The following is a 223,147-nucleotide window of genomic DNA, read 5'->3' as shown; positions in this document are numbered from 1 at the left end:
TTCTTTCCCTGTTGGCCTCATGGCAGGAGGATCTTACATGGCAGCAGGAGTTGGTGCTATTGTTACTGCGAACGAGAGCCTCTAAATCTGTGGAATCTACAACTATATGGGTGGAAAACACAAATTCCTTCAAAGTGGATCTTTCAGAGTTGTTGTAATCAGAGCCACTCCTACTTTAACCCTTTGGTTCCCAAGCTCCAGAATTCTCCCTACTGTGGACACAGCTCCATGGAATACTAGTTGATTAAGGTTGTAGATGACACCCTGGAAGATGTAGATGATATCCAGGAAGGTGGCACCATCCTCTCTGGGTGCCCCCTTACCCACAAGCTGCACCTCAGCTATGCTTTTAAGAGGACAATCCATCTCCATCAGGCTGCTTGGTTCTGAGTTGCACAGTAAAGTGATAGGACCTGCAGATCCCTTGATTGTGTGCAAGGCCAGGATAGTGTGAGGCAAGAGAGGCACGCAGGGTACAACACTCAAGAGGCACCGATCTCAGGCCACGTCTTTCCACACAAATTGACGGATCAGGCCCACCAATAAGTGCTCTGCCCATCAGGTGGCCAGCCCTGAAAATTCCTCGCAAGATGAAAGGGATTAGAGTGAAAAGTAATCATCTCCCCTCAGTCTCCATTTTACTTCCCCTTGAAAGATAAACATTATTGTAGATGGCACATATATCTCTAGAAAATCTATGCATATACAAGAACATACACATATGCGATACACACGTGGCTATTTTATCTACAGATTTTTAAATACTTTGTTCATAACCTTACTTTTAATTTACTGTCTTTGCTCCTGCAACTAGTTTAAAAGGTATAGGCAATAGTTATTTTCTTCTTCTTCTGTCACCAGTTCTATACTTGTCTCACCATTAGCTAGAACTTCACTCTAGATGACTTGCTTCTTAAAGGTTTGGAATTCTCATATGCTTCAGTATTGCCAGTGGGTTTACTGCAATTGCCAGTTAGACTCTTCAGCTCTCAAGAAAATACCAGCAGATGATCCAAGGAACCACAACAATATATACATACTTCCATCTTCCCACACTGTGTTGTAGCAACCCCTCTTTAAGGTATTTAAGACCACGTCCAATGACAGTGGTAACTCCTTTCTTTGCCTACCGTCCATCCAAAAAGAAAAATAGAAAAACAAAATACATATTAAAAAAGATCAGATCTGTGGTTACCAGAGGCAGGTATTGACACAGGGGAAATTGGCTGATGGTGGTCAAAGGTACAAATTTCTAGTTATAAGATAGATAAGTACTGGAGATATAATGTACAACATGACTACAATAATATATATATATATATAGTTGTATTCTATATAAAAGTTGAAGTAAATCTTAAAAGTTCTCATCATAAGGGTAAAAAAACACATTTTTTAATATTTATATGAGATGATGGATGTTAAACTTATTTTGGTAATCATTTCACAATATATGTAAGTCAAATCATTATGTTGTACAACTTACAGCATTTCAGTTCAATTCAGTCACTCAGTCGTGTCCGACTTTTTGCAACCCCATGAATCGCAGCATGCGAGGCCTCCCTGTCCATCACCAACTCCCAGAGTTTACCCAAACTCATGTCCATCGAGTCGATGATGCCATCCAGCCATCTCATCCTCTGTCGTCCCCTTCTCCTCCTGCCCCCAATCCTTCCCAGCATCAGAGTCTTTTCCAATAAGTCAACTCTTCTCATGAGGTGGCCAAAGTATTGGAGTTTCAGCTTCAACATCAGTCCTTCCAATGAACACCGAGGACTGATCTCTTTTAGGATGGACTGGTTGGATCTCCTTGCAGTCCAAGGGACTCTCAAGAGTCTTCTCCAACACCACAGTTCAAAAGCATCAATTCTGCGGCGCTCAGCTTTCTTCACAGTCCAACTCTCACATCCGTACATGACTACTGGAAAAACCACAGCCTTGACTAGACGGACCTTTATTGACAAAGTAATGTCTCTACTTTTTAATATGCTATCTAGGTTGGTCATAACTTTCCTTCCAAGGAGTAAGCATCTTTTAATTTCATGGCCGCAATCACCATCTGCAGTGATTTTTACAGCATTTAGCATATAGCAATTATACAGTAATATAGATCAATTAAGCGCTTCCCTGGTGGCTCAGACTATAAAGAATTTGCCTGCAATGCAGGAGACCTGGGTTCAGTCCCTGGCTAGGAAAGATTCTCTGGAAAAGGAAATGGCAACCCACTCTAGTATTCTTGCCTGGTGAATTCCATGGACAGATGAGCCTGGAGGGCTATGCTCCAGAGGGTTGCAAAGAGCTGTACATGACTGAGTGACTAACATACAGACATACACACACACGTAGGTCAATTATGCCTCAGTAAAACTGGAAAAAAGTAAATTAACAGAAATATAAACCTTAAACATACTTTTAAATGTAATTATTTAGGAAATAAAGTTAATTTATATAATTGTATGTGCATGCTCAGTCGTGTCCAACTCTTTGTGACCCCATGGAGCCTGCCAGGCTCCTCTCTCCATGAAAATTTCCCGGCAAGAACACTGGGGTGGATTGCCATTTCCTACTCCAATTTATATAGGTAATTAACATAGTATTAGAGCATGTGTGAACGTACTAAGTTGCTTCAGTCGAGTCTGACTTTGTATGACCCTATGCACAGTGGCCTGCGAGGCTCTGCTGTCCATGGGATTCTCCAGGCAGGAATACTGGAGTGCATTGCAATGTTCTCCTCCAGGGGATCTTCCCCACCCAGGGATCAAACCTGTTTCTCCTGCGACTCCTGCATTGCAGGTGGACTCTACTTTTGAGTCACTGGGAAGCCCATTAGAGCATGTAATGAGTCATAAAAAGCTAACTTTTCCAAGGCAATTTTGATTTTCAAACAAGTCACAAAAATCTCTGCCAGGGAAAGAGAGTACCATGCCTGGTTACTTGCTTTGGAGTATGAGGGCCTTCATACTCTTCTGCTTGTAAGAGTGGAACAAGCACGCTAAGAACAAAATAAAGTATCTCCTTAATCTATCTTGCCAAAGATGAAGTGTGTGAACACACACACACTTTTAATAGTTCATTTCTGGTACTCTTGTAGTTCTATGGTAAAAATTGTGTTATCCAATTTGCCACCCATTGACCTTCATGTCCCTGTGACCCACATTAGTTACAGAGATGATTGTTTGGCACCACCCACTCGCTCCTTGGTCTTGTCATTCAGTTGCTACTTCTCCGTGAGCCATCGCGCCTTGCGCCTTGTGCTCCGTTCCTCCTTCCACGGGGCCTCAGCTTCACTCTAGCATCCTGTCTTTTCCAGGCCACCGTACCTTCTGTGAGTCAACTCTGGATTTCTTGTGCCACATTTCCCTGTTTGTGTCTTCTGTAAAATTTTCTGTTGCTCTTTCACAAGGAATGTTCTTTGTCTTGGTTACTGTATTTCCTTATAGACTCTGTTATGGTTAATGATCAGAGTTATGACATGTTTTTATAGTTCTAACATAGTATTTCTAATGCTCACTTTGTTGTGGCTATTGCAGAAATTCTGAATGTATAGTACTAAAGACTAGGTTAATAAACTTTTATGATTAAAATGAACTCATTTCTTTTGCACGTTTTTCCTCCAGCTATAGAGGTATAGGGCTGTGTGTGTAGTGGAAACAAAGAATTAAGAATTAATGAAAGTTTTGAAACAACTTCTCATTTATGAAAGGAAGTTAAATCCCTCAAACTCTATAATGCCTAAATTAAATACCAGGATTATCCCACTATGAAATGGGACATTCAAATTCCAGTCCTATTCAAGGTACACAGATAAATCTGCATTTTGGAAGTCCCCCCTGAAAAAAACTAGTTGTAAGCAACCATTTGATTGATTAGACACATTTCGTAAATCAAAGGCACTGACCTAAAAGATCCAGATAGAAAACCAACCTCTTTGAATAATCAGATAGTCTGCTCTGTAGTAGGTCCTGGGAAGAATTCAAAATAATCTGAAGCCTTTGCTTCTGTATACATACATGAAAAGTTAAATTAAATATATAATAAGCAAGTCCCAAATGTCAAAGACAGTACCTTTTTTCAGACAAATGCTATAGATAGTACTCAGTTGAAACTTGTGAGAAATCAGAAATCACATGAGCAGTTATTCAGTAGGTCTTTTTCTATTTTATTTCAGAAGGTTATGCTTATTGGTACTGTAACTGTAACTTAGGGCTAGAATTCAGAGATGTTTTAAAAAGAGAAATGGCAAAATAAGGAGTGGAGAACAGGAGTAATGTAGGGGAAAACAAGAAAAAGAAGGGGAAGTGAAAAGGACAGAACTGAATATACAAGGAAGAGAGAGAGAGAATGTCATGAGTAAGAGCTTTTCTGCTGAGGTGCACCTATGCCCCAGGTCCCAGGATGCCATCTGGAATAGGACAGAATGTGGAGGCTTGGATGGAAAACAAGTTCACGTGAGCTAATGACTTAATTTACCTTAGTTCCCATTTTCTCCCTTTCTATAAAGGAAGACTCTGACTCCAATGACCGCCAAGACTCCTTTTTGCTTTAAAATACGAGAATTCTATGAGAGGTCACACTCCAAGCCAGGTGGCAGCTGGGCAATTCAAGTATGTGTTTACATTCCAAACACGTTCCAAAAGCACCCTGTAGAGTTTGAAAAGGCCCCTGAATTTGTCCATCAAAAATTCTTGAATATGAGCTGCCCTTTGGACTTTGTCAAAGTGTTTCTTCTTTTTTAACAGATCTCTGTCTGAAAAAGCCATCTGGGAAATATTCACCTCAAGTTTCCTCATAGGGTGGAAACATGGTTGCTTGCTGACTGCCTAGAGTGAATACAAATCCACCCAGTGGTCACCAACTGCCATCAAGACCCTATATCACTTCAGTTTGGAGGAGACATGTGTGTTGTGATGGGGCCCATTCAATTCATCTATTTTAGCTGAACTCAAGTGAAGCAAGGCTTAAGCCAGTTCTTAACAAATACACCAGATTTTAGCATCTGGAAGGAAACTGATCCAAAACAAATTCTATGATCCATATAACATGTAGCTCTGGTGTGTTCATCTGATTCCTGAGCAGTGACCATACTCTGGATGAGTAGGACGAACTTTTAACCCAACAAATGACAATTCAGCAAACAACAGCTGCCTGGCCCTTTCACTAGAAGACCTATAAAAACTCACATAAAATAAATTGTGTTTACACTTATTAAATAATGGCTATTTTTTATTTCTTTTCTTTTTTAGTCTGCAGAAAATAAGAAAGCTTGCAGCAATCACAAGGTTCAGCCCTTCTTCAGGAGATAAACCATGCCTTAGAAAAGCAGATAAGATTAATGTCTTTTCTTCTTCGGCTCAACTGGCTATTTGATTTTATCTTGAGCTCTGTTTTGAATCTTTTCTAAGGCAAAGCAGAATCTGTCTTGGATGGTTTTGTTAACAACGTGGGTTATACTATGTTTTATGACTAATTAAAATGAGACTGAAAACTGCATAATGGTGTTGCAAATTAATTCACCCCCCATTTGGTCCACCCAAGACTTGCCTCAGCAGGTTTTGCCCTAATTCTGTAGTCCTAGGCACTGTCAGGTGGTTATTGATTGAATTCGCAGATTCAGTTATAGCAAATGACACTATGTGGCCTGCCTCTTAATTACTTAATGCAGTCTATCGGTCATGACAATAGCACATTAAAACAGGTGGTATAAATTTAGCTGCAATGAGCCTGGTTGAGGCAATTTTTATAAAAGCTGCTCTACCCAAATGGGAGGATCTCAAATTCAGTTAGGCAAAGTGTTTCAGTGAAAATAATGCATTATCTTAAAAGCCATTTGGATGATTTTATCTGTTATATATAAAATGACCAAATGAAAAACTTAAATTGATAACAAAAGCATAAATGTCTATATATTAGGGTCTGGGTGGTCAGGATAGTATTTTGCCTGAAAGCAAGCTCCTTTTTATACTAGGATAAATAGGGGACATGATGTCTAATTATTAAGTAGGGTTCAGGGAGGCACGTCTACATACTAGATATGGACATTAAGTAATCCAGAAGGCAGGAAATCAATTTAACTATAGTGTCTATCAGTTTTATTAGAGTTTTAATACTTTATTATTATTTGAAATAAATTCACTTTTTGTTTTTTATTCATTTTTGGTTGGAGCTGACTGGTTAGCTGTTTGGTCCAAAAACATTACAAGGAAGAAGCCAATGATGAAGATTTAGTATAAACTCCTGAGGTCAGCAGTCAGTGTGTAGAAAAGGTCTTTAAAAGATTTTTTTCAAGATTGTTAAATGTCACATGAGTGGTTGAAAGTTGGGTGTATTTTCTTACTAATTCATCGTGTCATACTACTTGGGTGTTCATGTGTTTCTATTAGGTCCTTTGCCTATCAGTCTTGGGTCTTGTGTTTTTTTGAATGGTAGAGATTCAGAGCCCAGAATCAAAATGCTATGCTACTTGTCACTCAATATCATATCCATTCCTAGTTTTTCAAAAAATGCTACTGAAACTACAAAAACAGATCCAAATTGTTTTATCAAAGGTTAATTATTGCCAGAATATAATTGCTTTTATAGCCTTAACATTAGTCTAACACTTGGAATGCTTAATTTACTCTATTATCAAATTTATATTTCATATTGATTCTGTGGCATGTAAGAGAGGTGAAAGGAAGGAATGTGTCCACTAGAAGGATAAGATTACTCTTACTAACCAAGTTTGTTACTAAGAATGAAGAAAGATATCATAGAAACTAGTTTTTGGTCAGAAAGTTAACCACAATATATAGTCAGCAAGACTTTTCAGACCTTGGTTACCGAGTAAAAGTCCAAATTTTGAAATGTCTAGTCTATTGCTAAACTCCAACAGCTAGGCTTTCTTGCTTACTTATTCATCAGTCTCATGCACTCCGAGATCATGAGACTATAGCATTTCTTTGAAAATAAAGGAACTTGGGCAATTCTCTTGTGGCATATGCAAACCACAGCCTCTGTGTCAGTTGAACTACTCTGTTGAGTGGCTTCATCTTCGATGGCAGTGATGGACAAGTTCCTCTTCACTGACCCCGCTGCCATCTGTCATCCTGGATTCCACCTATAGTGCATTATCTGAGCTACACTGAGCAGGTTTTACCCTGGCCAAGGTCACTGCCCAACCAGTCAGAACTGATGGGGTCACTGCAAATATCCAAATTACTTCCAAATGGAGGTGCTGACAGACTCTGTTAATGAGGGCTGTTTTGTCAGACTTGATGACCTTTGACAACATTGCTCTTCCAGACTGCCAAGAGTCGTCTAGTTTTTCTCCCTCTGACATTTAGGTAGTATCTGATACTTAAATGCACTTTTGAGGGTAATCTGAATACAGTGTCCAAAGATAAATTTGCACAAGTGATAAATTGAGAGTATTGTTATCCATTCATTAGCTAAGAAAATATTTTAGTCACTTTTCTTAAGACAGATCTAAACCTGTACCTCTGCATACCTATTATTAGAGAAGCAGATGTTAGATACATTAAACTATATAATTGTAAGTGTAGTACAATGATAATAACAGTGCAAATACTTTTACTTCTAAAAAATGTCACATACCTATTTTTCCATTTGTATCCTGTGCTAAACAGTGAGGTGCTGAATATGAGAGAAAATAGATTATTCAAAGCTATAATTTACATTCTAAAATAATGACATCTGCATCTGCTTGGATATTGTGATAAAACAAACAGGCTTATTATCAAATAGACTCTTTAATCATAGCCTTGACCTCAACATTAGATAACATTTCCAGTTATCTTTTGTAATAAATCAGCCAAGTCTCAACATTCTCAAGAAGTCACTAAAAATGATAAGGCATTAGTGTCTGTGTGTGTGTGTTTTTGTGTGTGTGTGTGCGTGTGTGTGTGAAGGTAGGAAACATATATAGGTAGATCACTGACAAGTCTACAGTTCACTAAAACATTCAACTTTATAAAGTTTAATATATAATTTTGTTATTTCATTTTAAAGCTATTCTACCCAGAAATTTTCTATTTATTTCCATATTTTTAGGTATGCATGTCTCTGAGTTCTACTTAAACATCACTGTTTAATGATTCTTCATAGTCTCTTGATTTTTTGTTTTAATTGTCTAAGAGTTTAAATTATGTGAAGAGAAATCCTTGTATAATTCTATTCCTTACCTTCCAGTGTAGGCTCCATTGCCTCTGTTTTCTGCTTCCTCAACTAGACTTAATCTCTCTTCTCATAAGCAAATGCTTAACTACCTCGTGCCTCTCAGGATTCTATCATTCACCTTTCTTCCAACTTAAATCTGGAAGGCTGCTTCACAACTTTAGATAAAATTATATTTAGTCTCAGAAATTTCCTTACAATAGCCACAACTTAGGAAATACTGTCTATTCTCCCTAAAAGTCACAGTCACAGAGATTTACTCTATCAATCCTCTTATTTTTTTTTCAGTAAAAATTGTATCTGTAAACTTAGTCTTTTTCTTTCTTCAAAAAGAGTTTAATGGAGTCAATTTTTATGCTCCCCTTCTTTTGTAGTTCAACATCTATTTTTAAAAATCATTTACTATAAAGGACCAAAGACATTTAGAACATGACTTATGATCTAATGTCTGGGGAACAAATCCAAAATTAACTATGAGACAAAGATAAATTCAACAGAAGACTTAATATAGATATAAAATTCTACAGAAGACGATCATCAGCATTCTTTATCCTTGGTAATTTTCCTTGAGTTATGCCATCCTTCAACTTCAGCTTCAACTCTCTGCTTCTGCAGAGCCTCTTAGTGACTCCTATGTCAGTTCTGAAGGCTTTCGTATGAATGTCCCCCTGGTCTTGTATCTGGTGACCTCATATTGGTAACCACGGTGGTGGTATTTGTTCCACAGAAATGGGTAAATGCTACACATTAGGGGCTTTGTTGGCTTTCCCTGGTGGTTCAGATGGTAAAGAATCCGCCTGCAATGCGGGAGACGTGGCTTGGATTCCCAGGATAGGAAGATCCCTTGGAGGAGGACATGGCAACCTACTCCAGTATTCTTGCCTGGAGAATCCCATCAACAGAGGAGCCTGGAGAGCTGCAGCCCATCGAGTCGCAAAGAGTTGGACATGACTGAGCGACTAAGCACAGCACAAGGGCTTTGTTTTCTTTTTTTTTTTCTTTCTGGAGAGCTGGTTAAAACTTTGACTAGAACACCACTGATTTTAATTCCATCCCAATTCAGATTAAGTCTTGGTGAAAATAACTTTGCCCCCATTTGTTTTTAAAATAAACATACAAAATCACATTAATTTAATGAGTTATTGCTATGAAAAATAAACAAAGTTTCTTGGAGAAATGTTCTCCCTATATTACTACAAAAGAGATAGGTAACTGTATACAAAGATAGACTGTATACCTCCAAGTCTGCTTCAGCTGTCCCAGTTGAAGATTCTCATGGTGGGCAAAGAAATGAAACAACTGTTTCACTGTGAAGTGTGCAGGAAAAGGAGAAAAAAATTAATTGTCTTTTCTCTTCCTACAAAATCTACCTTCATTCCTCTCAACTATCAATCATAAAAGTAGAAATAGAGCCTTATCACTCCAATGTGTGATCTGCACACCGGTAGCCACTGGCTTCCTCTAGCAATGGGTTAGAAATGTGGCCTTCCAGCACAATCCTATTGAATGAATAATCTACCGCTTAATAAGGTTCAGGTGATTCATACACTCACTAATGCTTGAGAAACACTGGAATTGAGGGGATGGAAGTATACGAGAGGTTGTAAAAGGAAGGGGCTTGGGCTGGTGATGTTGGTTTAGGCCAGCGGCATTATCAGTTGACAAGAAACTTGGACTTTTTAGGGACAGTTTTTTCAGATGACTTTTCTATGCCCTACACCTGTGGTTGCTTGTCCCCCTCCCAGCACCTGTTAAAGCAGACAATGATGCTGACAAGATAATTTTCAACTACTGCTGAGAAAATTGGAGAAAGTTGTCATTGTGACCCTGAGGGTGAAGCCCTTCATTTGTTCACCAAGTAGAAAATGTGGATTAAGGAAAAGCATATTCTTTCATTTGGCCCTGTTTTATACTGAGGTCATGTGTAGCTGAACAAAGCCAAATGAGACTGACCCCAAAAAATCTGGTCTAGTTAGCACAACTGAACAGAATCCAGACAATCATTTGGAATCCCAGAAACTCAAGTTTTTACTTATTTGATGCTGACAGCCAAAAAGAATAATTTTTTGGTCTCACATGCACTTTTCTGCACTATACAGCCACATCTCTAGGTCACATAGAAATATGGAAAAAACCCTACATTGAGAAATAAAAGGCCTGCCTTAGTAACAATATATGTGACCTCTTTATAGGTCTCAGTTTTATCATCTGTAAAATGGTTGTGTGTGACAACTCTTGGGACCACCTTGGCCTTTCCACTTGTCCTCACACATTTCACCCCGGAGTATTCTCATCTGGAAGAGCCACTCACTAAGAACATTTGTTCTGTGGCTCTAGCTGTCTCAGCGTGTCCTGAGAGTGTGCTCCCCTTGTCCTAGATTTTTGGAATTCTGGAGCCATACATTTGTCAAATTTGACAGAAAGATTTTACCAACTAAAATGTGCAGAAATATTGTAAATAATTCTATGTATGAATGTTATTTTAACCTAATCTTAATTGTCGAGTGTTCTTGTGATAAAGTGTTGTCCTGAGACACTACAGTTGTTGTTGCTGCAGCTGGTATTTACCAGAAATTCTGGTATGCTGAAGCCCTATTATCTAAAGAGACAAATATCTATACATAGGAAGATAAAGCTGGAAGTCCTCATTAATAGATATTGCTCTAATACGTCCTACTAGAATTTGTTACCGACATTAAAGATCACTTTGAGTCTGACAGAGTATCCGTGAATGACATTATAATATAACAGGGCCTCATAGTTTAGAATACCCTACTTAGTCTCTTATTAATGTTAAATTTCTTAATATTTTTATGCCTTGGTTTTATCATCTATTAGAAGGTAAATAATAGTAGTATATAATTCCTGGGTTTGAGGATGAGAATTAAACAAAATAATGTATATAAGCAACACTACCTGGAAGTTAGTGGGCATCCCATTGACATTAGCTATATTGTCATTATAAGTAGCAGTGGTAGTAGCAGCAGCAGTAGTAGTATTTCTTATATAAAAACCTAAATAAAGCACAAGGTAGGACATATTCTGATTCATTCAGCAATTATTCAATTAATCCACATCTAAATATTAATATCAAGAGCTTTCTTAATTTTGACACACTTATGCAATATAAACCTAACCTCAGTTTGCACTGAGTTATTGAGAAATGATAAATATTCATTATTCTTTTAGTAGGTTAATCTTATCTATCCCTAATGGTATCCTCTCACTTCAAATTCCTTTGAGAAGCAGCCAGGGCATCCATTCATCAAGCAAAGTAAATGTCTGCCCCTCATTTCTTCCTTCTTAAATATAACCTCAAAAACAAAGAGCAAACCATGTTTATTTCATCATTTATTCACTTGTGCACATGTCTAACTTTATCTTTGTTCTTCCATACCTTTGACTCTCAAAATAAACCAGTGGATTCCTTTTTGCATATCTATTTGGTTTCCCACTTCTGAAGCGCCAGGAATGTCCTTCTTCCTCCATTAACCCATGTGAATTCTATTCACCACAGTCCATTTGAAGATCTATCTGCAGCATGGAACCATCCCTGGTTAATATAGTGAAGTCTCTGTTCTCTCTACTCCTATTCCTTGAGTGGTATGGGACAAAAAGGAAACGTCATTTTCAATCCCAGTCTAGATGCTTGCTAGCTGTGGAACCTCTGGGCTTGTTTTTCCATCCATAAAATTCACATAACAATGCCTACCAAATCATTACTGCTGTGGAAATTAGATGAACTACTGAAAAAATTGGACTTATGGCTAATTGAACACTAATAGAACAAAGTAGATTATTTTAATCATGTCCTCTTGTTGCCCTTGTAATATAAATTATTTGACTGTTGTTTGTCATCTTTTATTACTACATATTTAAAATTTGTCTTAGCTTTCTCCTAGAATTGAGATGGATATTCATTTCTCACATGGAGGTAGATGGTATATTAATATTTCAAATTATTGATCCTAAGTTTAAGTGTTTAGTTACCATAGTGGATTTTCAAATCAGTAATTTCATATTCTGAAATCTGTATTACAGCATATAGGATCGATCCTCTCTTCATTATATATTAGATTTCAAAATGATTTACTATGTACTATCTAAAAGGGAAGACCCTTTGTGTTTATTAAGCACCTACTATGTGGTTAACCGGAGAAGGCAATGGCACCCCACTCCAGTACTCTTACCTGGAAAATCCTATGGACAGAGGAGCCTGGTAGGCTGCAGTCCATGGGGTCGCTGAGGGTCAGACACGACTGAGCGACTTCACTTTCACTTTTCCCTTTCATGCATTGGAGAAGGAAATGGCAACCCACTCCAGTATTCTTGCCTGGAGAATCCCAGGGACGGGGGAGCCTGGTGGGCTGCCGTCTATGGGGTCGCACAGAGTCGGACACGACTGAAGTGACTTAGCAGCATGTAGTTAACAATGTCCTAGATAGTAAGAATAAAAAAATGATTAAATTAAAAGTCTACACTGTAGCTGGCAAGAGATAAAAATAAGACATTAAACGTTAATAAATGGGGTAAATGCTGTAACACAGATGGATAAGCCATGTGGAACAGCACAGAGGGATAAGCCAACCTTGGAAAGTGGAAGAAAGCCTCACAGAATTGCAATTTTTTTTTTTTCCTGAGTAAAAGTGTTGTCAGGAAGTCTGTAAGGGTATCCATAATTATTCTGCTCCTGAGAACACACCTGAATACCCTCCATTTTCAAAGCCTCAATGCCAGCTTCTGAAGAAGCCATCTCAAAGGAGTCAGTCCAGAACCTATCTTTCTAACAACATTTAGTTTCCCTTTTTAACAGGGCAGAGGAAAGCAGTCATCTCAGGTGGGGAAGGGTCCATTATGAGGAGCTGTAACATTTCCAGAATCAGTGCTTCAATGCTGACCCCGGTGCCTTAATTAAAGATTTGAGTATCTACATAAATTGCATTGTAATTTCACCCTCTGAAAAAGGATATTTTACCACACACTCCATTCTCCAAAAGGTCTTCACTCACTTAGACAGCTTGTTTCTAAATGCGGGATGAAACTGTATCACTTGCCCGGTAAATAAAGCCAGTATTAAGTAACTGGGTTATGAAGGCAGCTGGTCTTTACAAACTGTCGGTCTCTCAGTCATGTTGCACTATATCTTCAGGAAGATTATTTATTGTGGACTCTCATCCATAAAGGTTGTTTGCATCTTCTGCTATTTACAGCCACTGACCATGTGACCCCAGCAGGTCTTGAAACATTCACACAACATTGTCATTAATGGCTCTTGGATTTTTATCCATGACTGTTTTAATTCTGAGTATTGAAACCTAAGCCACTTCCTCTTCTGGATATTACTGAGTAATAAATCCCTCTTTCTGACAATTTCTGCATTTTCTAGCTCCAGGACCAACTGTAGGGATCTCTACAAGCCATCTTTGACTTTTTTCGATGTCCCATTTTCCATTTTGAGACATACCATCCCAACAATTCTTCCTCAACCTCAGGGCATGAATACTGTCTCATCTCACCTTTGTCTTCTTTTTCAAAAGTACACTCCAGGAGGAATTATTACCAGTTGTTCATATATCTCTTTGAGTGATTGATTTAAATCAATATTTAAATGTACCAGTTATGTGATCTTTTATGTCTTTGGCTCCTATTGGTCTTTCTGTTTTCTTTGTTTGCATTCCTTGCTCTCAAAAGTCCTCTGAAATACAGCCAGAGATGTTTTGTATTGAATGTAAATCACTCATATAACATCTTGCCTTCATGACTTTTGTATTTCTTATGATAAAACATAAACTTCTCCCCGTGGTCATCAGGCCCCACATGACTTGGTTTCTCTGCCTTTGGGATACAGTCTAATACTTGACTCCTCTTCTTTCACTTGGATCGAGTCACTCAGGTTTTATTTTCTTTCTCAAATCTACCAGAATTGTTTTTGCCCTAGAGCTTTTAATAGCTTCTTGCTCAGATTGACATATTCCTTTCCCCTGACCTGTGCATGATTTTTTCACCTTTGATTTCCTTCACAGAACTTATCTCAGCCTAAGGTTTACATAATTATTTGTGTGCTTGTTTTGTCTTTTCCATCCAGGAAGTAAATTTCACAACAACAAGGATGTTGCTTTGTCAACAGACTGGTTCCAAATTGGGAAAGGAGTACGTCAAGGCTGTATATTGTCACCCTGCTTATTTAACTTATATGCAGAATACATCATGCAAAATCCCAGGTTGGATGAAGCACAAGCTGGAATCAAGATTGATGGGAGAAATATCAATAACCTCAGATGATGCCACACTTATGGCAGAAAGCAAAGAAGAACTAAAGAGCTTCTTGATGAAAGTGAAAGAGGAGAGTGAAAAAGTTGGCTTAAAACTCAACATTCAAAAAACTAAGATCATAGCGTCCAGTCCCATCACTTCATGGCAAACAGATGCGGAAACAATGGAAACAGTAAGAGACTGTTTTCTTGGGCTCCAAAATCACTGCAAATGGTGACTGCAGCCATGAAATTAAAAGATGCTTGCTCCTTGGAAGAAAAGTTATGACCAACCTAGATAGCATATTAAAAAGCAGAGACATTACTTTGCCAGCAAAGATCCATCTAGTTAAAGCCATGGTTTTTCCAGTAGTCATGTATGGATGTGAGAGTTGACCTATAAAGAAAGCTGAGTGCCAAAGAATTGATACTTCTGAACTGTGGTGTTGGAGAAAACTCTTTTGAGAGTCCCTTGGACAGCAAAGAGATCCAACCAGTCCATCTTAAAGGAAATCAGTCCTGAATATTCATTGGAAGGACTGACGCTGAAGCTGAAGCTCCAATACTTTGGCCAACTGATGTGAAGAACTGACTCATTGGAAAAGACCCTGATCCTGTGAAAGACTGAAAGTGGGAGGAGAAGGGGGCAACAGAGTATGGGATGGTTGGATGGAATCACTGACTTGATGGACGTGAGTCTGAGCAAGCTCCGGGAGTTGGTGATGGACAGAGAGGCCTGGCATGCCACAGTCCATGGTGTCGCAGAGTCGGACATGACTGAGCTACTGAACTGACTGACTGATACCTTTAAAGCCTAAAATACTGCCAGGCATATAGTAAGTGCTCAATAAATATTTGGTGAAAGAATTAATAAATGATATTCCCAGTATCAAAACATAGTAATAAAATAGTTAATACTACCTGGTATTCACTTTACATCAAGTCAGTTTTGAGCACTTTACTTGATCTTGACTTTCTCATGAGATTGGTATTATCATAATGATCTCAGACCTGTAAAGTTAGGTAGTAGTAAGTTAGAAAATCTAATCTAGGCATTCTGAACCCATGGCCTGGGTTCAGTGTTACCTAGTGTCCTATAAATTATACTATGAAGGCTGTTGTATATGATTGTTTTTGTAGCAGAAAGACTTTGTGAGATTCTAGGCAATGAGACATGGAAGATACTTTAAGTTTGGATCTAAACTCTTTATACTTCATACTTTGTGTTCTTTAGAAAATTATTTAACTCAAGGCAAGTATCTAAATGCACTAGATTCTCAGTTTTGCCAATTTATACAACAGACTTAATACCTTTGGCAGATCCTATGAATAAAGCAGATAATTGTGTATAGTGTGCACCTTTATGCTCATAGGAATTCTCCCAGAAAAATGCTCAGGAAATGGTCATCTTTAAGAGGATATAATTGTGATAGTTTTATGGTACTATAACTGTTGATGCTGTGAGTTGCCTAACACACAGTTTGCCTTCTTTGCCAACATGAATTCAGACATGATTCAGAAAGAAAAAGCTGCTACATTCGTCTCATATATATCTTCATTCAAGATTTTTAGTGATTTTTATGTTTAGTGATTTTCAAAATTTGGAGTAGGTTTATGTTCTTTGATCAAATTGACAGTTTATAATTTTAACTTAATCTAAAAGAAAAATATTACTGAGAGTCATAGGATCATATGATACTTTAAATAAGATTTAGATAACAGTAATTAATAGTTTTGAAAATTTAAACCTTGTTATAGAAGCAAAAAATTGGGTGAAGCAAATAGAATAGAAATATGAATATGGAGAAATAGGAATCATTTAAAATTTCTGACTGTTAAAAAAGAGCTTGTTCTTTATGATTTAAGAATAAAATGGGTACCAAATTTGTTTTGATTTTATTTTTGTCATTTTAGACAATAATAAAAGTAATATAACTTTCATTTAAAAATGTCAAAATTCATATCTTACTGGAAATCATATCCTTTCAGCTACTTAAAATAACAATTGAGATGTTAATATAGAAATATGCTCTGGGCTACATAGCTTTTCAAATTTCTATTAGAGGGTACTTGGGTGTCAAGGGTGAAATCTCCTCGTCAAGCTCATGGGAGATATTTAATGACTCATCTTTGTTGTCAATGGCCACAGCAATGAAAAGTGAGCTGAGGGGAAGAGATGGTGAGCAAACAGAGCTATGAGTTCTGTATTTCTACCTCACATCTAGGTTTGTGTCCTGAGAAGGAACAATACCCTGTAAGGGAAAGTAACACACATACATACACAGTTCCTAGTGGTTTTAGTGTGAGTGGACTTTGGCTCATCTCCCAGAATAGTGCAAGAAGAGCAGAAAAATTCCTATTTCTCTGTGTGTTTGGATGTAATGGAAAGCTCACTTGCTCTGAAAGGACTGTCTCAGCAGCAAGAGACAAAGCAGAGGACACCTAAGAACTGTTGGCAAAAGTTAAATAGAAAAATGACACGCAAATTCATGAAGTGTTCCACATTTTTAAAAGGAATGAAACAGTACCATTTGGAGAGATGTGAATAGACTAAGAAAGTGAAAGTTGCTCAGTCATCTCCGACTCTTTGCAACCACATGGACTATACAGTCCATGGAATTCTCCAGGCCAGAATACTGGAGTGGGTAGCCTTTCCCTTTTCCAGGGGGATCTTCTCAACCCAGGGATTGAACCCAGGTCTCCCACATTGCAGGTGGATTCTTTGCCAGCTGAGCCACCAGGGAAGCCCAGATAGACCTAGAGGCTTTCATAAAGAGTTAAGTAAGTCAGAAAGAGAAACACAAATCTATAGTATTATTTATATTACTATATTATATTCAACATATTGCTTAAATGTATAATATTGAAATCTACAAAAATGTTGCATATCAACTTATTTTTAAAGCAGAAGTAGAGACAGATGTAGAGAACAACTTTATGGATACTTATGAATACACACTTAAGGTGGGAAGAAGAGGATGGGATGAATTGGGAGACTGCAGTTGACATATATACACTACTATGTGTGAAATAGGTAACTTATGAGAACCTACTGTATAGCACAGGGAACTCTACTCAGTGCTCCATGATGACCTAAAGGGGAAGGATATCTAAAAAAGAGGGGATATGTGTATACATAGAGCTGATACACCTTGCTGTACAGCAGGAACTAACACAACATTGTAAAAAGAAAACAGCTATACTCCCACAAAAATTTAAAAAAAGAAAAGAAAAACGCTGCCACCACAGATGCTAATATAGATAAATGACATCAAATATCAGTGGAACCATTTAGATATAATCTGAGGTAAAAGAGGGACAAAAGTTCAAATACTTAAACTAGTTTTGCTCTCCTGATGGAAAAAATAATAGCATATACTTCTTGAGCTTTTACTATGTGTCAGACCATACGAATTCCTCATGTATTAACTCATTTAATTCTCACAACTACAGGATGTGAAAGGTAATTACTATAATTCCAGTTTTAGAGAAAGCAGCAATTCATCAAGAAAGACATAATATTCCCAGGCTATATCATTTTTAGTGGAGGAGTTGGAATGATAACTTGAAATTTATTTTGAAATAATAAAAAACTGAATATAGCTGGTTCGTGGATCTCGATGTGCATAATCTGTGGATACAACACACATACATCTGCATCTGTAAAAATATCACTGGGAATTCAGTGAGTGTCTCAGGCAGATGTGGCTTGGATAGTACCTCCTCAGTTATTTTGTTTCCAGTGGTTGCTTTTCCTATTCATGAGTCAAGCTGATTCTCAATGTCAAACCACAGCTTATAACTGTGAATTCTCAACTCAAAGGTACTATGAAGGTCCTAAGTTCTTTGTTTGATGAGCTACCGTACAGCAGAGATGGGAAATTGATTATAAATCATACCCTCTCCACCCCTCAACCCACATATATGAGTAAAGGGGGAAATAATAAAACAAGAAGTTATAATTTCTTTTCCTACATAGAATTGTAAAATGACATTTTGAAAAGCTCTAAGAAAGTAGGAAATTACTTTCATCTTATTGTACCCCCTTATGAGCCAAAGACTGTATGTATTTTGAAAAATATTCAGAGGAACAATAGGAATGGCTTTGATTTTTATACTTCCCTGGTGGCTCACACGGTAAAGCATCTGCCTACCATGTGGGAGGCCTGGGTTCGATCCCTGGGTTGGGAAGATCCCCTGGAGAAGGAAATGGCAACCCACTCCAGTACCCTTGCCTGGAAAATCTCATGGACAGAGGAGCCTGGCAGACTACAGTTCATGGGGTCACAAAGAGTCAGACATGACTGAGTGACTTCACTTCACTTTCACTTTTGATTTTTACAATATTTCCATCACATATCCATTTGGTCATGCAGAAGTCATTATGCTTTTGATTTCACAAAATGTTTGGATGACATTTTTACATAAATAATTCAGAAGAAAAAATCACTTAGGAAATATAATTCACCCCACTTTTGCACTTGAAGTTTGAGAGGTAACCTTTCATAGAATAAAGGGTTTTAATGTGTTTGTTATTATCTCATTCTTCAATAGCACTTTATCTAAGTAACAGTTAAGCATGACAACATAATAGCCCTAAGAAATACACAATTCAACCTGGGTGGAAAGTATTGTTTTATGAGGTAAATGGACAAATGCATTAGTCAGTAGAGTGAAGATGGCATTTTCTTATCTTGGAGCTAGTTCTTCCAATTCTCAGTATCTGTGCACCAGGAAAGTAAAGTTATGAAATTATAAAAATTGAAATATATACCTGAGGCCCACTAGAAAAAACAATTCATTGACAATGAAATTCACTGAATGGCACATAAACAAAATTTGTTGCAATTGGTTTCAATTTTGTAGAAGGGCTTGTATTCCTGTGCAAAAGGTGACTGGATAAAATGACGGGGGGATAAACACTTATAAGGAAGTTATTTTTCACAATAGTCTTCCAGAGTTTTGTTACCATGCATAAAATTCAAAGAAATTCTCAATTTCTGGTTAAGTAACCATTTTACTTAGTCTGTTTATTTACCTGCCTAGATTAAAGCTTTCAATGTACTTGACTGTGCTGCAAAACAAAGCTGTGACGTGTCTCTCTTTTTAGCCAGAAGAGTAAATACAGGAAATGTGATTCTCTTATTTTTCTTTTAAACTTTGGTATGAAATGTAAAGCATCAGAAAAATACTAAATTTATAAGAAATGCATTAATTTAAAAAAAAAGTTTAAATTCAAATATAAGCAAGATACTGAGAAATGAAGCAATTAGGGAGTAGTTCAAAATCATCAGGTTGAAAGATTTGTGATTACTTTTGTTTATGGTTGTTCTTTTCCCTGTGGCTTCCTTCCCCTCACTTTTATAAAGGCTCATATAAAGTCTTACCCTGGTAAGGTGTTATCTGATCTGCTGACTACATGCTCCCCAGCCTAGACCATTGGCATTTAACTTGTCAAAGGACACACTAAAATATTCCTTCCTGTTGCAGCAATAGGGTACTTTCAAAATAAATAAAATATTAAGATATTTATTGAACACTTATTATATAAGTTCTGCCCTAACACTTTACGGGTATTAATTGGGGCAGAGGACAAAAGAGATTTGGCAATTTCCCCATGATAAGACTTCAAATTCTAGCAGTCTGGCTCCAAACCCAAGCATTTATAAACTACACTTTTTTTTTCTCCCCAACTGTAGACACAAGTCTGAATAACTGTCCACAGACATGAGTGGATATAAAACGTCTCTTAATGAGAAAACAAAGATGAATTTGCTTGCTGTGTATAATGTATCACGGAAATATACACAAAAACTGACAATACTGGGTGCTTCTGGAGCAGGACTTACATAAACGAGAGAGAGCGGTACAAGGAAAGTTTTCAAGTATATCCTACTGGAAATTTTGAATTTGGAAATATCCAGATGCATTACTTTCACACACACACAAATAAACAAATAAATGGGGGAAAATAAGAACAATTGTAAGAGTCAGCAGATTCTATCATATCAACAAGATATATAAACTCAACATTAAAAAGGAAAATTAAAGACATCTTTGGGGAATTCAATATGTTTTATTTTGCCAGGCACATGATTTCTTCAATATCCAATTAAATATTACTGTGCTAATTACATTTCCTTACACAGAGTGAACATTCACTGTAATGACAGTTTCATCATGCTAAAATCTATTCACAAGCCTACACTTTGAAAAAAAGTGCATTTCTAGGAAATTTTATGTACAATACAAATGAAAAACGTATCAAGTCATTGAATTGTCAAACTACACAAAGTAAAATCAACCAATCAACCACCAACATTTAGTATGTTTTAACAATATTTTTGAGAAAGAAAATTTTCTTTACATTTGGCAGTCTTTTTCAAGAAGGGTCTCTATAATTTTAAAAGTAAAGTGATAAAAGTATATACAATGTAATAATGTTTAAAGCAGAAGGCATTAAATAGCACAAATAATGTTATAAAACTAAACACCCTTATTGTCTATCAGTTTGCGTTTACATGAAGCAAGGGGACCTGTATAATTTACTTTATCCTCTGAGTCTAACACAATTTTACTTTTAACTCTGTACATACAATAGATTGACCATGAACACAGAAGATGGTTTCCGCTTTATACACATTTCTCTTTGTGCGTGTAGAGTGGAAATAAAGAACTATTTGTATAACAAACTTCTTTAGAGGCTACTTTAGAATCATATACACATTTGGAACAATAGCTTTTATTAACACCTTTATTTTTGAAGAAACATTATTTATGCTGTGTTTGTTACTGCTACTTTTGCTCCATTGAGGCCTCCCCTTGTAATATCATAATTTACCATTTAAATAATAACTCATATTCTTAGATTCTGATAAGTGATTAGATTCATTTTGACAATGATTTTAGTTCTTGACACTTTATACTGTAGTGCTTAGAAAAGTAATATATTTATCTTGATTACTTTCTTTATGGATTGTTAACTACAAATAAAACTTTTGTATTAGATTTTGATTAGGTATATTATATAATTTCTCTTTGCACCTGGAGACATGGAAATTGTTAAATGCAAAACGAAACAGCAAAAGTTGTATTTTTAAAAGAAATATGAGGATATGAAGAAAACTTTATACTTCTCCCATCTAATTGGTATTTGGAATAAAAAAATGAATATTAAATTACTTTAAACACAGGATCCAAGTATATAATAAGAAGATAGTTATTTTATTCATCACAGACATACCAACATTTGTATTTATATACCTGTGAATATAATGTACCAACATTCTTTTAAAATAAAGTATGTCTACCTTTGTTCAAATTAGAAATTTTTTCACTCCTCCATAAAATGAGTGTCTCTCCAGCATATACAAAAGAGCATTAAAAAAAAAGAATTGGTGACTTAAAATCCAATATGGTATCTGAAGTTGCTAAACAAAAGTAAGTTAATCAATGAAATTAATTAGTGAAGTTAAAAATTAGTAATATTTTTAATAAACTTCTGTCAATAAAATTGCTTTTTTTACCTTGTTTTTCTTTTTTCTCCCATTTTGATGGTTTTAGACCTCATATACAAGTTTGGTATTTCAAAAATTTTTTCTTCTTATATTTTTAACTTGCCATGCAAACTAGAAAATTAGAATAAACATATTAATCGATTAAACTGTGTAAGATTATATTCTCTGAGTCTAAAATAACTTAAATATCTTCCAAAAAGGAAAGTGCTTTTGTTTGGAAGATGATTATATAACAATATAAACTTAAAAGCTTCATTGACATAACTCTAGTCAGATATTAATGGTGAGAGTTCTTTTTATCTTCCTGAAACAAAGGAACCGAATTTTTGCAATCATAAAAATAACTAATACTATATTTCACTGGAAGCATACAAACTCCATATTATCTTTTAATGAATTGCTAGTGTTTTATGCAACTTTTAGATTCCCTCTTCCTTGTCTTTATTTTTTATTCTACATTTCTTTTGACTGTGTTACATGCATTTATTTCACTTTTACTATGTAAAAATTGTGAACTTGGCATTTGTTTTTGTATACAGATGACTGTCAATTAGAAATCTAAATCCTTAAAGCGAGGATGGAAGATCACAGGTTATAGCCCTCATTCAATTAAGGGATGTAAAAATTCTAGTTTCATAGCCACCATATTGATTTTGAAGAAAAGGTACTTAAAGATATAAATAAAATCTAGGTTAAGTTAAATCTTTCTATGCACCATGAGGACCATGACATGTCTAGGGTTGTCAATATCATACAAGAAAATGCATACTCATTTCAGTTCATGTAACATTCAGCTTTCTCAGTGAGTAACCACCTTCTTCAGGAATTTCCCAAGTGTAAAGCAGAAGATTCTTTGCTAAAAATTTGATCACTGAAGACAGACCTTTATTAATGGAAGCATAAGCCCCATTTAAGACAACATTATGACTCTGGCAGCTGATTCCTCCTATTTCTACTTTTCCGGCTATTGATGAGAGCCTTTAACTTGCCATAGTCCCCTCTCATCTTCTGAGATTCTTCTCCCTGTTGATGCTGCTGCCGAGTGTCTTTGCAGTACTGATTAATCATCTGCATTTCTGAGTGGCTGAAAGCCCCCATGATGTCCTTCGGATGGAAGGGTAAAGCCCTTACAGAGCTGGCCCAGGTCCATGGAGACCATTTGTCTGTAACAACTGCCACCATTTCAGAATCTAAAACTTTAAAGTTGATTTTGGCTATGGTCTGCTTGAAGCTGTTTTCTGTTGCAATGCAGTGATACAGTCCTTGGTCAGAATCCTGAACAGAGCGGATAAGGAGTCCTTGTGAAGTGGCTATGATTCGTTCATTCAGTTTGACCTAAAACAGAGGTATAAAAGTTCTGAAATCCAACTCTATATATGCTAAAACGATATGACTTGTAAAAAGAATTTCATAAGTTTTACAAAAGTATTGAGTACTAATTAACTTCCATCTTAGTGGACACACATTTTTGGCAAATTCCATTGCCTCTTTATTTTTTATTTATTTATTTATCTTTGCACAGGAGATCTGGTTTCAGGAGTACTGAATGTATTAAAGAGAAGGTAAGGTATCACCCATATTGCCCCAAATAGCTTAAAGTGTGTTCCCTTTGGGTAGAAGTAGTTTATTCACATCTAAGTGAGCGTTTTAAATGTTTCTAGAATGTAAATTACAGACAACATATACATATGAAATTCAGTTTAAACTATCTATTTTACCCTGTAGTTGTCGCCTTTTATTGCAACAAAAATACTCACTTACTGAGTAAGAACATGAAGCCATAATTAAATCACTGAATTTTACCTTTTTTTCAATGAATGAATAAATATTCCCCTAACTAATAACTGTATAAGCTGAGGCAGAGTTCTGAACATTATGAAGGGGTTTTCCCAACTATGTAACACAAAAAATGACTAAAAATAAGCTGGAATGTATTATATTATAAGTACTCCAAGTGATGTTACTTTCCAAGGAAAAGTAATAAGAAGCTATGAGGTGAATATTTAATTATTTTACAGGCTTATGCTGGAAAAAATATCATTTTCTGGATGTAAGCTAAATTCTGAAATCCATTTCCTTACAGGGCCAGCTATAGTATTATCAGTGAACACACAAAAACCTATGTGGTAAGTAGTTTCTTCATACATACTCAGGAATGCTCTTTCATTGAGGGAAAGAAATTTGACCCAAAGAAAAATAAGAGAATGAATGTGAAATGTTTTTCTAAATGATAAATTTCTATATAAATACATATTTTATTATTAATTAAATACAAACCAAAGATAGGTTGCTTTAGATAAAAAGTAACTCACATACAAAAGCACAAAAAGGAAAAATATAGTGCTGAAATATGAATAGAACAGAACTAGAAAAGAGAGATTAAGAAAAAGGACTGAAACATATAAAGCAGAACTTTTATGTTCATTTAATTTTTAAAGCTTTAATATGCCTTAGAAATAGTTTAAATAATGTATAAATGCATTCAGAATATAAATGAGTCTTTTCTATTTGCATGAAATTCAGAAAAATTTTGGAGGCTAATTTGATAATATTCATTAATATTTATATACAATATTCAGTGCAGACATTTTATTTATAGGAATGTATATAAAATACACAGTCTAACTAATATGAAGATATTCACTCACATGAATTTTAAAAAATTTTAAATTATTTTTTGGCCACACCATACAGCATGCAGGATCCTTGTTCCCCAATTGGATCCATGCCCCCTACAGTGGAAGCATGGAGTCTTAACCACAGGATTGCCAGGGAAGTCCCTACCTGATGCTTTTGATAAGAGGAAAAACAAGCAATAATGTAATCAGTAGATAGCTTTAGTAAAGGCAAAGTATGGTCATATAGTAGAATGCTATGCAGCCAAGAAAAAGAAGGTAGCTCCATATGTACTAATACTGAAATCTGTGTGTGTGTGTGTGTAACACAGAAAGAGACACAAAGAAGGAGAGAGAGGAAAATTCTGGAGACTAGTTGGAGGACTATATGGTTCTTAGCAGCCTATACTCTGAGAAGTGGGAATGAGTACTGAAGTGGAGGAGAGGAGGGCTTTTAGTTTTCACTTTACGCTATTCAATATGAACTATGTGCATTTTTCTCTGAAATTTTTTACCACTTGTCTTACTAAAAAAAAGTTCAGTTTTTATACATCATCAATGTGAGAAATATGTGTATGTTTGCCTAAACTACTGAGGAAGAATTAAGGTAAATTTAATTAAATATTAATAGCTTATTCAACTAAAGTGATAGTGAGTGGAACTGTGCTCTGCTTAAATTCTGGACAGAATATATTTTCATAGAGTTAAGGTTTTACATTATCTTAAATTATAGTATTCTTCTGTTTTTGAGATTGGGAGAAAAATCAAGATAGCCATATGTGTCTCCACATTTTTTGACACTTCTGAAATAAAACATTTTAAATATCATGAAAGAGATAAAACACATGATACATTCCTTTTTAAATTTCATTTGTTAATTTCTGTGACATGTATTCAAGCCTGTATATATTCATGTATTTTAATTTTACACAATAGAAATTACATTCATCCATTATATATTTTTCCACTGAAGTTTCTACTGAATAAAAGAACAGCATTTTATCTATGTTAGGTAAGCTCCTGTTTGAGTGTTGGCTTTCCAACTCACATACACATATACAGACTTTCTTTGGAAGGATGGTTCACGTCCACATGACATGTTCAAGCCTAAGAATTCCATTTCTGTATGACAATCATCATCATCATACATTATGACTTCTACCCCAGAGTAGTTTGTAAGGCAATCATTCTTATGCTCCACATCCATTCAAAATAATTTAAAATTAATTAGACTGTAGATATTTCAAGACTGATTTGATTATAGATTTGATAGCAACAAAACAAACCTCAATATTTTTTATTAATGAACAAATGTAAAAATTTTTATGAAATTCTGTGGCAAGAAGGGGCCCTGAAGTCCACTGAGTCCATCTTTTTCCCAGATATTTAAGTCTCATCTTATGCAAGTGGTCATCAGCTTATGGTTTAATATTCCTGTGACAGGGAACACAAAATTTCCTAAACAGCTCATAACATCTTTGGGTAGGCAGGTCTGAGAGTTGGAAAGCATTTCCTCAAAGAGAGCCAACATCTACTTTAGTAATTCTGATGCAATGCTTAGCTTAGGACTGTATCCATTCTACACAGCTCTCATTAACCTAATATGTAGTATGGAAACTGTGCACAACAGAAAACACACAAGTGCCAAAGGCTCTATTTTTCCCTTCACTCCATCATACTTTGTGATGTACTGTTAATACCATTGCAGTTTAGGCTACTTTAAGGCTTTATATATACATATGTATTTTTCTTCTTATCCTCTCATTAGTTAGGACAATGTGACATCAATATTATGGAATTCATTATTTATAACATTTCACTCATGCTGTTTTACAATGTTTTCCTTTTAAAACATTTCTTTATAATCAGTGAAAGGTTGATACAAGTATCCTTTCATTTGAAAGTCAAGTTTGTTTTTTTTTTTACCTATCACTTAATAAAGGCAATGGTCCCATAAATAATGATTCCACACATTACCTACAACAAAACCCCAAGAGTTATGAATAATAAAGCAATGGAAACAGATTACCACACAGCGGAAAAATGCTCTTTACCATAAAGGTTATAGTTAAGTGGAATTTCTTGCTGAGGAAAATTGAACTTTTTCAAAAGCCCCTTTTATCTTGTGAATCACACAAAGGTGCTGTTGTGTGAGAACTTGGCTTCTGGATTTGCGCACATCTTGTTTCTTTTACAAATGCTTCCTCACATCAGTACCCCCATCTGAGTGTGCAAGCTCTTGCTTTTTTCACTGTGTTACAGAGGTGAGCAGGCAGATAGGATTTCTAATTAATCCATCAACTCCATGGACAAAGGATTTTAAAGAAGGTGGCACTTGTCATCCCAAAGACATTAAAGGATGTTCATATGTCCTTCCTTTTTTGTTTGATCTGTGCCTCACTGAGGGATGGTGATTTAATGCACTTTCCAAAGCTCTGATTGATTGCTGCTCTCCTGCGTTACTCACCTCTTTCCTCCTGTCTTTGTCTTTCTGTAACAACCACTTGACAGATGCCTGTGGAGACTTGGGGGCACACTCAAGAAAAGTGGTGTTATTTTTTACTCCATATTGAACAATTTCAGCTGCATTTCTGTATGCTGAAGAGCAAAAATAAAATGAGAGAGAATGAGAGAGAAGCATTGGAATTTAGATCATATTCCCTTATATGAATGTTTATTTCTCTATAAAATTGTGAGCAACTAAAGCAAAGCCCAAAGGCAGTCTTAATTACTTAACAAGTTTATACATTGTTTGGTGTGTTTAACCTAAAATGAAGTAGAGAAAGATACAAGGGCATCAATGTTTATTCAAGAATTACTTTACACCAAGGAATGCACTTAACATCACCTTGAACATTTAATTATTACAACATCTTTGTGAATTAAATTTTCTCAGCCTGTCATAGGCTGTGCTGCTGCTGCTGCTAAGTCGCTTCAGTCGTGTCCGACTCTGGATCCCATAGACGGCAGCCCACCAGGCTCCCCCATCCCTGGGATTCTCCAGGCAAGAACACTGGAGTGGGTTGCCATTTCTTTCTCCAATGCATGAAAGTGAAAAGTGAAAGTGAAGTCCCTCAGTCGTGTCCGACTCTTAGCGACCCCATGGACTGCAGCCTACCAGGCTCCTCCGTCCATGGGATTTTCCAGGCAAGAGTACTGGAGTGGGGTGCCATTGGCTTCTCCACATAGCTGTGAGTTATGAAAAAACATATCCTAGGCAAAGAGTTAGTAAGTGCCAGGCAATACCAAGGCCAGGTTCATTCCACCCCTAAACTCCACACTCAGTGTGGTATAGATGAAATTCAGAAACACTGGGAAAAAGGCAGAAAGCAGGGTGTGGCTACAGTGGGATGTAATGGTTGAGAAAATAATCTTTGACCTCAGAGATACCTGAGGTAAAATCTTGACTTCATCACTACCAGCTGTATAGCCTTAGAGAAGTTATTTAACATCTCCGTGCTTCAGTTTTACTTGGTTCTAAAACAGATATTTTCAGACATTATATGAAATTCTTAAATTAGGAAGAGTATTCAGTATAGTTATGTGGTAGCTTAGACATGGGCAGAAACCTCATTCATAAAGTGTAAATAGGAATAGATCCTACTTTAGAATAATTTCTTGAGTAGTAAGTGACATAATCTATTTAGAAAAGCACTTAGCTCAGGTTTTGATACAAAAATCAACACTGATTTTTGTTCATCATTACCTCTGCTGCCAATATTCTTACCACTATGACTACTGCTACTGTAAGTGGGAACTGACACACAGATTTATAAAATACTCAGCAAACAGAGAAACAGTAATCCGGATTTATTCCCTCAGTTAGATGTGTGAAACAATTAGGCAAAATATGTCTTAATTTTCTTCTTGTGGTTTGTGTAGTTAGTGACAAGAATGTCATTATTTAAATAAAAACAAAAAGGCCCATGCTCACAGAGGTTAGCAACAGGAGTCTGTGTTAACAGTTAACTACAGAACCTCTATAGCACCTTGGTAAGCCTTGAAGAAGGTCTCTGCTGGTGGGGTGGAGGTGGAGGGAGGGATTCAGGGGGGAAATTATAACATAATGTCTTCATGTCAGGATGGGAAGAAAGGAATTAGATTAATCATAAGACACATGGCTGGACTGCCGAAAGTATGTGGTATGGTTGTAAACTGTAAAATTCAGAGCAGGATAATTCATAATAGCCAAAAATTGGAAGCAGTACAAGTGTTCCTTGATGGATACACACACACACACACACACACACACACACACACGCACAACGGGTTACATTTTTGCCTTAAACAGGAAAAATATTCTGACCCATGTTACAACATGAATGAACCCTAAATAAGACATTGTTGTTGTCTAGTCCACTAAGTTGTGTCCGACTCTTTTGGGAACCCATGCACTGTAGCCTGCTGGGCTCCTTCTGTCCATGGCATTTCCCACAGAAGAATTCTAGGGTGGGTTGCCATCTCCTTCTCCTAGGGATCTTCCCAATCCAGGGACTGAACCTGCGTCTCCTACATTTCAGGCATATTCTTTACTACTGAACCACCCAGGAAGTCTCGAAGAAGACATTAGGCTAATAAGCCGGTTACAAAAGGACAAATATTGTATGGTTCCACTTATATGAGATATTTAGAATATTTAGATTCATAAAGACAGAAATTAGAACAGTGGTTGCCACAAGTTGGGGACGGGAGAATAGAGAGTTAGTGTTTAATGGGTATGGAGTTTAACTTCGGGATGATGAAAAAATTTCAGTGATGGATGGTGCTGCTTGTTGTACAACATCGTCAGTATACTTTATGCCACAGAACTGTACAGTTTAAAATGGTTAAAATAGTAAATTCTGTTATGCCATTTATCACAGGAAAAACAAACAAACAAGATGTTGTTTTTTCTTCAGTGGTAAACAAAAGTAAAGTACATTTTTTTTCTTCAAAAATAAAATAATGGCTAGAAATATCTATAATAACTATCTTTGTGAAAGACTTACCAAATGACATATCCAAGGATATTGGTGTTCCTGGACTTTTTTCTTTTACATAAATCTTACTATATGTACAAATAATATTTAATTTTTAATGACTATACATGAATGCCTCTAGTTTGTATAGTGAATCTTTCTTTAAAATGACACATTTTGATTTACCACAGATTTCCCTTACTGAAATATGATATGGAGCACTGCTACTCTTTACCAAGTTTGACCACTTTTAATTACCTTTTAGGTTAAATCCTCTGCATTGAGTCAGTGGATTTCCATGTCTCACATCTTGTCTTCGGCTCCTCCTGTGAAGTGCAGAAATATATACAAGTGACTTAGAATTAATATTGTTAATTATGATGTATTTAAAAGACTTCATTTTAAATTATGCAATCTTATGATTGCCTAAGGTTTCATAAAGAAAAAGGATCTGATTATCTGTATTTTTTGTTCTGTGCCCCAAGTATCATGTGGGCTCTTTGTTTTCAATTTGAATTAATTCAGAGTCTCCCCATCTACCACTCACAATAGATGAACCTCCTATTATATGTACTTCCTGCATAGATGCTAGATTGCAAATTAACAGGGTAAATTTTTATTTTAGAAACAGTCTTAGAAAATTTTCTAATACAATAACCTCCAAAGTATAAACTTATTAGCATCTTCCACTTTATAATTTTTTCTTAAATAAATATACTTTTCTTATAAAAGTTAATACTTTCAAACCATTTCCAGATACACTAAAAAGTATCCAGAACCAGAGAGACAAAGAAAATGGATATTTATATAAAGTTAAGCAAAACGTTTCATTTACTAGACTAAGCATTTTCCTTCATGTTTTTATTTTGAAAATTTTCAAAACTATAGAAAAGTGGATATACAAATATAATGAATGATGGTAACCTACACTCATAAATTGTTGTGTTGTGCCATAATTATGTGTTCTCTCACATCCAAGTATATGTTATATACATACTATATATGCACATATATGAAAATATTTAGAAAATAAGTTGCAGACATGATAATTTTATACCCGTAAATGTATGTACCTTCTAAGAATGAGTAATTTCTCTACATAACATCATTATTATACTAACTGTATTAATATTTATTTAATGATATTATATAAAGTACATTCTATATTGAAATTTCACTACTTGTGATATTCAAAATATCCTTTATGCATTTTTAAAAGTTTATTCAGGATCCAAACAAGGTTCACTCATTGCCTTTAGTTGTTACATATCATCGACTTAAGCATTTCAAAATCTTAGTTCATCCTTTTAAAATTGTCCACTATTTAAATAAAAGTTTAAAATTATTTGCCAACTATTTAATTTCTTGTCTTAGATTCACTTATATATTAGTGTTAATTGTATTACATAGTACAACAAATCAAAACAGAGTGATTGAAATGACCTTAGCAATGAATTATGGACACAAACCTTGTTATAAAGGAGAAGGAACAGAATGTTCTTTATTGTGATTAATAGGGGTAAACTGATTGTCTATTATCAATTCTGAAAAGTATATATGGATGAGCATATCATTTAACTGGGCTAGTTAAGTTTCTCTTAATATTTTTATCCTTAATGATCAATTAAAATATTCAGTAAGAGAAGGAAAATATTAACACTGGGCTTATAAAATTTGCAAACCATAATTAACCTCAAGGTCAATAATAATGAAAAAAAAAGTTATGGCAAACAGATAATAGTTCATATAATCAAAGGATTATATAAATCTATTTATGAAATACAGGTATAAACTTTGTGTCATTTAAGGATTCTTTTCCCCCGAAAGCCACATGATCCTTATTCAGTTGTATATTTCTCTACAATTACAAACACACACTAGTGGAAGTCACTCTTGTCTCAGGAATTATGATGAATACTGTTCTTTAGAATAGATCTTAAGTCAGGTTTTTATTGCATTGTGTTTGGTATATTATGAAGTCACACAATTATTTACTACCAGCCAACTTGTGAGTATATATTATATGAGAACCAAGTGATAGTTCTTATAGTTGAACTGGTCATTTTCAGCCACATAAGTAAGCAATATTGCTCACAATGATTTAATTTATTGTCACATGATCAGCACTATGTTATGGTTTACTCAAGTACATGGGCCTTCATGCTTAGCAATCTGAATTTGCAGTATCACATACCTTCCAGACTTTCAAATATAGAAAAGATTGTTATGGATTTGCTTTAATGAAGGGAACAATAAGGCAGCCATCTGAGTTCTCTGTATCTGTCACCCAGGGATCAAACCTGGGTCTCCTGTACTGCAGGCAGATTCTTTAATGTCTGAGCCACAAGGGAAGCCCCTTCTATATGTGTAGATTCCCTTTAAGGTATTTGTAGAACATTGTGAAAGCACGATGGTAGACAGTCATATTACATTGCATGCGGGACTGGGGATTTGGCTCAAGATATCAGTTTCCTCCATTATAGTCTATTCTTTTAGATAAACAATGAAATTATTTCTTACTGTGTAAAAAGCAGATATTTACTTGAAGGGTAAACTGATTCACTTGTTTAAACATTTCCAACTACATGTCTATATCCAGAATAAATAACATTTGAGATTAAATTGTATGTAGTCATGTATGGCGGAGAAGGCAATGGCAACCCACTCCGGTACTCTTGCCTGGAAAATTGCATGGATGGAGGAGCCTGGTAGGCTGCAGTCCACGGGGTCGCTAAGAGTCGGACACAACTGAGTGACTTCACTTTCACTTTTCACTTTCAAGCATTGGAGAAGGAAATGGCAACCCACTCCAGTATTCTTGCCTGGAGAATCCCAGGGATGGCGGAGCCTGGTGGGCTGCTGTCTATGGGGTCGCACAGAGTCGGACACGACTGAAACGACTTAGCAGCAGCAGCAGCAGCAGCAGCAGTCATGTATGGATGTGAGAGTTGGACTATAAAGAAAGCTGAGCACTGAAGAATTGATGCTTTTGAACTGGGGTGTTGGAGAAGACTCTTGAGAGTCCCTTGGACTGCAAGGAGATCCAACCAGTCCATCCTAAAGGAAATCAGTCCTGAATATTCATTGGAAGGACTGATGCTGAAGCTGAAACTCCAATACTTTGGCCACCTCATGCAAAGAGCCGACTTATTGGAAAAGACCCTGATGCTGGGAAAGATTGAATGTGGGAGGATAAGGGGACAATGGAGGATAACATGGTCGGATGGCATCACTGATGCGATGGACATAAGTTAAGTAGGCTCTGGGAATTGGTGATAGACAGGGAAGCCTGGCGTGCTGCAGTCCATGGGTTCGCAAAGAGTCAGACACAACTGAGCGACTAAACTGAACTGATACAAATGCACAAATATTTAATGTGCTTGAGGATAAACAGGAAAATGCTTAATGTTGTTTACTATGAAAAACAGTAAAATGTTACTGTGAAAAACATGACTTTTTAAAAAAGAGAAACTACTGAGCCAATGACGTTAACAATCTTATTATGTCAAAGTACACCCTCCATTGATTTCCAAATATAGCTGTACTTTTTGTTTCCATACAAAGGGACATGCTTTTGATTTTTATGCCTATGAATTTCTCTACATGATCTTTCTGTTCCAGTTAGACAGTGTAATCAAAAATAAAACTAAAGTTAGTTAACACTATTAAATAAGATAAAAATGCTCCAAATGATCATTTTCATTATTACTATTTAATCTCCAAAGAAAATCACTACTACATATGGGAATTTAGGAAATAATTCATACAGCAAACATGTTTTGCATTCATTATAACTGTATGCTTTAAAATGTTTGGGAATAATGTGGAGAATTTAAATAGTATAGATAGTTTTAATGAAACTCCCAGTATGATAGCCAAAGACAGGTAAGGGTAGACCAAGGAATATCTTATATAGGTGTGTACACACACATACACACACACACACACACACACACATGTCAAAACCATAATGAGATATCACTTCATACCTATTAGAATGGTTTAAAGAGTGGGAGTTCTCTTACTGTCTACATTTTCTTTCAGGAGTTTTGTGGTTTCATGTTTTATGTTCAAGTCTTCAATTCATTTTGAGTAAATATTTGCATGTGGTGTATGGCAGTAGTCTAGTTTCATTCTTTTTTGCATGTGAAAGTCAAGTTTTCTCAATACTATCTACTGAAGAGACTGTCCTTTCTACTGTGTATTTTTTGGCTCCTTTGTTGTAAATTAATTGACCATAAATAGGTTTATTTCTGGCTCTCTAGTTTCTTCTATTGATCTATGTACCTGTTTTTATGCCAATACCATACTCTTCTGATTACTATAGCTTTGTAGTACAGTCTGAAGTCAGGTAGCATGATTCAACCAGCATATTTCTTCTTTCTCAAGATTGCTTTGGATAGCCAGGGTCTTTTGTGGTTCCATACAAATTTTAGGATTCTTTTTTCTATTTCTGTGAAAAATGTCATTGGAATTTTGATAGGGATCATCTTTAATCTGTATATTGCTTTGGGTAGTATAAACACTTTAGCAATGTTAAATATTCTAACCCAAGAGTATAGAAAAACTTTCAATTTATTTGTGTCTTCTTCAATTTTTTTTCCATCAATGACTTACATTTTTAAATCTTTTATCTCCTTCATTAAATTTATTCCTAAATATTTAATTCTTTTTGATGCAGCGATAAATGGGATTATTTTCCCTTAATTTTTCTTTCTGCTGGTTTGTTATTAGTGTATAGAAACACCATAGATTTTTGTATCCTGCAACTTTACTAAATTATATGGTTAGTTCTAGCAGAAAACCCATGATACAAGGTTTAATAATGCACATTATATTGCAAAATTAATAATTTTAAGAATGTTTCAGTTCCTTGTTTATTACAAGCATATGATTAAAAGAACAATTTGTTGCAGTAGGATGACAATGTGGAATCTATGCTTAAGTACACATTTTAGAAAAGATTAGTGGCAGAATATTAGAACAAATGAGCTAACTCATATTTCAGCAGAAACTTCTATAATGTAAAAAATATCTCAAATATGCAATGATAGTTTTTAAATATAGTATGGAATTTTAATTGTGAAATAGTTCTTGTTTGTTAAATAAAAATGCTTGGTGGCTAAACCCAATGTCTGAAATTTTGCAGGGAAGGAGTACTCATTTTCAATTTCTTCACATCATAGAGAAGGTTGATATGTGTATAGGACTATGGTAAGATTCACTGTGTGGTCCCTATATCTCTTTCTTAGAGAGTGTAGTACTTCAGTTCCCTTGAGCACTAAATTTGTTTAATAATAGATTGAATATTGTTTTTCAAGTGTTTTGTTGTTCTTTGGTCCCTAAGTTGTATCTGATTCTTTTATGACCCCAAAGACTGTAGCCTGCCAGGCTCCTCTTTCCATGGAATTTCCTAAACAAGAATCCTGGAATGAGTTGCCATTTCCTTCTCCAGGGGATCTTCCCAACCCAGGGATCAAATCCACGTTTCTTGCATTGGCAGGTGTATTCTTTACCACCTGAGAAGCCTTCTGGGTGTTAGATATGCCAATTTTTAGAATCACTTACCAAGAAAAATCAATTATTGCCTTAGCAATAGTTATGAAAATAGTTTAAAATATTGCTGCTATCATAATTGTGAGTGAATACAAATATAGTCAAAAATACCACAAGTGACCACAAAAATCATTTTTTATCTGAGATTATTTAGAATTTGCTTCCCTCATACTTTGTTTCCCAGTGCAGAACTTCAGCCCAGTATAGACATATCTCAGGATAATGAGATCCAGAAATTCTATGAGAAATGAAAAGAGGCCATAGACCTACTGATTAAATCTCAAAATAACATGGTGGAATATGGGTCTTTGAAAACAGATACTAAAATCTTCTGGGTAAAGAGTGGGACTTTTCATCATACCTTATGCCTTTAATACAGAAGACTTTGAAATTATCTGGGCCACTTTTCCCTACTCCAGATTCAGATGTCTAACTGCCTATATGACACCTCTACTTGAATACTTGATAGGCATCATTAACTTAACATTGTCGTTTTCCCCACAAACCTGTGCCTTTCACAATCTTCTCTTTCTCAGGAAATGACATGCACATATTTCCAATGCTCAGTTCTGAAAAACGGGCTTATTTTTGAGTCCTCTATTTCTATAACATCCCAACATGTAATATGTTAGCAGATTCTGTGAGTCCTATCCAGAATCTGAAGACTTTCGGCCACCTCCAGCTCTACCAAGCCACCATTTTATCTCACTTTGATCTGTCTTGCACCTTCTATTTCCTGTCCTCACATTTTCTTTCTATCCCAGGGCTTCGATCCCAGCCAAACCCACCAGATGAACTTTTTAAAACAAAATTCAAACAATACTACTCCTGTGCTCAAAGACCCTTCAGCAGTTTTCCACTTAACTCTAAATAAAAGTCTTTTGCTGATTTACTAAATACTATGCCATCTGGCATTCTGATCCCATTTCTTCCTATGTTTCCCCCTGCTCATTCCAGTATAGATAGCCTCATTAGTCTTGGTGTTGTTTCTTGGACAATCTTGGCATGCTCCAGCTCTAAGGATTCTTGTGCCTCTGTCTAAAATGCTATTCTCCCAAATAATGCCATAACACATTCATCCTCATCACACATCCTCACATTCAAGCTTTTGTTAAAATAAATATACCTCAAGTAAGCCTCCCTTGACCACCCATTTAATATTGTAGTCCCCCACTTCACAGACCCTGTCTCTCTTCCCTGCCCTTTAAAAAGTCATAGGCCTTACCATTATTTGATATACCTAGGGTTTCTTTGTTAATTGTTTGTATTCCCCCTCTAAAACTTATTCTCCCTCAAGGGAGGGATTTTTGTCTTTTTGTTGCTATTTTTTTTTAAAGGTTTTATGCCTAGCTCTAGAATACTGCCTGGCAAATAATTGCCCCATAATACAAATATTTTGAAGTAATGCATAAAAGGATCAGAATAATCTTAATATGCAGAAGTGCTGGGTTGTTTTAATCTGTCAAGTCCTTAAATACCTATATCTATAACAGAAGAAAAGGAGTTATAAAGCACCATCACTCCAGTGACTTTACTTGAAAGATCACTGGTGCTCAAGGCTAATCGCATTTGCTGTCTCCTGATGACCCTATGTTTTATAGGTTTTCCCCTTGTCACTTATCATGACCCATACTAAACTTTGAGTGAAAATATCTGTGACTTTGGCTGATCCTAAATTCCGCATATTCTTTGCTTCATAATTTCATTACTGGTGTTTCCTTCCAACTTGGTGCAAGTTGGTTCAGAGTTTCCTTCCTAAGTCTTCTCTTGGCTAAAAGGCACTGTGCCTCAGACTACCTGAACCTCTTAATCTAACCAATAATCATACACTCACCATTGTAGCGGGTAAAGCATGGTTATCAAGATTTTGGAAGTATTCAGGGTACCTATTCTGGAGCGATGCTCCTGTTACCTGAACTAGGACAAGCATTTGATTACAAAGGAATAAAATGGCATAAGGAAACCCTAGGAAAGTTAGATTTAAGGATATCTGAAGCATATAAAACAAAAAAGATAAACATTGGGTAAATGTGAAAGTTAAATGCTTCTTGAAATATTTTAGCGTTTGCAGGTGGGGGATTGTGTTGCAGAGGAACTTTAAAATGAAAAAGGAATTTTTCCAAACTACTGCACTCTAATATTTCTGTGAGAATCCCAAGTTAAAATCTATCCCCTCCCCCTAGCCCTCTGTATCCTTTGGTAACCATTAGTTTGTTTTTTACGAGTGGCCATTTTCTTTATTTGAAGACTACATATGGTACTGAACATAGCTACTACTTTTAGTGTCATTTTTACAGGATACTGCAAAAGAACTGACTCCAATAATGTGGAGCATTGCTTAACTGTCTGATGATACTGATTTTGATTTTCAGTTGAATATTCAGTACTCACCGCTTTCCGGTTGGATAGAACCTAGAGCAAGAATGGCCATCCCAGGCACAATAAGGATCCCTTGCCAGGCAGCAGTCAGCACAGGCTGACCCGTAGATGTGGCAGCGATGCAGAGACACTTGGGCAAGTCCTTCATTGGAGCTCACATACAGCTGTTGCTATCAGAAGAATGATGGTGATTTATTTCAGATGTGGAAATTGAAAGAGAACTTTCAGCAGGAACACATAATATATGCCCACAGACCCTTGGATGCATTTTGAAACGGACTATAAACAAGAAGCAAAGTACAGAAGGTTATAAAGCCAAAATAAATAGAATTTCCCTATGTTAATACACCTATAACATTACCACTTGCTTGTTTGAGCACCATGTACAATGGTAATGTGTTTTAGACGTTGAGATTCATTGTTCTCTCAGATTTGAGCTGATGTATTACAGATTTAAATTGTGATGTTTGTTTTTTTCTTTGAATGCTGTCTCTTGGCAAAGCACAAGGGAGTGTTCTTATTCTTCAAGTTTGGCAACTCATCACCTTGCAAATTTGAAAAAGTCAAGTCTAAAACGCAGGACATTCTTAAGTTGAGAAAAAATAGTATTAGATAAAATAAAAAAAAATTTTTCCACCTGCTTTTGAAAGTGAATTATTACTCATTAGAGCAATTTTAAAACTATTTAGAAGACTGTATTTATATTTAGACATGTTTTAAACGTTCTGTATGATCCACAGATCTTCAAGAGCCTAAGTTATAAATAAAGAGAGTCCATCTTCCTTCATTTGTATGGTGTCAAGAGCTTATTATGATACTGCCCCAGTTCTCTTGGCTATGCATAAATTGGTTCTCAGGAGTTGAAGGGATAAGTTTCTAACTCAGAGTCCTTATTTTACAAAGGACTAATGATGTGTAACTCAAGTTAAAATAGAATTTCTAGGTCGGAACTTGAATAGATGCACATGTGCACAAACATGTGTGTGTGTATGAGTGTGTGTGTGTGTGTGTGTGTGTGTGTGTGTGTGTGTGTGTGTGTGTGTGTGTGTGTGTGTGTATATACATACATTTGCAAATTACATATAGATTCAAAATTAAATCAGTGAGGGCATCATTGGTCTAATAGATACTGGAGGCATGTCTCTCAGATCCAGATCCCAGCTTCCAAAATTTTGCTGGGTAACTTTTCTAAATCTCAGCTTCCTCTTTGGTAAGATTGGGACTCTGCAGGACTTACTCCATAGATGTTATGTAAGAACAATATAAGGACTAACTCCACATAAATTGCTTAAAATAGTTTCTGGCATCTAAGTGTTTAATGAATATTAAGTAATAGTAGTAGTTGTAATAGAGTAAACTACCAGTGAACAAGCTAGCAATTTATACATTTTCAATTCTAATTAATCATTTGAATCACATCTCAGTTTACTGTGCCTTATATAAAATACTTTATTCAGATCAATAAATTTTTCTGGAAATAGGCTGAAAATTACTGATCCCCATTTGAGACATTCAAGCTATAAGAAAACAATTGTATGTTTCAATAATAATCATTTCCCTAGAAATATTTTAAATAAATGTTTATTGAGCACATGAACAAACAGTACATCATTTCATTAACATATTCCAAGGAAATGTATTTATGTGAGGAAAGGATACAGGTAATTTCATTCTATAAATAATCTTTTTTATTAATCTATTTTCTGTCATGGAATGGAAGGATAAATTAGAAAATAGAAGAGTATAAAATGAACAATAAATTTTTTATTTTGAGCATTAAAGTACTAAATTCATGGAATTTAAGTATATATAAAATACAATTGTCAATCTGCAGTTCTTTCACACTTAAAAAATAGTGCAATATGTAGTTAAAATGAATTCCCCCCAAATCAGTTACCTTGACTGGAATATAATTGTTTTAACTAAAGATTTTAAATTATCTACAATATAAGAAGTTGAGACATTTAATACTCAGTTTTTCCTGTGTATGTGTGTGTTGTACATTGTAATTTAATGGAGTGGACTGTGTATTACAAGTTTACCAGTTGAATTAGGAGCTCAAATCTATAATTGTATACTGGGCTACTATGTCACACAAATGGCTTTGTGTCCATTTTGAATTTTGCTCTGATACTTTCTCTTTCCATTAAACTACTTTCAACAAAAGGATTCCCTGCTGACTTCAAAGACAATTCTGACTTGAGATCAGCTCCCTAGGAAACTGGGGAAAATGACAAATGGCTTCTTATTACTTGGGAAAACGTTTGTTATGCACCATGCAAACATTTTGACAGATGAGATCTTTAGCTTCCTTGTACTCTATTTATTTTTCTTCATAAAATTTAGTCAAGTGAAAATAGTATAAGACTGATTGGAATACTTCTTTATCTATAACAGACCAAATATGGTGAAGAACACCAAAGTTATATCATTAGTTATGCTAACACATAAAAACTTTATTCCATATTCCATGAAAAATAAGTCTTAGGCTCTTACAACAAGAGCTACCACTTTATTTTAGGCAATTTATATAAGTTAATTCATTTGTGAGAAAAGCATTACCTTGCAGAGGCAGAAATGTAGGTCAGTGAAGTTAAATAATTTATTGATAATTTAGGGTCAGGTTGGTATTCAAATGCACATCTGTCTTATTCTGAAGACTATCCCATTTTTGACTAAACTGCTCTGCCCCTTAGAACTTTTGCTTAAGAGATAGTGTCTTTGGGATCTGGAGAGGTGCATGTTTTGCAAATGCAGAGACTGGAATTGGGCTTTTTCTTTCCATGATCATTGTGTATCTGCATGTGCAGCTGCAAATTAGATCAAACATCTCTGATAAAATCATAGTAAAACATTTATTCCCCAATTCCTGAAGCCTGATATGGCTTAGATTTGAGACATTCAGATTTTTAAGTGACATGTAAACCTTATAAAATAGTACTTTCTTAGAAATAAGCATAAAAGAATGCACTGCACATTTCAAACATTTGACAGCAGCAGGAACTCAAAAGAGGAAAAGAGGATTGACTACGCATTTCAAGTCCCTGAGAATGCTTGTGATGTTACAGTAGCCCAAATATTATGCTAAATTCTTCCTTCAGAAAGACTATTTTTATTTTGATTGGCTTTACACACTGTAATATTTAAGAATAGAGGATATAAAAAAATTGGACTATCTTGCTGCATATTTTTATATACACATACAAACACATACATATATATTCTACTCTAATATATTTCTGTACAAAAATAAACCTATTTGGTCTTCCCCTAAAGCTTGTAAATTCCATATCAAAATTAAATGTGTGGTATATTATGAACAGTATTAATTATTTTGCTAATATTAAAATTAAATTTTCAAAATTATAAAATACATTCTTCTACAACAGTAAAATTTTTACATGCAAAGAAAATAAACATGGTCTTGTTTTTACCTTTTTGGATGAAATTTTCATTGTTGTTATAGGAGCATGATTCTAAAAAATAAAAAAAAATTGTTAGTTGCTCAAATAATCCTTAAAAAGGATTTTACATGAAAAGACTTTTTATGCTAAAATTTAAGAAATTATCATTTCTCTCTATATGCACATATATTTTCAAAGTTTAGCAATAATTATCTCTAAACTTCATTTTTTCTGTTCAAAATAAGGACAGATTTGTTACACAAATATATGCCTAAACTAAAAAAATAAGTAGAAACTATAACACATCTATCAATATAGTCATTAGAAATATATGAAAATTAGCAAAACTTGAGATAATTGAAAAATTGTATCTGATATATTGAATGCAATGAATAATTCAGGATTGGATCTGGGTGCCTGGGTGGGGGGCAGTGGAATGGTACCTCATTTTATTCCTCCACAGCAAAAGCATTTTGCATAAGACACTATTGTTCACCTGTCAAATGCTGCTATGAAAAGAAGTATTTGCCTGAACTAGACATGTATGGATGTGAGAGTTGGACTATAAAGAAAGCTGAGCGCTGAAGAACTGATGCTTTTGAACTCTGGTGTTGGAGAAGACTCTTGAGAGTCCCTTGGAGTGCAAGGAGATCCAACCAGTCCATGCTAAAGGAGATCAGTCCTGAGTGTTCATTGGAAGGACTGATGTTGAAGCTGAAACTCCAATATTTGGCCACCTGATATGAAAAGCTGATTCATTTGAAAAGACCCTGATGCTGGGAAAGATTGAGGGCAGGAGGAGAAGGGGACAATGGAGGATGAGATGGTTGGATGGCATCACCAACTCAATGGACATGAGTTTGGGTGGACTCCGGGAGTTGGTGATGGACAAGGAGGCCTAGTGTGCTGCAGTCCATGGGGTTGCAGAGTTGGACACAACTGAGCAACTGAACTGTACACTTATTAATCCTCTTAGTTGAAAACAAAATAATATTGTTAGATAAGGTTTTCTTTTGATAAGTGTGAATTAGTAAAACCTAAAAATTATCTGAAATAGTTATCCTTTTTTAAAATTCCTCTGTTCTTAATTTTACTTCTTACATATCATTAGTTTCTTTTAAAGATTAAAGATTAGATTTGTGATAATGTGATAAAGTTTTGTGAAGCTTCATCTGAGTAACTCAAGTGTGCACATGCTGCCATAATCAACTCTGCCCATAATTATTTCACTTTCTGGAGTTATGTGTTCATACAAACATTTAAAAGAGAATATAGTGATATCTCTAAATACTCAATTGCAAAAAATCATGACATTCATTTAGAAATGCACACACATACAGGGCAAGATTTGCAATTTATATCCACCTAGGGAAATATTAATAGTTGTACTTCGAATTCAAGTTAAGTTTAGGGAAGTTGGACGTATTTTCAGAAAAAGTTCTGAAAAGAGGATTAAAGAAGATATTATGGTTCTGTGCTCTTTAAAAACAAAGTGCCTGGTTTTTAAATGTTACATGGAGTTTTCTGCAGTATATCAGTGTGACACTTAGCTAAGGATTTTTTTTCCAATTTAAATGTATTATTTCCTCAAGTACCCATCACAGTATATCATACACACCCAATTATTTTTACCTCACCTCAAAAAATGTGACACAAACACCATGCTGAAGACAGTAACTTTATTTGGTAACTGTGTCTCTCAGTTTAGCCATATCAATCACTGGCACACACATCCGGAAGAAAGCTCAAGCATCCTTAGTCTCTCTTGGGTTGATTTCCCCCTACATGCATTTTGACTGACTCTATTTTTCCACTGAGAGTTTGTTCTTTATGATGATAACACCAGCATAACTCATATAACAGATCATAAGTAGTTAGCACATGATCAGAATACTTCACATTTTCAAGACCTTTCCATACAGTATATGTTTGGGTTTGTGTCAAACTCAATTAACATTTTCTGATTACCAAAAAAAGATATTTCAGAATTAAAAATGAAGTGCTGAAATACAATCTTTTTCTTATCTTCAAGAAAACTACTGAGTAAGATACTTCATGTTATTTGGCCATTCATGTTGCCTCTATTGAATTGAATGAGAAAAATAGATGCATTGTTTGGTAAAATGTGATTTTGGTTAATCCAGTGACATTTCTTTACAAAGGAAGGCATAGAAATGGCACTTGGCTGCACATGTGTAGTATTTTGTGAGCACAATATTAATCCACTAATCACAAGGAACCTGATACCAAAGTTAGTCTAACATTAAAAATTGTAACTTTAATAACATAATGGGAAATTGCCAGAATTACTCAGATTTTGTATTTGCTTTTTAAAAAATATTTCTTCATATTTAAAATGTATTAGCATAATCTAACACCATTGTATCCTCGTCACTTTTGTGCTTAAAATCCAGTATCTTTGGTGAATATGGGAACATATATTAATGCATTCTGAGTTCACTCAACTGAGCAAAGCAACTTTCTAGACTAGCAATAGTTTGCACTGAGGGGTTTTGAAGTGCTATTTTTACTCCAGTACAAGCTCACTCTGGTCTTTTGGTGTCCATGGCCATTGTTTCTTAGTTAGTTTAGTCAGAAATTGAAGTTTGCAGTAGAATTAATTCCATAGCAAAGTTTCTTCAAAATCGGGCTGTGCTTTTACTCATTTTTTCAAATACAGGTAAGAGGGATCGTTTGAACTATCAATATAATGACCTATACCTTAAGGAGAGAGGGGTTTTCAGGACACCATGTACCTGTTCTCCAGGCTCACGTGTGTGTGCCTATGTGCTAAGTTGCTTTAGCATGTCTGACTCTTTGTGACCTTATGTAGCCCACCAGGCTCCCATGGGATTATCCAGGCAAGAATACTGGAATGGGTTGCCATGCCTTCCTCAGGGGATCTTCTCAACCCAGGGATCAAACCTTCATCTCCATGTCTCCTGCACTGGCAAACGGTTCTTTACCACCCGGCCTGAATTTTCCTCTATGGGCCTTTTTTGTTGTTGTGTTTTCATTTCTTTTTATCCCAAATTCAAGGACAAAGAGAATAAACAATGCAATTCCAAGTTTAGACAGAACATGAAGTTCTAAGTTTCAAGAGACAACAATGTTTGTTTTATTTAACTAGAGTGACATTTGAATTGAAAGCAATAAAACAAGAGAAAATAAAGCAGTTTTTCTTGAAGTTTCTGGCTAAAAAAATATGAGAAAGTTTTTCCAACAATCAATAATGTAGAACTATTTGGGTCTCAGTGGCTTGTGAAGCAAATGATAAAAGCCCTTTCAGGGCAGATATTCTAGACCTTGACCATAAGAACTCATTTAAAAAAAATAATGATGACAGAAAAATTCTTCAAGTTGTGATGATATCTAAAAAACTATTTTTTTTATTTTAAGATAACTTGAAATGTAAAAAATGACTTCAGAAAAATATTTGTTCTATACTTCTCATTTTATCTGGTGTTTCCTACTCTCAAAAATTTATAACATTCATTTATTTGATCTTTTATCAATTTTTTTTCCTCCCAAGTGGTCATAAGATTACAGAATTCCATTTATCGTGCATGTGCTGAGGGTAACAGAATAGATGTTCAAACCTTAAAGACTTCCAGCTCCTCCAGAATGAGCTCACCGCGAGCAGAGCTGTTAGTAGGAAGAACAACCACCTTCTGCACAGTACCCCGATCTAAGAGAAAGAAACAAGGAGATGTAGGAAAAAAAGGCACTTAGACACAAGACTACTGGCTTAACAACTTACAATATTGTTTACATAATTACTTAGTCATCAAAAATGAAATTGTATACATTGAGCTATTACCATTTGCAGTATTCTTATTTCACTGTAAGTCTCATATGTTTAAGTTGAGATTAATTCAAAAGAAATTAATAGGAACATTTTATTACATTTTGCACATATGCAGTAAAGCCACTTAACTATGAGAGAAGAAAAGAATGTCCAAATGTTTTATGAAGTCAAAACTTCTCTTTCTGAACCAAGTATGTATTCTTGAAATAGTCTTAACCTTAAGTTTGGCCCTTAAGAATATTACTCCTCCTAACCAACATTATAAAGTGACAGTCTCATATTTCTGTTAACATTGACATATAATGATTTGGTTATGAGAAAAAAATACTATCTAAAAATATTATCATAGACAAATTATTATTAATGAATTTTTATAATAATTGTATCGTAAATCACTAGTACTAGAAATTGGCATTCGATCTGTAGCTGCAGAGAGTTTAGACATAGTAAAATGTTTCACTCACAATTCAAAATAATTTTCAAAGCAGAAACATAGCTGTGGCTTTATTTCAGATGTGGGCCCCAAAAGCTATGACAAACCTAGACAGCATATTAAAAAGCAGATACATTACTTTGCTGAAAAAGGTTTGTCTAGTCAAAGCTATGGTTTTTCCAGTAGTCATGTATGGATATGAGAGTTGGACCATTAAAAAGGTGAGCCCCAAAGAATTGATGCTTTTGAACTGTGGTGTTGGAGAAGACTCTTGAGAGTCCCTTGGACTGCAAGGAGATCCAACCAGTCAACCCCAAAGGAAATAAGTCCTGAATATTAATTAGAAGGACTGATGCTGAAGCTGAAACTCCAATACTTTGGCCACCTGATGCGAAGAACTGACTCATTTGAAAAGACCCTGATGCTGGGAAAGATTGAAGGCGGGAGAAGAGAACGACAGAGGATGAGATGGTTGGATGGCATCACGGACTTGATGGACATGACCTTGAGCAAGCTCTGGGAGCTGGTGATGGACAGGGAAGCCAGGTGTGCTGCAGTCCATGGGGTCGCAAAGATTTGGACATGACTGAGCGAGTGGTGATTCATAGAACTGATTCATAGAACAATTCTATGATTTTCACAATTAACGTTTTCAGTTGGGCATGTTTCTTTAGAATATTTAAACTATAGTGAAAGTTTCCAATTAGATGGGTCAAATAAACTCAAGTAAATAAAAAGGTACTTGTATCTGGGTCTTCCTTGGTGGTCTAGAGGTTAAGAATCTGCCTGCGACTGTAGACAACACAGGTTTGATCCCTGGTCCAGGACAATCCCACATGCCATGGAGCAACTAAGCCCTCAGGCCACAGCTACTGAGGCAACTACTGACACCCGCACACTTTAGAGGCCATGCTCTGCAACAAGAGAAGCCACTGCAATGAGAAGCCTGAGCACTGCAACAAAAGGTAACCCCGTTGCCACTACTTGAGAAAGCTCGAGTGCATCAATTAAGACCCAGTACAGCCAAAAGTAAATGTTATTAAATATTAAAAAATGTACTTGTATTTCTCAATTAGAGACTGCCAAAATGAAGATGTCTAAGTAAATGTAACTACACAGAAATGTTACTTATGTCAAAAAATTTAGTTAAGAAAATTTCATATGTAACATAAGCATTTTCTAAACATATAATTATGTTATTCTACCAATCACTTAAATTTTAGGTTTAAAAAAACCTAGTTGCAACTTAGTAATGTGAAGTTAAAGTAAATTTTTGAGTGCTTTGAGAAAGTAAAAATATATTTCCTCACCAAAATATGTTTTTGTTAAAATAACTAATGAGTTGCTTTGTGAATATCAAGCCATCACTCTCTTAAAGAATGAGCATGTAACTGTGAATTTATAATTTTGACAGGTGCATTATCATCAACAGACACTACAGCATCTTTTAATTCTGTTGAGAAATGTCACTAAGAAGAGATACTTGAACTGAGTTATATAGGACTTTAAAACTAGGAATCATTTAGTGGTGAACCTCTGTTGCGGCTCAGCTGGTAAAGAACCCACCTGCAATGAGGGAGGCCTGAGTTTGATCCCTGGGTTGGGAAGATCGCCTGGAGAAGGGAAAGGCTACCCACTCCTGTATTCTTGTCTGGAGAGTTCCATGGACTGTATAGTCCATGGGGTTGCAGAGTCAGACATGACTGAGTGACTTTCACTTAAAAGAAAAAACTTGAAACCGATACCACAAGTCCCAAACCTTACATCTCAAGCTGTGAGATTACATAGCTAAGCATTATTCTGACATTAAAAATTCCATTTATTATTTATAATTTCTATTTTATGAATCTAACTCTACAATAAAATAATTCTTAATAAAAAGTAAACTCTAAGATTTTACCAACTAAAAAAATTAAAACTTACTAAATAATAATAATAATGTTTATACAGAAAAACAAGACTTACAGATTTTGTCCAAACAATCCTTGGAACTTTATGAGGACACAAAGTTTAAGCACCTAACTGTTAAAGTTTCAAACTACACTCTGTAATACAAAATTCACTTCCTAAGCCATACTTAAAAATACATAAAAATTCTAAAGATTTGTAGGCTCTAGATATAATTAAGAAACCTGGAATTTTCTCTGTTTCATCGATTAGCTTCTTTGGAATTAGTTCTGTACCAATCTGTACTAGTTTCTTGGAAGATAATTAATGCAGGATAAACTGGAAGTGGAAAAACATTTAGGCACATGGTTCAGAGACACATCACAAGTGAAAATAGATGAAGGCGCTTGGAGGTGTTCCCTAGTTTCTATTAACAATTTGTCACAAAGAACAGTGTAAACTTCTATGGGAATAGAATATACCAAAACCCCTAAAATTAAAGCCTTGAAATTATAACACCTAGGGAAGGATTTGTGTGATATTCTATGTGTGTGTGTGGTGTCCGTGTGAGTGGGTAGGTGAAAGATTAGGGTGTAAAACTATCTTTGTTTTAGGTCATGTTATCATAAAGATCATACTTTTTTTTTTTTAAGTCACAGCAGAGTTTTTTGGCTCCCGGCTGAAACTTGCAAGGATCAGTGTCAGCCTACAGGACAGCAATGACCACTTCTTGAGTGGAGACTGAGCAGAAACTGTGAGTGGAAACTCAGCACAATCCCAAATAAAGCTGCATGAAAGGGAATCTTGATTAAAGCCACAACTATCAGCTTTGAAAATAATTTTAGTAAGTATTCTCAAATAAGAGAACTGACTACTTTTTTCACCTAATGTTTTAACTAACTGTGTGTGTGTGTTAGTTGCTCAGTCGTATCTGACTCATTGCGACCCCTTGGACTGTAACCTGCCAGGCTCTTCTGACCATGGAATTCTCCAGGCAAGAATACTGGAGTGGGTAGCCATCCCCTTCTCCAGGGTATGAGAACATTATTTTACAGAAATAATCATTTCTTCTGAAAAAAACCTATAGCAAATGTATTTTATTCCAGCCATTTACAAGATATAGCACAGTGAACAGCTATAAAAATGGGCTAATAATAAGAAGCAAAAACTTACTTTTGACTCATTTGTGATGAAAGGTAGAACATTACTTTTATTTATTGTTTGCTTTCCTATTTTAGTTTTTTTTTGTTTTACTGTTAATGCGAGTACATTTCCCTTGAGAGACTACTAAAAGATAAAAATACATTTTCTACCTAGTAAAACATCAACTTATCTGAAATTCTTACAAAAATATCAGTTAATATAAATATCAGTAATTTAAATATCAGTTTCTACTGCGAAACTAAGTTAAAAAAATCATAGAAATGCAAGATCCCCATAGAGAAACAAATATTTATGGATGCCTACTGTGTGCCTGGATCTATGATAAAAATACATTGTTGCAAGAAAATAAACATGCATTTTAATTTCTGTACTGTTTCATATTTACACTTGAATTGACACTCTATGAGGTAGCGTACCTCCAGAGTTCATTACACTGGTTCACTTTTCATCAGTGTGTCACAAATGAACACATTTGTTCTCATTCTACATAATAAAGCTTTCATATACATAAATTAGAATAGTCATTCAAATTTGTGGATTCAAATATGAATGGAATAGTTTTAAATCCTGTGAGAATCATCACTATTAATAATTCAGATTTATGAGACTTTGAACTTTTATAATAGGGGGACTATTTTAAGTAAAATAATACATAAACACAGAAAGAGAGCTGTTTGGATTTTTCCCAAACACTTAAAAGTGAAAGTGAAAGTGTTAGTCGCTCAGTCCTGTCTGACTATTTGCGACCCCATGAACTGTTGCCTGCCAGGCTCCTCTGTTCATGGGACTTCCCAGGCAAGAATACTGGAGTGGGTTGCCATTTCCTTTCTCCAGGGGATCTTCCCGACCCAGGGATAGAACCCACGTCTCCTGAATTGCAGGCAGATTCTTTACCTTCTCAGCCACCAGGGAAGCCAGTTACAAATGAGGAACTCTAAAGTTTATGGTAAGTCCAGCTCTGACAATTAGCTTAGTTTTCTAAAAAAGAAAGGTTTTATAAAACTGGACAATAATACTTTCTTTAAATTGAAGAATATCTAATTATCCGATGAAATCTTGCCTACAATATTTTACCACTACAATTTTATCATCAAAGATCAGTTTTCACATGTCAGCAAAAGGTTGGAAAATTTCATTAGTTGAATGTAAATAGCTCTACTGCCTGTCTGTTTTAGTCATTGGCCTTTTTTTTGCAGGCAGATTGGTGGCTCAGACGGTAAAGAATCTGCTTGCCTTTCTTTTACAGCTGCCAAGAATATATGGTACTCAATCTCTTTCTCAGATGTCTCCAAGTATATCTTTATACCCTCCACACTCTGGTTCTCTGGTCTAAGCATTAGCACTACGTTCAAGTATGTATTTTTCAAATTCAAAAATCAGATCTTTTTACCTGCCATTCTCTGAACACCCTGGAGTTTGGGATTATCGTATTTAAACTGTGATGCTTAGAATTATACATGACTATTCAATTGTTTCACCACTACGCAGACCTTGCTGAGATGGGACTATTTAAAAGACACAGCAGTAGTTCTCCTAGTTAATCAACAAACTTAGGTGACTGGTCAGGGTCTCTAGTACTTGTAGTCTCAGAAACAGAGATCTCAACTCCAGTGTGTACACACTGACAAGGCTCCACTCTAGAAGTGTTTGTATTTCTGCTCCTCTTACAAACTACCTGACTCCTTTAGTCTCCAGTTCAGATTTTCAAGAGACAGATTTAATTTGTTTCAATGTAGTCATGATGAAGGCACACTGTAAACCATTGCTTGGTGGACATATGAGCTGTCAAGTGCTAATTTGTCATTTCAATCAGTTGTGGAACCAAGAAGGAGCCAATATACATGAAATTCCCCATGGCTACTCTCTAAGCTGGCCCAGGTTAATTGGATAATTTCTCTCAAAATGTATGGTAGACAGTTCTGGTTTCTTTTCAAAACACATTCACAAAACCTCAGTTCCATATACAGAAAATACTTTTGAGGTATCCTTGGGTTAAATCATTCACTACTAAGTAAATAAATGGATATGGGTTGTCTTCCACCCATTTTTACTCATCGGTTTAAGAAAAAAATTACTGATGTCTCAAGAGCTCAAAGTCTAAAATTTGCTTTTATAGAAAATGATTCTTTAATAGTGGGTTCCCACTAAATGTTAGCCATTTAGAAAATATGCATTCCAGAATGTCTATAAAATTCCCAATTACTTATGTCTACATAAAGTCATCTCTGAATCTATTAGCTTGAAGATGATAATACAGTTAACAAACATCTTCCTTCTGGAGGTAGTGAGTAATTCCTTGAACACACACAACATAAATTCCTTTTATTGTTCTGAAGGATTGGGGTATACAATACCTTTTGTTTCCTTGGGAAAAGCATCATGCCTGCAATATAGTTACAGTGAAGGAGAGTATCTTTCTTTTCTCCTTAAGCCTCAGTTTGCTTGTGTGTAAATATAAATTACAATGATAATTTTTATAATGGGTATCTGTTACTATGGTCTACCAGAATCACTTTCCCTTTCTTGGAAATAGCACCCTGAGACAACTTTTGGAAACAACACCTCTCTCATTCTCCATCTACACAGCTAAGGAGTGGAGTATCGCTCAGCCCCAGGGAGATGCCATGACTTAGGTCTGTGCAATTAGAACATCACTTTGCCCCTATGATTCATGCAGGAGTGGGCATAGAAACAAGTCAAGGCTTAGCCCTTCTTGGGAATTAGATAGGTGGGAGCCTCTTTCTATCTGAGATCAGGACTGTTAAAGGCTTGTAAATCTGGAGGTGCTCAGGTCATTCCTGCTACCACATGCACAGACTCCATCTGAGAACAAACAATATAGAGGAAGGGAGAGCTGAAAGATGGTGAGATAAATTCCTGAAAATATCACTTCAGCACAAATTCAGCTATATCTGAGGCTGCCTCCTGCATTTCCCAGTTGAGCACACAAAAATTTACTGTTTTGAACTAGTTTAAGTGAAATGTAAACAAAGTCACTCTCCGTTGAAAAAGTTCTAATAAATCTAAATGAAAAATACATGGAAACTACTTAGTATGATGTCTAGTACATAGTATACCCTCAATAAGTGCAAGATATTTTTAGCTCAATCACTAACAAAACTTTTTACATTATTGGAGTTACCACTTTTTCTGAAGACCAACTGTCTTATCTATGAGATATACCTAACAGGCATGCCTTGAAAGCAATAAAGCACTGTGACCTGAATTAAGCAAGACACATAGGAGAGCTGCATAATATAAACTTATATACAAAGATACCACAGTAGACCCATCAACCCATATTAGTGCTCTTAATTTTCTTTTATTTCATTGAATCTTTTAAGAAAATTTCCCAGACAAATTTCTTTCCTGTATTATAAACTTATTTCCTGTATTATATATTGTATACCATCTAGGTTTTTTTTATTCTTTCTAATGCAAGAGATGATAGCAACATTATCTTTAAAATTTACCACAGTCTCCAGATAAGAGAACAGCTTGTATTTATAGCATAGTATAAAAAAACTCATTACCAGCAGGTTATCTGAACAGTCCTATGTGTATCTATCTACTGAGTCTCATCTAAACTAGTCCTTAGAGGTTTCCCTAGAAATTGTTTGGCCAAACTGTCTGCTTGCCACTGGGCTTCTGGTTGCCTGGGGATTTAGGAGAACTCTGCCTCCTTAATCAGACTTAGTCAGTTTCATATACCTGGTTATTATCCTATAAAAATACTCCAATCAGGGTTGGTTTCATGGGTGTTAAACTTGTTCAGTCACACATATTTCTGTGGTCAGAAGGATTCATACTTAGTTCAATGCTCTGTTGTCACCTCCTTCAAATTCTTAATAATTTTAAATAAGGAGCCCTGAATTTGCATGTTGTACCAGACCCTGCAAACTACATAGCCAATTTGATTCTTGGTGTTCATAATTACTAGCAGTTTGTACCAGGTAAGGAGGGACCTCAGTCAATTTAGTAAAGACAAACATAAAAATTCCAAAATCACATACTTAATTCTTTCCTCCTTTTTCTCAATCTTCACCATAGTGGCCCTAAATGTCAAGTAGCCCTCAGCATGACTTCAGAGGTAAATTACTGCCGGGAAATCAATTCTAGTATTTATTAATTAAAATTAGTAATATTAAAGATAAAAATTGCTGTATTTGATAAATACTTCTTTTGTTTTATTTATTTATAGTTTTCTGTATCAATTTGTACACCAAATTTAAGAAATATATTTTAAAGCTCCCCCAAAAAAGAATTCAAAAGCTCAGTTTAGTAAATGAAACCTCTATAGATAATATGATGATGAGAAATTTTGCATTGTTAATCTCTAAATTAGATCTTACCAATTGGCTGCTTAGTTCGTATTAGTTACAATATAAATTCATAACAGATTTCTTTTTCCAATTAGGTTATCAAACTGCTGCTACATGCTTTTAATAGTATTTTTTAAATAGTATTTATAGTATTAATAGTATTTTTAAAACTTGAGAATAAAATTGAATCATAAGTTTATGAACTTTCTATTAGGAGTTTAGTAAATACATCTTTAAGAGGTGGTGATTCTATTCATGTATGCCCCCAATTTACTACATATATATATATATAGTCCTAAACTAGGTCATCTAGCACATTTTCTCACACTTAGCAGAGCTTTTCTCATTCAATGGGTAATTTAAATGCTGTGATGGTGACACATGCAGCTTCAGCCCTTGGGTAGTTAGAGCCCTACTTGTTCATCAAAGGCATCTCAAATATCTTTATTTGAAGGGAGGTCGAGACTGAATCAACAAATTTCTATTTTGCATCTCCCAGAGTGTGATAATGTTAAAAAGTTTGTAGAGTTAAATAAATTTGGATAGTAATTGTGTGCAGTGTGCTCAGTGGTGTTGGACTCTGCGACCCCATAGAATATAGCCCACAGGGTTCCACTGTCCATGGAATTTTCCAGGTAAGAATACTGGAGTGGGTTGCCATTTCCTACTCCAGGGCTCTTCCTGACCCAGGGATGGAACCTGTGTCTCTTGCATCTCCTGCACTGACAGGCAGATTCTTTACCCCTGCACCACCTGGGAAATCCTTAGTACTAGATTAATCTAAGTTAAACAGGTTTCTTTGTTCTTTACTCTAGAATCTTTCAGAATTGTTCAAATACTTTCTGCATTGTAAAGAAAATATAGTATTTAGTGGCTTTCAAGTTTATTTGTTGATACCATAACTTCATTTGACTCCCAAGCACCTACCACTCATGTTCTTTTAGAAATCAGGTCCTATTTTACAAATAGTTTCTCAAAGTGTGGTTGGTATTCAGTCTACCTCACTCAAAAAATTAGACAGTTTCAAAAAAATTTAGATGTTTATTTCCATGTCAGATCACAGATTTATCATTTTTAGAAGTGCTGATTTTAAATAAGCTTTAAAAAATAAATATATATCTGCTCAAACATTTGAAAATCACAGAAGATGAACAATGTAATTCTTTCTAACATATTTCATTTTTTGGTAGCTGTCTCTAATTGCCAAAAATGGTGCTAAATTAATTTTCAAATATCTGTTGATTTTTTATTTTTTCTGCCTAATTTCAACTAAAATAACATATTTTCTATGAATATATAAAACTAATGACTTATTTGGTATATACTTAAATATTTTTGTAGAGTCCTCAGGTGAAATTAAAAATAAAAAATTTCAGATATTTTGGAAATCAAAGTATATATATATACACACACATATATATATACATATATTATGTATATAAAAGTATACATATATGAACAAAGTACATACGTCTAAAAACTGTATATCTATATGCTGCTGCTAAGTCGCTTCAGTCGTGTCCGACTCTGTGCGACCCCATAGACGGCAGCCCACCAGGCTCCGCCATTCCTGGGATTCTCCAGGCAAGAATACTGGAGTGGGTTGCCATTTCCTTCTTCAGTGCATGAACGGGAAAAGTGAAAGTGAAGTCACTCAGTCATGTCCAACTCTTAGCGACCCCATGGACTGCAGCCTACCAGGCTCCTCCGTCCATGGGATTTTCCAGGCAAGAGTACTGGAGGGGGGTGCCATCACCTTCTCCGGTGTATCTATATACATGATATTTAAAAAAAATTACTTAATCTCCCAACATTAAAATAATATTAAACCTAGAGCTGGTATGGATATAAAGAGGTATTTTCATATACTTTCGGTAGAAATGCATTTTGAAAAATCTTTCTGGAGGTCAATACGGTGGTTGGTCATGATGCAATGACGAGAATATCCTTCTTGCAAGAAATAAGTATAAAACTGGATGAATTATAGAGCTAATTCTTTCTAGGTAATGAATAACTGACAGCAAAAGACTAAAAGAAGAAAAAAATTCACAAGGTAGTCTTCATGATTACCCCACCTTCTACCTGGGAACAATTTTTCAACAGAGGTGCAGACAGCAGGTGTCCAAGTAGAGCAGAGCCATCCCACTGAGATGAGAAGCGGAAGTAAACTAAGTCTGTGGCACACAGTATCAAGAGAGGAAGCTATCCAGAAAAGCAGTTCTAGAAGGCCACGTGGAAATCTCCTATGGGTCTATGGCTGATTCCTGGGCTACATATTTGCAGGATGACACTCCCAAGGCTTAATGGATTGCAGATTCTATTAGGAGTATGGAACAGACAAATTATGGGTGCAGCAGCTCTGGAGAAAAGCAATGCTGGGTTAAAGTGCAATTCTGGCTCCATCAGAGTAGAGAGATCACACTGACACCTTGTTAGACCTTCTGGTATCTAGCTGACACAAAAAGGCTGATGCTATAAGAACGTGGCTGATGCCACGTTCTAGAGTTAAGGTGTACTTTAGGTATGTCCTGACACTACATATAACCAAGATCTGAAAACACACATGAGGGGGAGCATTTGGAGTTTGTGTCCTGCTAAATTACAGTGACTTACTTGAGCACTAGAATTTTAACAGAGAGTAAATTAAATCTTAACAAACTCAAGGTGATCAGCTGATAACTGAATGCTTGAACCTAAAGCCAAGGTACTGTCTACAATGTCCAGGATCAAGAACAACAAAAAGTATTGTATGTGAAGAGAGACAGAGAAAGGAAGAGAAAAAAATAGATGAATCAGGGGATGGTCTTCAGGAAGAAAAAGAAGTTAAAATTATCCAATGTTGAACTTAGTAAGCAACAACTTTAAAGCAGCTATTATAAATATTATAACTATGTTTAAAAAAATAAAAGCAAAACAGGAATGAAAAGAAGATATGGTCTTAATAAATGAAAAGATATGAAAAACTCAGCAATAAAAGAAACACTATAAAAAGTCAAATGGATATTTTAGAACTTAATTATGATAGCTAAAAAAAAATATCAATTTTATAGACGCAATAACAGTTTGAGGTAGAAAGTCAGTGAACTTGAAACCAATCAATACAAATTGTCCAGTTGCAAGAACATAGAGAAAAAAATTAAAACAGTCTTTTAGGCATGCCTGAAATCATCAAAAGGTCTTATGTACATATAATTAGAGTTCCGAAAGGAGAATAAGGGAAGACTGGGGAAGAAAAAGCTATATGAAAAAATATTGGCTGAAAATTTCCCAAATTTAATGAAGAATAATATGTTGTAGATCTAGGAATTCCATGAGATCTTAGATAAACAGATATAAAAGTCACATCATATTTAAATTGCTGAAAAGAAAATTTACAGAAAGAAATTTCTGAAAGCAGCCAGAGAAAAAAGGCATTGTGTCATGAATACATAATTGCTGACTTTTTATTACACACAATGGAATCAGAAGATAATGAAATAACCATTTTTTAATTATTTAAAGAAAAAAAATTAACCCATAGTTTTATATCCAGTGAAAATATTCTTTAAAAAGTAAGATGAAATAAATCATTTTTAGATAAATGAAAGCTTGGAAGTTTTTTTGCCTGCAGACTCCCTACATTTGAAGAAATGCTAAAGGATTTCTTTTAGTCTGAATGGAAACAATAAAAAATAGAAACACAGGTTCACAGGAAGTTTAAAGAGAATCCAATATGACCTCTATCCATCAGGGTTGATTGGTCTGTAGTTATGTTTTGGAATTTCTGCAGCCATTTAAAAAAATGAGAAAGTTGACATAAGAACAAAGCTTAACCCTGCCCCCAGCTAAGGAGGACAGAGCCAAAAACTCCAAGAAAAGAAGCTGGGGCCCTGATCAAACCACATGTAAAATCAGTCTACAATTGTGTTTTCCAATTTTATGATCCAATAAATCTGTAAGAAAATGTAAATAACAATATTTCTGAGAATCGTGATACTAAAATAAAATACCCCTCCCTTCTCCCCCAAATATGCCAAGCAGAGCTACTTGTGCTATCTTACAGAGTAAAAAAATATATTTATATTATAATCCCTCTATATAAGTAGGGGGTTACACTGTATTTTTAATGTGGGCTTATAATCTTTTTTCTGCAGCTCTAAATTTCAAAAGTTTTTTTTTTTTAATTGCTTTGATGGTAAAATCTGTCTAACTTGAACTACTTTAGTCACAAAATCTGACCTGCACTTACTAAGGCTACTTATAACCTGTATTTGTTATACTTGGTTTGAGGACTTTTATGTTTCACTGTAGCAATAGTACTGTGGATTTCACAGTACTAGGTTCTGCAAGCCAGTTTACCTAATATATTAATATATTAATATACGTGAATATTATCTTTTCCTATTCACATACTTCTGAACACTGAAATACATTTAGTTTCATATTAGGGAATATAAACTAGGATTGCTTTTTCTTCCTTTTTCTTTTTGTTCACCTATTATTTTCTTGGTTAAAAAATTAACATTTAGCTCAAGCAATAAAAAAATAATTTAAGAGATGTAATTAAGTCAAGCTATAGATTGAAATAATGTTCTGGTTATTACTGAAAAAGATAAAGGAGAATGTAAGTATTTAAAATTAGACCTACTAAAACTACTATATAATTCAGGACACTGCTATTGAGTCTGACTAACGTCAGTTACACTAGAAGGAATACAACAAATTAGTACCGTTTTACCATATGCTGAATGCTTAGTACAACTGTAACTGTGCTCTATGATGGTTTTCCTTTTGGAGTTAGCTTTCAGGAGTAGATAAACATTGCTCATTAACAGCCCAGTTAATGGCAATTTCCATACTACTACTGAAAAGAACATATACCTGTTTCCCCAAACCTGCAATAGTGCCCTCTATTCTTATTCGGGTCTTAAACTTGAAAATGGTGTAAACTTGAACAAACCTGCCTCCTGTAATCCTATGTGTTTTTCTATAAAATGTGGATATAGTATTTGCTTTACAACTCTGACAAGGCTGTTCAAGATCAAAGGCAAAATCCTATACAAACCTTCCTTATAAACTTTACAAAGAGTATACTTTTATTCTCAGTGTTCTGGAATTGTCCTTCCTTATTGTGAGTCTTTCTCTGTTACATAAATTACCTACTGTTCTTTTATACCAGGCAGATTCATCTATGATTTGTCATTAAAGGTTTTGCTTCCTTTCTGCTTTTCCTAATACAGTATACTCAAATTTAAGTAATGCCGTAAAATAATTATGCACATATTATTCATAGCCTGTTTCCTCCCACAAGAATATAAACTTAAAAGAGACATTTGTATATTTTGTTTACTACTCTTTTCTAGTTAATAGCATCAGAATTTGCAACAGAATTCAAAAATACTTGTGCATTCATGTTTACTACTCTTTTCTAGTTAAAAGCATCAGAATTTGCAACAGAATTCAAAAATACTTGTGCATTCACAAATATATATGTATATTTATATTCATAGATAGTATGATTGGTGTCAATTAATATATATATCTACTGTATAGATACATATATATATATATGTACCTGTCAAATGCTTACCAACTGCTAGGCAGTACACTCCAAGTTTTGTACACATCATCTCATTTAATCTTTAAAATACATCCATAAAGTAGTGAAATTAAGAAAAGCAGGCTTAGAGATGTTATATAATTTGCTCCCAGTCATAAAACCGGTAGATGGTACATAGCAGAATTGAAACACAGGTCTTTTGAAGTTAAAGCATGTTCCCTAATCCTTAGCCTAGTCTAATAAGTTATTCTGTTTTCAACAAAGTTTAGGAAAAATCCCAAACATAATTGGAATTGGTTATTGTAGGACTATCTTTGGGAATTTTAATTTCCCATTTCACACTACCATGTGTAGGAGCTAGGATGTGTAGGAGCTAGGATTTTACACATGCTTTGCATCCATTACTGCTGTGGAAAGCTTTGGGAGTTACATACTTAGATAAGTTAATGGAGAAGTAGATTTCTACAGCAAACTTCTAAGGCCAATGATTTTACTGAACTGACAATTTTATAAGGAGTGACTAAATTATAAGCTTTGATTTAGCTGAGACTTATCAAAAAATAGGACACAGCAAAATGTGCCATTTAAAATTTTTGATTTATTTTTTCAACTAAAGTTTCTGTCCTCATGAAAAATATCTATTAATGATATATCTGATGTAGCAAAATGTGTTTAATAAGTTACAGTCTAATATGTTCTGGCTCTAGAAGCTAATTTTCCATACAATGACTTAGAAAAAAATCTAATATTAGACCAAGTGATATTTCATTAACATATGACTTATTATAAATATTTCCTGGTGACACAGCTAAAAAGAATACTCAAATAGAGTCTCAGGAATCACTAACATTAATGTTATAAGATTGTGTAAATTACCAAAATGTACAAATTACATTTTGTTCATTGGAAGGACTGATGTTGAAGCTGAAACTCCAATACTTTGGCCACCTCATGCGAAGAGTTGACTCATTGGAAAAGACCCTAATGCTAGGTAGGATTGGGGGCAGGAGGAGAAGGGGATGACAGAGGATGAGATGGTTGGATGGCATCACTGACTTGATGGACATGGGTTTGGGTAGACTCTGGGAGTTGGTGATGGACAGAGAGGCACGTGCTGCAATTCATGGGGTTGCAAAGAGTCGGACACGACTGAGCGACTGAACTGAACTGAACAAATTACATTTCAATATCCTTTGTTGTATTGTATTATAAATGTTTTATTTATAATATAAATTTAAAATAAATGGACTTCCATGCAGGTGTATGTCATATGCAAGGTTTTATAGAACCGACACAGGATGAAGCAACTAAATTTCCAATGATGCAAGTAGCTAACTCTTTCTATTTAATCCTTTAAAATTTGCAGAAAGAATTACTCATCTGAGATTAATGGATTTTATGGTCACTATTAATTAGTTTATTTTCTGCACCCATATTACCATAAGATGGGCATTTCTACAATAGTTTGCAAAGACTAAAGCACATAGAGAAGCTGGCCTGGAACATTTGCCTATGTTTTTGGGTGCTCGGGTAAAAAGAGGAGGTTTCCCTCTTCATTTAGTTATCTCTCAATCCACTATGCACTTGCTCATGCTAACCCATTCTTACTTCCTCCTCTTCACAACCCATTTCCCATTTCCACTGAAATGGTTACTCTCCTCTCAAGCTTCACTGGTCTTCAAGAAGACAGGCTAATGAGGAAAGGAACATATTACAAGGGCACTTGGACATAACTGTCACATCTGATGATCTTGGCCACGGCTTTTTTTCCTGCCTGCCATTCTCTTTTCTCGAGGTCACCATGATACTAATTCTTATTTTCTGTTACCTTATGATCACTTTTTCTCCATTTTCTTAGCAGATAATCTTTACTTTTCCTACCCTTTAAATGAGCTCTCCAGAGTTAAATCCTTATCTGCATAGTTCCTAGAGTGACCTCAAGAACTGTCAAGGATTCCGCTAACACCTATATTGCTAATGACTTCTGTATCTGCATCTCTAGCACAGCCCTCTCTGGTGAAGTGTATCCACAACAACACCCTCTTTGACTTATCCATCTGAGCAGTCCACAGAATCTCTAACTCAGTGGGAGACAGATCTGGGTTGGAATTTAGTTAGTTTCTAATAGCTCCACAACCATAAGCTAGCCATTTAATTACCAAAGCCTCAGTTTATACAGTTCTAAAATGGAGATAATGATTCTCTCTCATTTGGTTGCTATGAGATTTTAATGAGATAATGTATTTTAGGTGGTAAATTCAGCGTCTAATCATAACAGGCCATAGGAAAGAACAGGTGTGCCCTTCAAAAGGAATCCACTATGCAAATCTGACTGCTGATTCTATATTCCCTTGTTCAATGAATGGTACTTCTTTTCATCCTTGTGACAGACCATACATTTACAAAACACCATAGGCACTTTTTTTTCATCTGCCTACTTTTCCCAAATTAAGTTAGTCATTATCAGGTCCTTTCCTCTTCCTAAATATCTCTTGATAATCCCTCTCAATCTCTGACTTCTAGCACCTGTTTTAATGTAGGCTCTCATCATTTCTTGCCTATAAAAAACCAAGTCTCCTAACTGGCCTTTTTTCTCTGTCTGTAATGTATCCTCCCTACCAATGTCTAAGGGAGCTACATAAATGTATCTGGGAAGTGACTGACCTACACTAAGAAGAGCCTTAGTAAGTCACCCCTTTGTATAACTTCTCCCCTTGAATACGAGTAGATGTGACTTGCTTCTAAAACCACAGAATAATGCTAAATCGATAGTATGTCAATCCCATGATTATGCTACATTGTATGAAACTCTGTTTTAGCAGACAGAATGAGCAAATAGGTATTTTTTGAAAGGACAATGGCAGGGAAAGGCAGTACTTCATCCCAGCATCAGGAAGGAACTTAATTTTTCCAAATACTGTGTGAGTTTGGAAAAGATCTTGAACTCTAGAAAGGAATGCAGTCTGGTTTACACTTTGTGGCTTTGTGGGACCCTGAGCAGAGAGAGCAGTTCCCACGGATTAGGATATAATCTTTGAGGGACTATTATTGTGCTCACCACATTAGTGAAAGAGAAAATATGCATACAACTAAGGAAAACATTTATGACTCTAATAGCACAGACTCACCTCAGAAAATCCACTTTCAAACCTTTTTAGTTCAATTCACACTACACTTCATATTCTAAATCTCTCTTTTCATTTCAACAATTTGAAAACTTTTCCCAGTTCCATAAAACTTAAAAACAAAACAAAACAAAACTGGCTTTCAACAAAGACCACCCCGACAACTGACACCTGGTTATGTACCTCCTTAGGTAGTCACACAGAGAGGGCTGGCCAGGCTGAGTAACAGGCTATGAGAGTTTCTCCAAGGGACAAAGGCTGCTAAGTATGCTTCAGGGAAACTTGGCAGTGCATCAGGAACAAGAACACAGTGTGATTATGTCTTATTAAAACACAGACAAAAGACTTTATAAGTTAATGTCTTTGGGTTAGAAAATTTTCTTACATTCACGAAAGAGTGAGGGTTAAAATGAAGGCAACATACAGGATTTAGGTTTGCTTGCAGTTGTTTTATATTAGTGAATAAATAGTAAAAGCACCAGTAACAAAGAGCATATCATTGCCATCTCATCTGCTGAATATATGGCAGCTGACATAAAAAGATACGAGATCTACAGGTTAACTGGTTAATTCACATACAAATCCAGTCTGTTCCAGGTTTTCTCTGTCACATTGTAAGATGTATCTCTTTCACACGTACGACTTGGTGACAATGTGTGGATGGGCAAAAGTGAGTGATGTTATTCTAACAAAGCAGTGCTGAGCTAATGTTGAATGTCAACACATCAGCAATATCTCCTGACATATGTGAAGGAAACATTTAATTCACAGTAAAATGAGACAATGGGGGCTTCCCTGGTGGCTCAGCAGTAAGAGAATCTGCCTGAAATGCAGGAGATGCGGGTTTGATCCCTGGGTTGGGAAGATCCCCTGGAGAAGGGAATGGCTACCCACTCCAGTATTCTTGCCTGGGAAATCCCATGGACAGAGGAGTCTGTTGGGCTACAGTCCACTGGGGTCGCAAAAGAGTTGGACACGACCTAGTGACTAAACAACAACAAAATGAAATTACCTTAACTTCATAAAAGGTAAATAAAATGGTGATGGTAGATGAGGTAGTTAACTTGAAGAGGATAAATGCTCACGATATGAAATCAGATACCAAAAGGTTATAGTCCGGTTGTATCATACACTCAATATCAATGTGATCTTAAGTTATCTGAGCTTCAGGCTAAACATGGTGGAGGATAAGTGCAACTCATTCACTCATTCGTTCAAAGAATATCTACTGAGTGACAACTTTGAGTGATGTGCTATTCTGAGGATGTACCAATGAATAAATCAGACAAATATCCTTCCTCATAGGGTAACTACAAGGTTTGGATGAGATTCAATAACATATCTGGCAAAAGATAAGCATTGTAAATAACCTTAATTAGCATCACTATACTAGTAATAAAATAGTTCAAAAACCTGAAAAAGTGTACTGATTTGCATAAGAAGTAGCATATTAAAGAGATAAATGAGTAATTCGGGCAAACTAGCAACATCAAAATTTGTATAATGATTATGTGAGATTTCACACTATCTTTAATAGAATGTATCTCTAAAAAGTAGTTTAAGGGAAGAATTATGCTTTTTGAAAAATATTTTCAGCAATTATCATATATATTCATTCTTAGTAAACTGTTTTTTTAAAGTAAAATTTAAATAAGAACATTTGTCTCTGGATTAACAATCACTATCTGGGCTCTCTTGCATATTTTTCTCTTCACATATTGCCTTTGCTACTGTTCTACATGATCAAGCAGTCATCACACCATAATTTATCATCTTTTCCCTTTCAATTCAGTCATCATTCCACTCTGTTCTATTAGTATTTCCTGCTGTGACAATCCCTGTAGAATCCTTGGTAAACTCAGATGTTTCCAGATTCTGCTTTGGAAAGCAGTGAACCACAATGTTATTAAAAACCAGTGACTTATAAAGGGATTTGTTCCTTACTTCTAAGCAAAGGGGAAGTCTAGACATTATCCTTAGAGTGACTGACATGCACAGTTTACAACTCATAGTCATCTTTTCTGAAGTCAAATGCATGGCTCCAGCTATCAAATTTTATATCTTGGGTGTTTTTAGTTTAGGGAGTTCTGTAAAAATCAAAACGCCTAGTTCTGCAGTTCATTAGGGGTACATTTCAAAAGATGTGACTGTCAGAACTGGTTAGTTACTATAAAGGCATTGATCCTGTAATGCTGCAAGGCAAACATATTAAGGCTTTAGTCACATATGTGGCACACACTTCAAATTTCCACGTTTTCAAAGGACTTACTGGAGCCAACAGTCAAACTTAGTAATCATCCAGTTAAACAGAAGCTAGGACAAAACATGAAACAGTACATACTATGTAAGAATTTTGGCAAAGCACTGAATGTATCGACCATACATTAAAAAATCATAATGGCAATAAATCATCCTAAACCTCTAACATCCATTCACAAGAATACTCTCTCTTTCATCAGAAACCACATGTCATTCTGATTCATATTTAGTGCTAAAAATGTAAATTTGACAAAATGTGTCTAAACTTGACCCAGACATTTAACTATTTTCATAACTTCAGAGGCAAAAAGAAAACAGGCAAATCTCTTCACTGTACATCATAGTCAACTTTGCACAAATAGCCTGGATATAAGCAGTAGGTGACAAAGTTAAAAAAACAGAAATGTTAATCCTATGAGAATACTAGCCTGCTATTTTATAGTCTTTCCTAAAGACTGAAAAAAGAGACTAAGGAACATGAAAATACCCATCATCTTAACACTAAAAATTAATCTCAAAAACAAACAAACAAAAAAACCCAAACCCCAAATGCTACAAAATATCAAATAATACTACCAGATTTTAAAAAACACTGATTTTAAAATATATTGTTTCAACCTGTGTTCCTTGTTAGGGGCACAGTAGCAGTAATGAATTGGAAAATAATCAAGTTAACATGGTTTCTATTTTAAATTTTAATAGATATAACAAGACATTTTTTACTTGAGATTAAGAGGATGTTTTTATATGAAGCATCATTATAAGACAATAGCTTCTTTCAGAAGTCTTAATTTTTCTAAAGTTATACAGTTATTAAACAAAAGTCATCAAACTTTTCCTATTAAAGGTCAAATAACAAACCATTTAGGCTCTATGGGCTGAGCGGTCTCTTTGGCAAGTATTCAACTCTTTTGTGGCACAAACTCAGCCACAGACAAATGTAAATGAATGAATGTGGTTGTGTTCTAATAAAACTTTATTTGTGGGCACTGAAATCTAAAAATCTTACAATTTTCACTGCTCATGTAATAGTCTTCTTGCTATTTTTCTTTTAGTCATTAAAAAATGCCAATCATTCTTAGCTTATAGACCATATTTACAGCAGGTTGTGGGCTATCTCACCCATAGACTAGACGCTGATAATGCAAACTAAGAAATAAAAGATGACAGAACAACATTTACTTTTCTTTCTTTCTCCTTCCCTTCATTGCATTCATTGACTTACACATGTACATATGTATGTATGTGTTTGTTTATTTTGGCAGCTCACAGCACTCAAAAAATGATGAGGCAGTCCTAGAAGAGTAGAAGGCCAGAATATCAGCCTCTCAACCTCAGCCAGAGTAGTAAACTGTAATAGACTAAGTGTAGCAGTTACCGAGCACTCAGCCTGCACAGCCACTGTAGAGATTCTGTGACTACAAATCATTCCTATTAATTAAAGTGGATACAGTTACAAGATATCCTGTTTGCATTCCAACGACCTGTTAAACAAATTTTTCCTATGGCAGCTTTTTTGACAACCAATATCTTTACCAAATTCCCTTTAATTCTCCATGAAGGTCCAGAGAAAAGGGAAGCCATGAGAGAAACTTGCTTAACTGTGGCAGTAATTGAAGCATCATTACTTATTTATAATAACTAAAGGGCTGTTTGGTACTTGGGGATTTGAGAACATAAAAAACATACTATAATCCTTCCTAAGACATTTAGATACAGCAAGCTAAGAAATTCTGGGAATCGTGAACCATGATTCTCCCAATTCTATTTCAGAAAAGGCTATTTTATTCACTTTCAGTAGCGAACAAACATCGAGAACTTTCTTTTGAAGAAATTTCATCATAAATTCAAGGTATAAAATATTTCATAACAATAGACTCTTTGTTAGAGTTTCAGGTAAGTTGAAATCACTTTTAAAAAATTACAGTGTGATCTGATGTAACCATGGGGATTAGGTTCAATGGTTAAGTGAGTTACCATCTATCCAGAAAGACGCTCTTGGCAGAGGCATTTCACAGCATGAATTTTCCTATTAGAATCCAATTTTCAAGAGACTTATGTGGCTTTGTAAGCAGTGATTAGTGGAGCTTCCCACTACAATTAAAAACATATGCTTAAATACTGTTTTTGAAAATGACACAAGTGTTTAAATACCAATATAAAAATGTCCGAGTAAAGGTGCCAGCTACTCATGTAGTAAGAAAAGTCAAAGAACTTGTGCAAAGGCATGTTTCTTACTGCTTTCTATCTAAATAAACATTGTTGGACAATTTTTAAAGACTAGAAAATTCCATCCATGAAACCTGTGTATCTCATGTAGACTTTCATGAAAAAACAACCTGAATGACGTCAGAGTCCAACTTTAAGAAACAAAAACACTAACAGCAGAATGTACCTGCACCTCCATGTTCACTACAGCATTATTCACAATAGACAAGACATAGAAACAACCTAAGTGTCTGTTTACAGATATGTGGCTTATACAGAATAGTATCAATAGGGTATATGCCTCAATTTCAATGTCCCATTCTTCCTGGGGAACTCTACTTAATGTACCGACTGTGGTGACCTGAATGGGAAAGAAATCCAAAAGGGAGGAGATAAATGTGTATGTATGGCTGAGTTATTTTGCTACACAGTAGAAACTAACAACACTATAAAGTAAAGCAACTATACTTCATTCAAAATTAATTTTTAAAAAAGTAAAAATAAGTGTGGTTTAAAACACAACAGAATATTACTCTGCCATAAAAAGAATGAAATCTTGACATTTGTGACAATATGGATGGAACTTGATGGCATTATGCTAAGCTTGCACTTATATATGGAACAAAAAAGCAAAACCAAAATGAAAAATCACATTCATTACCAGAGTTGCAGAGACGAAGAATTAAATGAAGGCAATCAAAAGGTACAAACTTCCAGTTATAAGATACATAAGTACTTGGGATATAATCTACACCTGTACAGTTATAGGATGCACTATAGTTATACTGCTGTATGATACATATGAAAGTTGTTAAGAGATTAAATCCTAAGAGTTCTCATCAGAAGGAAAAATAAATTTTTTCTTTCTTTTTACTGTACCTATATGATATGATGGATACTTAAAATTACTGCAATTATCATTTCACAATATATATAAGTCAAGCCATTATGCTGTGCACCTTAAATTTAACAGTGATGTACGTCAATTATATCTCAATAAAACCGGAAAAAGGCTCCACCTTTAAGACTAGTTTCAAAAGGAAAATAAGAAAACAGTCATTTTTTCCTAAGTATTATGAGACATTAGGGTCAGGTGTAACTCTAAATGACCAATTCAGGAAAAAAAGGTTTTTTTTAAATGCAAACTCCACAGTGGGTGATCTGAATCAAGGCTAAAAGATTGTAGTTATTTATATGGAGACAACATCTTTTGAAAACACAGTTTTTAAGCAAACAAAGATTAGTTTTTGCAATCAGTTATGAATTCATTTCACTGTATGAGAAACAATGGATATAGTTATGATTTTCAATTCATCTTGACAAATATTTACTGAGTTTACCAAGAATTATAATATATCTAGAGAGAATGACATATCAAGGAGAAATAGAACCTTGAGAGGAATGTGTAGCAATGAATACAAACATGGGAGACTGGATTAAGCATTGGTTAAGCAGTCTTATAAGTGAATAAACTGAGTTTGAAGCATGCTGTTTGAAATGTTAATGGGTCATACAACTTGTGTTACCTAATAATAAATTGTAAATACTAATACTGAACTAATGAAATTGCAAGGACTAGAGATACACATTGGGGATTTGTTTGCACAGACTAATTAAAACCAAATGAGTGAATGAGATGGCCAAAGAATACGTAAAAAGAAGAGGACTATGGACAGAACCTCAGTAAATATGTACACTCATGGGGAGATGGAAGCCAGACTAATGAAGGAACTGAGAGGGAACTGTTGAAGATAAAGGAAAATTATGTGACTTGTGGCTGAAGCCACTAGTGAAGAGTGATTCTACAATATCAAATGATACAAGGGCACGGAGGCATTTTAAAAGGATAGTGGACTTTCTTATCATGAGAAAACTGAAGACCTTGGCAAAATCAGCAGTACAGCAGAGGTAGAGGTAGGCAGATGTACAGGCCTGATTTCATGTGCTGGCGTTAAGTTTGCTAAGCCAAGGTTTCAGGGGAGGATGAAATAGAAGAATAAAGTTTGTAATAATGTAATTGATATTACATTGATATTACAAATGTATACCTATGGCAGAGTCACGTTGATGTCTGACAGAAAACAACAAAATTCCATAAAGCAATTATCCTTCAATTAAAAATAAATAAATTTTAAAAAGTAAAAAAAAATGTAATTGATAAAGAAATGTCATAGAGATGGCAGGAAAGCATAGATGGCTCCACGTGTTTATGAAGAGGCCACAGAATTTGTTTTAGCTGAGGGGATACTCATGCTTAAAAATTCCCAATCCCTTCATTCATTTCATTACCTTATTTCACCATATTATGTGCCAGGAACTGTTTAAGGTGCTTTACATATGTTAATATTAAGCCATTGGTTCCTCCCAACAATCCCATAATGTAATTTATTTTAACTCCATTTTACAGATGCAGAAACTGAAACACAGGGACGTTTAACACCTCAGAGTCAGACAGAAGCAAACACTGGAGTTTTTCTGATTTCAATATCATGCCCTCAACAACCATGCTCTTTTACTACATATTGAGTAGTTTTAGCTAAAATACTTACCTGTTCCAAGAAACAGGACATTGTATGTACCATCAGCAGCATTCACTCGATCCACAGCGATTTTTGTGTACTTATAGTCAGTGCCTATACGAACAATCAAAGGCCTTCTACGTATTGGGTAGATGGAATTGTACATGAGGGGGTGGTTCCGAATAAAAGTGACAACATCATCTGGGAACTCCTTCGTGGTTCGCATATTGGGTGTAAATGCTCCTCCTGGGCACTAAAAAAATATTTTTAAAAGGACTAAGTTAATACAATTGTAACTTTATGTTAATAATAATCTATTTTTCAAAATACTTAGAAGCTCAAGTTGTTGTAAGTGTATTTGCTACCTATTGAGAAAAAAAACAGCATGATTATACATAGTATGATCTGTAGAAAGTAAACATACCATATATAATTTAATCATTTAAATAGGCTAAGTCCACATATCCTGTCCTGTTTGTTTTCAGAGTGAAGCTGATGTCATTCAGTTCATGATATAACTTATCACCATTCTCATCCATCACTTTTATATTTCTTATCCTGTGCCAGATTCAGTGTTGCTAGAAACAAAAAATGCTCTTGCAGATATAATCTAATGCTGCTATATGTTAGTTGTTCAGTTGTGTCAGACTCTTTGTGACCCCATGGACTGTAGCCCACCAGGCTCCTCTGTCCATGGAATTCTCCAGGCAAGAATACTGAAGTGAGTTGCATTTCCTTCTCCACTAATGCTGCTACTGGCTAGAATAAATTAGATTATCATTATCAAATTCAATCAGAACTCTAACACACAAGAGTTTCATTTCATTTGATCCCCTCCCTACCAAAGAGGACTCTCTGAAGTTGGAGCTTGGATTGGATATGGTCAATACAAATGGTAATTTCCCTCTGGAAAACACTCCAGTAACTTCCACTACTCTTGGAATAAAATCCCAACAACTAAGCATGGCGATAAGCTCCTGAATGTCTGGGCTGCATCGTGTCTACCATGGCCATGTTTCTTGCTCTTCCTGAGGCTCAAGTCAGCTCCCCATCAAGGACCTTGGTACTTGCTGTTCCCTACCTGGATTACTCTTCTCCAGACAACTCCATGGTTTTCTCTGTTGCCTCATTCAGTTCTCAGCTCAAAAGAAACTTACTTTAAGGTGATGACATATAAAAATTGCTCCCCATCACCATTTCCACCCTCTTATTTCCTTAGCTTGCTTTATTTTTTTTTCACAGCTCTATATACCTGTGCGTAATATATTTGTTGTTTGTATCTTTATTGTCTGTTTCTTCTTCTAGAAGGTAAGCTGTGAATTATTCTCAACTGGGTATGTTTTGTTCATTATTTCACCCTCAGACCTATAATAAAGCTGACAAATATTAGATATTTGACAGAGTAGTTGAATGAGTGAAATACTCGATTATATCTGTCATCCAATTTTGGTGTAGGGGCTGTATGAAACAGGGGCATTAATTCTGCTGAGGAGGGGAAAGATTCAGAGCACCAGGTATAAGGAGTCAGAGAGAAAGTAATAATGAGACCTAAAAATGACTGCAGGACAGTTTTAGCAGTTTTAGCATGACAAGGATTTCTGAGAAGAGGATTCCATTTACAGGTCACCTGAGGACAAACTCAAGGGTAGGCTGGGAGGTGCTGAAGCTTGAAACTTGAACTCATGCAGTAATAGGAGCTGAGTGTCAAGTTATATGAGCAACGTATAATCTTTTTTAACACATAAAACATTATTTGTCTAACCCTATCAAACACTATCAATATCTCTACTTTCAGAAACAAAAATACTTCGTTATATATTTTTTTAAACAAAAGCACTACTGCTCTAGTTTTCATGTATCCTCTTTAGAGAGGTACAAATTGAAAGGAAAGCAACAAATCAAGCTTCCTGATCAATAGGGATGGGTACAGCATCTGTGGTGAATAGCAAGATGTGATACAGTCAGTAATAAATGAAAATTACAGTTTATTCAAATGTGGCAGTGAACACTTATTTCTAGGTGACTGCTCCTATGCAGGAATATAAACCTAGTGTGGTCAAATTTCAACAGAAAATAGAAATGTGGAATTTTATGTGATGCGAATATCAGACTACCTTACCTGCCTTCTGAGAAACCTGTATGCAGGTCAAGAAGCAACAGTTAGAATAAGATATGGAACAATGGACTGGTTGCAAATTGGAAAAGGAGTATGTCAAGGCTGTATACTGTCACCCTGCTTATTTAACTTCTATGCAGTGTACATCATGTGAAATGCCGGACTGGATGCAGTACAAGCTGGAATCAAGATTGCCAAGAGAAATAGCAATTACCTCAGATATGCAGATAACATCACCTTAATGGCATAATGCAAAGAGGAGCTAAAGAGCCTCTTGATGAAGGTGAAAGAGGAGAGTGAAAAAGCTGGCTTAAACTTCAATTTTCAAAAAACTGGAAAAAATGGAAATAGTGACAGATTTTATTTTCTTGGCCTCCAAAATCACTGTGGACCATGACTGCAGCCACAGAGTTAAAAGATGCTTGCTCCTTGGAAGAAAAGCTATGATCAAAATAAACAGCATGTTAAAAAGCAGACACATTACTTTGCCAACAAAGGTCCATCTAGTCAAAGCTATGGTTTTTCCAGTAGTCATGAACAGATATGAGCGTTGGAACATAAAGAAGGCTGAGTGCTGAAGAATTGCTGCTTTTGAACTGTGGTGTTGGAGAAGACTCTTAAGAGGCCCTTGGAATGCAAGATCAAACCAGTCAATATTAAAGGAAATCAATCCTGAATTTTCATTGGAAGGATGGATGCTGAAGCTGAAACTCCAAAACTCTGGCCATCTGATGAGAAGAGCCAACTCACTGGAAAAGACTCTGATGCTGGGAAAGACAGAAGGCAAGAAGAGAAGGGGACAACAGAGGATGAGATGGTTGGATGGCATTGCTGACTCAATGGACGTGAATTTGACCAAAGTCCGGGAGATAGTGAAGGACAGGGAAGGCTGGCGTGCTGCAGTCCATGGGGTCACAAAGAACTGGACGGGACTGAGTGACTGAACAACAACTGCCAAAATTTTAATGTTAGCTCAGTGCAAAAAGAAAAACAACTTTAGGGACCAAACAAAACACGGCAACCTCTGGGTTAAATTCATGCAATGGCTATCCTACAATGTCAGTGCTTCTGGGCCATTACTGCCAGGCAGTCCTACATTTGCAAATAAGTCTCTGCAAACCATGAATGTCCTCTCCCTCATTTGAATTGTATCACCTTAATGCAATTTTTAGACTAACTTTAACTAGTTAACATTACTAGAACATTTTATAGGACCAGTAAACATAGTTCTCTTTTTGTAGAAAGGCATAAGGAGCAATTAAATGATTTCACTAAAGAGAGATAATGAGACAAGTACTAAAACTAAGCTTCTCATTCATTATCCCATTAACGAGACTTTCATCTAGGGTTCATATGCTTGTCTTTTAGGCAAAAGTATTACATTTAAATATGCATATTTATAAATTAACTACAATAAAAGACCAAATGAGGACAAACAATTCCATGTGAGGGTATTCTAAACTGATGAATGTGTTCCATACTTCTGAAAAATGTAGTGTTATGGGTATTTTCTACTGTCATTTCTCACACAAAGTGGAGAAAGGGAAACACAACAACCAGGAGATGCGTGTGGATTGTGAATTTTCACTGAATGAAAACATGGAAAGTACAAATGCATGGGCAATTTAAATAGCTTCAGCCCTTCAAAAAACACCACTTAAAGGATGGTTTCCTGAGCTGTCTCCTTAAATATTTGCAAGTATTGTTTTTATAAGCTCCAAGATTATCCAAAGTTAGCATAGGTTACTAGGCATTTTCTATAATTTCCAGCTAGCAATTACTTTCATAAGCTTATTAAATTACACATGTCTAGTTTCTGGGTTTTACTTAATGGTAACTGAAATTTAGCTAAAAATTATGTTTCAGTTACTCACAACCATAGTTACTAAATGTTATGTGTGCTCAGTTGCTCAGTCGTGTCTGACTTTTGGCGACCTCTATGAATTGTAGCCCTCCAGGTTCCTCTGTCCATGGGATTTTTCCAGGCAAGAATACTGGAGTGGTTTACCATTTCCTCCTCCAGGGGAACTTCCCGACCCAGGGATTGAACCTGCATCTCGGTATCCTGGGTCTCCTGCATTGTCAGACAAATTCTTTACCACTGAACCATCTGGGAAGCCCAGTTATTAAATAGGTAACCCAAATAAATCAACTGAAATCAATTATTTTATATTCATTCAAATGTTCTCCATGTGGGACTTTCATATTATATTCACAATAAACTTTTTCGCTGGAAACAACTGTCTCCTAGTAAAAGTTCATTTTCAAAATTACAGAAGAATTCCTTTAGTCAATAATTAATTTTCTCCATTGATTAATGGCCTCAATCTTGCAGATAAGACAAAGAATGAATGACAGTGATGTGACAAGAAGAAAAATTGATTACCCTCTGCAGACTATCTGGACTTGTGAGTTTGCTCAGTATAAAACTGTCAAGTATAAATAAGATGCAATTAACATAGTCCTCACCTTGTGATATATGAAAGCATGTGTACTGAAACCTCAAGAAAATATAATACCCACATGCTACTATAAAATAAGGCCTTTGTCCATTAACTGGGCTGCTATCTCATTCATAGGAAGGATAATTTTGCTTTACAAACAGTCATTAAGTAATTTTGGTTAAAATTCCCCTTCAGGTGTTTGTTTTCCTCTAATTTTAGGTTTCTGTTTATCAAGTGATGATAAGCATTCCTTTCTTTGTGTAAAGACATTTTAAGTGTTTTGATTACTCAAGTGCTAAAGTGAAATGCTAGGAACAATGAGGATGCCATGTATCTTATCAGGAAGTATCTCTAATTTCCTTCCTATTCTCAGGTATTCCTGAGTATCTGCTCCTAATCCACTCACCCATTATACTGGTTTTCAGCATTAACGTGTTCACGTATCAATTCGTATGTCAATTTTTTTGACAGTTTTTATTCAAAATGCATTTTGAAGCACTCAGCAGAAGATTTAAGGATAGGAAACCACTGTCTCCTAGACACAAGTGTTCTAGTAAGAAGATGGACATATTCAAAGTAACATAACAATTGTGACATATAATTTAAGATAAATGTAAAATAAAAACACAGTTTGACTCTCAATCAATAAGAGCTAATATTTTTAAAATGAATTTATTAGAGAACTTAAGGCTGCCAGAGTTAGTGAAGAGGTTTAGAGATTTCAAAAATAGTTTGGAATATTCTGGCAACTATAATGGAGCAATCCTAAATCATGAATCACAAAATGAAGGGAAGAAGTAGGAGTTGACACTAAAGACAGGTAACAAAAAACAAAGGTAAAATTAATTATGGAAGGAGTAACCAGCATGTTCAAAATGAGCTTGACTTAACACTTGAAGGACAAATGGCACATGGATAAATAAATGGACATAAATAAATGATATTCTAGAATCTGGGCTAGTTTCTAGTATTAGTCTTTGAAACTTATGTTCTGAGGGAAATTGATCTTATGTTTAAACCCTTGGTAATCTGGGCCCTCTACTTAAAGTCCAAAGAATTAAATAGCTGGAGACTTGAATTTATGCACCAGCTGGCCCTCATCTTTCTGGTATTTATCCTCCATGACTTAAAAGAGCCCTTTGTTCCAGTCCTACTAGCCCATGCAGAGCTTCTAGGATTCATTGATTAATTTCTATCTTTGCCTTGTAATGTACACAGTAACCTTTGCCTGAAACATCCTTCCTTACTTATTCAAATTATCCACATCAACTACCCTTCAGGGCCAGGTCAATCTCACATATTTTTACATGCCTTTCCAAACTAGACTGTCCCATGACAATCTCTTTTTTCTCTAGATTTCAATAATATTTATTGTCTGCTTTATTCACATGCCTTGAATAATTATGTGAAACAATATGTAATTAACTTTTCATGTCTATATGCCTTATGTGTTGAATTTTATTGTACACCATGTTAACAATGTTTTAAAGTGTCTATGAGGAACTGAAATGCTTCTGCTGTTAAAACAAGCAGAAGATGCATGCAACTGACAAAAATGACAGCAAAAAAGTTTCTCTTTTTCTTCTATTAACTATGTAGATCATACATTTTCTGTGTTCTTTTGCTGCACCTGGTTGTAGACCTATTCAAAGCACAGTGAATGAAGCAGATGGTCCTGGTCCACTTATAAACAGATGTTAAAACTGATCATTTTCATGAGGTTCTGCTTTAACAGTATGGGGTAAGCAAACACAGTCACAGTCTTCTACAGAAGCTTACACACGTTTCATCAGAATAATGTTATATGTTAGCTCAGCCACAGAGAGAATCTGCAGTCTTTGGCTACCCTTTGCAACATACCAAAGGTGTCCTGTTTCTTCCACAAACTTGTATTACTTATGGAAAAACATTATGACACAATTGGCAGGCTTCTTCCTACTGACTTGGGCTTGCTGGTTGGGACAGTTTGCTAACACAGCTATCAACCCTGGTTTACAAGAAGCACCTACAGGGAACTTTAGAATGAGGGTATCAGATTTCTGCTAGTGTCATTTCTTTAAGAATCCAGTCATACAGTTATGAGGTTGACCCTGCAACTGGTCTACATAGGGAATTAAAGTATGATGATCATAGTTGATCCTACATTGGGAGGACTTCAGAGGCAACATTCTTAACCCTAGAGAAAAAGGAATGTTTTGGGTCACTTGGCTGTGAGTCTTCTGGCTACATGAATGGGATATTAAACCTTAAAACCCTAGGAAAGAGACACATGCAGACTGCTCTGAGTCAGAGAGCTGACTTCATGGTGTTTTGCTCAGTAAAGGGTGGAGGGACTAAATCTTCAGGGAGGTATGCTTTTCCAGGAGGAGTTCCAAAGGTTATTCCTCCACCCAGCCTTTTTTATTCTCTAAGGATCACTCATCTGACAACTTTTTTTTTTTGTATTTAAAGGAGCTGCTGTGATCTCAACACCAGATGTAAGCAACCACATTATAGAAATATGTCTCAAGCACTGACAACTCACTCCCTTTTTTCACGGAGTCTGCTCCAGATGTGTCACGAAGCCCTGGCTCATTTCACACTTCTTTGGAAGAGGAAAAATGCTTATTATGCTTAGGAGCTTAGAAATAATGCAAAGTGGGACTGTTACCAGAATTTTCTAATTTGGCAGTGGTTTACTTGCTTTATTAAAAAGGAATTATCTACTCTCACGTTTTATGTACAGTAAAAATTTGACATGAATGTTTTTCTCACTGTCGTTCTCAGAGTCTTTTTGAGCTGCCATTGGGTGAAGAGTCTTATGAGGCACTGCGGGACCAAGGAGGGTGGTTTTCTTCAGGGGAAAAAAAATCCTAATTAGTAACATCGTCAATTTCCACGATGTAGGACTCCATTCATGACTGATTTCAAATTGCTACTGTGATCTCTTTGACTGAGATGAGGTGAATGCACTCTCTTCTTGCCAGTCAGGTACAAGCTGAATCCAGCACTCATAGAGGCTCTGAGGCCTCAGACCCTTATTTACTTGGCATGGCTCTCTTTTATGTGTATCTGAGGTGCTTATCTTAAGGATTTATGGGAGAAAATGGAATTTTATTCAGTTTACAAATCAATTGCTCCTGTATTAATCCCAGATGTATTTTGTTCAATAGAATAACCAATGAAAACAAATGCAATCACAACTATCTCTTAATTTTCTGACTTAAGATGAAACAGTGACTTGATCCAATTCAAATAGCAAATAATTCTCAAAAATATGACATATCTTTGGATACATTATCAGTGAATAATTTGAAAATACACGAACTACATTCAATGAAATAATGAGAGCCTTGAGTTATGATGGAATTTGAAAGTTATTCGGCTTCCCCTTCTTTTCTATAATTCGCTCAGTTGGTAAAGAATCTGCCTGCAGTGCAGGAGACCCGGGTTCAATTCCTGGGTTGGGAAGATCCCCTGGAGAAAGAAATGGCAACCCACTCCAGTATTCTTGCCTGGAGAATCCCATGGACAGAGGAGCCTGGCAGGCTATAGTCCATAGGGTGGCAAGAGTCGGACACGACTTAAGAGACTAAACCACCAACCACCTGTTTCTTATCTAATACACTCTAATACCCTAAGATGGATATGGCTCTTGATTTCTTTTCCTTGTGTGATACCAAATAGTTAAATGTTTCTTCCATATTCTGTTGAGCTATAAGCATCAAACAGAGATCATTTAAAAGGAGACTGTAAATTCTGTGGTAAGATTTTGTTGCCAGTCATGATTAACTAGCTTTTTAAAACTCAGTACTTTCATGGATAAGTAGCAATTTTGAGTCTTTCCAAGGTTAATTAGAAGTTAGTAATACATATTTGAGCTTCCTAGCCAGGAAACCAAACCTGAGCTCTTTTAATTTTGAATAAACATCTTCTTTAATGGTTTATTAGCACATTTTTTTTCTTGTCAAAAAATTGACAGCAGTATAATTCAACAAGATTAGAAAACAAAGAAATAAATAATATATTGCAAATAAAATCTAATAATAATACAAAAATAAAGTGAATCAGCAGTAAGTAAAACTTATGAGAGATGAATGTCTAAAAGTATACTGACAAAGGGAATTTCATATTTAAATAAAAATGAAAAGTATTTTGTTCAAGTAAATATTTTAATAACTTTCCTTTGATTTTTTTTAATAAAATCATTCTTTACTTATATCCAACCCATTTTATAAATATAACCTTATTTTCTGAAATGCAAGAATATAAGAGAATTATATTCCTCTTGATGGTCAATTGTGTAACATCTCCTCTCAGTGAGAGTGATGTATAACATTTTACAGAGACAGAAACTAATCAATCTTCTAGTCTGCAACACAGGATTATTATAATTCAAATTAAAAACAAATAGTAAGACTGTGTTAGTCCCTCAGTCATGTCTGCCTCTTTGCAACCCCATGGACTCTAGTCCACGAGGCTCCTTTGTCCATGGAATTCTCCCGGCAAGAATACTGGAGAGGATAGCCATTCCCTTCTCCAGGGGATCTTCCTGACCCAGAGATTGAACCTGCATCTCCTGCACTGCAGGCAGATTCTTTACTGTCTGAGCCACTGTGGTCTTCCCAGGTGGATTCCTTGGAGAAGGAAATGGCAACCCAAATCAGTATTCCTGCCTGAGGAATTCCATGGACAGAGGAGCCTGGTGGACTACAGTCCATGGGATCGCAGAGTAAAACATGACTTAGTGCGCGCGCACACACACAAACACACACACACACACAGAGTAAGACTATGATCACTGTCCTGGAAAAACTCAGTTCCAATCTGCCAGTGCACTGTCTGTACCTTGAGCTGGAAAAGGTAGTCTTCACTCTACCCCTTAATAGTACAATGCTTCAAGACATGGTTATATTTGAATACCTCAAAACTTTTTATTTGAATTATAATTCACTTTCATTGTCATTATTTGCTCACAAATACCATTTTATTTCCTTGAGAAATATACAATACATAATTTTCAACTAAATATATTCCTAAAATTGAAATAGCTTTGCAGATTGATTACTAAAGTAATTCTGACATGAGGATAATTTCATTAAAATAGATGAGATTTCTTAATATAAGAAAAATTGTGAAAAGCAACTTGAATTCAAATTAGTAGACTGCCTCCAAAATGTTACCATTTTCCAAGCTATAGTTTCTATGCCATTAAAATTAGGAAAATATCTCTTCCCTATCTAACATATCCAGCTATCTTAAAATATAAATGAGATTTTATTATTAATATCAAGAGCATTTAGAAAAAATTGTATAGAATTCTATAACATACATATTTGTAAAATCCCAAGTATAAGAACTCATCCAGTAAAAAATTATAATGAGTGTACCAGTAGGTCTATGTTTATATTTAATTAACATCAACATGATATTCATTTCTTAGTAAGTTATATCTTTTTAAAAAGTAAATTAACTAAGAAAATTTGCTGGATACTTACAGTTCCAGGGCGAGGATACGGAATTCTCCCCTGGTAGGAAATCAGCTGATGATTGGGCCCTTCTTTGTGTGCAAAAGGCCCATTAAATACAGTCTGTATATCAGAGAAATGATACACACATACTGCCGATCCTTTAAAAACGGAGCTGAAAAAAAAAGAAAACAGAAAAATATGAATTTTAGTATTTCCTAAATTTAAAAGTGATTGTATTGGTCACTATGTTGTGCGCCTGAAATCATCACAACATTGTTAATCAACTATGCGTGCTCAGTGGCTTTAGTAGTGTCTGCTTCTTTGTGATCCCATGGACCATAGCCCACCAGGCTCTTCTGTCCATAGGGTTCTCCAGGCATGAATATTGGAGTGGGTTGCCATTTCCTCCCTCCAGGGGATCTTCCAATCCAGGGATTGAGCTCATGCCTCCTTAGTCTCCCATTTTGCAGGTGGATTCTCTACCACTGAGCCACTGGGAAAGCCCAATTGCAATATAAAATAAAAAGTTAAAAATAAATAGATAAATAAATTTAAATACAACTTAAAAATAAATGGCAAAATCAATGATAAAAAGTTGAATGTTATGGTACACAAGTTAAGCAAAAAAACTTGAAATAGCCATTGATATAAAGAGCATTAAGACATTTAGTTCATCTATGAACACAGTAGACATTAAGTTATAAAAAAGTACTCAATGAATCTGGCCCAAAATATAGAACAAATCAAAGAAATTTCTAAGTGGTTTGTCTTGGCACCAAAAAAAGGATTGATGATTTATTAAAAAATATGATTTGACTTCCAAGTCACTATTGATACAACCTATCATAATTTAACTCACAAAATAAATCTTATTGATAAGGAAACACTCTCTCTTCTTGTTTTAAGATTACTTTAATGTAAAAGTGCTCTTACAATGTTTTCCTAAATGGTAGTTGGAGAAATCGTTGAAAATGTTCCCTGTTAGTCACAGAAGAAAACAACAGGATTCAAAAAAGTTTCATTAAATTACCTTAAGTCAGAAAAACTCATAAAATTTATTTGTATCCTTACTGAAAACTACTTCCATTGTCATTGGGCAGATGCACTGAAACCAACATTTTTCTGAGTCACATATTTTTCTTAAATTAGATGCCTAATGGGAAACTTATGTGCCCATTGAAAGAACCAAGATATATTATTAATCATTAGAATCAATAGTCAGAAATGACAATTAAAATTTTTCCCTGTTAAAGTTATTGGTGTTGGGAAATAATTTTTTTGATACAAATATTTTTTTTCTTAAGAATTTAGTTCTTTTGCTTTGTTCAATTCTTTGGGATTTAAATTAAGAATTTTTTTTTTCCTGTTAATTTTTTTCCCTTTTAAACTCACCCCAAAGGACATGTTTTTAGATATCTTATAGGGCAAAGTAAATATGATTTATAATCAATTTTATTTTGAATGGTTCATTAAAGCCAAAAATTTTACCATGTTTCCTCCACTGGAGAAGAACAGTAAAATGTTTAGATTTTCATTTTGTAGTTGATTGTCTAATGAAAAGTACATTCTAAATTGGTCATATGACAAATGGAGTATTGTACTGAATGCTGGTTAATATTCCTGGTATAAAATAGCACACAGGAATACATACAGGAAAGGATGAGAATATGCTGGACAGTCTTGAAATCTGTGATAACTGAGATTGGGCATTTCTGATATATTAGTACACAAAGCTATTTTCAAAAGCATGAAATACTGTCACATGGAAGATGAAAACTGTTTCAGTGTATTGATAGTTATCACTTTAGATTGCTCCTGAAATAAAAATTATAATAGAAATGCCAATAGTTCTATTTGCATCATGAGTCTTCAAGTTATTTCCTTAAAACAATATAACTTATATACATTATCCCTGCATTGTAGCTCATATTTTCCTTTCTTTGAGGAAAAAGTATATAATTATTACAAATACTCCATACAAAACTATTTCAAAACTGAGAGAGTTGCCTCCTAGGTGCTACGTAAAATTAAAGAGTTGAAACAATGTTTTTATAATTACTATTACTCCATAAAACTTATTGTTTAACTCATACAATTTATTTGTTTAATAATTACCTTGATGTTGTAAAAATGCCATACACCAGTGTTGTCCTTGGGTTATCCATTTCCAGCAGAAACACATCCTCTGTAAGAGGGAAATAAAATTTTTTAAAGTTTCCAAACATTTAAAAAATTTACCCTAAGAGAACAATTTCAACTATGAAAAGTATTATTCAGAAAGATATTTCTGTAGCATCATTATAATTTGACAGGAACTAAATGATAAGCACTTGGTAAAATAAATAAAATATTCAGTTCAGTTGCTCAGTCAGGTCTGACTCTTTGCGATCCCATGGACTGCAGCACACCAGGCTTCCTTGTCCATCACCAACTCCCAGACCTTACTCAAATTCATGTCCACTGAGTCAGTGATGTCATCCAACCATCTTCTCTGTTGTCACCTTCTCCTCCTGCCTTCAATCTTTCCCAGTATCAGGGTCTTTTCAAATGAGTCAGCTCTTCGCATCAGGTGGCCAAAGTATTGGAGTTTCAGCTTCAGTATCCATCCTTCCAGTGAATATTCAGGACTGACTTCCTTTAGGATTGACTTGTTTGATCTTCTTGTAGTCCAAGGGACCCTCAAGAGTCTTCCCCAACACCACAGTTGAAAACCATTAATTCTTTAGCACTCAGCTTTCTTTATAGTCCGACTCTCACATCCATACATGACTATTGGAAAAACCATAGCTTTGACTAGATGCACCTTTGCGGGCAAAGGAATGTTTCTGCTTTTTAATACGCTGTCTAGGTTGGTCATAGCTTTTCTTCCAAGGAGCAAGCGTCTTTTAATTTCATGGCTGCAGTCACCATCTGCAGTGATTTTGGAGCCTAAAAAAATAAAGTCTGTCACCATTTCCACTGTTTCCCCATCTATTTGCCATGAAGGGATGGGACTGTATGCCATGATCTTAGTTTTTTGTATAAACACTAAAAGAATTTTGAGGACTATTATCTTATGGAAAACATGTTAATAAAATAATATTAAGTAGAAGAGACATAATAGTATTTAATATGAACTATAACCATGTAAACCTTTAAACTCTACATCAGAATACAAGAAGATGACCAGTGAGTATTTCTGGTTGACAAAACTATAGAAATTTTTATGTTTCTTCTTTTTTTCCTGAAATTTCTAAATATCCTTTAAAGATAAAACACTACTTTTTTAATTTAAAAATTATTACAAATCTCAATTTCTTTTTAACCTAGGGTTAGAATTTGAACATGGAAGAAAAGTTTTTCACAGTGACTTTATAAAGTAAGACCTTTTGTCTTTCAGTCAAAATTGCTATAAGCATTTTAAACTGTATGGAGGCAAAAAGAAAAACTACAGATGGTGAGGTGCAGGCGCCATAAATGACAGAACCTGGGAATAGATTTCTGATAGCAAATCTCAATAATAACCAATTGTTATAAATACAAGAAATATCTGCATTTAGGGACCTTTTTGCAAATAACATTCTTGCTGACCAATACAAAGAAAGATGTATTTTTATTCACAATAAGTTTAGGACATCTTAAGTAATAAAGTAGTAACCACTAGTCTTTCTATATGTAAACAAAGGCTGGCACTGTCCAGCTCTCCCTAAAATAAGGAGAGACTGAAACATTCCAAGTCACTGAAACATAAATAAGCAATACTTGTAAAGAATTCTGGAGCAAATAGTGACTAGGTTATAACACAAAATCATACTTAAAACTTTTTTTCTAGAAAAACTGAAGTAGAAACTTGTGTTTCTATAATCAACACAATGGCTTTTCAGGAGACCCAATGTCTATTTCAGTTGTTGTAACTGCTAGAACCATATGTACACATGAATTTGAGCAAACTCCGGGAGACAGGGGAGGGCAGAGGAGCCCGGTGTGCTGCAGTCCATGAAGTAGCAAAGAGCTGGACATGACTTAGTGACTAAACAACAACAGGATCATATTATAACACCTTTTTATTACTTACCTCATCACCTGCTTCAATATTTGAGATTAGTGACCATTTCATATTTTGATGAATTAAAGCAAAATAAAAATCATTTCTAAACATAACTTGATAAACATGATACTATGATATGTACCAAGTTATTCTGGCTAAAAAGAGAACTGTTCCTTGGTAGAAAGGAATCAGATTGTCAGTCCTTATTTGACTTGGAATGTATAACCCTTCTCATGTCTCACATGCTGAGAATATTTAGTCCCAGGGTCACCAAGAAGAACTAAAACTGCAGCATAAGTCTAATTTCTACTCTGACATTTCTCTATCTAACCTTTAATTATCTTCATTAAATGTAGTAAAAATGTATAGCTATATTTTCATGTAAATTGATTTTAAGCTAGAATATCAGAATTCAAACATATATGAGATACACTACCATTTTAAAAAAGCACAAGCATATTATTACTTATGTATAAATTATACAAGTACTTCTCTCTGTTGGTCTCTATGACACATATACAAACACACGTACAGAACACACTGATCTATATATCATGGTGGATTCAATGAACTATGTTTCAGCAGTACACTTAGGGGCAAGAAAGATTTAAAAAATACTTCAGGAAATTCACCAGTAGTACTCAGATCATTAATTCATAGTTGTAAACTTTACAAACTCTCTTTCAAAAGCATTTTTAAATCTCATATTTATGTACCTAATTCATCAAAGTGTGTCTCTGGGCCATCTTCATCAGTTACTGAGCACACCAGCCTCGCTTTTAAGAAAGTAGTCCACTTGTTGACAAGGCTACGCAGCCCACCAGTGTCATTCTGAAATCATTTTGAAAACATATTTCAGACTGCTTAAATAAACATTGAAATGTATTTAAAACTTAATATGGATTCTTATTATTTGGAGATTTGTTATAATCTGAAAGATGAAAATGTTAACCAAATCTGCATATCAATAAAGAGGAATAGTCAAGATATGTAGTATTTTTTAAAAAATAGTTATACTGTTATTCTTCTATTTTCAGTTCAACTGAAAATGTATCAAAATGAATTGAATAAACACATATACCTCAAAGCTTTCTAAATATCTCACTGTCTTCAACACAAACATAAATTAATGTATACAGAGAATCTTGCAGATTCTACAGTGGTAGGAGAGTGGGTTTATACTTATGCCAAGTAGTTCCCAGTACTTCTATTTTCCTGCCTTCATTTCTCTGCATTATTATTTAATTCTTAGTATTTCTAATCAGATGATTTATATGGATATTTCTCTGGTTAGGGCAGAGAAAATGGTATTTGGATCATTCACAAATAGTCTCTATTGATAACATTTTTTTTTTTTTGTACACCCTGAAGCCTTTTATCTCAGCAGATGGTCTTACCGCCTTGTTCCGAATGACTGAGAAGCAGATGAGCTCCACAATCAGTGGAATATTGCAGCACTTTAAATTATACTATTTAAACATTAAATGCTTTAAGAAATGCTTGTGTACAAAAGATTCTAATCATAAATACACCAGGGCAAGCCTGTAATACTCCTATGTGAGAAGACATCATGAGTTTTTTTGAGTCATGGGCTTCCCAGGTACTTCAATGGTAGAGAACCTGTCTGCCAACGCAGGAGACGAGGGTTTCATCCCTGGGTGGGGAAGATCCCCTCTAGAAGGGAATGGCTACCCACTCTAGTATTCTTGCCTGAGAAATTCCATGTACAGAGGAGGCTGGCTATAGTCCACAGGGTCGCAAAAGAGTTGGACATGACTTAGCAACTAAACAGCAACAACAATATGTATACTTACTGTTGATTAACAAGAACATTTTGATCACTGTTTGTAATCAGAACTGTATTTTAACTAAGTATTTCTTAATTTCACTATTGTAGACAATTCCTCAATATTTGTCTTTTACTGTTGTTTTGCTGTATTCAGAAGAACTGCTGTATTTGTTTCTATAGTATACAATTTAGCAATTTGTTTTTAATACTAATACATTAAATGTGAAAGCAAAATTAATAAAAACTGCTTATTTTTATAAAACCATGACCAAGCTATTTCCTTGGATTGATTTTTTTTACTGAAATAGTATGCTTATCTCATATGACTAATGTGAAAAAAATTTAAGTCTAAATGTATCCTTTTAATATTTTATTAATTGATAATAGTAGATAGTAAAAAGTAGGAAGATAAACTTTTGGAAAAAGAAACTGTGTTTATAAAATATGAATTTCCTAGTCTTTCTTCAAATTAGAACAACTTTAATACTTACAGGACATATTCTAGCAATCATGGAATGAATCTGTTTTGTGCTTCTGCTATTGTCAGTCAGTTTCTCTTTGAAGAAGAAATACACCTTAGCATCGTTTGGATCAGTGCCATCTGGTATGACATGTGCATCCACAAACATAGGTTCTAGAAAAGAATACAAAGATGATATTTATAGTCATGATGAAAACCCTTCTACTCTCCATCCATGTAGACCACAGGCATATGCTTTCTCCATCTTTGGTATAAAGGAACAATTCAACATTCATAGGCAAAAAGTCTAAAAGCAAGTAATTATATTCACTAAACATACTGGATTTTGAATGTCAAGTGCCACAAAGTACAGCTATAACATTACAGCTTAAACTATTTTCCTCTGTTTGCAATACATTCTGAAAGTACAGTAATTGCAAAATTTGTGCCTTGATGAGTTTTAAAAAATTGAAGTTTTCTACTAGCTATTTCCCATGGGATCTGATAGCCATTTTACAGAAAAAAAAGTTTGTTTTTAAATGTGTGGCTTTCAATCTAGTGCATATAAATTAAAATTCACCGAAGCAGAATGAAGAGTGTAGAGTCCAAGATCTGAAAAACACATTTTTCTTAAAATACAGCATATGAAATGAAGGAGAAACTTTTCAAGACAAAAAATGCAGTCATTTGAAGACATAGAAGGATTCCTTATTTCAAGAACAAAACAACCTTTAGAATACTCTATTTCCAGATGTACTGCAGGAAAAATTTGAAGAAGTAAATGGACAATCAATGCTTTCTTATGCTGGTCTATCATGAAATAGTATGCTCAACTATAGCGATTCATGCTTAACTGTGCAATGCTGAATGAATTGCCAAATTTAAGGACAGTTTAAACCATACCCAGGGTGAAACGACAAAGAACTTAGCAGTTCCTTCCTCCTCTAAACAATAGCAACTTTTTGGAATTTTACATTAAAGTCAAATGAGCACTTTTCATCATGTGAATTCCATGTGACTCCCAAAATTAGAAACATCTGAATACTGAATATAATAAAATTATCATATTTATGGTTTCCACAAAGTATTGGTCAATTTGTGAAAAAAATAATATATGCCACCTTTATAGCTTTAGAATCTAAGCATAAAACAATTAGGAAGAGTTTCTAAATAAGCCCTACTCATTATATCTGTCATAAATTTAGGAAAAATTTTAGATTTGGCATTAAAATATACAAGCAGACCAAATGAATAAATGACACTTCATTGTAATATGTTACAATTAAACAACTGGAGAAGATTCTTGCCTATAGGCACATATGATGAATATCACTGCCATTTTATTATTGATCTATCCTATGATAATTCTATAATTGTTGATAAAGAGTTATAATATGAAACACGGATCATTTCATTCATTTATTTAGCCTAAATATTTAAAATCACACAGTACAAAACTGTTGTTACTCATAATTTTTTTAACAATTTTAATGTAATTTTCATTATGAAATTAAACAAAGTAGTTTAAAGTCTGATTCTCAACAAATGGATAAACTGTTATTTTACCACTTAGCCATTTGGAATTGTGTTGATCAGTTCTGACTGCATTCCTCTTGGTTAAACTTCGAAAAATAGCTGCATCTGTCCCCATGAAATCTATATACATTCCAGAGAAAAGCTCTTCATCTATGAAAAAGCAAATGTCAACAAAATTAAAAGCAAATCAAATGTTTTAAAGGGTATTTTTAAAATCTGCTTATTAGATCATGACATATGTTACAGAGTGTTTAAGGGTTTAAGTTGCTAATTGCTTTCCATTGTGCACCAAATAAAAAAAATTGGATAAAGTTTAATCTGGTCTCATATATAATGACCAAAACAACATTTCCTATATAGAGATAAAATTCCTCTGCCTGACTTAGCTACACTAAATACCTATGTTCATATAGTGTGTATCAGAAATGGCACAAATAATATAGGAATAAAAATAAAGAAATGACTTACTTATTACTTGTTTAATAAGTAAAAATATACCCTAAGAATCAGAAAACTTGATTTCCAATTCTGGCAGGAATTAACAAACTGGAAATTAGGGATAAGTCATTTAGCACCCTTAATCTCAATCTTCTATGGGAACTGGATTATGATCAGACAATACTTGCTGTGTATTAAAAACTCTATGATTAACATAATTTCATCATTAAAAGTATACGTTTTGTTCTTTGATGCTAGAAGGATTCTATAAAGTAAACAAAGTGCTACTTTATCAACTGTAACATATAACATATTAACATTATGTTAATAATATAATACAATGTTAATAAGCCATCTATAGTTTCACATATTAACTAATATAATATAAAATTTAAAGACAAGGAAAAAGATATTTTAAGATTAAATTAATTTATCATTTTTATTGACAAAAATAAGATATCTTAATCTGTACGTGCATAACATCCGACATTTTCCTTCTTTGTTAAGATCTACATTAATTTTTAGTCTAGCAAGGAGAGTAAATAGCAAATTGGTATGTGTGACTTTTTTGTACAAAACAATAGTTAAGTTGAAAAAATAATAAAGTTTATCAGGTTTGGCCCACTGACCTACCAGGCATCTAATGTTCTAGAATTACTCCCTTGGCTACTTCAGATTGTGGTCATTTTGACAGAACTGAAACATTTTAAAGCATTCTAAGCTCACTGTTTAGTAATAAGCAATACCGGTTGGATCAGGATAGAATGAACAATGGAATGTTGTCAATATGTGCTCACCAGGTCACAAACTGCACCCCTACCAGTTAGCAAGTGGGTATGTCAGGCATTGTGCTGCCTTTTCTGCTTCCTAGTAGAGAGCTGAAGTCCATGGGAACAGATTATAGGAAGACAACAAAAAAAGGTATATGAAAGGATTTTGAGCAATTAAGTTTCTTTACAATTTTGTGAAGCATCTCTGCAAGTATTCTGTAGATACAATGACTGTTAAATTGAGATAACTTTGCAATTAACTATTTCACAGCTTTGTTATACCCAGTTATGCCCCCAAAGAGTAGGTTATACATTTCTGATATTCAATAGATTTATTAGCACAGTTCTGAATTATAATCTCATATCCGTTTACGGGAAGAAAAAAAAGGACACTCAGAGGATGGTTTATTGTGGAGAGGACTGATTCTAATCCCGCTGCATACCACTTTTTTAGTTATGTCTTAAACAAAGGGCTTCCCTGGTGGCTCAGTGGTAAAGAATCCACCTGCCAATGCAGGAGAATTCGGTTTGATCCCTGGGTTGGGAAGATTTCCTGGAAAAGGAAATGGCAACCTACAATAGTATTCTTGTGTGGGAAATTCCATTGACAGAGGAGCCTCAAGGGCTACAATCAATGGGTCACAAAAGAGTCGGACATGACTAACTGACTAAACAATAAACATTACAAAAGAATTAGATGGCTGATCTGTGTTGTATGGCAGAAACCAATACAACATTGTAAAGCAATTTTCCTCCAATTAAAAATAAATTAAAAATAAAGAAATAAAAATGATAAGATTATTTAAAAAGAGTTAGATGGTTAATTGGCTTCATTTCCTGTCATAAATTCTCAGTCATTTTAACAGTAAGTTAAGAATAATAAAGTTTCTGCTTAATTTTGTGTAAGAAATAGTTAATTAACGTCACTTTGGAAATAATTTTGTTCAAGAATAGAACTTTTTTTTTCAGAATTTCATTGTAGGGTTTATGCGAAGATAAACTTGCTCCTTTTGAACTTTAATCCAAAAATATTTTGTTTTCCAGTTGTACTTCCACTGACTAAAACATATCTCAAGAGGTTTTGGATAGGTTCCTTAATAACAGATGTCATCTGACTTCGATGTGCTACAACAATTACTAAAAATAGCAAAAGAACGCCAGTGCGTTGGGCCAGATGCCATGCTATATTGTGAAATTTTAAATTCTTCTAATTCTCAACATTTCTTGGCACTTTAATATTTTAACCAAGTTATATAGTGCATTGCGATTGAACAGAAATGATAAAACATCAAATGGCAAAGTGAGATGACTACACAAATGAAATATTAGAGATAATATTACAGAGATAATCAATGGAATAAATAAAATGATAAATACAAGGTTATAAAACTTCATGCTCTTTTTAGTTTCAGCTAGGTGAGTGAAAAAGTTGGCTTAAAGCTCATCGTTCAGAAAACTAAGATCTTGGCATCTGGTCCCAGCGCTTCATGGGAAATAGATGGGGAAACAGTGGAAACAGTGTCAGACTTTATTTTTCTGGGCTCCAAAATCACTGCAGATGGTGATTGCAGCCATGAAATTAAAAGACGCTTACCCCTTGGAAGGAAAGTTATGACCAACCTAGATAGCATATTTCAAAGCAGAGATATTACTTTGCCAAACAAGGTCCGTCTAGTCAAGGCTATGGTTTCTCCAGTGGTCATGTATGGATGTGAGAGTTGGACGGTGAAGAAAGCTGAGTGCCGAAGAATTGATGCTTTTGAACTGTGGTGTTGGAGAAGACTCTTGAGAGTCCCTTGGACTGCAAGGAGATCCAACCAGTCCATCCTAAAGGAGATCAATCCTGGGTTTTCATTGGAAGGACTGATGTTGAAGCTGAAACTCCAATACTTTGGCCACCTCATGCGAAGAGTTGACTCATTGGAAAAGACCCTAATGCTGGGAAGGATTGGGAGCAGGAGGAGAAGGGGATGACAGAGGATGAGATGGTTGGATGGTATCACTGACTCGATGGACATGGGTTTGGGTAAACTCTGGGAGTTGGTGATGGGTGTGGAGGCCTGGCGTGCTGCAGTTCATGGGGTCGCAAAGAGTCGGACACGACTGAGTGACTGAACTGAAGTTAGGCAAATTGTTTAATGATTTTCTTTGACAGTAAAAATCATGTTAATCAAAATATTAAAAAGTTATAGTATAAGAATGTGAGCCTAGGAATCAAAGTCTCAGGTCTTTGAAAAATGAAGACTAATTACAATCTTCATTTTGTAAATGAATCCAAATCTCTAAGGGCAAAACTATTACATGACTTATCATAGTTTAACAGAAAAATTTATAATGCCTTATTTTAACTCTTTTTTGTTCTAAATAATACTTGATGAGATAAAATTCTAGTATCAGTGTTAATAATTTTGAATTTCTAAGTTTAGAAATTCACAGCATTTAACTTGAAATAAGTGAAAACTTTTTATGTTTATCTAGTAGTATACAAATCATAGTTTCTAAAGGCAAATACTTTCTGAGACATTGCTTCTATTAAATAATATTTAGAAACTTATTTGAAAATACTCTGCATCAGACTTAATTAGACATCCTGTAGTTTCAAAGCTTTCTAATTTTTTGTCCTAATGATACACTTTCATTTCCTCCCTGACCAATCTGAATGACTATATGGAAATAATTTACTGGATAATTTCCAAGTTCACATTTTAGTCAACGCTGGAGTACTTATCTTAATTTAGTTTCCAGATCTGAGAAAGAAAGATGAGTTGCCTTTTTAAATGAATCAAAGCAAAGTGTGTTTAACACAATAATTATTTTCCCACCTGTTCTTTTGTTAAATGATGTGATTTTACCACTGCCAAAACATAGAGAAACAAAAAGGAAAAAGCTTTTACTATATAACTGGCATACTGAAATTTAAGATTTGTCTTATAGTCAACTAATGTTAAGTCAGATGTATTCCAGAAGTGTCTTAATTACATATTCTAATATGTCTTAAGACATATTTTAGAATGTCTTTCAAGTGAGTTATAGATAGGCACTGATGAGACTCAAGTACATTGATTTGTTTATGTGTGTAGCACGGAGCAATTGGGCCTGATTTTTAACTGATATAATTTACAAAATACGAGGAAATAAAAAAGTGATTTTACTAGTACTGTTTTTTTGTATGGGAACTTTTAGACATTTCATAGAGAATGTACTTGGCTAACATATGTAGTTTGGTATTTCTTCACATGAAAGAAATACCAGTTTTAATCGTTTGTAAAAGATAACTAAAACATGAGAAAAAGAGAATACACAAAATAACAACTACACTGAAATTTACTTCCTAATATATATTGATATATGTATGCATACAACAATATTTATTAACATATGTATACATACACTTTTTAAATGGTTGACTTACTCTATGAATGACAGTAGTCTTATTAGATGAAAAAACACATGGCTATCATTTACTCATGAATATTCTTGGAAATAAGAAATTAGACTTTCTCACAACTTGCTTTCTATTATTTTACTCATGTACTATCATCCACACAACTATTCAAATGGACATATGGTATAATGTATTTATTTTCTTTAATTTCCTTTTTTAAACCTCCCCTTTTATTTTCCACTTACTGATCATAACAGACACTGTGTTCACATTGGGGTTGAAAGAGCAGCGTCCTTTTCCAGATTCACACTTGGAGTCAATCATGAAAACTTGGTCCTTTATTATAGATAAAATCGAAAATGCAATAAAAATAAATTACTTTATCTTAGTTAACCAATTGTTCTTTAGTAAAACAAAGCATCATCATGAATAACACGACTTCTACTTGGTTGCTTATGCCTTCCCAATTTTACTATGTTAAAGTTTTCTTGGCCTATATGAAGAATGCATCTGTAAGTTATAATAACCTTAGCAGGTCAAGTTCTCATCCTATTACACTCCCCATAAAGTTAATCCACCAAGTTCTCAAATCAACATCAATAAAAAATACTTGGCTTAGAAAAATGGTACAGATAAACCTATTCCAGTGTAGGAATATAGATGCAGATGTAGAGAACAGGCATGCAGACACAGGGGGAAGGGGAGGGTGAAACAAATTGGGAGATTAGGATTGACATATATAAATTACCACATGTAAGAGAGAAAGCTAGTGAGAACCTGCTATAAAACACAGAAAGCTCAGCTTGGTGTTCGGTGATGACCTAGTTGGGTGGGATGGGGGTGAAGTGGGAGGGAGATCCAAGAGGGAGGGGATGTATGTCTACTTATAGCTGATTCACTTATTGTACAGCAGAAACTAACATTGTGAAGCAACTATATTAAAAAAAAAAAAGTCAACACGTGGAAATCAAGGATCATTGTAAACCTGAACTAGATATGTTGAACATTGGCCAAAAGAAGAAAACCGTTCACAGAGAAACAATGTGTATAAGGATTATGATAATTTCAAAATAATCAAGATCTTTTTTAAATATAAAATTTTACATTACCACTTTTACGTTACCAGTGCTTATAAAAAGCATTGCACTAGATTTAACAAAATAATTCATAATTTAGTTAAAAATGCTTCATTTACTCATTCATTTACTTAACAAAAATTTAACAAGCATCTACTATGTGCCCAACACTGACAAAACATTGGGGACAGAGTAAACAAACTAGACAAAAATTCTTACCTGTAGATTTATAAACCAAAGATAGAGAATGGAAATATAGAATATAAAAAGAATAAACATGCAAAATATTGAGTATGTTAGATGGTACTCAGTGCTTAGGAGAAAATTTAAGCAGGGAATGGGGGCAGTGGGTTCAATTAGAAACATAATGGGCAGTGTAGCTTCACTGAGAGGGAGCATTTTGTTGGTATATTTATCTTTTTACTTATATAAAGTTAGTAAAAGCTACTACTAAAATTCAAAGAAAAAATGATCACATTGTAGATTGTATTGGATGATGAAAGACCTTAATTATTAAGCTGTTTTCCAAAATTATCCCAAAGAAAATGCAAGCTCAACATTTTTGAGTATGGAATAAAAGGATGAAAACATTGTTTTAAGAAGAAGATTGGATCTTATCTTGTTCTTTAAGAAGACTGAGAATAGTGGTTATAAAAACAGACACTGAATTCAAGAAAATAAATTTGTTTTCAACTCAGTAGTCCAGGAATTAGGGAATAATAATCTGACATGCTAGGTTAGGGTAAGAGTGGTAAAGATATGAGAAGATCTGTAAAGTGAAAATAGATAGAGCTTGACAATCAATAACTAATTGGATATAGTTCAAGAAGATGAAGAAAACAAAGTTGATTCTGAAGTTTTAACTCTTGAAAGAAAAACTATTTCATTTTTGTTATACTGAGCTTAATGTATTGCAGGAAATCTCTGAGGTAATGGGAAATCATAGAGCTTCAAAAGAATCACAGTGTTCTAGCCTAGAAAGGTCCTATAACACAATGCTCTTCATGGATTAACTCCAAAGATGAGGAAAATATGGCTTTTACAAGATCACACATAGATAAATAGTGACAAAAGCAAAATTCAGTCATGTCTGCTTTCCAAGAGGGTATCGTTTATATAATGTTGCTGTTGTTCAGTTGCTAAGTCACATCTGACTCGTTGCAACCCCATGAACTCCAGCACAACAGGCTTCCCTGTCCTTCACTATCTCACTGAGTTTGCTCAAACTCATGTCCTCTGAGTTGGTGATGCCATCCAGCCATCTCATTCTCTGCACTCCCTTCTCCTCTTGCCCTCTATCTTTTCCAGCATCAGGGTCTTTTCCAATGAATTGGCTCTTTGCATCAGATGGCCAAAGCAATGGAGCTTCAGCTTCAGCATCAGCCCTTCCAATGAATAGTCAGGGTTGATGTCCTTTAGAATTGACTTGCTTGATGTCTGTGCTGTACAAGCAACTCTCAAGAATCTTCTCCAGACCCACAATTTGAAATCATCAATTCTTTGGTGCTCAGTCTTCTTTATGGTCCAGCTCTCACATCTGTACATGACTACTGGGAAAACCATAGCTTTGACTATAAGGAACTTTGTCAGCAAAGTGATGTCTCTGCTTTTTAATAAGCTGTCTAGGTTTGTCAAAGCTTTTCTTCCAATGAGCAAGCGTCTTTTAACTTCGTGGCTGTAGTCACAGTCTGCAGTGATTTTGGAGCTCAAGAAAATAAAGTATGTCACTATTTCACCATGAAGTGATGGGACCAGATGCCTTGCTATTTGTTATTTTGAATGTTAAGTTTTAAGCCAGCTTTTTCACTCTCCTCTTTCACCCTCATCAACAGGCTCTTTAGTTTTCCTTCACTTTCTGCCATTAGAGTGGTATCGTCTGCATATCTGAAGTTGTTGATGTTTCTCCCAGCAAACTGGATTCCAGTTTGTAAGTCATCCAGCCCAGTATTTTGCATGATTCACTCTGCAAAGAAGCTAAATAAGCAGGGTAACAATATACAGGTTAGATGTACTCCTTTCCCAATTTTGAACCAGTTCCTTGTTCCATGTCAGGTTCTAATTGTTGCTTTTTGATCTGCACACAGCTTTCTCAGGAGGCAAGTAAGGTGGTTGGGGATTCCCATTTCTTTAAGCATTTTCCAGTTTGTTGTGATCTACACTTATGTATGGACATGAGAGTTGCATTATAAAGAAAGCTGAGCGCTGAAGAATTGATGTTTTGAACTGTGGTGTTGGAGAAGACTCTTGAGAGTCCCTTGGACTCTTGCCCTTGGACTCTCAAGTCAATCCTAAAGGAAATCAGTCCTGAATATTCATTGGGAGGACTGATGATGAAGCTGAAACTCCAATACTTTGGCCACCTGATGCGAAGAACTGACTCATTGGGAAAGACCCTGATGCTGGGAAAGGTGGGAGGAGAAGGGGACGACAGAGGATGAGATGGTTGGATGGCGTCACCGATGTGATGGAGATGAGTTTGAGTAAGCTCTGGGAGTTGGTGATGGACAGGGAAGCCTGGTGTGCTGCAGTTCATGGAGTGGCAAAGAGTTAGACATGACTGATCGACTGACCTGATCTGATCTGACAGTCAGAGGCTTTAGTGTAGTCAATGAAGGAGAAGTAGATGTCTTTTTGGAATGCCCTTGCTTTTTCTATGATTAAGTGGATGTTGACAATTTGATCTCAGGTTCCTCTGCCTTTTCTAAATCCAGCTAGTATATCTGGAACTTCTCAGTTCACATACTGTTGAAGCGTAGCTTTAAGGATTTTGAGTATTATTTTGCTAGCATGTGAAATGAGCACAACTCTATGGTAGTCTGAATAATCTTCAGCATTGCCTTTCTTTGAGATTGGAATGAAAACTAACCTTTTCCAGTCTGGTGGCCACTGCTGAGTTTTCCAAATTTGCTGGCGTACTGAGTGCAGTACTTTCACAACCTCACCTTTAGCTGGAATCTCATCATTCCACTAGCTTTGGTCGTAATGATGCTTCTAAGGCCTACTTGATTTTGCACTCCAGGAAGTCTGGCTCTAGATGAGTGATCACACCACGTGGTTATCCGGGTCAATAAGATCTTTTTTGTATAGTTCTTCTGTGTATTCTTGCCACCTCTTCTTAATATCTTCTGCATCTTCATAACATTTCTGTCCTTTATTGCGCCCATCTTTGCATGAAATGTTCCCTTAATATCTCTAATTTTCTTCAAGAGATCTCTAGTCTTTACCGTTCTATTGTTTTCCTCTATTTCTCTGCATTGCTCACTTAAGAAGGCTTTCTTATCTCTCCCTATTGTTCTCTGGAACCCTGCACTCAGTTGGGTATATCTTTGCTTTCCTCTTTTGCCTGTAGTTTCTCTTCTTTTCTCAGCTATTTATAAGGCTGCCTCAGAAAACCAATTTGCCTTCTTGCATTTCTCTTTCTTGGGAATGGTTTTGGTCATCATCTACTGTATAATATTACAAACCTCTGTCCACAGTTCTTCAGGCACTCTGTCTACCCAATCTAATCCCTTGAATCTATTCGTTTCCTCCACTGTACAATCATAAGGGATTTGATTCAGGTCATACCTGAATGGTCTAGTGATTTTCCCTACTTTTTTCTACTTAAGGCTGAATTTTCCAATAAGGTGTTCATGATCAGAGCCAGTCAGCCTCTGGTCTAATTTTTGCTGACTGTATAAAGCTTCTCCATCTTTGGCTACAAATAATATAATCAATCTGATTTCATTGTGGACCATCTGGTGGCGTCCACATGTAGAGTAGTTTCTTGCATTGCTGGAAGAGGTTGTTTGCTATGACCAGTGTGTTCTCTTGGCAAGACTCTGTTAACCTTTGCCCTGCTTCATTTTGTACTCCAAGGCCAAACTTGCCTATTACTCCAGGTATCTTTGACATCCTACTTTTGAATTCTAATCCCCTATGATGAAAAGGACATTTTTTTTTGGTGTTAGTTTTAGAAGGTTTTGTACATCTTCATAAAACTGTTCAGCTTCAGCTTCTTCAGCATTAGTGGTTGCATAGACTTGGATTACTTTTTAAACAAATAATGATAAACTTGCCGGAAAAAATAAAATTTAGTAAACCTGTATGTATAGCCAGAGTCATACAACGATTTGATGGTAATAGTGATAGCTGTCACTGCAGGAATTGAGGAGATTACGTAGGCATCACTTGTTCTCCACTGACTTCTTTCTCCTTGGGCTCACACGGTAGAGTCAAATCTTGTCATCACCAGGAAAGTATGTGGTACACCCAAATAGTCCCTAATTCAAGCATCCTGCAACAATTCTTCAAACTCATCTCCTAAGAACTTTAGTTTTTACAATTCATCTTTCTTCTCCCTTCTTGCTTTCTCATTACCAGGTTATGTTCCATGTTTTTTAATCTTATTTTTTTGCAAAAGTGTTAATTTCCTTCATTCTGTGATTTTTCATTGCACCCACAACTTGTAAACACATGTGTATCTACTTTCTTCATACTTGCCTCCAAACTTCTAAGCATTTTGCCAAAGGTGATCCAACAAGGTACATTCAACATAGTATAGATTTGTGATCATCAACTTAAAATGAACCCTCTACACTTCTTGTATGTTCCAAAAGGTACTCTGCCAACTGGTTCTTCCATTAATAACCTCAAACCAATGCCAGTATTGTCAAATCTTTTAATTTATTCTCAGCTCATGTGATTGACATGTTGTTGGGAAAGTGAAGTCCTTAAATAAAAGTGAAGTCCTTAAATGAGACATCTTGAGCTCATCACTACCAAATACACACACTACCAAAAACTATACACTAATGCATCCACTAATACAGGAGAGGAAATATTTCTCTTACTCTAAGGCCAATCCTTTCACCAATGTTTTAGATTTTCTCTTATTCAGTCTTCTTAGGCATACTTAGGTATACTTTCCATTATCCTTACTCTTTCTTTAATCTTTTACTGGATCCTTTACAATATCATTTCAACAACTCCTTCAGTTCTTAAACACTACTCTCCTTGAGAATCACATTTCTTAGAGACTAACATACATTCATTGTCATTTCTGACTTCTTACTTTCTTCTCAATCCATTTCAGTTGGGCATCCAACCTCAGTTGCTCTACTGAAAATCTTTTTGACAAGATCCCTGATGCCTATCATGTATACAATTCAGCACTTATATTTTTGGACTTCTTTCTTGGATCTCAATGGTATTTGGGATTGTTGCTCACTTGTATCTTTTTATAATGACTTGTCTTTATTCTCAGCACCACACATGCTTGTTTTTTTTTCCTCTCCTTCTCTAGTTTCTTAGTCTTTTTTTGGAGATTCCTTTTCCTCCATCTGGCTATTTAAATTTAGGAGCTCCTCAAGTCTCAATCATAGTCACTCTTCTCTTTTCACACTATATTCTTCCTACATGATTAAACTTACACTTTGTTTGGGCTTCAGTTACTCTTATAAGATAATTACTCAAACATTTATATAGCCAACTTTATATTCAGCTGCCTACTTGATATTTCTACTTGTATGTTTCAACAGCATCTCAGACTCAAAAGAATCATATCCAGGCTAACAAACAAAATGAACAACAGAAGAGTCAATGTAACACAAAATAAAAGTGACAGCACAAATCTGTTCATGCTACTTCCTGCTTAAGATTGTTTCAGTTGCTTCTCCTTTGACACAAGACAAAGATCAGTATCCAAAAGGTAGTTTACAAGTTCTGACATGATATTTTCTGCCATTATTCTTATTAAATGAATACATCTTTATAGACTGAATCGACAAGAGGAAAAAATAGGACCAGAAAGATAGTACATGGTGAAAGATCAAGAAAAAAGGCAGAGCAAAATATCCTATGGCCAAAGATGCCAATAAAGGTGCTGAAAAATAGAGGGCATTACATGTTGTAGATTGGTCTAGGAGAAAGCATGCTGATTAGAGGAGTCAATATGATCACTGAGAGTCCTGGTTGTTAGGAAAGAGTTTTAATTAGTAGGTGAAAATTAAATTCAGATTAGGAAGGTTTCATGCAAGATAGGGAAAATAGGAATATAAAAGCTGAAAATATAGTTTTCTAGTCCAAGAAGTTTTGTGATAAAGTAAAAGAGAGAGAAAGGAGAGGGTTGAAAAAAAATCACAGGAAGGGAAACCTACTGTTAAAGAAGAAAAAAAGAGTAAATGCAGGGGAAAAGGAAAGAAGATGTAAAACAGTGACGAAGGCTAAAGATTAAATAACTTTATTGGTAAGAAAAATGCACAGCTATTCTTCTGACATGAGAAAAACTACAAAAAGATGAATAAAAAGAAAAGTTTGGTGATTAATTTGCTTTAAAAAGCATAAGGAATAAATTGAATGTCTGTGATATTCTTGATCAGTCAAAGCCAAAGTTATCTGATTGATGAGTGGCAGCATCAGGGCTTCAACAGTATTCATTTATGGGAACTGATGTTATGGATGCATCCGATAAAATCAACCAGAGATGAGATGTAACATTCTAAGATTGCACAGCAAAATTAACCAATAATTTTTTCTTATTAATGTTTTATTCATTATTTAAAGTAATCATTTACTTGTGTCACTTTATTATTTTTTTTTCCAGGAACAGAACACAGTGGATAAAAGAGAAGAACCTTGTTAGGAATCTGTGCAGCAAGAACTGTAGACTCTTTGAGAGGCGTCACTGAAGGCTCTAGGAAAGCACTGACTCATTTTCACAATATAATGGAACGGCCATAGAGTCTCATAAAAGTATGTGATGTTCCAAATGTCAAGCAGGGTTATATAATATCCTTTGAGAACCAACAAATTGCTATTAGACAGACAGGTAAAAAGGTGGTGGACAGTGTCTCAGAAATAAAATGTAATACTTAATGAATGTGCCACCCTATCTTTCATTTTCAAAGTGGTTTGAAGTACAAGAAACATGCTGTATCTTAGTACAAACAGGATGTTAGCAGTAAGTACTGCCTCTGATCATTACAAAATACAATGTTAGTGATGAATAAATAGAACTCTCTCAAAATACAATGTTCTGCATTATGGTCTTTTATTTTAAACTAAATAAAATAAATACATTAGGTGTTTGATAAAACTGTGCATTTTGTATTTGTATTATTAATTACATATTATATATATGTAAATATGATGTGGAAAAACACTGTCTTAAGTTGACTATTAAGTAAAATATATAAAGCTTAAAATTGTGTAACCCTTTTCACAGTTAAATATGCTCTTAAGATATTATTTAAAGAGATTAATTAATGGAAATGCTTCCCCTTTGAAACATATCTTTTGAAGTGAGACTGAAGTAGTTCTTATTTAGTAAAGTGATTAAAATTTATTTCATGCTGGTTTTCCAAAGGAGATTATTTTTTTGGACCGACTTTCCAATTAAGGCTTGAAGTGTATGTTGGGCAATTTGTACATGGGAAAATGATTTTACTTAAAAATCTGTGCTCTGAAAAGTGCTATGCTATCACTGGCCTGTGCAGTGACTGCACACCCTTCTCGGTGGAGGGTCTGACAGACTGCAGATGTCTGGGGAAGTAGTTTATTTAATCATTTGATCACAGACCTGTGGTTCTAATGACAAGCTCAATGCAGCCAACTGTACTCTTCTAAGAAGCATAGCTTTACTTTTCTTTAAGAATTTTAATATTTCATACCATCTTGAACCACTTGTAAACATCCCACTTCGGGATCAAATATTATCAATACCTTACACTCTAAGTAATTATGAAATCACACCTTCTCCTTTCTTTATTTTCTGCAGCTTGCACATTTAGTTGAAGGAAAAAGGCTATACTTTAAGTAACCTGGCAAATAGGAACCGAACATATTTTGTGTTTAAAGGACTTGAAATTTTTTATGGACACTAATGATATTTCCAAGTTTTTACTGTTTTAAGAAATCTTTGACACTAACATCAAACTAAGAATGAATAATTGTTACACTTACCTCTGATCTCCTCCCTCTGTTCAAATAAGCACAGACTGGGCTGAAAGCACCACTCCCACAGACATACAAATGTGTGCGGTTGAAAGCCTGAATTACACGAACAAAGTTCCCGCAGCCATGCTAAAAAAAAAGGAAAACTGAGCAGTTAGTAACCCAATGACTTTTATTGGTATTTCTAAGTATTACTGTGACGCTTTGTTATACGTTTTTCTTTATGCCCTAACTTTTTAATTAGTTAGGAGATAATAAGAGAACATGGTTTATTCCATGGTGTGTTTTAGGAGGAAGGTTGTCTAACAGATAATGAGTAAAATGATATGTCTCTGTCATATTTCAGTATTTTTTATATTGGGTATGTTTTTATGTTCTGAAATTTTATTAACTTACTCTTTTTCTGAGAAAGCTTAGAAATTGAAAAGTACACCAAACTGTTTCTCAACTTTTCCTCAAAACATTACACACACACACACACACACACACACACACACTCACCCATGTTATATAAAACATGTTGTGAATGCATTGCGCTTATAGAAAGTCCATGGAGTTATCATTAGTTACAGTAGCAAACACTATTAGCTTTCATAATGGGGTGAATAAGACATATGTTACACAAATGTCAGTACTGTCACTTTCTATGAAAAATAATGGAATCATGATCTCTCTGCTCTTGGTCCCCTAAAATACTTTCCTCTTTCCCAGAACTCCTTTCGCACCTACTCCCAGTCCAACCATTGGAAAGGCTGTCATTTATTCATTCAATGAAATGCAAAATGATTATGGTGATTATAAGCTGATTACGACCTTGCAAAATACATAAATGTGGTCAGCACCGAATTAACCATTGCATGTTCTGTTCTTACAGGGTCACTATCCTTTGCTGAGTACACATTAATCAAGCCTGAGGCTGAATACTGTTCCCTTCACAAAGTCATTGTTCTAGCAACGTTTAATAATATTACACATTAGAGACAAACAGTTTTATAAAGAAATATGTCAGACTCAGTGGTTTTCTGATGGGTGTTCATACAGTATATTTTTTTCTCTTCTAGGTACCACATACTTTACTAATATTTTATAATGCACATTTATTATTTATATTATTAAAAAGTTTAAAAAACTTTGCCAAAATTTAATTTAAAGTCAATATTATTTTATATTTTCTCATAATTTTCTCCTTTTATACTCATTATTACTTGCCAGAAAATATACGCTTATTTTCATATGTAGTAATTGTATACATATATATGTTTCTGTTATGGATTTTTATTATTAAATAATCAATCACCAACCCTGCTGTTAAACAAATTTAACCTTACAGAGCAGACTATATTCTTTATTTTTATTTTAAGACATTAATAATTTTTGTTAAATATATAGTGTCACTGTATCTTGACACCTGTTTATAGAGGTGCCTAGAAACTGACTACATACTGCAGCTGAAATGTGTTTCTCTGGAGAAAAATCATAGATGAAGTATGGTGTATATATATTATGTCTATGTTTAAAGATATATGTGAGCAATGAGACTTGTGTTTATTTTTTTTCACATCCAAGTTCAGTCATTCTGGGATTCTGTACATAATATTTTCCTGTAAAACATGAATTTGATTCAATTCTATTAATAAGAGGTTATGTCTGTTTCATCTTGAGGTTGCAGATTTTTCCATTATGAATTTTTGGTATTGGGATAAAGGAAGAAGTCACTAATATCTCTTTTATATCTCAAATACAGATTACACTTGTTTCATGTATATGTTTATGTTTATATATATGTTATATATATGTATTTATTATGGCTAATATTTTTGAAAATTTATTTTGCACTAGATATGAGAACAATCATTTTATATATTTAACCTCTTTTACTTTCCAGGAAGATTGATTTTTACCTTTAGAGATCACATTTATTGAGTAAACTATGTATATTCACTCGGGTTTTCAACTCAACCCCTTTTAGAAGCACAAAGTTTAGATCTTGTTTAATTAACTTGCCTGAGGTCACATAGCTAGAAATAGATAAAGCAGATTTTCAAACACAGATGTATTTAACATAGAATCTTGTACTTTTAACCACTTTATGATTTGCCATTTGGTAAGAACCCCACAGTTGTTAGATGGAAGTTTTTATAACAGTTACTAATATTTATACAGCTCTTAATCCTTTGATGTTGTTTTTAATTTTCTCAGCAATGTTCCAATTAAAATATTTAGTCCCATTTTAGTGATGAGGAAATTGAGCCCCCCAAAGGGTTAAATGAAGTGCTCTAGGTTTAATAAGTAAATCATATGAATTTGAATATGTCTTAAAAATGGTTGTCCTCTACCATGAAGCACCATAGGCTTCCCTGGTGGCTCATATGGTAAAGAATCTTCCAGCAGTGCAGGAGATCCAGGTTTGATCCCTACGTCAGAAAGATTCCCTGGAGAAGGAAATGGCTACCCACTCCATTATTCTTGTTTGGAGAATTCCACAGACAGAGGAGCCTGGTGGGCTACAGTCTATGGGGTCCCAAAGAATCAGACACAATTGAGTGACTAAACTTCAACCATGAAGGCAAATTCCCATACTATCTGATGATGCTTTACTGTGCTCTTCCAAACCCTCTTCAAAGTGAAAAACATAAAATGAAAAATAAATCAGTCGCTTTAATTATTAAGAATCATTTTCTAGATCCTTTCTGTTTCTATTGTACTTAGTTTCTATCCACATTATTTCTGACCTAGACCACTGCAGTTGTGTCAATTCCATCCAGAAAATATTTGTTTACTGAACACATCCTGTGCAAGCATTGTATAGGGTGCTAGCAACACTGAAATAAATAGATTCAATTTTCATTTTCAGGGCAAGGAGAGCATATACATTAGGCTGTAGCAGATGTTATAATAAGGTTATTTTTTGCAAAATGTGCTATACAAGGAAAGAAGAGAAAATGCATAATACTGAACTGGGTATAAAGGTTTGAGAGTGAATGTCATTTGAGCTATAATTTGCAGAATAAGCTACAGATTTTCACAGGCCAAAGCAGAAGAAAAGGACATCCCAACAGAAAACAGCATGAACAAAGAAAACTGAAGGTATGACAGTGCAAGCTTTTGTTGGAGAATAGTGCCTACAGGGTATAGAGGATTACTATGTGATGAAACTAGGCAGGCAATTAGAACCGGACTACCATGCCACAGGATGACGGGCAGCAGAGCGTGAATTCTCAGGGCCAGATGACTTAGGTTCAAACTCTGATTTTATCTTTTTTTTATCTTTTACTAGCTGTCTGAGCTTGAGATATGCACTTAGCCTCTCTGTGCTTCAATCTTCTTCTCTGTAAATGGTGATGATAATATTTGTTGAAAGCAGTATACCACGGAAGCACTTGGAACAGTGTGTGGCACATAATAAATATACCCAACTTTAGGTATCAGATGTTTTCATATATAATTTTAGTTCCACCTGTCAGTACAAACACTGTGTAGTGGGCAGTTGTCCTGCATAAAGTTTTGTACATGTCCTGACCACAACAGACATCCATAAAAGATTAGTGGAACGAGACATTAGGGAAATTCAGTACTGTGGATGCTTTCTTTTTATTGCTTAATTCTCTTTCAAAACTATTTCAAGGTATAAAGCTAAATGAAAAATGAAGCTTCTAACATTATGGAGAATATAATATCATTTTATGTATACACACACACACACATAAATATATACACACATGACCTATACTAAAATGCTTGAATAATATACTTCATATTTTTAAGTTACTATGTTTGGGTGGTATAACTTATTTTATTTATTTAACAGTGTGTGCTAACTATCTGCTATACACTGTTCTAATCTTTCTGCAAATGTTAATTCACTAATCCCCTTAGTAACTCAATAAGGTAGGTTTTATGTGTGTATCCATTATACAGATAAGAAAAATGAGGCACGGAGAGGTAATAAGACACTGTTTTTTGTTGCTCTCTATGAGCTCTTCTGGGCCTTCAAAGATTTCTGTGTTAAACAGGTATTAGTTGTATAACTTTAAAATAGATGTTTTTAAAAAAATAAGCTTTGGAGCTCAGATTAATAGGGCTTTAAAAATATTGACTCTTCATGGTCCATACTACATTTTTTCTTCTTGGTCTGGGGGATGTATCAAGGTATTTTGATATATGTATTCCTAAAGAAAATACATTTTTCAAGTAGTGTAGGGTCCTCTGGTCACAGAAACATGGAAATTGATATTCTACAATTAATAAATCAAGTTTGACATTGTGCATATGTAATATATATAGGTCTAAATATATGTAACCCTGCTTAATTTTTAAATTATCTCTTACAGTATATACTTAGCACATTCATTATATCCTATCTCATTGGATATGTTTGACAGCATGTGCTATTGTTTAGGGCTCAATTTATTTATAGTATTAATAAAATATCAAAATTTAGAAATAAATGGAGCATGTAGGAATGTAAATAAATAGGGGCAGAAAGGGAAATTGCAGGGTAAGTTATACTCTCTTTAGCTGAGGTAGAAAATAAGCTATATTGCTACCATATTTTATTTTATTTATAAACATTAGGTTATTATATAGTATTATTATGATATTACCTGGGGTCAAATTTCAAATTATATTGAATTCTTTTCTAATGAATGAGCATTATTTTTATAATTTTAATTAAAATTTGATACAAGTAAAAAATATAAAGAAGTAAAGGGTGTTTGTACGCTTTTAGATTGCTATAGAAGTAGGAAATCTGTTAGTAGGTTATGCTATTTTTAGTAGACAACTAATATAATATTTTAAAGTAAAACATTAATGTAACCACCATATATCTTTAAAATTATACATAACGAATTTATAAATTTAGTAATCTAAAAGGCATTAATAACTCATTATCCACTATGTCCTACTCCCAACCTGAGACAATGACTTGGAATAGATTCCCATGCTCACTGCTTCCATTTCTGTTTTTTCCAGATCTTGTTTAAATTTTATGAAGTGCCTAGATACAGATCTGGGCACTAGAGATAATGACACTTACTACCTGGCATTTTCAACCACTAAAAATGCAGTGAAATAAGTTCTAGAGGGTTTCAAGTACACATACAGGGAGGGACAGCTAGCCTAGTTCTCAGTGGCAAGAGAAGATTCTCCAGAGAAGTGACATATGAACTGTCATTTGAAAGGGTGTGCAGATGATTCCCAGGCTAAAAAGATGGGAAGGTAATTGCTCCTTGGAAGAAAAGCTATGACAAACCTAGACAACATATTAAAAAGAAGAGACATTACTTTGCTGACAAAGTTCCGTATAGTCAAAGCTATGGTTTTTCCAGTAGTCATGTTTGGAAGTGAGAGTTGCAGTATAAAGACGGCTAAGAGCTGAAGAATTGATGTTTTTGAGCTTTGGTGCTGAATAAGATGCTTGAGAGCCCCTTGGACAGCAAGGAGATCAAAACAGTCAATCGTAAAGGAAATCAATCCTGAATATTCACTGGTAGGACTGATGCTGAAGCTGAAGCTTCAATACTTAGGCCAGCTGATGTGAAGAGCTGACTCATTAGAAAAACCCCTGATGCTGGGAAAGATAAAAGGCAGGAGAAAGGGATGACAGAGGATGAGATGGTTGGATGGCATCACCGACTCAAAGGACATGAGTCTGAGCAAGTTCCGGAGATGGTGAAGGACAGGGAAGCCTGGGGTGATGCAGTCCATGGGGTCACAAAGCATTGGACATGACCGAGCGACTGAACAACAACAAATCAAACAAGAAGGGAATCACCTGAAGCCTGTACCAACGGCTGAAAGAGGGAAAGGGTACAACTTGTTTGAATCTCAGTATCACTGAAATAAAAAGGGGAAAAGTTAACATAAGACCTAGCATAGCTGCCACCAAATCTATCAATTTTTTCATAAATACCCCACCTGCAATGAAGTTTTCTTTGTCTTTTGTATGTATCCTTAGCATTTAACATAATCTCCCTGGAGAGGTGGCATGTTTCATCAACTAAGAGCAAAAGATCTAGAGCCACATGTGCTTGAGGCAGACAGAGGCCTTTCACTTGTTAGTAGTGCAGTTTTGGGTAAATTCCTCATTCTCTCAGTGATTCAGTTTATCTATCTTAAAAAATGAGGATGACGACAAGGTCCATCTTGTAGCACTGTCACAAGGATTAAAATAAAACATTTAGAATAGCTCCTAGCCCATTCTATCAGGTATTGGCTAATATTAGTTGATAATTACTGTATATATGTCTCATCATCTCTAGTATATTGTAAAGACTCTTAAAGGTAGGAATTCCACTTTAATCACCTCTGGTTTCTTCACAATATCTAACTGATTTGTACAAATTAAAATAATCAGTTCCTGCATCTTAAAAAAATGAAATATTATGTAATTATATGATATTTATTTCAAAAGATCCAAAAGATTCTTAAATATTTGGTTTCACTGAGAAGTATAATTAAAATACATTGTTTGTTCTACAGAACTTCTATTTAACTATCATTCTTCTACTGATAGTATCTTGACTAAAAAAAAATTGTTTATAAGAACCTCACATGTATTAAGTGAGATGAATTTGTCAACATTCTCCTCTCTTGCAAAAAACGGAACATACATTTGAAATTTAGTTTGATTTTTATTTCCTAGGACCCAACAATGTTGGTTCTACTACAACTCTCTACCAGTTACCTCTGATATATGTATTAATTGGCTGTTTGGCAAAATATAAAGATATTCATGGATGATATCATACCATGATAAAACTATGTAAAAACATAAGCATGTATTAATGGCTTTATTTAAAGACCTTTAATTATAAGACAGCAAATAGCAGAGCATTTCTTCCTTGCCAAAGGGAGAAAGGAATCAAATGACTTGGCTAAGATCCTTAAGAAAATCAACAACATTTTTTGGAAAGAGAATGTGCAAAGGAATCTAAATTCTATATATTCTGCCTGTGGCAGTTTGTATGAATGGAAAAAAAATTGAACAAAGAACAAATACAGTAACTGTAGCCACAGGATATTATTGTGACAAAAGGTGAGACATGTTCATATATGCATCCATGGGAAAAAATCTCTACATTAGAGAATTAAAAGAAAAAAGTTTACTTCATGCAAAATTATTGGAATAATAGCTTCAGGGAACCAAAAAAAAGTTCTTTTTTCACAACATTAAGCTTCATTATACTATTGGTTTCCTAGAAGGCAACTGCAATATACTCTTATGAATGTTTCTTTCACATTTTTCTGGATTTTTTCCTTTTTGATTGTGGTCCGCAAATCCTGTGGGTAGCAAATATGCTCCAGTGAGCTCCTGTCCATTTTGAATTTTCTCTTAAAGGTGAATTATGAAACTGAAACAATAAAACCCTGAGCTGAGTCACTCCTGATAAGGCACTCTTGCCAAAACACCATCTGGTGATACCTGAAGATCTTCTGTGGCCCTGCCTTATGGCAGGCTTTTTCAGGAACTTGTATTGATACCTAAACTGTTAAGAATCAATAAATATAAAAGTTTAAGTTCCACACTTCTTCATCCACAAGGAAGAAGTCTGAGACAAGAGGTGAAATGAATATAAGCTTCATTATAAACATTAAATGTGGCCAACAGATCTTACATGCTGCAAGCATGGCAAAAACAACAACAAAAAACAACAAAAACCATTAAATGACTTGTGCACTTAAAGAGTTGCTCCATTTTTTAAATAATATTCAAGAATAATTTAATGTGTCCATTTCATCAAGCTATTTGTAGAAATAAATATAGATTTATTCCTTGACTCTCTATATGAAATCTCACCTAAAGGAATACATTTTGTAGAAGTGTTGCACACTGAACACTTACTTATGCTTATATCCGTCCTGATTTTTGTTCCTGTGGTTATTTTTAATTAACAAAGATACCAGTCATTACTGGTGATTTATACCTCTGGAATGTGCTGGCTAACCATAATCCTTTGCCGAGAATCTTTCTTTGGAAAAGCCCACATCGTATCTGGGAGCTACTCCAGACACTTGAATTATCATTATTTTAGCAGCATGCTGAGAATTCTGCAGGTTGGATCCACTTTGAACAGGGGTTATTACTAAAATCCATCACGAAAAGTGTCAGGGTGCAATAATAAAAGCAAAGCAGGAAATTTTCACCCAGTCAGGAATTCCTAAATTACAGTGTTTAAGAGTTACAATCACTTTGCATTTACATTTTTTACCATATGTCCTGCAGAGGATTCAGAACACCAACACCCTTTGTCTCACTCTTGGCTGCACTCAAAGTACATGAATTCAAAGACCAAATATTTAAGTTTTGGATTTTTTTTAAGCACTCACTGTGGGATCTTTGCCAGCCATTTTGCACTCTTCGACTTTGATTGCAGATGCTGGCCAGAAAACCTGCTCAGAAAGGAAAACAAAGGTTGCATAATCTCATTTGTACATATGACAGCCCAATGTTCTTCATTTACTTCATGCTAACAGATATTTTAAAGTTATTTCTATATTTATATTTCAAAATTCTTTCATTTATGAACTCAAGTTAATGAAGGTTTTATTACTTTATTATAGCAATTATGTTTTTGTTTCTTCCATGAATTTTTCCTTTAACAAGTCTTTCTATGATAAGTGCCCATTTACTAATAGTACAATTTTTCAAATAAGGAAATTATTAATATGCATAGTATAATGTGTATTTCCCTCCTTCTGATTTACAGTACACTTTTCACAACTGGTCATATCACAGTGAATTTATGTTCATATTGCTATCTCATTTTTTTCAGTAAACCACACTGCTAGGCTGGTAGATTTACCTGAAACTAGGTACTTCAACAGCTAAAATAACTCAAATAAGGACTCTCTCTGACATACTGTGACAGCATTCTAAGTTGTTGTAGCTTTGGATTAGGGCTGGTAGGGATGATTTTTTTTTAAAATTGTCATGTTAAAATAATAAATTCAGAAGTCTCCTTGCTGTAACAAATTTATAATTAATCTACTTTTATTTCTTTACTTCAATGAACCTCATTTTATTTCCTTGCTGTGAAATATTTAGGTTGGTGCAGAAGTAATTGCAGTTTTGCACTGTTGAAATTTGTTGTTTAATATCAGAATATATTCATAAATAAATGTGGATATATTGTACATTTTAATGCACATTTCTGTTTTATGTGTTTTGTTTTGCTAATGACTTATTACTTACTTTTTATTTTATATGTATTTTAGACTATGGAATGGAGAAGGAAATGGCAACCCACTCCAGTATTCTTGCCTGGAGAATCCCAGGGACAGAGGAGCCTCGTGGGCTGCTGTCTATGGGGTTGCACAGAGTCGGACATGACTGAAACGACTTAGCAGCAGCAGCAGCAGACTATGGAAATGATACTAGACAAAAAGCAAATTTGAGTGATTTTCTTATTAAACTTCAAAATCAGTTGTAAAGCAGCAGAAACAACTTGCAACATCAATAACACATTTGGCCCAGGAACTGCTAATGAACACACAGTGCAGTGGTGGTTCAAGAATTTCTGCAAAAGAGACGAGAGCCTTGAAGATGCGGAGCATGTTGCCCAGCCATCGCAAGTTGACAACTACCAATTGAGAGTCATCGTTGCAAATTGACAATGACCAATTGAGAGCCATCTTTGAAGCTGATCTTCTTACAACTACATAAGAAGTTGCTGAAGAACTCAATGTCGATCATTCTAAAGTTGTCTGGCATTTGAAGCAAACCGGAAAGGTGAAAAAGCTTGAGGGTGCCTCGTGAACTCACCACAGATCAAAAAAATCGTTGTCTTGAAGTGTCGTCTTCTCTTTTCTGTGCAACAACAACAAATCATTTCTTGATTAGATTGCAATATGCGATGAAAAGTGGGTTTTATATGACAACCGGTGATGACTAGCTCAGTAGTTGGACTGAGAAGAAGCTCCAAAGCACTTCCCAAAGCCAAACTTGCACCAAAAAAAAAAAAAAAAAGGTCATGGTCACTGTTTGGTGGTCTGCTGCTGGTCTAATACACTACAGCTTTCTGAATCCTGGCAAAACCATTCCATGTGAGAAATATGCTCAGCAAATCGATGAGATGCACTGAAAACTGCAATGCCTGCAGCCAACATTGGTCAAAGAAAAGGCCCAATTCTTCTTCACAACAATGCCTGACCACGTCACACAACTAATGCTTCCAAAGTTGAATGAACTGGGCTACCAAGTTTTGCCTCATCTGCCATATTTACCCGATCTCTTGTCAACTGACTACAACTTCTTCAAGCATCTAGACAACTTTTTGTATGGAAAATGCTTCCACAACCAGCAGGAGGCAGAAAATGCTTTCAAAGAGTTTGTTAAATCCTGAAGCAGAGGTTTTTATGCTACAAAAATAAATAAATTTACTTCTTGTTGGCAAAAATGTGTTGATTGTAATGGTTCCTATTTTGATTAATAAAGATGTGCTGGAAACTAGTTTTAATAATTTAAAATTCATGGTCTGAAACCACAATTACGTTTGCACCAACCTAATACAATGAAATAGTTAGCCCTTGAACAACTTGCTGGTTAGGGACACTGACCTTATATTCCAATTCCACATCTAGAGATTCAATCAACCATGTAATATGTAGTATTTATAACCCTCAAAAATCTGCATGTAAGTGGACACATGCAGTTCTAATCCCTGCTGTACAGGCCACACTTGTTCACAGAACAGTGAATTTAATAACTGTGTTCCTTTCAAGGCTGTCTTGGACTATGTACAGATGACAGGGTAGGTTATCTTTTAAACTAATCATTTTTCATGCTATACGCCATGCTTCTCTTTTCTGCTTTTGATGTATGTATACACAGGAAGTATTTTCTCACTTAGTTTCAAGTTTTAGATGGTGAAAAACTATGAAAGTAGACATTAAGAACTGAATTTATTATATTTTCAGTCCTTGAAATAAGTACTAACTTTCAATTATTTATTGACATGTGGCCTGTTCTAATGAAATTCATAATTTTTTTGCCGTATTTGAAATTTTTAAAGAACAAGGCATCTAGGAATTCAGCACTGCCCTCATGAAAATGATAAACTTACACTCAAAGGTTCTTGACTTATGTTGTTAATATTCAAGGAAAGAATGTGATCTTTGCTGCCCACGTACATCCGGTCCTGATCTTCATCCATTAATAATATCCTGTAGTCTAAAGGGTGTTGGGATAGGCTGAAGTATTCAGAGGTCTTGGTTTCTCGAAGCTCTGAAATGGTGAACACCACAAGTGAAAAATGAGAATCTTGATCTTATTATTTTAATGAAAATTAACTTACTGAAATATTTACAAAAAAAGGTCAAGATATATTTTCCTCTTACAACAAATTAATTGTAAAGCAGTTATCTTATTGGATTTTTTAATTTATTGCCTTTATGCTGAATTAAAACATAAATCAATAAATGCAATGTTAAAGTTTATAGTAGTATTATTTGATTACAAAATTATACACATTTCATAAGATTTCAACTCAGTTTTTTTAGTTTCTCATCAGCTCAAAACTAGTTAAGATAAATCAACCAAAAACATATAGCAATTGAGTAGACTGAACAAATACAAAAGCAACGACAGTGTAAATGTCTTCCTAGCTTCTCTTAATGTTTTATTGCTGGACTCAATATGTTCATCATATTAGGACTGTTATTTCCAACTTTAAATATTTATCATATACACATGTATCAATAGAAAAACATGAATTTTCAAATGTTCTGAATTTTTAGATTTTCAGTATCTCAATGGTCAGTGACACGTGTTCATTTGAATTCTTGTACATTAAACATGTGTCTATATAGCTAAACTTTCAAGACAATGAATGCACATGACAATTAAAAAAATCAATAATCATTGTAGTAGGTTCAATTTTCTTTCCAGTCAAATTTCTCCTTTGTACACTTAAAGACTTTTCCACTCAAATGGTTTAAGAGTTGTTTGTTCTTTTGATTATGATCTTAAGAAAGTGATAAACTCTACAAAACAGTCTGCTTTCAGGCATTACTCTTTCAATGTTGAACTAATTCTAAATTTTAGTCATTGAACAGCTAATGCATTTCGAGAAGTTCTCATAGGGCTGTGATTTGATTTAAAACAAAATTAAAAATTCTAAGAATTCTTATAGGCAGCCATGAACTTTATTCTGTGAGCATCAGGGCTCATGTGTGAAGACAAAGAACAACAAATTTAACCTCTTTTCTGGGCACACCAGTTCAGAATGTCTGTCATAATATCTTTCAAGTGGTTTTATACCTAGCCAGTGATCTAAAAATACTATGGGAGCAGAATAGTGATTATGAAGCCAGACTGTGGTACCAAACTTCCTGTGACATTGAGCAATAGTAAATTAGTAAGCCTAGTAAGCACCTCACTGTGCCTTAATTTCTTCATTTGGAAAAAACAACAATAATGGTATACTCTACTGAGAGTCTATATGAAAATCAATAGAATTGATATACATAAATATATACCTGAAATGAGTGACAAGTTATTCAATTATAATAATCATTACTGTTGGTCTGAATAATCTGAATTATTAGTTATAGGAAAGTATGAAATTAGAAAAAAAAGAGGCAAATTTTCCTGTTTTTTCTTTCTTTTTTTAATTTAAAAAGCTAGGTTCCTAAAATTACTAACACATCCTCTTAAATCATCGTCTCTGATATTCTGTCCACTCAGTGACACTAAAGTGCAAGATTTTTATGTGGAAAGAACCATTAACAACTGGTAAAGTATTTCAGGAGAATCTTAAGAAGTAAATTATGAGAGAAGACAAGAACAAAAGATATTGAAAGACCATTTAAATAAGAGACTCAGATGACAGATCTTTGGAAATAACAGACATGAAGGTGCAGCACGCTAACCTAGTTACTGAGCCTCACTAGATGTCACAGACAGCCAAGTGATGCAGCTGGCAGTCCTGGTGTAACTGGCCTGGAAACTGAAACACCTTCTTTCACGAGCAGAGTAAAAAAGACTGGAGAGATGTCATTCAGGAAAAAAGTCAGTCCTTGCTAGATGAAAGGTTATTGTTGAAATAGGAAAAAAAAAAAATCCAAGCCTTCAGAACATGGGAGAATATAAAATGCAACAAATGTCACTAAAAAAAAGGTTGGAGACGACACATTCTGCTTAAATTTGCCTAAAATCCAGAGCGTTTAATAAAGCTTGCTTTTCATCCTATGGAGGAGATTCATGGTTTCACAATTTCCCTGTTAAAACATCATTTGTAAGGCTCCAGTTGGGTGTAGGATAGATTTTCAACAAACACCTCATGAATAAGTAACTCTCCAGTGAAATACAGAGACTAAGTAAAATGCAACTGCGTTCAACGCATCTGGGATCTAACCACCACTAATCTGAATGCTGGCCCTGTCATTTCATTTATCAATGTACTTGGCAAGTGCCTTTACCCCTCTAGACCCCCGTGTTTTCATCTGTTAAGTCAAGATAATAATAGTTCTTACATCACAGGGGTATTGTGAGGTTTAAATTGTTAGTATGTATCAAGTGCTTAAAAGAGTACCTGTCTTATGGTGACGTGGGTTACATGGGTTACTATTATCATGACTTGGGACAAGACATCAAGCTTCAGCCAGACAAGTAAGAAGGACAATTTGTTACACAGGGGGCAAATATGGAGAGACCACACTGTCTGATTTATATTTACTAATATATATATAATATTTCTGCTTTTCACACATAGAATCTACTCAACTTATTTGAGCAGGACAGTAAAATAATAAACTATCTTTAAGAATAATAATTTGAGTGTGCAGGATAATTTGGGGGCATGTGAAACTGGAAAACTAGGAGATGCTGTTCCAGCTATGATGTTAATAAAGATCTGCTATGCCAGAAATAGATGTGAGGGACACTTGAAGGATTTGGAATGATTTTATATGAAGCTGGCCCTTGGGTATAAGGAAGAGGCAATCATTTTCCAAAGTTGTAAACTAAGAACAGGATGAATTGAACATGGCCTTTACTACTTTCGAGGGATTTGAAATGGAAATTTCTTTGGTAAAGAGATTGAGTGTTGATAGATTCAATTCAAACCAAAGCAGAAATATTCCACAAGCATGTAAAATTTAGATAACTAGTTTCCCATCAGAAATATCAAATCTGCAGGGAGAGACCTCCAGGTCCTCTCATGGATGATGTGAAGTTCTGAGAGTACACAGGTCTGAAGAAGTTCTGGGCAGAAGCTCTGAAGAAGAGTAAATATAAGTGAAAAGCAAAGAACAGAGACACATTGATTGTTAGATCCCAAAAGAGTAGCTCTGTAATCAAAATTCAAAGTGTGTCATGAGGTAATGAAGCAATGTAATATTGTGGAGAAAGTACAGAATTGGAGTCAAACAGTTCTGAGGTGAAATCCCAGTTGCATCATTTACTAATCTGTTTAAAAAAAAAAAAAACAAAACAACAACAAACTATCTCTTTTCTCCCAGGTTTTGATGTTGTCATCTACATACTGGTTATGTCAATACATAGCTCAAGGATCTTGCCCTAGCACACGGCAGAGGAGCAATGTGCTCCTTTCAGCAGGAAAGATCAGTGACCCTCTGTCTAACAGACATTTTCTTTTTCTTTCCTGTTGGCAGAACTGGTCTGTGCCAACTACAGTGGATCCCCTAGAAAGCTAGTGTCTACAATGTGGCCACATGACTACGTGACTAGTTCTGACCCAAGAGACAGAGAGAAAGTCTTCTGCAAGGTTACTGGAAGAGGGTCTTGGGTCTTAAAACTGACACAAAAAAGAGGTGACTTCTTTTTCTGCCTCTGGACATTGGTATGTGAGCACAATATTTTCAGCAGTTGCTGCTACCAAAGAGACTGTTTTCTGAGAATGCAGAAATTAAAAAAAAAAAAAATTGAGTTCTCTAAGAAATCATTTAATGCCCTAACTAACCCTGGAACTGCTCTCTTACAGGACTACTTCTCTCTTTTTCTCACCATACTGCATGGCATACAGGATTTTTTTCCCCAACCAGGGATGGAAACTGCCCCTCATGCAGAGGAGGCTCAGAGTTTAACCACTGGACCAGGGAAGTCTAAGGACTACTTCTGTTACATATGATTAAAGAAAAAAAAAATCCTTGACTTTTTTAAGGCACCTTGAGTTTCCAGTGTTCACAGCCCCTAACACCTTCTCATTCTTCCTACGATGGTTTGTTGAGTTTGGGTATTTTTTTTTTTCTCAAAATATTCTTCATTTTTTCTTTCTTTTTGCCTTCTTTTCCTAATCTATATTGAAACAAAACCAAGAGTGTTTATAAAACTGAGCTGGGAAAATAGCCTCAACCAAATTTTATTTGCAAGTAACAAACAATGGCAGTTCTCTTTATCTATTTCATTAGAAAATAATCAATTTCTTGCATTAAATTCAAATACCAGAGGGAGCAATAACTGCATTAACTTAAGACCTTTCTGGTCCAAAGATTTTATCTCTTTTTGTGGGCCATAAAGCTATCTTCAAATTTAATTACCTGTAGCTCATTGACAGTTGACAGCTGTTAACCAAGGAAGATTTACTTTAGAAGTACCTCTGTTAGAAGCCTAAAAGCCAAGGTTATTTTTTTAAAACTCTATTTAAATTGCTGTTAGTTAGCCAAATTGAACTTTGGTGCCTGGGAAAAACTAAAAAAAATCTAAACAAACTTTTTTTTTTTCCCTTAAAGAATAAAGAGAGGAGTTCAAAGCATCCAGAATTTTTATCTATAAAAAGAACAAAGAATTCATCATTTTGACTTAACACAGATCCAACTTAAGTCAACAAACGATTCAATAATTTGACCACAATTACAGAAAATAACTGATACAATGATTTGGCAACAGTGAGAGAAGGAAATCACAATTACTAGTCTCTCATCTAAACAAGTCAAAGAATTGCACTGTCCTGCATCTGTCTCTTTATATCTTAATAATTATGTCATCCTTTTTACAGCATTGGAAGTATATCCAGTTGAACTGTTTCTCAGGACACGCTCAACTGATTGAGAATGAACTTTGAGAGTAAGTGGTATTAGAAAACGCAGTGGCCCCACAAAGGGCAGTATAGGTCTCTAAGTCCCTGGGAAAATCTCCTGGGAAATAGTATTAAAACAAACAAACAAACAACAATAACAACAAAACCTGCACGTTTCTAGTTTGATATCCACATTATTGTAGAGTTCAAGGGTAGAAAATTATTGTAATTCCTTCCAAGCCAGTGTTCCCTGAGGGAAAATTTGTAGCATTATATGTTTACCTGGAATTCCTGTTTTGATATGGAAACCATTGTGAGCCTTAAAAATTTAACCAAGGCTGGGAGAACAAGAAGTTTCCCCAAAATATAAACTCTAGCAATATAAATTTCTAGAACCACTTGAATATCATCAACATCTTACTATAGCAATTAAAGCATAGTTTAATATACAGAATCTATTCTCTCTGTTAACAACACTCTTTCCCTAACGATGTTAAGAATTAACCTTTGTATTCTTGGGCTTCCCTTGTGGCTCAGCTGGTAAGGAATCCGCATGCAATAAGGGAGACCTGGGTTCGATCCCTGGGTTGGGAAGATGCCCTGGAGAAGGGAAAGGCTACCCACTCCAGTATTCTGACCTGGAGAATTCCATGGACTATACAGTCCATGGGGTCACAAAGAGTTGGACATGACAGAGTGACTTTCACTTTGTACTCTGTTAGTGATCTTAACAATTCCAAGGTGACAAAGTCAATAAGAACTTATTCCTGTGCTGTGGAATGTGATCTTGGTGGAGGAAAGTTGGGAAAGTCTAGGATTCTCTTTTATGAATAATATATATCTGTTAAACTACTAAGTAGAAGAACTTATACCCTCAGAATACTATATTATCTTTTGGGCTATTATAAATTTCAAAACAAAAAAAGATTGTTTGATTGAAAAATCAACTCCTAGGAGTCTCTTCGTGAAAAGCATATGCAACAGTCATTTAAAATTATATTTAATTTTATAGTTCATGATGTGTTATTAATTTATATATTCAATGCATATTTATTGAGCCCTTATCATGGCACACTACGTATCTGCTCACAAAAGAGGACACTAATATGAAAATATCAAGCCTCTATGACAATTATAAATCTTGCCTTGTTCTTGTTGTTTTTCAGTCACTAAATGGGGTATGACTCTTTGCAGCTCCACGGATTGTAGCACGCCAGGCTCCCTTATCCTTCACTATCTCCCTGAGTTTGCTCAAATTAATGTCCATTGAGTCGGTCATGTTTTCCAACCATCTCATCCTCTGTTGCCCATGTCTTCTTTTGCATTCAACCTTTCCCAGCATCAGGGTCTTTTCCAATGAGTCAGCTCTTTCCATCAGGTGGCCAAAGTATTGGAGCCTCAGCTTCAGCATTAGTCCTTCCAATGAATATTCAGGGTTGAATAAAGGAAATTTAGCACTGACTGGCTTGATCTCCTTGCAGTCCAAGGGATTCTCAAGAGTCTTCTTCAGCACCACAATTTGAAAGCATAAATTCTTCAGCCCACTCAGCTGTCCTTATAGTCCAATTCTCACATCCGCACATGACTACTGGAAAAACCATAGCTTTGACTATATGGACCTTTTTTTGGCAAAGTGATGTCTCTGGTTTTTAATATACTGTCTAAGTTTGTCACAACTTTCCTTCCTTCCTCCCAAAGAGCAAGCATCTTTTAATTTCATGGCTGCAATCACTGTCCACAGTGATTTTGGAAAACAAGGAAATAAATTCTGTCACTACTTCCACTTTTTCCCCTTCTGTTTACCTTGAAGTGATGGGACTGGACGCCATGATCTTAGTTTTTTTTTTTTTAATGTTGAGTTTTAAGCCAGCTTTTTCACTCTTCTCTGTTAATTTTGTTTGGTTAAGTCCACCATGACAGTTTCCTTACCATAAGCCTCACCTCACCTATCTGCAGAATGCACACTGATAGATTTTAAAGAAAATCCTTAGCATATCTTTTACTATCAGGACATTGCTACTCAGGAAACAATTTCCTCTCCTAATTGTCTTATCTCATAAGAATTTTAAGTAGGGTGGTCTTAAGTGACCCATTCTCTCCTGGAGGCTTACTATCTTGAAACTAGGATAGAAATTGAACTTCACCTACTCCTTTAGGACAAACAGGCAGATAAAGATAAGAGCACTGAAATTTCAGCAGGCTGACACTATAGTTCCTAATTTCTAAGACAGAGAGACCAGAAGAAATGTAGTAAAAGTGCATTTGTTCAAAAATAATAGTTCCAAATAGCTAGCATTTGTGGGATTAACAGTAGGAGTAATTAACTATTCTGGGTACTTAAAAAGCTTATTCCCATTTAAAACCTTTGTGTTAGGCTTTAAAACTATTCCTACTCCATATTTAAGGAAACTAAACTTCAGTTAATTTGAGCAATCTAACCAAAGCCATATAGTAATGATTACTGATAGAAGAGGCCAGAGCCAAGAATCAAAGCATGGTGGGTTCCTTCATCTGTGAAGTCAGTCAGACACCCTTTTGCTTTTCAGATGAGACTGACAACTTAAACACTTATATATTGGGTTTTTATCTTGTTCTTGACCTGCACATGAGTTTGTGTGTTACCTAGTCCAAGCTTGGTCTGCTTGCACCATGACAGGCACTTAAATGAGAGATGAAGTGTTAAGGCAAGGAATATGACTTTATTCAGAAAGTTGGCTGAACAAGAAGATGGCAGACTAATGTCACAAAATAATCATCTCACAAGGGAAAGATATACTCAACTGAATGCAAAGTTCCAGAGAATAGCAGGCAGAGACAAGAAAGAATTCTTAAGTGAACAATGCAAAGAAATAGAGGAAAACAATAGAATGGGAAAGACTAGAGATCTCTTCAAGAATATTGGAGATACCAAAGGAACATTTCATGCAAAGATGGGCACAAGAAAGGACAGAAATGGCAAGGAGCTAACAGAAGCAGAAGATATTAAGAAGAGGTGGCAAGAATACACAGAAGAACTGTACAAAAAAGATCTTAATGACCCAGATAACCATGATGGTATGATCACTCACCTAGAGCCAGACATCCTGGAGTGTGAAGTCAAGTGGGCCACAGGCAGCATAACTACAAACAAAGCTAGTGAAGGTGATGGAATATTCCAGCTGAGCTACTTAAAATTCTAAAAGATGATGCTGTGAAAGTGCTGCACTCAATATGCCAGCAATTTTGGAAAACTCAGCAGTGGCCACAAGACTGGAAAAGGTCAGTTCCAATCCCAAAGAAAGGCAATGCTAAAGAATGTTCAAACTACTGCACAATTGCATTCATTTCACATGTCAGCAAGGTAATAATCAAAATCCTTCAAGCTAGGATTCAACAATATGTGAACTGAGAATTTCACTGAGAATTTCCATATGTACAAGCTGGATTTAGAAAAGGCAGAGGAACCAGAAATCAAATTGTCAACATCTGCTGGATCATTGAGAAAGCAAGGCAATTCCAGAAAAACATCTACTTCTGCTTCATTGACTATGCTAAAGCATTTGACTTTGTGGATCACAACAAACTGTGGAAAATCCTTAATGAGGTGGGAATGCCAGACCACTTTATCTGCCTCGTAAGAAACCTGTATGCAGGTCAAGAAGCAACAGTTAGAACCAGACATAAAACAACAGACTGGTTGAATACTGGGTAAGGAGTAGGTCAAAGGTATATATTATAACCTTACTTATTTAACTTCTACGCAGAGTACATTATGAGAAATGTCAAGCTGGAATGAATCACAAGCTGGAATAAAGATTGCTAGGAGAAATATCAACAGCCTCAGATATGCAGATGAAATGAAGTGAAAGTCGCTCAGTTGTGTCCAACTCTTTGCAACTCCATGGACTGCAGCCTGCCAGGATCCTCTGTCCATGGATTCTCCAGGCCAGAATACTGGAGTGGGTAGTCATTCCTTCTTCAGGGGATCTTTGCAACCCAGGGATCGAACCCAGGTCTCCTGCATTGCATGTGGATTCTTTACCATCTGAGCCACGAAGGAAGCCCCAGATATGCAGATGATACCCTCTAAAGGCAGAATGTGAAGAGGAACTAAAGAGTCTCTTGATGAGGATGAATGATAAGAGTGAAAAAGTCAGCTTAAATCTCAATATTCATAAAGCTAAAATCATGGCATCTGGTCTCAACACTTCATGGTAAATAGATGAGGAGAAAGTAGAAACAGTAACAAATTTTATTTTCCTAGGCTCTAAAATCACTGCAGACAGTGACTGCAGCCATGAAATTACAGGACATTTGCTCCTTGGAAGACAAGATATGACAAACTTAGCATATTAAAAAAGCAAAGACCACTTTACCAATAAAGGTCCATATAGTCAAAGCTATGGTGTTTCCTGTAGTTATGTACCAATTTGAGAGTTGGACCATAAAGAAAGTGGAGCGCCGAAGAAGTGATACCTTTGAGTTGTGGTGCTGGAGAAGACTCTTCAGAATCCCTTGGACAGCAAGGAGATAAAACCATTCAATGCTAGAGGAAATCAATCCTGAATATTCATTGGAAGGACTGATGCTGAAGCTCCAATACTTTGGCCACCTTATTGGAAGAGCCGACTCACTGAAGATGACCCTGATGCTAGGAAAGATTGAAGGCAGGAGAAGGCGGCAGAGGATGAGATGGTTAGATATCATGACCAACTAACTCAGTGGCCATGAATTTGAGCAAATTCTGAGACAGTGTAGGACAAAGGAGTCTGGTATGCTGCAGTCCATGGGATTGCAAAGAGTGGGAGATGATTTAGCTACTGAACAATATCAACATAATAACAAAAGCAACTGAAAATAAAGGTTAAAGTCAAAGAAAGAGATCCATCATGGAGTCAGAATTGGATCTTTCCTGCAACATGTTCAGTGTCAAATATAGTATAACAAATTTTCTTTATTTGCCAATTTGACGAGTGAGGAGGCTACATGGGATGAGAGGAGGAGAACATTCTCCACACAATTTGAGAACAGTCAAATTCTCAGTGATGCTATTCTCATTAAATCATCACAGCAAGTCCGAGAAGAATGAAAGTGAGAGCAGTCAGACATAGATTCCTGTAAGAGGTAAAAAGTTCCACTTTTCTATGTTTTTGATGGATGGGCATGATTGGCTAAGTGGAAGCAAACTGCCAAATGGATGAAAGAAAGAATGAGTGATAGAGTTCTATTCAGTAAGTCTGGCCAAGGAAGGGCAAAAGTAAACACAGAATGTATCTCCCAGGCATTGCATAAGAGGGAAAATTAATCAACATAAGGATGATTCTCATCTTAACTTGCCCCAAACAGCCTAGTTTGGGGCTGTTTATCAGTGTAATTATCAACAGTGCCCTCTTTAGACTCTCAAGAGATTCATGTTTAAATGATCATTCTAATTTTATGTTCTCTCTTCTTATCTTGAATGGCTTTCCATTACTTTTAGAACAAAATCAATAGTTTTAACATGGCCTTTGAGGCCTGATGTAATCTGGTTCAAGACTATCTCACTAGAAAATCTCAATCATCACTACTTGTTCTTTTTTTTTGTGTTCTCGCTCTTCTGACCTTTTCACATATTCAAACTTGGCTTCCTCCTTTCTGCCTCAGGGCCTTTGTACTAATACATGCTATTCCTCCTACTAACAGGATTTTTCCTGCCTTTTACTAGCTCCTACTCATAACTCAAGCAGTAATTTCAATGTAATTTAAATTGGACTGCTTCATAAAGGCTTTCCTGATCCTCTAGATGATGTCAGGTCTCAGATCTGCTGCTATTTGCTTTATTTCCCTTTGAATTCTCTATTCTCTTAAAGGCTGCCTGGAAGATCATTTGAAATAGTTTAAAATGTCATGGATTAGGAGTTGAGGGACTACACTGTATGACTTGCTAAGGCCCACTCTGTCTTCTCTATAGTTTTGCAGATGAAACTGCCTCTAACTGAGAGACAGAATTCTTCATTTATTCACATTCTACCTTCTTTTACTGTTGAGTTTTATGATCTTTTAATCTTCCTAAATTAAAAATTAGGAGCATGAACCAGTAAAATAAGAAAAAATGTTATTGAATTTTCTTAAAATTAAGGTTTTCATGATAACAATTTATTACTATGAAAATGTAAAGTGTATAGGGTAGGAGAAAAGGCACAATTTTGAAATGAGCCAAGTAGAGCTGAATTTCTAGCTTCACCATTTGTTGATACAGGGCTTGGTTTGCCCCCCTTCACCCAATTACCCCTCTTTCTACTTCCCCTGCCTTAAGTTATGCCTCCACAAAAGAGAAGGAAGAATGAGATTATTTATTAACCAGAATGATCCCCAATGTTCCCTGTAGCAATAAAAATGTCCATGAAACTAATTCCTTTTTAGGTGGTTACAAGTATTATCTACTATTGCAAAATATCTATAAAGCTAATGTAATCCTCCTCATTACTACAAATCTGATAAAAAGAAAGAGCCTCTCTTAATATCTATCTTATAGAAACATATTTATACAAAGTAATACTATATCCTTTCTAGAAAAAGAAGCTAAACCAAAAACCGAGACTTACCCTTCCCCCCACCTAAAGCATATTCCATTTGCATTGTGTGATTCAGTCAACCAGAGACTTATAAATTCTGACTTCTCTTCTTCTAAGCTTACTTGGGAGACATGGAGACATGTTTACTTCAAACATGTTAGGTGCCAACCCTTGGCTCCATGTATGGCAAGTGGTGGCTGAAGTGTATCTCAGAATAAGGAAAATATACAATTTGGGAATGGCTAAGATGTCTTGAGAGTCTTTAAACTAGTCTGGAAAGTAGAACCAAATCTACTGCTAAGCTGTAGAGGACAGCATTGATGAGCTGAAATGTCTTTATCATTGACATTTCAACTGCCAGGAAGGCTTTAGAGTGCCCACTTAAGATGTAAATAAGGGAGATAAACATGTGGAGGAGGAAACACTTCATCTGACACCTTCTTTCTAGAGCTCTTGACACTTTTGGAAAAGCTTCTTTGGGGAAAGTTATTAAAACAAAACAAAACAGTGGGTTCAAGGTGAGAACAGTAGGTAGGGAGACAACAGCTCAGATTCAGATGCTTGCAGTGGGGAGGGGTGAAGAACTCACACTGTAAATCAAGCCAGCAAAATTCCAGGGCAGAGAGAATACAATAGACCCTGAGTTCCTCAACTCTAATCCCCAAGTGAACCGTTGCCTACCTAAAGTATCATATGGAAAGATTCTTACATAGCATTTAATACTTGATAGACATTTAATACTTGTCTATCACAACATTTAATCACTCTCAATAAAACATTCCTTGGATACCTTGAGGCCCTCCAGTGGGAATTTCTAGTTAGCATACTTGATTAGAACAAGAACAGCAGGCGATTCTATGTGTTAATGAGGTCTCTTTTCCTGTCTCACCCCCATAAAGTTCTTTGACCCTTCATGCTACAGTTCCCTATGATATAAAGCTTACATTAAAAATATATATATACACACTCACACATAACAGGTTGTTCACTAAATTCAAATATTTTTGAGGTACGTATTTATTCAATCATTCAAGAGACAGTATATGAGAAAGGGGTCAGTAAAAGATGAAAATTCTTGGTCTTTCCCCTCAAAATGGATAGTTCAACGAGGGAGGTACACAAATAACTGTAGTACAAAATGACTCATGAAGTTAAGAGAGCATTGAGGAAGGAAGATTAGAGGTTTCTGGAAATACCAAGCAAATCTTAAATAGAAGGACTTGCCTGACCTTATTTCTTCATTCAACAAATATTAGTTGAGGCTGCTAGATATGTGGTAGACAAATGTTAGTTTTATAAAATTTCATCTACATAGGATTTGCCTGGTAGGCATGTGTTTTGTATAACTTCCCTGGTGGCTCAGACGGTAAAGCGTCTGCCTACAATGCAGGAGACCAGGGTTCAATCCCTGGGTCGGGAAGATCTCCTAGAGAAGGAAATGGCAACCCACTCCAATATTCTTGACTGGAAAATCCCATGGACAGAGAAGCCTGGTGGGCTACAGTCCATGGGGTCGCAAAGAGTCGGACACAACTGAGCGACTTCACTTTCACTCTGTTAAATTAATAACCACAGTAATAAATGCACGTGTGTGCATGCTAAATTGCTCAGTTGTTTCCAATGCTGTGTGACCCTATGGACTGCAGCCTGCCAGGCTCCTCTGTCCATAGGATTCTTCAGGCAAGAATACTGGAGCGGGTTGCCATGCCCTCCTCCAAGGGATCTTCCCAACCCAGGGATGGAACTCATGTCTCCTGCAGCTCCTGCCTTGCAGGCAGATTTTTTACCACTCAGCCATCAGGGAAGCCACACAGTATGGTAAAAGACAGGATAAGTGTTTAAGGCAAGGGCAGTTGCTTTACATCAGGGATCATAAAAAGCTTCTGTGAGAGTCACATAAGCAGTGATCTGAAGGATACACATGTTAATAAAGAGATGAGTATTTTCCAGGGAGAAGAAAAAGCTTGTGCTGAAACACTGAGGTGGCAGATTCAAATATATTCAGAATTTTATAGAGCTGATAAAAAAGAGGATTTGGGTGGGCAGAAGCAAGGAATCAACCAAGAAGCAAAAATGCAAAATTCTTGAATGTCACACAAATAACATTTAAAGATACAAATTCCTTGTATATCAAACTAAAGTGATTGAATTTTTTCAGAGTTACTTGAGAAACCAATAAAAAAATCTTAGAAAGCTCATTACATGATAACTTACAAGCTATACAAAGATCATTCTACTAGTAAAGAATTGTCAGGAGTGAGATTATTTTACAATACAATATTAAGTGAATAAAGTAGAATAAAACCTTTTGTATAACTAAACTATAAGATGCCTGCATAGAAATAAATATGCATGGACAGAAGTCTTGGAAAAAATTCAACTTATTAACATTCTTCTTCATGATATGTTGAATTAGAAATAAGAGACTGATATTACTGATGGATCAATTCAACATTCTGTCAGTTTAAAGAACTGTAATTACTCCTTAATCAAGAACCAAGAAGCACAAACTTTCTCTACAGACCTTTGTAATTTAAATACATTCTCATAATGGACTCTGGTTGCACTGCATATAACAAAAAGCTGAACTAGACAAGGAAAGAAATACCAGTTATCACTAACTGGAAAGCAGCTATATATTGCCAAAATTTTTCAATCTCTAGATTCTTAGAGCATGATGGAAGACCACCCACAACTTTCAGCAGACAATCTGGAAATTAACCACCCACCTCCTCCAACTTACAAAAGTTCTTGAACTCGGTTTTCACTTGATGCATCTTTAAACCCATTTTCCTTTGCACACAGGAAAAAAATATAATAAACTGTATACCACAAAATCTCAAATCTAAAGAACCAGACTTTATGAACAAAGAATACTGAGATGTTTTCCTAAAGAGACAGTTATTTTATCTAAACACTATTTGATTCAACATGACTCATTGTTTAGCCAAGTTACTGCATTTGGCTTAAAAACAAAGAAACAACTTTGGAAAAATGTAGAGGACAGAGGAGACATGTTCATTTCACTTTAAACACATTCATCAGTCATTCAAAGCAGAAGTCCCCCTTTCTCTTTTTCTCTTGTATCTCTCTCTCCTGACACTGTCTAAAATACAAGGTCAGTGACTGCAGCACTCAGCTGCTGGAGAGGAGAGTTAAACAGTCCTTGGGAGTGTGCCTCTACATAGTAAAAGAGCTACCCAGTGATTCTTTTCAAGAGAATCACAAAGGATCTGACCTCCTTATCTGCAACTTTGAAAAGCCCAACACTCATCATATATACAATGGCTTTTCAATGTATATGTAAGAGGTTTCTCTTTACTTCATCCTATATTGGGAAACCATTTGTTTCCAAATCTCACATGATCTGATTTTGAGATGGAGTGGATGCGCCTTACTCAATCTTTCAAAATAGAAGATCAGTATCGTACTTTTCTGCTTTTGCTCTGGGACAAAATATTTATCATTCCTGCACGCACTTCAAGGATAAGAGCAGATTATAGACTCAAAGCTTATTTATTTTACAAAATGCTGTTGCTTCCATGAGGTAAGCATTAGCCAAGGCTGTCTCTTTAATTTTCAGGGTACAAGTAAAATCTTTTGGAGGAACTAAGGCACACTTAAAAGAGGAAGTAACAAGCTATTAAAAGCGAAAAGTTTGACCTGAATACTAACAGCTCACTGTCACCTTTTTAATGTGGAGAGAAGTTTGATTCACCTGATTGATAACCATTTTTATCCCTGAATCTCAAAAAGCACAACTTACTTTTATTAGGCAAAATGACAGGTGTAGATAGTTGGAATAGTGTTATTTGAGGGATTTCACATTACACATTCAAGTGACTTAGCAAAACTAAATCAAACAAGCCACTTAATGTCCTAAAACCAGAAGAGTGGATAAACAGGTTTTAGGTAGGCATTTACTTTTGGATTATATTAACCAAATATATACAAGTTGTACTTCCTTGATTGGAAAACTCTACAAGCATGATTACTCATAATGAACATAAAAGCAACCAAGATTGTCTTTTAACATCCAAGTAGAAAATTAACTCACGTCAGTACAATTCAAACCCCAAAAGTGTTTTATCCCATTATATGTTGTTGTTGTTAAGTCGCTCAGTTGTGTCTTTTGCAACCCGATGGACTGCAGCCAACACTCTGCTCTGTCCATGGGATTTCCTAGGCAAGAACACTGGAGCGGGTTGCTTGGAGCGGGTTACCATTTCCTTTTACAGTGGATATTTCCAACCCAGGAATTGAGTCCACATCTCTTGCATTGGCAGGCCGATTCTTTACCACTGAGCCACCAGTGAAGCCCAATCCACTATATACAGATAATTAACTTTTTTTTTTTTTTAATACAGTTTTCTGGAGTAAAGATTGGTCTTTTGGACACTGCATCTAACTAATTATGTGGCCTTAGGCAACTAACTTAAATTATTAGTCACTAAGTGTCCCCACCTAAATGATGGAAATAATAGTATCTATTTCAGGGGACAATTGCACTAATTGAAAGAAAAAATAAGTGAAGCGCCTGAAGCATAGTTGCTATCACTCATAGCTGTTAGTTTCCATGCCAAGACAAGAGTTTCGATTTTAAACAGGGTATTTGTACACTGTCATAACTTTAGAGCATTATTCTTCAGTTGTATTCTGAACCAATCCTACTAAATAAAGTTTGTTGAATTAACATCTAATTTGTATTGAAGTGCAATCTGTGCACCAATAAAAATGTTACAATGTGTAAAAATTCCAGCAAAATTGATTCTCAAATTCCAACACAAAAATTAATGATTTTTGTAGAATACAATTTTTCTTAATCTTTATCCAGTCTGCCTTTATTAAATTATCACTCAACACTACCTACTATCTATTGAGAACATACAAAGTACCTAATTTACTAAGAAAAGTTTATACCATTTCACCTAATCTTCACAACAATCCTATTAACTTGTCCTGTTGTTTTCTGCATTAGACATATGGAAAAAATAGTTGATGAATTTTGGGTAACTTTCCCAAGTTTTCAATTTTAGTCTGTAGGACCCAAAGTCCATGTTCTTCAATTTAAGAAGGATAAGAATAATCAGCTGAAGAACTTGGTCTCTTTCACTTTTCCCTGAATAAAATGGTGGTTTTCAAATTTTAACATACATGAGAGATATATGAAATGCTTATTAAAAGTAAAAAATTACAGGAATAAAAATAGTTCCTTCCAGAATCATTTATTCAGAAGGTCTTTGCAAATTCATCTGTTGAACACAGTCCAGGGCTCTTGTTAAGCAGATTAATCAGACCTTCCAAAGATTGCTTCTTTCTTCTGATTCTAATCTGAAATGATACCAAATCTGGAGGAATAACCCTTTTCACTTTATCTAAGGAAGACTCTTTCATTTTGTTATCTAGGGATTTGCTCTGTTTTTATTATCTTCAAGACCTGAAAATTATTTCTGGCCTTAAGACTCAAATTTGTTTTAAATATTATATGGCTGATTGTAGAATTAATAACAATGTGTGACTTGTATGGCTTTTGAGTCTATGCATTTATGTGCTAATTTTTGACAATTTATTTGAAGCCATCTAACAAAGAATTCAAGATCCTTTAAAAGATGAGTTTATTTCTCTTCAGAAGACTTTGTAAAGATCAGATTGCCCAATTCTCCTCAAAGAATTTGGAAAGAGTCTGGAAACTATGTGAGAAGGAAACTGGTGAAAGGGATTGAAGTCTTGTGCACAACTATGGGAAGCCTATGCAGAAAAGCTTTTTCCACAACTTTTGATGCCACAAATCCCAATCTGTTATACAAATATAATCCAAAAGTGAATGAGCAAGCCAATCACTTGCGATTCAAAACTAAATCTTCCTTTGAAAAACCCTATGTTATAAGTTGTACTGAGGTCCATAGTTTTTCCTGAAAACCTAGTTGTCGTAGTAGTATTACTAATGAAAATAATGAATCAAAAGTTTGTCTAAGATTTTTCATAAATTACTTCTTTTCATTACAGTCCTACAAGGTTTATAGTGGTACACAGTATAGGCCCTAAGTCCAGCGTGCCCAGCGTAAATGATTTCTTTGACACTTACTTCTTGTGTTATCTAGCAAAGTTACCTAATTCCTTGAAGCCTCTATTTAGTATCTGTAAAATGAGGATAATGATATCATCCATCTCGTGGGTTTCTTATTAGGGTAAATTAAGTTAATAAAGCAGTAAGAACAGTTACCGTCACATTACATTGCTCATAGTACAGTAACTGTTATTGTTACTCCTATTTTCAGGGACTAATGGTTAATATTTCTCAGAAAGATCAGATACCTTTGTCAAGATCACACAATCGAAAACAGCCAATGGAAGGAAATTGAAATTAGGTCTTCCTGGCATTAGAAACACTGTCCTTTCCAATTCACCATACCATATTTCTATACTATCACAGCACTAACCTTTGAACTCTACCCAATCATCAATGAACTGTGTCTTTTGAGGAAATGCATAAAATATGCTAATTTACTACATCATTGCAATCATTTTCAAGATATATAACACAGCCATATTGAATATATCCCTCTAAATTCTCTGCATCTGTTCTGAGAAAACCTATCTCTTTGTCAGAAAGTTTCATTGCCTACCTGTTTGAGGAGCAGAACTTGCCAAATGAAATCAGAAAGTCAAAAATATAAAACCGATCAGCAAGAAATAGCTCTTCTTGAGTCTATAGTAGGAACTCCTAAAGCCTACCTATCTGACCTCTCCTGCAGCTGCTGCTGCTGCTGCTAAGTCGCTTCAGTTGTGTCCGACTCTGTGCAACCCCACAGACGGCGGCCCACCAGGCTCATCTGTCCCTGGGATTCTCCAGGCAAGAACACTGGAGTGGGTTGCCATTTCCTTCTCCAATTCATGCATGCATGCTAAGTCGCCTCAGTCGTGTCCGACTCTGTATGACCCTATGGACAGCAGCCCACCAGGCTCTTCTGTCCATGGGATTCTCTAGGCAAGAATACTGGAGTGGGTTGCCATTTCCTTCTCCATCTGACCTCTCCCTCTTCATTATTTACAAAGCACAGTCATACTGCTCAGCTTTTCACTTCCATTTCATAAGAAGTTTCTGTTCCCTCACACAAAGTCAAAACAGTTTTGTGAGGCAAAAAATGACAGAAAGTCTGAAAATAGGATACAAAAGGTAGTCGCTCCTGTGGGCACTAGAAATTGAACTATACTCTCTATGGTATCTTTAATTTTTTTTAAACATACATTTCTTGAGTACTTCTTAGTAGCTGAACATTGCTAAACCAACTGCTCATACCATAAAAATTAAAAAGAAAAAAAATTTCTAGACAATTATAATCTTCAAGAAAAGATGTGGTATGTTCAAAGTAACATAATATAAGGTAGTAAAAGATAATTGCCTTTAAAGAGAGGCACAGACACTAGCATCATTTATCCAACCTATAAACCAGGAAGTCGTTCTTAATTCTTCCCTCACAGCCAATCAATCAGTTGCTGAGTCGTGCTGATTCACCTCTAAAATGTATAGAGATCTGACATTTCTTGTCCCATCCCAATTATCACTCTTTTAATTCTAGACACTTATCATGTCATCTCTGACTAGATAATTGCATGAACCTTCTAACTGCTCTTCCTGCCTTTAGTTTTATCCTTTGTTCAAATATTTATTGAATGTTGGAGAAATGATGGGCACCATGGGGCAGTCTGTGTGCTGGGAGCTAGGGATAAAAGACTCAGACACCAGGCTATAAGTCAAGTGGAATTCTCACAAGAGCTTCATGTTTCTATCTGAAATAAGTACCATCCAAAAGCTAAACATGATAGTGTCTTTTACACATACCACTCCTGTCCCACTTTAAATCTATTGTCAGTGACTTCCTATTTTCTAAAACACTAGCCATGAGCTAGTTAGTTAGAAGCCATGGAGTACTTTTTCTAAAAAATTTCATATATGAGCACAGTCATATATCATAAAATGTGTGAAACTTCAGGGTGTTAGTTATATGCTGGAATTCATTCAAGTATCCCTCTATGTTCCTTGGAGGAAGCCTGCATAGGAGGAAGGGGTACTCATACACTCAGGTTATCAATGTCTCTCCTAAAGAGAAACATTGTTACCTCCAAATATACTAAGCAAGACTCTTCCTGACCTGACCCTTGCTTACTTCCTCAGCACAACACTTGGCTTTTCCTCCTTGATCTTTATGTTCCTGCCAGTAGATCTGCCTGTAATGTCTTAAGAATGATCCTCTTAACTGATGCTTCTCAGCTATGTTCATATTAGTCTTTTTGCCTTGATAAATTTTCCTTATTTTTCAAGGTTTAGCCACTACTACACTTTATATAAAGTCTTAGCCAATTCCCATTTTCTCTTGTGATAAAATTAAAATAATGACTTACCTTTTTAATAAAATACTATTTTACTGGCACTGAGATATGTGTTTTAATTGTATACATTTAATCTTTGCACTATGAGGTGTACATTTTATACTTCATGTCCTATGCATAAAGAAATTATGCTTAGAGGAGTTAGGTGTGTTGATGGATTATAGCTGGGGAGTGGTACAGTATGGATTAGAATCCAGGAAAGCTAGATTTTTAAGTTTTTTCCATTGTAACATAGTGAGTATACATCCATTCTTTCACATAGTAGACTGCACTGGATACATCTGTTTCATAACTATGGATACTTTTAAAAAATGTTATTATTTTTTAGAAATTTTGAGAATGCTTTAGAGAGATAGGAAGACTGTGCTTATTCAATAAAAATTGCTTAAACTGGCCTTCAATTTTAAACCCAATTTCTGCAAAAGGGAGGAGAAAGAGAAGAGAAAGAATTATTTGTCCAAGCAGGTGTGTGTGTGCATGTGCTCAGTCGAGTCTGACTCTTTGCGACCCCATGGACTGTAGCCCAAGGGATTTCCTAGGCAAGAATACTGGAATGGGTTGCCATATCTTCCTCCAGGGGATCTTCCCAACTCAGGGATCAAACCCACATCTCCAGCACTGGCAGGTGGATTCTTTACCACTGAGCTACCCAGGAAGCCCAGGTAAGACTGAGTGCTCACTCACTCGCGTCCGACTCTGCGACCCCATGGACTATAGCCCACCAGGCTCCTCCGTCCAAGGGATTTCCCAGGCAAGAATACTGGAGTGGGTGGCCATTTCTCTCTCTGTCCAATCAGGTAGTGTTGCCTAACTTCAAAGATTTGCCATTCACTAGGGAGGGAATTTGAAGCTAGAATTCTACAGGCTGCTGCTGCTGCTGCTAAGTAGCTTCAGTTGTGTCCGACTCTGTGCGACCCCATAGACGGCAGCCCACCAGGCTCCGCCGTCCCTGGGATTCTACAGGCAAGAACACTGGAGTGGGTTGCCATTTCCTTTTCCAATGCACGAAAGTGAAAAGTGAAAGTGAAGTCACTCAGTCGAGTCCGACTCTTAGCGACCCCACGGACTGCAGCCTACCAGGCTCCTCCGTCCATGGGCTAATCCTTTTCAAATGGTTAATGGACAAGTGTTTTGTTTATGTTTGTAACATATGGGAAAAGTGAATGTCTAGGTAAATGAAAATTAAACAACAACTCAACCACACAAAATTCAATCCCAAATTTCTTAACATGAGGTTCGGTTGACATTATAGTACTCGGTCAAGTGGTTGTACTCTTAATTTCTGTATTTACCACTTTGTGGGCATAACAACTGTGAGCCTTCTCTGCCATTTCTGGAAGACTGAGTCTGAATAGTACGAGTACAGAGTAGTTTTTTCCTTTTCCAAAATTAAGAGCAAATTTGCTTGGCATTCTCATTTTGCTTATGAAGCATTTCAGATGAGTCAGCAATGCAGTCAACAAGTCTTGCAAAACTAAATAGTCTCTGAAGTTTACTGTGGCAGCAAGCATGAAAGCTAGTTAGTGTGACTACTAAACAGTAAGCATACACTATGTATAAACCAGGCAATTTAAACATTATTATATTTTGGCTGACAACTTTGCCACCTTCATGTCTCCATACCCTAAACATAGAATATGGCCAAGGTCAGGTCATGGAGCATGGGTAAATATTTCTTCCCTTAATACATCTGGGGGAAAAAGAGGTAGTCTTCTTTAGAGAATTCTAAAACAACATCTTAGTCCCATCCTTTTCATAGTTTTTGATGTTTTTATTTTTCAAAGGATTTATACTCTATTCCTCTGTTAAGTATATTTAGAAAACATAGGCAAAATATTCTGAGTCCAAAAATTTCTTCAAACTGAGCATTCTTTTTCATCAACCGTCATTTATCCTATTTTAATGAAGTTATTTCTTTCTTACATATAATTTACTCAGCCTTTGTATTTTATAGAACATTGTCATTTTTATCCATGTTTTCTTTTAAAAGAATTTTAAGAAAACTTTTTGTTTTATATTGGGGAATAGCCAGTTAACAATTCTGTGATAGTTTCAGGTGAACAATGAAGGAGTGAAGGAACTCAGCCATACAAAGGAGATCCAACCAGTCCATCCTAAAGGAAATCAGTCCTGAATATTCATTGGAAGGACTGATGCTGAAGGTAAAACTCCAGTACTTTGGCCACCTGATGCAAAGAACTGACTCATTTGAAAAAACCCTGATGCTGGGAAAGATTGAAGGCAGGAGAAGAAGGGGACAACAGAGGATGAGATGGTTGGATGGCATCACCGACTTAATGGACATGAGTTTGATTAAACTCCGGGAGGTGGTGATGGACAGAGAGGCCTGGCGTGCTGCAGTTCATGGTGTCACAAAGAGTCAGACACGACTGAGTGACTGAACTTAACTGAATACTGATTCTCCCCCAAACTCCCCTCCCATCTAGGATGCCACATAACATTGAGAAGAGTTCCATGTGCTAAACAGTAGGTTCCTTGTTATTAACTGATATTCTCTTTTCATTTTTCAATCTATGATGGGTCTATTTGTGACAATTTTGTTATAGAATCTAGATCAAGGAATTCTGCCTTTTTCTAACTGTAGAATCCCTCTCTTGCAATTGACCATAGTCTCTTACTTGGGGAGATGATAAGAAGATTGCTCATAAATTCACTTTGCACCCTTCTCCTTATCATGTTTCACAGGAACACATTTCTTTTCTTTTTTTTTTTTTTTAGTTGTTATTATTTTATTTTATTTTATTTTATTTTATTTTTATTTATAAATTTATTTATTTTAGTTGGGGGCTAATTACTTTACAATATTGTAATAGTTTTTGCCATACATTGACATGAATCAGCCATGGGTTTACATGTGTTCCCCTTCCTGGACCCCCCACCCACCTCCCTCCCCATCCCATCCTTCTGGATCATCCCATTGCCCCAGCCCTGAGCCCTTGTCACATGCATCGAACATGGAATGGTGTTCTGTTTCACATATGATAATATACATGTTTCAATGCTATTCTCCCAGAACGTCCCACCCTCACCTTCTCCCTCAGAGTCCATAAAATTGTTCTATGCATCTAACACATTTCTTAACGCAAGAGACTTCATGATCTTTTTCATCCAGCTTTTTAATGTTATTTATTCTGTACCTAAGTTTCTAAATTTAGCTTTAAGTGTGTCTAATTCCACCAAGAGTAGATAATTGCTTCATTTTCTACAGTTACTGTTCTGCATTAAAAATCACACAGGAATATTTATTTAGCCTTCATTTGTATCACTTATAAACAGTTTTTCCACCTAGAATTTCAAGCCAGAGGGGAAGTAGCAAGACTTAAGTCATAGTGATAGTAACAATTAAAGAACACTGATGCTTTTGTATAGTAGATATGTAAAAGGAAAAATTACCATTGCTGATATAAAATCTTTTCCTGATTTTAAAGCCTTAATATACTTTTTACACTGATAAACTATATGCTATTTCTACCATGGTCTCTACTCCATGTATAATAAAAAGATCCATAGGCATAAAAATACATTTTCTGGACTTCCCTGGTGGTACAGTAGTTAAGAATAACCCACTTGCCAATCCAAGGGACAGGGGTTCAATCCCTGAACCTGGAAGATTCCAAATGCCTCGGAGAAACTAAAGCCCATGTGACACAAATACTGAGCCCAAGCTCTAGGGCCCGTGAGCCGCAAGTACTGAGCCCATGTGCTGCAACTAACGAAACCCATGCGCCTAGAGCTTCTCTTGTTCACGACAAAAGAAGCCATTGCAAAGAGAAGCTCAAGCAACATAACAGAGTAAGCCCTGCTTGCCACAACTAGAGAAAGCCTGTGTGCAGCAACAAATACTCAGTGCAACCAAAAATAATAAAATACTTTTTTAAAAAATACATTTTTAAAGGGGGAGGTGCTACTGAATGTAGTAGATAATAATGTACCTTTTCATAACGAATTTTCAAAGAAAAAAAAAATAAACACTATAGGGGAGGGTACTCTCAATCTCAGTTGGTGAACAAATCCCCTAGAGAATGAAATAAAATATTATTATGGCCTTGGGATAGGTCAAAAATTCTTTCTTTCTTTTTCTTTTCTTTTGTCAGCATGTGGGATCTTAGTTCTATGATCAGGGGTTGAACCCACGCCCCCTGCATTGGAAGCACAGTCTTAACCACTGGACCACCAGAGAAGTCTGGAATAGGTAAAAATTTCTTAAATAAAGCAAAAACAATATAAGTCTTAAAGAAAAGAATTATGAATTGTCATAAACTAAATTTGGTATTTGCATTTATACAAAAGCATCAAGTGTGTGAAAAGCAAGCCAAATAATAGATTTGTAAACTCACACATATAAACTATAAAGGGCTGATATCCAAAATGTAAAAGAACTCCTAGAAACAAAGAAGAAAAATATAAACTAAATAAAATAGGCAATGTCTTGTACCTTGCAAGATATCTACATTACCAATAAACATTTGTAAAAGTGTTCAAATGTATTAGTAAACCAGAGAATACAAATTAAAAAGACAGTGAGATACTGCTATATTGTTATTAGATTCATTAAAATTTTTGTTTCAATAAAAATAAAAAAAAGATGACCATTTCCATTTTTTCCACCCAAAATAAATGAAAACAAAGGGAAAATAAATAAATAAGTAGGGCTACATCAAACTAAAAAGCTCTGCACAGCAAAGGAAACCATTAACAAAATGAAAAGTCAATAAACTGAATAGGATAAAATATCTTCAAACTATATATCTGATAAAAACTTATATCCAAAATATATAAAGAGCTCATACAACTGAACAGAAAAGTACGGGGGGCAGGGGCAAACAATCCAATTAAAAAATGAGCAGAGGAGCTGAATAGATGTTTTCCAAAAAAGACATACAGGCCAAAAGGCACTCGGGTACCTGAAAAGATGCTCAACATCACTAATTATCAGGGAAATAAATGCAAATCAGAGCCAAAAAGAGAGACGACTTCACATTTCTTAGAGTGACTATTATCCAAAAGACAAGAAATAACAAGTGTTGGTGAAGATATGAAGAAAACAGAATTCTTGTGTACTGTTCATAAGAATACACGTTGATCCGGTCACTACAGAAAACATTATGGAAGTTCTATGAAAAATAAAAAACAAAACTATCATATGATCCAGCAATTCTATTTCTGAAGAAAATGAAAACAATAACTCACAAAGATAAATGCACCTGTAAGTTCACTGCAACATTATTTACAATAGTCAAGATATTAGAACAACCTAAGTATCCACTGGTAGATAAATGGATAAAGAAAATGTGAGATAGATATATATATATATATATGTGTGTGATAAATATGTGCATGCTAAGTTGCTTCAGTCATGTCCAACTCTGAGACCCTATGGACTGAAGCCTGCCAGACTTCTCTGCCCATGGGATTATCCAGGCAAAAATACTGGAGTGGGTTGTCATATCCTCCTCCAGGGGATCTTCTCAACCCTGGATCAAACCTGCCTCTCTTATGTCTCCTGCATTGGCAGGTGGGATCTTTACTATTAGCACCACTGGGGAGGATACCCACACACACAGTGGAATATTATTCACTCATTATTTCATTCAGAAAGAGGGAAATCCTGCCATTGACAACAACAAAGATGAACCTTGAGGGCATTATGCTAAGTGAAATAAGTCAGACAAAGAAGACAAATACTCCATGATCACATTTATATATAGTATATAAAAACAAACAAAAAAATCCAAGATCAAAGATAGACAGAACAAATTGATGGTTGCTTGCCAGAGGTGGAGGGTTGAGGTGGGTGGGAAAAATGGATCAAAAGGTACATACTTCCATGTATAAAACAAATAAATCATGGGGATGCAATATACAGCATGTCAACTATAGTTAATAATACTGTACTGCATATTTGAAAGTTAAGAGAATAAATTTTAAAAGTTCTTTTTAAGAACATTTTAAGAACAAGAAAAAAAATTCTGTAACTGTGTGGTGATATATGCTAACTAGACTTATTGTAATGACCACTCTTCAATTATACATGCAAATATTAAATCATTATGTCATATATCTGAAACTAATATAATGTATGTCAAATATATCTCAGTATAAAAATAATGAAGTATGGTCATTTTCACATGTAGCAAGGATGTAGAACAACTTCATATACTTCTAGAAAAAATATAATTTTGTATAACTACTTAGAAAATAAATTGGGTTTATATGTTCAGTTTCAACATATGTGTACTATATGACCCAGCAATTCAATTCCCAGGTATGTACAAGAGTTCAGAGTGGCTTTATTCATCATAACCTCAAATGAGAAATGACACTAATATCTACAAACAAAAGAACAGATAAACACATTGTGGTATTTTCCTACAATCGGTGATATTCTGGAATAAAAATGAATAAACTACTTTCAGTCTTAACAATGTCAATGAATCTCTCAAACAAAATATTAAGCAAAATAAGTCAGACAAAAGGGAAAATATACTATACAATTTCATTTACATAAAGTTCAAAATCAGGTTAAATTCATCTATGGTGTTAGAAACTGGGACAGCAGATACATTCAAGAGGAAGGAAAAAGATATTTACTTAGATGGACAAAAAGTAATGACATATTTTTTCAACATGGGTGGTAATTACACAAGTATGTGCTAACTCATGTGATAACTGACTTATAAAGAAGGTTTTTATAATTTTTCTGTATGTATGATTTGTGGAAAATTGTATTTTTGAAAAGAAGGGGTATTTAGTCTACTTATGATAGTTTCTGAATCAAGGTGTGTTAGTTTCCTCATTGCTATAACAAATTATGATGGATGAGCTTTTGGCTTAAGAAAACAGATTTATTCTCTCACAGCTTTGGACACCAGAAGTCCAAAATCAGTATTACTGGGCTAACATGGAGATGTTGGAAGGACCACATTCCCTCCAGATACTCAAGGGGAGAATCTGTTCTTCACCTGTTCTAGTTTCTCTTGGCTAGAAACCACTTCATTCTGCTCTCTCCGTCTGTAATCACATTGCCTTCTCCTTTTCTTCTGTGTCAAATCTCTCTTAAAAGCAAACATGTGACAGCATTTAGGGCTCACCTGGATAATCCAGGATAGTCTCCAGGTCTCAAGAGCTTACTTAAATTTATTCACATCTGTGAAGTCGATTTTGCTATTAATATATAAGGTAACATTCTTGGGTTTCAAGGATTCAGATGTAGTTATCTTTCAGTGACCCACTACTCAGCCTACCATACCTAGTGCTATTGACAGTAATCACTATGAGTTCAGAGGGGGAAAAATAACAAAGTACTAGAATCAGCTGAAATTCCTCATAAAACAGAAGGAGGGAAACTGCACTTTCATGAATAATGGTATTGACGAACACATAGAGAAAAACAGGCCATCACCGTTCAAAATGGCCACACAGGATGCCATGTGATAAAGAAAAACAAAGTTTAACGTAGCCCACTATTAGTAACAAGAAATAAAACATGTGCCTAAAACATGGTATATTTTCATGAACTGAGAGAATATTAATTTTAGCTATATTTTCACATCAGAATTTATACCAGTGAAAAATTTAATGAGCACATTTTATTGTGATAAAAGTAATTTTAATATGATAAAATATGATTAAAATGTGAATATCATCAACAATTTTCATTTTGGTTTGTTTTCCACACTTCTGAAACCTTTGCCTTCTTTAAATGCCTGTGCTTATTACAGTTAAGCAGAGTTACTTAGTTGCTAACGCAAACAACATGACAAGAGTGTTGCTAGAGATGATGCATTTCATCATCACCCTGGCACTGCAACACAACTCAGACACAGTTTGAAAGCAGAAGAACCCTTTCACTACAATCCCTAGTTGGGTTCTGAAAGCAATCCCTCTGGAAAATCAAGATACTCTCATACTTCTGCTCCTCACGTTATTGTTAGAATTGCAGTTTAATCCCTGGCCTTTACTGATGTCATTGGTTTGAAATGCAGGTCTGTTCCTTCAGGACAGTAGTTGGTGTCACTATACTATCCACAAATTTCTTCAAAACCAAAGGAGATTTTGTGACATCCTTACAAAGAAAAAAATAATAATTTCATTGGCATAATTGAAAACTACCGTTACTACACAATTAGAAATTATTTTACTCTAATATACTTCTATTATAAATTAGGCATTAAAATGATCCTAAAAATAGGTTATGTAGTTTTAAGTGAGGTTATTGAAAAATATTCTTTTCATTCTGTCCCCAACCCCAAATGTCAAAGACAATGACTGAAAGCCTTTCCAAGGGCTTCCATCTGTCCTTTGCTTGAGTAGATCTACAGAGCAGGCTCCACATGAACTTGCACAAGTTTATGAATTTACATGGAAAGGGCAGATATATTCTCCTTTACCTGATTATGCTTTGGAACAGTTTTCTTATGCCATCCTCTTCTGGTGGGGCTATTAAAGGAATAGTGCAGATACCTCCCATTAGAAAGGTCATAGTCTTATGCTAAGCCAAGTTATGGGGATCCACAGCTGGGCAGAAATAAACCTCTTACTTCTTGGATCCTGGGTGAGACAAAGGTTCTTGGGAAGGGCTTAGACAACCAAGCTGAGAAAGGGTCACTTAGGGTTTTTCGATATTTTAATAACAGCATAGGTATACTGATACTTATCAGGTGAACATCAGACTTGTATTCATTGTATTGAGTGGCCATCTGTGCTCTTTTACATCTTTATGGAGAGGATGTTTATCCAAAATTAAGCCCAGCTGTATTATGGTCAATGTATAATATATTGTTTGCCTAAAATAATAACTGCTTGAAAGACCAAGACAACTTCCATACATGTTTTCTACCAGTAACATTATTTTTCATATTTGCATTTTATTAATCACAATGAAATTTCACAAGGTACACCTACCAATACACTCACTTTGTTTCTATATTTATATATAAGACATGAAATAATCAGATTCTTTGAAAATAAGAATATTTTGGACACCCATGCTACTCCACTCTTCATGATGTTATTGCACAGGGCATGTACAAGTCCTGGATTTCCTTGTCAATTCTGATTTTTTTATACTGGAATTACATTGCAATTATAATAGACAACTCTTACATTGATCTTATATTTATAGGTAACATATCTATAAGCCCTTTACATAATTGTGAATATTTACTAAAGCAATTTAAGAAAAGAAACTCTATAATTTATCAATTAAAATAGGACATATTTGAGTGTGAAACAGGGAGCTAGTAATAATTATTTCAGGACAACTGGCATAAAATGGCAACTGTCCCTGGCAAACTAAGATGGACGTTACCATATATGAGAATTATTTTTATCCTTACACAGTGGAAGAAACTGGCATTTCAGTTTTTCAGTATTGAAACAGATATTTCAATAATATGCCCACGTTTATAGTATTTACTGCTCAAAATTCTCCAAGCCAGGCTTCAGCAATACGTGAACCATGAACTTCCAAATGTTCAAGCTGGTTTTAGAAAAGGCAGAGGAACCAGAGATCATATTGCCAACATCCGCTAGATCAACAAAAAACCAAGAGAGTTCCAGAAAAACATCTGTTTCTGCTTTATTGACTATGCCAAAGCCTTTGACTGTGTGGATCACAATAAACTGTGGAAAATTCTGAAAGAGATGGGAATACCAGACCACCTGACCTGTCTCTTGAGAAACCTGTATGCAGGTCAGGAAGCAACAGTTAGAACTGGACTGGACTGGTTCCAAATAGGGAAAGGAGTACGTCAAGGCTATATATTGTCACCCTGCTTATTTAACTTATATGCAGGGTACATCATGAGAAACACTGGACTGGAGGAAGCACAAGCTGGAATCAAGATTGCCGGGAGAAATATCAATAACCTCAGATATGCAGATGACACCACCCTTATGGTAGAAAGTGAAGAAGAACTAAAGAGCCTCTTGATGAAAGTGAGAGAGGAGACTGAAAAAGTTGGCTTAAAGCTCAACATTCAGAAAACTAAGATCATGGCATCCGGTCCATCCCATCACTTCATGGCAAATAGATGGGGGAACAGTGGAAACAGTGGCTGACTTTATTTTTTGGGGCTCCAGAATCACTGCAGATAGTGACTGCAGCCATGAAATTAAAGACGCTTACTCCTTGGAAGGAAAGTTATGACCAACCTAGACAGCATATTCAAAAGCAGAGACATTACTTTGCCAACAAAGGTCCATCTAGTCAAGGCTATGGTTTCTCCAGTAGTCATGTATGGATGTGAGAGTTGGACGATAAAGAAAGCCGAGCTCCGAAGAACTGATGCTTTTGAACTGTGGTGTTGGAGAAGACTCTTGAGAGTCCCTTGGACTGCAAGGAGATCCAACCAGTCCATCCTAAAAGAGATCAGTCCTGAGTGTTCATTGGAAGGACTGATGTTGAAGCTGAAACTCCAATACTTTGGCCACCTCATGTGAAGAGTTGACTCATTGGAAAAGACTCTGATGCTGGGAAGGATCGGGGGCAGGAAGAGAAGGGGATGACAGAGGTCGAGATGGTTGGATGGCATCACCGACCCGATGGACATGAGTTTGAGTAGGTTTCAGGAGTTGGTAATGGACAGGGAGGCCTGGCGTGCTGCGATTCATGGGGTCGCAAAGAGTCGGACACGACTGAGTGACTGAACTTAAGTGGCAGAATCAGGCCTGGCTCCTTGGGTAGCCTGCCTCCAGAGTCCTTGATCTTAATTGCAATCCTGGAGGACTGTAGTAGCATCAACATGAGGTAAGCTCTAAGGAACTGACAGAGATAAAAGGAGATTAAAACGTTAACAATTTGCCTTTGAAATAGTTGTAACATCAGTTTGAGCTGAGGAGAAAACTTTTTATTTGTGTTTAGATTTCACTTCATCATGAAGGTCTTTTTAAAAAAGAGCTTTCTTTTCTGTCACTCATGTTAAATTTTAACTAGACTTGGTACGTTTTTAGCAGTCTTATTTTAATGTATTTACATAAAAGATAAGCCTTTATGAATTTATTTCTTGCTTCTTTAAAAAGGGTTTGTGTGTGGGGGGATATTTGTATTAACTACATTCAGTTAACATAGTTTAAAAATAGTTTTTCATAAATTAGAAGATGAATTTCTAATTAACTATTGTTATGAAATTTTTAGTTTTAAAATTATAGCTATTTCTTAAAAGACTATCCATGAATATGCAGAGAAAAATATACTGTTCTTCCAATTTCATAAATGTGTCAGGATAACAATGAATTTGATAGATGATCTAAACTTAAAAAGTGACCCCTTCGGGGCTGCATTTTTGTGTTTTGTTTTTTTTTTTGTTCCATTCTTTCCTATGTATTACAGGTAAAGCATATCGAACAACAAAAGAACAAGTATTTGAATTCACCATGAACTAACAAAATTATAATCTGGAAGAAATAAGAATTAGCAAAAGCAAGGAGAAGGTGGCACTGTTGTACTGCACTGCATTCAAAATAATGATGCCACCTTGACTAGAGATTTTTAAAGGACACACAATCCTGCAATGGTTGGGTAAAGTAGGTTAGAAGAAGAATTTATGCCAATAAAAACTGCACTTTAATCTTAGAATTTAAGGATTAATAAAGAAAGGAACATTGTGGATATAAATTATTTTCTGCAAAGTGTTATAAATATTATCTTATTATCTTACACTTTTCTGACCGAGTAAAACTCACAGAGGAAAGATCGAAGGTAAAAAGAGAAAGGAATGGCAGAGGATAAGATGGTTAGATAGCATCACTGACTCAATGGTCATGAATTTGAGCAAACTCCAGGAGACAGTGAAGGACAGGCAGGCCTTGCATGCTGCAGTCCCTGAATCACAAAGAGTTGGACATGACTTAGCAACTAGACAACAACATGTCTCTACTGCTGAAGGAGCTAGAACTGAAAAGAAACAGATCTGATTCTTATACTGGGTCCTATGGCCCCCACCAATGAAACACACCCTCCCCCAAGGCATGCCACCTAATATGGAGAAAATTCAAGGTGTTAATCAACTTAAAAGTCCACTCCGTTTGCTTCCCGTATGCTTTGGGATGAAAATTAAAGCCTCTGGGGTTGAGCCTGAAGTAAAAATCAACATTAGCTCCATCCTCCCCTTCCTCCCCTCTTCCTCCGTCATATTTCATTCTAACAACAACATGCCACTGGATAATGGTATCAGGAGGAGCAGTCACTGAGCTCACAAATTTCATCATCAATGTCTTTTCAAGAAAAAGAAAGCCTCTCTTCACCTTCACCTAATAAGCCTTTCATTAAATTGATTCTTGAATTTAATCCATTTTATTTTTTGCTTATATATGTACTGTATATGTATTCCTTAAATTCAAGTCAAATTCCTAACTTCCAAGAAGAGGATATAAATACTTCAAATGATGCAGTCTTAGGTGACAGTGATAGAGGGGTCCTTTACCAAAGGGAATTTGAATTTTTAAGGATGTGCTCATGTGCCATATATTCTTAAACTCAACAAAACAATACTTTCATTAATGTCCAGCAGTTAGAAGAAAGGAAAGGACAAGGCAAGAAAAGACCAAAACTGAAAAACAAAACAATGTCTTAATTTCATACCTAATTGCTAAATTAGAATTATTTATCACTAGATAAAATATTTGACTAAGATACACTCAATTTAAAAAATTATGCAGATTCTTTACCATCTGAGCCACCAGGGAAGCCCATAACAATTATTACTGATATGAACTTTTTTCTCCATCCAACAACATATCATAAAAAATTGAAATGATATTTTTGTGAGTATTTAAATCTGTTAAAAGCATTTTCTAATGGGGATGGCCAGTTCTTCCCTTTCTCCATAGTTCTGGCCATTTGACAATAATATTAAGGGAATATTTTGATCAGATCAACTAGCTTAGAGTTAGCATGACGAATATTTTACAGGAACCAAAGATTCTTTGCTAACTAAACAAACTAAAAATTTCTACCAGCTCAAACATTTTTACCAGCTAAACATTTACCAGTGTTTAAGTTATATGACATGTCTGTTAATATATTATCAATCGTGATGTTTCTAAATATGACTAACTAGTCTATGTTCACAGAGTTGGAAAGTGAATGAAATAGCCTGGTAACGTTTTCTTTTCTCCTTAAAACTTCTACAGGGTTTCCATATTAGACCTTGATATGGGGAGTTTTGTTGTGTTATCTAAGGTATTGCTTTAATTTCACCTTATTTTGTTAAGCATCTAAACGACTCAACCACACTTACAGCATTGACAAATTGAAAATGCCCTTAGGCATTTGTGACCCTAGATTCTGCAGGCTCCTATATCTGTATATAAGGAAAGCTTTAAGGAGAGTCATATAAGAATATGTATCCTGGACCCTACTGTAAACCACTGGATGACAATTCCTTTAGGTGGGGCTCAAAAATGTACCAGCCTCCCTGGTGGCTCAGATGGTCAAGAATCTGCCTACAATACAGGATCAAATCAATGGGTTCGATCCCTGGGTTGGGACGATTCCCTGGGGAAGGAAATGGCAACCCATTCCAGTATCTTCCCTGGAGAATTCCATGGTCAGAGGAACCTGGTGGGCTATAGTCCATAGGTTCGCAAAGAGTTGGACAAAAATGTATGCTGTAAATAAGTCTTCCTGAGAATACTGCAGTTCAAGCAGGTTTGAGACTCACCAATCTATATTATGGGCTTCCCAGGTGGCTCAGTGGTAAAGAATCTGCCTGAAATGCAGGGGATGCAGAAGATGAGGGTTTAGTCCCTGGGTCAGGAAGATCCCCTGGAGGAGGAAATGGCAACCCACTCCAGCATTCTTGCCAGACAAATCCCATGGACAGAGGAGCCTGGCAGGCTGTGGTCCATGGGGTCACAAAAAGTTGGACATAACTGAGCACACACACAATCTATATTATGAAAGAATGAAGATATTTGCCTGCAGGGCTTCCATCTGGTTTAACTGATGACTTGACACCAAGTCCCAGAGGAAAAAATTTAGTTATGCAGATACCCGGATATTTTCCAAAGTGAAAAACCTCTGTGAATACTCTACACCAAACTAAGGTACTATTCTTAAGAGACTTTGAGATTAGAGTTTTATGTTATAACCATAAAAACAAGAAAAGCTTTTTGGAGGAGGAATTTCAGTCCCTATTTTTACAAACAATCAAACCATCAACATCAAGTACTGGTGTTTACAAATCAAACATGCTCAAATGAAGTATATAAAATGAATAAAAATAAATGCATGATAGCTCAGTTGGTAAAGAATCTGCCTGCAATGCAGGAGACCCCAGTTCGATTCCTGGGTCAGGAAAATCCCCTGGAGAAGGGCTAGGCTACCTACTTCAGTATTCTTGGGCTTCCCTTGTGGCTCAGCTGGTAAACTGTCTGTCTGCAATATGGGAGACCTGGGTTTGATCCCTGGGTTGGGAAGATCCCTTGGAGAAGGGAAAGGCTATCCACTTCAGTATTCTGGCCTGGAGAATTCCATGGACTGTATAGTCCATGGGGTCACAAAGAGTAGGACACGACTGAGTGACTTTCACTTTCACAAGATAAACTGAAATAAGAAGCTTGAGTTACATCAAGTTGAGCCATCCAATTCATGAACTTGCTAGGTGTAGATCAGAGCCCATCCTTTTTAAATCCTCTCACACTGCCCTGCAAAGCTTAATTAGACCAGATGCATTTTACCCGAGACTGGGTCCAGTTTTATGTAGAACAAGGATGAATTAGAGGTAACTCTTCATTCCTCTCTTCCATTTATTTTAGGAGTCTTAGTTTAGGGAGAAAACAAGTTTTTCCAATACAACTTCAGTTTGAATGTAACTGATCCCTAGACTTACAGAACTTAATGGTATCTAAAGAGGATGAAGTTTGGGCTCCTGACTTAAGCGTTGTATATTTTGTCTCCTTCACTGCAACACTCAGACTTTATAGGACCCTGTGATTTTTTTAGGTGTTTTCCCTCTTTTTCATCTTTCATCATTTGAAACTTTTATCATTTGAAAATTCTGCCTAAAATTCCCTCCTGAAACAGGCCTCCATCACACTTTAATTCTTAGACCAAAATTTCAAGAGAAAATAGAGCTGAAAACTCAAGATTATTCCCCATTTTTTTTGTATGTGAAAATAAGTACATTTATATTATCTATGTAGATGAGGCATTGTAATAGTTTGGCCTAATTATATGCTTAGCTATGCATATTTAGATAATTTTTTTGCGCCTTAATTTTATGGGTCTAGAAATCACTTCCTTTGGTTTTTATAACAAGTGTACTGCTAAGTTTAGGTATGCTTGTCTTATTAGAGTTTTGGTTGTTTCAGAAAAGCACCCTCTCCAGAAAGGATAACTGATCTTCTACTTTATCATTTCCAAATTCATCTTAAAGATTTATGTCAAGCCTCAGGTGGGTCTAGTGAGTTCACAAATGTTTGCAAGAACTGCATGAAGTGAATTCCTTATGTTGAAAACAAAGATAGGATCTTTGCCATGTGTATTTTCTATGTTAATTTGTTCAGGAGAATACATTTTGAGTATCAGCACACTTCCATTGCCACAGTTTGGTGACAGCCTCCATTTGAGTGTCTTTCATGTTGTCTGGATGGTAAGCTCTTCTCTGAGACGAGGCATGAGGCCTTATTTGGTGATGATAGCTCAGCTCCTAGCTCAGTGGCTGGCACAGAAAATGTTTCTGAACTGAACTGAAATTTAGAAATCTCTAACACCTTTTGCATATGTTTTGGCTTAGGAGTCCCTTTGTAAATCTGCCAGATACAACTTATTTTTTAAACAATCAGTCTTCAAGAACATCTCATCTATTGGGCTATAAACTTATATTTAAACTTGGGAAAACTATTTTAATAAAGAGGTAAAAAAATATAAAAGGCTACTTATACAAAATCCACTTAACTTTTATTAAAATAAGTCTTAATTCCATTGAAATAGTCCTTGTGTTTAAATGTATGGCTAGTAAATGAATGTAGGCTAATATTTTTTATCACACTCATGTTTCAGCAATACTACTATTTTTTAGGAGATATGAACTATTGTCTATCTTTTAGTGAAAAAAGTAAACTGTGACTAAAGCCTAACAGCTTAAGTTTATAATCATAAAACTAACCTTTTAAAAAAGGTTATGAATCTTCCACAATTGCCAATTATTTTCTGGCTTCTTCGTTAAGATTTTAGAAATGCATGAATACTGTTATTGCTTCCACAAGATATTTCCCATCTCTATTACAGCCACTTTTCAGAGTGGAACATTGTCATATTTCTGCTAACATGAGGCTCTGGACCTATAATGGTCCAACTGTGTTCCTTGAAACACAGCTACAACATGCCAGAGAAAATTGATTTAACATGGTAAAACCTATATGTAGCTTGAGCTCTGATCAAAAGCCTGAGTGTTACAGAGACATTATCCTGTTTCTATTTGATAATAACAAAATAATCTGAGTCAGGGAACAAGATGTAGCTTTAATTGGTAGAAACCCAAGTGGAGGTTTGAGATCCAAACCTTGCAGAGGTCAAAGGCCCACTGCCAATATTCTTCCAGCAGTGGCAGAGACAGAACCGGGAAGCGCATTTAATCAAACGGGATGGACAGTGAGTAGAAGGCCACCCACACAAATCTTTGCTTGTTTGCTTGCTTGCTTGCTTGCTTCTTTCCACAGGATACCATGAAGACAGGTGCTGTCGGGCTTGAAAAATTGTTTGGGGAGACCTACTTCTTGGTGTGTGCTTTTACTTCTGTAGGTACCTCCAAAGCACAGTTTTGCAATTCTTCTTTAATTGATGTTTGTTTATTTAATGTCAGTAGTGTTGACATAGCTTTATGTGTGACTTTAAATCAAAAGCAAACAAGATGAAATAATATGTATTTTCACTTAATTAACAAAGACCTTTATCCAGTTGAACAAACATGAGAAAATGAGATCTTAGTAATATGAGCATTCTTTGTCATTTATTTCCTGACAACAGCACTTTAGAACAGATTTTAAGTATAGGACATATGAAAAGGAGTTACTTTCTCCTATATTCAGTAAAACTTTGATTTTTAATTTGTTCATACATCCATTACCCCTACACCATAAAAATGACTATACTTAAAAGAAAAAATATATATATCATAAAGTGTTTTCAATGAGCATTGTTTCCAGATGAGTTAGTTCTAAACATTTATTATAAATACACTAGAAATAATTGAGCCATTTGTAACAATGTAATATGCAGTTGAATTCACTGAGTAGCATGATGTCACAGTCACATATTTATTTGCAATGGTTTTCAATATTATGGGTCTGCTTTAACTATCCAATAAAATACCCAAATTTTATAAATTACTTTATTTATGGCTATATCACATTTTATAAGAATTATTTGGAGAATATATCAAGTGAAATATATACCAAGTCAGAATCCAGCTTTGGTCACACACATTAAATTGCTATGAATTTAAATGGTTAAAGCCTTTAGAAAGATGGTCTTAAAGTTTAAAAAATGTAACTATTACTGACATGCAACATTAATTATTTCAAAGAATATTCTTGAGTGCATATTATTTGCTAACTACTAGACTCTGACAATACAATGTTGAATTAAACACCATATTTCTCTCCTCATAGAGTTTTTATTTAATGTTTAATTTATTGCTTAAGGATTATTATGCAGTTACTAAAGAAACCTTCAATTATCCACTGATTAGAGAAAATATTGAGAAAGATTGGATATAATGTAGGAGATTTAAAAAATAATAAAGCAAAACAAACAAAACTCCCACTAACACATTCAGTTTAGTTCAGTTCAGTCGCTCAGTCGTGTCCGACTCTCTGCGACTCCATGAATTGCAGCACGCCAGGCCTCTCTGTCCATCACCAACTCCTGGAGTCTACCCAAACCCATGTCCATTGAGTCGGTGATGCCATCCAACCATCTCATCCTCTGTCGTCCCCTTCTCCTCCTGCCCCCAATCCTACCCAGCATTAGGGTCTTTTCCAATGAGTCAACCCTTCACATGAGGTGGCCAAAGTATTGGAGTTTCAGCTTCAACATCAGACCTTCCAATGAACACCCAGGATTGATCTCCTTTAGGATGGATTGATTGGATCTCCTTGCAGTCCAAGGGACTCTCAAGAGTCTTCTTCAACACCACAGTTCAAAAGCATCAATTCTTCAGCGCTCAGCTTTCTTCACCGTCCAACTCTCACATCCATACATGACCACTGGAAAAACCATAGCCTTGACTAGACAGACTTTTGTTGGCAAAGTAATGTCTCTGCTTTTAAATATGCTATCTAGGTTGGCCATAACCTTCCTTCCAAGGAGTAAGCGTCTTTTAATTTCATGGCTGCAGTCACCATCTGCAGTGATTCTGGAGCCCAAAAAAATAAAGTCTGACGCTGTTTCCCCATCTATTTCCCATGAAGTGATGGGACCAGATGCCATGATCTTAGTTTTCTGAACGTTGAGCTTTAAGCCAACTTTTTCATTCTCCTCTTTTACCTTCACCAAGAGGCTCCTTAGTTCTTCTCCAATTTCTGCCATAAGGGTGGTGTCATCCGCATATCTGAGGTTACTGATATTTCTCCAAGCAATCTTGATTCCAGCTTGTGTTTCTTCCAGCCCAGCGTTTCTCATGATGTACTCTGCATATAAGTTAAATAAGCAGGGTGACAATATACAGCCTTGACGTGCTCCTTTTCCTATTTGGAACCAGTCTGTTGTTCCATGTCCAGTTCTAACTGTTGCTTCCTGACCTGCATACAGGTTTCTCAAGAGACAAGCCTCCAAAATACAGTTGACCCTTGAGCAACATCAGTTTGAACTGTGTGGGTCCACTTATATTGCACTTGAATTTTTTTTCAATAGTAAATTCTACAGTAGTATACAATCAACCACTGGTTTAATCTGTGGACATAAAGGAATTGCATATATAGAAGGCTGACTGTAAGTTATATGTAGTTTTTCCACTGTGTAGAGGGTCAGCACCCCTAATCCCTGTGTAGGTCAAGGGTTAGCTGTGTATATACTCAGACAATAATAGTTAATTAACCTCCCTAGCCATATCATCCATGATAACCTCTAAACTTATCTTTCACTCTGGCCTACTGGTCTACTTAACATAGTACGTGTGTGTGTCACTCAGTCGTGTCTGACTCTTTGCAACACCATGAACCGCAACACGCCAGGCCTCCCTGTCCATCACCAACTCTCGGAGTCCACCAAAACCCATGTCCATTGTATTGGTAATGCCATCCAACCATTTCATCCTCTGTCGTCCCCTTCTCCTCTCTCAATCTTTCCCTCCTGCCTTCAATCTTTCCCAGCATCAGGGTCTTTTCAGATGAGTCAGCTCTTCGCATCAGGTGACCAAAGTATTGGAGTTTCAGCTTCAACAACAGTCCTTCCAATGAACACCCAAGACTGATCTCCTTTAGGATGGACTGGTTGGATCTCCCTGCAGTCCAAGGGACTCTCAAGAGTCTTCTCCAACACCACAGTTCAAAAGCATCAATTCTGCAGCGCTCAGTTTTCTTTATACTCCAACTCTCACATCCATACATAACCACTGGAAAAACCATAGCCTTGACTAGATGGACCTTTGTTGGCAAAGTAATGTCTCTGCTCTTTAATATACTGTCTAGGTTGGTCATAACTTTCCTTCCAAGGAGTAAGTGTCTTTTAATTTCATGGCTGCAGTCACCATCTGCAGTGACTTTTGAGCCACCCAAAATAAAGTCTGCCACTGTTTCCACTGTTTCCCCATCTATTTTTCGTGAAGTGATGGGAACGGATGCCATGATCTTAGTTTTCTGAATCTGGAACTTTAAGCCAACTTTTTCACTCTCCTCTTTCATTTTCATCAAGAGTGTCTTTAGTTCTTCTTCACTTTCTGCCATAAGGATGGTGTCATCTGCATATTTGAGGTTATTGATATTTCTCGCCACCCAAAATAAAGTCTGCCACTGTTTCCACTGTTTCCCCATCTATTTTTCGTGAAGTGATGGGAACGGATGCCATGATCTTAGTTTTCTGAATGTTGAGCTTTAAGCCAACTTTTTCACTCTCCTCTTTCATTTTCATCAAGAGTCTTTTTAGTTCTTCTTCACTTTCTGCCTTAAGGGTGGTGTCATCTGCATATCTGAGGTTATTGATATTTCTCCCAGCAATCTTGATTCCAGCTTCTGCTTCCTCCCACCTAGAGTTTCTCATGATGTACTCTGCATAGAAGTTAAATAAGCAGGGTGACAATATACAGCCTTGACGTACTCCTTTTCCTATTTGGAACCAGTCTGTCGTTTCATGTCCAGTGCTAACTGTTGCTTCCTGACCTGCACACAGGTTTCTCAAGAGACAGGTCAGATGGTCTGGTATTCCCATCTCTTTCAGAATTTTCCACAGTTTATTGTGATCCACACAATCAAAGGCTTTGGCATAGTCAATAATGCCGAAATAGATGTTTTTCTGGAACTCTCTTGCTTTTTCGATGATCGAGTGGAATTTGGCAATTTGATCTCTGGTTCCTCTGCCTTTTCTAAAACCAGCTTGAACATCTGGAAGTTCATGGTTCATGTATTGCTGAAGCCTGGCTTGGAGAATTTTGAGCATTACTTTACTAGCATGTGAGATGAGTGCAAAAATATATTCATGATATTTATCAACAGTTATCTAACAGTTGGAAATTATAGATAATGATTCCAAAACTGTTGTTTGATATTTCCTCAGTTACTGTGGATAAAACCCACAGATTTAATTTATATATAAGGAAGTTGATTCTTAGGTAAGTTTTTTGTCAAGATTATATAACTGGTGATTATAGAAACTAACAATGGTGATACTCAGGCCTGAAGTTAAAAGAAAGACTGTCTTCTGAGGAGTTCAGTATTTTTTTCTATAATATTATGGTCAAAATTCAAATTAAAAGAAATGTATTTGAACAATTAAAACCTCACTTTAATAATATCCTTCTAACAATTATTTTTACTTCTACTTCTTTTTCATAGTTCTTTAAGAAGCAATCATGTCACCTGGTTAAAGTCTAACTTATCAGTAAATTCCATGTTGATGGCTATGCATAATTATAATCAGCACTTCTGCAAGGTGCTAGGGCAGTCAGATAGTTTGTTTTGACTGAAAACTAGGCATTCTGAAGAAACAAACAGTAGCTTAGTTTTGAAGGGGCTCATTCTTATCATTTTTTTAACTCTATAATAATTTAAAATAATCACTCAACATATAAAACATTTAAAATATATAGAACATTACATGCATTTAGAGACACTGCATTTTTAACATAATATTTCTATGGTAGAAAAATTAAATAAGACATATTTGCTTAACTAGATGTGTACTGTTAGAGAGTACTGTGACACTGAAAATGTGGAAACAATGATGCTTGTGAACCAACAAAAATGAGCAGGTTTCTGATAAGCAGAACAAACTGAGAAAATTCCCGGGAATGTGTCCTCTTGGAAAGCCTATTTGAGGAATACTTATTTGGGAAGTATTTCTTTGTTAATATATGAGATAACAACAAATTACCAATTTAACATGCTACTGTAAGAATTAGTAATATTATATGTTAATAGTTGAAGGAGAATATATTGAAATAATCAAAATATGTCCTTTCTAGGAAAGAGAAATAAATTTATGCTGGTATATACATAAGGCAACTATTTCCATATTAGGAAAATATCCTAATGAAAATGGCAGTATTTCAAAGTATTAAGGTTTAGAAATCACTAACACATAAAAATATTGTGAAATTAATTCTACCCTCTTTTGTACACAGTGTTGAGTCCATTGACCTCCCTGTGTTTCCCTTTCTTGTCTCAGGTGCTTTGTGCATGTGATAAATTTGAAAGCAGGGAAGAAAATGAGGGTATAAAGTGGCATTATAGTGCTGAGTGCATATTTATCAATTCTTTATATATTCACATGTATAAACACACACACACACAGACACACAGACACACACACACACCCCACACACACTAGTTAACCTTCTCCCTGAAGAAAATATCATGAGAGGGAAGCATTCCATATCTTTAGAGACCATGTATGTAATGCAAATGAGTCCAAAAGGCCAAGAGATACTATAAACTGATGATAAATAGAAACTTTTTCAAATTCTTTTCCCATTTAGATTATTACAGAATATTGAGTAGTGTTCCTTGTGCTATATAGTACATCCTTGTTAGTTATTTGTTTTTCTAGTTTAAATATAGTAGTGTGTGCATGTCAATTCCAAACTCCCACTCTATCCGTTCCTTCCCCCCGTTTGCCCCCCAGTAACCATAAATTCTTCTTTAAGTTTGTTAGTCTGTTTCTGTCTTGTAAATAAGTTTATCTGTATCATTTTTAAAAAAATTTTGCAGATATTTTTAATGCTGTGTAGATCTGTGGATCAAACTGACCTGCAGGTAGCAAACTGTGACTTCTAGAAGAGAGGATGCTGCACTTCTATCTTACAGTTAAAACAAAACAAATGACAGACTGATGCAGCACCAGAAACAGCAATTACTTCTTTCCTCTCTAGATCCCTCCTTATAATTTAAAATAGGATCCTGATTATTAATATAGATATTCATTAGTCATATATTTGTAACCAGCTGATGACCATATGCTTTCCTTTCACAGGAAGCAAAGATTATTTATGAAATTTATATGATGATGCCAAAATGTGTTGTTTGGAGTAGGAGGAGGAGAGTTTATTGTAGTAGGCTGGAGAAATTCCACAAGTAGCAGATTGCAGGACTCCACAGCTGATGTCTGTGTGATTCTATAGCTGCTATTGTGGCTATTCCAGGTGTCATAAAGAGAACTAGAACAAACAACTAACAACATCATGGAAAACAATTTATCATTAAGTTTGGGAATTACCCATATTAAATGCATTACAAGCTTGTTTTGTCAAAGTAGAAGCTGTATTATAATACTAAAATATACATTTAAAATTATGATAGACTATTTACTATTCATAAAACCTAAGTTAAATGTATATTTAAGAGCATAAAATGCCTGGTATATGTCAAATGGATAAATTATGAGTAACTAAAGTTTTCACTACACTGAGGATACAGGAGATTTTTCAAAAGGACATTTTTATATAAAATCCTGGTATTATTACAACTCGTAAAATTTTTAGTAACATGGATGAATGAACTAGAATGCCCCTCATACACACAGATTTGGCAATCCTATAAGTAATCACATATGAATTTAATGTTATAATTAACTGTAATTAGCTACCAAAATGCTAATCTAAGTGTGGTTTTTTAGCAGCAAAGAAAATCAGCATCTCATTACAAGAGAAGCAGAAACCACTTGATATATAAACCTACTTGTTCATAGATCAATTCTTAAATGTTAAGAGCACAAATTTTCTGTGTTACTTTTAACATGTATAGCCTCATAAAAACTCTTACAGAAGAAGTAAAAATGTGCAATATATGATGTTTTTCTATATAGCTTCATCCCTTGTTCTACATTCTTTTCCTTTGCCTTTCCAGACCCCACACCAGAGCCCTTGAATCAGAGCTGGATTCATATTTATGATGCTCTCCATGCCAGGCACTGTGGCATGAGGGAAGTGAATCAGAGGAGCTGTGAGCACCTCAAATATGTTTTTGACTAATATGTTTTCCTTCTGCTGGTATTTAGAATCAGAGAATCTATTGATAGAAGTATTATTTTCTTCCCCAAACCAGCTTTTCCTTTCCTTTAAACACTATTTACTTAAAAGCATCTTTCCAGTTTCTGGGATGCAGACCCCAGTATCATCCTTGACCCTCATTCCTTCATTTCTCAAACCAAAAAAGAGCCTCATGTCCTATGGTTTCATGTCTGGAATCTCCTCATCTATAACTCTGACTTCTGGTCCCTCTTTCTTCCAGTTACCTTCTCAGACTTTACTCTCATTTCTCACCATTTCTTCCCTTGCTTTGTTACCAAAGTTTATTTTTTATAGAACAGATGATAACAGATGATCAAAACCTTTCATGTTCATAAATTTTCAAAGTCTATTTCTTGAAGAGTGAAAGCCCAGTCTATAACTCATAAACTTCCATGTTCTCCACGGTATTTCTGAACTCTTTTTTCCCCATATTAAGTTTCCACTAAGTCACCTGCTATTGTGTGCTAAGTACTGTGCACTCCTCCTTATAGAAAGAGGTTCAATCAGAACCTTTCCTACCTGGAATTACCCTATCCCACTTGAATTGCATAAAACCTTTCTAATATGTCCAAAGCCCATCTGAAAAAGTCCTTTCTCTTTCATGTCTTGTCTGATGACAATAATCAAAACTGCCATCTTCCTCTTCCATGATTCCATAGCATCTTGTAGATGCCTCCATTAAAGTGCTCTGCAGAGTATATATTAGTTCTTTCCCCATCATTAATTTTTTTTAAGAAAGTTATTATTTATTCCTTACACTCAGCACATCCATTTGTTAAAAACATTTTCTCCCTTTTAACTGAAGTCAGCCTTCTCTTATTTTTATTAATCTAAATTAGGATATCAAAGCTTAGATATGCTAAATTACTTAATCAGGATTTCTTGGTCATTTAGTTCCAAAGTTAGTTCTCCTTGACACCCGGTCTCCTATGCTACCCACAATGACATAACAATAAACACTAACACTGCCAGAGGACATACCACATGTCAGGGACCATATCAATTATCTTTACATGTGTTATTCAGTTCTCACAACAACTCTGTTGGTGTCTCTATTTTACAATGCATAAACTGAAGCATAGAAATGTTTAATTAGTTGCCCAAGATCATGCAGCTAATATAACATAGAGGCAGAATTAAATATAGCAGCTTGGTACCAAATTCTTAACGTTCTCTATGGGATTTGTATCTTAAAAGAGCACAGCAGAAAGAGTCACTTCAAAGAAGGTCTCTCTAATGGTAGAGTTTAAACACTTGTGCCCCCTGGGTGGGAGGGAGAAAGACCTCCCCTGGAGCCCTTCTAATTACACCACAGATATACCTCCTTGCTTTATATTAACAGCTTGCCTTGGAGGAATATGTTAATTTTTGCCCAAGTGAGTTCACACTTTAATACTGCCCAGATTTAATTTATGTTCCTCTATAAAAGTCAACATGAGTTTCTGACTATAAATGTCATGCCTTACTAATGAACTAAATTGTGTTTTCTGTCAGTGTTCCATTTAAATTGATATGACCTCATTCATTAGGACATAATGTATTTACAGCTGTAAGAAATGTACATGGGTTTCAAAAACTTCCTCCTCAAAAAGCCAAAGGAAGAGTGGGTTGAAGAGTTGATAAAGATGTGTGGGAAAAAGGAAAAAACAATTAAGGATGATTTGATTTCATTTAACTTTTACTATAAAATAATTTCTTAAATACACCACTTACAACTGTTACTTCCTCATTTGCAGACCTTTAATTTTCCGCATTAAGTGCATGATCAGTTTCACAGCCCTTCCTCATATGCTAAACTTTTTACAGAAGTAGCTCAAACTTATCCTTCTAAACAGAATTCCCATTTAGACATTTTACGTTCATTTACTAATTCACTTATTCCCCATGTTTGCTGAGTGTCCATTATGCTTCAGGCACTGTTCTAGATGCTGAAGATGGTTGAAGTGGTGAATACAACAAAGTACCTACCCACACTGCACCTGTATTTTAGTGAGAGAAACAATAAGAGGCAATTTTTGTGTTTGATGTATACAATATCTATAAAGCAACAATTCTCAAAATTTTGGTCTCAAGACCCCTTTTCATCCTTAAAAATTATTATGTATGTCAAATAATTTGTTTTGGGTCTATGTTTAGTGATATTTACCATAACAGAAATTAAAATTAAAAAAGTTATAATATGTATTAATGTATTAAGGGCAATCATAAAGCCTGCTGCTAAGTCGCTTCAGTCGTGTCCGACTCTGTGCGACCCCATAGACGGCAGCCCACCAGGCTCCGCCGTCCCTGGGATTCTCCAGGCAAGAACACTGGAGTGGGTTGCCATTTCTTTCTCCAGTGCATGAAAGCGAAAAGTGAGAGTGAAGTCGCTCAGTCGTGTCCAACTCTTAGCGACCCCGTGGACTGCAGCCTACCAGGCTCCTCCATCCATGGGATTTTCCAGGCAAGAGTACTGGAGTGGGGTGCCATTGCCTTCTAGTAATGTGATTTTATGAAAATAACTGTATTTTCAAAGCAAAAGTTTAATGAGAAGAGTAGCGGTGTTTTACATATTTTTCGGATCTCTCTGTCTGGTTTAATAGAAGAGAGCAGAATTTTCATATCTGCTTCTGCATTCAGTCTGTTACAGTATCATCTGTCATATGGCTTCTAGAAAATTCCACTATTCAATCATGAAAGAATGTAAATGAAAAAAGAAAGCAAAAACAATGCATCTTACTATGACAATGGAAGTAGTTTTGACTTTGTGGGCCCTCTTGAAAGGATCATGGGGGTCTCCAGGGATCCCTAGACCACACTTTTGGGAACCAGTGGAAGAAAGGAAGGAGACAAAGGGCAAGGGGTCGGGTAACAATTTTAGAGAGGAGTCAGGAAATACTACTCAAAGGAAGTGAAGTCTTGCTGAGGTCTGAAGAATGAGAAGGACCACAGAAAACTGTAGACAGAGAAAAGAAGACACATGAAGGACCCAGAGTATGGAAGAGATCAAGAATTTTTATAACGTGAAAGGAAGCCACTGCGGTGAGAATGCTGTGAGCAGGAGAAAGTGTAGGATGAACTGAGGTTGAGGAGCAAGGCAGAGCCAGACTGAGCAGAGCAGAGGTCAGAAACTAGTGGCCTGTGGTTCTGATCTAGACATCTGTCTTACAGATGTATTTTGTCTGCACAGTGGTTTTTTTTTTTCTTTCTTTTTCTTCCACTATTCTTATTGAGCCAAATATTTTGAAAAGGGGATTTCACACAAAAATCTGGATTTCTGGATGCTCTTAAATGGACCAGAATATAAAGCAAAAGAAAAGCTACTTCTACATGGGGCAGCTGGAGTGGAGTAGAACTTAATATAGCATCTGAGGAAGCCACAGGCTCCACCACTCCTCATGGCTCCTTCAAGACTGATGCCCTTCCCAGTGCTATCTGTTCTGGCCTGATTCACTGATTAAAGTCACCTTTCTCTTCCCACACACACACTGTGTGTGTGAGACTTCTCAGCAGGGACTCATTTTGCAGCATTTGGTTCTTGATTCTCTGTGAAGTATAAAATTCTTGAATTGTAATATGCAGGGAGAAACACTTTCTCATTTGTTTTAAAATGACAACCAGTTGTTTCGCGGAAAGTACATCATAAGGGGCAAGAGCAGAAGTTTCAACGGAATGTTCTCCAGGCTCCACCCCTTTCAGCTCTCAAGTGCACAAGTGCATCATGAATTTGGTCTTTGCTTTTGCCTTTCCCAATGACAGAGCCCTTCCTCTCACCTACACCTTACTTTACCTTTTCTTCCTCCAAGATCCACCTCAGAGCCCCTTTCTCAGAGTGGCGATGTTGTGGGAGGTATCCTTAAACCACAACTGCCCCTCTGAGGCTCTTATGCCGGTCCTTGTTTACACTTAGAATTTATAATCCATCATTTTAGAGTTTTTCACAGTAGGAGTAATTTCAACAATTAGACTGCAAATTCCTTAAGGGCCTGTCTACTGCTTCTACTAGTTAGAACGGACTGCTCTGACCAACCCCTACAAGAAAAAGTCACCACTAGCAGTTACAGTTCCTCAGGTATTTTCCTTCCACTCTTTAGGCTCTCACTACCTCTTGCTTAGTGGTTGATTGATACAATACACAAGCCTTTGAGAAATGACCAGAATTATATCTACACTGTATGCAACTGCTTTTACCACAGATGTATCACCTTGTTCTATACATTATTTAAAATGCTATAGGCAAGTGACTTCTCTCTCTAGCTTCTTCATCTGTAAAGCAAAGTTATAATAAATAACACTTTTCTCATGGGCTATTGTGAAGATTAAATGAGATAATACATACACAGTGCTCAGATTTTGTTAACTACGATCAGCAGTATGACTTCTTGATGCCTGTTTTCATGTACAGGAGAAATGTCTGTGCCATTTATAAATCAGAAAAAGAGTTGTGACATTTGTATAAAGCCCCCCTTACCCCATTAAAAGGCACATGAAAGCATATCTGTTTGGGGATGTTAAATTTTTTACTAATAAAAAGCATTTTCAGCATCCTTAGCACACACACACACACACACACAATACAGAAGATGTAAGAGACTTGGGTTCAATCCCTGTGTCAGGAAGATCTCCTGGAGGAGGGCATGGCAACCCACTCCAGTATTCTTTCCTGAGGCTTCATGAACAGAGGAGCCTCTCAGGCTATGGTCCACAGAGTTGCAAAGAGTCAGATACAACTGAAATGGCTGAGCATGCATATTTATATATATATATATATTTATATATATATATATATATAACTTAAAGGCACTTTTCTGGGGAGAAATTTATGAGTAATCAATTCATATATTAATAATTTCTCAAATGGTCTATTTTTTAGTATCTTTGGAATTTTAGATTATCTTCCACTATGTCTTCAGTATCAAGCCCCATAATCTTCCTAGGTACTACTATGCTACACAGGTAGATTGAGCATTTTAAAGAAACATGCAGGGTAGAATATAGAGAAGTAAAATGATTAAGAACAAGGACTCTGAAACTAGATGTCTTGGCTAGGGCCCTTGATCTACCGCTGGTTTTGTGTCATAAATGACTTCTCTGTGCCTCATTCACCACCTATAAATTGGAGCTAATGATAATATCTAACTTATACGGTTGTTTTAAAGATTAAATTAAATGAGTAATTTACAATGTATGTCTTAAAATATAACAAAGTGTTATTAAGTTATTTAGCAAACAATTTAAATATAATTGATATTGCTTTTTAATCATTAAAAGCATTTTTTCAAAACTGTTTTGAGCTATTCAGCTCCTTCTGCAATATAAATAAAAGCCTCTCTGATAATATTTAAATTAGGTCACACAGGAAATTGATCATTTTTTTTTCAATTTTCTTGTCAGTTTGATTTGTCACATGAAAAACACTTATTCTCAAGCTGCATGAAAACACTTGTCAGTAAAATGAAAATGCTACTGGTCTCAAAAAGCTCCCATTTCTTTGCCCTTTTCACCACTGCATTGCTTCCAGCAGTTTCTGGGGAACTGCTTTCAGGGTCATGCCAAACTGGACCCAAGAGATTGCAATAATTACATCCCAGTGGTGTTGACATTCAGCTGTGTCCCACAAGCTGCTTAAGACAGGCAGGGCGCCATCTGTCATGTTAGAGGGCCACTAGCTAGCTGTAGGTTGTGGAGATTACTTTTCTGATATACAACAGTTTGCTTCTGAGCCAACCCTGTAAAGTCCGAAGCAATTATAGTTATCCTGGAAAAAGATAATGGTAAGATTATGAATATATGCTGATCATATACAATTACAAAATGTAAGCATAATATCACAGGAAATGTTTCTTAATGATAAACTTTCTCTGCAGAGGCTACCATGCATTTTTAACAACTGTTCTAGTTTATTATGCATTCCCAGTTACAATATTTGTTAGTTATGTCCTACTGAATTTTTTTTTTCAAGTTTGGAATGTTTTGCCTCATTCTCCTACAACTGTTAAGTTCTTTGTATCCTGAGATTCTTTAACTTTGGCAGAAACACTTTCCTTCATACTAAACGATTATTATTTTAAAAATTCCTTTAAAGAATGATCTAAAGTGTGATTTTAATTACCATATACTCCACTATCTAATCTTATCTCAATGTTATCTTTGGCAATTGGTGATAATGGCCACTGATGTTTCAAACAGTATTTTTACTACTACTGCTGCTGCTGCTGCTAAGTCGCTTCAGTCATGTCCGACTCTGTGCGACTCCAGAGACGGCGGCCCACCAGGCTCCCGTCCCTGGGATTCTCCAGGCAAGAACACCGGACTCTGTACCTGACTCTCAATTTTCCTATGAATTTAAAATTGCTCTTAAAAATGGTGCTCAGCTTCTGAGCTTGGACACTGAGGTATTTAGGGCTGCTATTCACTAAATATGGAGAAGGCAATGGCACCCCACTCCAGTACTCTTGCCTGGAAAATCCCATGGACGGGGGAGCCTGGTAGGCCACAGTCCATGGGGTCGCTAAGAGTCAGACATGACTGAACGACTTCACTTTCACTTTTCCCTTTCATACACTGGAGAAGGAAATGGCAACCCACTCCAGTATTTTTGCCTGGAGAATCCCAGGGACAGCGGAGACTGGTCGGCTGCCGTCTATGGGGTCGCACAGAGTCAGACATGACTGAAGCGATTTAGCAGCAGCAGCAGCAGCATTCACTAAATATAGGGCAAAGAAGAGAAAGATGGTTGGGAGATGTTTAGAGTTTGACATCTTGAATTTGAGGGTGTCTATGGGATATGGATTTTCCCACTGGTGTCGAGGACACAGTTCTACATAACTGTGGAGAGACCTCAACTGGAGATACATCTGGGAAGGATGATACCATGAAGATACTGATGGAAGTTTTGCCAGGAGTTGAGATTGTCCAGAGTGTGGAATGTGGCCCTAAAGACACTGGTATTTAAGAAGTGGGTACAAAGGAGAGATTTGAAAAGATTAGAAATAAGTTGTCTTAACGGTAGAAAGTAACTTGAAAGAATATTGTCATTGAAGCCAAAGAAAAGAATATGTTCAAGGATAAGTGGGTTTCATTGCCTTGAATGTTATAAAGAGATCAAATCAGATAAAGAATGAAAAGAACACTAACATAGCAGTAAAGAGGTAGGAGACTCATCAGTGAGATAATGGGAAGAATCCCAACTGCAGGGGCCTGAAGATGAAAGGGCAGGATTTGATGTGCAAACAGCAAACATAGAAATGCACGTAAAGAGCTTGGTATTGAACAGGAGAAAACAGACACTGCTAGAAAAATGGACCTACAAAGCAACAGCTTAATGACTGGAGACATCTGAGCATGTATTAATGGAAAAGGTCATTTAAGCAGGATTTGTTGGGGGACTTTCCAGGAGGTCCAGTGGTTAAGATTTCATCTTCTAATGCTGGGGGTGCAGGTTTGATTCCTGGTTGGGAAGCTAAGATCCCATGGGAATTGCAGATAAAAGTCAAAATGTAAAGCAGAAACAATACTGCAAGAAATTCAATAAAGATTTTTTTAAAAGGTCCATATAAAAAAACATAATTTGTTGGAGATACAAGGGACAATAAGTGATAGAACAAAATCCCTTCACAGTAAAGGCTGTAGAATTTCAAAGCACAGGGAATCTAATAGTACTAGAAAGAGTAGCACTTGATTCTTTTCAGTCAGGGGGCAAGAGACAGAGACATAAAGGCAAAAGACTGCAGCCACCTGATAATGCTCGCAAGATGCTGCAGAAGGAAGGGAAGGCCAAGGTGCACAGATTCCAAACACATATAACGCTCTTTGAGGCCATGTATTAAATTATTCATGATATTTTATGAACCATAAATATATGCATTTATTCATGAATATTTATTTATATACATAAATGTAATTGGTCCTAGAAAAGTTTTGTTTCTATTAATCTACCCATCCATCTAGTTTTGTGTGCATGTATGTGTATGCACTTTACTTTCACCACCAGACACATCCACACCTGGGTATTGCTTCCACTTTGGCTCAGCCTCTTCATGCCTTCTGGAGCTATTCCTCCGCTCTTCTCCAATACCACATTGGGCACCTTCTGACCTGGGAATTTCATCATTCAGTGCCTTACCTTTTTGTCTTTTCATACTATTCATGGAGTTCTCAAGGTAAGAATGCTGAACTGGTTTGCCATCCCCTTCTCCAGTGGACCACATTTTGTCAGAACTCTCCACCACAACCCATCCATCCTGGATGGCCCTACACTGCATGGCTCATAGTTTCATTCCTTAGACAAGGTTGTGATCCATGTGATCAGTTACTTAGTTTTCTGTGATTGTGGTTTTCATTCTGTCTTCCCTCTGATGGATGAAGAAAAGAGGCTTGTGGAAGCATCCTGATAGGAGAGACCAGCTATGGGGTCTATAGGTCTTGCTCTGGTGGGCAAGACAGTGCTCTGTAAATCTTTAAACCAATTTTCTGCTGATGAGTGGGGATGTGTTCCCTCCCTGTAGTTTGGCCTGAGATCAGTTTTCTTTCCAATCCCACAGAAAGGCAATGCCAAATGTTCAAACTACTGCACAATTGCACCCACTTCACAGGCTAGTAAACTAATGCTCAAAATTCTCCAAGCTAGGCTTCAACAGTACGTGAAATGAGAACTTCCAGATGTTCAAGCTGGATTTAGAAAAGACAGAGGAACCAGAGATCAAATTGCTAACATCCATTGGATCATAGAAAAAGTAAGAGAATTCCAGAAAAACATCTACCTCTGCTTCATTGACTATGCTAAAGCCTTTGATGGTGTGGATGACAACAAACCATGGAAAATTTAAGAGATAGGAATACCAGACCACCTGACCTGCCTCCTGAGAAACCTGTATGTTGGTCAAGAATAGTTAGAACCAGACGTGGAACAAAGGACTGGTTGCAGACTGGGAAAGGAATATGTCAAGGCTATATATTGTCACCTTGCTTATTTAACTTATATGCAGAGTACATCATGTGAAATTCCAGATGGGATGAAGCACAAGCTGGAATCAAGTTTGCTGGGAGAAGTATCAATGACCTCAGATATGAAGATGACACCACTCTCATGGTGCAAAGCAAAGAGGAACTAAAGAGCCTCTTGATGAAGGTGAAAGAGGAGAATGAAAAGCTGGCTTAAAACTCACTATTCAAAAAATTAAGATCATCGCATCTGGCCCTATCACTTCATGGCAAATAGATGGGGAAACAGTGGAAACAGTGGCAGACTTTATTTTGGGGGACTCCAAAATTACTGAAGATGGTGACTGCAGCCATGAAATTGAAAGATGCTTGCTCCTTGAAAGGAAAGCTATGATAAACCTAGACAGCATATTAAAAAGCAGAGCCATTACTTTGCCGACAAAGGTCCATCTAGTAAAAGCTATGGTTTTTCCAGTAGTCATGTATAGATGTGAGAGTTGGACCATAAAGGAGGCTGAGTGCCAAAGAATTGATGCTTTCAAACTGAGGTGTTGGAGAAGACTCTTGAGAATCCCTTGGACTGCAAGGAGATCCAACCAGTCAATCCTAAATGAAATCAGTCCTGAATATTCATTAGAAGGACTGATGCTGAAGGTGAAGCTCCAATACTTTGGCCACCTGATGCAGAGAGCCGACTCATTGGAAAAGACCCTGATGCTGGGAAAGACTGAAGGCGGGAGGACAAGGTAACGACAGAGGATGAGATGGTTGGATGGCATCACCGACTCAATGGACATGAGTTTGAGCAAGCTCTGGGAGATGGTGAAGGACAGGGAAGCCTGGGCTGTTGCCGTCCATGGAATCACAGAGTCAGACATGACTGAATGACTGAACAACAACAAATGTGTATGCACATGTGTGCATTTGCTAAAGCCACACCAGCATGGATTACGAATATAAGAATAAGAGAACACAAATCATGAAGAGATTAACTGGTGTTTAAAATGAATTTGGACACAGTACCAAACCTAATTCCAGATAACCTTGAGACAAGTGACTTAAAAAGTTTCTCTACCCGGTTTTCAAAAATCGAGTGCTCTTCCCTGAAAGGCAGTCATTATGGTACTGTCTTAAAGGTATCTGCACCAACCTGTCCCTTTCAGGCATTTTTACTTTGAGGTGGCTCAACTGGTAAAGAATCTGCTTGCCCATGCAGGAGACGCAAGAGATACGGGTTTGATCCGTGGTTTGGGAAGATCCCCTCGAGAAGGAAATGGCAATCCACTCCAGGATGTATTGCATGGAAAATTCCATAGACAGAGAAGCCTGGCGGGCTACAATCCATCGGGTCTCAAGGAGCTGGATATGACTGAGCACACCTGCACGCATGCACATTACTCTCTCTCTCATTCTGCTTCAGCCACACTGGCCTTCTTCTTAGCATACTGCAGGAGTGCTCACTCACACCACTGCACCGTTACTCGGGCTCTTTTCCTCTGTCTGGAATGCTCTTCCTACAGATATTCCCTTGGTTATCCCACATCTTCTTCAAGTCTCTAAATCTCACAGTCTGAAAGAGGCCTACCCTGACTACCATTTTAACACTGCCACCTGACCTCCCCCATCTCAGCAAAACACCATTAACCTTTCCTTTTTTCTTTTCCATAGTACTTACTACTGTCTAAAATACTAATTTACTTATTTGTCCTTTTTTTTTTTTAAATCTATACCCTTCCACAAGAACATAAGGTCCACAACAGAAGGGGGATCTGTTGTGTTCACTGATGTGTTCTAAGTGGATAATGGTGCTAAATAATACATACTTGTTAATTAAATGAATGCATTTGAATGATGCCCTGGAGATTCACTATGTTTAAAAATCACAGTGGTTGCTTATCTTAGAAATACATGTTACATAATTGATTGAAATCTTTCAAAAGATCTGTGCCTTTTAGGGTTTTGAAATGTTCACTCTTACCTCCATTTAAAACAATAACCTTATCCAAATGTAGACCATACTACAGTAAGAAATAAATCAGCATGTCCCTTGCATTGTAAAGATTCAATAATAATCATTCTTATGCAATTGTAACTTTTTAATTTGATTGCTGGGATGTACAGTGGTGCTTCTACCAAAACGTTTTAAGCCTGTTATTTTTTATTGCCTGGGGACACACAGACACACAAGAGTCTCAACTTTATCAATCATTTTTACCCAAGAACTCATTAAGACCAACACTATTATATTTCCAAAGGAAGCTCAAATATTATTCTATATATAGTTCTTATCTACTCTTGTGTCATTTTTATTAAAAAACAACCAGTAAGATGCGGTTTATAATGTTGATTTTTAACATTAATGTAGCAGCTCTAGCTTCCAAGAAAACACATTAAAAACTTTCTCTGAGTACACTCTGAGTTTTACACATTGCTTACAAGAAATAATGGACAAGTTATAGCACCATTGGAAGAGTTCTGCACGTGTAGCTGATTAGGAAACAGAGTGCTACAATTGCTATTACATTCTCCCAGAGCTGATCTTTTGTAGCATGAAAAAATCAAACCTCTCTTACATGTGGTATTTATTTTAGTAATCATGGAAAGAATTATTTGCATCTACAATTGGTTTCATAACAGCAGAAGGAGCAGCAGCAGTGAGTTGAAATAAAGTTAGAGAACTGGATTCATATTGTTCCCTGGGGAGATAACCAATGACTAGGACTAAAAACTTCTGATTAACCAGTGCACTGGGTCCTGTTCTAATGGGCAGGGCCTTGCTCAGTAAATCTTTAATCCAATTTCTGTGGATGGGCGGGGCTATGTTCCTGCCCTGTTTTTTGACCTGGGACCAAACTATGGTGGAGGTAATGACTATAATGGCGACCTATTTCAAAAGGTCCCGTGCATGCACTGCTACACTCAGTGCCCCAGACCCTGTAGCTGGAGACTCCTGGACACTCACAGGCGAGTTTGGGTCAGTCTCTTGTGGGGTCACTGCTCCTTTTTCCTGGGTCCTGGTGTGTTCAAGGTTTTGTTTGTGACCTCCAAGAGTATGTCTCCCAAGTCCTGTGTAAGTTCTGTAATTAAATCCCAACGGCCTCCAAATTCAAATTCCCTGGGGGTTCATTCCCTTTGCCAGATTCCCAGGTCAGGATATCTGTTATGGGTCCTAGAATTTTCTTAACAGTGAGAGAATTTATTTGGTTTAATTATTCTGCAGTTTATGGATCTCCTGCTTCGCGGCTCTACTGAACCCAGAGGTCCTGCCCCTTTGGCAGGCCACTGCTGATCCGTACTTTCGGAGACACTCAAGCACTCAAAGGCAGATCTGACACAGATATGCAGATGACACCACCCTTATGGCATAAAGTGAAGAGGAACTAAAGAGCCTCTTGATGAAAGTGAAAGAGGAGAGTGAAAATTTGGCTTAAAGCTCAATATTCAGAAAACTAATATCATGGCATCTGGTCCCATCACTTCATGGCAAATAGATGGGGAAACAGTGGAAACAGTGGCTGACTTTATTTTTCTAGTGATTTCCAAAATCACTGCAGATGGGGGTTGCAGCCATGAAATTAAAAGACGCTTACTCCTTGGAAGGAAAGTTATGACCAACCTAGACAGCATATTAAAAAGCAGAGACATTACTTTGCCAACAAAGGTCCATCTAGTCAAGGCTATCGTTTTTCCAGTAGTCATGTATGGATGTGAGAGTTGGACTATAAAGAAAGCTGAGCGCCGAAGAATTGATGCTTTTGAACTGTGGTGTTGGAGAAGACTCTTGAGAGTCCCTTGGACTGCAAGGAGATCCAACCAGTCCATCCTAAATGAGATCAGTCCTGGGTGTTCATTGGAAGGACTGATGTTGAAGCTGAAACTCCAATACTTTGGTCACCTGATGTGAAGAGCTGACTCATTTGAAAAGACCCTGATGTTGGGTAAGATTGAGGACAGGAGGAGAAGGGGATGACAGAGGATTAGATGGTTGGATGGCATCACCGACTCAATGGACATGAGTTTGGGTGGACTCTGGGAGTTGGTGTTGGACAGGGAGGCCTGGCGTGCTGCAGCTCATGGGGTCGCAGAGTTGGACATGACTGAGCGACTGAACTGAAATGACACGGGGTCTCTGGGTCCTGGTGCATACAAGGTTTTATTTGAGCCCTCCAAGCATCTCTGACGGGTATGGGGCTTGATTCTAAAGGCGATTTTGTCCCTCCTAAGGTCTTGCTGGGCATGGCCTCACCCATCAGAACAAGACCCAATATCCTCCACAGTCAGTCTCTCCCATGAGTAAGCTTCCATAAGCCTCTTATCTATCCTTCAGAGGGCAAACAGAATGAAAACCACAATCACTGAAAACTGATCAAACTGATCACATGGACCACAGCCTTGTCTAACTCAGTGAAACCATGAGCCATGCCATGCAGGGCCACCCAAGATGGATGGGTCACAGTGGAGAGTTCTGACAAAACATGGTCCACTGGAGGAGGGAATGGCAAACCACCTCAGTATTCTTTCCTTGAGAACCCCATGAACAGTATGAAAAGGCATAAAGATAGGACACTGAAAGATGAACTCACCAGGTCGGTAGGTGCCCAGTATGCCACTAGAGAAAAGTGGAGAAATAACTCCAGAAACAATGAAGAAATGGAGCCAAAGTAAAAACAACGCCCAGTTGTGGATGTGACTAGTGATGGAAGTAAGCCCAATGCTGTAAAAAACAATATTAGCAACCTGGAATGTCAGGTCCATGAATCAAAGTAAACTGAAAGTGTTCAAACAGGAGATGGAAAGAGTGAACATCAACGTTTTAGGAATCAGTGGACTAAAATGGACTGGAATGGGTGAATTTAACTCAGATGACCATTATATCTACTATTGTGGGCAAGAATCTCTTACAAGAAAGGAGTAGCCCTCATAGTCAACAAAAGAGTTCAAAATGCAGTACTTGGGTGCAACCTCAGAAACAACAGAATGATCTCTGTTCATTTCCAAGGCAAACCATTCAATATCACAGTAATCCAAGTTATAATGCTAACCCACCACTAATGCTGAAGAAGCTGAAGCTGAATGGTTCTATGAAGACACACAAGACCTTCTAGAACACCCAAAAAAAGATGTCCTTTTCATCACAGGGGACTGGAATGCAAAAGTAGGATGTCAAGAGATACTTGGAGTAACAGGCAAGTTTGGCCTTGGAGTACACAATGAAGCAGAGCAAAAGCTAACAGAGTTTTGCCAAGAGAACGCACTGGTCATAGCAAACACTCTCTTCCAACAACATAAGAGAAGACTCTACACATGGACATCACTAGATAGTCAATACCAAAAATCAGATTGATTATATTCTTTGCAGCCAAAGATGAAGAACCTCTACACAGTCAGCAAAAACAAGACTGGGAGCTGACTATGGCTCAGATCATGAACTCATCATTGCAAAATTCAGACTTAAACTGAAGAAAGTGGGGAAAACCACTAGACCTTTCAGGTATAACCTAAATCAAATCCCTTACAATTATACAGTGGAAGTGACAAATAGATTCAAGAGATTAGATATGATAGAGTACCTGAAGAACTATGGACGGAGGTTTATGAAACTGTACAGGAGGCAGTGATCAAGACCATCCCCAAGAAAAACAAATGCAAATGGTTATCTGAGGAGGCCTTACAAATGGCTGAGAAAAGAAGAGATGTGAAAGGGGAAGGAGAAAAGGAAAGACATACCCATTTGAATGCAGAGTTCCAAAGAATAGGAAGGAGAGATAAGAGCCTTCCTCAGTAATAAATGCAATTAAATAGAGGAAAACAATAGAATGGGAAAAACTAGACATGTCTTCAATAAAATTAGAGATATCAAGGGAACATTTCATGCAAAGATGGGCACAATAAACGACAGAAATGATATGGACCTAACAGAAGCAGAAGATATTAAGAAGAGGTGGCAAGAATACACAGAAGATCTATACAAAAAAGATATTCATGACCCAGATAACCACGAAGGTGTGATCACTCACTTGAGCCAGACATCCTGGAATGAGAAGTCAAGTGGGCCTTAGGAAGTATCACTACAAACAAAGCTAGTGGAGGTGAAGGAATTCCAATTGAGCTATTTCAAATCCTGAAAGATGCTGCTGCTAAGTGTTGCACTCAATATGCCAGCAAATTTGGAAGACTCAGCAGTGGCCACAGGACTGGAAAAGGTCAGTTTTCATTCCAATCCCAAAGAAAGGCAATGCCAAAGAATGCTCAAACTACCACACAATTGCACTCATATCACACGCTAGTAAAGTAATGCTCAAAATTCTCCAAGCCAGGCTTCAACAGTACGTGAACCGAGAACTTCCATAAGTTCAAGTTGGATTTAGAACTTGAGGAACCAGAAATCAAATTGCCAACATCCGATGGTCATTGAAAAAGCAAGAGAGTACCAGAAAAACATCTACTTCTGCTTTATTGACTATGCCAAAGTCTTTGACTGTGTGGATCACAACAAACTGTGGAAAATATTTAAAGAGATGGGAATACCAGACTACCTTACCTGCCTCCTGAGAAATCTGTATGCAGATCAGGAAGCAACAGTTAGAACCAGACATGGAACAACAGACTGGTTGCAAATTGGGAAAGGAGTTCGTCAAGGTTGTATATTGTCACCCTGCTTATTTAATTTATATGCAGAGTATATCAAGCGGAATGCCGGGCTAGATGAAGCACAAGCTGGAATCAAGGTTGCCGGGAGATACATCAATAACCTCAGATATGCCGATGACACCAACCTTATGGCAGAAAGTGAAGAAGAACTAAAGAGCTTCTTGATGAAAGTGAAACAGGAGAGTGAAAAAGTTGGCTTAAAACTGAACATTCCGAAAACTAAGATTATGGCATCTGGTCCCATCACCTCATGGCAAACAGGGAAACGATGGAAACAGTGAGAGAATTTATTTTGAGGGACTCCAAAATCACTGAAGCCATGAAATTAAAGACACTTTCTCCTTGGAAGAAAAGCTATGACCAACCTACACAGCATATTAAAAAAGCAGAGACATTACTTTACTGACAAGTGTCCTAGTCAAAGCTATGGTTTTTCGTAGTCATGTACAGATGTGAGAGTTGGACTATAAAGAAAGCTGAGCGCCGAAGTATCGATTCTTCTGAACTGTTTTGTTGGAGAAGATTCTTGACGGTCCCTTAGACTGCAAGGAGATCAAACCAGTCAATCCTAAAGGAAATCAGTTCTGAATATTCAGTGGAAGGACTGATCCTGAAGCTGAATCTCCAATACTTTGGCCACCTGAATTGAAGAACTGACTCATTGGAAAAGACTCTGATGCTGGGAAAGATTGAAGGCAGGAGTTAAGGGGACGACAGAGGATGTGATGGTTGGATGGCGTCACTGACTTGATGGACCTGAGTTTGAGCAAGCTCCTGGAGTTGGTTATGGACAGGGAAGCCTGGTGAGCTGCAGTCCACGGGGTCGCTAAGAGTCAGACATGACTGAGTGACTGAACTGAACTTGAACTGAGGCAGTGCACTACCATAAAGACAGTGTGAGGAGAAAATGTCAAGCCAAATAAAATTTGTAGTGGCAAAGAAAGACTGCTGAAAATCGTAAAAGGCTGAAAAAGTTTGTTCATAAATGAATACAAATATTGTTTACTGGCTGAAAATAATGAAATAAACTACTCAGTGATTCTGTTGATTTAATATAATAATAAATATTTTGGAATACACTATATTTAAGTAAAACCTAAATATAGCTGTAAGAGGGAAAAATTATAACATACAGAAACTTTGGCTACCTAGGAAGAGATGTATTCTTTTAAAAATCCTGATCATTTTTTAAATTTGCTATGATCATGTGAAAAAGAACCACATTCACAGTTGATATTAGTCATTATAATTGAGTGTATACATTACTACGTCTAGTTCCCCAAACACTATGATTCAATACTGTAAGGCTTAGATCACTAAAATGTTCCTATCCCATCTCAAATAATCTCAATATATGAAATGAGATGTGTTAGTCATGTCTGTGAACACAGTCCTCATTTACTGGGAAGTATTTTCATGGCCTAAACTGCAATATGCCTTCCAGTATTTTTATTTTCTCATAGGCTAGACTGTAGCAAGAAGTTTGAATCACTGTATAGCACTGAGTAAAATCTCAAAATACATTCTGGAATTTTTAGGAAATGCATTTTTTTTCCTGGTATTTGACACTGTCAACTGTGTCTCATATAATTTACACATTTGCTGAAATGCGAGCATATGAAGAAAAACCATTTAACAGAGCTCCTGAAATAGTAAGTATTCAATGAACATTTGGTGATTTGTTAAGCACTAATGTCAATGAAACATTTCATCTCCAACCAGCACATTAGAAGCCAGATTAGTACTGGCTTCCCCCTTGAGGAGTCACGATTACCTCATGTCTCACTTCAAACAATTTATTTTTCTTGTATGCATGGCTGGGTTCAAGAGTTCTTTCCTTGTTTTAATTGGATATGGTCTTTGTTCCCTTTTCTTGGTATAAGTCCTATAATACAGTAAAGACATCCAATAGAATTCTTTGAGAGTTCTTTGGAAAACTTTTATACACAAATGTTTAAGTTGGACACTTTCCACATAAAAATGGATCTACACATATGAAAACTTTAAAAAGAAAAAGATCCTGAATGGAAGGCTCATATCAATAAGTGAAATGCATTTAAACTCATTTTTGAAAAAGGAATTACTATCATTTGATAGTAAACACACTTGAAATAAAAGAATGAGGATTCCATGGCCTGACATTCCATGACACTGGGCATTCAGAAAACAAGAAGTTCTCTTCCACCAAGTAATGACTTCGCTCATATTTTACTATTATAATACATTTTTTTCTTGAGTATTTGTTAATATGCCACAACCTTCCGTATATACTTCTTTTTATATTTAGCAATCAGTAAAAAAATGTACAAATTGCTAATTTGAATATTTAGCCTCTTTCTAAAATTAAAAGGGAGCTAGAAAAGTATATTCTACCTAAGTACATCACAGAAAACACTGAATTTAGAAAGTGTTCCAACTCTCAGGGGGCAGAAGCACACACCTTTAACAGCATCCCTTGTTCCAAATTACAAACAGCAGTACTAGGCTAAGAAAGGTCTATGTTTGGACTCTGCCTGATCTGGGGTAGTTTCAAACTGAATCAGAGGTAACTCACTTGGAATATCAAATAAAAGTAATTCTATAATTCAATGGTATAACCTTCTAAGGGAAAAAAATTAACTTTATCCTCATTACATGAACTTTTGAAAACAAGACAGCTTATTTCCCCAATTTGGTTTCTGCATCCTCAGACATAAGGTCACCACTCTCTGGAATGGCATTTTGTGTTTTTGTCCTATGACTCATGCATGCTTCTTGCTGCTCCCTCCACCCCGGACACAAATAAAAGCTCACAATTTTTCCTAAGACATGCTTCACAAGCAGCTTTGCAGTGATTCACTGCTCTGTAGCCCTTCACAGTTATCAAAGCACATCTTTAAATCATGAGGAAAAGACCCAAGATGTCAACAAAATTACCTCATACCACCATAACCCATAATTTGCAAGAATCATCACTCATCTTTCATTTTCACTTGGTATCCATTATTTCCTATAAGAAATGTTTCTAGAGTCCACACTAAGTGTGAGGCACTATGATAAATGCAAGGAATTATACCCTAATCTCTAGGGTCGGTCAGTGTCATGGCTACTATGTGAGCAAAACTGGCATTTCAGTAAAAAATATCTACTATGTTAACTTAGTGCTCTTCATTTGAATTTTATTAGCTTCAAATTTAAATTTTAATTCATGGGTAGACTTATTTTCCTTTTACAGTCATAAAAAGTTGTAAGAAAAAGAAATGTATCCCTAATTTTATATACTGACATATATAAGTAAAATTTCATATATTTGATAAACTTGTTTCCCTTAAAACCTTTGAAATATTTTAGATATAAGGACCATTTGAATTTTACAAGTAAGAAACACTTTACAGGTAGGAAAATTGAGACTGGTCCAAGATCAAAAGGCTGTTAGAGAAAGAATCAAGGTAAATTAACTAACTTTTCAAACACGAGAGACATTGTAAGAATATCTGATTTTAAAAAACACAACTATGCTATAATATGGCAAAGAAATGAATAAAAACCTGTGTTTTTACAGTCTTTTGTATGGACAATTCTATAGTGAAGATGAGCAGAAAGTGTCTCCCAGCAGTCTAAACAGAAAGCCCTAGCAGAAACTTCAACCTCTGAGGGAAAAGTGTTGATGGGAGAACATCAGCAGTCTATTCTCATACAAACAGCAGCACTGTTTTTCATGGAAGCTTGTGCAAGGTAACCAAGATGTAAACTCTAGCCACATGTTCAGCAGAAATACTGAAGTAACTGTTTCTTTGTAGAAGTATTTCTTTATGTATGTATTACCACTTTGATGTATACCATAAATTTCTACTGAAAGGTCACAAGATTGTGTTGAAACATCACAATTCAGGTTGTAATAATATGTTGACTGTAGAGAAAAACTGTGAAATGAACTAGAGAATAATAAACATTAAGGCCAGTGTATGAATTAAAAAACACAGCTTTAGTGCCCCTATAAAAGTCTTCTAAGGAAATCTCTGGTTCCCATGAGCAGTATATGTAAAATAATTTACTGTTGAGTTGAAGTCATTCTTTTTATGAAATCATTTCATCTGCAAGCTTTCATAAGATTACAATATGGTGATAATATTTCACTTTAGAAAGAGACAAAGAAGATAATTATTATGATTATATTTAACTTGTTACATGTTTTACAACTTGGGATATCCCCCTCTATATTGTTTCTGAAGCAGACTATTACCTGATCTCTTAAGTATACATAGAATTTCTTTTTATTTTTTCAGACATTTGGAACATAGCTTTTCCCCCTGTTTGATCCTTAGATTAATTGTGTAAAGAATAACTTTTGCCTTTAAAAGAAAATGGTACATTGGTAAATTCATATAAAATTATAATTGTTTAAAATAAAAATTAACAGCTCTTTGATAATGAGTTTTAAATGCATGAGTAAATTTGAAGTGAGTGTTACATCCATGTAAATTTGTTATGTTTAAAATGTTTTCAGTACTATATCCCAACACAGGTACCTATGAACTCTGACCCACACTCCTGCCTGGCCCTTTTTCTGCCAAAAAAATACTGCATTTATACAGTTGTATGTCTTGCTGCCCCAGTGATTCCGCCTATGCAGTCGTTTAATATAACTATCTTGTCATGCCTAATAAGCCATTAGCTTATACAAACCTGCTATGCTAAGCATCTATTACAACAAACCTGCTGGTGACATATTGATTTTTCTTTTTTAGTTTCAGTTGTTCTCCTTCGAGATTTTAGAGCAGCTGTGCTTTTTTAAGAGCCCACTGAGTCTAGAACATACTCACATTTTCCATTCAAACTAATTCAAATCGAGCGGCAGTTAATCACTACCGAATGCACATGCTGTTGAAGATGCCATCTAACGGTAAATACCAATCAGCAAATCAATTAATTATAGCTTTGCACATATTGTCTTTTCTTTTTTTACTTTTGAGAGTTTATTTCTAACAACTCGTAAAGTGTTTCTAAGTTGGCATTTGTGCAATCAACTTATACTGTATATGCAATATGTAGTGATAAGTCCACATATTTATGAAAAAAGGCTCAGCTGAGTGTGTTAATACTTACAGTAGAAATTAAAATTCTTAAAGGATTACTTGCATTCTCAGGCTTTCCCATTGCAAACAACTTTTAGAAATTGCTTGGTGAGCAAAGATTCGGAATTCTAGGAGTTAGTTAAATGTAATATGTTAAAATTTATTGAACCAGCTTTGTGCTAAAAGTCACCAGAATTCAATTTAGCTTTTAATGCTGAAAATATAGTTGAATTTATATAAGTATTTAAAAATCTCACTAAGTCAATATTTCCTTATAACAAGACCAATAAGAAAGTTATTAGAATATTTCCAGGTAACAAATATTGATGGATTTTTCTCTCATTCCAACACTGACCACTAGGGTTTTATGAATGTGTACATTTATGTGTAAAATCAATAATAGGTTATGTTAATAAAACTATGGCATACATTGTCATTCACTCAGTGTTTAGTTTACACTCAGAGTTACTAGATAGTTAAATTAAATGTCTCATGAAAAGGTTTATATTTTGATGGAGCTATGTAATTTTATAGAGCAGGTACTGCTGCTGCTGCTAAGTCGCTTCAGTTGTGTCCAACTCTGTGCGACCCCAGAGACGGCAGCCCACTAGGCTCTCCTGTCCCTGGGATTCTCCAGGCAAGAACACTGGAGTGGGTTGCCATTTCCTTCTCCAATGTAGGAAAGTGAAAAGTAAAAGTGAAGTCGCTCAGTCCTGTCCGACTCCTAGCGACCCCATGGACTGCAGCCTACCAGGCTCCTCCGTCCATGGGATTTTCCAGGCAAGAGTACTGGTGTGGGGTGCCATTGCCTTCTCTGAGAGTAGATACAATTTAAAGCATAATGTAATCAAGTAAATTTACATTTTTCACCTGAAATATTTATTTAAATTTATTTAAATGTTTAAAATATTTATTTAAAGTAATCAAATTTTCAATGGACAGAGGTATTGAATATCTAAACAGATTGAACCTAGCAATTTTTAGTTGGTGTCCAAACAATTATTTCAATTTGGTATAACAGAAGCAGACAGGTTGAAGAACTAATGTTAGTAAATAGAAAAGAGTGACCCTCTGACATTTTATAATTGAGTTTTTGAGTGCCTTTCACTAAAGTTCTATCTCCAGGAAATATACTGAATTTAAAATAAGCAGAAGGATTAAATCAATGGTCCAACTCCCTAAACCAAGATTAAATGGATGAATCAAATCACCAAATCAAAGCACTGGTAGTATGTCTAACAAATTACAGTAATGAAAACTATAGTAGCCTTGAGGCAAAGGTTAATGACTATTATCTTCGATCTTTCAAACCAGTTATTGAGATGCTGGTTACAGGTTTCACACTTCTGAGTTAATTATAACACAGATTTGAAAGCACTGCCTATCCAAAGAATAAAGAGTAACTGAGATTGCATTTCATGCAATTGTACATCTATCGTGGAAAATAATCTTAAGACTCCAAAGATATTCATCTCTCTACAGAAATATTCAAATGTTTAACATATTCCAGTATAGAAGCTTTAGAATATTGATTTTTATGTCATCTTAGATTTTCCAAAGCCTATAATTTGAATTTTAGTTAATCAATAGTAAATAGTCTATATACAGAATATAGTTTGGAGGACAATAATGTGGACTAATACTATTTGACTAAAGAAGTCTAAACAGGTTTTAAGATAATTGAATTTATACATTATAACATGAACGAAACATTTTAGAAAGATGTCTACTGGCAATTTTCCCCCTTAAACCACTTAGAGATGATTGCTTAGATGGCCTCTAGGAAACATAAAATGAAAGAACTCTGAGAACTTTGATGAGATATTGACATAAACAGTAAGTTTGTAACACTAATGTGGCTTCCCAGATGGTGCCAGTGGTAAAGAATACACCTGCAAATGCAGGACACATAAGAGATGTTGGTTTGATCCCTGGGTCAGGGAGATCCCCTGGAATAGGAAACGGCAACCCACTTCAGTATTCTTGCCTGGAAAATTCCATGAACTGAGAAGCTGAGTGGGCTATAGTCCATGGGGTTGCATAGAGTGGGACACGACTGTGCATGCACTTGTTACATACATTACACACATTATAACAATAAAGTAGTGAAGAGATATCTGAAAGGAAGGAGGTATACACTTAATATTTATTTACACTGTTATTAACAAAGAATAGGGAAGGTCTGGCAGCATTCTTAGGTGTTTGATTTTTTGTTTACACCACTAATTCTGTTCCATGTCTCAAAAGTATAATGATCCTTAAACTGATTTTGATTATCCTTAGATGGAAACCACATTTTAAGTATTTATAATGACAATTATTGGTATTAAATAAATTCATTAAGTTGAATTAAGGAAATAAAGTATGCTGTATGCAAATGCAAAGAAATAGAAGAAAACAATAGAATGGGAAAGACTAGAGATCTCTTCAAGAAAATGAGAGATACCAAGGGAACATTTCATGCAAAGATGGGCACAATAAAGGACAGAAATGGTAAGGACCTAAGAGAAGCAGAAGATATTAAGAAGAGGTAGCAAGAATACACAGAAGAGCTATACAAAAAAGATCTCCATGACCCAGATAATCACGATGGTGTGATCACTCACCTATGTCAGACATCCTGGAATGCGAAGTCAAGTGGGACTTAGGAAGCATCACTATGAACAAAGATAGTGGAGGTGATGGAATTCCAATTGAGCTATATCAAATCCAAAAAGATGATGCTGTGAAAGTGCTGCACTCAGTATGCCAGCAAATTTGGAAACTCAACAGTGGCCACAGGAATGGAAAAGGTCAGTTTTCATTCCAATCCCAAAGAAAGGCAATACCAAAGAATGTTCAAACTACCATACAACTGCACTCAGCTCACATGCTAGCAAAGTAACGCTCAAAATTCTCCAAGCCAGGCTTCAACAGTATGTGAACCGTGAAATTCCAGATGTTCAAGCTGGTTTTAGAAAATGCAGAGGAACCAGAGATCAAATTGCCAACATCCATTGGATCATCAGAAAAGTGTGTGACTTCCAGGAAAACATCTACTTCTGCTTTATTGACTATGCCAAAGTCTTTGACTGTGTGGATCACAACAAACAGTGGAAAATATTTAAAGAGATGGGAATACCAGACTACCTCACCTGGCTCCTGAGAGATCTATATGCAGATCAGGAAGCAACAGTTAGAACTGGACATGGAACAACACCTGGTTGCAAATTGGGAAAGGAGTTTGTCAAGGCTGTATATTGCAACCCCGCTTATTTAACTTCTATGCAGAGTACATCATGAGAAATGCTGGACTGGATGAAGCACAAGCTGAAATCAATATTGTCAGGAGAAATATCAATAACCTCAGATATGCAGATGACACCACCCTTATGGCAGAAAGTGAAGAAGAACTAAAGAGCCTCTTGATGAAAGTGAAAGAGGAGACTGAAAAAGTTCCCTTAAAACTCGGCATTCAGAAAACTAAGATCATGACATCTGGTCCCATCATTTCATGGCAAATAGATGGGAAACAATGGAAACAGTGAGAAACTTTATTTTTTTGGGCTCCAGAATCATTGCAGATGGTGACATTAGCCATGAAATTAAAAGACGCTTGCTCCTTGGAAGAAAAGTTATGACCAACCTAGACAGCATATTCAAAAGCAGAGACATTACTTTGCCAACAAAGGTCCATCTAGTCAAAGCTTAGGTTTTTTCATCAGTCATGTAAGGATATAAGAGTTGGACTATAAAGAAAGCTGAGTGCCGAAGAATTGATGCTTTTGAACTGTGGTGTTGGAGAAGACTCTTGAGAGTTCCTTGGCCTTCAGGTAGATCCATCCAGTCCATCCTAAATGAAATGAGTCCTTAATACTCATTGGAAGGACTGATGTTGAAGCTGAAACTCCAATACTTGGCCACCTGATGTGAAGAACTGACTCAATGGAAAAGACCCTGATGCTGGGAATGATTGAAGGTGGGAGGTGAAGGGGACGACAGAGGATGAGATGGTTGGATGGAATCACTGACTCAATGGACATGAGTTTGAATAAGCTCTGGGAGTCAGTGATGGACAGGGGAGCCTGGCGTACTGTAGTCCATGTGGTCGTAGAGTCGGACACGACTGAGCGACTGAACTAAATTATACTTGAAATATGTTTTGAATTATATATTCCATTTAATCTCCCAGTAGCCCTGCTTGAAGAAAGGTAGTTATAATTATTTTAATCTCAATATGAGAAAAAGAAATATTGTGACATTTAAAGGAATGAGACATAGTAACATTAAAACTAGAATTAGGTCTCAATATCCTAATTCTATATACTCTGTGTTACATATAATCACCTTATGTGTTATAAATAAATTTGCAAATAATTATTATTAATAATTTTCTTGTAGTACAGAACATATCAATTTCCTCTTTATTATATTACCTCACATCCCTGTAACTGAACTGGCATCTGTTATATTGGCTTGATATTATAATTTAGTCTAACCTGAAAAATGTATCCTTATTAAAGAAGCATGGTTACAAATATATTATGCATTATTAGTTATAATAAATATTCAAGTCAGTTCAGTCGCTCAGTCGTGTTCGACTCTTTGCGACCCCATGGACTGTTGTACACCAGGCTTCCCTGTCCATCACCAACTCCCGGAGTCTACCCAAACTCATGTCTATTGAGTCGGTGATGCCATCCAGCCATCTCATCCTCTGTTGTCCCCTTCTCCTCCTGCCTTCAATCTTTCCCAGCATCAGGGTCTTTTCCAATGAGTCAGTTCTTCGAATCAAGTGGCCAAAGTATTGGAGTTTCAGTTTCAACATCAGTCCTTCCAATGAACATTAAGGACTGATTTCCTTTAGGATGGACTGGTTGGATCTCTTTGCAGTTCAAAGGACTCTCAAGAGTCTTCTCCAACACCACAGTTCAAAAGCATCAATTCTTCAGCACTCAACTTTCTTTATAGTCCAACTCTCTCATCCATACATGATTACTGGAAAAACCATAGCCTTGACTAGACGGACCTTTGTTGGAAACGTAATGTCTGTGCTTTCAAATATGCTGTCTAGGTTGGCCATAACTTTTCTTCCAAGGAGTAAGTGTCTTTTAATTTCATGGCTGCAGTCACCATATGCATTGATTTTGGAGCCCAAAAAAATATAGTCTGCCACTGTTTCCATAATATTTTAGATAAATTATAATAATCAAATCAAAGTAATTATATACATTTCCGAATAGAGCACAGTGTTTTAAAGGCTGAGCTATATTTATCTTAAGCATAAATATGATGACAAAAATGAGGACACATCCTATTAATATATTGTAAAAATAAAAAATGATTTATTTGCAGCACCCTCCTAAATAATGCCCAATGATACAAACGTTTTTCCATTTATGCAATTTTAAATAGCACAATCACAAATAACTAATTCAGTGAAACAACCATATGGAGTTGACAGTGGGTGAACAGTCATTCAAATCATATCTTTGGCAACTTTATGTAAAATTAGAAGGCATAGTCTTCATTTCTCAAATGCTTGCTTTCCTCATATGTAGTCTATTGTATTCATAATTGGGAAAAGTAATAAAAATGTGCAGAAATGAATCAGATTAGATGTGTGTTAAGGGAAACTATTTGTTTTTAGAAGTTTGGCATATTGAAGGCATTTACATTGTGGTTAAAATGTCTGTTGTCTTTGACAATCTGGGCACTTGTTCAATTTAATCTATCCCATTTTCAATAGATACATTTTTAGTATCTGTTGCTACCACTTTTGGATAAAATTTTATAGTGGCTCAAGCAAGGCAAAGAAAAAAAGAAAGCTTTTTTTAGAATTTTTATCTCCTCAGTGGTTGATACAGGCAAATGCTTTCTTAAGGAAGCTGAGGGTCTTCCAAGGTTCCAAAGACATCTTTCCCTTTACTTGTATCATCTTTTTCCATACAGTCCATAAAGCTCAATAAAAATTAATGATAAGTTTAAGAGTGTAAAAAGAAATGAAAGTAAGTTCAGAAAACTTAAAATCTTGAAAGGGCACTTGGTAAAATAAACTTGGGAAACCACTTATAAACAACTAAATCTAAAGACTCAAAAATGACCAAAATTGCTCTTCACCTGAGGTTTGGCTGAGTTATTTTATTATATATACTTTCTAATTTTTTAATCTGTTGGTTTGAGGGTTGAAATACACATGGTCAGTAGTAAGTGAACTTTCACCAGCTAGTCTGGCACACTACAAAGTTAATGGAGTTCCAAAAACATCAAAGAACCAAGAGCTCAGTATTAGAGAAATATCTCCAAAGAGAAAGTTTAGATTCTGACAAGGCTTTAGACAAATAGTACCAAAGGCCATATGCTATTACTAGCATATTATTACTTTCTCCAAAATCCAAAGCAACAGTCAAATGCCTAATGCAGCAAATGTATGCATTACTTAGGTGCAATGATATTATTTTATGATCATTGTAGTACTGGATTTTAGTGTTTCTTTGGGAGGTATATACACATGCAATCTACATATTACCTGAGGCTTCTCCGCACTTACAAGACGTGGTGAATCTTGCTTCAGGCCCCATGTTTCTGGGGTTGATACAGTTATAAATCTCCTAGGATATCTATGACAAATTCTCTTGTGTTTTTTCTCTGCTTCACCTGTTGGTTCAGAACAATCAGCATGCATCTACACTATGTAAAATAAGGCTTGGGAATTTCAACTTTTTGTTGGCTTCCACAGAAATTTTGGACACATTCAGCATTCTGTGATGCTTAGCAAATTTACAAATAGTCTATGAGTGAGATAGGAGGGGGTCTCATCAATCATTGAAACCCTCTGCCTTATTTTCTCTGTATCCCTTTTGAGTCCAAACTCGTGATAATTGTCCCTCTTCACCATGCACAACCTGTTGCAGAATGAATCTCCCCACTTTTCCTCCTCCTCATGATACCTCAACTGTTTCTGTAGTAGTAACAGCCTACAAGACCAGCTTATCTTCATGGACTTCACCCATCACGTTACACACATGAAATCTTCAAATAATTTGGGATACATAGAAAGGAATGGGAATGAGGAAAAGAGAACAAAAAAAGCAAAGAAAACAAGAAGGCATAAATATGCTACCTTTTCATGCTTTTCCCCTTGTTTTAAATAAAATTCATGAGTGAGATAAATTGATAAAACTATATTCAAAGAAGAAAGTGCCAAATTTCCTTAAAGAACAAACAAAATTATGCAAACTATTTTCTTAAGTTCTGAGAAAAAATGTCCTAACTTTTCTGCTAAATATATTACTCAAAATCTAACTAGAAATTACAAAGTGACAAAGACTAGTAATTTTTCCTTCTTATATAAGAAACATTCTCCAGATAATTGAATTATTACACTTTCCCTAAATGAAGAATATTTTCCTCATGCTAACTAGTAAATGGTATTACTATTACATTTACTCTGTAATGTAAAAAGCATTAGAAATTGTAGTTGTGGAATTCAAGTAAGAGTGATCAACTATGAAAATTTATTTTTTCCTCTGGTCCTTCTAAAAGTAATACATGGTTAGGATAATAACATTATCAAAAATCTGAAACAGTTAATATTTTTAAAATACATATATTCCTCCATTTATTTTTCTATTGGTAATCAAAGTGAAAGTGTTAGTCACTCAGTTGTCTCTGTCTCTTTGTGACGCTATGGACTGCAGCCCACCAGGCTCCTCTGTCCATGGAATTCTCCAGGCAAGAATACTGGAGTGTGTAGCCATCATTCCCTTCTCCAGGGATCTTCCTGACCCCGGGATTGAACTGGGAATCATGCATTGCAGACAGATTCTTTACTGTCTGAGCCAGCAGGGAACCCAAAGTAGGCTGTTTCATTTAAACATATAAACACTCAGCATAATTGTACTACTTTAGACTCACATATAAAATAACGGGCTTGTGTAGGTAATATACTTGCAGGAGACAATAAACTATCACTGTACAAATTCACTAAGACCACTTTGACATTTAATTCATCTTGCAGTTCTATGTGATATTTCATAGTTAAAGTTGAGTATATATCAGTGTTTGTTAGGAGACAGGACAGATTATTGAATTGTATTTATAAATCAGTTTTAATTTTACCAGTTAATGTGGGTCTTTTTTAATCATTATAACACTAAAATAATTTATATCCTTCACTTACAAGGATTCTTTCCTTGAGGGTATATGCGCAATATTTCAAAGACAGTCATGATGTTTCTTCTTTCCATACAATTCTCTGCTTCTTATTACAGACCTAACTGTGATTAAGTTCAGTGTGTACACTGTCTAAAAAGGAGAGAGAAGTAGGTCCTAGACATGATAGGAAAATGATACACTAAAAAACTTTGAAACAGAAGGCAAAAAAGAGCAAGATATTATCCTACACCTAATAGATACTATAGGGACAGTGATCTTTTTTGAGTTGAGGAGTATTAGCCACTAAATCATTTTTCATAAATATAGACTATTGAAAAACATGCTAGCTAACATGCATTTTTTAAAACAGGCATTTATAATGATTCAGGTGTTAAGTACTTTGCTCTTTATCTGCTCAGGTTCCCAACAAAACTCGTAATCTGAATAACTAACTCACTGTTAAAGTTTGGAATGTGTGAATATATTATCATTGTTTTCTCCATTTTTTATTGTTCTAACAAGAAAAAGATCATATTTCTTGTAATTTTATTCTGAAGGAGTATTTTGACATTGACTATTGATTATTCTCCCATTCTTCAGAAAAGGATGGAAGTTAGGAATGGTGCTGCATTGGATAGTATGAAGTTGTACTAAATCTTATGAAATCTTTTGTACCTAAACTCTTTCATTAGATAATTAACGAGGAAGAGGCAGAAAATGTGAGACCCAGAGTTTCTACTTTTTCAAAATCATAATAATCCCTTTCATGAGTTTAATTTGCATTGATTTCCTGCCTAGCCCTTCATTTCTCCTTTGTTGTACCTTGAATTCCACACAACTGCCTTGCTATGGCAACCAGACTCATCATTAGGACCACATATTAGCCAGGTTAGTTTCCCTAGTCCCATTTCATCCTAATCCCTATAGTCAACATTGTTCAAATTCATCACATGATGTCTTAGACTCAAACAGATTGAGTTGAGAAATTGATTTCTACACCACTGTCTATCAGCTGCACTCTCTACCATCTTTCTTGGCTGTACATTCTTAAACTGCATTCTTTTTTCAGTCTTCAGGTAAAGCTCAGATTTTATATGCCCTCTTTCATTTTTTTCCTTACCTCTTTAGCCTCCAACGCTAATCATTAACAATGTCATCTGCTCTATAGTTATTATTCTCTTCATCTTCTTAATGGGATTGTAAATTTCTGGAAAGCAAGAAATCAGTCATTTACTGATATTCTACTCAACAGTGGAGAATATGCCTTAAATGTGGTAGGTTCTCAATCAGAATATTTTAAATTAGAAAATATATTGAAAGGCTAAGGGACATGACAGATTTATATGTACATTATGAACTGTGTTAGTTTTCATTCTGTATTGATGTAATCTCTAGTTCTGAGATTTCATGAATAATTTAGGTAATTATATTAAGGTAATTTCCAAAATATATCAGCTAATTCCTAAAAATTAAAGAAAGACCACTCTATCAAAAAATTAACTTAAACTGCCCATTAGTCATTATGAAACAGCCAAGCACTTTTAATGTAAACAGATCCTTAAAAGTTACAAGACTTTTAATGCTGTACCATGACTGAAAGGTAACTGAAGACATTTCTGTTCTTTGAATACTACGGCTATGATTCATTAGAATTTTAACCTTTGTCACACATGAATGCTGAGAAAACTAATCCTACCTCTCAAAGATAACCCATTTTTGCCACTGTTATGAAATAAATATGCAATTTATAGTACAACAATGAGATAATTCTTCCCTTGGTAGACAGTACAAATACTTTGGATTGGTTTCTGAATGTTGTGAATTACAATTTTCTTGTGGAAGTTGCATAAGAGAATGTATTAGAATACACTGATTTTTCTTATTTAATGTGTTGACCTCTATTGGTAAAGAATATTAAAAAAAAGCATAGTGAATTAGATTTAGATACATGTAATTTAAAGATAAATTCTTTGTGTCTCCCAAATAAAGTGGAATATAAACTGTGTTGTATGTATGTTTCTGTATTGGATGCATGATCATGGATGTATGTTTCTACCAACAGATGTTTTGTGTGTGTTTTTTTAAGTCATATATTTCACTAAAGAGCAAGTTTCCAATGTAGAGAGATTTGGACCTTTTCAGATACCAGCTAATTAGCACTTAATGGATTTTTGGAGGCAGATGACTATAAATGCTTTAATTTCATCTTTCTTGAGATCTAATTGCAAATACTAGGCATTTTTTAAAAAATAAAATAATTTTCATTTGTTTTTAGTCCAAAAGCTCCAAATTATTTGGTGTCAGTTTACCTTTCACAATTATGTATTTTTAAAGCCTGATTGGCTCCGCTCTTATCTTCTCTCATCTTCCTTCACACTGAATTTCCAATTTCTCCATATACTCCTTTAGAGGATAGGTAGAAAAGAGAGTGATGATGATGTGGGAATGCTATCTGCAATTAACAAGTATACTCGAATTTTAGTTATTCTGCCTACTAACCAAGACATTTAATCTCTTTGAGTCTCAGCTATAATATAAAAGGCCAGATTAAGTGATATCTAATTTCCCTTTCAGCAATAAAATTCTGATTCTAAATAGAGTAAAGTGACACATATTCTTTCTGGTCACTAGGCTGCTACTTAGCATTTTTACTAGAGTTAGTTTCAATTAGCAATAGTTGTGCTCAGATAAACGTCATTGGCTACAATACTGTTGCTGTGCAAAGCTGCATTTTTACTACAATTAAATTATACATTCTTACTACAAATAAGACTGCAACAGAAAACATGTCTCAATGACTAATGGCACTCAACCCAACCACTATGATCTGATTTTTTCCTTACTGATTTACCGAGACACACACACACACACACACACACACACACACACACACACACGCCATAAATCAAGATTCTCTTTGAAAGTGCCATTTATTTTAGTTAAAACCTTTCCTAAGCTAGCCTTTACTAATGGTGCTTAATCTCCGTTGGCTTAAAGTAACAAACTAAGGAGTCTGTGTGTGGTGAGCATGTGGTCATGAACAAGAGGAAACCTGAATTTAAAGGGCAGAAAGCAATGGAAAATGGAAGCCAGCCGACTAACTCTGTTTTTCCAGCTGTTTTACTAGTAAAAAAGTTCTAATAAAACAGATAGTATTTCTTTATAGGCTCATTAGTTTTCCCTATGTAAACTGACAAAGCAGGGCAGTGTTGCCTGCATCCAGTGTTCAGATACAGCAATCTTTTAATTTTAAAAATGTATCTCTTTGCTCAAAAAGTGGAAAACTTTCATAAAGGTGTTAAATAAAAATATACAGAAATTCTAATCACTGATAAATAAATCCAAATTTCTAACATGCACATAAAACTACACATTAGCACAGAATGATTAGAAAATTGTAGAGATTAAGTTTAAACAAAAAGGGGTCTAGTAATACATGCAACCTTTTAATTATCTGGATCTAGAAAAATGAAGGACACTAAAAAACACAGAGCAGAATGCCTAAAAAAGTCTCCTGTTAAATATCCAAACAGTTACTTCATTTTCTAAAATGTTTCTGTAAACTGGAAAAAGGAAGGATGATTCAATTTAGGGCTATCTAAAGCAAAGTTTATCCTACAAAAATCAATTATTTCAATTGCTCTCATTTAAAAAGTTTTCTTATACAATTCACCCTTAAATTAACTGATCTTTAGGCACATGATACTATTATATAAATAAAGTCTGTTTTGTTGTTCAGTTGCTAAGTTCCGGTGGCTCAGAGGGTAAAGGAGTCTGGCAGGCTACTGTCCACGGAGTTGCAAAAAGTCAGACACAACTGAGTGGCTAAGCACACACACAGTCATATACCTAATGTCAAAAACAGGTATATCTCAGTTTACCTTTTGTACAATGATCTAAATAGAAAAATATATAGGAAAGATAGAAAGAGAAACATAAAAAGTCTCTTACAACCACCTGGATCAGCCCAATAGTGAACTGGACCTCAACTGGAGTACACTAGTAGCTCTAACAGTTGAATGGATCTCTTATGATCCTCTATCAACCCTAGTGGTTGTTCCTTTAGAAGTGCCATCACTTCTGTGTTGTCTACTCTAGTCTTGTCATCTTGCAACACAGCTAGCCTGCATCTTGGCCTCTTTTCCTTTTGTGCCAACTTTTATTTTGTATTAGGCTTCTTCCTGAATTAACCTCTCAAAAATGGAGATCTGGTAAGACTCTGTGGTAAGGCAGCAAGGCTTGAGGAGTACATGGCCTTTGGGGAGAGATGGGGGTGAGAGAGACACAGAGCCACACAGACCCCATATGGCAGCACGGGGCTATGCAACCATCCAGCAGCTTGCATGGCCCAACTAATCCACTGGCCTATATGCTCTGAAAATAGGTAATTCTCTTCCCTTCTTCTAATTACCCTTTTCAGTTCAGTTGCTCAGTCGTGTCTGACTCTTTGCGACCCCATGGACTGCAGCACGTCAGGCTTCCCTGTCTATCACCAACTCCTGGAGCTTACTCAAACTCATGTCCATTGAGTTGGTGATTCCATCTAACCATCTCATCCTCTGTTGTCCCCTTCTCCTCCTGCCCTCAATCTTTCCCAGCATCAGGGTCTTTTCAAATGAGTCAGCTCTTTGCATCAGCTGGCCAAAGTATAGGAGTTTCAGCTTCAACATCAGTCCTTCCAATGAATATTCAGGAATGATCTCCTTTAGGATGGACAGGTTGGATCTCCTTATAGTCCAAGGGACTCTCAAGAGTCTTCTCCAACACCACAGTTCAAAAGCATCAATTCTTCTGCGCTCAGCTTTCTTTATAGTCCAACTCTCACATCCATACATGACCACTGGAAAAACATAGCTTTGATTAGATGGACCTTCATCAGCAAAGTAATGTCTCTGTTTTCTAATATGCTGTCTAGGTTGGTTATAGCTTTTCTACCAAGGAGCAAGTGTCTTTTAATTTCATGGCTGCAGTCACCATCTGCATTTTGAAGCCCCCAAAAATAAAGTCTCTCAGTGTTTCCGTTGTTTCCCCATCTATTTGCCATAAAGTAATGGGACCAGATGCCATGATCTTAGTTTTCTGAATGTTGAGTTTTAAGCCAACATTTTCACTCTTGCACAATTAATTTTAGATCTTCATTTTTTTAATACCTACGAAAAGGGAAACTTTTTTTTCAGTGAAAAAGTGAAAAAGCTTCCCTTTTAGTATGTATTTAAAAAATAAAGATCTAAAATGAATTAGAGGTAGATGAACTATTCATTTTTGTTTCCTGGCTTGTGCAACAGTGTATGGGGATGTAGGGCACTGAATGGCAATATTAAACTTATGAATTTTCACCAAAACATAAAACAACAAAAAATCCATTAAAAGTCAACATTTTTTTCTTTTGTTCCTTGAGGAATAAAGAGATGCCCAGAGGGAAGGAAGGTCCTCCTTTTGGTTGGGGGGGAGGGGCTAGAGAAGATTTAGTGGTAAAATCGTTGCTTAGGTAAGTTTTAAACCACAGTCTTCAGACTTAGCTGCATGTCTAGGTCAATTTCAGTCTCCCTGCAAGAACACCCGAGAAGAAAACTGAAGGATACGTGAAAATGAGAGGGAGTGCACGTGACAGAGCACACAGATGGAAGAGTGTTCAGAGGTAAAGAAGGGAGGAATTAGAATCAGGAAACTCAAGGAGAAGAAAGACAACTAGCTGAGGAAAAATGCTGGAAAACAGTGTGAAGCTGATTAATTGATTGTAAGATTTGATACTGAGGAAAACAAAGAGTTGAATGGAAATTCAGGCTAAGAGAACAAGTTTGCTGCATTTACAGTTTAAAGATTAAACCTATGTGCTACTTTGACTAAGAATTTCTAAATTAAGGTTTTTTTAGTTTGCTATGCAGTACTTATTGATAGTACAGTTAGACAGTACATAAATTATGTTTGAATGAATACATAATGAAACTTTCTAAACTCTTCATGAACTTAGAAATTGTATTATTTTTCTTTGTAGTTACAGCTTAACATGCCTTGCTAAAACTCCTGCCAACTGTCATAAAGAATAACAAGAGAGCATTTAGATACAGTTTATGTTGACCATTTCCAAAAGATAATCTCTAAGATTAAAAAATGAAAAAATATATAAACCCAAATGCTAAATGTGAAATAATTTTAGTTAAAGATGAGTAACACTGAGCTCCATTAATAAGAATAGAAACAAAGATAAAGACGTCATAATACTTAATAATAATAAAACAAAAATTTATGTACACGTTAGGATACATTCGCTCCAGGCATTGTTATTTTGTCTGGTAATATTTAGCAAAATATTTGTTGTTCAGTCATTCAGTTGTGTCTGACCCTTTGCGACCCCACGGACTGCAGCACCGAAGGCTTCCCTGTCCCTCACTATCTCCTGAGGTTTGCTCAAACTCACGTCCCTTGAGTTGATGATGCCATCCAGCCATCTCATTCTCTGTTGCCCCATTCTCCTCCTGCCCACAATCTTTCCCAGCATCAGAGTCTTTTCCAATGAGTTGACTCTTCACATCAGGTGGCCAAAATATTGAAGCTTCAGCTTCAGCATCAGTCCTTCCAATGAATATTCAGGGTTGATTTCTTTTAGGATTGACTGGTCTGATCTCCTTGCTGTCGAAGGGACTCTCAAGAGTCTTCTCCCACACCACAATTCAAAAGCATCAACTCTTCGGCAATCAGCCTTCTTTATAGTCCAACTCTCATATCCGTATATGATTACTGGAAAAACCACAGCTTCACTACATGTACCTTTGTCGACAAAGTGATGTCTCTGCCTTTTACTACACTGTTTAGGTTTGTCATAGCTTTTCTTCCAAGGAGCAAGCGTCTTTTAATTTCATGGCTGCAGTCACCATCTGCAGTGATCTTGGAGCCCAAGAAAATAAAGTGTCTCACTGTTTCCATTGTTTCCCCATTATTTGCCATGAAGTGATGAGACAAGATGCCATGATCTTAATTTTTATGTTGAGTTTTAAGCCAATTTTTTCACTCTCCTCTTTCACCTTCATCAAGAGGTTCTTTAGTTCCTCTTTGCTTTCTGCCATAAGGGTGGTGTCATCTGTGTACCTGAGGTTATTGATATTTCTCCTAGAAATCTTGATTCCAGCTTGTGCTTCATTCAGCTCGGCATTTCGCATGATGTACTCTGCATATAAGTTAAATAAGCAGAGTGACAATATACAGCCTTGATGTACTCCTTTCCCAATTTTGAACCAGTCTGTTTTTCCATATCCAGTTCTAACTGTTGCTTCTTGACCTGCATACAGGTTTCTCAGGAGGCAGGGAAGGTGGGCTGATATTTCCATCTCTTTTAGAATTTTGCACAGTTTGTTGCGATCCAAAATCTTATCAGTCTTGCAGCTCACAGGATGTGGGAATTGGACTTCCACAATAACTTGGTAATGCATATCAGAAAACTTGTGTAGGCTATTTCTATTCTCATGTAAGTCCACATGAAGCTAGGGGAGCTGACAATAGATTTTCATAGAAATGACTAAGAAATATGTTTTGACACCTTTTTTTAGATAAAGAATAATAGCACATATTTCACATCATTAGCCAGAGCCTACCTCTAACTTCTCTGAGATCAAATAACTAGAATTACTGATCAGAACAGTGGCTTAATAAATTCTTTCCCAAAGCTGTCAACACAACCTAATTATTTTATAGGTGATATGTGCCTTCATAAAGGGCTTCCCTGGTAGCTCAACTGGTAAAGAATCTGCCTGCAATGCAGAAGAACCTCGTTTGATTTCTGGGTCAGGAAGATTCCCTGAAGAATGGATATGCTACCCACTCCAGTATTCTTGGGCTTCCCTGGTGGCTAAAATGGTAAAGAATCCGCCTGCAATGTGGGAGACCTGGGTTCACTCCCTGGGTCAGGATGATCCCCTGGAGGAGGGCACAGCAACCCTCCCCAGTATTCTTGCCTGAAGAATTCCTGGTGGAGCCTGGTCGGCTGTAGTCGAAGGGGTTGAAAATAGTTGGACATGACTGAGTGACTGAAGCACAGCACAGCACTGTGCCTTCATGAAAATCTCAACACATGAACATATACCTATTCATGAAAAAGACATGCTGCTGTGGATTCTCCTTGAAAGAAACCATTAGATTTAGTGTGTTCCTAGATTTAGGTATTCTTACATGCCCTATACTCTCAATTTGTTTTTTTCATAACAAAAATTTTCATAACACAGCCAAAAGATAATGTACTATATTTTTAAACATGGGTAAAATTAAAACCATATATATATATATGTATTTCTTAAGAATGCTGTGATACAAATCTTGTTTTATGATTTTATTTCCTTTTTCCTCTAACAATACTTTCCTCAAAAGAAAGAATTTTTTTTTTTCTTTTATTCCCCAATACCCCCAGGTAGACAGGATCCTTACGAGATCTACTACTACTTTATCTAGAAATCATTTTTCATCCGTCCTTGTGTTCCCCTCTAGACCAAGAGCAGAAATGTACATGCTCGTGAGGTTCAGAGAGGTAACAAGTAAAGGAAACCAGACTAGAAGGGTTGGCAGTACTCAGCCCCTATCAGTACTTTCTAGATCCTCTGACTTTTCAGGAAAAAGAGAAATACATATTATTTCTAAATAACAATATACTGAAATCTCCTGATTCTTAAATTTAGCATCTTATTAATTGTTAAATATCATGTGAGCCTAGAGCATCCTTCTCTAGGCTCATGTCCCACCTCTAGAATAACGTTTCTTAATATAACTAGATGATATATTTCTCAAGGCGATGGAGTATATTCTTCCTAGTCATCTTTTAATTCTCTCACTTATATAAAATAATTATAATAATGTCTAGCATTTAGTATATTTTTACTGTTGCCATGTCTTGCTAAGTGTCTTTTATATGTTACCTTGTTTAATGGTCACAACGACACTAACAGGTAGGAACTATTTTTTCCTTATTTTATAGGTTAGTAAACAGAGTTTAAATAAGTTGATGGAATTGCCATGAGTTGCAAGGCTCATAAATGGTAGGACAAGATTTCACACCCTGGTAATGTGCTCCTGGGCCTGACCTGGGCCTGCACATCAGATTTAGCTACTAGAGGTTATCCAAAACAGAATAATTTCCATTTGGCTTAAAAAAGACAAAGAAAATAGGAAGGACCACTCCCTACCATCCTAAACTGTCCCTCTATATAACATATGAATTTATAAAATATAGTTCTTTCATGAATAGTTTATTGCATTACCCTATAAATACTCCCTCATCTTTTTCTCTCTTTAATATTCAGACAACAAAGAGACAAAAATGAAGTATGGAAAATGAGTAATATGTGCTTTAATGTATGTTCCATAGTATAGAAGATGTTGCATAAGTTCAGTTCAGTCACTCAGTTGTGTCTGACTCTTTGCGACCTCATGGACTGCAGCACGCTAAACTTCCCTGTCCATCACCAACCACCAGAGCCTGCTCAAACTCATGTTCATTGAGTCGGTGATACCATCTAACCATCTCATCCTCTGTCGTCCCCTTCTTCTCCTGCCTTCAACCTTTCCCAGCATCAGGGTCTTTTCTAATGTGTCAGCTCTTCAAATCAGGTGGCCAAAGTTTTGGAGCTTCAGCTTCAGCATCAGTCCTCCCAATGAATACTCAGGACTGATTTCCTTTAGGATTGACTGGTTTGATCTCCTTGAAGTCCAAGGGACTCTCAAAAACCATAGCTTTGGCTAGATGGACCTTTGTCAGTAAAGTAATGTCTCTGTTTTTTAATATGCTGTCTAGGTTTGTCACAGCTTTTCTTCCAAGGAGCAAGTGTGTTTTAATTTCATGGCTGTAGTCACCATCTGCAGTGCTTTTGGAGCCCCCCAAAATAGTCTTTTATTGTTTCCATTGTTTCCCCATCTATTTGCCACGAAGTGATGGGACCGGATGCCATGATCTTTGTTTTTTGAATGTTGAGTTTTAAGCCAACGTTTTCACTGTCCTCTTTCACTTTCATCAGAAGCTCTTTAGTTCCCCTTTGCTTTCTGTCATTAGGGTGGTGTCATCTGCATATCCAAAGTTATTGATAGTTTTCCCAGCAATCTTGATTCAGCTTGTGCGTCATCCAGCCGGGCATTTCACATGATATACTCTGCATATAAATTAAATAAGCAGGGTGACAATATACAGCCTTGTATATACAGCCTTGGAAACTCCTTTTCCAATTTGGAATGAATCTGTTGTTCCATGTCCAGTTCTAACTGTTCCTTCTTGACCTGCATACAGATTTCTCAGGATGCTGGTAAGGTGTTCTGGTATTCCCATCTGTTTAAGGATTTTTCACAGCTTGTTGTGATCCACACAGTCAAAGGCTTTGGCATAGTCAGAAAGCAGAAGTAGATGTTTTTCTGGAATTCCCTTGCGTTTTCTATGATCCAAAGGATGCTGGCAAATTGATCTCTGGTTCTGCTGCCTTTTCTAAATCCAGCTTGAGCATCTGAAAGTTCTCAGTTCACATATTGTTGAAGTCTGGCTTGGAGAATTTTGAACATTACTTTGCTAGCCTGTGATATGAGTGCAATTGTGTGGTAGTTTGAACATTCTTTGGCATCGCCTTTCTTTGGGATTGTAATGAAAACTGACCTTTTCCAGTCTTGTGGCCACTGCTGAGTTTTCCAAATATCTGGCATATTGAGTGCTGCACTTTAACAGCATCATCTTTCCGGATTTGAAATAGCTCAACTGGAATTCCATCACCTCCACTAGTTTTGTTTGTAGTAATGCTTCCTGAGGCCCACTTGACTTCACATTCCAGGATGTCTGGCTCCAGGTGAGTGATCACACCATCATGGTTATCTGGATCATTAAGATATTTTTTGTATAGTTCTCCTTTTTTGTATAGTTCTTCTGTGTATTCTTGACACCTGTTCTTAATATTCTTTGCTTCTGTCAGGTCCATACCGTTTCTGTCCTTTCTTGTGCCCATCTTTGCATGAAATGTTCCTATGGTATCTCTAATTTTCTTGAAGAGATCTCTAGTCTTTCCTATTGTATTGTTTTCCTTAAACAATATGAAAAGTATGTACAAGATGGCAGAGTAGAAGGATGTACACTAATGTTCTCCTGCGAGAACTCCAAAATTGCTACTCGCTGCTGAACACCCATTGACAGGAGAATGTTGGATCCCACCAAAAAAAGATACACCACGTCCAAGAGCAAAGAAGAAGCCCCAACAAAATGGTATGAAGGACAAAATTGCATTTAGAATCAAACCCCATACCTACCAGAGACGCTCAGAAGGCTCAAACAAAACCTGTGTCCACCAGGACCCAGAGACCACACAGAGACTGAGCCAGACCTGCCTTTGAGTGTTTCAGTGTCTCCTGCAGAGGCATGGGTCAGCAGTGGCCTGCCACAGGGACATTGCCTCTAGCTGCAGCAGACCTGGGACGTATGGCCTGTGGCATAAGCCCTCTTGGAGGAGGTTGCCATTAGCCCCACCGTACAGTCCCTGAGCAGACGACCCACAAACTGCAGAACAATTACACCAAACAAGTTCTTGCACTGTTAAGAAAGTTCTAGGATTCACAACAGATATCCCAACCTGGGGATCTGGCAAAGGGACTGAGAACCCCCAAGGAATTTGATTTTGGAGGCCAGTGGGATTTGATTACAGAACTTCCACAGGACTAGGGAAACAGACACTAGGAGGTCACAAACAAAGCCCTGTGCTCATCAGGATCCAGGAAAAAAGAGCAGTGTCCCCACAAGAGACTGAGCCAGACTTGCCTGTGAGTGTCCAGGAGTCTCCAGCAGAAGCATGCATGGGTCAGCAGAGGCCTGCTGCGGGGTCAGGGGCACTGAACACAACAGTGCGGGCATAAGCCCTTTTGAAGGAGGTTGTCATTACTTCATTACCCTTACCATAGTTTGGTCTCAGGCCAAACAACAGAGAGGGAACACAGCCCCACCCATCAACAGAAAATTGGATTAAAGATATATTGAGCATGGCCCTGCCCATCAGAACAAGACCCAGATTCTAGAGTCAGTCTCTCCATCAGGAAGCTTCCACAGGTCTCATCCTTTTCCACCAGAGGATAGACAGAATGAAAACCATAATCACAGAAAACTAGCCAAACTGATCACATGGATCACAGCCTTATCTAACTCACTGAAACTATGAGCCATGCCGTATTGGTGGAGAGTTCTGACAAAATGTGGTCCACTAGAGAAGGGAATGGCAAACCACTTCAGTATTTTGCCTTGAGAACCACATGAACAGTATGATAAGGCAAAAAGATGTTGCATAGATATTGCTCAAATGGCTCAAAAATAAATTGTGAAATATTGAACTATTACATCTCATTTCATAAAAGTACACTAAACAGTTCTGGCATAATGGGTGGTAGAAATGAGTCATAGTTTTGCCTGCTGAAGAGGGTGGTACAAAGAATTACCACACTTCACTTTGGTGGATGAACTCCAGAAATGAATGAAGAACCTGATGTTATAAGATAGTCAAGCAATTTTTCCAACTGTCATTAGAATTAAATGATAATTTAAGTTTAACAACAATATTCCAAAGCTAACAAAAAAACAAAGTACTCCAGGAAAAGTTAAAAACTACCTTTGAGTACATGACCCCATGATTTATCAATGTGGCTATTTTAGTATTTTACAGAAGTAATTTCCACTTAGCAAAGTGATTTTTCAAAGCTTTCAGAGAAATACAGTTGGGAAATCTGCATTTTGATGCACATGGAGTTGTATTCTTACAGATGCTGATATTTATTCCTGGAAATATTTTAAGCATTTATTTCTTACTTGTCAGTTCCCACTTACTTTGCTTTGCCTACGTACTTTGCAAGACCTGCCACAAAGTCCTATATAATAGGAGCACACTAAATCTAATTCTTTCAAAGGCAAGATGCATATCTTTCCATTAATGATCAATTAATAAAGTTATAGGTGGAAGCATGGATAGAATGATATCTTAGCTTGATATGACTAGAATTCTAGAAACTCACACTGTCGTAGAAAGTAATTTGTTGTTTCATTTAATAAGATGTCTGCCCCTTTTTTTTTCTTTCCTAAGCTGCATCCAATGAGCAAAACATGTTTTCTGAACTTGCCCCTTTGAGGTATGCTGTACATTTTAAGGCGTTGAACTTACAGTGTCCAAAAAAAGAGTATTTCTCTATTTCACCTTTAATGAAACACATCATATTGGTAAACAAACATATACTATAAAGCTCCTGACAATGGCCAAGTAAATTTTTAAACTCATGTAATTTTAATAAGAACAGGTAAACCTGACATGCCCTTCACACCCAATATTGACATTTTCAAAGATCTAAAGTTCTCAGCTTGTGTTCTGTTTACTGTTGACTTGCCCATAATATTGTTTCTTTTATTTCTACCATAATAACTTGGTATTGAAGGTTAAAAGCATATTAAGAAAGTCCTCTTTGAATTATTGGCAACTTACGATCCTGAAACATAAAGTTAGAAAGGGTTTTATTCACTATTTTTGTTTCCTGACCTACTTCTGCTCCCTTCCAGTTCTCTAAAACTGCTAATGCAGACATAATTCATTCATTCTTTAACTTTAAAGAATTAATTAAGCATCTACCATGTATCATACATCATTAAAGAGACTGGAAAAAGAATGACATACAGAAAAAGATCAGGACCTGTTCCCATTGCCATAGGTGACTTTTCTTCGGAGAAGAAACCCTCCCTATCTTCCACTCCCATTCTGCCTACAACTGCCATTATAGATGGCCTCTTTGCCTTAGAGATCAAGTTCAGTAACCCTGAAGAAGCTGAACTTTATTGACTATGCCAAAGCCTTTGACTGTGTGGATCACAATAAACTGTGGAAAATTCTGAAAGAGATGGGAATACCAGACCATCTGATCTGTCTCTCGAGAAACCTGTATGCAGGTCAGGAAGCAACAGTTAGAATTGGACATGGAACAACAGACTGGTTCCAAATAGGAAAAGGAGTACGTCAAGTCTATATATTGTCACCCTGCTTATTTAACTTATATGCAGAGTACATCATGAAAAACGCTGGGCTGGAAGAAGCATAAGCTGGAATCAAGATTGCTGGGAGAAATATCAATAACCTCAGATATGCAGATGACACCACACTTATGGCAGAAAGTGAAGAGGAACTGAGGAGCCTCTTGATGAAAGTGAAAGAGGAGAGTGAAAAAGTTGGCTTAAAACTCAACATTCAGAAAACTAAGATCATGGCATTTGGTCCCATCACTTCATGGGAAATAGATGGGGAAACAGTGGAAACAGTGTCAGACTTTATTTTTTTGGGCTCCAAAATCACTGCTGATGGTGATGGCACCCATGAAATTAAAAGATGCTTGCTCCTTGGAAGGAAGGTTATGACCAACCTAGATAGCATATTTAAAAGCAGAGACATTACTTTGCAAACAAAGGTCCGTCTAGTCAAGGCTATCGTTTTTCCAGTAGTCATGTATGGATGTGAGAGTTGGACGGTGAAGAAAGCTGAGCGCCGAAGAATTGATGCTTTTGAACTGTGGTGTTGGAGAAGACTCTTGAGAGTCCCTTGGACTGCAAGGAGATCCAACCAGTCCATCCTAAAAGAGATCAATCCTGGGTGTTCATTGGAAGGTCTGATGTTGAAGCTGAAACTCCAATACTCTGGCCACCTCATGCGAAGAGTTGACTCATTGGAAAAGACCTTAATGCCGGGTAGGATTGGGGGCAGGAGGAGAAGGGGACAACAGAGGATGAGATGGCTGGATGGCATCACCGACTCGATGGACATGAGTTTGGGTAGACTCCGGGAGTTGGTGATGGACAGGGAGGCCTGGCGTGCTGCAATTCATGGGGTCGCAAAGAGTTGGACACGACTGAGCGACTGAACTGAACTTGCCTTAGAAAATCTGCTATCCCACATGTAGACACAAATGCATACAAATGAAATTGTCTGTGAAACAGTATAGATCTTTACTGAATTCTCTTGGCATCAGGCTCTTGCTTAGACCATAACCTAAGTCAAGACTAGTTTACTTTCAAGAATCTCACTGAGATGTTACTACATTTCAAAGTATAAAGGAAATAGAAAACAGAACATAATTTTCTAAGTCATGACTTTGACATGACTTTCATATCTTACACAGAAGTAAGTGAAGGGCATCTGCTCATTCAATAGGTGGTGAACACTCAAGCAGCACTGTGGCTACACTAATGATGATTTCTCTGGCAATGAAAATCTCCACTGTTGAGTAAAGTGACTATATTTCAATGTTTAGCAAAGACTCTATTTTGGAAACCATTAGAGCAATAGACTGAATGGAATTATCTTTTATCATTAAGAGCTCCTTGGAGACTACACATTCTCTCACAGAAACTGAATTTTGGGGGATTTGGAGGCAGTGGTCTCTAAACATGACTGCAGATCGGAACCACCTGGAGTAGTTTAAAGACAATAGTGGCTACACCCCATCCCTAGAGATACTGACTTAATTGGTCTGGGTGTGGCCTTGGAATCAGAATTTTACAGCTCCCAGGTGACTCCAATGTGTAGCCAGCACGGAGAATCACTGTTATAAATTCTTGGGTTTAACTTGGTCAGTCATTTCAAACACTTAGATTTATACATTTTTTTTCCTGGTCTAATTTCTTCTGTCTTGTAGTTCTTATGATGAGATGGCAAACTGCTGATGGGAATGAAAGCTCAGAGAAAGGAACTTCTGACCTCTAATATGGAATTCATTTTTGTGCATAAGAGAAGATATTTGTGAAGACCTATTTAGTTTGAACCTATTTAGTTAGATGTTTAACACAGGCTGCTTCACTTCTTTATTCCATCCTTCAAATATGGCCAACATTGTGTGTATGTGTGTGAGAAAAGGACAGAGGGAGAGAAAGAGGGGGAGAGAGAGAGAGAGAGATCAAATAAGAGAATGAGAGAGATCTGGAAACTGAGAAATGGAGAAGACTGAAAATAATCCCCTATCCGTACCATGCCTATAGAGTCTAGGGGATTTTAAATGCCCTGCGCATTTAAAGACAGTTTGGCAAATTGGTGCTAATCTATTTGTCAGTATATCACTCATAATGATTCTACATTGTACAGGCGCTGCTGGAGATTTGGAGGTGAATAACATAGACAAAACAAAGCCTAGCAAAAGTGTTTTGTACCAGGGGCTTAGAGAAACTTGGTGAAGTGCAATAACCTCTTCCTTTGCATTCCAACTGAACTCCCCCTCAATCCAGTTTATAACCATGATAAAACTGTAACCCTGCTTGCAGAATGATTAATGACTACAATGGGTTTAAAGCCAATTTTCAAAACCAACTTAAACATAATGTTTTTATTTCCAAACTGGCATCTTCTATCAGTTGTTTGTGCCTCTTTTGTGGCACACATTAGGTTGCACCTGGTATAATATTTATGTAGTTGGTTTATCCTGTTGACTAAAACAGGTGGTCAGTGAGGACAGAATTTGTGCCATACTTCTCTTTGCACCTATATATGTAGCAATCACATTGTACAAGGTAGGTTCTCTAAAATATTCGTGGAATTCAATGAAGTTCTTCGGAGTCTCTTTTTTTTTTTAATTTACTTTTTATTTTTTATTTTTATTTTTTTAATAAATTTATTTATTTTAGTTGGGGGCTAATTACTTTACAATATTGTAGTGGTTTTTGCCATACACTGACATGAATCAGCCATGGGTTTACATGTGTTCCCCATCCTGAACCCGCCTCCCACCTCCCTCCCCATCCCATCCCTCTGGGTCATCCCATTGCCCCAGCCCTGAGCCTTTGTCTCATGCATCGAACCTGGAATGGTGTTCTGTTTCACATATGATAATATACATGTTTCAATGCTATTCTCTCAGAACGTCCCACCCTCACCTTCTCCCTCAGAGTCCATAAGACTGTTCTATGCATCTGTGTCTCTTATTCTGTCTCGCATATAGGGTTATCGTTACCATCTTTCAAATTCCATATATATGCATTAGTATACCGTATTGGTGTTTTTCTTTCTGGCTTACTTCACTCTAAAAACTGAACAATGTATTTAGTGGAATCTCTCTAAAGTAGGGTAGATAAGTGGGGAGTAAAGAGATAAGAGTCAGGTGGATATAACATTCTTTATAAAAGCCTGAAAGCTATTTTCTTACATTGACTAATAATTTGCCAATAATCAATTCTAACCAGATTTTCAAGCTTCTAGTTTAAGGTGAACATAATGTATGTTGTTGGAACTTAATACAGATACTTACATATCTTGAAAAATATCCATGCTTTATTATTAATGGACCTCAGTGTACTTATCTTCAGTTATTGAAATTCTAGTTTTCTTTCTCTTAACCCGGAAGCAATTTTAGAAAAGACTTTAAAATTCTGCTTTAGCATCAAATATTTATTGCAAAATTTGGAAACCAAAGATGGTATTGCTTTAAAAGTAATTTCATCCAAGTGTCAATGGCACTAAATTTCATTTCCAAAGCACGTATGAATGACGCACCTTAATTCCAGGCCATCTTTAACCCAATTCCTGCTACATGTTCCATCAGGACATTGGCTCTGAGGCTTCCACCAGTCTGTGAATATGTCTAGGCTAAGCATCATGATCTTTCCCTTAATTCAATTAAAAAAGGAGAAAAACCAAAGAAGGAATGTGAGGAAAAAGTTAGAAAATTTCTAATGTAATATATGAAATGTCTATATATAAGTATAGAAAAGTTTCAAATAAGTATCAAAAAAGTAGAATTATATAAGATGAAGTAAATCAATGAAGATCATTATAAAATAATATCTATAAAGACAAGCTGCTGAAAATAAGCACATTATAAAAGGGACATAGATATTACAGACATAATAAAAAGAGAGATAGTCATTTCCTTCCACCTAAAGTCAGAATATTTTATTATCTGTAGCAAACTGATATGTGATTCTTTGTCCTTCAACAAAATAGAACCTATTGAATGTTCTTTTCCTCCCACAATAGAAAATTGCTTATACCACTGTACTGAATATAATTAAATGAATAACCAAGGTATATGACTAGCATAAAGATCTACACTAGATATCAGAATAAAAAATACAACTTTCTAGAACATATGCATTATCAGATTCTCCTCGAAAAATATGTATAATTAGATTTTCACACAAAGGTTTTAAAAATCCAGCCATATCAGCAGGTTTTAGGTACTAATGGAAACTGGAATTGATGCAATTATTTTGAACAGTGGCAGGAAGCATGGCTTTTAGGAGAATCAGCTTACAGAAAAAAAAAAAAAATTCCAGTTGCATGTGCATTAAAGCTGTCAAGACTCTAAGCTTAAGATCTGCTCTCTGTGCCAGCTAAACCCCTACCCGCCTCCGGAAAGTAACTTTCTGAAGCCTTGCCAAACCCTTTGCTTGAAAATAACATCCTAATTGGTTTCTTCTAACAAAATTCAAAATGCTCTTTTGGTGATGATAATACCTTCATTGTTTTATTCCAGTTTAATGTTCTGGTGTCCTGGAATGTTCTGAGTATTACCATTCAGGGAAAAGAAAAAAAAAAAATCCATGAATGTGAATTTATGGAGTGACAGTCTGGCTGGGTGGACCAAGAAAAGTTGGAAACTTTTGATGCCAGAAAGACTGCCTCTAAAAGCCATGGCTCTATTTAAACCTTAAAGACTTGTAGATAACAGCAATGAGATTCCAATCTTTTCCCATTGTCTACATCATTATTACACAATAACATTTAGATATGAATACAGAACCAGTTTGATAATTTTTAGAGAAATCTTAAGGTTCTTATTGACAACTGACAATTAATTATCCAGAGACTCTTTCAAATCAAGAGGCAATTTAAGGCATGAGGTCTTGTTTTTGCTTCAATTAATGACAACTGGTGCATATTTAGGGCTTCCCTGGTGGCTCAGCTGGTAAAGAATTCACCTGCATTGCAGGAGACCTGGGTTTGATCCCTGGATTGGAAGATCCCCTGGAGAAGGGAATGGCTACCCACTCCAGTATTCTGGCCTGGAGAATTCTGTGGACTATGTATTTATGAGGCTGGTAAACTTATAAAAAGTGCTTCGAAATATTCACCACATCATATTATCAAAACTTCTGCATGCCTCGTCATCATCTTCAGTTTCTTTTATATAAATAAATATAAATTTTATATAAATAAATATAAAATATTTTAAATTCAGTCTATTGAATGATTTGATACATATAGATATAACTCTAATTCCATTATGAAATTCAATGGAAATGCTTTTTTACACAAGCCAACTTTACAATCACTTCATTAAAAAAGAGGTCTTGTGTTAAGAATTACAGTTCTGTAGAACTGTAATAGTCTCTACCATTTAAAACAAAGTGTGGCCACATATACCACTTCTACCTGATCCAAATAAGCTAGGAAAGGAGTACTAGGATGTTCTACTCCCATTCATCCCAGTTTCTAATTATGTTAGTGTTGTCTTAAAAGCTTCAGATCCTTGTATCTATCATAAAATTTCAGTAACGAATGAAACCCAAGCTTGGTGCACTTCACATCTGTTTGTATAAAGTTATGTCTATTTAGAAAAGAAAAAAGAAGGATTTTCTACTCTGAATTTTGCAAAGATTTTAGAAAGAGAAGCTCATAATTAAAGATGAGCTTTCATATGCTATAATTGGGACTCTGCTAAGTCCTTGGTAATTGACACCAACTATAGTTAACACTAGCAACTTGGGTTGGAGGACTTAAATTGCTGTAAAAGAAGCAAAGTTTGTAAACAAATTTAGTTAGTTACTTTACAGTTACTTTACATATTATGTTTGTTCCATTCATACCCTGTAAGTTCCTGTTATCTATGCTAAGGATGGATTTCTTTGTTCTGGCAGCAGGTCATTTTGTTCCCACCATTACTAGCCATCAATAATGGGAGGAACCCGCTCCAGTGTTCTTCCCTGGAGAATCCCGGGGACAGCGGAGCCTGGTGGGCTGCCGCCTATGGGGTCGCACGGAGTTGGACACGACTGAAATGACTTAGCAGCAGTAGCAGCAGCAGCAGCAGCAATAATGGGAGGGAGGAAAAGCTCAAATACATAAGCCACCAATTTCTTGTCCTGGTCTTTAGCCCAACTGTATTAGCTATTACTGTATAACTGTTACATTAATATTTACAGTACTAAAGTGTTTGCCAAGCTGATTATCCGATTATTAAATGATAAATTTGTGGTAATCACAACTTTAAAATAAGAAAACATATAAGTAATGCATAATAAAAATGGTATTAGGAATACAACTCTTTCCGTTGTTATTACTTCTCAGTTTTTGTTATACGCACTTAGAATGCACACTTAGGAAAGACTGAAACAGTATTGAAATATAACTGACCTGTGAAAGTGAAAGTTGCTCAGTCGATCCCATGGACTGTACAGCCCATGGAATTCTTCAGGCCAGAATACTGGAGTGGGTAGTCTATCCCTTCTCCAGGGAATCTTCCCAACCCAGTAATCAAACAGGGGTCTCCTGCATCGTAGGCAATTCTTTACCAGCTGAGGTACCAGGAAAGCCCCTAATTAGATCTTTTCCCACAGAGTATGTATATGTATGTGCTCAGTCATTCAGTCGTGTCTGACTCTTTGAGACCCTATGGACTGTAGTCTGCCAGGCTCCTCTGTCCATGGCATTTTCCAGGCAAGAATACTGGAGTCAGTTGCCATTTCCTTCTCCAGGGGATCGTCCTGACCCAGGGATCAAACCACGTTTCTGAGTCTTCTGCACTGTAGGTTGATTCTTCACTGCTTGGCCACTGGGGAAGCAAATGTGTATACATGTATGTGTATGTAAAGACTGTGCATTTATCTTAACTCAGATATATACCCCCTCTCCATAAATAGTTTATCTTAAGAAAGTAAAAAGCTGGACTTCCCTGGAAGTCCAGTGGTTAAAAATCTGCCTGCCAATGCAGGGGACATGGATTCGATCCTGGAAGGGAAGATCCCACATGCCGCCAGGGCAACTGAGCTCCAGTCCACAACTACTGAAGCCCTTGCCCTGGAGCCCATGCTCCTCCAGGAGACTTCTCCATGTCACTACCACAACGAGAAGTCTGCGCATCAGTGGGAAGAGGAGCCCCACCTCGCCACAACTAAAGACAGCCTGTGTGCAGCAACAAAGACACAGTGCTGCCAAAAAAATTAATTAATTAAAAATTTTTACAAAAGGAAAAAGAAAGTAAAAGGCTATAACAAGGGAATAGGAAGTTTTTCAAGAAAGAATTTAACATTCGTTTCTTTAACGCTCTTACTCCTAAAGAGACTTATGATTTTCTTTTTGCATGATCAGCAGTCTGATCCTCTTCTTAGAGAAATAGCAATTACCTTCTGCAAAATTATATTGCTTTGGCTCCTTTGGTCTATCAATTCCGTATTGGCTAGAGACTTGACATTAGTTATTACATTATATATATGATTCAATATAAGCAATCATAGTCAAAGTCTGGTACCTACTAATTTTTTATAAGAAAACAGTTTCAGTCAGGTAGTAATTTAGGAATTAATTACGTAGAATATTTTGCATTTTTATTATCAAGAACCTTAAGTGCTAGAAAACGTTAAAGTTGAGAAAGGCAAGAATATTTGGCACTTTCATTAGCATCACTTCAAATCAGATCTTAAGATTATTTAAATGATTGCTTCCTTCTAAGATAATACACAGAATACTATCTTCTAGGGATTGACAAAGGAGAAAATGTAATCTTGATGTACACAGCACAGCAAGTGAAACTCCTGACTACAAGAGCAGTAACTCAGAGAAGGCAAAACAAAGAAAGTATGTTCATTAACTTACATAAATTAGAAATAAAAATGTGAAATTTTAGTATTTATGTATTGCCTCAATCTTTTCAAAGAAAATTTAGACATTTCTGATATACTATTCAATATATTTGCCACCTGACATATAATAATCCATAAATTATTGCTGTAGCCCACCAAGCTCTTCTGTCCATGGGACAACCCAGGCAAGACTCCTGTAGTGGGTTGCCATTTCCTTCTTCAGGGGACCTTTCTGACCCAGGGATTGAACCCGTGTCTCTTGCGTCTCTTGCATTGGCAGGCAGATTGTTTACCACTGAAACACCTGGGAAACTCCAAATTATTGCTACAAATCAGTAATTAACAATTTAAGGTAAGTTAAAGCTATGGTGTTGTGTATAATTTGGGAAAGCAAACAGCAGGAGACAAATTTGCTAATATTCAAATTAATGGCCTGGCATTTCTTCAGATTTTGTAATATGCATTTGCAGAATGTCTCTGATTCTCTACTTAATTAATTTTCTTCTTCCTATACCATTTCCCTCTTCCAGTCTTGTCTCTGCTATCATCAAGCTGTAGGTCCTTAGCCAAGACATGTAGTCCCTCAGGGACTTCCTGCCTACCCATTTCCTAGGAATTCTGTAATAAATGAGATAACATGTGGAAATTCTCTGAAAAGTTAAAAAGCACCCTGTAGAAGTAACATATTACTACTGAGTGCCCAAAGGCAGTTCATTCTTACTAAACAAGGAGGGAAGTTTGAAATGATTGTTTCTGAGCATGTACCTTGGAAACGTAGTATGTACTTGCCATCTTTTATAGCTCAGCACATTGTTTCATAGTTAGTGCAGCCCTAAAATAGCACATGGCTCAGCACTGAGCTCTGCCTTTTATGTGCCCTTCTTGCCAACTCATACTCTGCCTTAGAAAACGTCTAACCTTTCTGGTCCTTGCTTTTAACTTTGTTTTCATTAACAACAGAGGTTCTAAGTAACACACAAATGAAACTGTAGAAGGCAAAAAAGAGTACTGGAATTTGCCCAAAGTTTGCAGCTCTCTTTCTCAATACTTTTATTTTGACAGTAATGGAACTAAATCAAGATGATTGGATTTTTTTCTACCTCATTACATGAAAAATATTTGGGAAATGAAAACACTGAATGTCTCCCACTGCTATAGTCACTTGACACTGTAATGGTATTCATAAAAAAGAACACATGATTTTTTTTTCTTTAAAAGAAAATATAGGCTATATTGAACTTATGTAGACACACCCTGATAAACCTGCATAGTGAGGTGAGGAGAGTGAATAATTAGTTTTTCTATCATTTCTGAGTTCAGACTTAACTCTCAGAGCCACAAAAGGAGACCTCAGCTATAGCAACAAAATAAACTTGTTCCAGAGGGGTAATGCCCTCATCTTCACCTTGATGAATCTGAAATTGAAGAGGGAATCAGGAATGGTGTAGAGAATGAGTTTTATATCCATTATGTTCATGAAGGTTTGCTGTTTCAAGAGGAAAGCAAAAATATACTGACATCTTTAATGTGATAAAGAGAGTTATATGTGACTTCCTCAGAAAATGTTTTTTCTTTTCATTGTGATTTTTTGTGGAGCTTAAAACTAATTCTAGCAGCATCTCCAGAAACAGTTCCGCAGTCTGATAGCTTGTGCTTTATCATGCTCCTTTCCATTCCTGTGACCTTAGGCAAGTTACTTTCTCTGTACCTCTATTTTATGAGGATAAAAATAGTCCCTATTCACAGTGCTGTTAGAGAATTAAATAACATGAAGTGTATAAATAGTGCCTGGCACAAAGGCAATATTAATGTTCGTGATTACTATTACAGTGAATAAATTATCAAAATATTTTAGAAACACTGAAGGCAAAATGGTAGCACACATCTATGAAGGATGGAAAAATGCATATATTTAGTTCTAGGTATAATCATCTAAGTCAAAACTGCAGAGAAAGTCTATGTAACATACACTATTATTTACCCTTGTGAAGAACATATTCACATATTTGATCAATATGAAAAAAAGTGAAAATGTTAGTCACTTAGTCATGTCTAACTCTTTGTGACCTCATGGAATGTAACCCGCCAGGTTCCTCTGTCCATGGAATTCTACAGGAAGGAATACTAGAGTGGGTAGCCATTCCCTTCTCCAGAGGATCTTCCCGACCCAGGGATCAAAGGCAGATTCTTTACCATCTGAGCCACAAGTCCTGATCGATGTGCAAATGTATTAAAATTATCTAGCATCACTTGAGCTGTCTTCATTTGACAGTTCAACCACTAATATTCACATGTATCTATGGATAATCATGGAATATAACACCCTTTTTCCATGGAATTGCTACTGATGGTTGACTAACCAGATCACATAAGCTCACTCTTCGGATTTCATTTCACTGAAGCAACCCTCTTTGTTTCCAACTGCAGAAACCTTGTACCTCTAGGAATGGCTTAACATCACAACATCACCCTTTGGCAACATAATTAAGCTTATTAGATTCTGAGAAAGCTTACCTAGTACAAGAATTACTTTTTTATGACAGGAAAATACAGGTTTCCAACTTTTTTCTAAAAATCATTTAAAAAGAGATCCACAGCCTATCACTGTAATACATTTCTGTATTAATTAATACAATTCTGTAATAATTTCTAGTATGTCCCAAGAGACATTCTTTGTGATAATTAAAACTTCTCACAATTCAAGGCTATGAACAGATTTTGTCTTATTTTGACTACTAGAGTCTCGCGTCAATATACCTTACAGTAAAATATACATTTACATTTTTTGACAATTTCTTCTCATTTTCTATCTCCAAAGTATTTTACAACTATTTTAACTTGCTCTTTACGTAACAAACTTACTGTTTTTCTACTTAAAAATCTTTATGCTTTAGGTAATGTTCAACTCACACTTGTATTCATCGATCCCTTCCTGAGTGCAGTGATTCTCTCAGAGGAGAAGAATGCTAAGAGCTTCTTATTCACACAGCACCCCTTGTTGAGTTAAGTTTATTAAAACACGCAGGTGTTATTTAACATGTTTAATTGATATTTAACTGAGACCACTGGAAGGGAAATTAAAGGAAACTGTAGAAGCACAAGTTTTCCCAAGAATTAAATATTTCAGAAGATTCAATACAATCAGAGTGAGCATTCTCTAAGATTAATGGAGAAACCAAGAGCAATTGACTTTATTTTTATATCTTGGGCAGCCATTAGACAAACGGTTTTCAACAAATGTGCCTTGCAATGTTAATGCTACCAGAGTTCATAAAGAGGCAATTTATTATTTTGAGTTTATTGTCCAGTAACAATTTATCAGCTTTTGGATTGAGCCTATGAGTTCACAGGGGTCCTTTCATTTATTGTCTAATTAACTAAGCTTCTTGTCAAATGAGACAGATATTAAGAGAAAAGAGGCTTTGTAAAATTCCATCATCTTTCATTTATATATTATCAATGACCTGGAGATTTTGACAACATATTAATTAAAATATAGCACTGAAAGAAGGCAGAGAGAATCACAAGGTAAATAACTTAAAGAGCTTATACTCTTAGGCAACCCTAGTCTCTACAGTTAATACACTTGTTTCCCAATACAACTCACACTGACATTTTTAAACTGCTCTCATACATATGTAAATGTAACTGTAAAACTCAACTTTGGACTGGAAAACTGGCCAATAATAGCTATGCATCCAGATAGTAAAAATATTTATTGAGTTTTAATCTTTTAATTGTCATTTTTCTTTTGAATTTTAGGAAATTAGTCACAGGCTTAAGTGGGAGTAGAACACTTTAGTAGTGGGAAGTCATAACTATTTTGGTGAACATAAGCAAAAACTTACTAGCAATCACAAATAATTGACTTTTCTGCCATGCATTTGACTATCAGTGAATTTATTTTTGAGCATTCATAGTTTTCTAAAGCATTTAAAAATATTTACATAGGTACCATGATAACTCGCAAGAGTTTTTAGCCAAAAGAAAACCTGAAGTAGAGCCAGACAGCTTCCTGTTTAGTAAAATGATATTTAGACTTTTTGAACCCTGTGTGTTAATTGAGCACACCTTAGTTTTATCCTACTTCTTTATTTCAGAATATTATCTTTCTAGATTTAAAAACATATAATCAAAGATAATCCAGTATTCATTAGGATTACTTAAAAAATCAAGTCTGATAACTTAGAGGATTGTACTAAAAAAAAATCCACATGATTGAATTATTGCTTCTTTGGTAACTGAGGTGAAGCTATTGTGTAATTTATGATAAGTTAACTTCTAGATTGCAGCTGATACCTGATCTTAGGGGCTTTCCTGGTGGCTCAGTGGTAAAGAATCCAACTGCAATATAGAAGATGTGGGTTCAATCCCTGGGTCGGGAAGATCTCCTGGAGAAGGAAATGACAACCCTTTCCAGTATTCTTGCCTGGGAAATGCCATGGACAGGGAGCCTGGTGGGCTATAGTCCATGTGGTCTCAAAAGAGTCAGACACTACTTAGTGACTAAACAACAACAATCTAATCTTAAAACATACACACACAAAAACAAAAAAACCCAAGATACTGTATTCTTTCAGCAATTTAATAATATATATCTTCATTGGTTCATATAAAATTAACAAATCCAGTAATTCTCAATTAAAATATTGGACTTTAGGTATATTACATTTTCATATACAATGCACTCCAAAGAACAAATATTCCTGAATCAATTTCAAGTATGTCAAAAGTATGAAAAAAAAATAAACTATTTAACAGCCATTGCTTTGGGTGTATGCCCATATTTGTTATTTACATGGGTATATTTATATTTGTGATTGATTTTATTAGCAATCTTTTTATGGATATTGTTATACACATAAATTTTATATCATAGTGCAGAAAGGGATCAGGAATCATCCCACGTGCGCTCCTTTCTGAGGTTTCATAATACTCTTAAACGTGCCAAGAATGACAAACTGTTATCTATAATTTCAAGCCACATACTACGTGCCATGACAATCAAAAAGTAGATTAGATTCTTATTAAGTTTAAGCTCATCATGAAAAACTGAAATTTAGAAAAATAGAGTCTTAAAAAGAATAATTCATTTAGGTCAATACTTCCAAACTCTAGACATATCTAGATGTGCCAAACATGCTAGCATACATAGATGCCAACGATGCTGAGGATTAAGACAATACTACTAGCAGGTTACCTATCAAGGACCTATATGCAGTATCTTTCATTTAACACTGGAAACCAGGCTTCTAATCAAAATGCACAGAAGGTTCTCTGGTAGAAAATGTCTGAAATTTACAGAGGTTAGATGTCGATGGGGAAGGACACAGAATAATTAGAAGGAAGTTTGAAAATTAACTGAAAAGGGTTAACATAAAAGGTGAATTCCCACACCACGCTGAATCTTTAGTATATAATGTGAAGAGTTTGGAAGTAGATAGAGGCTTCCCTTGTAGCTCAGTCGGTAAACAATCTGCCTGCAATGCAGGAGACCCGGGTTTGATCCCTGGGTCGGGAAGATCCCCTGGAGAAGGAAATGGCAACCCACTCCAGTATTCTTGCCTGGAGAATTCCATGGAGAGAGAAGCCGGCCAGGCTACAGTCCACAGGGTCGCAAGAGTCAGACACGATTTAGCGACTAAACACCACCGGAAACTACCTGACCATCACCTGCAGAGCAGGGGACGGATCTGAATTCATTCGTGTAAAAAGTAACAAAAATTCCTCTCTCATGCTGTTCGCATTCTAGTGCTATGATGAAGAAATGAATATCTATTGCATTTTACCGGGTACCTATCATTTAAAAAAAAAAATTAAAATTCACTGAAGAGTGATTGTACTGTACCAAAGCTTTATTGGTTGTGGAGGTGTAGTGGTAAATGGGTATCAAAATTACGTTAATTCATCATTTATTGAGCAATAACAGATAGCAGTCTCTATGCTAAGTGGAGTGGAATTAATTACAGTACAAATGAAGATCATGTTGTTGTGTTAGTCAGTTAGTTGTGTCTGACTCTTTGCGACCCCATGGAGTATAGCCTGCCAAGCTCCTCTGTTCATGGAATTCTCCAGGCAAGAATACTGGAGTGGTTAGCCATTCCTTCTCCAGAGATCTTCCTGACCCAGGGATCAAGCCCAGGTCTCCTGCATTGGAGCAGATTCTTTACTATTTGAGCCACCAGAGAAGGCCAAATGAAGGTCATATTTACAAACAATAACTTATGCAAGCCTTCATGTATTATAATAGAATGAACACTACATACAACATAAAACAGTTTACAAACTTAACTCATTCAATTTTCAAACTGATTTTATGAAGCAGTATCATCATGTTATAGACTATAAAATTCTGGATTAGGAAAATTAAGTAACCACCCCAATACAGCATGCCCAGAAAGGAGCAAGCAACTATGATTTAAAACCAGTAATAAAACCCATGAATTTAAAAAAAAAATTGTTTAGGTTTCTTTTCTTCCACTTGCCTAGGTCCTTCACACAAAATGTTCTTAAAAATACTAAGGGTATTATTGTGAAAGATTCACTCAAAGGAGGTTATATTTATAAAATTAAGCTCAAATATCATATAATTTTAGCCAGGGATATAGTAAGCGGTCTTAGAAACAATTTAGTCCAAAATTTTTTGTACCTGATTGAGGAAGCCGAGGTCCTGACAAAGTTTCAGAGTTAATTACTGAAGAAGTAAGGATTGAAAACTCTGAAATATTTACTTCCATGTAAACACTGTTCTCATTATACCACACTGCCAATCTAATATTTATATACTTACGTACATAAATATATTTGTTTAAATGTATTTCATAATATTTTATTAAAAATTTCCTCAAGGGCATTGAAATCATAACCAATATTTTTCCCACTAAATTATAATTAAATTTTTGTTAATATTTTTCATTCTACCAGAAAAATGAAAGTGTTACATTCAGACAAAATACATTTCAGAATGAAAATTACTACCAGGAATAATCAGATATTTCATAATGGAAAAGAGGTAAATTTATCAAGAAGCGTAACACTTCTAAATAAGTCAGTACTTAATAACAGAAATTAAAAACATGATTATAAAATCACTGCAGATGGTGACTGCAGCCATGAAATTAAAAGATGCTTTCTCCTTGCAAGAAAATCTGTGAGAAACCTAGACAGCAGATTAAAAGTCAGAGATACTACTTTACTGACAAAGGTCCATCTAGTCAAAGCTACGTTTTTTCCTGCTCATATTTGGATGTGAGAGTTGGACCATAAAGAAAGCCGAGCTCCAAAGAACTGATGCTTTTGAACTGTAGTGTTGGAGAAGACTCTTGAGAGTCCCTTGGACTTCAAGGAGATCAAACCATTCAATCCTAAAGGAAATCAGTCCTGAATATTCATTGGAAGGACTGATGCTGAAGCTGAAGCTCCAAGACTTTGGCCACCTGATTCGAAGAACTGACTCATTAGAAAAGACCCTGATGCTGGCAAAGATTGAAGGCAGGAGGAGAAGGGGACAACAGAGGATGAGATGGTTGGATGGGATCACCGACTCAATGGACATGAGTTTGAGCAAGCTCCAGGAGTTGGTGATGGACAGGAAAGCCTGGCGTGCTGCAGTCCATGGAGTCACAAAGAGTCCAACATGACTGAGCAACTGACCTGAATTGAATTTGGTCAGTTCAAGCCAAGAAACATAGGAAGATCCTGAACATCTCACATGAACACAACCAAATCTTCCACTACAAAAGGAACGATTCCCTCTAAAACAAAGAGCTGGAAACTAGGTAAACAGCTCAAAGGATAAAAGGGGCAGGACAGGCAGAGATGTTTTCTTGCCAAAAAATCCATCTCTGGTACAGCAACCCACAATCAGTTCACAAATATGGAACTTCTCCTTGAAGAGTGAGTGGTTTGTGCCCCATATCAAGCACCCCAACCCTTGCGACTTGCACAGGAGACATGAGCTCCCATAATGTCTGGCTTTGAAACCAAGGGACTTATTTCCAGGGGCTTATGTTCAGGCTCCAAAAGGCTGTTGGAGCCTAGATTCTGCTATTTAAAGACTTATAGACAACTCGCCTTGGGACTCAGCAGAAAGTAGCAGCCTAAAAAGTTCCTAGTCTATATGTGAAGGTAATTCATTTGCTAATCTTAAAGCATCTGTTGGGGTTGGGGGTGGGGCGTGGGGGCAGTGAAGGGGAGGAGCAGTGGACTGCTGGGACTCTCTCTGGGGACTGAAGTGTTGGTGAGTGACATTTTCTGTGTTCTCCCCACTACCTGGCTAGTGCCAGGAGGCACAAACAGTCACAGCACACTCCTGTTGCTCTGCAATATCTCTGGTATTCGTGACTTGATATCTCTCCCACTGCTTTACTAAAGCTGGAAGTTGCATTACTGCTCTCTTCTGCTTCATCACTACTGTTAAAGTCTGCAGATTCATCATGACCCTGAGCTCTCCTGCTGGATCACTCAAGCCAGCAGGTATGCCCAGTCCACACAGAAGATGCACCCTGATTATCTGGCTTGGTGGCCTGGCGAGCTTTTTGGACTGAAACAATCAGGGTCAGTTCTTGGGAGGCTACCACACCCAGGGCATTGAACAGACACAGCATAATGAAACACAACCTGACTTTCTGTGGGAAAAAAACAAAAGAGAGAGAGACCTATTTTCTTGAGCTTCAGTCTTAGGGGGACTTAACATTTGCCACACACTAGAGGCTATGGAAGTGCTCTCAGGGAACGCAGGCCAGAGAATGCCATGGTTGTATTCTCCTCTGACCTCACTTCAGCTCACTAGTACCTACCAGAAAATAGTTTATACACTTGTTTGGAGCCCTGAGTTTCGCAACTGTCATCTAGGGGACACCTTCATATCACCTGGTCTAGAGGACAGCAGGGCTTAAAATTGTGGTCCCACAGAGCTGTATATATTTGCATATTTCAAAAGCTGCTACATGAGGACAGTCTTCCAATCAGGCTGAAACTAGGTTCTCCTTGAGATGATCCCTCACTATGAAACTCTCACAGTCATTGTTACATCCTCATCTGTGACCCATCAAGAATGAATCAGACTGCTTAGACAATCACAAGGCTTCCTTAGACAATCACAAGGCTTGCAGAATCTGCCTGCAATGTGGGAGAGCAGGGTTTGATCCCTGGTTTGGAAAGATCCTCTGGAGAAGGGAATGGCAACCCACTGCATTATTCTGGCCTGGAGAATTTCATGGACAGAGGTGACAGTCCATTGGGTCACAGAGTCAGACACAACTGAGCTAAACACTTTCACACTTTCAGAGAATCACAAAGGTTTGAGAGACAAGCAAATGTTAGTTCAAGGTTGAACAATTAAGGTTCATCTCCTACATAAGACCATTCCTTCAATACTGAGGGAGGTAGCTATTTCATATAATACACAGAAACAGAGTCAAGCAAAATGAGGAAACAAGAATATGCTGCAAGCAAAGAACAAAACAAAACCTCATAAAAAAATCTGAATTAAATGGAGACAAGAAATTTATCTGATGAACAGTTCAAAGCACAAGTCATAAAGATGCTCACTGAATTTGGAAGAAGACTGATGAAGACAGTGAGAACCTGAACAATACAGAAAAGATAAGAAAGTACAAAACAGAAGTCTTGGAATTAAAGAATATAAAAACTGAACTGAAAAATACAGTAGAGGGGTTCAACAGAAGACAAGATGAAACAGAAGAAAGAATGAGTAATCTGGTGACAGGGCAGTGGAATTCACCCAAACAGGGAAACAAAACAAAACAAACAAAAAAAAAAAAGAAAAGAATTTTAAAAAGTTAAGATAGCTTACGGTACCCGTATGACAACATGAAAAGGAGTAACATTTGCTTAACCAGGGTCCCAGAAGGACAAGAATGAGAGAAAAGGCAGGAAATTTATTCGAAGAAGTAATGGTTGAAAACTTCCCTAATTTTGGAAACAGACATTCAGATCCAAGAATCCCTGAATAAGAAGAACCCAAGAGATCCACACAATGACACACTGTAATTATAAGGTCAAAATTTAAAGATCACAAAAAGAATCTTAAAAACAGCAAGAAAGGAAAAAAAAAAAAAAGCAACTTGTTACATATAATGGGATCCCTGTAAGATTTATCAGCAGACTTTTCAGCAAAAACTTTCAAGGACAAAAGAGAGTAGCATGATATATTCAAGGTGCTGAAAGGAAAAAAAAAACAAAAAAAACTTCCAACCAAAAATACTCTACCCCACAATGTTATCATCCTGAACCAAAGAAAAGATAAAAGTTTTCCAGTCAGGAAAAAACTAAAGGAGTTCACAACCAATAAACTGGCCCTATAAGAAAAGTTAAAGGAACTTCCTTAAGCTGAAAAGAAAGGGAACCAACAGGTAACAAGAAAACATACGAAAATAAAAATCTCACTGGTACATAAAATATAAGAAAAAAATCTGAGCATAACAGTAAAGAAAGTCATCAAAACACAAAGGAAGATACTCTGCAATGGCCTATATGGGAAAAGAATCTAAGGGGAAAAAAGAGTAGATGTATGTATACATATCCCTGATCTAATGTACTATACAACAGAAACTAACACAATACTGTAAATCAACTGTGATGTCTGTGCTGAATGGCTCAGTCATTTCAAGTGTTTGTGACCCCATGGACTGTAGCCCGCCAGGCTCCTCTGTCCATGCGATTCTTCAGGCAAGAATACTGGAGGGGGTTGCCATTCCCTCCTCCAGGGAATATTCCTGACCCAGGTATCAAACCTGCATATCCTGTGTCTCCTGCATTGACAGATGGAGTTTGCAACACTGAGTCACCTGGGAAGCCCTGTAAATCATCCATATTCCAATAAACATTGGAAAAAAGAGCTATCAAGCAATAAAAAAAGAAACAAACAACAACAAATGCACAAGGGAAGAGAATAAGAGAAGAAAGGAAGAGAGAACAGTGAGAAAACAATTATTAACAGAAAAATCACACATACTTATTTAATATTACTGTAAATATAAATGGAATAAATTCTACAATCAAAACACACAGAATGGCTGAATGGATTAAAAACAAGACCCAACTACATGTTTTTTACAAGAGATTGACTTCAGATGTAAGGCATACATACACTAAATGTTAAGGGATGAAAAAAAAAAAGTTCTATGCAAACAGAAATCAAAAGAAAGTTGGGGTAGATATATTTATATCAGACAAAATAGACTTTAAACCAAGAATGTAAAAAATAAAACAAAGATGGTCATTATATGATAAAGGTGTCAAACCAACAAGAAGATATAGTATTTGTAATATTTATTCATCCAAAATAGGAGTACCTAAAGATATAAAGCAAATACTAACAGTCCTAAAGGGAGAAAATGACAGCAATATAACAGGATAGAACTTTAATATCTCCCTTAAATCAATGAATAGATCATCCCAACAGAAAATTAACAGAAATCAGTCTTGAACAAAACACTAAACCAGAAAGACTGAACAGATGCATATAGAACATTCTATCTAAAAGCATCAGAATAAACATTCTTCTCAAGGGCACATGGAATATTTTTTTCAGGATAGATCATATTTTAGGTCATATGAATTTAAGAAGACTGAAATCAAATCAAGTATCTTTCAGATCACAATGGTATAAGACTAGAAATCAATTACAAGAAAAATCTGAAAAACAAAAACAAAACTCTGCAAATATGTGGAGATTAAACATATTACTGAACAACTTGAACACTTAGCAGCTCAACAACAACAACTAAACAACCAAGTGGTCAATGAAGTAATCCAAAGAAAAATTAAGAAAACATCTTGGGACACATGAAAATGGAAATACAACACACCAAAATCTATCATATTATGCTATGCTACACTGAGTCACTTCAGTCGTGTCTGATTCTTTGTGACCCCATGGACTGTAGCCCACCAGACTCCTCTGTCCAAGGTATTCTCCAGGCAAGAATACTGGAGTGGGTTGCCATGAAAATCTATCATAAAGGACACCAAACACACACACAAATTATAGGCCAATATCCCAGATGAACATAGGTGCAGAAATCCTCAACCAAATATCAGCAGACAAAATTCAACAATGCATTATCAGCAGCATACACCATAATCAATTGGGAGTTATTCTAGGGATATAAGAATAGTTTGATACCTGCAAAACAATCATCATGATATACCACAGTATCAAAATGAATGAGAAAAACCAGAAAAACTGATTGTCTCAAATAGATGCACAAAAAGTATTTGACAAAATTCAATATTCATTTACAAGAAATATTAAATGTGAGAATAGAGGGAATATCCTTCAACATGCTTGCTCCTTGGAAGAAAAGCTATGACAAACCTAGATAGCATATTAAAAAGCAGAGATGTTACTTTGTAAGCAAAGGTCCGTAGAGTCAAAGCTATGGTTTTTCCAGTAGTCATGTATGGATGTGAGAGTTGGACCATAAAGAAAGCTGAGTGCCAGAGAATTGATGCTTTTGAACTGTGGTGTTGGAGAAGGCTCTTGAGAATCCCTTGGACTACAAGGAGATCAAAGCAGTCAATCCTAAAGGAAATCAACCCTGAATATTCATTGGAAGGACTGATGCTAGAGATGAAGCTCTAATACTTTGGCCACCTGATGTGAAGAGCTGACTCATCGGAAAAGACCGTGATGCTGGGAAAGATAGAAGGCAGGAAGAGAAGGGGACAACAGAGGACAAGATGGTTGGATGGCATCACTGACTCAATGGACACGAGTTTGAGCAAGCTCTGGGAGATAGTGAAGGACAGGGAAGCTTGCAAGCTGCAATCCATGGGGTTTCAAAGAGTCAGACATGACTGAGTGACTGAACATTAACAACTTCAACATAATATTAGCAATCAAAACAAGTTCTGTCTATTTATATACATAGCCTTGCTTTTCCTTATGAACCTTACTGGTCCTAAAGATTTTCTGGAAAGAATATGACAATAATGTTATGAAATATGAATCCATAAACTACTGGGTTTTTTCAAGAAAAATTCAATTCAAACAAAAATAATTTGCACGAACTTTTTATTCATTTGAAAATCTATTTGGCATAAAATTTTATGAAACACAGTATCTAGTAGGAATAACAGTTCTTTTAACATTCAAGATTTATCCAGTACACATAATTATTTAATAACACCTGAAGTATATTCTCCCCTAGGAGTGATAACCATCTGGTTGAACTTGTGCTACATCAATAGGGGAGGCAAATCTGTAAGTCATTGTTTCCCAAATGGTATCACTCCATCATTCCACCACCACAAGAAGGGACAGAATGTGTATGGGAGAAGATATCTCTTATTTCACACACCTTTAAACTGACTGTGATTCTTAGCTGGACAGTAAGACAAAACTGAAAGGATTCTTCTAATGGGTCAGTCAGAAATTTTAAAATATTAATAAATGAAAGAAAGTATATATGTCAACCCTGTACAAAAGTTCTATATCTTTAGTAACCTATTCAGTATGATACTCAGACAAATCATAATAAGATCACTGAGACACTTTAAGTAATATGAAATTTGGAACAGGATTTCAAGCAGGTACAGTCAAATCAGTTAAGAAAATTACTATGACCTAATGATTAAAATTTATACATTTTACACAACTGGTTTTGCTCAAGATACTTTTCCTATTACAAAGTTCATTTTTGGAGGGGTTTTTTTTTGTTATTAATTTAGAAATTGTGGGATTTCATCATCCTTGTTGATATATCTTTTTAAAACAGTATCCAAATAAAGTGAATTCTATCTAGTTATTTCAAAGTAAGACTCTTGGGAAGAATAAAATCTTAATTATAAGATTTTCAGATAATTAGCTTACTTAATCATGCTGTATTCTGCATATGTTATAAATTATTATTCTATAAGAATTTTTTTAAATTTCAGATCACTTAAAATTTTAGATATGCAGTATTTTAAAAAGTCCATCATAATTTCCAGTCATGTTGTAGACAGTAGTCATTATCCTATACGATACTGAAGTCTGGTTTTAAAAGACTGTATTACTTAATTTCCTCTTTAAAAGATAAAATGTAACTGTCTTTTCAAAAACAGACTTGGTGAACTATCTCTAGTGACAAACTTGTGTTTAAAAATTACATATTCAAGCTTAAATTTCAGTTTAAAAATTTTTAATTAGTTTCAGTGTAATAGAAAGCAGGTTTAGATACCTAATCTATGTGATCACTTCATCTTCCTATGTATGCATGCATGCTAAGTCGCTTCAGTCGTGTCCGACTTTTGTGCAACCCCATGGACAGCAGCCCACCAAGCTCTGTCCACGGAATTCTCCAGGCAAGAATACTGGAGTGGGTTGCCATGTCATCCTTCTATACACTGAGAGAAATATACAAAACAGGGAGGGAATTGCACTGCTCCTTAATACCTTTATTTTTTACTTGATTAGGTAATTCATAGCTCTAGGGCTTCGCTGGTGGCTCAGTGGTAAAGAATCCACCTGCAATGCAGGAGATGCAGGTTCGATCCCTGGGTCTGGAAGATCCCCTGGGGAAGGAACTGGCAACTCACTTCAGCATTCTTGCCTAGGAAATCTCACAGATAGAGGAACCTGTGGGCTATAGTCCATGGGGTTGCAAAAAAGTCAGAAACAACTTAGTGAGTAAACAACAACAACAACTCACAGTTTTCATCCTGGGAGAAGAGGTGAAAGCAGCCAGCAAGATATGTTAGTAATTAAAAAAAAAAAAAACAAAACATTTCAAACGTCTTTTTTCTTCCCAACTGAACTTGATAGCCATAAGTTCTTGAGGGGAATGGCTAATTCAGAAGATAAGGAAACAATTAGAAGCTCACACACTCTAAGTTCCAAATAAGGCTCCTTCAGTGCTTGTGATGACCCTGGGGAAAGCACTGGTGATTTAAGAAACTAAGAAAAAAGACAGCCATTTGACTCATAAGTGTCAGTCATACTGCTGTTTGAAATTCAAGAGAACAGAGTTTCAAAGGCACACAGCTATATAAGGCCTGAGAGTATACTGTTTCTCAAATGACTGAAAATATGCCTAGTGACACTAACGTTTATGCAGAGATATAGCTGAAAGGAGCAAGATGATCTTCCTGATACATCTCTTATTCCATCTGTCCAATTACTTTGGGTTACGTGATGACCAAAATCATCCATCTCCAAGTCTTTTGAATTATATACATTAAAGTTCATGCACACATTTGGCAAACCATTCCCTCAGTGGACCTTAATATGCCTTTCATGTTCGTGAATATTTGAAATCACACTTGTTTTCCTAAGCTTCTGAAGAGAGCATTTGCATATAACAGCAATCAAAAGCATATTATTTTAGGTCCTTTTCAATTAATTAGGAGACTTTGCCAACCTCAGGATCTCCTCATGGAAATAGAAGAACACCATTAGAACAATGTATGGAGAGACCCAGTTTTGAGTTTAAGGCTCAAAATGTATTAGAAAAAATTTCAATAACTAAACCTGCATAGCTCTTTCTATTGATGAGAAGTACCACATAAGGGGTGTTCCTCATTAAAGTTAAATGACTACTAAGCTTAAAGATCTTAGGCTTTGAATTCTTCACCATCTCTTCATGCATGTATATGTAAACACAGAAGAAACTTCAAAAAGGGCAGAATCCATTTCAAACATTTTCATAAACAAATGAAATAGAGGGTTTTGTCTGTTAATCAATAATTTAAAACTGCCACATCATCCAAAAAGCAATCCAGTAGACATTTTTAATGCTAATCAATACTCAATTATTATTTTACTCTCTTTACTAAGTTTTGTATCTGGATTGAGAAAAAAGAGACTTCAACATTTTTCTCAGATTGTTTATCAACTTTCTTACCATCAAATGTTAAGTAAACTCTTGCTTGGGGCTGAGACGATCCTTTCACATACGTAGAACAAACAAATACTCCAACCAAGACGCAAACTGCCTGGAATGCCATTTCTTCAGATTTGCAAGTTAATATCCAAGGGGAAATACCTTTACAATAAAGATAATAAGTTTGTTATATTTTACTTCACATCTTAGGAGCACACACCCATCCATACACACAAAACCAGCAATCTAGACAGCACCTTATTCACAAACACAAATCTGAACTTTTAGAGTCATGCAAACAGTAGGAGGTGCTGTGACTTTCTGTCTTACATGTGAAAATTTGGATTTGATTTCTTTTGATTTCATTTGTGTCTGGAAGTCTTTGTTAAAAGTGAAATTATTTCATCATCCAGCAAAATAATGTAAATATTAAACAAAGCAGCCAGGAAAATGTTGTCAATTCCCAAAGAAAAAGCCAATATTTAAACGTGTTATTCTCTTTAAACAACAACAAAAAAAAACACATTACATTGAAAAGACTTGAGAATGGTGCCAATAGGTATTAACAGATGGAAACTTCTCTTTCTACCATAAATATAGTAGCAGTAGAAAAATCTCAGATAAAATTTCACTTCCACACACTCATTAGCTCTTTGGAGTAACTATCTATGAAATGATATTTCTACACAAAAATCTACCAGTGCTCAATTCCTGATCACTTATATCACTGGAATTAGTTATCTGCCAGTTTATACAGATGACCATACAGCTGTTAAATGATGTAGATGAGGTAACCATGAATTTGTGCCAAATTCAAACCAATGACTTAGTGGTGAGCAATCCAGTGAACCATGTATCCCTCAATGCTTTTTTAAAATAAATCAACCAGAAAGTGGGCTGTCAAAATTTCAAAAGATAAATCAGAGAGACAGGTATTACTGTTTAAAACCATATCTATATAATTGATACATGCTATTAACTAATGTCTGAACACCAGAGATCACATAAAGTGTAATATCAAATCTATAGGAGCTCCAGTAGCCACAATATGCAAAATAAACTCAGGATCATTAAAAAAAAAACACATCATTTTGTGTCTAACACAATTATACAATGAGATGACATGACAAGAGTTTAATCTAGAAATTATTTTTACAGGTTACAACAATACTGATCTTCAATATTATGTGGCTTTTAAAATTAAAATCTTACCACTATTGTTACTCAATAAAGAAATGCCACTAAAATTTGAAAAGTAATATAGTATAGAAGCAATAGAGAAGCTTTAGTAATACAGAAGCAAAGGAACAATTAAACTGAACATGCCATTGTAAACAAAACTTATATTGATTTCTTAGGTAGTGCATGTAAGAGGTAGAAAAAAAAAATTCTATGCTTTTACCACACAGATGGAGGAAACCCTAGAGATGTTTGTGTTTGTAATTTTCAAAAGAAACACTTTCTTCCTGCTTCCACAACCTTTTCACCTTGTCATCCCTAAATTAACTTGAAAGAAAACCGATTTTATAGGGTGACTTCCCCTTAGTAATTTGCTCCCTGGTTTTGTTTGACTTTATAGTTAAATTCCACACCCCCCCAAATATATAAATATGCCTAACCTTTGCCTCTGTATTAAGCAGGCTAATAATTACACATTTTTACATACTGCTATTATTAATATCTTATCTGAGAGGTCCCCATGAAAGCAACATATGCCACAAATTGCAAAAAATAACATTGGAGATGAAATGACAGGTCAAGTGGAATGAGTATAAAGAGCAACGTGATTTCAAGCCACGAGAAGTGAGGGAAAGTCAAGTATCTTATACATGCCCCCGCCCCTCATATTTTATCACTTCTTCCCTTTAACTCAAACACTTAAGACACGATGCTTATTGTTTTCACTTGTAATGATTGAACACTAATAACACGTAATAAAAGGCCTCTTATAAAATTCTCTCCAGTAATTTTGCCTTAGAAGGCAGGGATACTCAACTTTAAACTCTCCGCAGGTGTCATAACCTAAAAAAACAATTCCAGCCAGGCTCTCTGCAAGGGAAACACTTCCATGACAAACTACATGCGCTCTTAAGAAAATGTCCAGATTTGAGAACACGAATGTGTGAAAAGTCTATACACAGATCCAAAGTTGTATTTTGCTAAATTTGTAATGCTGAAAACAACGAATCCAGCTTACCGAGGTGGAAAGAGATCAGCGCGGAAAAGTCGTCAGTGTGCTACAGGTTTGGATCCTCGTTTCTAGCCCTTTCCCCCAAAGACCGTAATTTCTAGGGCGTCCCAGCGATGAAATTCTTTCTTTCCTGCCTTCTGAGTTCCTTTGTAAAGGAATCCTCAGCGTTGCAGCGGCGCGGCACCCGGAGCCCTGCTCCGCGTCGCTCAATCAAGCACTCGGGAGTGAATGGAAAGTGGCCGGCGCAAGGGGCGAGCGCTCGGGTGTCCGATTACAGCTACGCGGCGCGCGGCTCCGGCTGCCCCGGCGCGCCGCCCAGCCAGCTCACATCACCCGCCCAACACACTCGGCCGCATCTCCACCGGCCGGGAGGCCCCACCCAGAGCGCGCCCGCGAGAGGGTGGCAGGGAGCCGCCAGGGCGGAGCCG

At 36.0% G+C, this 223,147-nt stretch overlaps 1 protein-coding gene and 4 long non-coding RNA genes across 7 annotated transcripts; 1 reads left to right on the top strand and 4 right to left on the bottom strand.

Annotated features, from left to right (window-relative positions):
• Window positions 1-6,130: 6,130 nt before the first annotated feature.
• On the bottom strand, window positions 6,131-8,827 carry LOC145524098 (uncharacterized). The gene is made up of 2 exons (XR_014067175.1): window positions 8,178-8,827; window positions 6,131-7,629 (listed from the first exon to the last, which is right to left on the bottom strand). It is a non-coding gene; the product is annotated as an uncharacterized LOC145524098 (long non-coding RNA).
• An 11,649-nt stretch (window positions 8,828-20,476) lies between these two features.
• SEMA3C (semaphorin 3C) lies at window positions 20,477-222,945 on the bottom strand. Of its 3 annotated transcripts, none has more exons than XM_081535619.1 (18): window positions 222,726-222,945; window positions 220,550-220,690; window positions 110,603-110,763; window positions 107,868-107,930; window positions 99,546-99,665; window positions 90,774-90,864; window positions 85,966-86,085; window positions 84,431-84,573; window positions 82,867-82,981; window positions 80,239-80,308; window positions 78,151-78,295; window positions 68,144-68,366; window positions 44,449-44,537; window positions 40,880-40,921; window positions 37,458-37,615; window positions 29,769-29,836; window positions 27,020-27,150; window positions 20,477-23,272 (listed from the first exon to the last, which is right to left on the bottom strand). In XM_081535619.1, exons 2-18 carry the CDS (start codon window positions 220,650-220,652, stop codon window positions 22,859-22,861), a joined length of 2,256 nt encoding a protein of 751 aa, XP_081391745.1. In that variant the 5' UTR covers window positions 220,653-220,690; window positions 222,726-222,945; the 3' UTR covers window positions 20,477-22,858. The 3 variants fall into 3 exon arrangements, with proteins under 3 accessions (XP_081391745.1, XP_081391748.1, XP_081391746.1); XM_081535622.1 differs by having other exon boundaries at window positions 20,477-22,048; XM_081535620.1 differs by lacking the exons at window positions 220,550-220,690; window positions 222,726-222,945 and adding an exon at window positions 130,685-130,706 and having other exon boundaries at window positions 110,603-110,799.
• On the bottom strand, window positions 126,396-131,760 carry LOC145524099 (uncharacterized). The gene is made up of 3 exons (XR_014067176.1): window positions 131,504-131,760; window positions 129,048-130,956; window positions 126,396-128,911 (listed from the first exon to the last, which is right to left on the bottom strand). It is a non-coding gene; the product is annotated as an uncharacterized LOC145524099 (long non-coding RNA).
• Window positions 146,993-170,746, top strand: LOC145524100 (uncharacterized). Its single transcript, XR_014067177.1, has 2 exons — window positions 146,993-147,058; window positions 166,270-170,746. It is a non-coding gene; the product is annotated as an uncharacterized LOC145524100 (long non-coding RNA).
• Window positions 182,230-200,504, bottom strand: LOC145524097 (uncharacterized). The gene is made up of 3 exons (XR_014067174.1): window positions 200,392-200,504; window positions 185,200-185,293; window positions 182,230-184,097 (listed from the first exon to the last, which is right to left on the bottom strand). It is a non-coding gene; the product is annotated as an uncharacterized LOC145524097 (long non-coding RNA).
• Window positions 222,946-223,147: the final 202 nt, after the last annotated feature.

The sequence above is a fragment of the Giraffa tippelskirchi genome, chromosome 10 (assembly GCF_054371585.1).
Source record: "Giraffa tippelskirchi isolate mGirTip1 chromosome 10, T2T-mGirTip1v1.2.pri, whole genome shotgun sequence".
Classification (NCBI taxonomy): domain Eukaryota; kingdom Metazoa; phylum Chordata; class Mammalia; order Artiodactyla; family Giraffidae; genus Giraffa; species Giraffa tippelskirchi.
The sequence above is the reverse complement of the archived record's forward strand: the minus strand, read 5'-3'. Positions and strand labels throughout refer to the sequence as shown.

Coding starts and splice junctions, on each gene's coding strand:
- SEMA3C (XM_081535619.1), bottom strand. CDS start 220,652: ATGGCATTCCAGGCAGTTTGCGTCTTGGTTGGAGTATTTGTTTGTTCT. Junction 107,931..110,602: donor TAAGTCAAGAACCTTTGAGT/GTAAGTTTATCA, acceptor CTTTCTGAGCAG/GTTTTCTGGCCAGCATCTGC. Junction 90,865..99,545: donor ACAGAGGGAGGAGATCAGAG/GTAAGTGTAACA, acceptor TCTATAATAAAG/GACCAAGTTTTCATGATTGA.